This window comes from Cervus canadensis, chromosome 3 (genome assembly GCF_019320065.1).
Source record: "Cervus canadensis isolate Bull #8, Minnesota chromosome 3, ASM1932006v1, whole genome shotgun sequence".
Lineage (NCBI taxonomy): Eukaryota > Metazoa > Chordata > Mammalia > Artiodactyla > Cervidae > Cervus > Cervus canadensis.
The window spans coordinates 61,697,327-61,953,896 of record NC_057388.1 but is presented as its reverse complement, the minus strand read 5'-3'; the positions used below and the strand labels follow the sequence as shown (position 1 = coordinate 61,953,896).

The window sequence follows — 256,570 nt, the reverse complement described above, 5'->3', positions numbered from 1 at the left end:
AAATGTGAATGTATATTTTGTGTATCTTTATGGTTTATTTCATTTTTTCTCAAAGGCTATTTTTATTTTATTTTAAAAATATATTATTTGTTTATTTGGGTGTGTCAGGTCTCAGCTGTGGCGATACGGCGGCCTTCGTTGCAGTGCACAGGCTCTGGTTGTAGTACGTGGGCTTAATTTCTCTGCAGTAAGCAGGATCCTAGTTCCCTGACCAGGAATCGAATCCCCATCACCTGCATTACAAGACAGACTCTTAACCACCATGCCACCAGGGAAGTCCCCGAAGTTTATTTTTACTGTACAGCCTTTGGGGTGCACCCTCAAAGGCAGCTTCCTCCTGGCTGCCTTCCTTGACCATCCTGGGCCCAGTGATCTCCCCACTCCTGTGTTCCCCCTGAGTCTGAGCCTCAGACTGTAGCCCTGGCTCTTCTCCCCAGCTGGGTTCCTTCTCATCTGCACCCATGGGTATTCATAAACACTGACTTAAAAAAAGTGTCTCATAACGTAAGAAACACTCAAATATATTACCATTATTAAAAAATAAAACTAAAAGAGACAAACTAAAAGAGGCTCCTTTGGCCCTCCCAATTCACGTCCCCAGAGAACACATTTTATGTTTTCTGAGTTCCTTTTCACACCTTAAATTCTGCATTTACATTCGAATTTTTGTACTATATTTTGAGGTTGTTTACACAAACGTTATACTGCAAAGATGCACTTTCACTTAACAATATGTCTTAGAGGTCTTTCAGTGTCAGCACTGATGTAGTAAATGCCATTTATGTATGTCATATATGTGTGTCATCAATGCTACGGCAGAAAAATGGCAGGAAATACCATTCATAGTAATGGTAGCCTTGTGTACCAGAGTGGGGTACAGTGCCCTTGTTAATGGAGGCATTCTCCCTTTCCAGAGGTTCAGTTTTTTCCTATACTGCAGAGAACTTTTTGCACACGCCTCTTCATGTAACATGTGCTAGTATTTCTCTGGGGCACAAACTCCAACGTGGGATTACTGATTAGGAGGATACAGACATTTTATATTTTAATAGATGCTGTTAAATTGTCCTCTACATTGCTGGCTTCCCGCTGCCTAAGACCCCCAATATGTCCACTAGAGCCTTTATATCCATCTTCACTTTGCCAATCTGATGAACAGGAAGCTGAATCTCATTCTTGCTTTAATTTGCATTTCCCTGATTACTCATGAGGCTGAGCATACTTCCATATGGTTATTAGCCATTCGTAGAGGAAACTCTCACTGAATGCAATAGGTGTTGAGTAAAGATACTGTGAAAGGAGGAGCAGAGTACTGCAGCTCAGAGTGGATCGCTCTGAGGTCCGGGTCATGGGCTGGTCCAGGAGGGATGCTTACAGGACCAGGTGGAGTACAGGGTGAGGAAGGCATTTATGACACTTAGAACAATGGAGTCACACTCGAACAGGGAAAAGCACGTGCGTGCTCAGTCGTGTCTAGCTCTTTGCAATCCCATGAACTGTAGCCTGCCAGGCTCCTCTGTCCGTGGGATTTTCCAGGCAAGAATTCTGGAGTGGGTTGTCATTTCCTCCTCCAGGGGTTCTTCCTGACACAGGACAAGGCTGGGACCTGAACTCGAGTTTTTCTCAGCTCATAAGGTCCCACCCTAACTTGATGTCCCTCACGATGGGATCTGTCATTGTCTGGACTCTAGGGAAGATTGCAGTCTTTTGGCTACAATTTGTTTGTTATCCATTATTGCAAACTACCTCAAAAGTAATGGTTAAGACAACAGCAACCATTGGTTTGCTCACACTTCTGCGGTTTGTAGAGGGCTCAACGGCGACAGCTCAGTTGTTAATGGCCAGCTCTTTGAGTTGGCTGCTGGGGCTGGATCACGCAAGAAGGCTTCTAAATTCGCATAGCTGAAGCCTGGGCCAAGGTGGCTGGACCAGCTGGGGCCTGGTTGGGCATTGTGCTTCATGGCGTTTCCAGGTGGCTTAGCTGAGCTTTCCTGACGGCATGGTGATTTTTTACCTGGCCATGGGCTCCCCTCAGCCTGCATAAGTAAAAGCTACCAGGTCTTCTTAATGCCCAAACCGGAAGCCCTGGAACATCACTGATGCCTCATTCTACCAGCTAGACCAGTCGCAGGGCCAAAGGAGGGGACATAGATTTCACTCTTGTGGGGGAGTGGCAAGGGCCAATTGCAAAACAGCATGTGGGCTGAGAGAGACTGTTGTAACCTTTGCAAACCCCAATTTGGAACAATTAAAATCCTCTCAAAACTGATTGAAGAAAAAGAGGAGAATGTATAAGGACTTGGGGTGTCTCAGAGAAGCCTAGGCCAGAAAATGTAGCAGAGGAAAGGTCTGGGTTGAAAAAACCCAGCAATCACTCAGGCTGCCCGCCCCCCCAGCTCCCTGGGGGGCACCAAGGCCTCCCCTGCACACCCGTTTTCTCTGCTCCCCATGTTCATGGGCTCTATGAGGCTGCCTTCAGGGAGTACCCTCAGTCCCCTGGTTCTCAACGTTCCCAGGTTGTTGTGAATCCCAGTTCCAAACCCAAGAGTCAGGGCATCTTTTCTTGTAAATTTGGAAAATAAGGAGCTGGAGAGCAGCAAAGCCAGGTTCCCAGCCCTGGAGGCTCCATCTGATTCAGAACCAAGGCTCACTCCAGGAGGCCCTGGACTTTTGCACTCCTCTCCCCCACAGCCCTTGCCGAGCTGAAACTTCAGGGGAGCGGAGCAGGTCTGGCCCTGATAGCTGGGTCTCCTGCTCATCAGCAGCCCCCTCTGGTCCCTGCTTGCTTAGATGGGGCAATATCCTGCCACACACGGTGGGTGGGGGGCCACTTAGAGGTGTGATTCATCTGGAGTGAAGGGTTTCAATCACCCCTGCAGGCTTTCTGTCTTCCCACTCCAGCTCCAGCGTGCGCTGGGAATACAGGATTTCAGAGGCTAGGTGAAAAGCGGCAGGCGGTAATGATCACTTTGGAGCCCCGTTGGGGAAGGCAGTCCATGTTTCTGGAACTCTGATGAGAAGGCTTGCTGTATCTCCTGGGATGAAGCTGCCTGGCTGGGTAAGACTCCCCTGGGCTTCCTCTGACCTCACATCTTCCCCCCGAGTCTACACAAAAGCCAGGCTTGTAGCCCCACGGTCACCGCCCTACCCAGGGGCAGCTCTGCTCTAGGCTTCCAGACTCTTCCTCTTCTCTGCAGGTCCTTAGCTGATATCAACCCAGGCCTGGAATAGCCCCTTCCCTCAACTCTGTTCCTAAGTGTATCCTCCCCACCCTCCATGAGCTTATAGCAAAGGTCACCTCCTCACCATTGCCGTTTTCAGCTTCTCAGGAGAACTGTTCCTACCTCCCTTTGGACATCTGTCTCCTTTCAACATGGATCACAGGGATTTGGGGCACAGGGAGCAAGGCCTGGAACAATCTCATAACATATTGTTTATTCATTCAGCTACTATGTATCGAGTGCCTATTCTGTGCCAGGGACCGTTGTAGCCCTGGGGAAAAGAAGAGATGAGAATCACTGTCTTTGTGGATGTGAGACTCTGGTGGGAGGCAGGCCATAAACAGATGATTAAATCAAGTCATAGTAATGGAGGTAGGTGCTATGATGGGGTGAAATGAAGGAGAGGAGGGAAGACTAGAGTGCCAGGGATGGGGCAGGATGGCCGAGGGGTTACATTCTCATGTAGTCATGTCACTCGCCAGCTGTGTGAATTTCCGCCAATTTCTTGATTTCACCAACTTTCAGTTGCCTTGACCGTAAAATCCAAGCAATGGCACTTAGCTCAAGTAGAAGGTCACAGGTAAGAGGAAGTCAGTGCCTGGCACACAGTACGTGCTTCATAACTGATAACTGTTACTACTACCACCACCATCACTGCCAACAAAGACTTGAAAGCAAAGTTTGCCCAGATAATCCTCCCCAGGGCAGGTAGAGGGAGAATACCTCCATCTGATCAGATTCCAGCTCCCTGGCAGGGGCACAGAGTTCTCGAGGGTTCTGTTGCTTTAAGCAGATGGAAAGGGGACAAATCTGCTTCTGCAGCCCCCCGACTCAGAACGCTTAACCTGACTCCCTTTCATGATTTCAGGAAGGCCTCAGCGCATCCCTACTGCTCTACCTGGGAGTTCAATGTCTGGGAAGAGTGAATTCATTGGGTGCCGGCACTTGGTTTTGGCTGCGGGACTGGGGAGGTCACAGATTCTGGGAGATAGAGTGCTCTGCGTGCAGGCTGTGTGCAGCAAGGCAGCTAGAGCTCTGAGCTGGGAGGGAGGCATGTCGTCTTTCCAGTGTGTGTGTGCGTGTGAATGTGTGTGTCAGAGAGAGATAGCGAGAGACAGAGAGACAGAGAGGTAGGGAGGAGGGAGAGATCCCATTTCTCCTCCCTGGGCCTCTGCCAGGACAAAATGAGTGCCCTGGTTTTCATCAAGGTGAACCATCACCTGGACAGCCTGTGGCTGAGGTGGGACACATCCGCCTGGTAGGTAGAGCTTGACCTTCTAGGTTCCAAGAATCCCCCCGGGCCTCTTCCACCTACAAGGTGTCTTGGGGCAGGTTAACCAGCAGTTGGGCCAGACCACTGCCACTGATGGGCCTGGGGCAGTGACCACAGGGACCAGCTCCAAGGTGGGGGCCCAGATCCCACGGCTTCTCTCAGGCCCACCTGGTGCCAGGACTCCAATTAAGGCTCACCAGTCAGCCCCTTTCCCTGAGGAATATTGCTGCCACGTGGGAACTTGGCACTTGATTTTGGACTTCAGCTGACTTCTCAGCCACCCAGAAGTAGGGCTCAGCCTCGTGTCTGTTGCTATTTTTCAGTTACATGATATAATTCTGACTTGATTTGCATAGCCTTTTTCTTTTCTTTTTGAAGTCGTGTTCCATCAACACTGGTAGCTCTTTCCGCAGTCTCTCAGCCAGAGTCTTCTTCTTGCCCCCAAATGGTCAGTGGAGACCCCTTAGCAAGTCAGAGGGCACTGGGCCCACCCTGCCCCACCAGAAACCCGTTTCGATGTGGAGGGGGCCTAGTGATCCCCATTCCCCCTCGCCCATCCTGTGGACAGTGCACTGGGATCAGAACTAATAAGCACAGGGCAGCTGGACTCTGGGGCCAGAAGCTGGGATGCCCACCAGGGCTGAGCTGAGCAGCTGAGTTGAACCACTCCTGGTGCCTAGGCATCTTCCGGGGTCCCAGTGGTTCACACAGAGTCTGAGTGTGGGAGTCATACAGATGCTGGCTTCAGTTTTAATTATTTGCATGTGAACATCCCTCTCCAGAGGCAGGAGGAGGGGGACACAACCTCTGTAATTATTCAGAGCATTATTTACAAGGCCCTCTGAGCTGCAGCCCTGACCCAGGGAGACGTGGGCTTTTCTTCTCCAATTACTTGCCCAGACTGATGCCAACATCCTCACCCTGCCCCATCTCTGCTGCACCCCCGCCCCTCTCCTCACAGCCCCTGCTTCCTGCCTAGTGAGCAGAGCTTGGAGGCACCGCTTAGCCTAGTCCTAGGCTGGGTGGGAGTGGCCTTGGGGAGGCCGCCAGGGGCCCAGGCAGAGACGGCCCCCTTAGTGGGCCTTGAAAGCCAAGTCTGATCCTGTCACACCTCTGCTCAAGTGCCAGAAATGACTCTCACCTCACTGAGAGGAAGGGCCTGGGCCTTACAGAGGCCCTCTAGGCTCTCCATTCACAAGCACAGATTCACACGCACACACACATACACACGCACACAGACCTGCACGAGCAGCATACCATTCACACCCAGGACTGCAGACATGTGTCCCCTGTGTGCACAAACACAGACCCTCGCGTGAACAGCACACAGATGCCTGCACACACACACACACACACACACACACACACAGAAATGCAGAGCCCTGCATAAACCCCATACCATTCACACCCAGGTCTGGAGGCTTGTATCCCCTGTGTGCACTAACACAGACCCTTGTGTGAACAACACACAGATGCCTGCACACACATGCAAACACACACACACGCACATGCATGCACCTGCATAACTCTGCACCTGAAACTCGCCAGCCGCTCACTCTCCCCTCTCAGGGTCATTACCCCAGCTCTTCCCTCTGCCTGGGAGTCACCTGCCTGGACACCTGCCTGGCTCCCTCCCTCACCTCCTGACGCGAAGGTCACTGAGGCCCTCCCTGGCCGCCCTCCAATGGACCCTACTGTGCCCCACCAGGCCCCTTGCCTTTGTTCTGGTGCGCCACCGAGATGACATGGAGAAGGAGCCCATGCACCATGTTCCCTCCACCACCTCACATCAGGAAAGGGGCGACCCACTACACTCAAGGCCACAGAGCTGATGACAGGTTCAGCTGTGCCTGGGATCCAGGGTTCCCAGCTCCAGGGCACCGGGTCACCATTCAGCTTCAAGCCCAAAGGTTGCTCCCCCTCTTCTGGAATCTCAGTTTTCCCTGAGATTGGGTAATGGACTCCACGGCCTTCAGGGGCCTGGCTGCACTGGGACTCCCCTTTCCCGCCGGCTCTTGGGAAGGCTTGGGAAGGCTGACAGCAGGCGGGTTCCATCCATGGTGGCCTCTCCAAACACTCTGGGATTCTGTTCCCCCTCCCCCACCCCACCCCCAGCACCGCAGTGCAGGTGTGAGGGGGTTATTCTGTCTGAAAGCCAAATGCTGGGCTCTCTTAATGGATTTCAGAAGCTTCCTGCCTTTGCTGCCACAGTGGAAAAGATTTCCTTCTTTGTGATGTTTAAAGAAAAACAGGCAGTTCTGCCTTTTGAGGTCTAAAAAGGGACTATAACTTGGTGAGGGGAGAGGCGGGAGTGTAATTTACTACTGGCAGAATTGACAGCGGACCTCTTTCTCAGATCCAGAAGTTATCATTACAAAGAGAAGCTCCTTGTTTAATTTTCCGCATTTCAGGTAGTCTACAAACAGTGGGAAATGGATTTCTCCCTTCATTACAGATGTGCTCCCTGACCTTCTGTAACCCTGTGGTTCCCATCCAGGCTGGCCTGTCCAGCCGGCATGGCTACATATGCAGAGTAAGGATTTCCAACCCTGGTCCTTCTGGGAAAGCCTCTGACCCCCCACCTCCACCATAGCCATGGAGAAGCACTATGCTTTGCTGCTGGCCCTCCCCTTCCCAAGGAAGGGGCGTCAGGCATCCTGACATGCCAGACCCTATGTATTCAGACCTTCCCTGCTTCTCCATCTTCTTATCTGGTGAGTTAACACCCACCAGCCACCCAGTCTTTCTGATCTGGGCACCCCACGCCTGCCCATCTTCCCCCTGCCTTAGGTCATACCAACCTCTTTGCCAGGATGATCAGCCCCCTCCCCATGGCTCCACCTCCAGGCCTTAACCCCTAGTCTACCTGTGGAAACCCCCCATGCCCACACCAGCTCCTGCAGGAGTCCTTGATGACCCTCCCAGGGGCCCCAGCTCTTTCCCCTCTCTCCTGGTGCTCACCTTCACTGGGCCCCCTCTCATGGCAGCCAGCCACACTCATGCCAGACTTTCATCTTCAGTCTGGGGACTAAAGGGAGGGCCAGAATGCACTTCCTCTAGACTAAGCTCCCCCTGGGTGCTGGGCTGCTGGGGCCCCTCTTTCGTTCCTGCAGGAGCCCTCAACCTCTGCTTACATAGCCCCTGGTGACGTGGAGCTCACTCCCTTCTCCCACACCCATGCATGCACTCCCCCGCCAGCCTCCTCAGCGGAAGAATGCCTGTCTTTCCTTGTGTCAAGCCCCCATCACCCTCCTCCAGGGAGGATTCCTGCTGCCTGAACCTTTCCTGCTTCCCCAGACACCTTCTGAGGTCTGCCATCATGAACTGAAAACTTTGTGTTTCACCTATGTTTTATGTGATAACAACTTCTCCCAAATCTAGAGACCAAAAACAAGAAACGTTTATATTACTTTGTGATCCTATGCTTTGGCTGCTCAGGGCTCCTGGCCAGGGCGGGTTTGGCTACTCCGCATTCAGCTGGCACCTTGGCAGGGCGGACGTTCTGAGAGGCCCTCACTCACGTGTCTGGCGGTTGCTCCATATTGGCTGGGGCAATGGCAACGGCATGGCCACCAGGATCCAGAGGCCACCGGGCTTTTGCACATGCTCCAAACTGCAGGGTTCCCCAGAGCAGCCAGATAGGAAACAAGCTCCAGTGTAGAGCACATTGTTTTAAAAAAGGACTTTATTGTTTAGCGCAGTTTCATGTCCACAGTGAAACTGAAGAGAAAATCGAGAGGGTTCCCATAGCCCTCCTTCCCTGCTCAGCCTCCCTGCTATCAACAGCCCCTGCTAGACAGGCACGCTTGCTGCCATCAGTGAATCTACACTGGTGTGTCATTACCACTCAAAGGCCACAGTTTGCATCGGGTTACTCTTGGGGTACATTCTATGGGTGTTGACAACTGCATATAAAGACACACATCTACCAGTACAGCATCAGACAGGGCAGTTTCACTGTCCTAAATATCTTCTGTGCTCACCCTATTAATACCTCCTTTCCCCCACCTCTGCAAAAGCTGATCCTTTTTCTATCTCCATAGTTTTGCCTCTCCCAAGAAGTCATGTAGAGTTGGAATCGTGCGGTATGTAGCCTTTTCCGATGGGCTTTTGCACTCAGTAACATTGTTTAGGGCTTCCCTTGTGGCTCAGCTGGTAAAAAACCCTCCTGCAATGTGGGAGACCTGGGTTTGATCCCTGGGTTGGGAAGATCCTCTGGAGAAGGGAAAGGCTACTCACTCTCATATTCTGGCCTGGAGAATTCCAAGGGCTGTATAGTCGATGGGGTCTTGTTTAAGGTTCCTCCATGACTTTTAGGGCTTAACAGATCATTATTTTTTACACCTCATATTATTCTATTATTAGATGGACCAGTTTATTTATCCCTTTACCTACAGGACATCTTGCTTACTTCCGAGTTTTGACAATTATGAATAAAGCTGGTGTATACCTCTGTGTACAGGTGTTGGTGTGGACATACATTTTCAACTTTCTTGGGTAAATACCAAGGAGCAAGAGATGGAACAAGCCCCATGTGCAAGTTTTTTTCAAGCCCCTCCTGGCATTGCATTTGCTGATGTTGTATCCACCAAACCAAGAGATGTGACTGAGTCAGACTGGGAGGGGGGAGGTGATGGTGAGAAATGGACTTGTCCTCTCAGTGGGAGGAAAAGCAAAGTCATTCGATGAGGCAGATTTTCCACTGGGAATGGAAGATTTTTGGTCAGCTGTACAGTCTTCCCTGCTCATGCACACACTTTATGATATCTCAATCTTCTGCCTGAACACCAAGTTGTTGGACTGGGGCCCATTTGACATGTAGAGGGAATGAGACAAAACTGCTGGATTAGATGGCTTTAGCAGCTTTGAAGATCAGAGGGTGAGGGTGGCAGCACCAATGATAGTCACTTTCACTCAGGCAAGGCCTTTACTCAGCAATAGTTGTGCATTCATACTGCGTGGTGGGCACTGGGTGAGCTGCAAGGAAGTGAATGTCCTCTCCAGGGAGGGAAGGGAGGGACACAGAAGCAGAATGACAGGTGCAATGAAGGGACAGGTGATGTGGTGGGGATGGAAGGGTAAGGAGGGAGCATGTGCTCCATGGGGGGTGGGCAGGAACCCCACCCTTGAGCTGAGATGTGAGTGTGAGGAGGGCTGGAGAGGAGACTACTGGGAAGGAGCCCTGCTCCCCCTCCACGGCCCGCCTCTCCCTCTGTGTCCTGCCTTCAGCTCTGCATGTCTGTAGCAGTGCTTTGCAGGGATCTTGTTAAAGTGCATCTCTGCTCCTGCAGGTCTGGGCTGGGACCTGAGCATCTGAATTTCTAACGAGTTCCCTGGGATGCCCATCCTGCTGCCAGAGTCCAGGGGTGTGGGAACCCTGAGCCTTCTCAGGCTGCGATGTCCAGGTTGAGGGATGGGCTTGGCTGGCAGTGAGAGAGGGAGAGATCAAAGGGTCATTCTGAGCTCAGGAGGGGCCACGACAGTGGGGGCTTGGGAAGAAGAGCAGAGATGGGCAGTGGGGACTCTGCCTTCGGAGCTGCTGAGTTAGAGGGGCCCAGGACAGGCAAGTGGAGGCTGCCAGACACTGTTGTCAGGAGGGGGGGAGAGCAGGCAAGGCTAAAATACAGTTTCTCTGTGGATGAACTTCTAGAAGGAATGAGTGACTCCTAAACTGTCCCAAAGACATATTAGTAGAGGCTGTGAGGAATGATCTGTCTTTGGTGATTCAGAAGGCTTTTGTAAGTCATTCAAGACTCCAGGTCTGAAGAATGTGGTCCCTCAGGGGTCCTTGCTTTGCACTGGGACCACTTTATAATGTTCTTCAGTACCCCTCCCCCAACTAGTGTGCGCCCAGGCTGGAGGCTGAGAGGTGGTCCCCTTCTGAGTAGTCTTGTTTCCCAGACTGGCTCTGGGCTCAGCTGCAGAGGTATCACCTGGGGACAGCTTAGAAATGCAAATTCTTAGCCCACCTCAGACCTATGGACTCAGACTCTGGGTTTTATCAGAGCCCCAGTGGTTCATGAGCAAAACAGCATTTCAGAAGCACTGGCCCAGGTGAGTACTACTACACTGGGTTTACACACTCAGATCCCCAGGAGAGTGTGATGAAATGCTGCTGCCTGGGTCCTCTACCTCCAAGAGCTTCTGATGTTTTTGGTCTGGGGGAGGCCCTGGCTGCCCGAAGGTTCCAGCTCCCTGGGTGATTCAGGTCCCATGTATATCCAGGGCAAGACCCCAGCCCAGGCCTCCTCAGTCCTCTTTGAGGGTCCAGAGCTGGGAATGTTGGAGGGCAGCCCCTTTGTGGAAGTCATTTTGCATCTTTGGGCCTCGAGTGAAACCACCCCGTGCCCTCTGCTTTGTAGGAGCTCAGAAGAGGGCAGGTGATGTAAGGGTGGGGATGGCGGGGAGGTCCAGAGCCACAGAAGCCTGGCTGACAGGTATCTAATTGTTTGAAACACACACCAGCGTCAGGAGTGGCAGAATCTGTCAGGCCAGACAGGGAACTACTGAGTGAGGAGTCAGGGGCTCCCTCAGTTCAAACCCTGAAGGGTCCATTGGTGGGGGGGATAGTCATCAAGGAGCAGGGGGAGGAGAAGCCGCCACACCCGGGGTAAGAGAAGGGGGATGGGGGTGTTTCCTGGGAGGAATGCTGGACATCCTCTCTCTTTTAGCTGGAGACAGAAATCAGGAAGTTAGGGATGCCATCTCTAGGTGTGGCCAGGAGCACTGGCTTTTCAGGGAAATATCAGAAATCAGGATACATTCCTTAATGCCTTGTGCTTCAAAGTACGGCCCCTGGACCAGCAGCACCCAGACAGCCTGAGGCTTGCTCGGAGTGCAGAGACTCAGGCCCTGCCGCACTGGACCTATTGGCTCAGAATCCATGGTTTATCATGGTTCCCAGGTGACTCACTTCCCCCCTGATGCATATTTCTTTGCAAAGCCCTAGTCTCCTGGGTCCCAGCTAAATGCAGCGTCCAGGACACACAGAGAGGAGGGTTCTGGCTTCACGGAGGCTCTACTGTCCAAGGGTTTCCAGGCTCCTGTGAGTGGGCTGGTCATGGGTTCAGGCCTCGGCGAGGTCTGGAAGGGCCCAGCGAGCCAAAAAGTGGCCCAACTGTGTTTTCTTTCCTAAGGAGGCCCCTGGCATCTGTCCTTCCTGCACTTTGCCAGCTGCTTCCTGCCCTGCAGTGCCCTCTGGTGGCCATCGCGAGCCATGGCAACCGCATCGCCCCTTCTCTGCTGCCTGAACCCCAAGACCCAACTGAGGTTGGAAGCAAGAGGACTTTCCTGTTGCTGCCCTCTGCCACAAGGCTCAGGGGCCCCCAGAACACAATGGAAGCAGTTGGGAAAACCCTGGGCTTTAGCAGCAGACCAGCAAATGGGTGAAGGGTCCTGGCTCAGCTCTTCTCCCTGTCACTGGCCTTTCCTCCTGGAAGCTGTTCAGAGCTGGAACATGGGCTGGAGGAGACAGAACGAGTCTGTGTAGGGAGGACATGCAGGCTGGACTGGTTCAGGGAGCCCTGTGTGGTGACTTCAGGACGGGAAGCAGCTGCCAGCTGCTGGAGGGACTTACAGGCTTTTACCTGTTGAGACCTGGTCCTGTGTCCAGAGGCTTGACTGCATTTGCTCAGGGGGCCTGCTGTGTGGGGCATGGACTACGGTGGACAGTGGGCGCTGTGAGGGGCTCCTGCCCCAGTTCAGAGAGCGTTAAGGGCTTCACACGTGAGCCAGGCTTGGGTGGTGGAAGGCCAACACTCTCCCACATGCCAGAGAGAACATGTCAGCCCAGGGTCAGGAGCTGGTTGGGCTGCGAGCTGGCCAGTTGTGTGGACAGGGAGTGTCTTGAGAGACATGTGGCCTCATGAAGGTGCTTCTAGAGACGTGACTCAGGTCTTCCCAAAGCTCCAATTCTTGGTCATGTGGAGGGGCAGCCGGACTCCCTGCTCTACCTCCCCTGGTTCAGATGACAACTCCCTGAGGCTCCATCACCTTCTTGGTCCCTAGTAACCTCACCTCACAGATACTCTGGGGGAGCACCTTTGGTTTTCCTCGCTGGGCTGATGGGATGACTTCAAGCAGAAAAAACAAGGGGCACAGTGTCCATGGGCTGATTGCAGACCCCTGCTCCCCTTGGGCCTTCCAGGTCCCACCTGTGCCCACTCCCAGCAGCTCCATCTCCCACCCAGGCCCATCCTCACCTGGACCTTGGTGCCAGTTCTGACTCTGCAGTGGATTCCATGAGCCACCGGGGACCAGTCACCTTTCCTCCCGCATGTCAGTTGTCCCACCCAAGGGTAATAGGAGTTTCTCCTAGAAATCATCCAGTTCTTATGGATGCTTTTGTCCTTTAAGAAGCTGCAGCTTCTGTTCCTCCAGCTGAAGGGCCAGACTGCCCAGAACCGGTCCCACACCTCAGTTCATGGGGTGTGCGTGTGAGTGGCACATGCTCTTGGAGGCTTTTCTCCACCCTCTCGGCCTGCACCCAACTTCCTGGGACCAGCCCTTTAGGTCTTTGCCTGATCCTGTCTTCTCCTTATACCCACGAATTGACAGGCTGAAAATGCTGTGCAGTTAATGTGGTACCCCTGGACCAGCCCTCTGGGTGTTGCTGAATAAATGTCCCAGCTCCCTGAGGATGGGTGACTTCCCGACAGGTGATTCCAGTTCCCACCATGGTGATGGCCTTGGTGACCCATCTTCATGACTTACCCACTTGCCTGCCTTCTTTGCTTCCTTAGTTCCTGTTGGTGCCTCAGTTTCTGGCTGGGGTTTATCTGTTTGGTAATTATCAAAACAGAGAAATACAACAGGATGGTCAACAAGTGCTTCTGGGCGGTGCGGGGGGGTGGGGGGTCTCCGTATTTCGCTTCTGAGAGGTGATGTTTTGAATGTAGACGCTGCTGGCAGGGGTTAGATTTGGGGGAAAATGAAGCAGAGGGTCTGGGCCACAGAACAAAGAGAGAGACACAGATGGGCAAAGAGTGATAAAAACAAAGGCACAGAGAGGCCAAGCATCTGGAACAGGTCAAGTATCCTTCTCTATTTGGGTTTGCTGGGAAAATGAAACCCAAAAAGGAAAACCCTGTAGGGTGGCAAATAGGATGCAGAAATGGCTAAAATTTCACTAACCGAGGTCAGTGAGTTTGCTCTTTAAAATTGTTTGTCCTGAACTTGGTTAAATATTTCCTCCTATCTTCAATCCTGTTTACTCTATTTTCTTAATCAATCCTTTATTTTTCTGAGGATAAAAGGAAACATAACCAGGGCCCCCCAAAAGGTTGAGAAGCCTCTGTTTGCACAAATCATTTTAAAAGTGTTGGCATTCATAAACAGAACACGTGATTAAATTTTGTGGAATGTGCTTGCATGCGCAATCACACACACAAACACACACAGAAACTCACACTCACATAACTACTGGTAAAATGGGGAAAAGATGAATCAGAGCAGTGAATGTATTGACAAGCCTGCACTTCTGAGTAGGTTTCACATTGGCTTCTTGGTAGGAGCTAGTTTATTTCCAACAGTCTTCTGTTTGTGACAGTTTTCTGGTTGTGATACTAAGTTTTGAAAGATGCGACTATTATGCTATCATTAAAATATACAGAAATCTCTCTGTATTATTTCCTACAGTTGTGTGTGAATCTATAAAATAAAAAGTTTTACACTAAAAAAAAAAGGGTATCCAAAGGGAAAAGAAAAAACTTTAAAAAAAAGAATGAAAAAAAACTGTCTCTAAATCTCTTCACAAAATTCACCTAAGATCAGAGATTTCAGGTAGCAAACTCTAATGTGTTTTGCAAATGGGCAAGTCTGGGGCCCTGGTTTGCAAGTGTGCTGGGTGTGTCCCTCATGCTCATCTTCTGCCTTCTTTGTGACAAACTGTGGAGTAGATGTTGAGACCTATTCACTCCTTGGAGATTAGGAAGCTGAAGGTGACGAGCCTTTCCCCAAGGGGTTCCTGGCAGCAAGTGACAAGGTTTAGCAGTAGATTCAAGACCAGTGTCCAAAGCCAAAATGAGACTCACTCCAAATTTATTGTCTCCTCATCACACGATGCAGTCTAGCAGGGTCCCTTGGCTGTGCTGCTCAAACTAGCTTGCCAAGGAATCACCCGAGGATCCCTCTAGATGCAGTCTGTGGTTCTTGAGGCTTTAACATCTGTAATAATCCCAGATGATTCTCAGGAGAACTGTTCCTACCTCCCTTTGGACATCTGTCTCCTTTCAACATGGATCACAGGGATTTGGGGGCACAGGCAGCAAGGCCTGGAACAATCTCATAACATATTGTTTATTCATTCAGCTACTATGTATCGAGTGCCTATTCTGTGCCACGGACCTTTGAAGCCCTGGGGAAAAGAAGAGATGAGAATCACTGTCTTTGTGGATGTGAGACTCTGTGGTGAGAAGCAGGCCATAAACAGATGATTAAATCAAGTCATAGTAAGTCACATGGAGGTAGGTGCTATGGGGTGAAATGAAGGAGAGGAGGGAAGGTTAGAGCGCCAGGGATGGGGCAGGATGGCCTAGGGGTTACATTCTTATGTAGTCATGTCACTTGCTAGCTGTGTGAGTTTCAGCCAGTTTCTTGATTTCACCAACTTTCAGTTGCCTTGACCGTAAAATCCAAGCAATGGCACCTAGCTCAAGTAGAAGGTCACAGGTAAGAGGAAGTCAGTGCCTGGCACACAGTACGTGCTTCATAACTGATAACTGTTACTACTACCACCACCATCACTGCCAACAAAGACTTGAAAGCAAAGTTTGCCCAGATAATCCTCCCCAGGGCAGGTAGAGGGAGAATACCTCCATCTGATCAGATTCCAGCTCCCTGGCAGGGGCACAGAGTTCTCGAGGGTTCTGTTGCTTTAAGCAGATGGAAAGGGGATAAATCGCTTCTGCAGTCCCCCCACCCCCACTCAGAACGCTTAACCTGACTCCCTTTCATGATTTCAGGAAGGCCTCAGCGCATCCCTACTGCTCTACCTGGGAGTTCAATGTCTGGGAAGAGTGAATTCATTGGGTGCCGGCACTTGGTTTTGGCTGCGGGGCTGGGGAGGTCACAGATTCTGGGAGATAGAGTGCTCTGCGTGCAGGCTGTGTGCAGCAAGGTGGCTGGAGCTCTGAGCTGGGAGGGAGGCATGTCGTCTTTCCAGTGTGTGTGTGCGTGTGAATGTGTGTGTCAGAGAGAGATAGCGAGAGACAGAGACAGAGAGGTAGGGAGGAGGGAGAGATCCCATTTCTCCTCCCTGGGCCTCTGCCAGGACAAAATGAGTGCCCTGGTTTTCATCAAGGTGAACCATCACCTGGACAACCTGTGGCTGAGGTGGGACACATCCACCTGGTAGGTAGAGCTTGACCTTCTAGGTTCCAAGAATTCCCCCCGGGCCTCTTCCACCTACAAGGTGTCTTGGGGCAGGTTAACCAGCAGTTGGGCCAGACCACTGCCACTGATGGGCCTGGGGCAGTGACCACAGGGACCAGCTCCAAGGTGGGGGCCCAGATCCCACGGCTTCTCTCAGGCCCACCTGGTGCCAGGACTCCAATTAAGGCTCACCAGTCAGCCCCTTTCCCTGAGGAATATTGCTGCCACGTGGGAACTTGGCACTTGATTTTGGACTTCAGCTGACTTCTCAGCCACCCAGAAGTAGGGCTCAGCCTCGTGTCTGTTGCTATTTTTCAGTTACATGATATAATTCTAACTTGATTTGCATAGCCTTTTTCTTTTCTTTTTGAAGTCGTGTTCCATCAACACTGGTAGCTCTTCCCCGCAGTCTCTCAGCCAGAGTCTTCTTCTTGCCCCCAAATGGTCAGTGGAGACCCCTTAGCAAGTCAGAGGGCACTGGGCCCACCCTGCCCCACCAGAAACCCGTTTCGATGTGGAGGGGGCCTAGTGATCCCCATTCCCCCTTGCCCATCCTGTGGACAGTGCTCTGGGCTCAGAAATAAGAGACACAGGGCAGCTGGACTCTGGGGCCAGAAGCTGGGATGCCCACCAGGGCTGAGCTGAGCAGCTGAGTTGAACCACTCCTGGTGCCTAGGCATCTTCCGGGGTCCCAGTGGTTCACACAGAGTCTGAGTGTGGGAGTCATACAGATGCTGGCTTCAGTTTTAATTATTTGCATGTGAACATCCCTCTCCAGAGGCAGGAGGAGGGGGACACAACCTCTGTAATTATTCAGAGCATTATTTACAAGGCCCTCTGAGCTGCAGCCCTGACCCAGGGAGACGTGGGCTTTTCTTCTCCAATTACTTGCCCAGACTGATGCCAACATCCTCACCCTGCCCCATCTCTGCTGCACCCCCGCCCCTCTTCTCACAGCCCCTGCTTCCTGCCTAGTGAGCAGAGCTTGGAGGCACCACTTAGCCTAGTCCTAGGCCTGGGTGGGAGTGGCCTTGGGGAGGCCGCCAGGGGCCCAGGCAGTGACGGCCCCCTTAGTGGGTCTTGAAAGCCAAGTCTGATCCTGTCACGCCTCTGCTCAAGTGCCAGAAATGACTCTCACCTCACTGAGAGGAAGGGCCTGGGCCTTAAGGGGCCCTCTAGGCTCTCCATTCACAAGCACAGATTCACACGCACACACACATACACACGCACACAGACCTGCACGAGCAGCATACCATTCACACCCAGGACTGCAGACATGTGTCCCCCGGGTGCACAAACACAGACCCTTGCGTGAACAGCACACAGATGCCTGCACACACACACACACACACACACACACACACACACAGAGAAATGCAGAGCCCTGCATAAACCCCATACCATTCTCACCCAGGTCTGAAGGCGTGTATCCCTTGTGTGCACTAACACAGACCCTTGCGTGAACAACACATAGATGCCTGCACACACATGCAAACACACACACACGCACATGCATGCACCTGCATAACTCTGCACCTGAAACTCGCCAGCCGCTCACTCTCCCCTCTCAGGGTCATTACCCCAGCTCTTCCCTCTGCCTGGGAGTCACCTGCCTGGACACCTGCCTGGCTCCCTCCCTCACCTCCTGACGCGAAGGTCACTGAGGCCCTCCCTGGCCGCCCTCCAATGGACACTACTTTGCCCCACCAGGCCCCTTGCCTTTGTTCTGGTGCGCCACCGAGATGACATGGAGAAGGAGCCCATGCACCATGTTCCCTCCACCACCTCACATCAGGAAAGGGGTGACCCACTACACTCAAAGCCACAGAGCTGATGACAGGTTCAGCTGTGCCTGGGATCCAGGGTTCCCAGCTCCAGGGCACCGGGTCACCATTCAGCTTCAAGCCCAAAGGTTGCTCCCCCTCTTCTGAAATCTCAGTTTTCCCTGAGATTGGGTAATTGACTCCACGGCCTTCAGGTGCCTGGCTGCACTGGGACTCCCCTTTCCTGCCGGCTCTTGGGAAGGCTGACAGCAGGCGGGTTCCATCCATGGTGGCCTCTCCAAACACTCTGGGATTCTGTTCCCCCTCCCCCACCCCACCCCCAGCACCGCAGTGCAGGTGTGAGGGGGTTATTCTGTCTGAAAGCCAAATGCTGGGCTCTCTTAATGGATTTCAGAAGCTTCCTGCCTTTGCTGCCACAGTGGAAAAGATTTCCTTCTTTGTGATGTTTAAAGAAAAACAGGCAGTTCTGCTTTTTGAGGTCTAAAAAGGGACTATAACTCGGTGAGGGGAGAGGCGGGAGTGTAATTTACTACTGGCAGAATTGACAGCGGACCTCTTTCTCAGATCCAGAAGTTATCATTACAAAGAGAAGCTGCTTGTTTAATTTTCCGCATTTCAGGTAGTCTACAAACAGTGGGAAATGGATTTCTCCCTTCATTACAGATGTGCTCCCTGACCTTCTGTAACCCTGTGGTTCCCATCCAGGCTGGCCTGTCCAGCGGGCATGGCTACATATGCAGAGTAAGGATTTCCAACCCTGGTCCTTCTGGGAAAGCCTCTGACCCCCACCTCCACCATAGCCACGGAGAAGCACTATCCTTTGCTGCTGGCCCTCCCCTTCCCAAGGAAGGGGCGTCAGGCATCCTGACATGCCAGACCCTATGTATTCAGACCTTTCCTGCTTCTCCATCTTCTTATCTGGTGAGTTAACACCCACCAGCCACCCAGTCTTTCTGATCTGGGCACCCCACGCCTGCCCATCTTCCCCCTGCCTTAGGTCATACCAACCTCTTTGCCAGGATGATCAGCCCCCTCCCCATAGCTCCACCTCCAGGCCTTAACCCCTAGTCTACCTGTGGAAACCCCCCATGCCCACACCAGCTCCTGCAGGAGTCCTTGATGACCCTCCCAGGGGCCCCAGCTCTTTCCCCTCTCTCCTGGTGCTCACCTTCACTGGGCCCCCTCTCATGGCAGCCAGCCACACTCATGCCAGACTTTCATCTTCAGTCTGGGGACTAAAGGGAGGGCCAGAATGTACTTCCTCTAGACTAAGCTCCCCCTGGGTGCTGGGCTGCTGGGGCCCCTCTTTCCTTCCTGCAGGAGCCCTCAACCTCTGCTTACATAGCCCCTGGTGACGTGGAGCTCACTCCCTTCTCCCACACCCATGCATGCACTCCCCCGCCAGCCTCCTCAGCGGAAGAATGCCTGTCTTTCCTTGTGTCAAGCCCCCATCACCCTCCTCCAGGGAGGATTCCTGCTGCCTGAGCCCTTCCTGCTTCCCCAGACACCTTCTGAGGTCTGCCATCATGAACTGAAAACTCCGTGTTTCGGCTATGTTTTGTGTGATAGCAACTTCCCCCAAAACCAGAGACCAAAAACAAGAAACATTTATATTATTTGGTGATCCTGTGCTTTGGCTGCTCAGTGCTCCTGGCCAGAGAGGGTTTGGCTACTCCGCGTTCAGCTGGCACCTTGGCAGGGCGGACGTTCTGAGAGGCCCTCACGCACGTGTCTGGCGGTTGCTCCATATTGGCTGGGGCAATGGCAACGGCATGGCCACCAGGACCCAGAGGCCACCGGGCTTTTGCACATGCTCCAAATTGCAGGGTTCCCCAGAGCAGCCAGATAGGAAACAAGCTCCGGTGTAGAGCACATTGTTTTAAAAAAGGACTTTATTGTTTAGCGCAGTTTTATGTCCACAGTGAAACTGAAGAGAAAATCGAGAGGGTTCCCATAGCCCTCCATCCCTGCTCAGCCTCCCTGATATCAACAGCCCCTGCTAGACAGGCACGCTTGCTGCCATCAGTGAATCTACACTGGTGTGTCATTACCACTCAAAGGCCACAGTTTGCATCGGGTTACTCTTGGGGTACATTCTATGGGTGTTGACAACTGCATATAAAAGCACATATCCACCATTACAGGGTCATACAGGGCAGTTTCACTGTCCTAAATATCTTCTGTGCTCACCCTATTAATACCTCCTTTCCCCCACCTCTGCAAAAGCTGATCCTTTTACTATCTCCATAGTTTTGCCTCTCCCAAGAAGTCATGTAGAGTTGGAATCGTGCGGTATGTAGCCTTTTCCGATGGGCTTTTGCACTCAGTAACATTGTTTAGGGCTTCCCTTGTGGCTCAGCTGGTAAAAAACCCTCCTGCAATGTGGGAGACCTGGGTTTGATCCCTGGGTTGGGAAGATCCTCTGGAGAAGGGAAAGGCTACTCACTCTCATATTCTGGCCTGGAGAATTCCAAGGGCTGTATAGTCGATGGGGTCTTGTTTAAGGTTCCTCCATGACTTTTAGGGCTTAACAGATCATTATTTTTTACACCTCATATTATTCTATTATTAGATGGACCAGTTTATTTATCCCTTTACCTACGGGACATCTTGCTTACTTCTGAGTTTTGACAATTATGAATAAAGCTGGTGTATACCTCTGTGTACAGGTGTTGGTGTGGACATACATTTTCAACTTTCTTGGGTAAATACCAAGGAGCAAGAGATGGAACAAGCCCCATGTGCAAGTTTTTTTCAAGCCCCTCCTGGCATTGCATTTGCTGATGTTGTATCCACCAAACCAAGAGATGTGACTGAGACAGACTGGGAGGGGGGAGGTGATGGTGAGAAATGGACTTGTCCTCTCAGTGGGAGGAAAAGCAAAGTCATTCGATGAGGCAGATTTTCCACTGGGAATGGAAGATTTTTGGTCAGCTGTACAGTCTTCCCTGCTCATGCACACACTTTATGATATCTCAATCTTCTGCCTGAACACCAAGTTGTTGGACTGGGGCCCATTTGACATGTAGAGGGAATGAGACAAAACTGCTGGATTAGATGGCTTTAGCAGCTTTGAAGATCAGAGGGTGAGGGTGGCAGCACCAATGATAGTCACTTTCACTCAGGCAAGGCCTTTACTTAGCAATAGTTGTGCATTCATACTGCGTGGTGGGCACTGGGTGAGCTGCAGGGAAGTGAATGTCCTCTCCAGGGAGGGAAGGGAGGGACACAGAAGCAGAATGACAGGTGCAATGAAGGGACAGGTGATGTGGTGGGGATGGAGGGGTGAGGAGGGAGCATGTGCTCCATGGGGGGTGGGCAGGAACCCCACCCTTGAGCTGAGATGTGAGTGTGAGGAGGGCTGGAGAGGAGACTACTGGGAAGGAGCCCTGCTCCCCCTCCACGGCCCGCCTCTCCCTCTGTGTCCTGCCTTCAGCTCTGCATGTCTGTAGCAGTGCTTTGCAGGGATCTTGTTAAAGTGCATCTCTGCTCCTGCAGGTCTGGGCTGGGACCTGAGCATCTGAACTTCTAACAAGTTCCCTGGGATGCCCATCCTGCTGCCAGAGTCCAGGTGTGTGGAAACCCTGACCTTTCTCAGACTGAGATGTCCACGTTCAGGGACAGGCTTGGATGGCAGTGAGGAGAGAGGGAGAGAGGAAACCCCACGGATGTTTTCTCCTGGGAAACTCAGCTGACCCCTTTGGCTACTAGAGGATGAGTAAGAAACAGAGTATGACAGCCCACTCACAGGAATCTCAGAACTGATGTTTAAGCATCTTTGGGTACCATTTCAAATGAGGGGAGTGATGCTAGGGGGAAGAAAGTTCTTGCCAAATATCAGTGAGTGAGTGAACAGAGCTAAGACTGTACACCAGGGCCCCTGACTCTTTCAGGCAGACATCATTTATCAAATGCCTCCTGTGTGCATGCCCTGTGTGCTCCATGGAGTTCTTTGGCTGGTAGAAAGATGAAACAGACACAAAATTGCAGATATGAAGGTAGGACTGGTCCAGAAACCATGGCAGAATTGACGTGAGGATAATACAACTGGACTCAGGCAGTGACAGGGATCAGAGCAGTTGGGTGGATGTGAAGAGCTGTTTAGGAGGTAATATCAAGAGGTCCAGGTGAGCCAGAGTGATGACCAAGGGTGAGAGGAAGGAGGCTGGGATGGGTGAGGGCATGGCCAAAAGTGTCCTCACTAGGGTGGGGATGTGAGAGAGGAGCAAGGATGGGGAATGGGGCCTCTGCCTTTGGATCTGCTGAGTTAGAGGGGCTGAGGTCAGGGAAGTGAAGGCAGCTAGACACTGTAGTCGGGAGGGCAGAGAGTAGGTAAGGCTAAAATGCACACAGCTGGTCTGTGGATGAGCTTCTAGAAGGAATGATGCTCCTAAGGACTTAATAGAGGCTGTGCAGAAAGATACATCTTTGGTGATTCAGGAGGTTTTTATGACTCATTCAAGACCCCAGGTCTGAAGGACATGGTGGTCCATCAGAAGTCATTGCTTTGCACTTGGACCACTTTATTAAATGTTCCTTGGCTTGTGTGGTCTGTGCTTAATCACTCAGTCCTGTCCAACTCTTTGTGACACCATGGACTGTAGCCTTCCAGGCTCCTCTGTCTATGGGGATTCTCCAGGCAAGAATACTGGAGTGGCTTGCCATGCCCTCCTCCAAGGGGTCTTCCCAACCCAGGGATTGAATTTAGGTCTCCTGCATTGCAGGTGGATTCTTTACCATATGAGCCACCAGGGAAGCCCTATTCTTTGGTACGCCTCCCCCAAACCTAAACAGCATATTAAAAAACAGAGACATCACTTTGCCAAAAGAGATCTGTCTAGTCAAAGCCATGGTTTTTCCAGAAGTCAAGTATGGATGTGAGAGTTGGACCATAAAGAAAGCTGAACACTGAAGATTTGATGCTTTTGAAATGTGGTGTTGGAGAAGACTCTTGAGAGTCTCTTGGACTGCGAGGAGATCAAACCAGTCAATCCTAAAGGAAATCAATCCTGAATATTCATTGGAAGGACTGATTGCTGAAGCTGAAGCTCCAATACTTTGGCCACCTGAGCGAAGGGCTGACTCATGAGAAAAGGCCCTGATGCTGGGAAAGACTGAAGGCAGGAGGAGAAGAGGCTGACAGAGGATGGGCTGGTTGGATGGCATCGCCGACTTGATGGACATGAGTTTGAGCAAACTCTGGGAGTTGATGGTGGACAGGGAAGCCTGGCGTGCTGCAGTCCATGGAGTCGCAAAGAGTTGGACATGACTGAGCAGCTGAACTAAACTCCCCCCAACTAGTGTGCACCCAGGCTGGAGGCTGAAAGGTGGTCCCCTTCTGTGTAGTCTTGTTTCCCAGACTGGCTCTGGGCTCAGCCGCAGAGGTATCACCTGGGGACAGGTTAGAAATGCAAATTCTCAGCCCACCACAGACCTACGGACTCTGACTCTGGGTTTTATCAGAGCCCTGATGGTTCATGAGCAAAAGAGCATTTCAGAAGCATTGGCCCAGGTGAGTAGTTCTCCACTGGGTCTACACACTCGGATCCCCAGGGGAATGTGATGAAATACTGCTTCCTGGGTCCCTACCCCCAAACTGGAACTTCTGATATAGTTGGTCTGGGGAAGGCCCAGGCTGCCCGAAGGTTCCAGCTCCCTGGGTGACTCTCATGTATATCCAGGGTGAGACCCAAACCCCAGTCCCTACCTAGTCATCTTTGAGGGACTAGAGCTGGCAGTGTTGGAGGGCAGACCCTTTGTGGAAGTCACTTTGCATCTTTGGGCCTCAAGTGAAACCACCCTGTGCCCTCTGGTTTGTAGGAGCTCAGAGGAGGGCAGGTGATGTAGGGGTGGGGATGGAGGGAAGGTCAAGAGCCATGAAGAGCTGGCTGGGGCAGGCATGTAGTTTGAAACACACACCAGCATCAGGAGCGGCAGAATCTGTCAGGCCAGACAGGGAACTGCTGAGCAAGGAGTCGAAGGCTCCCTCAGTTCATACCCTGAGGGGTTCCATCTGTGGGGGAAGGTCATCAAGGAGCAGAGGAAGGAGAGCCCACCACACCCAGGGTAAGAGAAGGCAGAAGGGGTGGGGGTGTCTTCCGGGAAGAGTGCTAGGCTTCGCCCTCTCTCACCTGGAGACAGGAACCAGGAAGTTAGGGGTGCCAGCCACAAGGAGCGCCCAGGAGTTCTGTTATTCAGGGAGAAGCAGAACAAGAGGCAATCCTTGCTGCCTACTCGAAATAATGGCCCTCAAATTAGCTGCCTAGGATAGCTTCAGGCTTGATTCTGAGAAGGCAGGATCTCAGGCTCTACTACATTGTACCTACTGTGTCAGAATCCATTCTTTAACCAGCTTCCCAGCTGACTCACATGCACATTTTCTGCAAAGCCTTGGTCTCCTGGGCCCTAGCTGAAATGCAGGGTCCAGGACCCATAGTGACTGCAAATTCTAGCTTCATGGAGGCGCTCACTCTCCAAGGGTTTTCGGGTTCCTCTGCGCATGCGGGTCATGGCTTCTCTGCTGGGTGAGTTTTCTTTCCTAAGGAGGCCCCTGGCATCTGTCCTTCCTGCACTTTGCCAGCTGCTTCCTGCCCTGCAGTGCCCTCTGGTGGCCATCGCGAGCCATGGCAACCGCATCGCCCCTTCTCTGCTGCCTGAACCCCAAGACCCAACTGAGGTTGGAAGGAAGAAGACTTTCCTGTTGCTGCCCTCTGCCACAAGGCTCAGGGACCCCCAGAACACAATGGAAGCAGTTGGGAAAACCCTGGGCTTTAGCAGCAGGCCAGCAAATGGGTGAAGGGTCCTGGCTCAGCTCTTCTCCCTGTCACTGGCCTTTCCTCCTGGAAGCTGTTCAGAGCTGGAACATGGGCTGGAGGAGACAGAACGAGTCTGTGTAGGGAGGACACGCAGGCTGGACTGGTTCAGGGAGCCCTGCGTGGTGACTTCAGGACGGGAAGCAGCTGCCAGCTGCTGGAGGGACTTACAGGCTTTTACCTGTTGAGACCTGGTCCTGTGTCTAGAGGCTTGACTGCATTTGCTCAGGGGGCCTGCTGTGTGGGGCATGGACTACGGTGGACAGTGGGCGCTGTGAGGGGCTCCTGCCCCAGTTCAGAGAGCGTTAAGGGCTTCACACGTGAGCCAGGCTTGGGTGGTGGAAGGCCAACACTCTCCCACATGCCAGAGAGAACATGTCAGCCCAGGGTCAGGAGCTGGTTGGGCTGCGAGCTGGCCAGTTGTGTGGACAGGGAGTGTCTTGAGAGACATGTGGCCTCATGAAGGTGCTTCTAGAGACATGACTCAGGTCTTCCCAAAGCTCCAATTCTTGGTCATGTGGAGGGGCAGCTGGACTCCCTGCCTTGCCTGGCCTGCTTCAACTGACCATTCTCTGAGGCTCTATCATGATACTGATGACAAAGCCCCAGATTCCTGAGAATGGGTGACTCCGAGGTCTCCCAACCGAAGAACTGTTGCCACTGTGCTGACGAACTTGATGACCCGCCTTCATTACCTGCCCGCCTGCCTGCCTTCTTTTCTTCCCTCGTTCCTGTTAGGGTTTCCTGGGATCCTCTCGCAGGTAAACTGTTTACTCTCAAATCCATGTTTCAAATCTGCGTCGGAGAGTGGGTGACCCAAATCAAGACAGCGTTTGGCTGAGCCACTTTATTTTCCTGACTTATGGTGCAGGATGAAAGGGAAAAGGGTGTGGGGGATGGATACCTGGGCTGGGGGCAGGGAGAACTCGCCTTTCACCTGTGACCTGGGGACATAGTAATAAGATGGAAGGGATGGTGTTCAGGCTGACTCTGCAGTGGGGGGCTCCAGACTTACTAGACTTTGGGACCCTGACTTCCCGGTCTGGGCAGGCCCCGTCTGCCAGACTGGACTCAGGCCCCAGGATCCTTGCGGGCGACCACAAAATAGAGGCCCTCGTTGATGCAGTAGGCCTCTGAGTAGTTAATAGGGCTGTACTGGCTCTTTAGCACCTGGCAGCCGGCCTCCTGCAAGGCCTTCTCCACTGTCTCCTTCTCCAGTGGGAGGCCAAAGAACTTACTGTGTCCCACCATGTAGTTCTGTAAGTGCAGGGCCACCGAGGTGACCAGGTGCCCGCCTGGCTTCAGTAGGCCGACCAGGCTCCGGATGGCTGCCTGGTAGGCGTCCACGTCACGGCAGGCGCACTCCAGGGCCAGCAGGGTCAGCACGCAGTCCACTGCGGGCACCTGGGCCGACCCCAGAGGACGGGGCTGGTTCACATCGCATGTCAGTAACCGCGTGACTGTCCTTTGGAGCCGGGCCTCCTTCTCCTGCCACTTGCTCCTGTGAGGGAGGGTCAATGAGGTGACAATGACAATTAGGACAACATCCCCCACCCCCCAGGGTGGCCTTTCTAAGGGCCTATGAAGAAGATCATATTTCCCTCATTATATAGATGAGGAAACTGAGGCACACAGAGGTTGAGTGATTTGTTCAAGGCCACACAGCTGATAGGTGACAGTGCATTTGACATCTGATTCCTCCTTCTTCCTCTTTCTCCTTTTTTCTGTCTTTCTTGTGAATAACTCAATTTTAGCATATTGCATTATTAAGTTGTAAAAGACATATAACAAAAATTTGCCATTTCAGTCACTTTGTAGAATCCAGGGGCCTTAATTGCATTCATAATGTGTGCAACTGTCACTATTTTCTGCTTCCAAAACTTGTTATCACCCATGCTGAAACTTTGCATCCGTTATGCAATATATCCCCATTCCTCCTCCCTGTAGCCCCTGACCCTGTAAATATCCTTCTTTAAGCCAGCTCTTTCCCACAGCTGGGCCTTTGCCCTTGCCATCCCCTCTGCCTGACTCTCTTTCTCCAAATCGTCTCATCCTTTCTCCCTCACATCTCCCAGGAAGCAGCTCCAAGGGCTCTTTCTTAGAGGAGAGGCCTCCTCTTGCCATCTGCTGGGGACTGAATTGAATCCCCATCATATTCATATGCTGAAACCCTAACATGTATGTGGATATATTTGGTGATGGAGCCTTTGGCAGGTAAATAGAGGTAAATGAGATTATGAGGGTGGGGCCACTCATGATGGGATTTGTGCCTTTTACAAGAAGACAGACTAGAGAGCTAGCTGACTCTCCTGCTCCTTCTTTAGAGGACATGGCAAGACGGCATCTACAGGCCAGGAAGAGCACCCTCACCAAGTTCAAGGCCTGATCCTGAGATCCCAGCCTCCAGAAAGTGAGAAAAGAGCATCTTTGTTCAAGCCGCTGATCTATGACATCTTGTATGATGGCTCAAGGTGAGTAAGACACCCTGCCACCTAACATAGCACCCGTACTTCTCTAGGCCCTGTCAGCTGGAGAGTCCTCTCTAGAACACTTGTTTTTCCCTGAATCCCTACCTCCATCTACTTTGGTGATGTTGTCCTCCCTACTAGAATGTGAGCTCCGTGGGGCAGAGACTTTATTCACTGTGCTAGTCTCAGTATCTGGAAGTGACCTGACTCTCAGAATGCTCTCTGTGAATGATGACAAGAATGTATGAAGCCCAGGCTGGGTTGATGCAGAGACCCTGTGCTCAGAGACCGTGAGGCCCTGTTCCACTTCAGGCTGCCCCTGTCTGTAACTGGGTCAGGCCCCCATGACCAGAGATGGGGCAGGAATTTAGTCTGGTCTTTGTCCTGCTCTAAGGTGGCCTCGAGGGCACTCTCCGCGTCTGGGCCTTGGTTTCCTGGACTCTGGTTGATGGATTCCCTCTCTGTGAACGGGACAGGGAAGTACCTGGAGGGGGTGAGTGCTATTGGTCTCTAGGGCTTGGTAGCAGTGCTGAGGAGATATATGTGGGCGATTCCAAGAAGCCCATGTCTTCCCATAACAAGTTCCCCTCCAACACTAGGTAAAGTGGAAGCTGAACCACTAGTTTTGAGAGGAAAGAGACCTGCGTGTGCTGGAGCAATCAGGGGAGCTTCCAGGAGGAGGTGGGACTGAAATAGGTCCCACAGGGTGGATGGGATGCAGAACATGGAGAGCAAATAAGGTTACCGAAGCTTAGAGCACAGGCAACTCTGCGGCTGGAGGTGAGACACGCTCAAAGGGAGGGAGGTGCTCTGGGCCAGAGACCCAGGTGGGTTAGGATCAACCTAGAGGGAGACAGCCAGTGATGCAGGGTGGCAGGCTTGGCCTCCGGCCTGTGGGGGTAGGGAGAAGGATGGTGGCTGTGGATACCTGTCTCCCTCGAGCTCACACACGTATTGCACGGCTGGGGACCAGTCATAGGCCCCCGGCTCCTTCTTCAGCCACTTGTCCGCCTCCCGGAGGTTAAGCTCCAAGTAGTCTGACACGATGATCTCCCGGAAGGCCTCGCAGGCTGAGAGCAGCTGGTAGATGGTGGGGCCTGTGCCGACGTCGATCAGGATGTCACCTCCCACGCCTCCTGCAGGAGGTAGCGTGTTCCAGGTGTGGGGGGCAGACACCTGGCTCCATGCCAGTTGTGGTAGATGGAGATGCCGGGCTGTGCCCTTTCCCCAGGGTGACTCTCAGGGGACCCGACCCTGCCTTGGGCAGTACTTGGACTGTGTGAGGGTTCTAGCCCTTACGCCTGGGGCTCAGGAGGGTGAGAGAGGAGGGTGGGGCACAGGCTAGCACACACTAGGTCCCCCTGCCGCCTCAAGGGTTGCTACTGGAGCCCTGTTAGGGCAAGTCGTGCCCTTCTGGGCAGCTTTCAGATTGGCTTCTTGGTACAAGCTGGTTTATTGGCAAGTCTTCTGACTCTGGGTTTAAAGCAATGGTGAGAGTGACCCCACAGGCCCCCCTCCCACTTCCTTGCTGCAAGGACAGAGCTTCTGATAAAGGATGAGAGCTGAGCCAGTGGGTGCAAAACTGGCTCAACCAATTACAGAAGGCAAGAGGATCTAGTGATGAGTTGGGGGAAGAGCAATATAAGTACATCACCCTTCTCTCCCTGCTTCCTCCCTCCATCCTTCTCCATTGAAACCAGTCCCTTTTCCAAGCATTAATCCCAGTCCTCCTCTAGAGTCTCCTAAAATTTCTCTGTGAGGCTTAAGCTTTCTTTTGTCTGTATTTCTGTGGACCTTGCTTGATATCCCTTTCTTGGCATTGATTACATAAGGCAAGATTTGTTGATTGACTGAGTAATTCCCTAGTTGTTCAGTTCACTCCCTGCCCAACTGCACAAGACAGCCCTGCATGAACTGATCTTGAGATTTTCTGCTGCCACTGATGTGCGGTCTGACATGGGCTGGCCACCCTGGTGTCTTCTACCTGAGCCTCCCCTTGTGTGCATGGAAGACTTGGGTGATAATCTCTGCCCGTCCCCCTAGCCTGACACCTCAGAGCAGAAATTTGTAAACTGAGCTCTGTGGTTTGGCTTTGGGTGTCCATGAACCCTCTTAATTTTGTGTAAAATGTTAGGAGTGTTTCTGTGTTGTGTGTATACCATGTCTTTCATCAGATATTCAAGGGGGCTCATGGTTCCAGGCCATAAAGCCACTTTTAGGTCACTGAAGGGGAGGCAAGCAATATGTTCATATCTCTTGTCTCCTATCCCTACCAGCATGAGTCGATGAGCCCCACAGTCCAGGAGTTACCTTCCTGTTTCCCAGGGCAAGAAACTGAGGTGGACTGTCAGAGATTCAGGCCTGGTTCCTGGGCTGCAAAGGCCAGTGCTTGGTTTCCACCGAGTGGCCACCCAGCGACGGTCCCCATGGATTCACAGCTGGGCTGCTTTTTCAGCGTCCGAGGTGAGCGGTGTCCCAGAGGATGGGTCCCCTGCCCCCAAAAGCCCTTCCTGCAAGGTGCAGCCCCGTGGTCTCCCTGGGATGGAGACCAGACACTCACCTGGAGAGAAAGTTTCGAAGAGATTATTCAGGAGGAATTTCAAGATTTCGTTTTCAGCTACAGTGCCTGAATCAAAGGCGTAGTAGGTCTTTAAGTAGTCCCTGGGGTTGAACTTTGTCTTGTAGTCCTCTCCTGTGTACACCTTGCCCTCCATTCTGGCTGCAAACCTTGCTGCATCTCCCACTGCTGCAGTTCCCCATTATATCTACCCTCTTTTCCCAGGCCCTTCCCATCGGGAGTGTCGTAATCTCATCAGAGAGACCCTCCCTCCCAGGGAGGAGCTGGGATTGCACATCATGGAGTTAGGCCACATGTTAGCTTTCTGGCTGGGGTTTATCTGTTTGGTAATTATCAAAACACAGAAATGCAACAGGATAGTCAACAAATGCTCCTGGGGTGGGGGGGTCTCAGTATTTCACTTCTGAGAAGTGATGTTTTGAATGTAGATGCTGCTGGCAGGGGTTAGATTTAGGGGAGAATGAAGCAGAGGGTCTGGGCCACAGAACAAAGAAAGAGACAGAGATGGGCAAAGAGTGATAAAGACAAAGGCACAGAGAGGCCAAGCATCTGGAACAGGTCAAGTATCCTTCTCTCTTTGGGTTTGCTGGGAAAATGAAACCCAGAAAGGAAAACCCTGTAGCATGGAAAACAAAATGCAGAAATGGTTAAAATTTCACTGACTGAGGTCAGTGAGTTTGCTCTTTAAAATTGTTTGTCCTGAACTTGGTTAAATATTTCCTCCTGTCTTCAATCCTGTTTACTCTATTTTCTTAATCAATCCTTTATTTTTCTGAGGATAAAAGTAAACTTAACCAGGGTCCCCCAAAAGGCTGAGAAGCCTCTGCCCAAATCATTTGAAAAGTGCTGGCATTCATAAACAGAACATGTAATTAAATTTTGTGGAATTTGCTTGCATGAACAATCACACACACAAACACACACAGAAACTCACACACACATAACTACTAGTAAAAGGTGCAAAAGATGAATGAGAGCAATGGGTTGTATCAAAAGGGTTGCCTGCCCTTCTGAGTAGGTTTCAGAATGCTTCTTGGTAGGAGCTGGTTTATTTCCAACATATCTTCTGGTTGTGGCAATATTCTGGTTGTGATACTATGTTTTGAAAGATGCTACCTTTATGTTATCATTGAAATGTACTCAAATCCCTCTGTATTATTTCCTAGGCTGCATGTGAATCTACAAAATAAAAAGTTATGTTAACAAAGAAACTGCTTCCAAAAGGAAAAAAAAAAAACAGAAAAAAAAAAAAGTGTTTGCAAATCTCTTCCAAAAATTCACCTAAGATCAGAGGTTTCAGGTAGCAAACTCTAATGTGTTTTGCAAATGGGCAAGTCTGGGGCCCTGGTCTGTAAAGTGTGCTGGGTGTGTCCCTCACCCTCTTAATCTGCCTTCTTTGTGACAAACTGTAGAGTAGATGTTGAGCCCTATTCACTCCTTGGAGATTAGGAAGCTGAAGGTGACGAGCCTTTTCCCAAGGGGGTCCTGGCAGCAAGTGACAGGGTCTAGGAGTAAATTCAAGGCCAGCATCCAAAGCCAAAATGAAGACTCACTCCAAATTTATTGTCTCCTCATCACACTATCGGAAAAGGCAGTGGTACCCCACTCCAGTGTTCTTGCCTGGAGAATCCCAGGGATGGGGGAGCCGGGTGGGCTGCCGTCTATGGGGTCGCACAGAGTCGGACACGACTGAAGTGACTTAGCAGCAGCAGCAGCATCACATTGTGCAGTCTAGCAGGGTCCCTTAGCTGTGCTGCTCAAACTAGCGTGCCCAGGAATCACCTGGGGATCCCTCTAAGTGCAGGTTGTGGTTCTTGAGATTCTACAGCTATAATAATCCCAGAATATACTGAGGCCACCGGGATGTGAACGGCACAGCCCTGGATCCTACTGCCCAGAATCAACATTTATGTTTCAGAATTTGGAGTTCCTGCAGAATAGAACCTCTAATTTTATTCACTGCAGTTACTAGAACCTGAACTCTGTGCCATTTCCATTCGGTGGGAACAGGTTTGATTGTGTAATAAATGATGATGGCACAGCTTCCTGTCCAGTTGGAAGAAAATAAAGTTACACTTCTCTCCAATTTGTTAGAAGAGAATTTTATACTCAAACTCAATTAACATAAAATCTAGGAGGATTAAAGGGATTGGTGACACTGAGTGTATCATGTTGTCCCTAGGGGTTCTTATGATCGATTTGCCTGCAGACACGTGAACCAGCAGGGGCTTTGCAGGACTGCCGTGTCACCGTGTGTGACCCCATGCCTGCTCAGTGGTCCTGGCACGGGGTCAGCATCACTTCTCCGCGTCTCTTTAAATGTGCTAGAAATGTCCATTTTCCGTGCTGCCTAATGCACAGTACACAGAAGTTCAAGTTAACTTGAGCTACCTGCTCCTCAAGTGATTGACAGGTAAGAGACTTACAGGTGTTCATCATTATAAATAACCTTGTAATCAGTAGTAAGCTTTTTCTGTATTTTAGAGTTTAGAGTCAGGCTTTGGGCTGGATTCCTAAATATTGGACTAATGGATCAATGTTTTAAAGCTTTTAGTACAAATAAATTAGGTAAACACTTGCCAAATTATGTTTCTAAGAAAAACAATGCTTTTTACTTTTTCTTTGTTTCATGACAAATATTTATTTTTTTCTTTAATAAAATGTGTTAAAATTTTTTTTCCTTTGGGTTTGTTTCTACCTAAGCTTTGAAAATCCTTCCCTGTTCAGAGTTCTGAGAGCCGTCTGATTGTGATAATTTCTGTGATTGTTTATTTAAAAAATATTTACCCATTATTTTGGTGTTTGGTGTGAGATGGGGTTCTGTGTGGCTGCTGACAATTCACTGGAGAAAAGTATGCTTACATATGCAAGTTCTGGACTATTTCTTCACCCCACAGCCTCATGTGGAAATAAAGATAACGGGATGCTGAGATAGTCACTTTCCTAATATGGAGAATAAGGTTGGTTCTTTTCTCATCTGGTTGACTCTTAAGCAATTCGTTTTCTTGACAGTTAGCTTGAAAATGTGCTCCTGTGTTAAAATTAAGGGAGAAGTCCCCTTGAACAGAAATTTCTCTGAGTTATTCCGGTCACTATATAGAAAGATGTTTAAGATGAGGCAGATATTCTTAAGAGGGTCCAAGACAACCCTGGCAAGAACAAAATGCTGTCAAATTGATGAAGGCAAACCTTAGGACAGTGGGTCTCCACTGGGGTGGAGGGTTGGGGTATACTTTCCTGCTCTGGGGTCATCTGTCCATATCTGGAGATGTTTGATTTGTCATAGTTGGAGATGAATTATCTGGCCTGAAATGTCAGTGTTGCTGACATGGAGACATGTTTTTTTAGAACATATCTGTACAAGATTTGATTTTGAGCAGATCACCCTAGCTCTGTGAAGAACCCTAGCTAGGCCAGAGTCAGATGTGAGTTGGGATGGAGAGGGTGGGCTGGTGGAGGTCAGAGGGTAAAAGTTCTGGAATGTTGCTGGAGCGGAGGAGGTTGGATCCATTCCACTGTGCAGCACCAGGCACTGGAGGCCCTGAGTTGGGGTACGCCTCATCTGTCCCTCCAGGACATCCACTGTAGCACAATGAATGAAAGAGTGGTCTCTCTTCACCTAAGCTGGGCAGACCCTGGATGCTGGCATCCCACTGCTGGGGTTCTGGGTACATAGATGTCCACAGTTCACTTTAGAAATGTTAATAGATGCTAAGCCGAGCATCTTCCACGTGTCTCTCACTATTCACTCTCCATCCTTCTTCATTCTCTTGTGAATGCCAGAAGACTAACTTATGTGGACTGTATGAGTGGCTCCCTTGCCCTCTGGAATTTGCTGGCTACTGAAGGGTGGTAGGAAAGGGAGGTCTGGGTGTTTGCTCTTCAGCTCCTTGTCTGTTGGCAGTTGAGGAAGCCCTGTCTGTACAGCTCTGCCTTAGGTCCAGGGTGGACAACGGCTCCTCCCTGTTATTCCCCCTGGAGCACTTGGATGCTTGCTTTTGTGTATTAATTTAGCTGGGCCCTGGGGCTCAGATCTGTAGTCAAACACTATTCTGCATGTTTCTGGGAGAGTGTTCTTGGATGAGATTAACTTTAAAGTTGGTGAACTTTGAGTAAAACAGATTGTGTTCCATAATGTGGGTGGGCTCCATCCAATCAGCTGAAGTCCTGAATAGAAGGACTGACCTCCTCTGAGCAAGAGGGAATTTTGCCAGCAGATGGTTCTCAGACTTGAACTGGCTATTGAATTGGCTCTTTCCGGTTCTCCAACCTGCTGGTTCATCTTGCAGTTTTTGGACTTGTCTGCCTCCATGATACTCCAGAATTGTGTGAGCCAACCCTTTAAATCTTTCTGTATGTATATTTGCATCCCTGGTGGCTCAGATGGTAACGAATCTGCCTGCAATGAGGAGACCTGGGTTCAGTCCCTCGGTTGGGAAGATCCCCTGCAGAAGGGAATGGCCACCCACTCCAGTATTCTTGCCTGGAGAATTCCATGGGCCGAGGAGCCTAGTGGGCTACAGTCCATGGGGTCGCAAAGAGCCAACACAGCTAACATACACACACACCCCACAGCCTGTTGGTTCTGCTTCTCTGGAGGGCCTGACTAACTAGACTAATTAGGTTATAAAACTGATTCTGAGAAAGATTAAACAATTGTCCCAATGCCTTTCAGCCAAGAGCGTAACCTTTGCCTTCCTGGACAAAGAACAGGAGCCCCAGGCCTAGATCTGGACAAGGTTCTGGCTGGAGTGTTCAGAGAGCCAATCCTGGGAGCAAAGCCTGTAAGTTCAAGGCTGACTGGGAGCCTCCCCTGCATGTTTGGTTCTGCCTGGATGACTTGCTCTGGGAAGGCAGATGGGTCAGACGGCTGGGCTGAGAAGGAGATGACCTGGGAAGATAGCCCAGGGCTGCGTTTAGGGTGGCCTGGAAGCCACAGTGAAGTGTGACTTCCAACAGGCTGTCTGGGGCCCAGGCTTGGGGCCATCTCTCATCCTGCAGGGCTAGGCTGTTCTCTGATTTCTGTCTCCCTAACCCTCCTGCTCCTCCAGGGCTAGGGGCCTCTTAACTTTCCCCGACCCTCCTCACCAGGACATTCCCCCCACTGTTCCCCAATCAAGTGTGCAGAGTGACGTTATGGCCATGAGGGCCCAGAGGCCACTGCCAATCACCGTGCCAGCAGGAGAGGATTATCTTATCTTTGGGAGGCAGGCAGATGCCGAAAAACACCTTACAGATGGCTCGATGGAGGCCGTTGGAGGCTGGGGGTCCTGCCAGCGAGGCTGTGACAGGACCGAGACCCTACCCAGCACCCCTGACCTCCGTGTAGGACTTTTCTAGAACCTGGTTACAGCCACACCCTAACCCCGCCACAGTACCCCTGTTTGGCACTGGTGATCGGGCAGGGCTGGGCTTGGCAAACTTGATGACCTTCCTTGCCTCACCCCAAAGTCTTAGGGAATAATGGAGAGTATTTGGGAACAGGCGCTGTACTCTCCCCACAGCATTTCCTGCTTTCTCGTCCAGCACTCCGCTCCAGGACCCCCTCTTGCATAATATCTGCTTGAAGAGAGGGGCAGGGCCCCACCAGCCCCCCACTTCAACCCCCATTCCCTGAAGCCCCAGAGAAGACCAAGTTTCCACCTCAGCTAGCCACCTGCATCCCGGTTGGTGGAGAGATGTTCAAAAGGCTGCAGAGAAGGGTGAAGGACGGCTCTCTCTGCTCACTGGCCAAAGGTCTTGTGATGAAACTCCAGGTTAGATTTGAACCTCTCAGCCATGGACAAGAGGTCGCAGTCAAAGCCATAGTAGGGAGGGTAAGGTAGCAGATGGCCAGGTAGTCCCCCTGGGTGGGAAGTGCTTTTAGTACCAGTGGTCCCCATGAGGCTGCCCTCCATGGAGGCCCTGGGTATGTGCCTCCCATGACACGGCTTCAGAGTCTTGACTCTGTGTGTTAAAGACAAGGAAGCCTCTGGACAATGGAATATTGCTAAATGTTTCACGTATGGGTGCTGCTAAGTCACTTCAGTCGTGTCCGACTCTTTGCGACCCTATGGACCCTATGGAGCCTGCCAGGCTCCCCTGTCCGTGGGATTCTCCAGGCAAGAATACTGGAGTGGGATGCCATGCCCTGCTCCAGGGGATCTTCTCAACCCAGGGATGGAACCTGTGTCTCTGTGTCTCCTGCATTGGCAGGCAGGTTCTTTACCACTAGCACCACCTGGGAAACCCTCTTAAATGTTTCACGGCCAGCTCTAAAAAAAGAAAAGTGTTGGTCTGTGGTGACTGCCAGATTCCACACTGTGAACACTCCCACCGTGGTTGATTTTAAGCTCCCAGTGGCTGAACAACTGGCTCACGAAATTCCCAGAAAATTAACCATTGGCTCTCATGAGCTGTACAGGTCAGAATGAGTACACCATGGCTTCCAGACGAGGGCTGGCAGATTGAACAAGTAAAAGTATAGGATGCTCAGTTAGTTAAATTTTAGATAAGCAAAATACGTTTTTAAAGGATAATTGTGTTCCCCAATTTGCATAGGACATATTATCTAAGTCTTAATTGTCCCTCTGAAAGTCAAATATAGCTAAGTGTTCTGTATTCCATCTGGCAGCCTTACTCCAGCCCCTAATGGGAAGCGGCACAACCCAGGAGTCAGGGCTGCTGCTAACACACAAGGTGCCTTTGTGCAAATTAAGGAAAGGTGCTCCCACAGGCAGGCAGGCAGACAGACAGACAGACAGACAGAAATTGTAGAAAGGTACCATCTGGGCTGATTAATTGGGAAAGAAATATTCCCTCTGTCTCTGGAAGAACTATGAAAAGAAGGTGCCCCTCTGGGCAGACCAATTAGAGAAAGCTGTCCTTTCCCTCAGGCTGACTTGGTCCTATCCGTGAGTGTACTTCAGTCTCCTTTTCCCTGGAGACTACACCTCTGTGTGAGGTAAAACCAGCTTAGCTGGACACAGCGACCCGGACAAGAGTCAGGAGACCCAGATTCGGGTCTTGACTCTGCCATTTGTTGGCTGGGTGAACTTAGGTGAGTCTTTTCCCTTCCCTGGGCCTCATATTTCCTTTCTATGAAGTTGGAGGCATGGGACCTAATCTAATAATCAACAAAGAAGTTCTGGGAGCAGAAAATCATTGATGTGAAAGTGCTTTGAAAAGTAAAATGCTTGGTACAAACTGACTATGGGCTTTATTTCCCCAAATAAGAGTTGGAACATGAAAAAATAAATTAATAATTAAAAAAAAAGAAAGTAGGGACGTAAGTGGAAAGTTAAAAAAAAAAAAGGGGGGGTTGAAACAGCCCTTTGAAATTAGTACAATCTGTTTGTTCTACAGCCAGGAAGGGGGTCCTGAGAGGGTAAGTGACTTGCCCAGAGACACACAGCAAACTTGTGACAGAGTTCGAGTGAGAATCGGGTTTCCTGACTCCTGGTCCAGTGTACCTTCCACCCCCCTAGGTGTTCCCACAGGTTTGGAAGGGCATGGAAACCCCTCTTGGCCTTGGGTCTCTCCTAGGACAGGCTTGGTCAGCAACAGCAGTCCTGGCTCTTTCTGACATGCGTGTCTATTTGAGTAGGCCACTCTCTGCACCTGCCTCAGGCCCCTTTCACATGTTCCTCAGTGGGTTCTGCTGGGAACTGGATGAGAGCCTGCTCTTAAAGCTCAACGACTCTGTCTCTCCCACTCCCTTTCTAGATGCTCTGTCCTTAATGTGACAGCTGCTTCTCAGACACTAATGGGAAAACTCAGAGGGGGTGTATACCATACGATGGCTACAGGTGTCCTGCCCAAGCCCTGAGGAGAAAGGGGCTCCCCACCCTCCTCGGGTTCTGCCTGCTCTGTGAATTCTCTGTCTCACTTTGCACTCATCAGGCTCATCCCGGGTGAGGTTTATCCCTTGCCACCTCTCCTTAGAGGCAGTTTCTGTTTGGAATCTTCCTTGCTTTGTCCTCTAATCCACCTCTATGAGTTGCTCTGCATGAATTGTGCATGTTCAGCCCCCACCCTGCCCTTAATGAGTTGCTCATTATACCAAGACTGAACTCCTTCAGTTTTGAAGGAGAGAGATAAATAACACAAATACAGATCTTACGCTAGTGTTAATAACTCGTACCCTCATAGCTCATATTAAGTGTCAGCCACTTTAAAAAAATTATTTTTTATAATTATGGTAAAATACACATGTCATGAAATTTATCATAACTGTTTTAAGTGCACAGTTGAGTTGTATCAGGTATACTCACATTGTACAATCATCACCGGCATCTACATTCATAAAATGCTTTTCACCTTCACAAACTGAAACTCCATACTCATTAGAAGACAACTTCCCATGTAACGAAGCAGGACCCTATGGGGCCTTCCAGGCATAGATCACTCTCCCATATCCTCTGCCTTATTTCTTCTTTGAAGTACCCAGATAACAGCATCTGATGAGTATCAACTCATTTCCTGAGTTGTTTTGCAGATGCTAAAACCACCACCAAATGGAAGAAATTAGCTACTTGATGACTGTAAACATGTAGCCCCCAGACCTACTGGCCCCTAAAGACTGATAATGTTAACCCCTACAACACCATCCTGTTACCGCACCATCAACCAACCTGAGAATTATGCACAAGCTGACTCACATATCCTGGGACTCCTTCCTCACCCTCCCTTCCCTGAAACTCTTTAGGGAATTTGAGTGTTTTGAGCACCAGCTGCCTTGGACTCATTTGAAAAGACCCTGATGCTGGGAAAGATTGAGGGCAGGTGGAGAAGGGGATGACAGAGGATGAGATGGTTGGATGGCATCATCGACTCAGTGGACATGAGTTTGAGTAAACTCCGGGAGTTGGTGATGGACAGGGAGGCCTGGCATGCTGTAGTCCATGGGGTTGCAGAGAGTCAGACACAACTGAGCGACTGAACTGAACTGAACCTCCTTGGACTCCTTGCTTGGTGCCCTGCAAAAAATGCTGCACTTTTCTTTACCACTTAACCTGGTTTCAGTAGATTGGCTTTACTGCTTGGTTAATGTTGGATCAGTCAACTTTCTTTACTGTAAAGTGACTATTTTCCCCTTTGTAATACAGAAATATCTTACAGACAGATACTTCTGAGACTATAAAAAATATCCCATTTCTCACCAAATTTTACCCACTAGTTTTAGCACCCATTAATGGTTTTTTTTTTTTTTTCTTTTTGGCTGTGCTGAGTGGCATGCAGGATCTTAGTTCTGGACTAGGAATCGAACCCGTGCTCCCCTGGATTGGAAGTTCAGAGTCTTAACCACTGGATGGCTAGGGAAGTTCCCATTAATGATTCTTTCTTGCCTGAGTGAACAATTATTATGCTAGTTGTCAAATGGCGATTTGTTAATTCTATCATTTTCCTATTCAATACATTTATTAGTTGACATAAAAATGTATAAGGAGCTTTCTTTCTTTCTTTCTTCTGATTTGTTTCCTAATGTAAATATGGACTCATGGATTCTTCTTTTATTCCATAGGTTATGATCTATATTATTGTTATCACTTCCTTTGATGTAAAGATTTGGCCAGTAGGAGTCCCTTTAAGTTGGCTGTGTGTTCTCTGACATGTCCCCATCATTCTTGGAGCACTTCCTTACTAAGTTGCTCTTGTTTGTCACTCTCGAATTAACCTAATGCTAACCAATATAATCAGGCACAGGAGTAAACGCAAAGAACTGAGGGCTCTTGGCTGCCTTCTTTTGCTTTGGTTCCTGAGACCCATCATGAGAAGCGCTGGGCTGGATGAAGCCCAAGCTGGAATCAAGATAGCCGGGAGAAATATTAATAATCTCAGATGCGCAGATGACACCATCTTTATGGCAGAAAGAGAAGAACTAAAGAGCCTCTTGATGAAAGTGAAAGAGGAGAGTGAAAAAGTTGGCTTAAAACTCAACATTCAGAAAACTAAGATCATGGCATCCAGTCCCATTATTTCATGGAAAATAGATGGGGAAACAGTGGAAACAGTGACAGACTTTATTTTTCTGCTCCAAAACACTGCAGATGGTAACTGCAGCCATGAAATTAAAAGATGCTTGCTCCTTGGAAGAAAAGTTATGACCAACCTAGACAGCATAATAAAAAGCAGAGACATTTGCCAACAAAGGTCCATCTAGTCAAAGCTATGGTTTTTCCAGTAGTCATGTATGGATGTGAGAGTTGGACTATAAAGAAAGATGAGCACCGAAGAATTGATGCTTTTGAACTCTGGTGTTGGAGGAGACTCTTGAGAGTTCCTTGGACAGCAAGGAGATCCAACCAGTCCATCCTAAAGGAAATCAATCCTGAATATTCATTGGAAGGACTGATGCTGAAGCTGAAACTCCAATACTTTGGCCACCTGATGTGAAGAACTGACTCATTGAAAAAGATCCTGATGCTGGGAAAGCTTGAAGGCGGGAGGAGAAGGGGCTGACAGAGGATGGGATAGTTGGATGGCATCACTGACTCAATGGACATGAGTTTGAGTAAACTCTGGGAGTTGGTGATGGACAGGGATGCCTGGCGTGCCACAGTCCATAGGGTTGCAAAGAGTCAGACACGACGGATCGACTGAACTGAATTTACCTGAGACCCATCACATTGCCTGCCAGATCACAAGGTGGTCCCTGAAGCAACCACCCTGAGCCTGAGTTGACCTGGGGAGGCATGGAGAGCCACTTGCTCCAAACAGCCTCCTTTGGAGCAGAAGACTTGAGCAGAGAAACCCGGGAAAAAAGAAATCCTCCAACAACCCCCAAGTACCACCTTAAAACTGAGAAGGGATCCCCCTGTCTTTAGGGAGACTGGAGTGAAAGGGAAAATCCTGATGACCATCAGCTTAGGAGCGTAGTGTTGAAATGTTCTGACAGCCAACCTGGAGCAAGGTGCCCAAATCAGGCCACGGGAGCCAGAGACCCAGACCTTACAGTGTACTCAGAGGTCAGAGAACCAGGAGAGGGGAGAGCAAAGAAGCAGAAGATGGAATATTGTGAAGAGCAAGAGGTGCACCCTGGGCAGTGTTCAAGTCAGGGCACATACAAAAATGACCATGTGTATTGGGGTAAATGGAGAAGGCTGGTCATGGCTATCCAGCCTGTGGTCTCTGGCCAGGTAGGCTTTAGCCAGCTTCCAGGAGGCCTGAGGAGGTGGTGATCTCAGCACACCCATTCCCAGTTTGCAGCAGGTTGGTATGGATGATCCCCCATGGGGATCATTTGTATTATTTAGACAAGATCAGGCATGTTCAGGGTGGTATAGCCTTAGATGGTTTGTATTATTTAGGTTGAAAAGATAAGCTGCTGTAACAAAAGACATCTCCATCCCCACTTCCAAAAATAAAAACAAACAAGTAAATAAACAAACAAAGCCCAAATCACACTGAAGTTTACTTCTCTTACTTGTAAGCTTCTGAATTCCAGGCCACCAGGTGACTCTGCTCCACGCAGTCATTCAGGGAACCAGGTACTTTCCATCTTATTTCTGCCAGCCCTGAGGGAAGCATGCTCAAATGAAGGTGAGCACCAGAATTATATAGAGATCTGGTTTCATACAAATTGCTGGCACCACCCTCAGAACTTCAGTAGATCCAAAGGTAAGGTCTGAGAATTTGCATGTCTGACAAGTTCTCAGGTGATACTGGTGTGGCGACCACAGTTTGAGAATCACTGCCCTAGGGTACTGTCTTGTGTTTATGGTCACAGCACACACCCATAGGTGCAGCTGTGCTCAGGCTTACTGGGGAGAAAAGAGGATGGAAAAGGTGGGGCCCGATCTTAAAGTGCTGGCCCTCTCATTCTCTTTCCTCGGTGACCACTTAGTTCCATGGCCATGTCCAACCATAAGGAAAGCTGGGAAATGCAGTCTGAATGGGAAGCCACTTGCCCACCTCCACATATATTATTGCAAATGAAGGAAAGAATGGATTCTGGGGGAAATCAGTGGATTTTGCCATGGTGCTTTGAGAAAAATTTCCATTGGTTTACCTGGACCAGCATTTTCATGTAGAATGCTTTTTTAGAGGATATTGCATTGTGATTTCCAAAGAATGACATCATCTTGTTTCAATCAGGAACTATTCACAAGTTGGCACTGGCAGCTGTGTCTGAGGGTCTGGGATCTGCACTTGATGGTGAAAGCACCAGAATATGGAATTACTGTGTAAGACTGCAGTTTTCTCTAGAGAAGGCATTTTTTATATCTGGGCAGTGTCTAAGGAGCTTTGCTCAAGAATATCTCAGGACCATTGTAGAGTTGGTATGCAGCAGGGTGGGTTGAGGGGGGATGCTTAGTGAGGGTTCTCTGGAGAAACAGAACTAGTAGAATGTATACAAATAAAAGAGAGAGATAAGAGCGATAAGTCTGCAGGGCAGGGTGGCAGTTTGGAGACCCTGGGAGGAGTTGATGTTGCCAAGGACAGTGGCTTGGGCTAGCTCTGACTTCTGGGAGTGGTAGGAAAGACTGAGGGTTATGTCATTAAAGGACTCTCACAATGTTCTTCCAACCCAGCTGGTTGCAACAAGCTTCACCTGGTCAGACCCTTGCTCCCACCTGCCTGAGCCATCTTTTATTAACTAACAAATTAACAGAAGTACCATAGCAAGCACTTATGAAACAGGTACCCCTATGACACCCAGAACACTGGCAATTACTTATATTTACCGTCATGGTTCTCCCTACCTTCTGCCCTTGCCTCCCGCTCCCAAGGCAACTGCTGTTCTGAATCATACGGTCTTTACTCTCTCACTTTTATTTTTACAAGGCTATGCTGAAGTCATGTTTCTTGCAAATTTTATGATTTTTTGGGTTACATTGTTTTAAGTTTACACAGAGATCTGTTGTATGTAATCTTTTGAGGGTTAACTTTTTCACTCACCATTCTATTGTGAAGCCCACTGAATAGTCCACTGAATTTCTGAGTAGGCAAATAATATGACTGCTAATTAGTAGTGAGGCAATGCTCGTCTTTGCTACGGCTGGTTTTAGGCTAGCAAGTGGTGTGAAGAAACTGTGATTGCATGCTCTAGAGCTCTTGTTTATTTATTGGCTCCAGGGGTGGATCCCCATTTATGGAACTTGGAAAGGCATTAAAAAATGATTATTATTGGTATTTATAATGATTTCTCTGGAAGAGGAAATAGCAATCACTCCAGTATTCTTGCTTGGAAAATCCCATGGACAGAGGAGCCAGGTGGGCTGCAGCCCAAGGGGTTGCAAAAAGCCAGACATGACTTAGCTATTGAGTATAAATGATTCGGTGTTTATTTTGATGATGTTGTTGTCACATCTCTGCATGTTCATTATAAGGAGTCATTTTTGAGGACCTCAACCACCATTCACATTCTGGCAGAAGAGCTAAACTGTCTTACAGTGCTTTGTGGGATTCTCCAACTGACAAGAACACAATGTGAAAAAGTCAGGATGACTGGCTGGGATCAGTTGTAAGAATTGGGATATATGATGCAATCTACTCCCTCCCCCAGATTGCTGGCAAGACACCCTTCACCCTTCCCCTACTGAGCAGATTGTCCCCTTTTATGTGGCATTTTAAAGTTATTTCAGGAGGCTCGGTGGTAAAGAATCCACCTACCAATGCAGGAGATGCAGGTTCAATCCCTTGGTCAAGAAGAGACCCTGGAGCAGGAAATGGCAACTCACTCCAGTATTCTTGCCTGGAAAATTCCATGGACAGAGGAGCCTGAAGGACTACAGTCTATGGGGTCACAAAGAGTCAGATAAGACTGAGCAACTGAGCATGACATGCAAAGTTATCTCAAGATAATTGTATCCCTAGGACTCAGCTATGTGTCTGGAAAAAGAATGCATTCCTGGGCTTCTCCTGCTTAACCATTCCATTTCAGTGTGTTTAAGAAAATAAAAAAGTACCACAGTCAGGAAAATATAACACACACACACCAATATGTCTAGCTTAAAATTTACGTGTACTACTGATTGTTGTAATTGCCTCCTAACTCTTCTGTTTCCCCACTGACCCCTCTACAGTTAATTCTCAACATCAAAGCCAGAGAGATCCTGTTAAGGCCTGCTCAAAAACCAATTTAGGAGACTTCTGTGGTCGTCCAGAGGTTAAGAATTTGTCTGCCAATGCAGGGCACAGGGGTTTGCCCCCTGGTCCAGGAAGATCTTGCATGTGGCACAGCAACTAAGCCCATGTACCATAACTACTGAGCTGGCCCTGCTGCAACTACTGAAGCAACAAGAGAAACCACTGCAATGAGGAACTCATGCACCACAAGGAAAAGTAGCCCCTGATTGCCACAATAGAGAAAGCCCGCACACAGCAACCAAGATCCAGTGCAGCCATAAATAAATAAATAATTAAAAAAAACAAAAAGAAACCAAACAAACTCCAATTCCGAGTAAAAGCCCATGTCCTTCTGAAATCACAGGCTTTCATTGTGGGTCCTGTTGCCCCATTCCCTCCTGGCCTCCCTGTTTCACAAGCACTCAGGCTCGATGCCGTCTCAGGACATTTATACTTGTTGCTGCTTCTACCTGGAGAGCTCTGCTCTGAGCATCTGTGTGGCTTTTATCCTTTCTTCTGTTTTTTGCTGAAATACTGTTGTTATTGTTCAGTTGCTAAGTCATATCTGTCTCTTTTGGGGCCCTCCAGGCTCCTCTGTCCATGGGATTTCCCAAGTGAGAATACTAGAGTGGGTAGCCGTTTCTTTTTCCAGGGGATCTTCCTGATCCAGGGATCGACTGTCGTCTCCTGCATTGGCAGGTGGGTTCTTTACCACTGAGCGACCAGGGAAGCCCATGTGACCTTTAGCACAATCTTAACCTCTCTGAATCTCAGTGTCTTGTTTTTAAAGCATAGGCCAATAGTGACCACCTGGACTGGAGGCTGCAGGATTAAAGACGTGATAATGTATGTAAATTCTTACTGCTCAGTAACTGGCAGTGTCCTTATGGGAAAGCAGGCACCAAGGAGGCCAGGGACTCATCCTCTAAGTTCAGCACCATGTCAGCAGAAAGCCCTGGGCCTCCTTTTCCTTGCAGCCCGGGCCAACGGAGGTCAGTCAGCCTGTGGGAACCCAGGAGAAGGCGGAGGTGCTGGGGTTAGACCTCTAGGGACCACTTCACTGTGGCTTTACTCCTTTAGGAATTAGGAGGCAGGCACTCTCCCCCATTCACACCTTGAGAGATGGGGACTCAGACTGGAACAGGAACTTGATCCAGGAAACCCAGATGGACAAGGCCAGTGCCAGGACGCACAAGTCGGGAGCCCGTGGCCTGGTCCCTGGGATGCGCGGGGTTTGTGCCTTCTGGATTCTGCTTCCCGCTCTCAGAGCAAGTTTGAAGGATGCTCCTCCCCTTTCCTCCCGCCTTCCCAACCCGCTCACTCCCAGGGGAGGGGCGGAGTTCCCCGGCCCTGCTGACACCGTCGCCACGGCAACGCGGCCATACTGGCCGCAACGGACCCGGGGTCTGGGTCTGCGGCGCTGCGGCCTCGTGGCCAAAGCGGAGCATGGACAGCCTCTTCGTGGAGGAGGTGGCGGCCTCCCTGGTCAGGGAGTTTCTCAGCAGAAAGGTACGTGGCGCCACCCTTTCAGTTCTGGGAAGTTGCTTGATTGTGGGGGTGGGTGAGGGGAGCAGTGTGGAGACTTTCCGGCTCTGGAGACCTTTTGGATGGAGCCCTTCCCCTGCCCGCTGCCTGCCCTGGAGATGCCTGCTGTGAGAACCCCTTTTCCCGGGCTTTGGGAACTACATTTCCCAGGAGCCATTTCTGTCTCCGCTCACTTCCGGCAAGCAGGGACAGGACAGCGGCCGCCCTTAGAGGGATCTCTCTCTTCCCAGCTGGCGAAGCCGGGGCCTGCGCCCTCCTCATTTTCCTAAAGTTCCCGAGGCACTGGGAGCCCAGCAGGCCAGCACGGCTGCCCGACTCTGATGTAATCAAACTTACATCCCACTAGGAAAGAACTTCCTCCCAAAGGAAACCCAGAGGGCTAAAAAAAGTTCTTGCCAGTCAAACCCTTTAGTCCTGTTCATCAGTGGGAAGTTCAATCGACGTCGTTTTAAGTTCTGTTATCTTGTATCGGGCTTCCCTGGTGGCTCAGCTGGTGAAGAATCCAGAGACCCCGGTTCGGTTCCTGGGTGGGGAAGATACCCTGGAGAAGGGATAGGCTACCCACTCCTGTATTCTTGGGCTTCCCTGATGGCTCAGAAGGTAAAGAATCTGCCTGCAATGCGTGAGACCTGGATTCGATCCCTGGGTTGAGAAGATCCCCTGGAGGAGGTCGTGGCGACCCATTCCAGTATTCTTGCCTGGAGACTCCCATGGACAGAGGAGCCTGGCCGGCTGCAATCCATGGGGTGGCAAAGAGTCCGACACGACTGAGCGACTAGGCACAGCAGAGCACATTATCTTGTGCTGGGAGAGTTTTCAGAGAACTCAGAAATTGGGGAGGTCCTTGGCTGTCACCTGTCGTGACAGTGGAGGTGAAGGCGGGCTGGGGAAGAGGTTGCTGGGAGTTACACCATGTATAGTAGGAGTGTAGGGAGCGAACCCATCACTCTTACACAAGGTCTCCTGGAGAAGGGAATGGCAACCCACTCCAGTATTCTTGCCTGGGAAATCCCTTGGACAGAGGAGCCTGGCAGGCTACAGTCCATGGGGTCGCAAAGAGTCTGACATAACTTATCGACTAAACAACAACAACAGAAGAGGAATAATAAGACCTGCCCATGGCAGATTTATAGTGAAGATTAATAATGATCTACAGGCAGGTTCCAGCCGCTGTATCTGGCACATAGTAGGCATTCAACATCTCTGATGTGCTCGTTTTGAAAGTGTCTTTCTTTGCTTTTCGAAAATGTATTTTTATTTAAAATGCAATGTGGCCTCAACTGTATCTGCTCTGTTTTTATGGCTAATTGACCCACCATCACCTAGTCCTGGCTACACACAGGATATCAATGATACACCCTGTGAGGATGACCACTGCCATTGTTTAAGTCTGGGCTACCAAGCGGAACTCCCCGAGCGTCTTCCCCATGTCTGTCCTCACTTGAGTGCAAACGAAATCTGAAATCCTCACCTGATGTTCGAGGCTCCCCTGTAGCCTAACCCCAGCTTACCAGTCCAGTTTCATTTCCAGCTTCTCTCACATGCTTTCCCCTATTCCACCCACAGTCCATCCCAAGTCCCATTTCCTTCAGGAGGTCTCAGGTACCTGTGGCTGGAAGAACTGACTCATTTGTCTGTGGTCTGCTCATGGGCACTCATGTTATAGTTTATGCATCTGCCTGTCTCACCCACTAGACAGGTTCACATTGGTGGGCATACTGAACTGGGCAGAACCTTTGCAGTTATCTGGTTCACCTGGCTTCCTCTCTTCCGACTTTTTGTCAGGAGACACTAAACCCCAAGAGGAGAAAGGAGTCTGTTACCCACAGTCACTCAGAAACGCATGGAAGCTGGGACTGCAGCCCAGATTGGCTGCTTTCTGCTCTGGGGCAGAGACTGTGGACTGTCCCTGGGGCTTGGTGCAAAGCAGGTACCTACCTACCTAACCAAGGGAGTTCTCATCCTGATGTGTGGTACCTTCCAGGTGCCTGTTTATTTTCTCAAACCCTCATAACAGTGCTGAAAGACATGTATAATTATTCCCTTTCACAAAAGACTATGATAAGACTGGGAGGTGAATAAACTTGCCTGGGGTGAGCGGGTCAGATCATGCCACTCCTCTGCCCAAACTGTGCCCCCCATATATTTCTTTTGCAATTAGAATAAATCCCAGGGAAGGCCTTGCCCGGGCCTCCCAGGCTCCCTACAACCTGGCTGCCAGCTCCCCCCTGAACCTTACCTTCTACTGCTGCTTCCTTTACCCTCCATCCTACATCATGCCCAGCTATGCTGGCCTCCTCCAAGTGTGATCCCTCCACAGGGAGAATCAGGACAGTCTCCTGGCAGTGGCAGGATCCACCAAGCTCGTGCCCCAGCTGCATTCTCCTGCAAGAACGTGTCCTAGCCTGCCTCCGCTGCCTCTTGCAGGTGGTCATGCCCTAAGCTTGTCATTTCCATAATCCCAGTTCCAAGCATCCCATCATCCTCACTTCCAGCTCATTCCCAGCAGCAGTCCAATATAAACTATTCTTCAGCCTCACTCCCATCTCCATTCCACTGTTTTTGCCAACTTTTCATGGTCCCTCAGCCCTCTTGTGGCCTCTCCCCACATCTTACCCATACATCACCCCTCAACACCCCACTCAGATCACTTGTCCGTCTCTCCCTTCTTTATATTTGGCCTCCTCCTTGCTTGCGCTGTGGAGCTGAATGAGGCTGGGGAAAAGCACACTGTTATGTTGATGGTTTCACCATCAATTTGTGGTCTCTCACTCCTGTGATGCCTCAGAGATGCCTGCCCACCTGGTTATACTTCTGCAGTCTCGTTCTTAGTCACTCAGTTGTTTCTGACTCTTTGTGACCACATGGACTGTAGCCTGCCAGGCTCCTCTGTCCATGGGATTTCCCAGGCAAGAATACTGGAGTGGGTTGCCATTTCCTTCTCCAGTCTCCAGTCTTAGATGGACGTTTCACACATCTCTCTCCTCAAGCGCCAAAGCCCCTTCCCCTTCTTAATTTCACTGAGAAAATAGAAACATTCATGAGAAAACTCCATCATGCCCTACAGTAACTAACCCTCTTGGGCCTGAACCATTTGCCCCATCCTCCCTCCTGTTCTTGGGAATGAGTTTGCCATCCTCTGGGTAAGGCCAAGCCTTCCCCATGTGCCTGTCCCCTCTCTGTGCTCCAGGACACTGGTGCGGTTACCATCCTGTCTTTATTGTATCATACATTTTTGCCTTCTCTACTGGATCGGTTCTATCAACGTGTAAACATGCTCCTACAAAGTCCATCCTGACCCCCATGCCCCTCCTGCTACTAGTCTATTTTTCTTCTCCTTTTTATAGCAAAACTGTATGAAAGGACTATGTATGCTCTGATTCTAATTCTTCTCCCTGTTTTCTCAAACTTTAATCAGGCTTTTGTCCCCCTCAATCCATGGAGACAGCTCTTGTCAGTTTCATCAGTGACGTCTTGTTTTCAGTCTTTACATTTATTGGTCTAACAATCATGTTGAACTCAGCTGGTTATGTCCTTCTTGGAAGCTCATTCCCCTTGGCTTCTGGAGATCACCTCCTTTTGGTTTTCCTTCTGTACTTCTCTGGTCACTCTTTCTTGGGTTCTTGGCAAATTGCCCGTGGCTTCCTGAGCTGTGCATGTGAAAATTGCTCAGTTGTGACCGACTCTTTGCGACCCCATGGACTGTAGCCTGCCAGGCTCCTCTGTCCATGGAACTCTCCAGGCCAGAATACTGGAGTGTGTAGCCTATCCGTTCTCCAGGGGATCTTCCCAACCCAGGGATCAAACCCAGGTCTCCCTCATTGCAGGCAGATTCTTCAGCTGAGCCACAAGGAAAGCCCAAGAATACTGGAGTGGGTAGCCTATCCCTTCTCCAGCAACTCTTCCCAACCCTGGAATTGAACTAGGGTTTCCTGCGTTGCAGGCGGATTCTTTACTGTCTGAGCTACCAGGGAAGCCATGTGCGTGCTGGTGGATTTAAAGGCTTAGTCTCTGACTCTCTTCTCTTCTCATTTTTCAGCCGCTTCCACCACTGTTGTGGGCTCCATTACTATCGACATGCTGACAATTCCCAAATGTCTGTCTCTAGCCAAGACCTCTCCTTGAACTCTTACATTCTTTCCAACTGCCTAGTTTACATTTTCGCTTGGATATCCAATAAACATCTCAACTTCACACATTCAAAACTCAATTCCTGATTCTTTCTACCTCCTGCAATTTTTCCCACTTCAGTAACACCACTAACTGTATGGTTGCCTGGGCCAAAGCCTTTAGAACCATCCCTGGCCTTTTCCTTCTTATGCACCCTGCATGCAGTCCATCTGTACACTTGTGGGCTTTACCATCAGAGCACGTAAAGAATACTTATGTACATAAGTACATAATACTTTATGTACATAAAGCGTACTTACCTACACTTCTGCTACCACTACCCTGGTCCACGCCACCTGCATCTTTCATGTGAATTGTTCAATAGCCTCCTAGTCTTAATGCTTAGTCCCCTGTCCCATATAGTCTGTCCTCAACCTAGAAGCCAAGCAATCCTTTGCAAATATGTTAGTTCAGAATGCTCCTTTTTCCCCAGTCCTCCAGTAGCCTTCCCATTTCACAAAAGCCAATAAGGCCTTTGCTTAGCAAGCTCTAGGCAACCTCTCTGACCTTATTTCCTGCCACTTGCCCCTAGTTATATGGCTCTAGCTATACTGGCCTCCTTGTAGCTGCCACGGGGCCTTTGTACTTGTCATTTGGGTGAGCTCTATGAGGGTCAGGACTTTGGTCTTTTCACTCCTCTGCCTCTAGCAGACAAACTGGTGGACTATTGGTTTGTTGCTTTCATTTCACAGATGGGGAAACTGGAAAACAGGAGTGAGTACATGGATGATGGTCAGTAAATAGCTGACTAGAAACTTCCTTTTTTTCTCTTTGGTTCAAGGTTGTATTCGTATGTCTTGTTTCACAAATTCTTGTTGGCCCAGCTCATGGCAGGCAGCAGTTTTTTTTCTTGTTCTCCCAGCACTGAGAGTCTCTGCAAAATTCTGAACGCAAAGCCTGGGGGAGCCACTGAAGCCTGGCTCACACTGGGGTCTGGATCCATCAAGAGCAAGGGGATCCCTTAGTGCCAGGCTGAGCTGCGTGTGAGGCATCTCCCATTCTTCTGCCTTTCGGTGCTCATCGCTGTCTGGGGAGGTGGGCAGGCTGCAGCTGCTCTGGTTGTTTTCAAAAGAAGGAGCCAGACTCTTAAGGGGCCCCACGGGCTGGGCCTTTTGGGAGTTCAGGGCTGGAGGATGGAAAGCAGCTGGGCTGGGACACAGCAGACGCTCACCACGTGCTTCCTGTGAGTCTGGTCCTGGTGTCACCTGCTCACAGTCCGGGATGGTCAGATCTCCATCTCTGTGAGTCCATTCTGTTATGTTGGACAAATCAACCCTGGCGCCCCATCTGCAAAAAGAAGGGAATGACTGTTGGCCTTTTGCTTATGTGTTTCCTCCTGTTTATTTTTAAAGCTTCACATCTCGTGGCCCCATATCTAAGCCAAACCCCGAGCTCCTGAGCCAGTGGTGGGCAGCGAGACAGTTACCCGGATTTCACTTTCTTTTTCTCTAAAATGTGCTGACAGCTTCAGCCTGAGCTCTGCCCACAGTGTGGCTGTAAGATTCGGAATAATAATCATGAAGATGATGTCAAGTGTGAAAGTTACATAAGAGTAAATTCTTAAGTCAGTTTTCAGTCCTCCCAATATCCAGTGAGGAAGGTGGGAGATGACCGTAATGAACATCAACAGTCTTTTGTTGATCCTCTGCGTCAGAGCTGGGAAGGTTTAGATTTAAAATGGTAAATAGTGATTTAGAGTGCTTCCCTCAGGGCTTAAAGAAGACGTGTGTGACCATGGACCAGGAACGCCCACGCTCTGATCTCAGCATAAACAGCAGAAACCATCTCCGAAAGGTTTTGCATCTTGAATTTCTCTACAAGGAGAACAAGGTACATGCTTTTAAAGTGTGGTGGGGAGTTCTGGAACGGATTCTGGTAATGTCACGGTACTCACGAGCCCTGCCAGGTCATCAGAGACCAGTGGCTGGAGGCTTGCCGTACCTGCGGTCAGGGAGAAACAGACAAATCCCGACTGTGTGCTGGGTTTCCAGCTTCTGTCTGCCCCACCCCACTGTCAGAGCATGCTTGCACTGTATGGGGCTCATTTTTGCACCCAGGCCTGAGCCTGTTAACAATTATTCCCTGTGCTCCCTCCTCTCCCGAGAGACTATTTTTAGTTAAGACTGTACTGAAGAATATAGCATTCAGTTATGCTAAAATTTTCCATTCTTTGCCTCCAAATGGTTTTCTTTCTTCAGCTCTGAGTAATACCTTTTTCTTAAGGCTACTGTGACATTTAATTCAGGCAGATGGGGGGTTTGGGTTCAACTAACCCGGGTGTGTTGGAGTTGAGATAGCAAATGGAATAGGTACCTCCTTGGGTGGTGATGGGGGTGCTTACTTGATCCCCCACCTCGATCCCCCCACCGTCGGTTATAAGCCTTCAGGATACTGCATAGTTTTCTTCTGTTGTGCTTATTACGCTTATAATAGAATATTTGTGTGGGTGTTTACTTAAGGTCTGCCTCTCCCACTACTCTGGACGCTTTAGGATACCGGTTGTATCTGCATACTTCATACATGCTTGATGATGTAGTAAATAGTGTGTATTTATGAATGAATGAATGAACAAGTGAATGAAGATATGAATGAATGAATAAAACTATCATTCTGAATTAATTGCTCTTTCTGTTAGAAGAGACAATCTTATGATTTGACTTGTTGACTAAAAATGATGCACAATGTGAGGGTTGTGAGTTAAGTGTTATTTGGGGCAAAGTGACGACTGCAGCCTGGGAGGCAGCATCTCAGATGGCTCTGAGAGACTGCGCCAAAGAGGTAGTGGGGGAAGGGCGATATATAAGATTTTGGTGAAGCAGGAGTTCAGTACAGTCAAGCGCTTCTTTACAAGAGATTTTCTGCTAGTCACAAGGAGCTGATGTCATCATGAAGGGTTTTAATGCTTTTCTAGATATGAGGAGCTTGCAAGGATTAGGATCCTGAAATCAGTTCCTAAAAATATTGCGATATCCTGAAAATATCAGTTCCTGAAAACTGTCTTAAGACTTGTTCCACCAGTTTCCCTGGAGCTCAGAGTGCCTCAGTCTCCACCCTGAACTCCCCCAGGATGCGCCAAGAGCTACAGCGGCACAGGAGTCATCTCCACAGAGGCAGACGGCAAATGCCCTCAGCAAGCGCCAGTGTGTAGTTGACAGATTCAAGAAGGGGCTCTCCAGCAGATGTTGCCTTGTGGGAGGGCGTAGTGTCAGAGGTGGAAAGAATCTCATGGACGTGTTGTTCAGCATTTATCACCAGTGGCAGCCGGGTGAAGTCTTTCCAGAAGCAATGGAAAGACCTTTGTGCTCGGGGTCCTGTGGTGACACGCGGGCCCCTCCATCTCCTGTTCGCACTTGATTGAAGTCCTGTAGACAGAAGACTGCTGCCCAGGCAGCAAACACTCAGCAGTCGTCCCCCGGCTCTCTTACAAGGCAGGAGAGTGCATTGTACATTTTACAAAGATTTTTTTCCAGAGAGAGTGAGACAGTTAAGCAGAAAATTCAATTAACCGTTGTGGCACAGTGAGATTTTTGTAAAAATGCAACTTTACCTAACTTCCCAGAAGCATCTTTGCCGTTCAAGTTATTTTTATTTCTTCACTGTAGTATGGTCTCCCTAAGGGTAGCTATTATCTTAAGATCCTTAAGGTATTTTCATTAGACCTTGATAAGTACCCTGATTATTCAATTTATCCAGTAGTTACTAGCTATTATATAATACATTGGAGTTTATATTTTATAGGAAAATATACACATTTATCTATGTCATGATAATTTTGATGTTCACTCAGCTCAAAACTAGAGTGATTCTGGGAAAGCCCTGCAATTTAATGTTAATTTTAGTCATTTGTTTTCCCCTATTAACTATGCCATAGATAAAATGCTTATGTAAAACTAAGGTTTTGAAAAATGGTATCTCGTGTCATATAAAGGCTGTATCTTTATGAGCAAAGTGATATGAAAAACCACAATGTATAATTCAGGTATTTAGGGCCCCAAATCTCTCATACTGAAAGAAAAATAAGAAGATTGAAGTAAATTATGTAATGTCCCCAGCCCCGCCCCCCCCCCCCAACTCTCTTCCTTGTAAGTTTCATTTAGACTTAGACAAAATAGTTTGGGGCCCGTTCTAAAAAATAGAACTGTCCCCTGATTTTGACTGCCTGATGATTCTGTTGAGCTTGGTCATAACCTGTGGGTCCTGGTCCCAGAGTACTCAGGCTCTGTGCCTTGTGCCAGGCTCTTTATCAGGCACTTTATCCTTCTGACTGCAAAGTCACCACCTGCCCCATGCCTGGCTGCTTTTCCCAAGGGCCTGAATGTTACCCAGCAGGTGGGGTGCTGACTGACACATGGGCTAGCTCCTGAGACCAGCTTGGATAACTCTGTCTATGCAAATTACCTAGGGGAACTTCTAAAAGGAATCAGGGCTCTAATCTTGGGCGATTTTGGCTTAGTAAGACTCAGCAAGGCCTGAGAATTTGTCTTTGAAAGAAACCTTCAAAGGTAATATTTCGTGCTGTCAGGGTAGGGAAGTACTGATACCACTTGTTTCCAAAATCTACTACCAAAGGGTTTCGTTTTATCTTTTTCAGATTGGGACGTACACTGAGTCAATCCTGACTGCCTCTCTGGGCTCTAGCACTAAGCTGCTGCTGTTTGTCCAGCCTTCCTTGCGTGCAGTGTTAGATGTAGAGTCCACAGGCTCGGAAGGGGCTTCCCCGGTGGCTCAGTGGAAGAACCCGCCTGCAGAGCAGGAGCCACAGTAGACACGGGTTAGATCCTTGGGTCGGGGTTAGATCCTCCACGGGAAGGTCCCCTGGAGGAGGGCATGGCAGCCCACTCCAGGATTTTGCCTGGAGAATGCCATGGACAGAGGAGCCTGGAAGGCTACAGTCCATGGGGTTGCAAAGAGTTGGACAAGACTGGTGACTTAGCACACACACACACACACATAGCGTACACAAACTAAGAAATCATTCAGGTCCCAAATGTTTATAAACTAGTAGAGTTAGTGATCATAAAGACTTAATTTTTTTTTTTAATGAAAGGATATATATTTTATAAATTTATTTCCAGGTGAAAAAAACCAAGAGGAAATTTGATTAGGTATGCCTCTGTTCATATCACATTTTATTACATTTATTATCACTGAATCTCCTGTCTTAAGCATTGGATGCTAGTTCTTTGAAGGTATTGGTTTTATTTTCATCTCTGTTGCTACCTAACACAGAACTTGACATATAATAAGTAGTCAGTGAATGTTTGCTGAGAGAATGTATAGATGAGTAAGAAGTTAATAAACTATGTCAAAGAATTGCAGTGGCTGCTTTTCCCACCCTTCCTCTAAAGCTGTGAATAAATTAAGGATTTTTTTTCTTCCAATGATAGGCAAAGGAAAATCCTCTAAAAACAAACCTTGAACTCATTACCAGATACTTTCTGGATCACTTTGAGAATATTGGTAACAATGTTACTCAAGAAACACCAATCCCTGCACTCTCCCTACCAAAGAAAAGTAACAAATTACCATGGACAAGCTCAGAGACCGCTCTGGTAAACATATATGACCTCGCAGATGAAGATGAGAGCTGGAGAACATCACTGTCAGAAATAAGTAAAGCCAGGTATCTCTTCTCATTTATACTGTGCATTAGTTTCTTACTTCTTCTGTAATAAATTGTGATAAACTCAGTGGCTGTAATAGGGTTCTCCAGAGATACACGACCAGCAGGAACTAATAGGATATATAAATGTGTATAGGTATAAATGTACATTGGCTTCCAAGGTCGTGCTAATGGTAAAGAACCCGCCTGCCAATGCAACAGACATTAAGAAATGTGGTTTGATCCCTGAGTTGGGAAGATCCCCTGGAGGATGGCATGGTAATCATCCTCCAGTTTTCTTGCCTGGAGAATCCTATGGACAGAGGAGCCTGGAGAGCTACAGTCCACAGGGTCTAAAAGAGTCAGACACTACTGAAGTGACTTAGCACACATGCATAAATATATGTATGCATAAATGTTATGTATTTAAAGATTTATTTTTAAGGAATTGGTTCATGTGGTTGTAGGGGCTGGCAAGTCTGAAATCTATGTGGCAGACGAGTATGCTGGAAGCTCAGGCAGGTTTTCTGTGTTACAACCTTGAGACAGAATTACTTCTTTGGGAAACTTTTGTTTTTTTTCTTAGGGTCGTCAACTGATTAATTAAAGCCCACCTGTATTATCTAGGGTGATATCCTTTACTTAAGCATCTGATTGTAGATATTAATCACATCTAAAAAATATCTTCATAGCAACATCTTGACTAGTGTTTGACCAAACACTTGGGGAGCATAGATAGCCTAAACAAGTTGACCTACAAAACTGAACAATCATGATGTCCTAAAGTGACACCAATTTATTACCTTACAGTTCTGAGGTCAGAAGTCCAAAATTGGTCTCACTGGGCTAATGGCAAGGTGTCAGGAGGGTTGGTTCTTTCTAGAAACTTTGAGGGGAGAATCTGTTTCCTTCCCTTTTCTAAATTCTAGAGGCCGCCTCCATTCCTTGGCTTGTGGCCTTTTTCTCTGTCTTCAGAGCACATCCCTACAACCCCTGCTTCTGTTGTCACATCTACTGCTGACTCATCCTCCTGTCTCCCTCTAAGAAGGACCCCTGTGATTGTGCTGGGCCCACCCAGCCAATCTATGGTAATATGCCCATCTCAAGATTCTTTTTGTTTATTTTTTACTGGAATATAATTTCTTTACAACATTGTGTTAGTTTCCTCCATACAACATCGTGAGTCACTTGTATGTATACATTTATCCCCTCCCTCTTCATCTCAAGAGTCTTAACATAGTCATGTCTGCAAAGTCGTTTTCTTTTGCCATGTAAGGTAACATATTCACGGGTTCCAGGGTTTAGGGTGTGAACATCTTCAGGAGGCCGTCACTCAGCCTCCCACCCTCTGCGTTTTCAGAATCCCTGTCATGGAGCACTGTTATTTTTCTCCAGAGGCCATGGGAATGGATCACTTTGTGATGGAGGATACTTATGATTCAAAATGTGTAATTTAATTTCCATGATTCAGAAGGTTCAAGGGCTTCCTTTGTTTGCATGTTCTTAAAGACAGGTATAGAATTCTGAAAGGCCACAGAACACTGGAGAGATGAAAAAATCTGAAAAATAAGTCCTTTTGGAACTCAGAAAAAAAAAGAATTGGCATTAAAAAAAAAAAAAAAAACTATTTATTTGGTTGCACTGGGTCTTACCTGTGGCACAGGGATCTTCAATTTTTGTTGCAGCATGTGGGATCTAGTTCCCCAGCCAGGGATCGAACTTGGGCCCCCTGGATTAGGAGTGCGGAATCTCAGCCACTGGTCCACCAGGGAAGTCCTGCTTTCTTACTTTCTTAAACATACACACACATACACGTGCACCATCTTTCTTTCTTATTCTTTCTCTCTCTCAATGCCAAGCAACCCAAGAAAAGAAGCTGTTGCCATGCCTAACATTGCTGAACTTTAACTGGGAACACCAAGTTTGTCAAAGGTCTCTATCCACCACCTTGAGTGGTGTGCAATAATGGGGCTCCACCCCTTTCAAGACTATACCATCCTTCCCCATTATCCATGGGGGATACATTCCAAGACCCCCAATAAACACCTGGAACCCTGGTTAGTACTAAACCCTGTATATACTATAGGTGGGGTGGGGTGGGGGACTATTGCATTGAAGGGCGACAGTTTTCCTTAATCACTGGGGTCTGGGAGAAACAAGGATGCTCTTTATGTTGACAATTCAAGGAATCCTATCATCAGGCATCAACCCTGGTTTTGTTTCTTGGTTCTGGTCTCATTCTGTAGGCCAGACCTGCCCAGATACAGAAGTCTGCTCTTTTCCTTACCTTTAGTGATAAAGCTGGTTAGAAATCACCACAGATTTGTGAATGGGCTTACTGTGAGTGCCTGTGGACTGTGCAATTTATTATTATTGCTAGCGATTTCCCTTGAGGACTCTGTTTTAATGGAAATATCCCTTTTTTGCAGACAAGACAGTCTTGATGGGGAGGTACTTGGTCATTTTGTATCATCCAAAAGGTCCTCGCACAAAAGTAGGCCCATAAAGACTGTCCCAGGTGAAGGCCCCCCTGTGGCTTCTGCTTGGGAGAAGATGGACAAGCTTCCAATGTCAGAGCCTTCCTTGGACACGAAGAGGATGGGAGAGAAGGTCAGGCCAAAGTCTGGCCTGATTGTCCGAGGCATGATGGCCGGGCCCGTTGCCAGCTCCCCACAGGTGGGCTTGATGCTTGAACTATGAGCATGATGAGCTATGAGCTATGAACTATGAGCTATGAGCTATGATGCTTGAGCTTGATGCTATGAGTGTGGAAATTGAGGATAGGCATGGCTTAAGGGGTGTCTGGGTTTATTTAGGGTGCCCCACAAGACAGCTCCAGAAGGGAGGATATATATCGTGGGATGGGCAAGAAGAAGGGGCCTTTTATCATTCCCTAGCTCTTCTGCCAGCTCCCTGTGGGGCCATGGCCTCATCACCTACCCTGCCCTCAGTTTACCCATCTTATCAACCAGGTAGTTACCATGGTCCTATGTTCCTTTGCCGAGTGAGAACACATCGACCAAGGTTTATCTTTGCAGTTCAGGAGTGGGGGACCCAGCCAAGTCTAGAGAACATATTTTTGATTTTTAAAAACATGACAGTGAAAAGAGAAAAAGAAATCCCAATCCTTATAGTTTGGTTTTGCTTTAAAAAAAATTCTAAAAATTTAACACCAATGTTCTATAGTCTCCCTTAAAAAGAGGCGATGGTAGGGTCCTGTCAGATGAGAAACTAAAGCAAAGGAGAGGATGAGTGTAAAAGGAGGGACAGAACAAGGGAAAATCAAACCCCAAACTCATAGTGTGGTGTCCGTCAAATCAGGGCGCCCGAGCAAACCACAAGCAGGGCATCTGTGCCCACGCTGGTCACCCCCACTCTTGGGGCAGCATGTATACATGCGGGTACGTGAGGCTTCAGGGGCCAGCACTCTTTCCCAGTTCATATGGAATTAAAGGCAAAAAGCAGTGGACACTCTCTCTGCCCCTGCCTACATCTTGTGAGATTTTCGGACAGGGCCTTTATTTATTTATTTTTATTTTATTTTATTTTATTTTTTTATTCTTTGAATCAGCCATGGATTTACATGTATTCCCAATCCCGATCCCCCCTCCCACCTCCCTCTCCACCCGATTCCTCTGGGACAGGGCCTTTAAAGGTCTTTTGGACATGGTCTCTTGGCCATGGTCTTGTTTTTTAGACCAGGTGTCCAAGATGCCTTTTGAGATCTGGAATTTCATGGCTCAGAGATGGTCATGCAGTTGGAAAAGGGAAAAGTTTCTTCACTGTCTTTTCAGAAAACTAGGGGTATTCTTTACTATTACATCAAAGCTAGACAAGTTGTTTCTTAATGTGGAATCTGAAACCATCCCAATGAACTTTTTGTGTGTTATCAGTTTTCATTGGTTTGTCTTGCACTTTGAATGAATCTTTTACCACTGCATGGCTTAGTAACATGATACGTTGGTCACGTGAAAGTTATTGTTTTATGAAGTTATATAGAGCCTCTGAATGTTGACACATTTCATTATACAAGAAACCATATAAAAAATCACATTTGTTAATGTCATCACTCAACTCATCAGAAAGTTTTTAAGTATCAGGAAGCCCTGGAGTTCATAATGGCAAACATGTTTCTCCAAATTCTGATTTTTAAGGTAACTTGTATTTGATCACTGGCAACAATATATCATTTGTTTCCCTTGAGTTCAATTTATTTTCAAGAAAATGCCTGCCAAATACCTGTCTGAATTAACCATAGTTCATCTGTCAGTGGTTCCATGAAAAATAGTAGCAAGTTCAGCTCACAACTCAGATGGCTGCATATAGGGCTTTGCCTAGTCACAGCCTTCATCATCTGTATCCCACACAATGTTTATGTATACCTCCTACTTTGTCACACAGACTATTAAAGAGATGTCTAACGCAGGATCAAGATCGGATGCAATTAACATTTTCTGTGCATCAGCATGGGCATTCTTAAGTGAAGTTAGCATTTTTATTGTAAGTGTGGTTGAATACCTCGAACAGTGGTATAGTTTGGTGCCACTGTCTTGATTCGTGCTGAAGGCCAGCAGGTTTTCCCACCAGTGCTTTTGGACCATCACTGCAAACATCAACATAGTGAAAAAGGCACAACATATCTTATTATTATAATGAAAATAGTTTTGAGCTCTCTGAAAGTGTTTGGGCGCAGACCCCTAAGGTTGATGGGCTATACTTTGAGAACTGGTGGACCAGATGAATGTTAGGGTCCTATCATACCATGACTTGCTTTTTTTATACGTATTTATTTGTTTGGCAGTGCCGGGTCTTAGTTGGGGCATGAGGGATCTTTGATTTTCATTGTGGCATGAGGGACCTTTAGTTGTGACATGTGGGATCTAGTTCCCTGACCAAGAATCGAACCTGGGTCCCCTGCATTGGGAGCGCAGAATCTTAGCCACTGGACCACCAGGGAGGTCCTGCCTACCATGACTTTTGAATCATCAAGTCTGTGCAGTTCAGTCCCCTTCAGTACTGAGGTGTGAGGGCGAGGGCTTGGACCTCCTTTACTACTGAGAGATTACCGCAAACTCCTCCCCAAAGGAGAAGCAGTTCTCCTTTGAGGTGTTCTTTTATCCTGGGGTATCTGAATCTTGTGAAGGGACCCTGAGGCAGAATTTCCCCAAGGTTTCCTGGAAGGTGTCCTGTGGGCTTTTGAGTGCCTTGGCCATACAAGAGAAAAGAGCGAGGTTTGCTAGGTATTGCATCATTTTTTTACTGCTAGGTCTGCTCTGCACTTTCGAAGGCTGAGTAAGAGGCTGGGTTCCCTGCCCTTGGCCGGAAGTTTTTTGGGTCTCCTTGGGAACAATGACTAATGTTTTCTTTGCTCTGCGGCAAGGGATGCCCTGGGTGGCTTTCGGAGGAGGTTTATGGTGCCTAGTAATTTCCACTGGGTGGGAACAGACAGAATTAGATGTTCTTTTTTTGGCACAGGCTTTACCATTTGGCTCAGGATTATTTCTGGAATTGCTGAGAGGTCCAGAAAAAGCTCAGCAGGTGTATTTTTGTCCCCTCCCTCTACTCCTCCAGCTCAGATGGGTAACATGTTCCCATTTCACTGGTTAATGATTGATAGAGAGGACGCTTCAGTTGACTCCTATGAAGTTCCTTCATTTCGGAAGTGAGCAAGACTTGATTGCTTACTAGGTATAGGTCACTGAACTGGGAAGCTCTGGGGACACCAGAGAGGAAGGAATAATGGTCCCTATCACTTGGTCTACTGGCAGGAAGGGGTAGGGCTATGATTATGTGGAGACAGGGGCAAAGATACTAAGCAATAGTGTTATAACATTTGCTGGCTGCTTCGAGGGGTTGGCTCTGTGCTACTGCCACACATGGGTCTGGGTCTCTTCTTTAGCCCTCACTGTGATCTTGTGGGAGGTCAGCACTGCAGGTCCCCAGTCCTTTATCCAGAACCTTTGGGCCAAACGTGTTTTATAATTTAGATTTTTTTTTTAAACTTCAGAAAGGAAATACAGTGCATAAACCACATACCACAGAACATCTGAAGTAGGGTTTGGTGTAGTGTCCCATAAACAAAACATATCTGCCACAAAACATATGAATATTCATGCTTGAAAAAAGACCCCAAGGGAATTCCCTGACAATCCAGGGGCTAAGGTTCCTCACTTTCACTGCTGAGGGCCAGGGTTTGATCCCTGATCAGGAAACTGCGATGCCCCAAGCCCCATGGTATGGTGGGGAAAAAAAAAGACTACAAGTAACTTCATAACAATTAAAAAGAATTTGCCATAGGAATCCAACAGAAATGTTCATTTTTTAGAGGTTTTGGGGTTTAGAAATTACAGATAGCAGGTTGTAGACAGATTAGATTACAGGAATGGGAAGTGAGGGACAAAGAAGTTCAATGACTTGTCACAGGGGACATGGCTAGCAGGGGCAGTTCAGGAATTAGAACACGTCTGACCTTGGAGCTCTCTGTAAGGGGTATGGGAGGGGGCTGAGGCATGCTCCTGGGGTTTATACTCGTGGGGTGCTGTGAAAGCAAGAGAGAAATGGGGCCCCCGAGAGTCTCCTCAGAGGGTAGGTAGAATTTTAAGAGAAGGAATTGAGGATGGAAAAGACATTCCCTGGGAAGGGAGCATCATAGTCTTGAAGTAGGTTATTTCCCACCTCCCTCCAAGGGGATCCTCACCTCTGCTTCTGTCCTTGTCCCTTTCAGGATTCCCTCCGCAGACGCTCGCTGAGGCGGTCCCCGGCCTTGAGCAGTGCTGCCCAGCCTCACAAGGAAGGGAGCCCACAAGAGCCCGAGCTCTCTACTCACACCTCCAGCTGTCCCGCCCCGCCGGAGGGACCAGCTTCCAGCACCGCCTCCACCTCTAGGAGCCCCCGGGGCCCGCTCAGCGAGCTGGCGAGGGAAGGACGGAGAACCTCGCCTGGCAGCCCGCCTCACCTGCCAGGCAAAGGGCTGCCCCCCAGGGGGAGTGGCAGGTGGGGAGACCTTTCCAAAGACAGTCCAGCCATGGACGGTGGCTCAGAGGCCAACAAAACTGCCTCGAAGTTCTCCCTGTCCAATGGGAATGTCCCGATGACCCAGGAGAGGCTGGAGGGAGCGTTTCAACGGCAGGGGAGCCCACCCCCATCCCTCAGGTGAGTGTGCTGTGCCCAGGTGATGGTTTTTCAGAGAACCGTCCAGTCCTGAGTGGCTCCTTGGGCTCCGAGTGTGGCTGTGAAGTGGGAGAGGTGATGCTCGTCACCCCACCAGGGAGAAAACAGCCCAGAGCCCACACGCCAGGAGGCTTTGGGGAGGCTTCCTTGGCTCTTACTTCTCAAGGGTCAGGCTGACGTGGTATGAGGAGTGTGTGGAGGCCAGAGGTATGTCGGTGAATCAGCTCCACAAGGCTCCATGAGGGGCAGTTTTTAAAAACCCTATCCTGAGTCCTTCCGTTTTATTCTTTCACAGTGGACCTTGAGGATTCGTACACTGGTTGATTTTTGAATGTTAAGCCAACCTTACATTTCTGGAATAAAACACACTTGGCTGTCATGTATTAATTTTATATATTGTTTGATTTAATTTATTAGTATTTTGTGTAGGGTTTTTGTATATAAATTCATGGAGGAGACTGACTGGCAAATTTCCTTTCTTGGAAAAACAGCCTTGTTAGATTTTTATATCTAGGATACGCTAGAAGTAGTTCCTCTTTTATTTTTGTTTAAACAGTCTTGAATAGTTAGTGTAAGATTGGTGTTATTTCTTCCTTAAATATTTGAGAGAATTTTCTGAACATTGAATTAAAAGGTTTTAAATTATGAATTCAAATAAAAAATTTTTAATTAAAATTATCTTTTTTAAATGTTTTAAAAATAGCTTTTATTTCTTAAAAGTTAGCAGGTGCATATTAGGAAACCAAAAAACACCAAAAGCAAAAAACAAAGTCATTCATAATCACAAGCAGTTTAGCATTTGTTTGTCTTTCTAGGTATCATTTGTGTATTTTCACAACTAAGCATCCGTTTTTATGTATAATTAAATTTTTCTATTTCATTTTGTGTCAGTTTTGGCAAGTTGTATTTTTCCAAGGAATTTAACCATATAATTTATATTTTAACTTTATGTATATAAAATTGTGTAATTATAATGTCTTCTTATTGTCAGTTTAAAGTCTGTAAGATCTTCAAGATTGTCTTTGTTTCCATTCCTGATACTGGTAATTTGTGTTCTATTTCTCAACAAGTTTTAGTAGGGGGTTGTGAATTATATGCTCTTTCTTTCAAAGAGGTAACTTTTGACTTTGTAGGTTTCAGTTCAGTTCAGTCGCTCAGTCTGTCTGACTCTTTGCGACCCCATGAACCGCAGCACGCTAGGCCTCCCTGTCCATCACCAACTCCCGGAGTCTACCGAAACTCATGTCCATTGAGTTGGTGATGCCATCCAACCATCTCATCCTCTGTGTTGTAGGTTTGGTTTCTAATTTATTGATTTCCACTCTTTCATTCTGCTTTCTTTGAGTTTAGTTTGCTATTATTTTCTATTTTATTGATATGTATCTTGAATTATTGATTCTCAGCCACTTTTTCTTCTTTGTCCCTTCCTCCTCCTCTTCTTCTTTTGGCATTTCTGATTTTAATTTTTAGGGGGTTTGTTGACTGCTATTCCAGAATTATGTTCAATATTTCTTCCATATATTAACTGCTACCATTGAGTGTTTACTTAGCGGCTGACACTATACTGGACACTTTTCATATATTATTCTATAATATTTCTTAAACCAGCAAGGAGGTAGTCCTCAACTTACAGATGAGTTCAAAGCCCATCATGCTTGTAAACACCATCTTATACTTGTTAGGTTACCATGTTTTTGTTTGCGTGTGTTGTATATGTTTTAAGAAAGTGCGTGTGTGCTCAGTCATGTCTGACTCTTTACAACTCCATGGACTGTAGCTTGCCAGGCCTCTCTGTCCATGGAATTTTTCAGGCAAGAATACTGGAGCGGGTTGCCATTTCCTACTCCAGGGGATCTTCCTAAATCAGGGAACTAACTCGTGTATTCTGAATCTCTGTACTGGCAGGTGAATTCTTTACCATTGCATCACATAGGAAGCCCCTGTGTATTCTTTAAGCACTAGTAATTTCTGCAGGATTGGTATAAGATAGGCATCCTGGTTTGTAGTACTGCTGTTTTAGTCATTTACTGTGCATCTAATGTGTGCCAGACATTGGTAGTACAAGGGAAACTAAACAGATGTAGTCCATTAAGTCCCTTTGTGACCATGGATAAGCTGGGCCAGTTTGCTTAGACATTTTTTGGCTAGTTTATTTGATACATATACATATAGAATTATTATAACTTTCTGTTGGAGAGACTTTTCTATTATTATGAGCATTTCTAGTAATACTTATTGCCTTAATGTCTATTTAGGAATAGCTACCACAGCTTTCCTTTGATTAGTGTTTTTATGATATATCTTTTCCATCTTTTTACTTTTATTTATTCATATTTAAGGGTGCCAACTAAAAGCCTTTGGGGTTTACCAGGCTTTATCCTTTTAAAAACCAATTGTTTAAACTGAACTAAAAGAAAGCAGAACAAAAACAGGTCACCCATTTTTCCCACCTTCTACCCACCTCAGCCTTCTTCTTTTGTAATATCTTTTAAAGCTACAAATTCCCCTCTAAGTAATGCTTTGTCTGTATCCCACACGTTAATATATTATATAATCATATAATTTAGTTATTTTCTCATTCCTGTTGTGATTTATTCTTTTGACCCATGGGTTATTTAGACATGTATCGACTAATTCAAAGCCTTTGGGCTATTTTTCTGGTTATCTTTTTGTTGTTGATTTCTAGTTTATTTCTACATTGTTCATAATATATTCTCTATGATTTCAGTCCTTTGATATTTGTTAAGATTTCTTTATGGTCTAGTGTATATTTAAAGTTTGTCTCCTATGGGCGGCATGTATTTAGGTTTTTAAATCTTGTCTGATAAATTTTTGCTTTAGTTGAAATAATTATTGCATTTGCATTTTCCTTTTGATTACAAAACTTAACTTTCTGTAGTATTTCTTTAACAAGTATGTTACATTTTTTTTCAATTTTTGTTTAGTGATGTCTTTATTTTACCTTTATTTTTGAAGGATATTTCAATGGGTATAGAATTCTAGATTGGTGGTTTATTTTTTCGGGACTTTAAATAGTCCATTGTCTTATCTTTGTATTACTCTTTTGGAGGTAGTATGTCTTTTTTTTTTTTTTTTTTTCACTCTGGCTGCTTTTTTCCCCCATCTTTTAAGATTTTCTCATTCTTTAATGTCAACAGAGCTACTATAATGTGCCTCAACATGGTTTTCTTTGATGATTCTGCTTGGGATATATAGTGAAGTGAAGTGAAAGTTGCTCAGCTGTGTGTGATCTTTGTGACCCTATGGACTACACAGTCCATAGAATTCTCCAGGCCAGGATACTGGAGTGGGTTGCCATTTTCTTCTCCAGGGGATCTCCCCATCCCAGGAATGAAACCCAGGTTTCCTGCATTGCACGTGGATTCTTTACCAGCTGAGTCACAATGGGACATGTAGAACTTCCTGCAATTTGGGATTGCTACCTTTCATCTGTTTTGAAAATTATTATCTATTATCTTTTCAAATATTGCTTTTATCCCATTTTCTCTTTTTTCTCCTGGCCTTCCAGTTACACATATACTAGATAGGAAAGAATGTTTTCCTATATTTTCCATCTTTTTTTTTCCTTTTCTCTCTACTTTAATCTAGGTATTCTCTTTTGATCTACCTTCTGGTTCATGTTTCTTCTCTTTTCCATGCTATTAAATATATATAATAAATTCTTAATTATTTTTCAGTTTTATAATTTCTATTTCTTTTTAAAAAATAGCAGTCTTTTGTGAGATTCTCCATCTTTTATTTTCTTGAGCATATTATTCACAGTCATTTTAAAGTCCTGTTTGGTAACTTCCATATCTGGATCACCTATAGGTCTATTGATACTGTCCTTTTTTCTTTCAGGTTTTGATCATTTTGTCCTGTTTCTTTGCATTGATAAACTAAATTCCAGACATTGCATAGGAATAATTGTAGTGGTTAAGAGACTTTAATTCTCTTTAGGTAGATATTAATCTCTCATTAGTTTTAGACTTTGTAATATAACTTCTGTCATTCTGTTATTTGTCCCATAACTTTGTCCATTATCTCCTTTGTTGAACAGAAATTCTTAATTTTGACATAATTAAGAAATTTCTTGTTTGGCATATGATTTGCATTTTTTCTTTATTAAGTTCATTCTTTCCTTTAGATTTCACTGATATTCTCTTATGTTTTTCCATTAACTTTATAATTTTAGCTTTCACATTTAGGTATTTAATCTTTTGTATTTGTTAGGCTGTAAGACTCACTTTTATTTTTCTCCATATATTTAATATAAGACAGTTTTCCTAGCATCACCTACTCTACAATTTGTTCTTTCCCCATAGATTTATGGAGCTGTCTTGATTCTTTTCTAAGTTCGCATATAGATGTTGTTGTTGTTGCTAAGTTGTGTCCAACTCTTGTGGGACTCCATGGACTGTAGCCCGCCCAGCCCCTCTGTCCATGATATTTCCCAGGCAGGAATACTGGAGTGGGTTGCCATTTCCTTCTCTACCCATGTAAACATGGATCTGTCTTTGATTTCTCTGTGTTTCATTGGTACTTTTTTTTTTTAATAAAAAAAACACATGACCATAGCTTTTAGTACTATTGCATTGTAGTTATAGCCTATTATGTTGGTAGGATCAGTTCCCTATTTCTCTTTTCTTTTAGGATTGACAATACAGATCTTTATTCTCTGTTCCCCCAACATGTCTTGCTTCTTTCTACATGAGGAAGAACTGGTTCATCCCCTTGCTGTAAAGGTCCTGCTCTCAAACCATCTCATGACTGTCTCTTTCTTGTCAATCAGATGTTCTGTACTCATAGTGGTTTTCTTTGACTAACTTTACCTCCACCCTGTCACCTCTAGCCTATTTTATTGTTTATTACAGCATCTATCATTGCCTGAAATGGGCTCTGGAGTCTGATGACCCGAACTGGCAAACCACCTCTGCCCTTTATAAAAACTGTGGCCTTTGACCAGTTATCAAACCTTTGAAAGATAATATGAACTTTGTCTTATAGGAAGAGGTAGGTGGCAGGTAAACATGCTGCTACTGCCCGCTCCTTCAGTACCAGGTGAGGTACAACTAGTAGTGTTTAACATGTGATCATAGTGTTGATCTTTATATCAGTAAACATTTTGGGAGCTTTGTTGTTTACCTTCTACTTACTCCCTATATGCTGAGCACCATGCAAAAACACTTGTGTATATTATCTCATTTGCTCTTTAGGATAATCCATTGAGGTGGATATTATTTGTTTTTTTCTGGTGAAGAGGGGAGTTTGTCATTAAATAGTATTCTCCTGAGTTCTGAACAAATTGTCAAATAAAACAAAGGGTATTAACTAGATTGGGGTAAAATGCATATCATCTCTGAGATTGATAATGGAAAGATAGAAGACACAGCAGGCCACGAGTCTTCGCGTGCCCAGCGTGGGACAGACTTCCTCCCCTCGACTCAGGCCCAGGCCACGTGGTGGGAGGGGCGTCCCTGGAAGAGCAGCTCACTCCTGGAGGAGACAGGGTGCAGCTGAGCCTGATGTTCCTCTTTCCTTTCTTTCCCCAATTAGCCCATCAGACAAGACACACCTCCGTCCTCAGGATGGAGTGAATAGAAAGGAGGAGAGGAAAGGTCCATGGGGTAGACCAGTAGAACTTCCTCCAAACAGCCAGGACACTCTGGGAGCTGAGAACAAGCATCTTCCCTCCCCAGCAATTATTATTGCATTTTCGGTGTTGGCTGCATCCTTCTCAGGCTCCCATTTCTCTGGTTCTCCCTTTTCTGCCTCCTTCTTCCCCTTTGAAGGATCCCTCTGGTTCCATTGGGTTCCATCAGGAATATCCAGGATAGTCTGATCTCAAGATCAGCGGACCAGCAACCTTATCTCCATCTGGAACCTAATTCCCTTGCCATGTAACCCAACATTTCACAGGTTCCAGAACTTAAGAAATGAGCATTATTAGGGGTTGACATTAACCTGCCTGCTACAGAGGGCAACTGGTTTTTTTCTTGCAGTGTTTAAAATCTTTTTGGTCTCCTTACGATTTTTAAAATGCTTACTTTTAGCCTCTCAGTATCCATTTCTACCACTCTCAGAAGAAATTGTGTTGTTTTCACCTTTTCTAGGCTTTCTCCCCTGTTTGACTATCTTTATGTGTCTGTCTTTTTCATGTGGATCACCTGTGGGAAGGGAACCAGGAAAGCCTGGTCGGTCCCTGGGAGCTCCGGGATTAGGCGTGGAGATGTCTGGCTCTGGGGCTGCCATGGTGTGTCCAGTGAGCTCAGGGCAGTTATGAATTTCCTGAACACTGATGGATGTCACCTTGGGGATGGTGAATGTTTTCCCAGAAGACAAGCTTAAAGAATGATGGGAATCCATGAAATTCAAGTTTAATTTCATTGGATTTTTTAAAAAAGATATTTTCAATTGGGTGTTTTAAAAGCAGAGTGGAATAGATGCTGCCTTAGGGTCTGTCTCAATTCTTAACCTTATAGTTTGTCAGGGGTAGAAAGGTCCTTAGGATCCAAGCCCTTCATTTAGCAGTTGGGGAGCAGGGCTCAGGGACCAGAGGGGAGATGACTCACCTCAGCTCTTGCAAGTGTCCTACAGTCCTTCCATAAGCTCTGCTTTCACTGTCAGGCTATGTTTAGAGCTTTTGCTCAAAATATGTATGACCCTTCCTGTTCTCAGTATAAGCCTCCAGCACAATTGTCACCAGTCAACGTGTGACATTCCTATTCCTCAAGCAGTGACTCCCTTGGTTTTAGAGAGACTTGACTTTAGACCCTGAGTTCATGGAGTTTGTCCTCAAAAAATCCACATCAATTCACAGAAATGTTCATTTATTCAGTTAACTTGTTAATAACTCTTTAATGAATGCCATAGTGCGTTACAGCCAGCTTGTGCTGGCTCACAGAGCCCAGTGTTGCCGTGTCTGATGTCAAGGTAGTAGCTTGAACTTGGTCATGGTAGGAGTATTTAAACCATGTTTAGCTATGTGTGCGTGCTTAGTCATGTCTGACTCTTTGTGATCCCATGGACTATAGCCCACCAGGCTGCTCTGTCCATGGAATTTTCCCAGTCAAGAATACTGGAGTGGGTTGCCATTTCTTACTCCAGGGGATCTTCCCGACTCAGGAATTGAACCCACATCTCCTGTGTTTCCTGCATTGGCAGGCAGATTCTTTACCATTGCATCACCTGGGAAGCCCCAGAATATTGGCAAATGCTGCAAATTAGCATCCCTCTCACTTACCCTGGAGAGCTGGTTAACTTCCGCCAGCACTCCACCTGTGATGGGCTCCTGTGTGCCAGACACTGTTCTATCCACTGGGGATTCCATGTGGATGAAACAAACTTAAGTCTCTACTCTTATGGAGTGTATACTTCTGGTGGGGAGAGGCAGCCAGCACAACCACCCAACAGGTAAATATACAGTGTACCTGTGTGCTGTGAGGAAAAGTATTAATAAATCAAGGAAGTGTGATGGAGAGCCCTGGCTTTGGGGCTGCTATTTTAAAAAGGAGTAGCTGGGGAAACCTTTTTTGAGAAGATGCATGAGAGGAGACCAGAAGGAAGACAGGGAACCAACTTTTGATCCCTGAAAGCAAATGCAAAGAGAGAGCAGCCATGGGGTCCTGGGGTTGCTTGTTCAGGCTGAGCAGAAGAGGGAGAGAGGAGGTGAGGCGGGGGTGAGGGAGCAGGGGGATCTGGGGGCCTCTGAAGGTGCTGGCTTTACCTCTAGGTGATGGCGGAGCCTTTGGAGGTTAGGCAGAGGCAGGGCCTGTGGTGCCTCGTGTTAAGTAGGATCCCTCTGGCTGCTGGTTGGGGTTGAGAATAGATTCCGGAGACGAGGCTGAAAACGGGCAGGGGGCAATGCAACCGTCTTCAGGAGAGCTGACGGTGGCTTGAATCGGGTAGTGGCAGTGAAGGTGACGAGACATGAGCTAGAGGAAGCACACACACATGGATCTTCTGCTTTTTGAGTTTAGTTTTATTCCAGTTCACTTTTACTAAAGACCTATATTAGTTAAGCAAAATAAATCCAAAGAGGATTTTCACTTTTAAGGAAAAGACAAAAAGTGAAAATAGTGATCACTGCTTTGTACTAAGTCGTTGCAAAGGCAGCTTTCACCGGGAACAGCCGTCAGAGCGGCACTCCCGAGCTCCTTCCCCTGGAACCACCCTCAGCTCTGTGCCCCTGAGCCTCTGGGCTGGATCTCAACTTGTTCTGTGCCTCTGTTAACAAGATGTGTCCTAAGGTCATTGCTTCTTGGCTTTACCCCACTTCAGCCTGGGAAAGCTTTCATGGGAAGGCTTTACTTTTGAGTGGAAGGGGAACCTGTAAGTGGTTGAGTCAACAGGATTTGCCCATGGATTAGATGTGTGCATTAGAGAAAAAGAGAGGCAAGGATGACGCCAAAGTTTCTGGCTGAACAACTGGGAGATGGTGTTGCTCTTCCCTGAAATGAGGAAGACGGTGGAAGGAGCAGGGTTAGGTCATGGACGTTGGGGCACAGTCCATTGCCCACCTGTCGGGATACATTTTATCAAGCCAATTGTGTTTCTTTGTTGACTGGCCTCCCTGTGGCCTGTGAGTCAGGGACCTTGTGTCTGGAATCTGCAGATGTGAGCAGTCAGCTGTCCTGTGGTTCTCATTTCAGGCCCTGTTGATGCTGTTGTGACAGGACAATTCTCTTCTCTTCTGGCCTTGGGGTCTTAGTGAAGCTGTGAAGAGGTTGTTTCTCACACCAGGACTATTACTAGAGGCCATGTAATAGGATTGCTCACGGCTCTTCTCTGAGGACAGTAAAAGCAGTTGTCTTGCCTTTAAATCGAGCACTTATTTTTCCTGTGTTTGCAGGTAGAAGGTCTGCTTTGGTCAGATCTCTAGACCTTTCCGGGCCTCTGTGCTCCTATCTGTAAGGGAAGGGATTAGATGGACTGCTCTTTAGGGTCGTCTCCATCTCTGAGGACTTCCCTGGTGGCTCAGTGGTAAAGAATCTGCTTGCTAATGCAGGAGACATGGGTTCGATCCCTGGGTTGGGAAGATCCCCTGGAAAAGGAACTGGCAACCCACTCCAGTATTCTTGCTTGGGAAATCCCATGGACAGAGGAGCCTGGTGGGCTATCCATCCTGGGGTTGCAAAGAATCAGACACAACTTAGCGACAACAACAGCCACCACAGTCCCTGACATCCCCTCATCCTCCATTTACACATGGCCTTGGATGTGTCCAGGTCAAACTTCCACTTTGTCTGAGATCCAGGAATCACAGTCTTTTTGGCTGACCCCCTGATGTTCATCTTGTGTAGAGAATGAGCGTACAAACTGGGTTTCTGTGCCATGGGAGTCCCTCCTGGACTGTGGCCTCCTCTGAGCTCTTGTAAAATGATACAGGCAGGGCTCAGCAACCCAGATTCTCCTCTAGCCCCTAGCATGGGGTTCTGTTGCTGGAGGCATGATGATCTCCTGTTCCAGCTTCAGGGTTTTGACTGGGAGGCCGGCTGAGTGCTACATGGTTTAATCCTGACACCTCCAGCCCCTTTGCCTGTTACTTGTTGAATGATTTCTATCTTAGGTCAAAGTCCCAAGAACAGCTATTCTCAGACTCTAATCCCTGGACCAGGAGCACGTGCATCGCCTGGGAATGTGTTAGAAACACAGCTTGTGTGACCTGCGGAATTGGAACTTTGGGGGTGAAACCCGGCAGTGTATTTTAACAAGCCCTCCAGGTGATGGGTTGCAGGCCGAGTTTGGAGAACCAGTGTCCTGGAAGCTAAGCCTGAGATGGAGGGTCAGGCACATGTAATCTATCGGGGGTGTGCTCTCAGGAGAAAGGCAGTGAGGGACACATGCAAGGGCAGGGGAGGATGTTGGGGGGGCAGGCTCCTCCCACAGGGAGATGAGAGTGTGGACTCACCCAGAGCCACTTCCACCTTTAAGCCAGGAGAGGGCCTATTTTTCTTGTGTCAGCCATTGGCTATGGGTGGCCCATGCTGGGGGGCAGTGTGCCACTGCCTGGCTGACTTTTATGAAGGATTGGTCTCTGGTAAAGGGTGCAGCTGTGAGCTGTTAGCAGCCAACGTGGACAGCACCTGGGATGGGGGTAACCAGGCAAGGGACTCCTTGCATCTTCCATGTCAGTCCTCATGATTCCTTCTATGCTCCCCCAGCTCCCAGTGGGATAATGGAAATAGACATTTCCAAAGCTTGCTCATGGCTCTCCCCTCTGGTGCATAGGATGCCCTGGTGAGGCAGGCCAAACAGGGGTCATTTACAGGTGAGGAGACAGACCCCAGAGGGGCAGGCTGGAGTGAAACCTGATATAGGCCCGCAGACAGCCCCCTCCCATCGAGACCCCCTCAGCTCTCTTTGTAAGAGCACCGTGTTAACCCATCACTGGCATCATAGCTGAGCAATGCTCTGCTGTCTCAGACAGGAGGTGGCTTTGAGCTTTCTTGGTGTCCAAATCTGGCACTGGGGATGTGAGAGGATGAGATGGCTGCTTGCTCTGAAGCCCATGCTCTGTGTAATTGGGTGCTTAACTGTGGTCCTCACAGAAGAGTGGAAGATCCAGGAGCAGGTGGGGGCTCTGTTGACAGGGCAGGGCAGCCTTGGGCTTGAAGAGGCTGCATTTAGTACAAAAACCTCATGGTGAACTAGTAACACTGGGTGAGGAATAGCTGTGATTAGCCTGCCGTGTTCTGTGTGGGTCTCTGCAGCCTGGGCACAGCCACTGCCCCACCACAGCATCCATGTCCCCGCCTCTGTCAAAGCCAGTAGTCAGTTCAAGGATTCAACTACCGACATTGGGTGTGCCCCGTCCAATTTTCTGGTTTTGCAGAAAAATGGACAGTAGGTGGCAGCAGACCCGCATCAGTCTTCAGGACCCCCAGAGACTTTGGGTGGCCCTGTTGTGTGACTGTCCCCAGGCCCCTACCGATGAGGATGACAACGCACTTGGGTGGGAGACAGATGAATGAGATCCAGTCCCTCCAGTTCTCACCCTGCCCAGGCTCCAGATCATGAGCCCAGGCCTGTTTGTGTCGTGAGAGGGAGCAAATGTTGCCATCTGGGGCCTGGCAGAGGCTGAGCAGAGGATGTGGCATTTGCGGTTTATTGACTGTTCCCTCTATCCGAGGATCCCAAGTCTGACAACATCTGTACTGCCTGGGATGAGTCATGGAGAGAATCCCATTTTCATTTGTCTCTGCACATTATTTGGACTTTATGTCGGACTAAGGAGGTTTGAAATTAGCTGACTGTTGAAACATACATCACACACAATTGCTTTCCTGTGGGCCAGAAGCCCCGTGTAGACAGGTGGCCTGCCTGGGGCCCCTGTGCTGTGCAGCTTCCCCTTCATGCTGGCCCCAGGGACCAGTCTTCTCGGGTGGCACGCTGCCCTTCACACCTGCCATTGGTCCCTGTGCCCAGCGGGTTCTCCTTCCCACCTCTTGCCCACTATTCATACTACATGTGCATCCCCCATCCCCAGTGGAATGCCACTTCTGTCTCCTCCAAATGCTGGCCTCTCCCTAGTATTGCCCAGGAGAGTAAACATGAAAACCGACTCCAGCACACATTAGGGGCCACTTGGAGCCCTCCATGAGCGGGGTTGACGCTCTCTCCCCTGTGCAGTAATTAAAGCTGCCACATACCTTCAGTTCTGGGGTTTCTGAGTTTCTTTGATCCAATGCATCCCCCAGGGCAAAGAGACTTCTCATGACTCAAATTTCCTTTGAGATCAAGAAAGTGTGGCTAAAGAGGGAAGAGAGGTTCCACCCCCTCCTTGGAAGGAGAAATAGTCTCATTTTGTCCATCTCTGGACATCAGAATGGCAGATCTGAGAGCCTCCTCTGCCCACACCTGACCCTTGCCAGCTCTGCCCCAGGCCCGGGTCCATGGCACATGGACAGAAAGATATTCCATGCAGTGGAAGCTGCTGCTGCTAGATGGAAAGAGGCCATTAATGCTCAGGGATAATTTGGGGGAGATGAATGTCAGCAGAGGAGGTGTATGGAAACTATTTCCTGGCTGCATTTCTTTCCTCACTCCAGGACGCTTTTTGGCTGGTCTATGAGCTAGCTTCCAGCAGACCCTGGCTACCAGAACCAGAGAGAGGTCCATACAGAGATCAGCAACAAAGTCAGGATGAGAATGAAGCCGGAGAGGTTTCCGAGGTGTGAAATTTAAGGAGGCACTCACTCTTAAGGTGTTTCACCTGTAGTGTAGTCACCTCCATCAACTTGAGACTGAGTGCCTCCTTAAATTTTGCATCCTAGGTACCTAATGCCAGTCTGGCCCTTAGTCTGGGCTGCTTCCCTTCTGCTCCTTAGTATCATGGATAATCATTGATAGAGCACAATGATTGATAACTCATTTTTACTTCCATGAACTCTTTGAGGGTTGGAGTGGGCTGTATTTCTTTGTTGTCATTGTTTTTCTAGCTATATCCCTGGACCTGGAAATCTATACCGAGCAAAAGAGAGCATGTGCATCATAAGGAGAATGAAAGGGAAAATCATGCTGATTTGTTTGGGACAATGTCACGAAACTTAAGTTGATCATCTTTAATAGAATTGGAACAATCCAAACTTTATCTTCAGGTTCACTTGGTGGCTTTCATTCACTCCTTAATTTCTTATTCTATATTCATGTAACTAACCATCCATCCAACCAACCAATCAACCAACTATCCAATCACCAACACATCAACTCACCAACCTACCAGCACAGCCCATTACAACTGTGATGTCCTGTATGGAAGTCATCTTGAATGTTGCCTTCTTTAGGAAGCCTTTCTGATCTCTTCCCTTCTATACCTGGACGTGAGCCCCTTCTCATACCTTTCACAGCACATGTCACACTGGAGAGAGCTGACAGACTCCTTTGTTTCTGCTGCTGGATTGTCAGTCATCTGAGTATGGAGGTGAGTTGTCTGTGCCTCCCTCAATTTTGTTCAGAATTGTTCCAAATGTATCGGATGGAGCTAAATGATAGGCTTTGCCTTGGGGAGCTCAGTGGACACATAGGAGAGTGGGACTAGTGGTTTAGCAAGCAGGGAGGTCACCTAAAAATAGGAGGCGGCATCTGCCCCAGAGCCAGATGAATGGTGCCCCTGAGGTGCCATAGGATCTTAGAGGAGGGGGCTGTCCTGGGCCAGGCTTTGGAGGCAGAGCAGGGCTGGGATAGACCAGTTGGGGGCCAGCCAAGGGCCTCACTACAACGCCTGACATACTCATCTCTTTTCTGTACCTTCCTCCAAGCCTGAGATTTTAGGGGGAAAGGTTTGCTCGTGTCCTTGGGATCTCATTTCTAAAGACTGAAGCGGCTCCCTGGATCTTCCTCAGCCCCTCCTTTTTTTCCTGGGGCCTGCATTGGGTTCTATTGCATTCGTGATATTTTTTGATGATGTGCACGTATGGTGGCTCATGGAGAAAGAGCCTAAACTTGGAACTTTGCAAAGGATTGGGAAAGGGCCTTGATTTATGACAAAAATGGGCATCCTTGTTCCCATCCTGAGTAGGGTTGGCTGGTACCTGGGGGCCTGGGGAAAAGAGCTGAAGTCTTTCCCCTGCCAAAGCCCGCTCCATCCTGCTGGATGGGACCTTCCCTCGTGAGGCCCTCAGCTGCTTTTCCTAAATGGTGGCCGTGATTCACTTGGGCTGCTGCCACCACCTTGAAAAGATGGCCTCTGAGGCTGAGTTCTATCAGGGGCATTCTGGGCAGAGTTCTGCAAATCACAGAGATGACCCGCCGGGGTGGTTTCCTGTATAGCTGGATTCCGTGTGTGTGCCTCATTCCAGAAAATTCTATTTTGTTTTCTCTGCTCATTCCACAAGAAGTTACTAAAGCCATGGGATTCCTTCCATTTCCTGTTGAGGCCAGTTTCGCGGCCATGGGTCCCTCAGAAGTAGGGCCGCTTCCCAATAGAGTAAACAGTCCTTGATCTCTATCAAAATACCTGTTATTTAATTTTATTCAGTTCAACAAAGTGTTTATGGAGCGCCTCTTGCTTGTTCAAATAGTGTTGGGGAGAGAGATGCTGAAGATGTGGTTCTTGCCCCAAAGAGACTGAGACATCCATACACATAACTGTTCCACAGAATTAAAAAAAAGAAAGAAAGTGAGAAGGGGACAGGTCTGGAGCTGGAGTGTGTATTGTTTTAGGGATAATTAAGTTGTTAATATCTATCGAATACTCATTCTGTTGTAAGATTGTAAGAGTGTTCGATGTATCACCTCATTTAATTCTGACAGTACTAGGAGGGTTATCAGTCCCATTTTACAGGTGGAAATACTGAGGCACAGAATGACTAACCAGCCTGAGTACTTGCAGGCAGTCTGGCGCTAGGCACCTCAATCTTAACCCCTATCCTGAGGCTGCTGTTTGAGGAAGGACTGATGGGGAGCTGACCTGGGCAAGGACTGAGAGGGCTGGTCTGGCGATTCAGGGAGCGGATGCATGCCAAGCTGAGAGGCCAGTGTGAGCAAGTGTGAGGAGGCGGGTGAGGTGGTATAGCTGGAACCCAGGGCATGTGTGGGAACCAGGATGAGAGAAGGCTGAAAGACTGGATGGTGCTCGAGAGCCAGGCTAAAGAGCAGTAGAGAGAAACAGAAAGTCCTCTGGCATTTTTAGTTAGGTGGTGGTGGTGGTTTTTTTTTTTTTTTTAACTAGTTAGAGCTGTACTTCAGGAAGATTAGCCTGGGGGTGCTGCAGGACTAAGAAGGGTGACCGGGAGCAGGAGCCTGACACAGAAGGTGTGGTGGGCCCTGACCCAACTGTACAGAGGGGCGAGGAGGAGGGGATCTGGGAGGGGAGTCCATGGGACTTGGCGTGCAGGGAGGTTGTAGGCCTGGAGGGCTCGGGAGGCCAGGCACGCAGACGGCAGGGAGAGGGGACTCGACGGGGGAGGCACTGGGTCAGGAAGCGGAGGAGGAGGCTGTTCCTGGAGATGGCCAGTGGGGCTCTTGTTTCCACAGTCAGGAGTGAGGCAGAAAGACAGTTCCGAGAGACTGAGAGAGGGGTGTCTGGGAGGGGCTGAGAGCCGAAGTCCTTGGAGGGGGTGGTCATGTCCAAGGGTCTAGGATAAAGGTGCCAGGTCAGAGTCCTGCAATGGGAGAAGCACATGTTTGGTGTGGTAAGGAAGAGGAGCGGTCGGAGCGGAGAAGGACTCCAGAGGTGAGGGAAGAGAGGGTCTGCAGGAAGCGGGAGGTGTGGGCAGCTTCGAGCCCTTGGCTGGGAATTTGGGAAGGTCACTGGGACTGGTGATGGAGTGGTTTTGGAGAGAGCGATTTCAGTAGGGACTGGGGACAGAAGGTCTCTTGCAGCGGGGTGAGGACACACACGAGAACACGGGGCTTTTTCAAAGAAGTTAGAGGGGATGGGAAGGTAGGGACAGGATGGCAGTTCAAAAGGGGAGAGGGCTAGGGAGCAGAGTCTTTGTCTCTAGGACAGGAGAGATGTGAGCACATCTGTAAGCCAAGGGCTAGGTGCCAGCACCAGAGGGGAGAGGCTGATGGTTCACAGAGACCCCAAGGAGGCAGGAAGGGCTTGCTGGGGCAGGCTGGGAGCGAGCAGCAGCCACAGTAGCCAGATTCATTTTCTGCCACGCTCCATGATGATAATTGATGTCCATAATGACGGGCCCGGGGCATTACAAGTTCCCAGAGTACCTTTTAAATCCTCAGTGAAAGAGCCAATTCTGCTCAGCAGAGTTTTTGGGTTCTTTGAAATGTATCCCAATTAAGCAAAGCTTTGTTAAGTTACTGAGGACTGCTATTTGGGAAACATAGCATTTTATTGTATTCTGAGACTGTGCAATGGGGCTCTCCATCTAAAATATATTTGGCGACTCAGCATGGTGGGTTGAAAGGCCCAAGATTTAGAACTGGAGGGATCTACCTCTTACTAACAGGGTGACCTCGGGCACAGTGTGTGTGTGTGTGTGTGTTTTAAAAAAAATCATTACAACTTCATTTCTTCATCTAAAAAATGGGACGGGGTACCTACTTTTATGTTTATGTAGTTTTTATATTGTGAAGTGTCAGAGAAATAATGTATGTAAAATGTTGGGCCTACAATAATTAATAAACACCTATGTTCTTGCCGACTATTTAGTTACCCCAAATGCCCTGTGTCTCAAATTGATGGACATATTCCTGAATAAATGGGCATTTTGTAAGAAAGGGATGGGAAGTGAGAGATGAGAAGCAGATTATGCATGATGGTGATGGTCAAAGAGCAATGTTCAGTCCTGTTGTGTGGGTCACAGTCAAGGATGCTGAGGCTTAGAGCATGGGTTGGGGTCCCAGACCCGGGTTTAGAGCAGTCCCTTCTCTGTAGGGGGTGGACTCCCCATGCACTGAGGGCCCAGGGGAGGTGCGTGCACACCGTTCTCTTTTCCAGAAGCTCTCCCGAGGCCGGGCCTGGATAGTGGGCTGGCACAGTGAACTGCCCTTGCTTGGCCCACACAGCTATGGTCCCTGCTCTCGAGGCTGCTGCTCAGGGCCCTAGGCTCCATTAGATTCTGTAAGGGAGTGAACAGCAACAGGAAGTCCGTGATGGAGGTGGAGCTCCTGTAAGTGATGACAATGTTTCCTTTGGTCCCAGTTCACTTTGTTTGACCTTCTCCCTTCTTATTTTGAATAAGGAAGAAAAATGGAGCAAACTCAAAAAGTCACTGATGGAAACCAAACTGAAAAGGACTCTGATGCTAGGAAAGATTCAGGGCGGGAGGAAAAGGGGGCCACAGAGGATGAGATGGTTGGATAGTGTCACCGACTTGATGGACATGAGTTTGAGCAACTCCAGGAGACAGTGAAGGACAGGCAAGCCTGCAAAGAGTCAGATATGACTTAGCAACTGAACAACAACAACAGCTCATCAGAGGACTGGAGGCTCTTTTGCAAGGCTGCCTCATTTTTTTACTCACCTCCTCATGGAGCAATGACACATTGAGTGTTCCTGTTCCAGAAGCTACTATGCAGAGGGCAGATGAACTTATAAGGACATTTCAACAAGTGTCTAGGAACCAGTGCCAGAAGCTGCCAAGGAAATCCGTCCACACCACTCTACAACCCAGAGCCTCACCTCCCACAATGTATTAAAAGAAGAAAAGAGAAGTTGAAAGTATCCATGTTAGACAAAAACCAAAAACAGATCTGGCCTATTAAAGACATCATGACTAATTTATGATTCTTTTTAAAGAAAATAACTCCAAAAGGATAGACTTATCAGATGCAGGAACCTGGGAGAGCTTAAACAAAGATTCTGGTTTTAAAAAGTGTTGTCATACAAATAAATCCCATGTGGATTTTGCAGGAGACTGTTCTTATTCTTAGGAATTAAGACTATAGTAATATCTGCAACTTGCTTTCAGATAGTCCAGCAAAAAAAAAAAAAAAGTGTGTACATATGTGTGTGTGTTTGGAGAGAAAAAAGAGATAGATGTAGAGAGGGAAAGCAAATACCGCAAAATATTAACAATTTGTTACTGTTAGTGAATAGTATACTGATGTTATTGTATTCATTCTTTCAATTTTCCCATAGGCTTAACATTTTTCAAAATAAAAAGGGAAAATATATATGGAACAAATAGGAAAAATGAATAGTCAGTAGGATCTATTGTTTATCTCTCAGTAAAGATCACGAAGAATGTAATAGGGACATTAGATGCTGGAATCTGGGTAGGTGATAGTATAGACCCAAGGCGAGCCCAGGAGACACAGAGGGAACACCCTAACTCAGCCTCTTCTTGTTTATTATGGGCATCCTCTAGTCCTTTGATCTCCAAGGAACCAGTGACTGTGACAGAAACAAAACTTGAATATGTTTTCCAGACGCACAGAAAGCAGCCTCCATTGTTGTCGTCCTGGGGGGGACTGGGAAGCCCACTCTTAGCTCCCTTCCCACATCCATCTTCCCTCACCCACACTGCTGGGCCTGGAATCTGCACGCCCACAGTACAAACTGACCACATCTTCCCTCTCAGGACCTTCTGGATGTTTTCTCAACACTTACAATCCTTTGATTACACCCACACCGTGAGGCTCAACGTGACATTTCCAACAGGAGACTGCCCGACATGGGTCCAGCTGCTTCATCTGGTTTTTCTATTTGTCCTGGAAAAGGCTCCAGCTACATTTGGTCAACACTCTTCCTGTTGGCCGTGCTTATGGGACCACTTCTCACCCACGCAGCCCAGCAGAGGCTGCAGTCTGTTAAGTCCCTGCACGTCCACCCTGCCGGGGCCCAGGTCACCCTGCAGAAGGGTGTGGCCGCCTGGAGAAGCAGGACTCCGGAGGGCTTTGCAGGGCGTGTGTTTTCAGTCTCCTGCGTGGTATGTTATTCGCATTTAGATCCCTAGAAACCGAGGGAGCCAGAGCCTTGCCAAAGGGCTTCTTCATTCCACTTCTGCAGAAGTTTCACTATCAAGGAGAAAAGAGAATGTGCTGCTTTGATTTTTTTTTTCCTTCTTGCAAAGTCTCACAGAATATTGTTACAGCTTAAGGATCTGGGAAGGAATACTTGCCCTGTGCTAAAATCCAGAGTCTCTACTTCCTGACTTCTGTATGAGGGGGGTCCTTTGCACCCCCCACTTTGGGGCTCATGGAAAGTTCCAGCACAGATTCCCCACCTTTGAGCAGCTGTGTTTATCAGTGTCCCACCTCCCACTGAATACCCATGCCTCCCAGGCTCTCCACCTGTGAGCCCCCCATGATGAATTCCTGGGAACCCTCCTGGGAAGCAGGGGTGGAAACCCTAAGAGGGGAGAGCAAGGGCTGTCACACTCTTCTTGGTATCTGAGGACCCTCACCCTCCACATCAAGTGCAGGCACTGCCTGGAGAGGCACAGGGAGGCGGCCGAGCTGGCTCAGGGTCATGGCTAATTTTAGTCCAGGGTGTGCGTGTCCTGATTGGGGACTGGCTCACCGAGAGAAATTCCATAGCTCTCCAGTTTTATGTGTTTGAGTGGTGTAATGTTCTAAGTTTGCAAAGCTAACTTGGATCTAAACAGCATCCCTTTCTCCTTTTTCTAAGAAAGACCCATAAAACAGTGAGTCTTCTGTGTTTTTGGAGTAGGTCAAAATTTCCTGGAGATTCCTTTTTTGTGTGTGTGTGATGGGACAGCATGGGGTGGAAGAAAGAGGGGCTTTAGGAGCCAGTCTTGGCTGGGTACAGAAAGCTCTGTATGAACTTGGATAAGACACTCACAGGGTGCCTGGGGTGGAGGAGACGCTGGGGCATCTACTGGTAGGATGGGTCATCTCTGGGTGGGGTTCATGGATCAGCAAAATACAAACAAAAATGCCAAAACAAACTGCCTGGGTTCATGTTCAGATCCAGACGTTGTGGGCCTGAAACTTTCACAGTTTGGGTGTCTCTTGAAGATAAAGAACATACACCTACCTCATTTTTGCAAATTTGACAAAAATAGAAGACTGTGCCAACACTAGGACCTCGTAACAGGGCCTGTGCAAGAGGATCCCTGAAGCTTAAGTCCCATTAACTTCATGGTAAATCAGACACATTACTTTGCCAACAAAGGTCCGTCTAGTCAAAGCTATGGTTTTTCCAATAGTCATGTATGGATGTGAGAGTTGGGCTCTAAAGAAACCTGAGCACTGAAAAATTGATGCTTTTGAACTCTGGTGTTGGAGAAGACTCTTGAGAGTCCCTTGAGAGACTCTTGCAGACTCTTGAGAGACTGCAAGGAGATCCAACCAGTCCATCCTAAAGGAAATCAGCCCTGAATATTCATTGGAAGGACTGATGCTGAAGCTGAAATTCCAATACTTTGGCCACCTGATGTGAAGAACTGACTCATTGCAACAGACCCTGATGCTGGGAAAGAGTGAAAGCAGGAGGAGAAGGGGATGACAGAGGATGAGATGGTTGGATGGCATCATGGACTCAATGGACATGAGTTTGAGCAAGCTCCAGAAGTTGGTGATGGACAGGGATGCCTGGTGAGCTGCAGTCCATGGGGTCACAAAGAGTCAGACATGAGTGAGCGACTGAACTGAACTGAAATCAGACACTCTTCAGGTTATTATTATTTATTTTTCTTGCTAAGTAAGAACATTAGAACAATTCTGTAAAATTTAAATATATATCCAATCTTGAAAGAAAAGTCCCAGCTTTGAAATGAACAAATTAAGCCTAAGGAAAGATTCACTGTATTGTTACCTATGGCCCCCATTTGGTCACAGACCTGTGTGCCAAGGACTGATCTGTGTTGGAATATTTCTGACTTTCCAAACCTCAGTGTCCTCATTTTTGAAAATAGGGCTAAAATGTCCCTTTGCTGCTTCCGTGCAGCAAAGCTGTTTGTCAGAAATAAATAAAAAACTGTGCTTGCTAAAGTAGAAATAAGCACCCAAATAAACACTTATTGAAAGGACAAAAATTAGAACCCTCAGACTGTCACAGGAAGGACAGTGGAAGCTCAGGGCAAGGGAGGATTCATCCACATCTGCTTGGGGAAAGACAGGAGCTCCAGAAAAAAGGTGTCATTCAAGTGTACACCTCCTCACCTTTTCTAAAAGTAAGTGAACCCCAGTTTCTTTCTTTTTTTTTTAAATTAATCTTTTGCCATTTTTAATAGAAAGATCAAACTTAAAGTTCATTCTGGTTTTTGTTTTACCAATTTTTGCTCTAGGACCAATTTTTTTGCCTCCCTCTCTTCTTCTTTTTTTTTTTTTCCTTTTTTTTTTCATTTATTTTTATTAGTTGGAGGCTAATTACTTTATAATATTGTAGTGGGTTTTGTCATACATTGACATGAATCAGCCATGGAGTTACATGTTTTCCCCATCCCGATCCCCCCTCCCACCTCCCTCTCCACCCGATTCCTCTGGGTCGATATGAAGTTAACCTTGGGCCCAGACAGTGTTGTTTCAAACTTGCTGCTTTAGGCCCTTTTATTAATGCTTAACGCAGGGAAACGTTTTGTGAGTTCAAAATGAAAATATTTCACCCCAGAAGTTGTTTTAAGCCACCCTTTGGCCTATTTTACCAAACAGAACTCAAGTGGGTTTAACATTTAATGGGACTCGGAAAAAGTCAGCCTTGGTCATTGGGACAGCTCCTTCCCGGGGTGTGTTGTCCTTTATTCGGACAGTAAAGAGCAATCCTGGTGCCAAAAAGCAGCTTCTCCTAGCAGCTAAGTAAACATCTCCGCACAGCTTTCCAATCCACGATGGAGACCGGCGGCAACTCTTATGTAATGCCTTTCAGGCACACTTTGGAACCTTCCCTTTTATAACTCCAAGTGTGACTTTAGACTTCCTGGGACAGGGCCAAGGTCGTAGAGGCAATCCTTTCCATCCTGGGCTGTCACACGAGCCTTGGGGAGGGCAGGGTTGGGGGAATCTGTCTCTGACAGAATCATCCCCTCAGGTCTTCACTCCACTGTCGGGAGCCCTAATCAGAGACAGCCTTAGTGATCCCACCTGCTGGGTGCGCAGTCTGGGGCTCCTGGTGGGAGGGGGCGAGGCTCCTGGTGTGGGCCAGGTACCACATCAGGTCTCTCACTCCAGCCCTGGTGATTGGGCTCTTCCAGCATCCCACGGGGTCTTCCCAGGTGGCTCAGAGGTAAAGAACCCGCCTGCCAATGCAGGAGACGCAGGTTTGTTCCCTGGGTCGGGAAGATCCCCTGGAGAAGGAAATGGCAACCCGCTCCAGCATTCTTGCCTGGAGAATCCCATGGGCAAAGGAGCCTGGAGGGCTGTAGTCTGTGGGGTCGCAAAAAGTAGGACATGCCTTAGTGACTAAACAACAACAAGAAGCATTCCACAATGGTTGGGCTTGGCGGAGCCACACGGCCTCGTGCTGGTGGGCAGAGGGGAGGAGGTGAGAGCAAGGGGAAGTAGGGTCACGGGCTGGCGGCACTCTGCCTGGTGAGCTGCACAGTGCGGGTGGTGAATGAGTGATTATTCAGTGATCTGGCCGCATCCCAGAGCTGTACTCCAGGGAGACCACTTGTCCTTCAAGAGGATATTTTTCTTCCCCTGGAGCCACCTCCTCTCTACCCACCTTTTCACTGCCTGTTGAGCAAATGCCCGCCCCTCAGCACCAGTCACCTTGTGGAGTTGAGTTCAGCCACACCCAGGAAACTGCAGCCTGCGAGAAGGGCAGACAGATAGGAGTTGGGAGAGCCACAAATCCTGCTAGCGTGCATTCATTAAGGGGAGAGCGACCACCCGACCCAGTGCATTTTGGGTCTTTACAAAACACAGTTGGTGCCTCCAACATCCAACATGGGATAGATGAAAATGAACTGTGGTGAGAGCCTGGAGCCTAAAGTTCTGTTTCTGGCTTTGCCCACTACACAGGGGCTCTAGATATTAGTAAAAGCTCTCCCTCCCCTTCCTACCCCTGACAGGGTGGCAGGATTAGATTAGTTGGTCTGAGTTAGCGTTTCCAGCCCTTACAGAGGCATGAGCCTTATCTGGGTGAGGCTTCCCTGGTAAAGAATTCAGACGGTAAAGAATCCTGTAATGCGGAAGACCCGGGTTCAATCCCTGGGTCTGGAAGATCCCCTGGACAAGGCGCTGGCTACTCTGGATACCCCCTCGGCTTCCAGAGGGAGCATCCATTGAAGACTAGTTGTATGTCGAGGCCTTGTGCCAAATTGGGAGAATAACATGAAGGAAGGTCACAGCCGGTACAGTTTTGTTTTGCGAATTGTGTGCCCTTGACGAACCCTCCCAGTCTGATGCCTTGGTGACCCGGGGTAAATTTCTTCTCTGTTCCTGGAATGTGCCAGAATCCAGCCCAGCTCAGGGAAGGAGAACTGTAGGACTTGGTTTTGGATCTTGCTCTGGCTCTGCACGCTTCTGGCCAAGGGTGTGTGTGACAGAGCCTGTGGGGAGGGGTGCACACAGAAAGATAGTTGAACTGAGAGATCTTCACCCCCCAGAGAACAATGGTTCAGGAGGTGGAGAGTACGTGTGTTCTCTCCAGCTCAATGGGCTGAGCCGATGGCTTTTCCAGGAGGACACAGGGCCATTGGGGACCCCCCTCCCAGTCCGTTCTCACCAGGCGATCCCTATCTTTGTCCCACCTTTGTCCAGCCCGGATGAGAGAGTCTTGGGTATGCAGCCCAATTCCCAATTAAAGTCATTCACTCGTTTCAGGAAGATAACTTATTTGGGCTGAATTGTTAAGGCAGATTGCTTTCACAGTATCCAAGCAGAGTGCGTTCTCACAGGAAATGTCAGACCAGGCAGTTCTAGTCAGGTTTTCCACATCCGTAAGAGAAAAGAGAGGGGAAAAAAAAGATTCCTTTTATATGTTGAAGGTCAACAGTTGGAGAACTGACAACTGCCGGGTATAAAACTGAGATGTGTACACATGATGACTTCTTGATAACCCAGCCCTTGATGAGACCTCCTGTTCTTTGACGGCTTAATTTTAAAAACGCCTGTGGATGTGGCGGCCCAGGAAGGTGGAGCTCTTTCCGAGGCTGGGCCGTGGATCCCTCGGGCTGAGCACCCGGAAGGTGGAGACAGTGGCGGAGCCCCCTTTCTTACTCCAGAGCACTGTTTCCTCATCTGTAAGTCCAAAGGTTATGCCAGGTTACTACCCAAGCGCCTTCCGAGTCTAACTCACCATGATCCTGCACCTTGCGCCTTCTTCTGGGGGAGCTTGGCTGAGCCTCTCTGGGAAGCCAGAAAGAAACAGAGAGCAGGAAAATCGAAAGAAGAGATCTTTTCTTCTATGGAGAACTTTTTTTAAAGTTCTTTTTATATTAGCTTGCCCTCAGGGATCCCCCTCGCCAAGGCTAACCCCTTCCGAAGTTCGGTCTTTAATAAGAGCCTTTAAGTGCCAGGGCTGTGCAGAGTCACTGTTGGGAGGACAGGAATACTGGAGTGGGTAGCCTTTCCCTTCTCCAGGGGATCTTCCCAGCCCAGGGATCTAACCCAGGTCTCCTGCATTGCAGGCGCATTCTTTACCAAGAGGTGGTGGTTACACAGATTTGTGAGTGCCTTATATACCACTGGATTGTTCACTTTAAAATGGCTGATTTTTTATTTTAAAGAAGAAAACAAAGAAAGTAAAAGTATGGCAAAAGAAAAGTGTAAAATATAACAGGACAAATGAATTCAAGTATATCAATAATTATATTAAAGGTGAACAAATTAAACTCTCCAGTTAAAAGACAAAGACACTCAAATCGATTTTTTAAATTAGCAACATGATACTTCATATGATACATGTGGAGAAAAGGAGAATAACTAAGCATGGAGAAATGGGAAAAAATATAGCACTTGCATGCCAACCATTTAAAAGCTAAAGTAGCTAAACGCTATTGGATAAAAATCAAAATAGGATAAAAAGCATTATGAGTGATAAACCTACTTGTTACAGAATAACAAAAGGAGGAATTCGACATGAAAATTTAGCCCAACATGAACCTCTGTAAAATGGTTAATAATTGTCCTACCTCAAACATTTGTGGTGAGAACTCAACAAGTTAATACATTAAGTGCTGAGGCTAGTATCTGGCAGAGTAATTGCTATGTGTTAGCTGAGATACTTAAAGTTTTCAGTTTAATCAATATCTCTGCTCCCTCAAAAAAATGCAAGGATTTTAGAAAGCTTTAATTTTGATCGTTTCCCCCTCCCAGGTTCCCTGTTTATTATTGTCTAGTATTATCCCTTTGTTTTTAAAAACTTTCTCTAGATTAGTTGTTATTGTCAGCTCTCATTTAGGTTTATCTAAATGTTCACAGATTTCTTTTCTGCCATTGCTTGCATCCTGCTCTTTCCCTCTGGGTTCAGTTTTCTTCTCCTGCAGTAAGTCTCTTAGTCGTTCATTCAGTGAAGGTCTGTGGTGGTTAACATTTTTAGTCTTTGTCTGAAAATGTTTTCATTTTGTCCTTACCTTTAATATTTTTAATACTAAAGATGTTTTTTGTTAAAGTAATTGTTGTTTATAGATAATCTACCTTTCTCTAAGGTTTTTCTCATTGTCTTTAGTATTCTGGTAGTTTCAAGATGACGTGTCTAGGTGTGCATTTATTTTCACATGTACTGTTTGAAATTTATTATGTTTCTCTGAGGATTCATGTCTGGTAGATTCTTAGCAATTATCTTTTTAATAATTTCCTTTCTCATATTCTCTTTATGCTTTCTTTCTGGAACTCCTTTTTTTTTTTTAATTTAACTAATTTATTTTTTGGCTGCACCACACATCAAGTGGGATCTTAGGTCCCCAAGCAGGGATTGAACTGGTGCCCCCTGCCGTGGAAGTATTGAGTCTTAACCACTGTACCACCAGGGAAGTCCTTGGATCTCCTCTTAGATGTATATTAGGCTTAAAATTTTTTCCCTCCATGTCTCTTATTTGTTCTTTCATATATTTGATCTCTGATTGAGCTGCATTCTGAATAAATGTCATCTCATTGTTCCTAGTAATTTATTATCTCTTCATTGTATCTAATCTCCTTCTTAAAGTTTTTCAACAGTTTTCCCCCACCTTTAAAAATGTTCTAGCCCATAGAAAAGTTGAAAGAATAGTACATAAAACCTACCTTCTGTAATTCTAAGGTTTTTTTGGATTTGTTTTCTCTCTCCTCTTCTTCCCCCTTCCGCAAATATTTTTGCTGGTTGATTTGAAACTAAAATTCAGATATTATGGCATTTCACCCTTAAATATTTCAGTTTCCATCTCCCAAGGACAAGAATATAACCACAGCACCAGTATCACAACCGAGAAATTTCACATTGGCTCAGTAACATCCACTAATGTAAAGCCCGTGCTCAAATTTCTCCCAAATGGCTCCAAAATGTTTTTTGGGCTTTAGTTTTTCAACCCAGGGTCCATTTAAGGTTCACCTATATTTGGTTGCCATGTCTCTCTAATCTCTTTCAGTCTCAAATAATTTCTGTCTCTTTTCAGGTTTTCATGATGAATGTAGGCTCTTGTCTCATAGAATGACCACATTCTAGATATGTCTGTTTCATTATTGGGTTTGTGTTAAACAGTTTTTGGTTAAGGACAATACTTATGTGATGCTGTGTACTTCCCATTACTTCACGTCAGGAGCGCATGATATAAGTTTATTTTTGGTGATGCGATGCTAAGTTGTGTTAGTCCTCTAGGGTTTCTGCCAATCTCTCTGTTATCATAAAGCAGTCTTCCCCTTTGCAATTAATATGGACTCTGTAACTTTCAGACCATGTGAATATTCTGTGCCTCAAAAACCTCTTAACCCGTGGTTTGAATATCCATTGATGATCTTTTCCCATATTAGAAATGTAAAAAATGGCGATTTCCTGTTTTGTCATTTTATCATTCCTTTCCCATTTACTAGGGGGCATGTTTCATAGAGCTTTCTGTTACCTGCCTTTGCCCCTCCTTCCTCCTCTATTAGCAGACTCATGGATTTAAAACAGAATATGTATTTGTATGGTATTATCCATCACCATCATTGTATGCCCCAAGTTTTCTCATTTTTCATGACTATATTTGCTTGTCAGAGCAGCCCATCCTTTTCTCATAGTGTCTGTTTCTTTTCGTATAATTTCCATTCCTTTTAAAAATGTTCCCCTACTCTAATTACAGCCTCTTTTAGATTATTGTTCTGTTATCTCAAGTTCTTGAGAGTCCTACTTGTTGTGTCAGTTGACTTTTACTTATGGTGGATCATCTCATATATTTAAGTTTTTTTTTGTTTGTTTGTTTTAAGCATATTTTTAGTTGGGACTTAAAAAATCTCTCTCTTTCCTGGGCAAGCTTGTGTGACTTGCTTGTAGAAGTGTCTCTCCAGATAATTTTACATTGCTTCAGTGAGGTGTGCTGGGAAGTTTTATGTAAATTTCTTATATTCTGGATTCTTGCACAACATGTTGTTGTGTTAGTTGCTTGTTGAACTCTTTGCGACCCCATGTTCTATCCATGGAATTCTCTAGGCAAGAATACTGGAGTGGGTTGCCATTGCCTTCATCAGAGGATCTTCCTGACCCAGGGATTGAACCAAGGTCTCCTGCATTGCAGGCAGATTCTTTACCATCTGAGCTACCAGGGAAGCAACATGAGTGGGATCAATTCACACTGGGTCCAGTGTTTTCATCAAATAGAATATATAGTAAGTGATCAATGTGTTTCTTCTCACGGGACAGCTTTCTTTTGTAATCATAACTAATTTAGTCAAGTATCCAGTATCAAACACAGGGGAAAGAACAGCTCCTTGTCTGTTTTTATGCTAAGAGCTGGTGAACTATCCTGAGTGTTCGGTGCAAAAGCAGTTGAACATCTTCAAGAATAGCACGAGCTGGGCATGTCCGTCCTCTCAGGGCCCGCCCACCTGGTCATGTTCCATAGCCATGCTCAGGCTTTCTCCAAGGTATAACTGAGATGTCTGATGCCCGCAGAGGTGAGTGTCTTGCCTAGGGGTCACTCAGAGTTGGGGGATCAAGGGCAAAACCTCTGGTCTCTGAGTGGCTCTTTCTACCTACCCAAGACCCAGTTATCCAGGGATTGAGTCCTGGCTCTATGTAGCCCTGAATACCTGCAGTGCCGTAGCCTTTGCCCCTCCTGGGGGTGGGGGGTATGGAGCCACAGAGGGTCTTGGCTGGAAAACGGAGGCCTTGGTCCCAGCAGGCAAGTGGGTATTTCCAGCCTGGCTCCCCTAGATTTACTAGATGCACACTTTGACACATGTCTGTATCCTTGATTTATCCTTGATTCAAGTGTTTTGAATCCTTGATTTATCTTTTTGTCATTGTTGCTCATAATAGTTTTCACTCAAAGGCAAGAACATGCCTTTAAACTGACCTTTTCAACTGTGTAATGCTTATGCCACAAAGGGGCACATGAAAGGAACAATAGCACATTCCCTAAGTGTGAGCACGACTGAAGTCTCCTCTGGTGAAGAGATTTATGGGAAGCGGCACACAGCATCTGAGCCCGACGCTCGTGGCTGATGGATGGCCTCAGGGTGGAAGTCTCATGACTGGGAAGAGGCCCAGCTGTACCCTGCACGGCGGGAACATCATCCCTGCCCTCTCCCCGCGGCTCCTGCCAGTCTGCATGCTCCTGTGGCTTTGCCCTTGGGAGCCAAGGGGACCACTTGGGGGGGGGCGGTGTAGGTTTTGTCTTCTGGTCCACAGGCAGCCGTGGAGGGTTCTGGGCACCAAATACAAGAAAGAGCAAAAGAGCACTTGGAGCCAGCGGCCTGGGTTTGAGCCCTGGCCCTGGCACCTCTAAGTTGAGTGACCTGTGTGAGCCGCCTAGCTTGTGTGAGGGTCATTCTGGTATTTGGCACCCATTTTTGGAGCAGCGACTAGGTGCAGGGCATGCAGGACACAGAGGCCATCAAGAGAATCCTGTAGTCCATTGTTCCTCCTTGGTTTTTCTCTCTCTGTACGTATTAGTTTCCCACGGCTGCTCCAGCAAATCACCCAGTAATTTACTGACTTAAAGCAACATTAATTTATTGTCTCGCTGTTCTGGAAGACTGAAGTCTGAAATCAGTTCCACTGTGTTAAAGCCAAGGTGTTGGTAGGGCTAGCTGTTTAACAGCTAGAATCTGTTTCCTTGCCTTTTTCAGCTCCTCATGGCCACCTTCCTTTCTTTGCTTGTGGCCCCTTCCTCTATCTTGAAAGTGTATCGTTTCAACCTCTGTTTTCATTATCATCCTACCTGTCCTCTGCTGTGTCCAATCTCCTTCTGCCTCCCTCTTATAAGGACACTTGTAATTAGGTTGGCCCCATCTGGATAATCCAGGATGCTTTCTTCCGTTTCAAGATCTTTAACTTAATCTCTTTGGCAAGTTCTTTTTGCCATATCAGTTACCATTTTCCATTTCCAGGGATTAGGATGTGAATATCTCTGGGGGCCATTATTCAGCCTACTGTGCCATGTCATATTGCAACTTGTGTATGTTTATTGTACACAACTGAGTCTCATTGGAGCAGGGAGACAGACCTACTGAATAACTGCCACATGCTTGCTAGGTGACTGAGTGAAGAAACGAATACATGCACGCTTTGGAGTTGAGAAGAAGGTAGCATTCCAACTAGGCTGAAAGGGATGAGTGTGAGTTTGCCAAAGGATATTCTAGTGGGAATGATCAGCTTGTGCAAAGGTGTAGCAGTGTGGGCTGAGACGTTAGCACGGAGGACATGCAGGTGGAGTGGGAGGGTGCAGAGGCAGGTGGCACTGGGGTGGTAGGTGGCCAGGTCACAGGCAGCCCAGCGGGCACACTAATGGGCTTGGGTTTTGTTTTATGAGCAAGCAGTATATGTCGTGTTTGCTGCCATTATCTTTGGCGTTGTCAACCATGAATTGGAACTTAGCGTGGGTGCTTGGCATCTAATTCTACAAGGATTAAATTTTGTGATGCTGCAGCTGCTGACTTATAACACCTCCCTAAAGGAGTTCAGGATGAAAAGTGAGATACTCTGTGCTCTGAGAAACTGGCAGGACACATCTTTAGATAGTTAGATATTCTCAGGGCAGAGTTTATGAGCCCAGTTCTTGTATCTCCTCATATCTAGAAAAGGACTAAAATTCTTCCCAGTGATGGTTGTTTCTTGTGACTAGCTGAAGCTTCATGAGACCAGCAGAAACTTTCTACAAAAGAAGTATGTGCTTGACTGCATGTACTCCCCCTTTTCCAAAATCACATATACTGTCTTTTCCCTCTGCCTCTTTGGAACAGTCTTTCAGAGCCACCTGAGGAGCTATCTCCCAGGCTGTAGACATCATATTGCCCCAAGAAAACTTAACTTGCATCCCTCACATTGTGCTTTTTTTTTTTTTAGTTGACAGTGTCATTGCCTGGGTTTATATTTCTGTCCTGCCACTACTTGCTGTAACTCTGGGGAGATTACTGGACCTCTCTGAGACTCAGTGCACTGACCACTTCATAAGGCTCTTCTGAGGAGCAGATGACTTTTGTTGCTGCAACAGTCAAAGAAATCAGAACGCATCTGCTATTATAATTGCCATCATTTTTATAAATAAGATGACTGTTGTTGATGATAATGATGATGGTGAACTTTTGAAGAATTTCAGCCAGGCTGTGGCGTGGTCAGACTTTCTTTATAGAAAGATGCCTTTGACACTCGTGAAGATGTAGGGGCCAGCACCAGGTAGGGCATCACCCTGGGGTCAGGAAACCAGTTAGAGGGCTGTGAGAATGATCTGGGTGACAGACGAAGAGGCAGAGAGCAGAGATGGGTGCCAGAGAGATGTTGGCATTGGAATGGTCCAGAGGCATCTTTACTCCTGATATTTCCAGCTCAGAACGACTCAAGGTGGCTCTTAGAGGCCATCCTGCACCTGCACCCAAGTCCTCGTTTTTCAGACCAGGACACTGAGGCGCAGCGCCTTAGTCTCTGGATGAAATGGTGACAGAGGGGATAGAAGAAGTGGGACTTGGGTCCTTGCCTTCCCTTGCAGTGCGGGTGGTGGGGGAGAGGTGGGGTTGGTGGAGGCGTCCGATGAAAGCATAGTTCATTGCTGGGCGCTGTGGCGGGGGGCGGGGGGAGGGGGGCACAGCCTGTCTTTTATTATTTTTTTACAGCCTCTCTTTTAACCACAACCCCCCCATGTCCTTCTGGTGCCCCTCCATGCCTTAGCTCTTCTTTCCAAGTTAACTTGTTCTTTCACCATTTCCCACAAGAAGGCTTGCAGAACCCTGGTAGCGTGGGAATTTTGTGGTTTCGAATTGAGGAAAGTGGGCTTCCTTGAGTGGAGGGGGACGCGAGAGGCTCAGGGCTGCCTGGGAGGGACGGGGAGGTGCTCTGTGTTCCAGCGCCAGAGACAGGAACCCTGGGGTCCGAAGTGGTACGTGCTGGGGGATTCAGTACTGTGCGTCCTCTGCGGTCTTCCACTCAACACCCCTTCATACATCTTCAGGAGGAAGCCAATTCAATAGAACCTACTGTGGCAAGATTACGATTGTTACTTCAATCATATCTTATCCTGCAAGGATGTTGGAGGAAAATACATTTCAATGCTATGTTCAAAAGAGCTGTCATTTTTAATATAGTAAATGGATTTTTCAAGAGGGTGATGTAATGTTGTTATTTTTTAATACATTTAAAAAAAATGATTTTACTTTAGTTCAGATGAAGGAAAAGAAAATCTAAAGAGAGCTGAAATACAGGTGGGCTGTTTAAAGAAGGCTCTGTGTGCACATCCCTAAATCTACTAGTCAGAATCACAGAAGGTATTCTGTCTGGTGCATTCTAGAGATTTCTGAGAAATGGCTGCTGATAGCTTTACAAAAAAGCTGGGAGAAAGGAAACAAACAAAAAAGTGAGATAAGAAAATCTGTGCAGTGACTGCAGGAACTTGATTCGTGTGTGTGCGTATGTGCAGGTGCACGTGCGAGTGTTTCCCAGCAGTATCACAGTGGCATCAGCAAGATTGCTTGCATTCAGTTCTTGGCAAGTGTCAAACTACAGGGTCTCTCATCCTGTCTTGGCCGGGGTGTGTTTGTGTGTGTGCACAACTGAGAAGCGCCTCAGAAGTGATTTGATCCCATCTGACGTGGACCCTGTGGCTCAGTGAGGGAGAGTGCTGGTAGATGGCACACACAGAGAGGCAGGGCCAGGTCTGGAGAGAACCCCCCTCCTGAAGGCCCAGCCAGCGCTCCTCCCATTCTTCTCTGTTGTTTGCATTTCTCTGGTATTCTCCTATGCTGCATTGACATTTCCCCATTTTTTTTCCTCTAGGAAAAATCAGCTGTCAGTGTCCAACAAGGTCGAAGGTGATCTAGATGTGCTGCAGCTTGGTAGGTACCACTGGGGCCTCTGTGCTTGCCCAGCAGGGTCCAGCGGTCTTCATTTGGTCTGTCTGGGAGGTAGTGGGTGGTGGGGCTTTCTGCTGGCGGGGGCGGGGCTCCTTTTCTCCCACCTGACCTTGGGAAGGAGGGACTGGCCGAGAGAGTAGAGCAGGTTTCTCTCTTTTTTGGTTGATGTCCAAATCCATCTTCCACTGCCCGTCTCACCCAGAGAAATCTAGAAATCTACACTTCTAGATCTACACTGGGAGAGAGGGGGCAGAGTAGCATTTTCTGCATTTGGGGGTTCTTTTAAGGCTTCTCAGAACCTACAGAAGTCTCTAGAAGACAGTGCTCAGTCGAAATATTAGTACATCTCTGCCTGGAGAAGCCCATCCTTTAAAAGTTTTTACCCACATATCCTTGGGTCTTCCCTGGTGGCTCAGATGGTAAAGACTCTGCCTGCAATGCAGGAGACCCGGGTTCAATCCCTGGGTCACGAAGATCCCCTGGAGGAGGACATGACAACCAACGCCACTGTTCTTGCCTGGGAAGTCCCATGGACGGAGGAGCCCGGGAAGCCACAGTCCATTGGGTCACAAAGAGTTGTACACGACTTTGCGACTAACACACACCACCTCACTGAAGTGTAAAATACAAATCGTGAGGTGCATCATGCCCTTCCACCTGTGTATGCATCTGGGTACCTCCTCTGTAAGATCTAGACAGGAACTTGTCCATCCACTCTTTCTCTTTGAAGCCACCTTTTTTCCTCTTTCTGGAATTCTCCATTCCCCAAAGACTAATATGTTTGCAGGCCTTGGCAAAAACCAGGAATAGAATAAAGGATGACAACCAAGGACCAGACATGAAAGGACGAGGCTTGAGTGCCATTGACCTTTGCTCTTCTCCTGGAAGCCAGCAATGTATTGATACCTTTTGGACCATTTTGGCATACAAGGGCTGGGAGCTACTCACATCCTTTTCCTCTCCTTTTAAGCACTCCCTTTTACACGAAGGAAGAAAGCAGCTTGCCCTTTAGAAGTGCCTGGTGTGAGACAGGCTGTCTGACGGTTTGCTTTGATGAAGTTGAAAGGCAGGGACTGGCCTCCGAGTGATGGAAGCAGGGGGTTTGTTTATTCTACTTAGTTTTCTTCAGAGGTAACCGTTCCTCACAGGAATGGCTGGTGGGATCGTTGGCCCACCCAGGAAGGGGCAAATTTCACTGGGCACAGGGCTGTGCAGAATGAAGCATGGAGCCAGAAAACACTGGCATCTGAAAACTTTCTGTAAAGCACTCTAAGGTTTTCTAATGAAAGCCACTCCTGTCTGGATGTAAAGTGAAGCGGTTCCCTGCCCTCAGAACCCAGAGGGCTTCTGCTGGGAGGAAGGCTTTTAGCAATTCTCTCAGAACCCAGCTCTTTGAAGTGTGTGTGGTTTTCCAGAGGGAGCCCAGCCTCTCTTTGCTGGTGGCTCAGCTAACGATTTAGAGGAGGACACTGAGATAAAAGATCAGAGGCCCAGAGTCCTCTTATGGAACCCAGTTACCCAGAGAGAGTGGAGGAGAAGTTTGGGGTGGGTCAACCAGAAACAAGGAATGCAGTTTGTTTAGAGGGACAGCATTCCCTTCCTCACCCCAGTTCATCTTTCTCGGGTTCACTTCTGCCCACTTCGGTTAGCTCTTACATGCCCGCGCACAAACAGGACTGTTGAACGTGGATGGAGGTGATGAAAAGTGCTCTTGCTTTCCTGGAGGGCGGGGTTGAGTAGGATGAAGGAAGAGAGGTGTTTTCTGAAAACCACACCAAAGTAAATGACCAGCAGCTCTTCACTGCTTCAAGAGGCGATTTAGCCAAGTCTGTGGTGGGTTCCACAGTGGGGTATCATTTAGACTGGGCTTTGAAGGATGGACAAGGACTTATCAAGCAGAGATGTGAAACGAATGATGTTTGAGGCCGTCTCTAGATGTGGGTGGAGGATGAGTTTTAGGGGTAAAAGCCTGGATTTTGGGAGACTGGGGGGGGGCTCTTAGAATAGTCTAGAAAAGAGGTGACTGAGCCCCTGTCCTATCTGGGGAAATCCTCTGGGTATTTCAAGACCCTGCTCAAGTATTTACCATTTATGTGAAGCTTTTCTGACCCTGTAGGCAGGATTACTTGTCTCTTCCTCTCTGCTCTTAGAACCTTTGCCCTAATCTCCATTTTAGCACTGACATCATGTTATTTGTTTAGGGTTCTGTTTCCCTCTTTAGTTAGTGAGCTCCTTGAAGGCAGGGATGGTGTTTTCATCATCTCTGGACCTCTTCTGTCCCACATACCCAGTGGCACATCATGGGTGTTCAGTAAAGTGCTTGATGAGCAAATCGAAAAATAATGACACGTTGCTATAAAAGTGGAGAGGGAAAGTGTGGGCGGTGGGCAGTGTTATGAGGCATTCTGGGGGCAGGATAACCTGGAGGCTAGAGCAGTGTGCTCTGTGGGAGAGGGTTGAGGTTTTGGCCTGGGTCCCTGGTGGAGGGCTGGGGAGATGGATTCTGTAATCAAAATAGAAGCCTGGAGGGGTTCAGTGCTGAGGTTCCTGAGTCTGGGGCATTGGGGCACTTCCAGCAGAAGATGTCTTGTAGTCAATGGGAAATACTGAGTGGGGACCTGGAAATAGATAGACAGGCTCTATTAAGTACTTCCAAGGTTATGTATATGTTTTCTTTCTCCAAAGAGTAAGTTAAATGGTATGGGAAATAAAATCCCTTGCTTGTTTTCAACCAGACATTTACACCGGGCCTTAAAAATAGCAACTGAAAACCATCAGCATTTGCAGCTGGGTTTGTCCGCTTGGCCAACATGTCATGCCAGAGTGCTTTGTTTTCCCCTGCACGGCAATCCCGCCGCATCTGCGCCTGCCTAGCTGTCCTGAACCAGTTCCCTGTGCAGGCGCCAACCGCCTCCTGGCAGAGGCCGAGAGAGGCCACCTCCTCCTGGGGGCTCCACCCAGTCAGCTTCCCGTGGGCCCCTAGCCTCCATCCTTAGACTTAGTTCATGGGCTTGAGCAGAGCACGTTTCAGCCCGGTTCCCTTCGGGACATCCCAGACTAAACAGCAGCCTCCAAATAGGCTTAAATCCTGCCCTCTCTGGGCCTCCCAGAAGCAGTCCGGGCTGAGGCATTGCTGAGGCCTGGTGGAATCGCTCAGTTCCTCTCCCCCTCTGTTTTTGGGCCTTAGATGCCTAGGGTTGAATTAATCACACATCTCCATACCTTAGTGAACTTTCTCAGTTTTGATCTTTGAAAAGCTGCCCACTGTCCTCCCTTTTACTTTTCCTTCCTGATTTCGCTTGAGCCCCACCCCACACTCCCATGACCCTCCTCACTATCAACCACTCCACCCTTGTGTATTTAGTGATTTCTTTCGCTTGTGTGTGTTCATGCAAAAATGTTTGGAGTTGTTTTGCGTGCATGTGTTTATACTGGATGTAAATTGTGTTGTGTTATCAATTGCATTTTCTTTCTTACTTTCTCTACCCAGTGGCATGCTTTCAAGACCTGTGTGTCACTGTGTGAACATCTGGTCTTTATTTCAGGTGTTTTTGTAAGACCATGGTCATAGGGTGGCTTTTCTCTGAGACCCTCACTAAGAAAGTTTCTCATTTAAATTCCAGACTTACTGGAAACTTTTGTTTCAGCCTAAAGGTAGAATCTGTCTCCTTTTCAGTGGACTGAGCCTCTAGGAGTTGGCCTCATGCTGTGCCTGGTCCTCCTCCAGGGAAGAAAAGGAGGCTGTAGAGTAAGATTTAAGGCGCGTGTCCTGGGGATGTTGACCTTTGGACAGTATCTCAGAAGATGCGCGGCAGGGACTGTGACATTTCTATGGTCCCACGTGCACAGACTTATGGCAGATGATGTTGAGGTCTATACAGTGTGGTGTGCTTTTTAAGTAATCATTTAGTCTTGGGAAAAGGGTGGGAGGAAGTCTCCAGAGGCTCCCTGGAGAGCAGCCTGCTGAGCTCTGCCAGCATCACTGCCTTGGGCTGTTTTCACGTGGGTCCTGCATCTGAGGGTTCTGGTAAGTGGTGCCACAGCAGGTGTACTGGCGAGAGGGAGCCTCGCCTGCCAGGGAAGGCTCAGGCTGGTGCTGCCAGCACTCACTCCGGGACCTTCCCTGGGCCTCCGTCACTCCAGCTGTGAGAAGGCTGTATTTGCAGTGTGACTTAGTGTCCCTTTTGGTTGGAGATCCATGGAGGTCTGACTGGCAGGATGGCAGAGCTGTTGGGAGCTGGCCTGGGAGATATTCTCTGGGATATATTCTGTCTCTGTAAGTTTCCATCTGGGTGACTTTAGGTCAGTGACTTAGCTTGTCTCAACCTCAATTTCCTCATCTGTAAATGGGCATGATAAGAATTACTCTCTCAAGGAGAGAGTGGGGCTTAGGGGATAAACATAGGTAGTGAAAACCACAATAGTGATGATCTATTATAACTGTCATTATTCTCTCAGGAAGGGCAGCACTTTCTTTCCTAATTTTGCCCTTTTCATGTTTATCCTCGGGGGGACAGATCTGTGGGTCATGTCTGCCTTTTGGGAGAATCGAATCTGGGCCAGGCTTTTCTTGGCCTGAGTCAACAACTTAGGCCTAGGCCCTTGTTCCTGCATGTCCACAAGCAGAGCCTTCTAGTGGACTGAGAGCCATGTCCCAGCTGCCAGTGTCCTTGGACCAGCATGGGGTGACAAGGAGCAAGGGCTCTTGCTCTGCCTTCTCCCTTCTGATGGGGGCTTGGGAGCCCCAGAGGGTCCACAGCGGGGTGGATGGTAGAGGACCCCTCCTCTCATCCCAACCCTCTCAGCACTCATCAGCGTCCTGGGTGTTAAATGGCCTCCTAATCTGTTATCTGTACATCATGATGAAGAGCTCACATGGCCACGATTTTCTTTCAGAGGATGTGGAAGATGAACTGGTAAGGGAAGAAATCATCCTGTCTCCAGTCTCATCAATGCTCAAGCTGCAAGTAGTATCCAAGCCCATTGACCTCTCGGTGGCAAAGGTAGGTGTCAACTGCAAAGTATGAGGTGATGTATTTCTTTATTTGAACTGGTGTGAATTGGTGTGGTATGACTTGAAGGTGTCTTGATTTGAGTTGGTGGGAGGAGATGATCTTCCTCTCTCTGCCTTCATTCATCTCGTTATAATCTCTCAGTTGTTGTTAAAATGGAAATTTGCATGTGATGTGGGAAGAAACATGAGCAGAGAGTCAGGGAAATGGGGACCTAGTGCTGGCAGCTCCCTCTCCCTCTCCGAGAGTAAAGGTGAGGATACAACGTCTTTTCATTGAAACATTCCAGGATCCAGCTTTTCTTTTGGCCCAGAGCTGCTTCACCAGGTCTGCACCCACCAACTCCAGAGTAGACCTGGGACCAGAATAATAATCCTCATTAGCTTGACTCTGCTCCTGCACTGGTCCCCTGAGTGGTGCTCAGGCTGGGCGGCAGCGAGGGAAGGACAGGGGAGTGTGGCTAATGTCTCAGCACCATCTACGGTCATGCTCGTGGCCTCCTGAAGCCACAGGATTCTGGGAGCCAGTTCCGGGCCTTAGCAGCCTTCTCTGTGGGGATGTCCTAAGAGTCACAGGACTTGGGGAGCTGGTTCCTGGCTTTAGCAGCCTCCTCTGCGGGGATGTCCTGAGAGTCACAGGACCCTGGGAGCCAGTTCCTGGCCTTAGCAGCCTCCTCTGCGGGGATGTCCTGGCCTCCTCTCCATGTCCAGTGCCAGAGGGCCTCGCCCTTCTCCATGGCCAGCAGTTCCTGCAGGATGGAATGATGCTCCTGCTGTCCTCCACTGGCTTTTCAGCCAGGATTCAGGAAGAGAAAATAAAACTCCTGGGGACACAGCTGACCCTCTTCTCTTCCTACTTACCAAGTATTCGCTGAGGACACAGATGAAAAGTCAAAGGTTTTTCTGGAGTTTGTCCCTCTTCATCCCTCCCCTCTCTTTCCCTTCCTTCTTTTGAAACCACAGGGAGGGGGTCAGGCAAGCGGTCTTAAGTAGTCCCACGCCTGGCAGTAAGTGCTCTGGCTGTCCTTAGCCACAGACATAGCCACAGGCTATGATTCTTTGTAGTGGGTACTATCATTTTGGGAGGGGCCCTCAGAGGCCCCTAAAGACCACCCAGTAGTAGCATCTCAAAAAACAGCAGAAAGGAGGGAGGCCCCCACAGAGAAAGGACAAGCCAGGACGCATGGCCCCCACAGCGAGGAGAACCCAGGTTCCCAGGCTCGCAACCCTGTGACCGGGCAACTACACGATGCCTAGGTGAGAGTTGTCGTTCTGTGCTTGAGAGAATAGGCATAGGCTCCAGCCAGAAAACTCAGGCTCCTATAGTTTCTAGGCTCCCGGGAAACTCAGTCCCAATACATGGATGACTGTAGTTGGTGCAAGAAGGGGAACCAAGCCCTGATCTAGCCACCCCTCTCTCCTGTGTGGTGTCAGCCCACGTTTGATGACGTGGGGAAAAGTGCTCTGTCACAGAGTTTTCCCCTGTACTTAATGAAAAGAAGGACTTCCCAAGTGGCACAGTTGGTAAAGGATCCACCTGCCAATGCAGGAATTGCAAGAGATGTGGGTTTGATCCCTGGGTTGGGAAGATCCCTTGGAGAAGGAAATGGCAACCCATCCAGTACTCTTGCCTGGGAAATCCTATGGACAGAGGAATCTGGCAGGCTATGGTCCATGGGGTCGATAAAATTTGGGCACTGTTGAGCATGCACACACAATGAAAAGAAAGAACTGACCTTAGAGGGAGATATGAGTCTGTAGGAAAGATATGATCTGGAAAGGGGCTCTGAGGGTGTAGTGACAGAATCCACACCTTGGCCCTTCAGATCCCCTGGGGTGTAAAATCATGACAGAGAGAGGAGAGGCAGCCAGCATAGGGAGGGATGTCTGGGGAGAGGTTCTGCTTTCTCACCCCAGGGCCGGTCAGTGGGGAATTGTTGGCACTTTCTGGGGCTCTGGAGGGTGGGGCTTGGTTTGATGGGAGAGCAATGTCAGCCAGAGGTTTGAAGAAGACAGAGCTGCAAAAAAATGGAGGGGCTGCCTTGGGAGATAGTGGGAACCCCTTCACTTGGTGGTTGGGATGTTCAAACCAAGTTCTGGGGGGCACCGGGCACCACTCTCTGGCAATGTTGAGATTCTTACGTGTAGGAAGGGGTTGTACCGGTGTGAAGCTGGCAAACTTTTTCCACAGAGGACTAGATCCTGTATTTTTGGCTTTCGATTGCAACCACACAACTCTGCCATTGTAATCTAAAAGTAAACACAGATAATATGTAAACACATGGGTATTGCTGCATTTCAGTAAAACGGTATTTACAAAGGAAGTAGAGGGTTGGATTTGGCCTGTGGGTCATAGTTTGCTAGAGGTTCTCAAACTTGGCTGTGCACTGGACTCATTTACAACTACAGATCACAGCATCTGACCCCCAGGGGTTCTTCAGTTGGTCCAGCATGGGGTCTGAGCAGCAGGATTGTTCGGAGCTCTGTAGGTAATTATAATGTGCAGTCAAGAATCCTCAAGGTCCCTTGTCAGACTAAAATTTTGTGTATTAAGGAACGTCTAAGGAACCTAAAAAGATTTTGGTTTGAGTCAGCCCAGGCTGGTTGGGTTTACAGATGTTCCAGAGGTAAGACCCTCAGGGTCAATTTTCTCTTTGCTCAAATATGAGAAAAATGGGTTTGCAAAACAAAAAGGAATAGATAACCCTGCTGGAAAACAGACTACCCTGCTAGATAGAATTCAAGACCAGCTCCTGTGGGAATGCAAACACCCAGCCGTGTGTTGTTGTTTGCTTTTAAAACAACCAATAAAATTCTTTCTTCTTTTGACAGGACATAAAGACCATTCTGTTTGGTTCCAGCTTTTGCTGTTTCAATGAAGAGTGGAAACTTCAGAGTTTTTCCTTTAATGACTCAGTATCCTTAAAATATGGCATTGTGCAGAACAAGGCAGGTTGTTTTTAAGTGCCCCCCGGGACCCTTCTCTGGGCCCATCAGGGACATTGTCACCCAGCACAGGAACTTCACTGTGGCTGGCAGAGCAGGGCTGGGGAACATGACCCCTAATGTAAGTGCTGCGTGATGTGGGAATCCTCATTGAGAGGGAACAGGGTGGGGGCCCCTGTGTCTGCTTGGGGTTACCAGAGAGGGTCCTTTAGCTGAGTACCTCGAGTGGTGATTTTTCAGGTAGATCTGGAGAAAGGATGCTGGAAACAGGTGGCAGCTTGAACAAAGGGAGGCTTGTGAATACCTAGGAACTGCAGAAGGGGGCAGAACTATCTGGTGTGAGAACCAGGAGACCTGAGGAGGAGAGGGCATAAGGCAGGGAAACGCACGTAGCTTGTGGCAGGATCTGAACATGGCTTAAACACATTTCCCAGAAGGCATATCTTCAGGGCCAGAAGATATTATAAAATCCAGCAGCTCATCCAGATTCTATTTCTCAAGCCTCAGGAGCCTCCCCCTGACTCACACTGCCCCAAGGACGTGGGGCAGGGGGAGGAAAAACCCCAAGACCACCTGCCTCTGCCCCTACCTTGGGCAAGTCGGCACATTTTCTTGCATCCGGAGTTCAAGAGCACCTGCGGACCCTGCTCTGACAGTACTTGTACTTGTTGATGGCTGCAGGGCTGAGCTCCTCAAGGAGCCCCATCCCTCTGAGACATACCTACTGGGTGCCGAGGCAGGCTACTGGCTGGGGACAATGCTGCTCACACAAGTGGAGGTGGCCCAAGGGGGTTGCGTTTAGCTGAGGTGGTCAGGGAAGCCTTCCTGGAGGAGGAGGCCTTTAGGATGGGTAGATAATTGACACCGTCAGCCTGTGGACGTGGAACCGTGTCTCTAGATGACTGGACATCTGTGATGATGGCCTCTGGTGGGTTGTGAAGAGTTGCTTTCCTCTCATCACACACCTCACATTCACACATCACACATACATTCCTCTAGCAATGGGTGCCAGGGTCTTTGCCACCTTCTCCCTGTGACTGAGAGTCGGCACTTCAGGGAAGTAGTCACCATGACAGAGACCCCTGTTTGAGGGGCCTGGGCTCTCCGTGTTCTGTAACCTGTGGGCGGAGGTTGGTTCTGGAGGAACAGAAGGTTGAGCCATGGGTCAGTTCTCACAGGCACTCACGCATGTCCTTCTTTGCAGGGTGGTCCCTGTGGGGTCCTGGCGGCTGTCCAGGGCTGTGTCCTGCAGAAACTCCTGTTTGAAGGAGATAGCAGCTCTGACTGCGCTCGGTAAGTCAGCGCTCATTCCGGCAATATCTTCTTTTCCCAAGGCTTCTCCTCACTGTCCAGAACAAATAAGCAAGGAAACGTGTGTTTGTTCCCTGATATTTCCCGTCTTCTGGAAAGGGAAATGGAGGCTGGCTAATAGGGCCAGCACGGGCCTATTTAAATGACCTGAATGTGTTTGTCTCCTGTGAGCGGGCAGGCTTGTTAAGTCCTGTTCCACATGAGAAGCAGCAGCTGGAACAGCACTGAAACTCAGGCCATCCTCACCACCCCCCCAACCCAGGAATGGAGCAGCAGCTGCCCGAATCCTGTCCACACCCAGGTCACTGACCCCTGCGCTGAGCCCAGGCCTCCCCTCCCTCCCCTTCTTACCCCATCTCTGCCAGCAGCCATCTCCCCACACACGGTCCAACCAGCCCCACCGGACATGGCTTCCACCCTCAGCCATTCATTCTCCACCGCACACGCTGAGTTTTTGCACACAGTTCATTCTCACGCTCACTCTCTCAACAGATGTTTCTGGAACATTCTGTGTAGGCACAAGTGATATAGAGAGGAATAGATGCATTCTCTGTTCTCCAGGGTGCTCTGTGAGGTTGAGGGACAGAGAGAAAACCTTGACCCTACCCTGTGGTCGGTGCTCAGTTAGAAGGATTATTGAGGGGCTGGCCAGGGGCAGACCAGCTGGCCAATTTGAAGAGGCAGCTCTCTTAACCTATAACTGCATTCCCAATTGTTCTGAGTAACCCTCAGATTTGAAGAACCTCTGGCACTTGTTCTTTTTTTTTTTTTTTTCCCAGTTGAAATCTAACATACATACTGGAGAAGGAAGTGGCAACCCATTCTAGTGCTCTTGCCTGGGAAATCCCATGGTCAGAGAAGCCTGGCAGGCTATAGTCCATGGGGTCACAAGAACTGGACATGACTTAACGACTAAACCACCACCACCACAACATACATACAGAAGAGTACACAGCTCAAGAAAGTGCACAACTCCTGTACTGTTTAATGAATTATTGCAAAATCACACACCCATGAACACATCCCCAGATGAAGAAAGAAAATATTCCCAGAAAGAAAATATTCCTCATACCCAGTAGACACTTCCATTCTCTTCTCCAAAGTTGTAATTAACCAGATTTGAAAGTCACAGTTTAGTTCTGCTAGTTCCTGAACCCTAATTAAAGGGACTCTTGACATAGGCATTTTGGTAGCTTTTTTTTTTTTCCCAAAGACAACAAGGCCCATATCCCCCATTTATTCATGTTCGGTTTACTGGGAAAGATACTAGTTCTCCAGGTACCCTGCCAAGCTTGGTACAAATGAAAGATGTTTTACCAGCTTAAAGGATGTGGCCTTAGACAGTCCAAGTGAAGGTATCTTTTCATGCTTGGAATTTTATAATTTGTCCAATAAGATGATTTGTCTAATTAGTTTACGAAGTGATAATCAAGGTATTTGATTTCAAGCCGAAAGATGCTACCTAGAGGCATAACGTATGCCACCAGAAGCCCAGTGACATGGCATTTCCACAGCAGGGTCGGACTTTGTCCTGTTCTTCCCCCCTCTGCCTGCTCTGGAGTCCAGTCCAGTGACGTGCTGCCCATGCTGTGGTCGGGAGAGGCGCGTGCCGTGCATGATGGTCCCAGATGCTCCTGACTGGCTGGGCGGGACTGGCTGAGTGAGGGGCCTCTGGCTGCCCGCGCTCAAAGGGAGCAGGGACCCTCTCTAAGCACATATGCACCCCCTGTCCCCTTTTCCTCCTTGCACAGGAGAGATGCTCGCAGAGAGGACTTAGTAAGCATTTGGAGGGAGTGCGGGGCCGGCATGGCAACTGTGGGCTTGCCCTCATGTGACCTACACCTGAATACAAGACCAGACGAGTGGGAGGTCATGGGACCGGCCAAGTGCTCAGGGCCCACCCAGGCGTGAAGAGGGTTGTGGGGGTGCTTGCTGGAGATGCATGGCACTTTAATCTTAAACTGAGATCTGGATCGTGAGCAGGACTCCCAATTGGCTTCACACACATCCTTGCATGAGCTTGTTCCTCCCTTGGTTTCTCCTTTCCCAGCAAATCCCTCAGACTCCTCCCCTGGCTCCTTACTGTGCAGAAGTTGTGACCTCAGGGCGGCCTTCCCCGACCTCCCCAATTGCTGCCTGCAAGCCCCCTACCACTAGATGCCCTTTTTATCCAAGTCATCACCTGCCCATCGTCTGCACCGCGGAACACAAGACCCCTGAGAACAGGAGTCTTCTTGGACTTCTTGGTCCATAGCTTGTTCCTGGCATCCAGCCCCGGACCTAGTTCACAGAAAAGGCCCTCAGAATTTTTGTTGAATGAAGCCATGGACAAATGCATGAGTTATCCAGGCTGACTGGGAGGGGAGGGGATGGTATTCCAGTAAGGAGAACAGCATGTGCAGAGGCCCCAGGGCAGGGAGAGGAGCTGAGAGTTGCCTGGGGTGACCAGGGCAGAGTTGTAGAGGGGCAGGGTGGGGCTCCGGGCTGGTGGGTGGGTAAGGGCCGGGCTACCAGAGGGCCCTTAGGGCCCAGCAGCCTGCTCAGGTCAAGCCTTGGCTTTGGCCACTGTGGAAGATGTTTTATAATTCATTTCAGCCCCATGCCCCTTCAGAGCTGCTTTTGAACTTGGACTTTGGGCTTCTCAGGAGAAGTTGTGGATCATTTCCCAACAGTCAGGAAGTTGGTTCCCCAAAGGGCTGTTTGTGCACATGGCAGACTTGGTTTCTTGTCTCCCACCCTGCAGCCCCACTGAGGGGTGTGACAGCCTCTGGATCCCCAGGAATGTCCTCAGGAGAGAGTTCTGCTTTCCTTCCACACCTGAGAAGGAAGCCAGGGTTTGGGAGGCAGAAAGCCATTCCAGCTAGGGGCCCAAGACAGGCTCTGGGTGGAAAGAAACCTGTATCAGCAGAGAGAGAAGAGCTGGGGCCAGCCTTGACTAAGGGCCCTCCGGGGCCAGCTGGTGGGGCATAGCGGGAGGAGGTTGGAAGGAGCTGCTGGCTGCTGGGGTTTCTGTGTGGGGTGTGCCTGGTGGGAAGGAACCCCGCGCTGGGGGATGGCGGCCTGGCCAGGCTGGAGGAGGCCTATGCAGATTGGCCGGGAGAGCTCGGCCGGTTGGCCAGACAGGGTCCCCTTACATAAGAGGCATGGAGGGATTCACGCTACAGAAGAGTGACTCACCTTTCTTTGGAGCCCCACAACTGAGGTGCTCCTGGTAAGTCCCTTCCCTGGGGCCCTGCACTGAGAGCTGCTTTCCATGCAGGCCTAGCAGAGTGGGCTGCCTTCCTGCTCACATTGACGGCCAAGCAGACCCAAGAGTGGGTGTTCTTCATGACCAGCCTAGAGGGAGGGACAGAGAGCTTGGCCTAGGGACCCAGGCTCCCTTGTCCAGCCAGAGCCACTGCAAGTGCCTGAGGGGACTCAGAAAGATGTGGCTCTGTGGGGCACCAGCTCAGGGAGGTCCCAGTGGTGACAGGTTGTGGGCACGGGACACCAGCTGCCTCTACACCTTCCTCCCGCGCCTCCTCCTCCCACTGCCGTGCAGTGGGCCTGACTTTGCTGAGGCATGAAGCTGCTTTGGGACTGGAAGGCGATTGGGGGTGAGAGGAGAGAGTCCTCCTGGGTTCAGGCGAAGACTTGGGTCAAGCAAAGGCCAGGGGAGTGCGGGGCTGGGGCCTGAGGCTGGCAGCCGAGGGATGGAAGGGTGAAAGTCTGGGTTTGCTTGCAGAAGCGAAGCCCTGCAGATCAGAGGCCATAGAAAGTTGTTCGTGCCAAGTGGGTGTCGGTGCACCCTGTCGGTGCCTGTGCTGAGGCTGGGGCAGTGCTCGGCTCTGGGGTCTTAGCCTGTCTCAGGATGGGGCTGCTAAAGAGAGTACTGGACTAACCAAAGACCTGGATTACAGCCCGTGGGCCAGCAAGGTTTCACTTTCTCCATTTGTGAATCTCTGTCCTGCCCAAGACTGACTTAGGAAATGAAACCTAGTCCTTCATAAATCAAGGGCTGTGCAAGTGGGTGGGACCTGGGGATCACCTACTAGGGTATATACAGGGAAACTGAGGCTCAGAGACAGAAAGATGCTGGCCCAGGTTCACACCTGGCCTCCAAGGTAGAGCCAAGCTTGGTATGTGACACCCTATGTATCACACCATGCTGTGCCCCGCAAGAAACTCAGAGTATCAGAATGGCCAGAGAGGCCAGGAAGGGGCTGGTGCCAGGAGGCTAAGTGTCGTGGGCTTAAAACACCCGAGGGCTGGACCCCAGACAGACTCTCAGTAATGAAGGTACAGCTCTGAAGGTGCTATAGTTCACAAAGGGCTTCTGGGCAGGAACCTCCCCTTTTTTCCTAATTTGGGGAAAAAAAAATCAATGCAGAAGAGTCCAGTGAACCCCTGGGGATCTGCTGCCTCATGTGAGGAAAGGGTGACATTAGACATCTCTGCAGGAATCTCTTCCAGCCCTAGCCCCTCTGGCTGCATGGATTTATTTGTATGATCTCGACATTGATTGGGTCATTGACATTGCTGCATGGGCTGTGTGCGCTGAGCTGGGTTTGAAACTTCAGTCCTCCCTTTTGACTCTGAAATCCGAGATTTCAGAAATGATCCGGCTTAAAAAAAAAAAAAGCAGGCAAGCTCCTCTGTTCCCTTTAGGAACACCGCAAAGGCCCTCACATCACACAGGGACTGGGACAGCATCGCAGCTGTCACACTGGGCCCTTGGGGGTCTCTTGGACCAAGGTTGGTGGGCCTTCCTGCACTGCGTCTGCGGGCCTGGTGGGGATGCCCCCCTGCTCGCTGCCTCCCCAACAAATGATGGGGAAGCGGTTCTGTGAAAGCCGCACAAGGATGTAACTGCACCCTCCAGGGAAATCATGCTGAAGTAAAGGCTTCTTGGCAGTGGTGGTGTTTTTTCTGCGGGACTGTCTGGCTTCATTAAGACTCATTCCATCAGGCCGGCAGCCGGCCTCTGCTCAACTGGGGAGGATGGAGCCGGACGGCAGGACTTGGTGTTTTTCCACTCCAGGAGGGGCTGTGCCGGCCGGGTCGGCTCATGGGAAGCGATGGTGAGCCTCGTTCCCCTGAGGGCCTGGGACACACCATGGGCCAGGGAGCTGTCCTCCTGCCTCCACTTCCCTTCTCAACTGGGGAAGTTGAGGCCCAGAGAAGGAGGGGCGCTTGCCCAAGGCCGCTCCAGACATGAGTCAGTGGAGCTGGGCTCAGATTCCAGACCCAGTGGTCCCCAGGCCTGCGCTGGCAGCATGTGACCCAGAAAGGGGGCAGAAAGACCCGCAGTCGCTCGCCAGCTTTCCTCTGATTCTTCTGTAGGCTCAGACTGGCGGGCATGTCAGAGTGGACAGGAGAGCCTACTTTGAGTTAATGAGGGTGGTAGAGCCATCTTTTTAATCTGAAAGACCTGGGTAATTAAGCCAAACACAGGACGTATTCCTCCCTGACCCCCATCGCCATCCCTAGACAAATCCTGCACTTCTCCTGCGAGGAATTAGACTCTTTTAAAGACACTTTCCTGGCGGCTTAGCAGTAAAGAATCTGCCTACAATGCAGGAGACCCCGGGTTCAATCCCTGGGTTGGGAAGATCCCCTGGGGGAGGGCATGGCAACCCACTCTAGTACTCTTTCCTAGAGAATCCCATGGACAGAGGAGCCTGGTGGGCTACAGTCCATGGGGTCACACAGAGTCGGACACGACTGAGTGCTGAGCAGCAGCAAAGAAACCTCTCTTGGTTTAGGAGCACGGCCAGGTGCTGGGTTCATGGTTGGGGTTGGAAGAAGGCAGTTCAGCACCACCCTTGTCATCAAGGTGAAGGCAGACACTGAGTTCCCCCTGGGAAAGTGGAGGCCCAGTGATTCAGCACAGCACCTCCCCACTTCCTCTGGTCATCTGCACCCACCACAGCCCTGGATACTCTGCGGCTGGCTACATGGCAGAGGGCAAGGCTGGAAGGATGCTCGGGACATCTGGTCCAGTGTCTGCATTTCCGGATGGGGAGGTGATGGCCAGCAAGGGCAAGGGGCTTCCCCGAGTGAGCCAGGAATGGAACGCAGTCCCCACCACTGCACTTGCCCCCATGCTGCCATCTTTTGGAAAGCTTGTCTCAAAAGAAAGCGCTAGAGGAGGCCCAGGAAAGGATGGAGGGGCTAAATGGAAGCCAATGGAGAGAACCAGGACTTTGTGCAGAAACACAGACGTTCAGGGGGTCTGTAACTAAAGCCTGTGAGACCAGGATGAGCATGGGTGCTCAGGAACCGGGACTGACATGACTGACTGTCACCTGGGTGGGGGCAGGGCTGGAAACAGGAGCTGTGGGGATGACAGAGTCCACATCCATGGGCTCTGATTGCAAAGAGGTGAATGTCCAGCCCTTTCTCCTTTGTCTGACAAGCCCTGTGTTCCCGTCCCTCCGTGGTCCCTGGCGGCCGCTCCTGAGTCCCAGAGCGATGTTTCCTCACCTTTGTTTTCATAGTTGACAGTGGCCCGCAGCCAGTGCTTCCCCAGTGTCGGGTGCTGACGGCGGGGTAACAGTTTCCAGAGGAGCAGGCAGGCTTCCTGAGGCTGCAGACACCCCAGGCGCTCTGAGTCTCATTTCTTAAGTGGTGGCGCGCTCGCTTGTCTCGTTCAAAGATTGCCTGGTGTGGTGGCTTGTCACTTTCACACCAGATGTCAGGGGATCACCGTCCTGTCAACTCTTTGGCCACAGCCAAATGTCAAGTGGGGACACTTCCATAAAGACAACAGCAAAGGGTACCCTTTAAGGAGCATCCTCCGCACGCCAGGCGCTGGCCGTGAACCTGACGCACATCGTCTCATGTGAATCGCCTGACACGATGCAGGAGGTACGACTGCTATGGCCAGTATAGGAAGTGGGACGTGGAGGGACCCTGTGTCATGTCGCCTCCCACTTTAAAGACATTGCATCACAACAGCCTAGGTGCAGACGGCCGGCTCTGTGTCCCAGGTTCTAGGCTGTGACCGTGTGCAGCCCCCTATGGTGATCTGTGTTCTGGTCTCCAGGGTCTCCTTTCTTACCCTGGGGAAGAAGGACAAACCCCAGTTTTCTCCCAGCAGCTCAGCCTGGAGCTCAGGGTACCTGGTAACTGAACGCCTGGGAACTCCCTCTGTGCTCCTGGGAGCCCCGGCATCAAGCCCCTTTTGTTCCTTCGGTAGCGGAACACTCACTCAGCCTGCCTCTGTAGGAATTTAGGAAAGCTTCCCAGGATCCAGGGTTGGGCAAGAAGCACAGCTCTGTGGCGCCCTGGAGACAGAAAGGGCGTCTGTATTTGACTGCTGCTCCTTCTCCCTTATTGACTTCGTGCACTAGGGGCCCCTCGTGTGTGTGTAAGTGACTTCAGTCACGTCCAACTCTTTGCAACACTATGGACGGTAGCCCGCCAGGCTCCTCTGTCCATGGGATTCTCCAGGCAAGAATACTGGAGTGGGTTGCCATTTCCTTCTCCAAGGGATCTTCCCGACCCAGGGATCGAACCCACATGTCTCATGTCTCCTGCGTTGACAGGCGGGTTCTTTACCACCAGCGCCACCAGAGATCTCTCTGTCATTGTTGACACTGCTGACTGCCTGTCCTTCTTAAACCCTTTTAGTCCTAAGATAGTACTGGCCCGTGTCTGAGCTCTGCCCTTCCTGCCTCCGTCCCCGCCTCCCTCATATACTGGAATTCCACCAGGCTCCAGCCTCGGCCCCGCCTCTGCCTCGTTCATCCTCTCTCTGGGAAATGATAGCCATTTAGAGTGCCCAGCACACTTCACAGGCTGGTGGTCCATAAACCTCTACTCAGCCCAAGCTGCTCTCCTGGGCATTAGAACGACAGCTTCACCTGAGGCAGGGCGTGGGCATGGGGGTCCCTTGGGGGGAGGTCCCTCATGCATCTCCTGTCTCCCTGCTCCCCACTCTGTGCCCACATTTCAGCTTCACCATACGCTCACCCCAAACCCTGCAGTCATCAGGAATCCTTCCTTTCCCACGTCTCCACACCCCGTGTCTAAGTAATCAGACAGTCAGGCCACTTCCTGTCCACACTTTGGGTCTCATCCCCTATCAGCTGGAGCAGCACAGGGCACCTCTTTGCTTGCATGAGCCGCTGTCTCCGGGGCCCAGGTGTCGGGACTGGCCCAGCTGGGGTGGGTCAGGGCTGTGCCTCTGCGTGGAGCGGCAGCAGTTCTGGGCCAGTCTCCCGGGCTCTGCCAGAACTCGCAGCCTTTTCTTGCACACACCTCTGGGTCCTGCCAAGTCTCCAGAGGCCCCTTGGCTCCCGTGGGTGATTTTCTCAGCCTGCTCCTCCTCCAGCCCTGCCGGGGCCCCCTTCCTCTCGGCTCTTGTCTTGGTCCTCATCTGCGGAGGCCCCCGTCCCAGGTTCTGTCTGAGTCCTCTGGGTGGCAGAGGAAAGGACAGGTCCTCTGCCTCACGGCTGTGCCGTCTCTAACTTCTGCCACTACAGGCCTAAGCACGTTTCCCTTTCTGTCCTCAGGCTGCAGCCTTCAAACGCTCGCAGGACCCATTGCCTGGCCCTGGCCATTGCAGACATTGTGTGGCGGGCTGGGGGCCGCGAGAGAGCCGTGGTCACACTGTAAGTGCTTCTCAGGACTGTGTTGCTACTGCTCTACCTCGGGCGGGCCGGGCTGCAGGCGCGCTGTCTGTGTGTCTTCTTGTCATTGGGGAAATCGTCTTCTCACGCAGGCGGTCTGGGCTGAAGGACCGTGTCTGTGTCCTCCAGGTCAGGGGGAGCCCAGAGAGTCGCCCTGATGTTCTGGGCAGCCCTGCCCTGGGAGAGGGCTAGCCCTCCGCCTGGCCCCTGTTGAGAGGGTGTCAGATCCAGGGACCCCGTTCCTAGGGAGCGCTGGGGGATGTAACCCACCAGGGAAAACCCCTGGGCCCTGGCAGCCTATTCCCCTCTGTATTTCTCTGATCTGAAGACCCCAGAAAACAGCCTCTAGGCCGACCCAGTCCCCAAAGTACGCTCCCATTTGCTGTGTCTCTTGGGCCCATGTTCAGATGGGGAGACTCAGAGGTGAGATGGCAGTGGCGGAGCCAGCGCAGTCTTCTCGCTGCTGCCCTGTCCTGCTAATGGAGGACCCCACCCCCGTAATCCACAGGGATGGTCTGCCAGTTCCTCAGCCTGACCCTGGAGAGTGGAAGCCTCACTTCATTCCAGCTGTGTGGCTAAGCTTTAGTCAAGGGGGTCACCCCGCTGGGGCGCGGTGGTCAGGAGGGCACAGCACTTAAGAGACTCCAAAGGCTGACTCCGGTGCTGTTGCTTATTGGCTGTGTGACCTTGATTGATTGACTTGACTTCTCTGTGCCTAACTGGTTTACTCATCTGGGAAATAGGGATGATAACAGTGATTGCTTAATGGAGTGATTGTGAGGATTGAATGAGTCAGTATAAATGATATATAATAAATGGTAGTATCATTGATCAGTTTAATCATTTATTCATATAAATAAATGATAAAGAGTCATATGAAGCACTCAGGATAAGTTCTGGCACATACTAAGTATCAGGTCAGTGTTAGGTATTATTGTCGTCACCACTGTTGTTCTCATCGAGTGCTTGTCCTTGGTACTCATGTTCCAGTTAACCTACAAACCCTGGCCCTTAGGATCTGCATGGTAGCCCTGAGAGCAGATGGAGAAAAATTCAATTCCTCCTCACTTTACAGATTAAGAAACAAGCCCCAGAGAGGGGCAGTGGCCAGTCCAAGGCTGCCCAGCAGGCTCATGTCATAGTGGCCCCAAACCCAAATGCCACTTCTGGTCCATGCTGCTTTTGGCTGCACATACAGAGGCTGTGTAAACAGATGACCTCCAAAAGGATAGAGGCTGGACTTCCTCAAGTCCCTAAAAACCACGGGCAAGTCAGCATTCCTTAGTCTGGAAATATGCTCGTCAGTGGCTGAGAGGCAGACTTTTGGCTGCCAGGATCTGGGTTTGTTATCCCAGGCTCTCCTTCAGCTGTCTTTTTTCCCACTCTATATCAACCCCCTTACCTCCTACCCCCGCCTGTTAGTGGGGTCCTCTGGACCAGCTTAGTGGGTGACTTCAAAGAAGTCACAAAAGAAGCACTTGGCTCCCTTCTTTCCTCTGGGCCACCTTTCTGTTTGTCCTCATTGAGTGGCTGTGTGGTTTCGCCCTGGCTCTAGGGCATGTCTTCTCTGAGAGCAGAGGCTCATGCATCTCCCTTTCCTTTTTAGGGCTTCGGGAACACAGCACTTCAGTCCAACAGGGAAATACAAAGCAGATGGAATCTTAGAAACAGTACGGCTTTCTGGAAAATTATCACGCAAACTTTGGCTTTGTTTGGGGACAGTCTCCTTTTATATAAGTAAATCCTCCCTCAGTTGGGGCTGGGCAAGCCCTCCCTGTGCTCAGGCCAGCAGAATCCTCTACCTGGGGTTGAGGTGGGGGGCTTTCCAATGGACTCCAGCCAGAACTGGCTTTATGGCTAAAAGGCTGACAGGAGCCGTCACACTGAGGTTGTACAGAATCTGAAGTCCCTGCAGCATTCTGTACGTAATGCCTTTTGGCTCCACCCAGCCTTCCCTGTGCCCTCTTATGTCATAGCATCCTCTCTGGGATTGCAGTGAGAGGATGCTGTGGGTGGGAGGGAGAGGAAGTAGAGAGCAGAGAAGAGCTTTGATGAACAAAGCCAGACCCGAGGAAGACAAGGATGGGAAAGAAATGTGCGATCTGTGGACATGCAGAAACTGTGACACTTTCCCACACGTTAACTGCTTCACTGAGAATTTCTCATTTACTTTGTTTATTTCTTTTTGGACATATGTGTCCTGGGATCCCACCTGAGGACCTCACTTTGTTGAATATTTTCTAGAAAAGTGTTTTTTTCTGACCTGCCTGAGAAAGCCCAGGAGACTCATGACCACTGCTTTGCATTGAACTCAGGACGCTGCCTGCTGGGCCTAGAACTGGCTGGCGGTGGTGATCTGGTACAGGGTCACTCTCCCTGTACCCTTCTGGACACCCTGCCCTCAAGGTGCTTCTCAGAAATCTGAGACTAGCCCTCAGGGTGCGGCCCCACCCGTCAACTTCACATGATATGCGGACTCCTGGGCTTTTGTCCCACGATGTCTTGAATCCTTGGATCGCTAAAGGCAGGTCCCGTGTTGCAACAAGGTGGCAGCCCCAGAGACCCCAACTGGACCCTGCAGCCCTTAAGTCACACATAGCTGCGGGAGCCCCTCTGCACCCCTGCTCCCGAGGTCACCACTCTCTGACTGCAGACTCATTCCCCAGTGGGGTCCACTCACTACGGGAGTCAGGGCCACAGAAGCTCATCCAGCATGGGGTCCATCCACCGGGCCTGGGCAGTTCACCCTGTGTGTTTGTTTCTCAGCTCATCCTCCACAGTTTGACCTGCTATGAGGAGCTGGTGACTTTTCTTCAGCAGAGTATCCATCAGGTATGAACCATGGTTTAGTGTGTGGGATGTGCATTGCTCAGCTTCTGCTTTCTTTGCCGAAGAGATGCTGGTGAGCTGGGGTTGTTCCCCATTCATCCCGAGCCTGGGGCAGTGGGGTGATGTCGGCTGGGAGGCCGAGGATCCGACCTCTGTCACTGAGTCCTGGACGTCGGGCCACAGCTACAGATAAAAGGAGCTGCCGTAGCCAGGGCTGCAGAAGCAGAGCAGGGATGGAGTGGGATCAGACTAAGGGAAGCTGTGATCAGACTGTGATTATGAGAGCCTTCTCTTTGTCTGAGGGCGAGCAGCTACCTCTGCAGGTAAAGACCCCTTTGTCAGTGGGTGGGGCCCCATATCAGCTGGGGAGGTGCCTAGGACGTGGATCCCTGGGCTGGGTTGGAGGTATGCGCACTGTTGTTGGAGACCCTGATAATAGAGGACCTTGCGTGGTGTCCTGGGAGGCAGGGCTGGGCTGGCCAGGGCCACTGGGATGTCCCTCTACTGGAGGAGAGCCATACGTCAGACTCCTGACTGTGAGATGGGGCAGAACCCAGCCAGGGTTCAGAGAGCCGAGGGAATTCAGAGTGTGGCTGTAGCCGTGGGGCTCCAGGAGTGAAGAACATTGTCTCTGGAGCCATCTCCCTGTGTTTGCATCTAGGTTACACCCCTTGGTAGCTCTGGGACTTTGGGCACCCTAATGCACCCTCCGTTCCTCATTTTCCTCCTATGGAGCATGAGGATGGTGATGGAGCCAGCCTTGGCTCTGCGTACGGAGAGCCTGGAGCACTGTGCCTGCTCCATGTTCCCAGTGGTCATTAGCTTCCACTGCGGATGTTTTATCACCCTGGTCATGATCTCCTAAGGCAACCTTGAGACAGGTTAGTTATAGTCAGGTAGAAATGGGAGGGAAGCATGGCCGAGAGGAAGCGGACTGAGCCATGGCTGGGGGGTTGAGATTCCCAACCACCAGGCCACACGGTTCTAATGTCTATGTGCCAGGCTGCAGGAGAGAAAGGCAATGAGGCCACCCTCTTCTGGGGCACAGGCCCATCTCCTTCCCTCCCCTCCGCCCTCCCTTCAGCTGTCCAGGCTGTGGGATCGGCCCTTTCAGGCTCCAGAGAAGGCATGAGAGCATTTGGTGGTGAGCCCAGAGGGCGGGAGGACACACTGGTTATGGGACCAGGCTGAACACGTCTGCTGTCAGAACACCCTCCTCGGGGACAATTCCTGGGAGACGCTGAGGGTCCAGGCATAGCCCAGGGACTGTTCTGGCCCTGACAGCACAGATGCCCCTTGGGTAGAAGAAGGGGGCCTGCATGAGACCCGCACAGGGAGGGTGTGGTCCCCTGAGGTGCCAGGCCACCTGCAGTCCACTCCCCAGAGCTGCTGCCTTGGGCATGACTTTGCCTGAGGAGGGGTCCAGAGCCTGGCCTGTCCTGGAGGTATGTGGGAGGGCCTCTGATGTAGGAGAGGTCCTGCCCTTGGCGTTGGGAGTCCTGGGTAGGCTGTCACTTGCTGCCTGCCCCGGCTTTCTCTGTTTCTTCACGGGCATCACCCAGTGGGCAGTCTTGTCGACACAGCGCGCTCACCACCAGCCTGGAGCAGGGGCACTGGGACCCTCTCTGTCCTATTCCTTGGTTACGTGTGGCCTCAGGAACGTCACTGGGTCTCAGTGGCCTCATCTGGAAACCAGAAGGTGGAGCAGTTGGTGGGTAACTTTCAGCTCTTTGTCGTCCAACTGTGATTCTTAAAGAAGAACCTTAAATGCGTGGGAAGGAATGTCTTCCAAATTACATACGAGGCAAGCTAAGCAGGCAGAAAGGACGCCTTTTATTAAACACACCAGAGCAGTGTGAGCATACAGCAATGCATCTGAGAGATGAGCAACTCCTGACAGCATCATGTGCGTTCAGGAAGGCCAGGACCAAGGCCACCTATGTCCACACTGTCAGGGGGAGCAGAGTTGGAAGAGGGAAGCCCTGTGGGGCTACTGTGGGCCATAGGAGGGGGTGATTGCTCACATTGTCAAAGATCTGAGGCCCTGTCATTGCCCTGATGGCCCTGGAGTGACCCTTCAGCACGAAGATTGTCTGCATCCTTGTCTATAAATGGGGTCTCCCTCCTCCCTCTTCCTGTACCCCCAGGAGTTTCGATGAAGCCCAAGCCAGACAGTGAATGTGAAAGAGGTTCTGCAAGTGGGGTCCTCGTCAGCAGTGGGAGCTGCCTTCTCCCTGCCACACCTCTGGGCTCAGGGCAGTTCTCCCTCCTCCTGGCATTGGTCTCTGGGTACGAGCCGTCAGTATTTGGCCCTTGCTCTGGAAGGCGGTGTTTCCCGCCTGCAGTTGAATTTGTGTTTTTGCTGGAAACTGTTGAGCCATCTCAGCACTACCCTCACCAAATTCATTTTTCATGGCCTGGGCCTAAGAGGGGTTCCTCGTGCCAGGCCTGGAAATGAACACTGAGCCACGTCTGCCCAAAATAAATAGCCTCCTTGCTGTGTTTTCGTTATAGCTCACCCTCTTGGTGAGATGTCTGGCCACCGCCCCCTGCGAGCTTGGGGATGGTCCCGCCCCTGCCTCCTACTGGGCTTCTCAATGGACTCAGGTCTCTCCAGAGCCCCAGTAGCTCAGGGGAATGGCCCCTTCTTCCCAAACAGTACCAGACATTTTTCCAGACCCTGCTGGTGCGTTCCGGCCCATTTGCCTGCCTGGGCTCTCCTTTCAATGCAGGCACTTTGCCCTGTGGCCTTCCATGGCTTGGCAGCTGGAATTTGATGAGATAATTTTAATAAATGTTTTTTAAAACCAAACGGGATATTTGGTGTCATTCAGTCGTGTTCCGGCAAAGGCCAGATGCCCCGGGTGGGGGTCATGTCCAGTCTCACCTAACCTGTCCACACAGACAGGCATATCCTTGGCTCAGGGTGAGTGCCCCTTGGAGATGTCCCCAGGACGGTGGCAAAGGCTGGCCTGAGGATAATAATAGTTCTCTACATTTGCAGAGAGAGTTAGGCTTACAACGGGCATCTGTGTTCATTACTTCATTGCAGTCCTGCAAAGAGGGGTAAATAGGCCCTGGAAGTGCCGTGGCCTCCGCAGACAATTGGCAGAAGTATGTAGGCATTTCAGAAGGGGAAGCTGAGATCCAGGGAGCTTTGTCACTCCCTAAGGCAACAGGCAAGCCTGTAGTAGAGCCATGATAAGGGTAATGGTGGCCTGAATCCTCCTGGACCTCTGTCCCCCCCACTGCACCCCCCATCCCCATGCAAGGACATCAGCATTACTCTTTGCAATTGTCAGAGCATTTCCACCGACCTGACCTCATAGGATGTGCCCCATAACCCAAGGAAGGAAACATGCAATGGAGGTACTCGTTATCCCCATTTTGCAAATGGGAAACTGAAGACAACAGAAGTTAAGTGACTAGCCTGAGGTCACAGAATTAGATGAAGTTGATTTAAGATTGTTGTTCATTCATTCATTCCATTTCTGCCCCACCCCCCTTTCCCCCTCTCCAAAAAAAAAACAAAAAAACAACTTACTTAGAAGACGCAAGAGATGTGAGTTTGAGCCTTGGGTCGGGAAGATCCCCTAGAATTGGAAATGGCAACCCACTCCAATATTCTTGCCTGGAAAACCTCATGGACACAGGATCCTGGTGGGCTTCAGTTCATGGGATCGCAAAGAGTCAGACACAACTGAGCTCACACAGAGATAAGAAATGATGTCCTTGGGTTTTGTTTGTTTGTTTTTTCGGTGCTTCAACTGTAATAAACCTGCCCTGTCTTGCCTCTGAGCCTTTGCATATGCTTTTCCTCTCACCTGGAACAAAGTTCCCTTCTCTTCTGATTCCTCCTTGTCCCTTGGGTTTCTGTCCAGACATTGCTTCCTCCAGAAAGCTTTCCTTGACACTCCCTCCTTCCCAAAGCCTCAGGTCTGTATTGACGGCCCTTCCTATGGGTTTCCAGGGAACCTTGTATTTCCCATCAGCATAGAGTCCCTTTCCCACCCCTCTTTTTTCAAGTTGCTCGCTATTCTTTCCTTCCTGAGTTACTTCTTGTGAGGGCAGACCTATGTCCACCTTGTTCCCAAGTTCCCAAGTAGAGCTTTAGCAGCCACATCCTCTTGGCACAAAAAGTTCATCCAGTAATTGTTTTTTTTGGAATGACTTGACGAGTCAAATGACTGGGTGAAAATAAAGATTGTGTGTGTATGTAACATTTAGAAAATACATACATATTTAATTGAACTGTAGTTGATTTACAATATAGTTCAGGTGTATGACATAGCAATTGAATATTTTTATAGATTATACTCTATTTAAAGGTATAAAATAGTGACTGTATTTCCCTGTGTTGTACAATATGTTTGTGTGATATACATCATAGTTTGTGGGCTTCCGTGGTGGCTCAGATGGTAAAGAAGTGCCTGCAATGCGGGAGACCCAGGTTTGATCCCTGGGTCGGGAAGATCCCCTGGAGAAGGGCATGACTACTCACTTCATATTCTTGCCTGGAGAATTCCATGGACAGAGGAGCCTGGCAGGCTGCAGTCTGTGGGACTGCAAAGAGTCAGACCCAACTGAGAGACTAACACTTTCACTTTCACAAGATAGTTTGTACCTCATAACCCCCTACCCCTTTCTTGCCTTTCCCCTTTTCCCTCTCCTCACTGATATATATCTGTGAGTCTGTTTCTGATTTATTATATTAATTCATTTAGTTTTTTAGATCCCACATAAAAGTGATAACATGCAGTATTTGTCTTCCCCTGATAAACTCTATAATTTTGATGAAAAGAAAATATCAGAAGTTTGAGCTAAAATAGTTTGAGTAGTTGAACATCATATTTGGCTCTGAGCCTCCTAGCAGCCAAGGCAAAAACAAAGTGGAAATATGATAAGTTATATAATTCTCATTCTTCTAGGAAAGTAAACTTTTTTTTTCAGTTTTCAGTTCAAAAAGAAACTGATCACCCATTAATAACAGTGACTATTATTACAGGCAGCATTTCCAACAATAACTCACAGAAGTGGTATCGTCCCCATAGGAAGGCCTTCACACCCATTTGCGGCGAGGAGAGCGTTCCTCTCGGAAGCAAAAGTGACATAGTCCATCCTAGTCATTCGTGGCCTGCTGGGCCTGCCGGACTCACTGGACAGGTGGGCCTTGAGGACCCGGCACCATACTGACCGCTAATGCGGGTGTCAGGCCCTGCTGGAAGTACTTTACCAGGACGATCTCACTTAATCTTCACAACAGCCTCATGAGGATGGTTCCTGTTTGTATTATCCTTGTTTTACAGATGAGAAGACTGGGGACGAAAAATTAAGAAATCTCCCTGTGGTCACATAGCTAGAAGTGGGGGTGCAGAGCCGGGATGTAAACCCAGGCAGCAGACCTCCGGCTCCAGACCAGGGTTGAGACTAGGGAAAGGCAAGCGGGGCACTCCTCAAATTCAGAGGGGTCCCCTCAAACCACAGTAATTAGCACAAATAATATTTTAGTGCAATAGCTAAAAACTATTAAAAATTAATCCAAAAAAAATTCATGATGAACGGCAAAAAATTTTGAAATGACAGGCTCTGCCCTTGCACTTGCCAGGCTCACCTCACTGGCACCTCCCCACCTGACCGTCCTCCAGCCTGCTCCCTGCCCAGTGCAGTTCTTAGGACCCCTTAGGAATAAGGGATTTGGAATCAGAGGGAGCCCCCAGGGTTCCCAGTGGGCGGCCTGCAAGTTGTGTGACGTTGGGCCAGTTGCTCAGTTTCTGAGCCCCCATTTCCTCACACGGCAGAGGGCGGTGAATATGGTGTTTATCCTACAGGCCCGGGGTAGTTTTAGATGTGATAATCAGCAGGAGACACCTGCACGGTAGTGGAGGCCACCACTGTCCGCGAGCTTCCAGGACTCCGAGGTCATGGGTGTTTCCTCGGGGGCACCGCATCTGCTCTGCTGTCACTGAGGCTTGTGTGTTCCTCATCCCTTTGGGAATCTGGTTTGGGAGACCTGCATGGAGTCTGCTGTGGGGCCACCTCTGGGACCCAGCTCGAAGTCGCTGGCTGGCTTGGAGTCAGCCTGCTCCCTGGGGTATGGTCCCCAAGGAACCCAGAGGAGGGAGGTGCAGACACTTGATGGTTCTCATTGCTTTCTCCTCTTTTCAGTTTGAAGCAGGCCCTTACGGATGTGTCCTGCTCACACTGTCGGCCATCCTGTCCAGATCGACAGAGCTGTGAGTATTTTCCCCTCTTAGTTCCCGGAGCCGGGCTTATCTGTCTGGTCACTGCAGAGCTTGGCGGGCAGTGGGTGCTCAGTGAGCCTGGTGGAAAGGATGAATGGAGCAGTGAACTGGGGGTCAGTAGGCTAGTCGGGGAGAGAACAGTTACATCCTCTGTACACATTGGCAGCACTACCTTCTCCTCCATCTCCCTGCATGTACTGGGGGCGGGGGGTCGCAGGGGACTCAGATCCAAAAGACATCCCCCCTCACCCCCTCAAGAGCTTACAGCACCCCTGGGGTCCTAGCAGCACTGCAGTGGGCGAGTGCTTGAGAGTGTATGTGGACTCCCTTGGATGTGTGCAGGGCTGGACAGTTGAGGCTGGGAGCTGGGAGATGACCAAGGGTCCTGTGGACATGCTGTGGGCCAAAGCAGTCCCAAAGGCTTCCAGGTTTGTGTCTAGAGCTAACTCTGAGGGCTGGGTCTGGGGCTGCACCAGGGCCTTAGAGGCTGGGGGAGCAGGGAGGTTGGGTACCCGACTTGTACTCTGGGCATCCCATCAAACTCAGGCTCCCAGGCTTCCTGAGAGCTGGAGCTCTGTCATCACCCTCATTCCCTGGGTGCTTTCTAGGCCTCTTTTCCATAGTTGTCACCTGAGCATTATGTCACCAGGGAGGGTAACAGATTAATAGCACATTAAGAGGTTTGTAAAACACAATTGATTACCCCATCCACTTCCAAGCAGAGCGCAGACCCCAGAGGACATGGAGAGCTAGGGGGACAAATTTTCACTTGACAGGGGAGCAGGATGTGTATGGTGTTGGGGAAGATTTGGAAACAACTCTGAGTAGGGGAGGTGGAAAGAGTAGCCATGGGGTGCCCAGACTGGCGGGGGGCCCGGCATAAGGAGGCACCTGCTCCCTGATCCTGGGCCTGAGCGGGTCTTGTCCACTTTCCCCCAGGCCTCGGGTGCTGGTGGGAGGAGCGGGAGGCCGGGGCTCTGCAGCCTCGTGCTGCGGGCCGGCCTGCTGCTCACTGCTACTGACCTTATTAAATGCGTGTGTGTGCACTTTCTAATGGCATTTTTCTTCTAATCCTGCCATAATGATATGATTCATTCCTGGCTGGGCTCACGTGCATGGAGACCATAAGCCGCTGCGCTGCGATCTCCCCAGGCCTGGGTTTGCTAATCCCTGGGCTGATGGGTGTGTGGGGGATACTCTTGAGCTCCCTGACAGGACGACCAGGCCTTTCTGCAATCCTCTGGGCCCGTTTCCCCCTCTGCACGGGGGCCCCCTGACTGTGGGGATCAAGGCCTCTGTGCTTAGAGTGTCTCTGCTCTTGGTGCCACTTGCCAGCCTGGAAGCTGGGCCCGCTGTTCATGCGCATGCTCCTTAGGGAGCTGCTCGGGCAGCCGTGTCCATTTGAGGGGCCTTGGGGCCCCCCATCCAGGCTTTGCTTCATGTTCTCTAGAGCTCCACCACTGGGGTGGCTTCTGCCACCTCCCCGCCCCATCCAACCAAGTCAGACCCCTAGGTGCCTGCCTCAGCCGTGGTACCTGTGGGGCATCTGTGTTGGGGAGGCTGCCCCGCTGGACCAGCACAACCTCATATGCCTGAGGGAAGGGGCTGCCAGGCCCCTCCGCCTCCACCAAGCACAGATGCAGAAAGGGACTTACACATACTCAGACACACAGATACACATGCAGACACACACGACACTGTGGGGGTCCTCTTGGCCCCAGAGAGGGTATGGAAAGATGGTCTCTCCTGCTCAGGGCCCCTGAGGACCTTCCGTGCGAACTGGAGGCCTGTGGTTCTGGAACCTTCCTGGGCAACTACAGCCATCCTGGCCCCTGCCTGCCAGGAGGACCTCACAGACACCCGCTCAAGCATTGGCCCCGGCAGCGCATCAGCGGGGTTTGTCTTACTCCTGTGGCTCCCCTTTCCCTTCTCCTAAGTAGACAGCATAGAGATCATTCTCATCAGAAGTAAGAAGGACAGCAGCCAACATCTAGGAAGCTTCCTACCCGCCAGGTTCTTGGCTGTGACGTTTTACACGAGACGCGTTTAATCCCCACAGCAATCTTGTTAGGTGGCACTGTTGTCACCTCTGTCATCATCTTTCGGATGAGAAAATAAGGCTCTGAGAGGCGAGTCGAGTGATTTGCCCAAGAGTTACACAGCTCACCTCGGGCAGCCAGGTCCCAGACAGGACTCTCTGGGGTTTGTTGTTTAAGGACTTGAACTTGGGAGTAGAACAGACTTGGTTTCATGCCTGCCTCCATACACCTTTGAGCCTGAGTTTCTTAGCTCTGTAAAATGGGGCTGATCATTCCGACCTCACATGGTTAAATGAAGACATACCTGTCGTGTGCCTGGCAGGTCCCAGGGGGTGGGAGGTCTTGGATGGCGGCTATGATTAGTCCCGTCCTATCCTAGCTGTGCTCAGAGCTTCTCTTGTCCTGTGCTGTCCTGTCTTGCCTTCAGTCTTGGCTGGGTGCCTCGTGGTGTAGATCAGGCCATGGGGATGTCCTGCAAATGGGTGATATGGGTCCTCCTTGCTGCCTGGAGACTGCTCTTTGCAGAAATCCCAGTTCTGCAAACACTGCTTAAAAACCACAGGACCAGGCGAACCTAAGGGCCTCCTGCTCTGGGGTTCAGATTTAGCTTTGCTGAATCCTTTGATACCATTTCAGGGTGATCTGGGGCATAAAGTGGGTAACCCAAAAGAGAGCACAAGTCTCTCAAATCATATGCTGTTCAGCCAGGAGAAGCGGGGCAGGGGTGGCTGGGAAACACACCAAGTTCTTCACAAACATAGTGTGAGTCTGTGTGTGTGTGTGGCGGGGTGTGTGTGGATGAGAGATGAGTGAGTCTGCAGGCCCGGGTGTGAGATGATGTGGGTGTTGGTGGTTGTGCCTGAGACTGTGGGAAGGGTGACTTGACTGTGTGTGTGCGGGAGTGTGAGTGTGACTGAGGGCATGACCGACCCTCCCCCTAGCAAGGCTCTGAGACTCATGTCTGAGTCCCAGAGGAGGCTGTCACCCCAGAGTCATTTCCCCCTGTCCGTGGGCTGTCCCCAGCGCTGGGTGGAGCCTGGGTGAGGGTACCATGGACAGACAGCTGCAGTAGGGTGCAGCCTGCCCCCTTCACCCTCAGAGGCTGAAAGAACAGCAGCAAAGCTGGCCTTTGAGTTTTGTTTACTCCAGGCTGAGTGCAAAGCCTTGAGAAGGCTTTATTATTTTTCTGCTTGATTTCAAGCCATCTATTTTCTTTCCTAAGATCTTGAGTTGCTTACAGTAAATCTCATGCAAGCTTTCATGTTCGCCTAGACCCCCTGCTTTCCAAACCGCCTGGCCCAGAACTTTCCCCCGCACATTCTCAGAAACCCCAAAGATGCTCAGGGTTGTGGGGTCAAGGTCAGCTCTGTGCCAGGCCTTGCAGAGGGCAGCGCAGGGGTGTGCCAGCCCCTCGGCACAGGGAGGGTTTGGGCGACGCCCCTCGGGTGACTTAGGCCCAGGGGGTGGGGGTGGGGGACGGCTTGTGAAGAAAACCTTTTCATTCAGTAGACCTTTGGCATTCATTGCAGTGGCAACTCTCGATGCCCAAGGGCAGTCTTGAAAGTCCAGAAGAGGCAGTACTTTGTCATTTGCTGAAGTAATTTTTGAGCAGCACAAGCCAGGCACTGAGGGTGTGGAGCAGCCCCCACAGCGTGTGGCTCTGTGCTCTCTGTAACCGTCTCCTCAGTGGAAACAGCAACACAGTGAAACAGCCTGGAACTGAAGGCTAGCCATGTGCATTGGTCAGGCAAAGGCAAGTAACAGAGAGCCAGCTCTTACCGTAAGCAGAAAGCGCTCTATTAATTGATTTATGTTGAAGCCCAGGGCTTTGGGAGTGGCTGGATCTAGAAACCCAAACAGTGTCTTTGGGACTGGGTGTCCTCCCTTCTGTCTCTTCACTCTTGCTCCCTGTGTCTCCGCCGTGTTCCCAGGGGAGCCTCCTGCTTGGCGGGCTCCAGGGAGCCTTTTCACGGGCACTCCTCAGCCTACAGGGAGCTGCGTTGTGTCCCCACTTCTGAAACCTCGCGGTGGCCAGGCCTGGGTTGCAACTATTGTGGGGCCTGTGAACTCAGGGAGCTGCCCCCGAAGGTGGTCAACCCCTCCTCCCCCACCCAGGGACCCACCACACTGGCTGGGGAAGGGATGGGGCAGGCACGGGCTGTGTGGTGAGGAACTCGAGGTGTGGGACATATCCAGGAGCTGGAGGGGGCTTGAGCTTGAGGGTGGGTTAGATCTGGGCCCTGCAGGACACCCTCAGAGATGGAGAGAAGCAGTGGTAAAGCTTCCGGTCTGCCTTAGGGGGGCTGGGCTGGCTGGTGGCTGGTGACATAGGGATTTGAGCAGAGGGCTGTTCTGGCTGAGAATCACAGGATCTTGGTGGCCACAGACACGCAGTCCTGGTAGAAAGGGATAGATAGGATTCTCGTCAGCGTTCTCCTCCACCCTCCTATCACACCCCCTAAACCCGAGTCCAGGAAGGGAGGTGCACACAGAGCTGCCCAGAGCGGGTGCCCTGACTCCACACTGCTTTGCAGCCCTGAATGGAGCCTCGCCTCTCTCCCCTGTCTCTTCCAGGTGGGACATGGAGACCAAGTGAAATGGTTAATGGCCCTCATTCCCAACATGGCAAGTTCTTTTGACTATAGGTGGGAGACTGGAGGAGAGGAACTTTCTCAGTGAACTCCAGGTCACCTTTAACCTGGATTTGAATTCCAGTGGAGGCTGTATTTGAAGGCAAAAGGAAAAGAGGGTGGCAGAGGATGAGATGGTTAGATGGCATCACCGACTCAGTGGACATGAGTTTGAGCAAGCTCTGGGAGATAGTGAAGGACAGGGAAGTCTGGCATGCTGCAGTCCATGGGGTCACAAAGAGTCGGACAAGACCTAGCGACTGAACAACAAAGGAGGCCGGGTAGTGAGTGCTTTCAGCAGACGTGTCTGAAGAGGTCAAGGTGGTATGTGGGAGGCAGACCCAAAGGGCTTGCCTATACTTTGTCATTGGAAGTAGCAGACTCTCTCCCCAGGCCCCCTTCCTTTGACTGACCTTGCTTCCTCCTGGGTTCCCTTTCTGGGAGCACCCAGCTCCCATGTCTCCCAGCTCCTGTGCAATGATCAGAGTTCTGTCCTGTAGCTCTCTGGTCCGCTCTCTCACCCCGAGGAAGCCAGGTTCTGAGGGTGCAGCACCGGCTGGAGGCGGAGGGGGGCGGGAGGGCCCTGGGACCCTGCAGGTGCAGAGCAGATGGGCCCCGAATGATGTGAGCCTGCCCACACCCAGCCCCTGGAACAGCCTCCAGAAGCTGGGTCCCAGGCAGTGTTTGGAGGCGGGCAGAAGCAGGCGTCCCTCCCACTCAGCTGAGGCTGGGCAAAAACAGCCTACCCTGGGCTTTGGGGGCTGACGGTAACCCAAGGAGCAGGCCCATAGGCCTGGAGTCATTATTCCATTTTGCAGTTGTGGGGACCAAGGCTCTGAGAATTCAGGGTAGGTTGGCACACAGCTGATAGCATCACCAACATATCCTGTGCCTACATGGCCCTTCCTGGGCTGGGTGGGGAATGACAGGCACTTCTATTCCATGTCTGCCCACTTAGAAGGAGAGTGGGAAACAGGACACCAGGGAGTCCCAGACAAATTGATGTTTGTCTTCTGGCTTCACTCTCCACTTCATTTCAGCCAGCATGGTCTGGTCCTAGATGCTGAGATGGCAAGTCATGGCCAGTGAGTGCCAGCAGGGCGTGGCTGAAGGCGGCAGGTCCGCCCACAGACAGAGCCTGGGGGCTGGATGCAGAGAAGGGTGACCAAGCCCAAACCACCCCAGGGTTAGTGGCAGAGCTGGGAGGGTCTCCTGATGCCCAGTGCACCCAGCAGCCCTACCCATTGACCCTAGGGCTACACCTGCTTGTTCCACGAAAGGCTCGCTCAGATGCCTGGGTAGAGAGGACTGGCCTCAGGAGGAGGAAGAGACCATTCACCTTTGGAAGGAATCTCCAGTCTATCTCCAGCTGCTTGGGTGGGAAGCTTGTTTCTGCCTGCCTCTGACCATGCCCTGGGACCCCACTTCCAGAGGCTGTTCCATAAGATGGGTGTGGGCAGGCTCACATCATTTGGGGTCCATCCGCTGTGCACCTGCGTGGTTAGGGCCCAGTTCTGGGCGCTGCGGGGCTGGATGGACAGTGTTACCCTGACCCTCCAGGTCCTTGCTGCTTGGAGGAGCAAGGTTGGCACCCGGAAAGCAGTGGGTTTGGGGGGCGCTATTCAGAAGGGGGTGTCCACAGAGAGATGGGGCACCTCTGTCCTGGGGCATGGGAGGTGTCTCTTAATGGATGAGACGACATTTAGCAGAGCTTGAGGGCTTCATTGGAAGGGCCGTGGCAGGCAGCAAGGACAAAGCAGGCGAAGGCCAGCTGAGAGGTCTTCAGGGACTGGTTCCTCCAGGTGTGGTTGGAAGGAAGGTGTGGGCACGTGGGGGGAGGAACAGGAGCGGTGAGGGGGAAAGGGGATGGGGAGGGAATGGCTTGGGCATCTCTGTTTTCTCTTTCTTCCTTTAGGCCTGTCCCTCTCTCTCCATCCCCACACCTTGCCCTGTTCCTGGGTCCCCATCTATCCGTTCCTCTTTAGGGCCCCTGCCGGCAGAATGGAAATAGCACCCGTTCCCTCCCATCTGGGTAGCTGTCTGGAGTTTGCGAGTCTTTTTTATGGGCTCATCCCTTATCGCAACAACCCTTTGAAGTGGTTATTGTTATCCCTGTCAGGGGATGCCATACTCAAGGCTCAGAGGTAGAAAACAGTTTACCAAAGGTCACAGTGCAGGTGGCAGAGGGGACCTGACACCCAGATGTTGTGACTCATTGTCAATTCCCTGTCAACCTTCCTGAGAAAACAGTCAGTATCCACCACATCCAGATCCTTTTAAGATATCCATGGCCACAGTTCAGTCACTGGGAGTGGAGCCTCCATCTATTCTGGGTTCTTGGCCGTGATACGAATAGTCGAAGTTCCAGGAATCGTGGCCGCTCAGTCATTGTTATTTTTTGTTGTTGTTGTTATGGCTGTTATCGTAGGAAAAAGGAAGTGACATTTCCCAAATGTCAAGTGCTTTATATAGTTCATCTCATCCAGTTCTCACAGCAATTCTGTAATAGAAAGAGGTGTCTTCATACCCATTTTGCAGGTGGGGAAACTGAGGCTCAGAGAGGGGAGTAATCCCAGTGTCCCTGAGTTGAGAGTCCAGGTTCTCTTAGTTGTTCCACAGCTGTCCTTTCACTGTTGATGTTGCCCTCAAGAGTCAATAGAAGTCCCCGCAATAGGTGATGGTTTTTGGAGGCCACTGCAGGTGGCCGGGAATACAGTGGAAGGTGCATTATCTAGGGGAGGGTCTCCTGGGAGGGACAGGCAGGAGCTGGCCCAGTGGGGTCTGGGGGTGCCCTGGGCCTGGCGCCCCAGAGGTCAGGTGGAGGGAAGGTGGCTGGTGAGGTCCTCCTGCTAAAAATAGTTGGTTAATTACCAACTATTTTTAGGCATGATGTTTTAAATATCAGAGTTGTGGACCAGACACACTTGTTCACATCCTGGAGGGTCCCTGGAGACCTTTCTGCTCCAGGCCTCTGGTTTTATAAATGAAGACACAGGCTGAGAGCGAGGCAGTGACTTGCCCGAGGTCACCCAGCCAGGCCAGGACCCCGCTGACCCCACCTCTCGTGGACACTGATTTTAGGTGAATTTTGGCTATAGACCAGAACCCTATTTCTCGGCCACTTGGGCGTATCCTTCTTATTCAGAAACTTCTGCACAAAATGCCCATATTCACACGTTCACTTGCGTGTTGGGTAGGCTTTAGAGTGACGGGACAAGCTGTGTCTCAGCCAGGGAGGGTGGCAACCAGCAGCGGGGTTGCAGGGCTCCCGTACCTGTCTGGAGCTGGCTGACCGGGCTGACTACGATCATGTGTTTCAGGCTGCACTGTGTGATGTTGGCGTCAGGTCAGGGACACAGTCCTGGCCTGCCGACTCTGTATGACCCCAGGTCTCTTCTCCTTTCTGGGTCTCAGTTTCCCCATCATCACGGAGATGGTGGTTCTTGCCTGCTGGCCTCCAAGGCTTTAGGGAGGTGTTCCTGAAAGTGTCGGAGACCGCAGACTCTGCAGGTCCAAGTCTTGTACACTGGAAGCTGCTCAGAGGCAGAACCTTTGTCCCTCCGAGCCCTGTGCTGGAGGGAAGGTTGGACAGAGCCAGTGGAGCTCTCAGACCAGCTTCAGCCTGAGAGTGAGCTGGCACCTGTCACTACCTCTGGGCCAGCTGCATCCTTTCTCTGGCCATTCATTCTCCCATCTGCACAATGCTGGGCCCTGGGGGATGTGCTAGCCCTGACGCCCTCCTCGTTCTGTTTCTTGGCGCAGAGCAGCATCTCAGGACCTCCCGACAGAGGCAGAGCTGGGAGAAACCGTCCTTGCTGGCACTCTGGGCAGAGGCCCCTCCACTGTCAGCAGGTGGACTGGACACCCCCAGGGTTGGCTCATCACCCCAGACCATTGATCCAGGTTCTGGCCCTTGGCTTCCAGAATGCTGAGGAGGTTGGTGGCAGGGCAGCTAGAGCCACGCCCCTCCTCGTAAGTTTCCATGCCTTGGGCAGGTCCGCTTAGGCTCCCACCACTCTGTGCTTCCTGCAGTCTAAAATCCAGGCCAAGTTCCTGCTCCTTGAGGGGGTCCCCAGTACAGGACAGTCTCAGGGGACAGACTTCATCAGGACCTGGCTTCTCCTGGCTCCTGTCACCCAGCCTGGTGCCTGGGTCCTCGGGCTTTGTAGAACTCCCCTGGGGTCCAGTGTTGTCTAGCCCCCAGAAAGACCATGGAAGTAATAACCTGCTCATTAGACTGGAATGGTGGTCAGTCCTAGGGGAGGGCCCATTGCAGCTTGAAGCTCAGAAGCCCAGAAGGTAGGGACCCTAGAGCCCTTCAGCACCGCTCCCCCCCCCCCACACTGATTCAGCCCCTACACCTGGGACGCTGCCTGACCTTGCGCAAAGCCCCTCATATTTCAAAAGGGGAGACTGAGACCCAGAGAGGGGAGGTCTGTGGCCCTACGGCGAACGGGGGCTAGAACTCAGACCTGGTGCTGGCCCTGCCATGTGAATTGCCTCATCTCTGGGCAGAGCAGAAGCTGCTGTTTCTTTGCTTCGAGACTCCTCACTTTCAGCTCTCCAGGGATTTCCCCTGGAGGGAGGTCTGGGCATCTAGATTTGCCAAAGTTGTAAATCTCTTAAGCCATAAGCTGCTCCTTGGCGTCTCCCAAATGCCCTGATATGAAATACAGATGTTCCTCCCTTTTAATATCTGAGTCTACTTCTGAATTTCCCATCATGTTTGCACCTAAGGATGCAATTACCATTTCCTCCCATTGTCCTCTCTGCCTGTCCCTCTGCTCTCAGCTGACGCAGGCGCTCAGCCCTGCTGGGTGAACATGAGACTGTGAGGTTATGAAGATCAGACTGCTTCTGAAAGCTTCGGGGCGGCTCGGGGCCAGTGATGCTTATCAGTCTACCCAGGGCCCCTCTGAGGTTATTTTCTTCCCTTCAGAAGATGCCTGTGTATGCCACGAGGAGTATTTCCATCAATTCTTCTGCCCGAGCCAGCACCAGCTGCATGCCACCCTCGGCCATTTGTCCCCCCGTCCCCCCAGCTGGCTCCTTCCCAGGCCTGCTGGGCCATGTCTGGTGGGCCAGCCTACAAGGCCCTTCTAAAGGACTCCCACCTCAGTGGTTTTTGGCTGGGCCCTGCAGGGCTAACCCAGGGCCATGTGGACCACGGACCATCACCGTTTGACCACAGTAGTATGTTTTAGGTTTATGGACTTACGGCAGGTCTTAGATTTAACGCATGAAACCGAGGCCAGGTTTTTCTTCTCTTCCACTGGAAGGAAAAACAAACGTCATGATTACTTGGCTCTTTCTACCTCTGGGCTATCTCTCGGCGCTCTCTTTGGGGTGGGGATATAGGGGGTAGGCCAGGTCACGGCCCATGCTGGGTGGGCAGCTATAGGGGGAGCCAGCTCCCTGGCCTCAAGTAACACCCTACCCGTGGTGTTAACCTCTGAGCTTCTTTCCACATCTATAAAAGCTCAGTCATGTCTGACTCTTTGCAGCCTCATGGACTGTAGCCCGCCAGACTCCTCTGTCCATGGAATTTTCCAGGCAAGAATACTAGAGCAGGTTGGCATTTCCTACTCCAGGGGATCTTCCTGACCCAGGGATCAAACCTACATCTCTCACGTCTCCTGCATTGGCAAGTGGATTCTTTACCACTAGCGCCACCTGGGAAGCCCTGCCAAGTCTATAATATATAGTAATTGCCATTTCCCCCGGTGGCTGGAGGTTTGAAATGCTGTCCTCTGTATAAGTGCAGTCTGTGGAGGGGAGCTCCTTTCTTATTACCCATCGCACAGCTCTGTTCAACAACAATGCTTTGTGTCCTAAGGGATTTACTTTGGGGTAAAAGGAGTCATGTCCTTATGGTGAGTTTTCCATATAATATCATGGTTTTGAGATTTATGGGCAAGGGGCTTGCGTCCTAGTACTGACCTCACATGTGACAGGGCCACTGCTGATGTGACACCCTGCATTGTTCTGGCCCCCAATAGCATACAGTCATAGAAACCTCTTTCTTTCAGTTTGGTGGGTTTCTTTTGGCAAAGTTGCTTTTCTCCTTGTGCCTTTGCGGGGACACCCATTCTGAAGGTGGAGCCACAGGTGTGACGTGGGGCGAGGGGAACACAGGCCACTGAGACTGGCAACTAGGTCCCTCTCCAGCGCCATCAACCATGAGCTGAGTGTCCTGGGCAAGTCAGTTCTTGGAGCCTTGGTTTTCTTTCAGGGTTTAGGAAATAGTGACTATACTCGGCCTCGTACAGAGTTTATGCCCAGGTGGTGGTAGCTTTTTTTTTTTGGACTCAAGGAGGCATTTGAGGCCATTCCTCCTATTTAACTGACTTGTAGACTGAGGACAGGGCAGGGGATGTCCAGTCCCCACCATTAGTAAGTGACGGAGTGTGAATGCAGGGTGTAGATTCCAAACCCAGGGCCCTTTTCTGCTGTGGCATGCTTCCATCCCCAACCTCTGGTTGCCCACAGAGGGCCCGATGAAGCCAGAGTGGAGGCCGCTGCCCAGAGCAGAGTGAGTCCCGGGCTCCGGCCCCAGGGTGGGCACAGAGTACAGAAACTCGGGTTCCCGACAAAGCTGGAGTCCTGGGCCTCAGCCTGGAACCTCAGGGGAGTCCCAGGCCCTCCTTGAGGTTTGCCCGGCAGCCCAAGTCAGGCAGAGACGTGCTAACAGCCCTTTCTTCTTGCTCCCCAGTGTCCGCCAGGACTTCGACGTCCCCACCAGCCACCTGATTGGAGCACACGGATACTGCACGCAGGTCAGGGCCATGGTAGGGTGTGGGGCAGCCTAGCACATCTTTCCCTTCCTCTTCCCTTCTGTCTTTGCTCCTGCTAGCTCTCCCCGAGCAGCTTTCAGGTTCTGCTGGGCTTCCTCATCACAGAGACCTAGAAAGGGAACTCGGGTTAGCTTCTGCTTTTAGGCTTTGCTGTGCCCAATATGTGTGCCTGTAGACAGAGGAGGTGCCAAAGAGACAGACCCAAGCACTGCCCAGCCCAGAGCCCCGGCGTGAATGAGGGGCCCAGGTCCAGCTGTGGCGACGACGGCCCTGGCCCCCTGCATTTGTACAGGATATTGTCTTTAGGACCACCCTTCCCTCTGCATCTTCACAGAGGGGCCTTGTGGAGAGCAGGTCTCCCTTAGCACAACTGCTTGTCTTCAATTCTCCCGGTTTCCCGGTGATACAGGAAAAGGATCTGTTTACCTATCATGGCAGGCACTTCCCTGGAAGTCCAGTGGTTGAGAATCCACACTTCCATTGCAGGCGTCACAGGTCTAATCCCTGGTTAAGGAACTAAGATCCCACATGCGGCAAGGTGCGGCCAAAAAATAAATAAATAAAAATAAATTTAAGATCCTGTCATCAGGTGTCAGGACTGGGAGCCAAATGCTCCACCTGACTTCTGCCTGAGCTTTTCTCTGCATGGCAAGATCTCCCTGAGTGGCCACCTGGCCACGGTTAAACCCAACCCTCAGTGCCTCTGGGGGCAGCGCATATAGCACAAACTTGGCTGGGTGGAGCCTCTCTGGCTGCTGGGCCCACAGAGGACAGCTGACCCCAGCTGTCCTAGGGGTCCTGGCTCACACGTGCCAGTCCTGAAAACACATCTGGGCACCATGCAGGGGCTAGCTCAGGGCCTGTGGTTTGTCTCAGGCACCCAAGGAGATGTGAGGTTGGCTGTTGCCCAGCCCCCAGAGAAAGGTTTCAGGCTGAGCGGCCACTGGGGGTGGTCCAGCCCGCTCTGGGTCTTCCTACCTGTCCTCCCTTTGGGAGCTTCCCCACGCAGGCAGAGCAGTGCTACTCAGGGGAGGGCACTTAAACAGTATACAGGGGATATAGAACAGAGCCTGGGCTGAATTCTGAGCTGTGTTGGCAGTTTCACTTGTGGCGTGAGCTGGGACAGTTTTCTTCCCCTTCCTGAACCTTGGTCTCTTCATTTGTAGAGTGAAACACTGGGACTAGATCAGTCTTCTTCTTCTTCTTCTTTTTTTTTTTTAAAGTATTTATATATTTATTTGGCTGCATCAGATCTCAGTTGTGGTGCACAGGCTCTTTAGTTAAGGTGTATGAGCTTAGGTGCCCCATGGCATATGGGATCTTAGTTCCCCAACCAGGGATTGAACCCAAGCCTCCTACATTGGAAGGTGGATTCTTAGCCACTGGACCACCAGGGAAATCCCTAAGTCAGTGCTTTTTGAACTTGGATGTGCCCGTGAATCCTACAAAATCTTGTTGAAGAGCTGGCTCAGATTCAGTGGGCCTGGACTGGGGTCTGAGGTTTTGAATTTCTCACAGGCTTCCAGGAAGGGCGATGCTGCTGGTCCACGGATGACAATTTGAGTTGTGAGGAGTCAGGTGACCACTAAGCTTTGCCACTGTGTGATTTTTGAGACTAGGGTCAGGGAGCGGCCTATCACCACTTGTCATTTTGAGAAGGCTTCCTGCTCTGAGGAAGGTTTTGGGATACCCCTCAGATGGGGAGCAGGATCTGTTCTCCCCATCGAAAACCATTTGGGAACACTTGAATGTATCTGGAGAAGTCTGTGCCTTTCTTCGGCAGCCACTGCCCCCAAAGTGCAGTATCTCAGAGCAGACATTTCCTCCAAATTCCTTCTTGCTTCCTCTGTAAGAATACAATGAGGCCCCCTCGGCATCTCCCTTCAATAATGGCCCCTCTGCGGCCATCAGAGGGGCCTCTTTTACTACCTCTGGGCCAGGGATCCTGGTGTTGACGGAGAGAGTTATTAACCTGCACATCGCTCTCACAATTCAGGGGAAAACACTTCTGTGAACTCTGCTCTCCAGAGTTGATGATGGGCAAGAGCTGTTAGTGCCGTTCCCACGTACCACCGGGGGGATTCCTGAGGGCTGGCCTCAGACACACAGCAGCCCTGGCAGGGGGTGGGTCAGACAGAAGGTCCTGCCCCAGCGTTAAGGCTGGGCTCTTGCAACCTTCCTTAGTGGTGCAGCAGATACTTAAAAGTTGCCCTTCATCTTGTATCTCTGGCTGGCCAGATGGTCCCCTCAAGGGTAACGAGTGAGGGGAGAGGGAAGGGATGCTGGAAAGGGAGCTGGAGAGTGAGGGTGGGAGTCCGGCTCTGTTGCTAAGTGGCTGCGTGGCCTGGGCAAATCCTCTCCCAGCTGTGAACTTGATTCCCCATTCCTAACGGGAAGCTGGACCCCTGGATGCTCTGCTTAGGGCAGGGCCATTGCAGCCATCTCAACGCAGGAGGCACTGCCTGAGGGAGATGGTCAGAGAGTCACTGCTCCGCAAGTCTGGTGGTTCTGGGGTCAGCAGGCGCGTCGGCCTGACAAGTGTGCGGCACCTGAGTCCCGAGGCCACGCTGCTGACAGGGCCAGAGACAGAGCAGGAGCCCAGGCCGGGGCCCGCCTGCCCCCACCTCCCTGCCTCTGCTGGCCTCGCCTCTCCCTCCTTGCTGGAAGACCCTGCCCTCACTGGTGAAGTCCTAGTACAGCCTGGATCTGAGTTTCTGGTGTCTCCCCATTGTCAGCTTCCTGGTGTTGAGAACACGCTCTGGTTACGCAAGATGTTATCTGGGGGAAGCTGGGCGAAGGGTACACAGGAACCCTCTGTGCTATTTTTACAACTTCTTTTGACTCTCTAAAATTATTTCAAAATAAAAAAGCTTATTAAGAAAAGAAAGTCCAACACTTCAGGACCCACCCAAATGTCGCTTCTCCACAAAGCGTCTCTGACTCAGTCATGTGGTCCCACGTCCGTGTGGGCCACGAGTGCTCTGTGCACACATTTTTTACAGCTCCGGTCACTTCCTACATTGTTCTTCAGGCATGCAGGCCCGTACCTGATCCTCCCTGCTCTAGACCCGGACGCCCGGGGTCAGGAGCCACTCTTTCCCTCCATCAGGAACACCGCCCCCTGCCCCCCAGCGGGGTCCCGGGTGCAGCTGATGCTCAGTGACTGCTTGTGGAGTAAAGACGGATGAGTTCCCAGAGTCGCTTTGATGAGCAGTGCTGGCAGCTTCCCCGAGGGCCGGGGGGAGTGCTGGGTACGGCCCCTCTGATGTTGGTCTCTCCTCTCATCAACAGGAACTTGTCAATCTGCTCCTGACCGGGAAGGCCGTGTCCAATGTTTTCAACGACGTGGTGGAGCTGGATTCTGGGAACGGGAACATCACGCTCCTCAAAGGCATCTCCTCACGCAGCGACATAGGCTTCCTGTCCCTCTTTGAGCACTACAATGTGTGCCAGGTACCCTCGGAGCACTTGGGCCCCCGGAGACCCAGGAGCCCAGCTCCTGGGGACCTGCAGGAAGCAGGCAGGAGAAGGAGAGCTCAACTCCAGGTCCCGAGAGCGGGGTCCAGTCTCAATCACAAAAGCTTCAGGAGAAGTGCGGCTCCCCTGCCATCCAGGGTTCACACCCACAGCCAGCAGACACCAGGAAAGGGACTTCAGGGGATTTGTAGCGTCAAACGGCCGCAGTTGTCGTGTGTGTCTGTGTTGGCCAGGGCGTCTTCTCTAGTGATCAGGACCTGAGGTCTTGGGCACCGTGTTAGTTTCCTAGAGCTGTCTCAACAAAGCGTCACAAGCTGGGTGGCTTAAAACCTCAGAATGTGGCGTTTCATGGCTCTGGAGGACAAGTTCTCCTAATATAAGTCCAAAATCAAGGTGTTGGCAGGGCCACGCTCCTCCTGAAATCCACAAGGAGAATCCCTCCTTGTCCCTTATAGTGTTTGGTGTTTTCCAGCAACCCCTGGTGATCCTTGGCTTGTAGAGTTGTCACTACAATCTCTACCTCCCGTGTCACATGGCCATCTCCTCCCTCAATGTCTCCTTAGAAGGAGACAGTCATGTGGATTGCGGGCCCACCCTACTCCACTAACTTCATCTTAGCTAAGTAACCTACAGCAGTCCTGTTTCCCAATAAAGCCACATTCTGAGGTACAGGGGGCTAGAACTTCAACAGATCTTTTTTAGAGCAGACACAGTTCAATCGTAGTAGGTCTCAGTCAGTTTGCAAGTGTTTTGGTCCCTCTACCTCTCCTGTCACTTCAGCTGGGATCTTAGAAAGGATGTGACCCCCAGGTGAAGCTGGACAGAGGGTAGGGTGACAGTATCTCTGGCAACATGGGCAGGGGACCACTGGGCCCTGTGTCCTTGTCCCTGCCTGCTGCCAAGCCTTCTCCGAGTCTCGGTCTTCATGTCTTCAGGGAAGAATTGTTCTGTGGTTGATTTCACGAATGAGTTGTCCTGAGGGAATAGCAGGAGGTCTTTCTGCAGTGACCAGCCCTGCAGAGGTTCTTGGAGGGTCAGGATGAGGCCTCATAGATCTTATATCCCCAGAACCAGGGATGCAGAGACTGAGCCAAAGGGATGCTCAGAGCATGCTAGGTGGATGGGTATGTAGGGTAGTTCAGTTTCATCATGGCCTTCCTGGGTGATCACATGTTCAAGTGTGCTGTCTCCATTGAACACCACTGTTTGGATGGCCCCATCCCCAGACATCTGTGGATGACATCTGGGGGTCATCTTGGGGTGACCCCCCCACCCCTACCCCCACAGACAGGAAGCAACCCTGTGAGTTCCAAAGACTTAGGGAGTAAAGAATGAGTGACTCATTCCCAGATGTGCTGATGTCAGGAGAGCACCCAGGAGTGCAGCCATGTGGCCCATGAGATGCACCAGGCACCCTGAGCCTTGGACCCTGTGTGGGCTCTGCAAGCATTCACCTGAAATTCCACAGGCGGAGAGGTAATCTTGACCAGGCTCACAGAATCCCAAGGCTTACTAGGAGCCCTGATCTCACTCTTGTGTGGAGGGTGTTAGTCTAAATGTAAACTATTTTCCTTTGGTCTGTTGGGGGTAATTGACAGGAACATCAGTTGGACATCATCCTTTCCTTAGAGTAAAATGCTAATTGCAGAAATTCAGATCCTACAATGATCTGAATCCTCAGATCCACATGGAATCCCCACCCCAGCTGCCACTGTTTATTTGATTGGAGACGGGCACTCTCTCTCCTTGAAACAAGGGGTGGTTTGCTCCTCTGCCTTAGGACAGTGGCCTTGTTAAAGAAGGAACCCTGGGCCTCTCCCCTTCTCCCCAGAGCTCTCTGAGGACCAGGCGTCTGAAGGAGAAGGTGGAGGCCTGGCAGTTGACCAGAGTGCTTTCATCTCCTGGAACTCCACCCTCCGTCGTTTTGGTTCTGAGTTCCCCAGGGCCTTCATGATTAGCCACATCAAACAGAAGGAATCCAAGGAGGTTAAGCATCCAGGCCCAGACCTGGACCCAGAGCCAGGGCCCCCACTCAGCCTGGCCTGGTCTTTTTCCACCAGGCAGCCCAGATGTGCTTATGGGGAAGATCTGGTATTTGGAGCAACCTGGAAATGATGTCCACAGCAGAGCTGTTCTGATAAGGCTGAAGCTTTTCTTCCATGGAGCCCGGCCTGCCTTCACTCACAGCCCATCTCTAGGCTTCTCAGTGCAGCCTCTGGCTGGGAGCCAGAGTTCTGGGCCCTCACGAGTCTGTGGGGGGTGATAGGTCCTGTCAGGTGACCCACATTCCTCCTGTGCCCTGGGAGAAGCAGAGGCAACTCTGGGCCAAAAAATGCACCCCTGCCATAAGTAACGAGCCCCTACCCCTTCCCACTCCAGCCTGGCTGTGTCCTATGGAACCTGATTTGTTCTCCATGACCAACTGGACTGGCCTTGCCCATCTGACTTCCCCTTACTCCCTGCATCCCCAGGCTCAATGTGAAGGCTAGGCTGCACTGGGAAGACCAGCTCCTCCTGGCTCCTGGTGGCCATGGTGATGGGGGACTGACAGGCCAGGGAGGAAAACACAGCACAGGGAATTTAACTTAAGGGCTTCCCCATGACCTGTAAGTCATGTTCATTGCTTGCCTTCATGGAGGGACCTGGGCAAAGACTGAGCTTGGCAGGGAGAGATCTACAAGCGCCACCCTCCTCCCCTTTGTCCAGCTCCACAAATAGCACCATCTGCCCAGTTACTTGAACCAAGAGTACGTCCAGTCCATCAAGAGGTCATGGGGCTCCCACCCTAAGTTGTTTCTCAAGTCCTCTTTCACCCCATCCGAGCCACCAGCCTTGCTGGTCTGAACACCTGTGGCAGCCCAGCTGGCCTCTGGCTCCTGTCCCCGCCTCCTTCCAATCGGGCTCCTTCTCTGAAGCCAGTGTAATCTTTAAAAGAGTAGATCGATCACATTATTCCATTGCTTAACAACTTTTCATGGATTCCCAGCCCTCTGAGACTGTTACGGGCTGAATCGTGTCTTCTCTCCGATCCTTAACCCGGCATTCATTTGTTGAAGTCCTAGCTGGCAGTACCTTGGAATGTGACTATGCTTGGGGATAGGGCCATTAAAGAGGTAACAAAGGTGAAAGAAGTCCGATGGTTGGGCCCAGATCCAGCTGACTGGTGTCCTTATCAGAAGAGGTTGGGACATGGGCACACACTAAGGGCAGACCACTTGAAGACACAGGGAGAAGCCGCCCACCTTCATGCCAAGGAGAGGGGCCTCAGAAGAGACCAACCATGTTGACATTTTGACCTGGGACCTCCAGCCTCCAGAATTGTGAGAAAATTAATTTCTGTTGTTTGAGTTGCTCAGTCTGTGGAACTTTGTTATGCAGCTCCAGCAATCTAATACAGAGACTATAGTCCAGACCTTCCCTTGATTGATAAGGCCCTACATCCTGTCCCTGCTTTTCCCATTCTTCGTGTTTTGACTTCACTGTCGCTTCTTAGAGGAAGTCTTTCCTAACCTCATCACTCTATCTCAGTAGAGGTCTCCTCTTGTGGCCCCCTGCCCACCTTGTGGTTCTCCATCACAAGAATCTTAATTCTTTCCTTCACAGGCCTCCTCTTGGTTTTACATATCCCATTTCATTGCTTTTGAGATGCAAACTTGCCCCACATTTGAACACTTCTGAGATTTTGGTGTATAGTGGCAGTTGATGCGTCCGGCTTTAATTGCCAGCCTGTGTTCTTTCTTAGTGACACACAACTAATGGTGACTCTGACGGCGTCTTAGATTCACTGACATGTGGTGCGAATGTGTCTGTGTGATTATTTGTTTACTATCTCCACCCATGGGTAACCCCGCAAGGACAGGCTGTTCTAGGGTCCCTCACCGCCTGGGTCTGAAGTATAAGTCACGTTGAAAGGATGCGATCCTTGGAGATGACGAACTGTCACTTTGCTGCAGTCAAAGGTTGGTCCTTTTAAATTAGGGCTTTAAAGTTGGCAGTCCGTGAATGGGTTGGAGGCATTCACACACCTCTGTCCTGCAAAAGATGCAAGAATCCATTTAAAAATACAAGTTGACCCTTGAGCCACTCAGGGGTTAATCTGCATATAATTCATCATAGATTCTCCATATCTGCCATTCCTCGGTCTCCAGAGTCAACCGGCCATGCACTATGTAGTAGTGTAGTAGTTACTATCGAAAAATACCCATGTATGAGTGGACCCGCACGGTTCAAACCCATGTTGTTCAAGGGTCAGCTGTAATCCCTGAAGATTGTGCTGCACGTTCACCCACTAGGAGAAAGCCTGGGGCCGTGCTGGGGGGACGGGAAATGTGCCCCCACCCTCCTTCCTCACCCCAGGCCTTTGGTCAGCTACCCTGGAAACCACAGGAAGCCAATTTCGTCTTTGGAAAAAAGTCACCCAATTGGAAGGGGCTCCTGAATGAGAAAACTCATTTATAAATTCCCCGGGCAGCTTTTTTTGCCCTTAATCTTTTGACCATTGCTTAGATGGCAAGCTGCCCTTTTGTCCCTCTGCTGGAAAATTCAAGGTGGCTGATTCTGCAGACGCCGGTTCCTGGCGGGCTGCACGGCACTTTTTCCTGCAATGAGTGAGCGCTGGCTTCCCAGTCTGCAGAGCTCCCTGTTCGAGGTGATGCCCTCACCAGAAAAGCCTCTTTTAACTGGAACGGAAGCCAAGTTTGCAGTGGGCTTTAGGCACGTCCAGCCACGTCCCTTAAGACAACGAATTCCCCGCCCCTCTCACCAAGGAGGGAGCTCTGTAGTCACACTTTACTGTTCCCAGGGGGCTGGGGTGAGGGCCTAGCGGGCCAAGTAGGACATGGGCAGGGTGCTTGGATAATGAGAAAGTGAAGACTTTGTGAAGTTCACCCTGCTACCCTCTGTCGGAGGTTCACAAGCAGGCATTTCCCCAGAGCACAGCCTCTCTGGCCGAGACATGCCAGCTCCAGGTGGGCTATGGGAGGCCCAGTCTTCTGGGACGGGCCCCGGAGAAAGTATGCCCATCTCCCCACTGGAAAAATAATTCCCATTCTTTCCTTAATCCACAGGCTGCGGCTGTAAATACCTGAGTGTGCAAACATCTCCCCGGGGCTGGTGGGGATTAGGTCGAATCAAGCCTGGCCCACTGCACGTACAGAACTGAATCAGCCAGGGCCCAGGGTTGGGAATCACAGGTGACAGGGAGAGAGCGTGTCGAAGTCTGGCCACCAAGGGGCAGACCAGGCACGCATCTGAGTGGGGTGGGGGGCCAGGCCCTGCCTCTCCCCTTTGCAGATCCAACAACAGGAGGGCCCTGATGTTGATCCTGGGCATCTGCCTTGCTCACAGCACTCCTCCACCGTGAAGGTCCTCTGCTGGGGACTTTCCAAAGGATTTCCTCCTCAGGAACTTCCACCATTATTCTCCCCTTCCCTGCTTTTCCCTGATGCTTGCTGTTCCTTGAAGGTCTCTGAACATCTGTCCTGGCATCACGCATAGATGCTCACCCAGAGGCCTTCCCTCCCTTCTCCACCTGGCTCCAGCCCCACCTGTCTTCAAGCTAAATTCTTAGCTCATGTTCTGTTTCAATCACCAGGACCTTCGGTCATCAAACATTTGCTTGTGTCGACTGATAGCCCCTGCACTGCTGCTAAGGGTATATAGTCCGTGCAAGGGGCAGGCAGACATGCTGTCGTAGGGCAGAGGGATGCGCTGTGACAGAGGAGGGTGGGTACTTGGTACCTAGTTCCCATCCTCACCCCGGGACCCAGAGGGGGACATGATGCGTGCTCTCTGACTGGGTCATCTGGATGAAGCAGGACCTGAAGGAGAAGAGAGGTGTACTCGTGGACAGGGCGCAGGCATGAGGCTTGCCCTGCTGGATTAGCTTGAGGACTGGTGAGAGGCCCTGTGTGGCTGTGGCTGGGGAGGGGAGGGTGTAGGAAGAACCGGTCAGGAGGTCATTGCTGGGGGCAGAGGGGCTGGACATGCAGGGGCCTTCAGTGGCACGATGGGCAGCACCACATGCCAGCTGGCTGCCAGAGATGAGGGGAGGATGATGCCCGGCTTTCAGGCAGGGGTATCTCCCTATGACTGTCTGTAGGGCAAAGGCCCTAGGAGTGAGGGGCTCAGTGGGCAGGGACAGCCCTTTGTCAGTGAGCAGCACACACAGGCCGGGATCCCCCACAGGGCCTCGCTGAGGCCAGCCCAGGCCTGGGGTTGGACAGAAGATGTGCCAACCTGCTTCTCTGGGTGCCGTGTTGCATCAGGTATCTCCATCTGCTCCCTCTCCCTTGTCCAGGTGGGCTGCTTCCTGAAGACCCCGAGGTTCCCTATCTGGGTGGTATGCAGTGAGAGCCACTTCAGCGTCCTCTTCAGCCAGCAGCTCGAGCTGCTGCGAGATTGGAGGATTGAGCGGCTCTTCGACCTGTACTATTACGACGGCCTGGCCAACCAGCAGGAGCAGATCCGGCTGACCGTCGGTGCGCCGCCTCCCCACCCATCCTGTGTGACTGGGGAGCCTCCAGACTGGTCGGGGATGCCGGCCTTAGCACACCCAGTCAGGGCAGGCAGAGAACAATGCAGACTCGACTGTTGGGACTGGGGGATCAGAGGGCGAGTAAGAGCAGGGCCTCCTGCAGGACAGGGCCAGCAACGGGCCTTGAGAAATGGTGGGCTTAAAGGGTGGAAGGTGATGTGGAGACTACAGAGGAAAACGCATCACGCCAGCAAGTTTGGGTTTTTATTCTCCAGGCAAAGGGGAGCCATGGAAGGTTTTGGAGCAAGGGGAGTGATGGGATGAGATATGTTTTTGGAAAGAATTATTCTGGTAGCTGAAGTGGAGCAGGAGGGTGGGGTAGAGACTGGAGATGGGAGGCCAGTGAGTAGGTTCTGTGGTATCTGGGTCAGAGCTGACAGGCAGGAGGAGCCAGGAAGGGTCCAAACGAGAGGAGAAGAGCGGTAGGTGCCCGAGGACTCAGGTCTGAGGAGTACGGTTGTTGATGCTGACCTCGGGTGAGCCCGGGCCTGGCTGATGACTGTGTGCCTCTCTCTCCCTCCCTCCCCAGACACCACCCAGACCGTCCCTGAGGACAGAGACAACAGCCTCGTCCCTCCCCTTGAGCTCTGCATCAGAACCAAGTGAGTCAGGCTCATCTCTGACTGCCGAGCCTTGCCCGAGTGGTGGTGGAGGGGTGGGGGGGTGAGGTGCAGCAGTAGGGGGGGTGGTCTGTAAGAAGGAGAATGGGGTTCCTGGATTGTCCCCACCTAGGAGGGGTGTGTGTGATGGGGAATGGAGGACCCCCGCAGACTGGAAAGACTCAGTGCTTGGGGCTGGTTCATACGTGGCATTTTCTGGTCACTGGAGCCCAGGGAGAAGCGTGTGATTTGTGAGATGACATGTCTTCAGACAGCTTGTTAAAATGCCCCATGTCAGGTGGTGGGGGTGGTGAGCTGGTGCCTCTTGAGACCCCTCCTCATTCAAAGCAGCAGCTGCCAGACATGGTGAGTGCTGTTAGGCCCAAAGGAGGAAGAGCAGGTGAGGTTACCTGGTGGTGTCGTGTAGGGTGGGGGGTGGCAGGGAGGCACTTGAATAGGATCGGAAGTGAGGAGGACCCGGCCTGGCCAGGGTGTGCTCAGCCAGAGCCTCCTGGAGAAGTGATGCCTCTGCGTCAGGGAGGGGCGGCCCTGGACCTTCTGCTGGTGCAGGTGGGGCCCTCTGAACACCCAGTGGAGGCACCCTGGAACCTCCAAGGCAGTGGGGGGTCCTCCAGTCCTATCACCCCACCCTCGGTCTTTAGGGAGACTGAGGATCAGGCCAGGGGACTCACTTGACTCAGGAGTTCCCTGACCGGGCCCAGAGCTGGGGCGACACTCTGCAGTGGGGAGGCAGAGGGAATCGCCAGCGCTCAGGCTGACCCTTCTCAGAGCCTCTGGGTGGTGACGCAGAGGCCTCAGGGTGCCAGGGGAGGGGCAGGCCAGGAGGGAGGAGACCCGGGTTCCAGCAGGGGAGCAGGAGAACGTGCCAGCGTGGTGAGCGTGGGTCCCAGAGTTTGGATCCCGGCCTCGCCGCTTTCTGTCAGTGAGCCATCGGACTCCTGTCTGTGCCTCACTTTGTCGTCTGTAAAGTGGGGTTGATGGCTGGGCCTGGCTCACATGGCTGTCATAAAGAGTACCCAGAACATCACCAAGTGCCTTGCACAGCCCTGGATATTATTGTCTCAACCGCTCACGACTCCCAGTGACCTTGGGCGGAACCTTTGTTTTCCTGTTTGTGAAGTGGTGGCGATTGGGGTGGAGGATGTGGGCCACGTCTGGGGCCCTGCGTCTCTGACTGCCTGAGATCCAGGGGGCTCACCTGGAGCCTAGGGCTGCTGCCCAGCCACCCACAAGCCAGTGAGCCCTTGAATAGAGCCAAGGAGAGAAAGTAGGCTCCACAAACACAGGAAGGGACGTAGAGGAGGTATGGGGACATCTGCCTTGTCCCCCACTCATGCATCCATCTGCTCATCCGTCCACCTGCCTGCCTGCCGGGCCGGGGTGGAGCATTCCTGTGGGGTCATGTGCCGGCGTTTCTTTCGTCGGGAGGATTAAAGGCACACGCAGCCCGCTTTCCTTTCATGTACAAAGGGCCACTCATTCAGAGTGATGAGAGACGGGCAGCAGCAGGGGAAGGAGGTGACACCGACCTTGGCACCTCCTGTAGGATAGGGTGGGGGGCCACCGGGCATCCTTCCTGCAGGAGGGTCTGCCCAGCAGGGCTCCGGGCCATGCCCTGGGCGCAGGCTCTGCCCTCCTCCAAACCCCTGGGACCTTTCCCTGAAGGCCTCTGCAGGAAAGTCCGTCTCTGCAGCCCTCCCCGGTGGCCCACTGCCCCGAACCTCTCCACTGACCCTCTTTGGAGTAACTCCTCCTTTCCTGAGAATGCTTCTGCTGCAGAACTCGGCTTACCAGGTGCCTCCCAGGGATCCAGGGATTGGTCTTTGTAGGCTCAGCCCTGATTGACAAGTGCTTGAGAATGACTTGGGGCTCTGGTCAGTCCAGAGACATCCAAGTATGAACGTGGGCCTGAGGCTCCTCTCCCTCGTCTGTCAGTGGTCTCTTCTCCTATGACCTACCCCTGCCCTGGGGTGGGGCCACGGGCCCTGAAATGAACCAGTGAAATGACGGCATGTGAAATGATCTGGAGAGGCTTCCCTGAGCCCTTGGCCTGGGGCAGGCGGTCCAGGTTGAGTCCCTGCCCCGCCCTTGTCCATCCCTGCTTACTGTCACGGGAGCAGCCTAGGCCAGACTGAGTCCTGGCATCTCCTCCAGCAGAGCTCCTTAGTGCTTGTCACAGATAGAAAATCATCATATGTGGGCAACACACAGGGTTTGGGACAACTGGCCTGGGGCCCCTGGTAGGATAGCCAGTGAGCCCTTGAATAGAGCTGTTCCCTGCTGGCTGCTGGGGATCAGTGGTCTAGCATGTCTGTGTCTGTCCCCTCGCAGGGAAGGTTTGCTCTAGAGCGTGGTCCCCAGGCTTCAGCGGGCCTCCCCTGCTGGGGCATGGTTAAACACAAATCCCTTGCCCCTTGACGCCCACCCCTGAGCTTCTGGTTCAGTCTGTCTGGAATGTGGCCTGAGAATCTGCATCTCTCGAGTTCCTGGGGGCTGTAGGTGCTGCTGTCCTAGGGCGGCCCTTTGAGAACTGATGCTCTGGTGGCTGGTGGGGATGGTGGCCACCTTCCCCTCCCCCTCCCTGGCTGCCTGGTGAGGGTCAGCCGTCAAGTGAGATGCTGAGCCTCCAGCGTCTGGCCTGCTCTGACACACTGGCCCTGAGGTACTTCCATCCTGGCTCCGTGGCTGCCCTCTGCCCGCCCAGGTCTAAGTGCTGCACCCCCGTGTGGACTTTGCTGAGACCAATTCAACTTCTCCCATCACTTGCTCTACCCTGTTGGGTCCTTCTGGGTAGTTAACACGACACGACTTTTCCCAGCATCATTCCCGGAAAGCTGAGTGGGTGAGTGAGTAGAGGGAATGTGGGATTTTTCCCCCTGTGTACCCGTCAGATAACATACCATTGTAATGGGAAACAGCAGGCCCAGCCTCCTGGGATCCTCTTCCAAGGGGTTGGATTACAAAGGCTTTGCATTTTGTTTTCATCCCAGATTCTCAAACAGCTCAAAGGGAGAAACTTGGGAAAGTGACCTTCAAGGTCAGTGAGACCCGCTAGTGCTGGGGCCCTGCCTCTTGGGGGATAGGTCCTACTGCCTTGACAGGAAGTGGGTATGGCTCCAGCTCAGGTCCTTTCCAAGGCCAGTCAGAGTCCAAGCACCTGCTGAAAGGCAGGTCTCACAGCAGCATAGACCAACTTGAGGGCAGGTGGGATTTCTCCATCATCACTCCAACCTCATGAAACTTCTGGACTTGACTCTATGCAAGAAACAGCTGGATGAGACTTGCGTCTTGCTCTCAGAGTTCACAAATGGACAGAAGTCAAGTTCAGAATCAACTCTGTTGCAATGCAGGAAGAGACGCACTGCCCACCCTCAGACTCAGCTCTTGTTGCCCTATAAGAGCCTCTGACACTCACACTAAACCGCACGAGGCACGCCACATGCCTGGCCATCTGGCGGCCTGCTTGGGTCCACAGAAAGGCCTTTGGACAACTTCTGACATGGCCCTTCCTTCTACGGACAGGGTTCTCTAGGGTTGGGGTCTGGCCCCAGGCCACACCCCGAGTCAAGAACAGTGCAGGGCCTGGAGCTTAGGCCCATGCTGTCCCAGCCCAGTGGAAGGTCACTGAACGGGCAGGGTGACTTCCCGCCACCTGGCTTTGTTGCCATGGTGACATTGCACAAGACCAGACTGCCAGACTTCGGAGAAGAGCATCCTAATTGGAATCCACCCCAGGTCCCGGACCATCTCCACTCTCTAGCGTAACACATGCCTCGGCCTCATAGAATCTCCTGTTACCTTTGCTTGTGTCTGTCCCCTACCCTCCTCCCTCCTCCGTTCTCTAGCCATCTCAGCAAAAAAAAAAAAAAAAAAGCCTGATTTATGGTCATTTCCAAACAAGGCACACACAGTAACCTCTCTCAAGCTTCCAGTCTCAGTAGAATGGGGGAGAAAAAATGAAACGGTTGTCAACAGTCCAGAGAAAAGAGGAAAGAACTCATAACTGGGGCCTGGGGCTGGGCCACAGATGTTTCTGTTTGGAGGATCAGACGAAAAATGGAAAATGTAATTTCAGCTGGGACGATGCCTTTGAGGGGCTGTAGCCGAGTGCCCACCTCCCTCTGCTGCTCCCCCCTACAGCCTGAGGAATCTCTGCAAACACCCTTCTTGCCTCGGTGCTGTCTTCACAGTGCCTCTCACCCGCTGAGGGAGAGTACCCTGGGTGCTCCTGCCACCCAGCCCCCCTCTTCTGAGTCCCCTCCCTGCAGCCCACAGGCACAATGGCCCGTGGTGTTCCTTGTTCATGGAATATGTGACACCATGTTGCACAGCATTGAATGGGAGTCTGGAGACCCCGACTGAGTCCTGGCTCTGCTGCTATCATGTGGCTCCAGGTCTGGCTCCATCTGGACCTCCATTTCCCATATGTGGATTGGGTATAATGGTGCCTTCCCTGAGCTGTGGCGAGGTTGAGAGAAAGCATTCCCTTTCCTTTGGAGACCTTGGGGGACTCACACGCGAGGTTGGCCGAGGATGGGTGGGGAGGAGGAAGAATGGGAGGAGGCAGAAGGGAAGGGAGGGGAGGTGGGCCTTGGACAGATCTCAGTGCCCACTGGGGTCAAAGGGGAGGGGGAGTGCAGTGTGAAGACTCAGGTTTTCCTGCTGGTGCCCAGGCTTGAGAAGGGATAGCAGGGGTAGTGGGTGTGCAGGGGCATGGTCATTCAGCAGCACCCCTGGGAGCCCAGCACTGAGCCAGCGGTCATGGAGGGGATGGAGGCAAGTGAGACCAGCTCTGCACGTTAGGGGCTCACAGTCTAGCAGGAGAGGAAGACGCCATAACAGTATGGTGGGGAGAGCCTGGCCGCGGTACTGAGGAAGGATACTTCTGGAAGGAGGGGTGCTAGATCTGACCCGGAAGGATGCGGGGTGGAGAGGGAGGATGGTCATTGCAGGTGCAGGTGTTGCAGGAACAGGGACCCCTTCTGGGGCCCAACAGTGGGCTCTTGTCTAACACTCAGAAATGAGTTGTCCGAGGAGACACGTGTGCTGACAGCGTGAGAGACTTTATTGGGAAGGGGTGCCCGGGTGGAGAGCAGTAAGGGAACCCAGGAGAACTGCTCTGCCATGTGGCTCACAGTCTCGGGTTTTATGGGGATGGGATTAGTTTCTGGGTTGTCTCTGGCCAGTCATTCTGACTCAGGGTCCTTGCTGCTGAAGCACACATAGCTCAGCCAAGATGGATGCCGGTGAAAAGGATTCTGGGAGGTGGTCGGACATGAGGCGTCTCCTTTTGACCTTTTCCCGAACTCTTCAGTTTGACGGTGGCTTGTTCTGTGTTCCTTACCAGGGCCTCCTGTCATAAAATAGCTCATGTGATTGGTTCCTATGGTTCCTGGCCAGGATAGGTGGTTTCAGTTGGTATGATTCCCCCAGAGGGCACAGCTCTGGCCAGGCTCTCAAGTGAGAGGCAGCCCATGGGGCTCATCCTGTAGCTGCTCTGGCTGCCAGTGGCTGGCCCCTAGGATGGGATGCTGGCACACTGGATACTTATCTGGAAATCCAAAATGAGTGAGAGGAATTCTGGGGTGTATCTCTACAGGTCAGCTCTGGCGGCTTTAAAAGCAGGCCTGCTCTCTTCTCCTCACTGGTACAGCAAGTCAGCTTTCTTCCCCCTGAAATACACCAGTTCTGTCAGTGTTGAGAATCTGTGGAGGCAGGTAACTGCTGCTCTGCTCAGTGATGGCTGCTGGAGAGGAAAGGGATTCAGTCGTGATCATGAGATGGGCCTGCCCGTGACGCTGAGTGTACCTGAGCTCTGGGGACCACCGCATCTTCACTGAGCTCAACCCCTGAGCCAGTGGTCCTTGACTGGGGGCAGTTTTGTACCGCAGGGGATATTTGGCAACATCTGGGGACATTTTGGGTTGCCCTTGGTGGGGGGGGGAGGGTGTCAGATGTCCTGCAGTGCACAAGACAGCCATCGCAACAGAACTATTCAGCCCCAAATACCCACTGTGCCCACGCTGAGGAGCCCTGCTTCTTCATAGCTGAGTGAGCTTTGATGCTGCCTGCCCACCGAGAAGCCACTCCATTTCACCCTTCCCTTTCTCTATCAGCCCCTGATTGCATGTTTAGAGTTCTTATTCATCCTTGTAATTGGCCTGTAGACTTTCAGAACCATCCTCCCGGGGAACCATTCATCCCCTTCATAAACACAGCATCCCAGCCTTTGAGCTCTTTTAATTTTAAAACATGTCTGCTTTCCTGTTGTAGTTGTACACTGCTTTCTTTCTGTGTTTCTGCTACTCTCCCTGCCTCAGCACCTGTTGGCCAGGGTGCGGTGTGTTGGTTACCTCTATGGGAAGCCTCAAAGCCAACATCAAACCCACAGCCAGACCTTAGGACTCACTGACTGGTTGGTGTGACATGGGCGTCTAGCAGCAGATGAGAGTGACTCACCCCTGCACTGAAGCCAAACTATTTTGTCAAATTGGGAGCTCAGAGGAGAAGCTTCTGTCTGCCTGTCAGTATGGGGAGGGTGAGGCTGTGAGGGATGGAGAGGGATGAGGGAAGGGCACTGGGGACCAGGCTGAGGGTGGATCTTATAGGGATACAGGAAATCTGCTCTATTTCTGACTCTTCCCCTCATTCTCTCCATGACTGGAGGCAAGAATCCAAACTGGTCTTGGCAGTAGTTTCTCCTTTGCAAATCTGGGTCCCTGGTGCCTGTCTGGAGGCAGGCTGTGGGCAGGAATGTCGCTCTTTTCTCTGCCTTTCATCTGGGCATCTGGATTCAGGATGTGCTCCTAGTGTCTAAGATTTTGATAGGAACTTTACGGAAGCTGATGCTCCTCTACGGGGCTTCCCTGGTGCCTCAGTTGGCAATGAACCTGCTTGCAATGTAGGAGATCCGGGTTCGATCCCTGAGTCAGTAAGATTCCCTGGAGAAGGGAATGGCAACCCACTCCAGTATTCTTGCCTGGGAAATTCCATGGACAGAGGAGCCTGGTGGACTACAGTCCATGGGGTGGCAAAGAGTCGGACACGATTGAGCGACTAACACACATACACACACTCTCCTCTACAAATCTTAACAGGACAGTAAAAGGTTTTTAATGATGTGTTTCAAAACTGCAAAGATGATGAGCAGAGAAAGCAAATTGAAAACCTCAAGTTGCCTGGTAGAATCAATGAGGCTCTGCCTTATGTGGCTGCAGGTTGCTCAAGTGCTGTTTACCCAGTAGGTGCAGTAGGTCCACATACTCCCTTGGAACCTGTGGTCATCGCAACCCTTCTCAGCTCATCTTACCTCCAGAGCCTGCTTGGTTGTGGAAGTCAGACCTCTACCCATCTTCCCCACCAGCTGGACCTCTATTAGCTACCGTGAGCTGTCATCAGGGTCCTGCACCGGTAGGGCAGGCAGTGGGCACTCTTCACCAAGGAGAAGCCTGACTCCTTCTGGGGCTGCTATGTTGTCTCCAGACACCATCCCAGTGTCTCTCCTTAAAGCAGTGATGGATGCTCTGATGCTGATGGTTCCATCAAATTAGCTCAACCCCAAAGCATCTAATAGGTTCCTCTAGATCTATCTCAGTGCCAACAACACAGCACCTCAGGACACTGTCTAAGGCACTCGGGTACCAAAGAATCACTTAGTCCACGTTCCAGTGGAGCAGGTAATGCTGACCTTGTTGATGCACAAGACATGACTGATGATGAAGCAGAGGTTAGGTCCGTGGAGGAGCATGAGAGGTTATCCTGCCTTTCTTATCACAGGGTATGCTTGGAATGGATCTTGTTAAGGTAGTTCTTCCAACAATTACTCTTGGGAGAAACTCTCTTCTAGAAATGTATGCAAACTTTTGCACATCCAGACCTGCCTCTGAGTATCTGAGACTGGAAGGATTCCAGGGACCAAGTGGTTCGGGTGATGAAATGGTACCTCTCTTAGCCTTTTATGCAGGAAGAAAAGAACCAATTTGCCAAAAAACCATACAACCCCATTTTGGGTGTGATTGTGCAGCATCCCAGGACGCTACCAAATGACACTGAAGGGAATGCAGAGCTAGTTTTGGAGGGTTTCTTAAAATAGTTTAACATTCATGGCTGAGCAGCTATTCCATCGTCCACAGCCTTTTATGCCGAGTGTTTTAACAAGAAGATGCATTCCAGTGTTCATATTTGGACCAGATGAAAATTTCTTAAACTGTCACTTGACACGCATGACACGGGCAGGGCTGTGCCCGGTGTCTAGACTATGGCAGCCATTACATTCTTACATTCCCTGGGGAGTTATGGAAGCCCTGGGCAGGGTGGAGGCCTCGGTGGAGCTAGGAGGAGAATGCCGTAATAATTGTTACAAAATGAACTACATGCAAATATTGTCACCCACACCACACCTTTCTATGGGAGCAAGGAACACAAAATTACACTAAGATTTTTTTTTTCCTTCTCCAAATGACAAGAAATCTTTTTGCTCACTTGAAGGGAAATGGAATGATGTACAGTGTGAAAAATACTCCGTGGGGGTCTTACAGTCTTTATAGAGACCAAGAAGTTGCTGGTCATTGGTAGGAAAGTGGGTTGGAAGAACAGAACGAGTATGAATCCCCCTGCCTCTGCAAGGCTGTCCCTCTCAACTGGAAACTCAGAGACATAGATGGGGTCCCGAAAGGCAGGCACAGTCATGAAGAAAGGCAAAGAGCAGAAGCCTGAGGAGGGAAGGAGAGAAATTCAGCGGGGTTCTAGGTTATTCATGAAGATGGAAAATACTGGCTTTATGGTGAACCACGACTGAAACTTCATGGTACTTCTAATCACTTGGTTGGAAAATGCAGCAGTCTTACTTTGAGAGAACCTGTTCACTCCCATCTTGCTGCAGGTGCAATCTCAGGGATACAGACAGACCTCAGAGATGTTGTGGGTTCGTTCCAGACCCATGCAGTAAAGCAATTCATATGAATTATTGGTTTCCCAGTGCATATGAAGGTTAGGTTTACACTATCCTGTAGTCTGTCAAGTGTGCAATAGCATTATGTCTAAAAAACAATGTGTATATCTTAATTAGGAAATACTTTATTGCCAAAAATGCTAACCATCATGATCTTCAGTGAGTCGTAATCTTTTGTAATAATGTCAAAGATCACTGATCATGGATAACGGTAACAGAGATAGTAATAATGAAACAGCTTGAACTGCAGAGTCAGCAAATGCTGTTGGAAAAAATGGTGCTGATAACTTGTTCGATTCAGGGTTGCCATAAACCTTCAATTTGTAAACAAACAAACAAACAAACAAACCCCACAGTATCTGCGAAGTTCAATAAAGAAAAGCTCAATAAAATGAGGTCTGCCTGTGCTGGGCTTTCCAGTGCAGATGTACAAGTAAAGTAAAAAAAAGTGTCCCATTCTTCCCTCTCTGTGACAATTTCAATTTTGACTTATAAACTTTAGGGTTTGAAAATGTCTGCTCCCCAAACCCCACACCCTGGGAAACATTTCAAAACCCCAGCCTCAAACTCCATGTTCTAGTACTGCTATTGAGGTATGCAACATCTGTTTCCTGGTTTGTATAATGTTAGGATGTACGTTTGTGTATAATGCACCCAATGCCAGATTTTTCCGAAGTATTCCGCCTGCTATAAATGTGATTCCTCTCAGTCCTTTATAGAAAACTAATTTCATGTACTAATATTAAAATTAAGTGCTGGTCTCTCCTATAATGACTTTAATTTGGGGATTGAACTATGATTAAATTATATCTAACTCTGCTGAAGTGTTAGTTGCTCAGTTGTGTCTGACTCATTGCAATCCCATGGACTGTAGCCCGCCAGGCTCCTCTGTCCATGGGATTCTCCAGGCAAGAATACTGGAGTGGGTTGCCATTTCCTTCTCCAGGGGATCTTCCCAATCCAGTGATCGAATCCGAGTCTTGTGCATTGTGGGCAGATTCTTTACATCTGATCCACCAGTAAGCCCTGTCTAACTCTGGACTCCTATTTAATCATACTCACTGCTTCTTAAAGCTTCCTAAAGTAATTTTTTGAAAATGCAAACCTGTGTTTTACTGAACTGCTCACAGCACTTTACTAACTTCTCGTGGTTTTTAGAGCAAAGGCCAGAATCCTTGCGAGGCCTCCTAGGTCCTGTGTGGTGCAGCCCCTGCAGGCTCCCTATGTCCCCTGCCTACCTTTCTGGGCTCCGGCAACTGGACCCCCTTCTGTGCCTTGAAACCTCCAGGATTGCTCCATATCTGGGTCTTCCCATGTGTCTTTAAAGTGCCACCATCTGGCCCCCCCCCGAAGAGCGGCTGGACTCAGATGTGTGTAGATCACTCGGCTTGTCAAGGGGTTTTGGGTGCATTTGTCTTATAGGGACCCGGTGTGTAGGTTTGTCTGTGGGTGTGGAGGAGTGACGTGGACATGATGAAACTTGAAATCCTCGAAGCCCTGGAGATGGGAGATCAGGTGAGTGAAGACAAGAGACGGTTCCTCTGTGGCCCCGCAGCTCTAACTCTCTGTCGCTCTGTTCTTAGGTGGAAGGGCGCATCAGTGGACTGGAATGGCTCGGAACCCATCCTGTGACCCTCTGTGGGGATGAGCTCATGGCTCCACCTCTCATCACCAGGGGTGATGGCAGAGCCCTGGGCCTCAGGGACAAGTCTGGGCCAGCACCTGAACCAGCCCTGCCGCAGAAGTGTCCAAAACCTGCCTGCCTCTTCCATGAAGGGCCTGCCGGGGAGCGACTCGGGCCCAGTGCGCTGCTGTGTAGCCCCTCCCAGCTGAGCTGTGACTGCCAAGGGAGGCTGGTGGGACCTCTGCTGCCTTTTCTGTGCATCCCTCCCTGACTCCCTGCCAGGCCATCCCCTCGTCAGACCTCTGATGTGGTCAGCCGAGGGATCCAGGGCACTCGTTATTTCTGAGAGTTGGTTTCTATAAACCAGGAGTCGGATCTTTGCTGAGGCCCAGTCTCATTTGTTCTGTTGCTGCAAAGGAAGCTTGAGGTTTGTGAGGTTCATAGCTGGGGGCGGATGGTGACGGGTGGAGGGGGCCAGAGCCCTGGAGACCTGTGGGCTCAGTCATCACCCAGCAAGAGTCTCTATGTGAGACATACCCTGTGGCCCAGAGGTGTCCCTGGCTGGGCTTATGGTCTGGCCTGCCTTCTGTTGATCAGCCCATGTCTGAGACACCAAGCTCCATAAGCAGTCCTGAGCAGGAGTAACTCAGGCCCCCTGGGATCCCAGCTCAGGGCTGACCTCGATGCCTGTGAGGCCCCATGAGGACAGACATGTGCACCTGGAGGGTAGGCTACACATGGCCAAACAGGTATGGGGAAGAGAACCTTCTAGGGAGGGACCTTTTGGCCCTGGAGGACAGTAAGATGAGGATGAGAAGAGGGACTAGATATGGTCCCTTGTGTGACCGTAGTGAGGCATGTGTGGAGAAAACTGGCTTAACTGTGGGTGGGCAGAGCCCATGGAGACCCTCACACTCCAGATTGAGGGTAGAGTAGGTGGGAAGGGTAGAGTACGTGGGAACGGGGAAGACTCCATAGTCGCCCGAGAAGAGAAAATTGTACTCGGAGCCTCCTTCATTCCAATAATTTATATCCTACGGATTCCAAAGAGGAGCACGAGCAAGCATAGAAAAGCAATGGAAGGCTGGTGAAGAAGGAGACCAGAGAGAGTTTTGTCAAAAACGGAAGCTACAGACCCCTCTGCAGTGGCTCCCCACAGTGGACTGAGCGAGGGTACCCAGAAGTAGAACACGGCCTCCAGGGACCTCTGTCACCTGGCTGCCCACGTGGGAGTCAGGAGCTGCATCGTGGACGAGTCCCCCCACCCCTACCCTACACACACCTGGCTGTGCCCCTCGAGTGCTTGGCTGGGATTCTGAGTGGGGCCTGCAGAGCAGAGTGTTCACACGCAAGGACCAGGCACGCGCTCCTCCCACATCTGCCCTGACCCGGGGAGAATTGTAGACACTGGATGGCAGCCAGTCCCCAGCTTCCGTGTCCCCCCTTAAGGCTCAGGACACAAACAGCTCGGGGGTTGTGATCCCCCTGCAGTGCTGGCCGAAAGGAGACCCCCTCCTTCTCTTTAAGAGCCAAGCATACAGCAGGCAAAGCTGGTGTTTGATGGTGACCACTAGAGTCTGTTTAGTGCTTTCGTGGGCTGGGTAAAAGCAGTGGCGGGACTATGGGTCTTTGGGGAGCAGCAAGTAGGAGCCGGGAGGGAAGTGAGAGGCCAGGAGTGCTTTGTCCTGGCTGTGCCGAGGCCCCCGTGGGGTTTGCTGTGTAAACTCCAGTGGCCATTCACTGCAGGCGTCCAGCAGAAACGCTTCCTATATGTCCCTGAAATGTTTACGCATTTGTTTTCCTTGGCCAGGGTTAGGCTGCTCCAGCTGAGCGACCCGGGGGAGGAAGTCGGTTTCCCTGCAGCAGCCTTGTTTATCAGCCTGGGAAGGAAAAGTGTGTCTTTTCAATAAAACACTTAACCTCCTGACCAGGGCACCATTGGCGGAGCTGGAGAAATCAAAATATTCCCAGCATTGCTTGAGGAGATCAGTTCCAACAAATCACAAAAGCACTTTTTCTAGAAGCCAAGACACAGGTACAAGTGCAGTATGACGCCCCTGGCCTGGAATTTTCTGGAAAGGAAGATGAGCAAAGCCCGACACCACCCTCTTCCAGGTCCACAAATCAGAATGAGCCCACGGTGCTGCTGCCAAACTTGTAAGAATGAAATGTAGGCCCTGCCTCCTTGCACATGGCTTTCCCATCTGGGCTGCAGAGTTTTCGAGGGAGACTGTGGGTGAGGGTCCATAGTGCCCCCAGATTATATTAAACTTTTTGTGCACGTGTACATTTGTGTAATTTTCTGTGGAGAGAGTCTGTAGCTTACCTCACAGCTTTGATCTTGCAACAAGTCCCTCTCTTTTCCCCCAAAAGGTTAAGAACCATATCCTAGGGTTGAGTGGCCTCTCAAGGGCTGAACCTGGGCTTGGCTGCTCCCTCTCTGGCCTCCACATGCATGGGGGAGCCAGTTTATTGAACAAGCAGACCTCTGTGGGATGCGAGCAGGAGGCAGCTTTATTCTTTCTCATTACAGTTGGCTCTCTATATCCATGGATTCTGCACCAGCGGATACTGATAGCCCAGCGATGGGACTTGAGCATCCTTGGGATTTGGTACCCTTGGTGCCTCCTGGACCAGTCCCGCTCAGAGGCCAAGGGACGTTGTCTGCATTTCCGTTTAGATTTCTTTTCAGTGGTATTGGTCTCTTGGCCTCTGGATGAAAGGGCAGTCTGGTTCCACTGCTCTTCTAGCAGTGTGAACAGTAAGACCAGGCTGATGGCAACACTTAAGTTCATGCTCTCATCACTGGAAAGTTCCTTCTCCTCCTGCTAGTCTTATGGGGGACCTCTAAACCACAGGGGTCCCTCCTGAGTCAGGTGACTCATCCCCAAGCTGGAGCTCATGGAGGCTCCCAGCACTGGCCCCACCCCCACTGCTAGTAGAGTCAACCTCCCTCTTTTCCCAACTCCAGAAAGACTGGAGTCTTCCTTCTGCAGGATCCATGTTTGAACCAAGCAAAGCCCCATTACATCTTCACCTCCTCGGATCTTTTCCCCTCAGGCTGCCTGTCTGCTCAGCCACCCATCGGGAGCAGCGGCATCTTATTATCCCCAGGCAGGAGTCAAGGACAGTCCCACACTCAGGGCTCACATGACTGGCTTTTGAGGAGTTTTCTTGAAGCCTCCCTCCCTTGGCTTCGGGAGAGGACATGCTTTATTAGGAGGAAGTGGGGAAGGGGATCCCAGCACATGGATGCCTCCTCAATGAAGCCCTTGCCACCTGCTGGCCGGCTCCACCGCCAGCCCAGGGCTTTCTCACCTTCTCCTGCAGCTGGCGGGTGTGATGATCCAACCTTGGCAGAACTGTTCACATCTGTCTTTCTAAGTTCTACACAGCGGATGCATAGGTAAGAGTTTCCAGAAGAGCTGCGAGAACTCCCTGGGGATCAGAGTCGAACCAGGGATTAGAGGGGCATTGGGGGAAATCCTAAGGTGGGGTTTCATCCAGACCCCACCTGACTGCTCCCTAGGGTCTCCGTGTGTGTCTGAGCCAGAAGTCAGGAGCCAAGCTGGGGCCTGGCCCATCAGAGGCACTGCTGATGGAAGAGCGGGCAACCGTGGGCCCAGGTTCCTGGGAGGGCTGGGAGTGGTGAGGGGAGAGCCTTGGAAGCTCTGCCCTAAAGCTTAGTGGGGTCACAGTTTGGAAGCACAGAAGTCATCCCCATAATGAAGAAGTACTGAAGGAGCGAGCAAGTGGAACGCCATATAGACACAGGGGGAAGAAGTCACATTGGGAGCAGAAGGCCTGAGTTTAGTCCTGAATCACTGCTTCCTGCCTGTGTAGCTGTGAGCACTTGACATAAGCTGTCTGGAGCTGTTTCCTCATCGGTAAAGTGAACCCTCATCAGGTCATAATGAGGACGAGGGGCGTTACTACACCGTGAGCACAGGGAGCAGAGCTGCACATCCCAAGGGCCAGGGAAGTGTTTGCTCTTCATGTTTCCAGCATGAGTGAGGAGAGGTGCCTCGGTACTGCATCCAGCCTCGACCGTGAACCAGGATGGGTTCTGACAAGCCGAGAACTGGATAGAAGATCCTTCCATGTGAGCCCACCAGAGTCCATGATGTGGGTTGGTCTCACCGGGGATGACGTAAGTGAGAGGCTCCGAGGATTAGGAGAGGGGGCTGAGGAGGTGAAGACCCGAGACAGCAGGTCCTGAGATGGGGTGTTTTCTCTGGAGACAAGGACTGCTCAGAGCTTTCCTTCACCTTTCTCCTTGGTGGGGGTGTGGGTGTGGGGCAGAGAAAGGGGCACATCCAGGGGCTACTGTGGTGGCCCCAGGGGAGCAGTCCTAGCAGAAAGGCAAGGAACCAATGGTGGGGGGACCAATGCTGTGGCCTTCACCAGTGGCGGCCCCATGGATGATCCTCACTGGTCACTGATTCCTTACTGGATCCTGACACTTTCAGGGGATAAAGAGGCCACCAAGTCCATCTGCAAGTATTTCTCTCCAACCACCAGAGTCCTCCTCACTCCCTAATCATTCCCTAATCCTCACAGGCCTGTGGGAGCTATAATTACCAGGCAAAAATCCCAGGCATTTGTGATAATGGAGATTGCTTAATGCGGGACGAGAGGTGGGCTGGACCAGTGGGCAGGCAGACTTCCCGTGGGTCGGAGTGCACACTGCCAGGGCCTCTGCGTTGCTGGGGTCGCTGCTCCAGCAGACCCAGTCTGCATGAGAGGGGGCAGAGCACCCACCCTGGCCAAGTACTCAGTCTGCCTTCCCACCCCTCCTTCCACGCCACTTTCATATCATGGTGCTTCATCCTGCCGTCCAGCCCACATTCCCATAAAATACCCATCCTGTTCCTCAGGAAGACACTGAAGGACTCCTCTTTACAAATGGGGGAGCTGATCAGAGAGAAATCTGTAATTAAGAGTCCTCCTAGGGCGTTTCTCCTTCACAGGCGTCTCTTGGAAACCAAACCACCACGAAGGTCTTCAGGTGGAAAGGAGCACATATGATGGGAAGGCTGACTCTAATCTGCCTCTAATTCTGGCTCCCCCACTCCCTTCTCCATCTCCATGCACTCCCCACCCTAGACCATAGCGGCTGCTGGCCCAGTGAACTCCTTGCGGCCTAAGGCCTTCCCTGGTGCTCCTTGCTGTACCTGGGTCCCTGCTCTCCAGCTCCCTATGTCTGTCCATCAAATACTGCCTGTCCCTCAGGGCCCGTGTCTAAGACCCCACCTCTAGGAAGCCCTCCTGGATTACCCGGCTGGATGTCCTTGGTCAGCTCCTCTCTAACAAGCCCAGAGCCCAGTGAGTGGGGGTAGGTCACACAGCTACAGGTTTCCCCCTTTAGTGTGTGTGTGTGTGTGCATGCCTATCACACACACACACACACACATCTATACCACACACTGTGATTGTGTTTCCTTATTCCTGACCTGGGGGTCCTGGTCTTCACTCTCTCCCTCCTTCCCACCAGCAACCCATACCAGTCCTGTCGTGGGGGATGAAGCCCAAGGTTCATTTTCCTCTTTGAAGAAGCCCCTTCCAGCCCACACCTGCCCCCTCCCTTCACCCTGTGCCCCAGCTCCAGCCCGTCACTGAGTGTCTGGCTGCCAGGCAGCCCAGCTGCTTGAGGTGTCCAAACTGTTGAGTTAGGTGTGGTTTTGAGATTAAAGCCAGCGCCTTTCCTGTGGCCTCTGATAAGAGTGATCCTGGGTGCTTATCTGGCAAGGTCTGTTTTAAGGGCCATGGACTTCTGTGAGGCTCAGCCAAGTCCCACCTCCATGCAGAATGGAGCCCTGGGGGATAAGCGCCCTTCTCCCCATCTCCCCGGGCCCTGCTGGGGCACCCCGGGGCAGGTAGTCTCAGGCCACGGGTGGGGGACACTGGGCCCTACCCCCTCTGCCTCACCCCTCCTCTGCCCCAGCACAGGGGCCAAACCTGAGGGGGTGCTCTTAACAATGACGTCAGGACACTTGTGTCAACAGACTGTGCTGTGTGGGGAAGTTTAGTCTGAGGAAGAATTGTCCCATTATCAGTTGGTCTCCTGACACCCTGTTCTCCAAATTCCTGGGCTCAGATCCTCCTTGGATTTTACTGCGGGCCTAGCGCTCAGAGGAGGAAACTCGTATGGGCGAGAAGTTGCTTCTTTGAAGCCCGACCCTGAAGGAGGGTAGGGGAGTTGGAGGCATAGGGCGCTCCATGTGGGATGGGAGCAGGGCAGAGTTGCCAGGGGAAAGGGGCCTGGGGAGTCCAGGGGGTGGGGGTGGGCAGGAAGATGGAAGATTTTAGGGCTGGCTCCTGAAGGACTTTGCACGGCAAGCAAAGAAGCTTGAGCTGTCTCTGTGAGCACTGTGGAGCCATGGGGGGTTTCAGAGCAGGGCGGCAGTAGAGCCAAGTTGGTTTAGAAGACGAAAACTGCAACAGTGTGGGGGGCGAGGCAGCTCAGAGAAAAGATGCCAACTTCCAAGCTAGGGCCACGGAGAGGAGGGGCAGCAGGGTGATACCCTGCATTTTAGTGATCCAGCCTGGGGAGCAAGGTGGAACCCCTTGGGCCTGCCTGGAGTCAGGGCCCCCATCTCCCTAGCTTCCTGGCAGGCAGACTTCAGCCATGAGTAACCATCCCCTCTGTCAGCTCCCCTGTCGGCACTGGCGACCACGATTCTCCTGGGAACAGTCTTTGCAAAACATGTCTGCCCTCCTGATGAAGGCTTCCTCCATCTCCTGCCTTGGCAAACCATGAAGGAGGGGGCCTCAATGTGAGGAAGTGCCCAAGCCTTTGTTCTGGCCTCGGCCACGGCTGGACCCATTGCCCATTGTTTCTAGAGCTGTTGGTGACCTTGGGCCAGCTGGACGGGACCGGTCGGCTCCCTTGGGCCTGGCCACCTCCAAATGCACATGGAAGACAGCCAGTCTAGCAGGACGGTTCTCGGTCCCTTGGCGGCCTTGGGGAGGGCCTCTGCCATGATGGGGGGGCCTTGGGGCCTCATTTGTATTCTCAGAGGCTGAAGCCCCCCAGCTCTGGCCATTTGGAATGTTGGTGGGCTTTCTGGAAACTGCTCCACTCCCGAGGACCAGGAGTTTCTTAGGCAGGAAGGTAAAGAGAGCTCCCAGATCCTGGTCCCAGGTTCATGCTTCCTTCATGTCTGCTATGTAACGGCCTCAGCTCTCCCGACCTGTTGATCAGAGGGCCCGAGTCCATCCATCTGCTCTTCTCTCGCTGGTTTTGGGGGAATCTGTCTTGCAGCCACCATGGGGTGTGCACTGTGAGAAAGGGGCCCAGACAGCTTGATTACTTGGGTTTAGATCTTAGTTCCAATGTCACCTAAGTTATAAAACAAGCAAAATTAAAACCTCTCTGAACCTCAGATTCCCTCCCTGTAAAATGGGAATAATCACATCCCATGCCTCTGAAGTTTGGTGTGAGGAGTAAGTGTACAGTGCTTGGATTAGAGCCCATCACCTAGTCTGGGTGCTTGGGTGCTGGGTGGATGCCAGTCTTTTACTGGGAATTGGATGGGAAGGCACAGAAATTGAGGCGGGGCGGGGAGGGGGTGGTCTTGCTCACTGAGTGTCCAAGAGTGACCATGAGGAAGCTGAGAAGCAGCGAGGCCAGCTGGACCTTAACTTGTTCACTGAGCCCTGGAGGTTAGTCCCTCTCCTCATACCTTTCCAAACCCATCCCCAAATAGCTGTCCCTCCTCTCCCTTCCCCAGTTCTTACTGCTTCTGAGTTAGATGGAGAAAGGCCTTCCTCTCTGGTTACCCCCATAAGGCCTTCCCTCCCGACTCTGGATTTTGATCCCCTCTTGTGCCATTTGTGAAATGAGGCACTTGGATGATGTGGTCCTAGACAGCTGGGCCCACAGTCTCAGTAGTGACCGCTTGCGAGTTAAGACCCAGACCAGTACCCGACCGGCATCTCCCTCCAACCTCCTGCTTCCAGATGAGGAAACAGTCTCAGAGCGTCAGGGCACTCTCCCAGGGCTCCAGGCTGACAGACAGCAGGTGCCAAGCCTTCCTATTTGCTCTCCTGCCTCCTGAAGGTCAAGCGGGTGGGGGAGAGGCTGGGCTTCCTGGAACCCCTCCTCTCCTATCTTCCCTTACTTCCTGCCCTGTCGCCAGCTCAGGCCTGAGACTCTGGGGGCTCTGGAAACATCTGCGAGTGTCCTGGTTTCAATACCAGCAAGCGATTGTGTGGGAGCCCAGCCTTTCCTTCAATTCAGGCTGCAGACTTCTCCCCTCGAGCAGCCCGGAGAGGATGGGTCAGAGTCCCCATTGGGCCCTGCCCAGAAGGAAGCCTGGCCTGCCAAGGCTGGAGCAGCCATCCAGCCCCTGCGTCTCCTGCAAACCCCGTTTCCTATGCCCCTTCCCCCAGTTCTCCCCATCCACTCCCAACGACTTTGGCAATCACAGAAAATACCAAGAGCTTTTGTCTTTCTTCCCTGCTAACGCAGACACACCTTGGCTTTATTTGTCTAGATTTTCCATTTCCTTTTCTGAGAAATCATCAGAGCCCTGCACATCTCTCTCATCACAAAGAAAGCTGGGGGCCGAGGGCAAGTTCTGAGTCACCACCGGAAGAGCTAGTGAGGAAGACTGGGGACCCAGCTCCCAGGTGACCCCGCTGTGCTCTATCTGACCCCGCTTCAGGCAGAGATGACCACTTGGGTTGGCCTTTCATAGGAACAAACCTGTTTACGAGTGAAGGGCCTCGGGCGGGGGCAGTGACCTCCCAAGGCCTGTTGGTGTGAGGCTGACCAAGTCTCTCTCCTCCTGGGTCATGGTCGTGTTCTGAGGCCATATTGGCGTTCCTTGCTCAGCCCTAGCTCCCACTGTCCCTGGTCTGGAGCTCTCTGAGGCCACAGTCTCTCCACCCCTGGCGTGGGTGCTCCCTGAGTAGGCAGGGCCCAGGCCTCCCCCTCCACACCAACTGGGATGGGAAGCAGAGTTTCGGGTGGCGAAGAGAAGATAGACTCATACAGGATGTCCCGGGCGTGAGGGGGGCGCTGCGCCATCCCACCTCCACCAGTGCTCCTCTGCGGGTCTGAGCCAGCAGAGGAGAGAGGGGCAGTGGGGAGCCTCCCCACCTCTGCTGTAGCTGGAAGCCCACCCAATTCCATCCCTCCTTCGGCTTGGTCTTTCCTCTCCGCAGACCACCTCCCTTCCTTTACATAAACAGGTTTGTCTGCCATGTCCCCTCCTCCGGGAAGCCTTTCCTGATTATTGGGAAGAGGTGGGGTTCTTCCGCTGCCCACAGGTCCACCTCACCCCTTCCTGAGGCTCAGGCCCTGGCCTTAGCTGCCCTCTTCTGAACACTCAGGGTTGAGTGGTGAAGCCTCAGAGCTCCAGATTTCCCTCTGTTGTCAGGGCCCTTGAGCCAACTAGTGTCTGAGCCAGTAGGTGGTTGGAAGGGCCATCTCCCGTGGGCATTGACCATGGTGTTGACTCAGGCTGGGCACAAGGAGCACTGTGTCCCTCAGGGGTGCATCTCATGGGGCTGCCCAGACTCAGTCCTTCTCACGGAAAGGCCTGCCGTGCCCCTAAAATATAGCCTGTTTCTCAAATCTCCTGATGGTGAGGGCTGCTTCATCAATTCCCTGGGCAGCCAGAATCAGGGGAAAGACTTTCTCCTGATAACAGAGAGCTGTGTCTGTTATCATACAGTAAGAGTAGGTAAACACTTCTTTCCTTTCTTGCCATGGCTTCCAGGAAACTCCGATGGAAAATGATATTCGGTTGTGATCTTTCTCCTGTATCATGAGAAGGTTCCTTCCTTTCTGTGTTTGTATTTTAACTAGACTCAGATCAGGAGTTTATTTTGCTTGCCTGTTTTCGTAACTCAGCTCCTTGCAGCTCAAGGTCCTGAGACCAAGGGTCTTGGGACCAGCAGCATTGGTATCATATGGGAGCTTGTTACAAATGCACACTCTTGGGCCCCACCTGATCCGCTGAATCAAAATCTGCATTTTAACAAGATCCCTAGGGGATTCATGTTCCCATCAAAGTCTGAGAAGCACTGATGGACTCCTCAGATGCTTTGGGAACAGATGTAAAAGATATTTGAAATAAGACCAGTAATGATTCTCCCATTTCCTACCCTGATTTTTTCACCAACGAATTTATCTCTGCTGAAGCCTTGATCAAGCTGACCCCACCCCTTCATACCAGCCCTGCCTCTGATTTTGGTCCTCAGTTATACTCTCTAGCAGGCTTAGGTCACTGAGGAGATGGAATGGGAGTCTTCTTAAGTTGTCATCTATAGGGTGAGGCAGGTGGTGGGCATGTGCCCCAGGACAGGGGACCCTCCATGGACCAGCTGTCTGCTCCCTCATGAATCAAGGTCATCTTTCTACAGTACTGGGCTCTGGGCAGTGGCTGCTCCTGGCTACTCCCGGGGGTAATGGAATTGTCCTGGTGTGATCTTGCTGGGCTTGGGCTCCCTACCACCACCAGCACAGAAGGCCAGAGAGACTTGGGGATGGCCCCTCTGACACATGATAGGCCCTGAAAAATAGTCCTTAAGCCCCCACTTCTTTTGCAAAAAGCTGTTGCTGGTCAGTGTTAGGGGGCACACTTGGTCTGTGGCCCTGAAGGGCAGTGCTGGTGAAGGTGGCAGCATTGCTGGGAAGTGACATATAAAGAACCACTCATTAACCACAAGAGCTCCTCACCAGGAGCAGATGAGAGGTTCCTAGGGGGAGAAGTAGCCACAGAGGAGGTCATAGCCCTGTGGCAGGGAAAATATTAAGAGCTTCCCAGGTCTGATGAAATGCAATTTTTAGGCAGCCTGTACGATCCCTTCGGATTCTGAGATTCTATGATTCAAAGTCCTCTTCCTCCAAGAAGGCTTCTATGACTTCTCCTGCCCTCACTGCTCACTCCCTCCCCGCCAGCTGGTAACCTTGCTCAGGCTCTTCTCTGACTGCTTTGTACTTGTGAGTCTGGGCCCCCTCAAGCAACCTGGTAACTCAAGTCTAGGTCTCCCCCTCTGCCCCCCTGTCCTTTGATTGGCAGCGTAGAGATGACAGACAGATGAGAGGAAGGTGGCGGCAGCTGATCCAGGTCAGTGGGTCCCTTTACCCACTGACTCAAAAAATAGCCACTTTCCGGGCATCTGGCCCTTGAACATGGAGGGCTCAGAGGAAGACTTCTCACCACCTCTTAACCTGCTGCCAACATTCTACTTATTTGCTTTCAGGCCTGACCCTGCCTTGGACAGAGGCAGGATTGACACGAGGGGACCCAGGGTTCCCGAGTTTAGGGCAATACTGCCTCAGCTCCTCAGGTGCTGGCTCTTCAGAGGTCCCAGTGGTGTCAGCCTGGAGGGGGTGGTGGGGAGGGGCGAGTCCTGCCTCTCTCAGGAGGCAAGTCCTTCCTGGTCACTGTGTGCTTGCCTGACTGCCGCTCTGACGGTGGGGAAAGGGCTTAGGCTGGGACTAGGTCACTGTGTATGACACTGGGAAACCACTTTAGTCTGTGGCCTCAGTTTACCTTTGTGCAATAAGGTGTTGATGACCTGGAGGTGCTTCTATCCTGATGGTCTAGTACTCAGGAGGTCAGAGATGCTCAGTCTTTGTGGCAGGGGGGCCCTGGAAAGGGTTATACAGGCACCCTGTGAGCTGACTTCCTAGGACTGTCTGGTATACCTATAAGACAGTAGCACAAAGCAGGAGGTGTGTGTGTTGGGGTGAGGCTGCTGGTACCGGAGGCTGAGGAGTTAGGGCCCTTGCGGGGCCCAGGAGCCCAGGGCAGGGGGCCATGTCATCATTTTCTCATTAGGCAAGACAGCGATCCGCCTGTGTGAGATGATCTTGCTGGCCCTGTGGGCTCAAGGAATGTTGGCTTCACATGAATAGAATCCCCAGACTGGACCACAGAGGGAGGGGTCTCCGGTGGATGCGGACAAGGGCGGCTCTGCCTACCTCCTCCCACCGTCCTATACTCCCCCCACCAGCCCCAGCCCACAGAATTCTAGAAAATCAAAGAGTGAAAGGGGGGGTCCCCATAGCTGGCCTTGCCCCTTTTGGCACTGTAGGGGCTCAGCACACCCACCCTGACACTCGCTGGTGGGCTGGCAGCTGGCTGGTTCCATTCACCTTTGGAAACTTGCCCAAGCTGCCCTGCACAGTAAGCTTGCTCCCCACCTGGCTGTGAGCAGAGAACTGGGTCAGACTCAGTACCCATACCCACCCAGGGCTTGGGGGCGGGGTCCCATCTGGAGAGTAAGTGAGATAAGATAATTTCCAAGAGAGAATCCACAAAGCCACTATGTCACAGAAATGCCCACCGCTGCGTTCCTCTTGCCCTTGACTCCTCCTCTCCACCATTTAACTTCAGCTTCATGTTGAGGAGCAGAGGGAGGTCCTGGGCTTGTGAACAGCATGGGTGGCTGCAGCTGTGAGTGCTCGGAGGTGCCAGAGAGGCCGTGCAGATGTCCCCGGGCTCAGGGTATAGGCAGCAGAGGCTATAATGTACGTGGCAGAGTGTTTCAGAGGTGCAGGGGTTTGTGAGCCATGATCTATATCTTTACTCTGTGTGTTTGCATGTGTGTGCACGTGCAGGGGTATATATTTGGGCATGCACACGTGTTTGTATGAGTGCAACATGTGTTTTGTGTATGAAAACCAATGTGTGTGCATTGCGTATATATCCATATGCAAAGTCCATGTGTACATGTATACATGTGTGTGAGAATATGCTGTGTGTGTGTGTGTGCGCACATGCATGCAAGCCCGTTCACTGTCAGGGAGAAGGAAGGGTCAAACTGGCCTGTGTGGTAGCACCTGGGTCAGGTGTGACTTGGCAGGGCAGTCAAGAGGGGTGAAGGACTCACGATGAAGGAGAGAAATGCGCACACCGCTCAGCCCAGGACTACGCTTTACTTGTCAGAGGGGTCAGTCTGAGTGAGCACTGCTGGAGCGTGCCCATCTCCGGCCCCTCCCCGAACACTGTCTTTGGCCTCAGTGGTGGTGGTGGTGGCCAGGGTGGCGCCCCAAGCCGCACTGTGATTGTTGTGAGCTCGGGGTTCTTTTGCTTTTGTGGGTCCCTTCCTCCATAAAAAATACTAAATGCGGAATTTGATGACTTGGTGGATATAAAGACAAGTGTATTAATTGTGGTGGTGAGGCACAAGCACAGTGAAAGAGGAATTTCCTTAAAGCTCTGGAACCTGCAGGACCCAGGCAGTCCCACTGTGGGGCCTGGAGTGGGCATGACGTGGCACCAGCCGGCACCTGCTCCCACTGCTAGAACCCAGTGATGGTGTGCTTGCTGGAAACGCCACAGAGCCAGCGAGGCTTGGGCCCTAGGAAGTGCCCAGGTGTCCCAGCAGGGCCCAGAGGAGGCCATGGCATCCAGCAGGTGTGAAGGGAGCAAGAGATAGCTGGAGCAGGGTCCAGCAGCTGGGATGGTCCTCAGGAGGAGGCAGGGCCCTGTGAGATGTCGTGAGGAGGAGCAGAGGCAGTGGGATCCACAGGAGGGCAGGGAGACCACCAGGGCCCACACCAGGGCAGGGAGGGCACGGAGGCATCTAGGCAAGGGCAGGAGCAAGACAACAGGGAGCCTAGAGTCCTGGCCTGCTGGACTTACAGTGCCCACCTGGACACTCCCTCCGAACCAATGACCAGAGGTGAGGCTGGGGTGGCACAGGACATAGAATTCAGGCTCCCCCAAATATACCTTCCAGCTGCCCAGACACTTCTCTGAGTCCTTGCTGGAGATCAAGGAGGAGGTGGCCTCTTGTCCAGCAGAGAAGGGAGGAGGAAGAGGCTGGGTGAGGCTGGCAGACTGGGCCTTGGCAGGAACCTGAAGACCTGCCCTCCAGTCTTGGCTTCACTCTGACCCACCAAAGAACCTCGGGCACGTCACCTGGCCTCTCCGAGGCTCCGTTTCCCCATGTGAAAAATGAGGGCATCAGATCCCTTGTTCTCAGACCCCTCCATCAAGTCTTGATGCTTTGTGATCTAACCAGGAAAAGACAAGAGATGTTTGAGAGTCCAGGGCAGGAGAGTGTGTGGGTCTTGGAGAGTCGAGTGGGAGCTGCAGGGGCAGCCAGCCCAGTGGAGCAGGGGGTGCCCCGTGTGTGCCCAGGGTGAGGAAAGGCTCCAAACCCACTTCCCTGCCAGGTACCCAGTATGCTGAGTTCGGCTCCAGGTGGAGCCCCCTATCCTGCCAGTGCTCTCCTGAAGGGTGTGGTCAGCAGCTTGGGACAAATGGCACCACCAGCATTTTCTGGAAGTGAGAGATGCCACCCTCCTCACCCGCAGGGCAGGGCTGGGGAAAACGTGACCTCACTCCCTCTTGGAGGACCTCATCCAGTCCTAGCAGACAGGAGCATAAGGGAGTGAAGGGGGCGGGGGCTGTCCCGTGTCCTCATTCAGGCCTATGAGCCTAGCCCAACGCCCCCAGCCAGGCAGGGGGGCAATTTTCCCATACTGTCTCACTGGATCCTCTTCTGTAGCTTCAAGTAAGGGCTATTGCTGGAGAGTTGCCGAGATGTCAAAATAGAAAATCCTGCTTTCCAGAAAGAGGTCTGACACTGTCCCACCCTCCCTACCTCCCCAACAAGCTTTGATATTATACAGGGTAGGCAGGGAGGGGGTGAGGGCAGCATGAGGAGAATTGAATGGGAGGCAGTAGTTTAGAAAATTACTAAATCGTTCCGCCTCTGGTGAATCACTGGTGGCCGCTAAATCCGGTTTTGATTTAAGGGGGATCGTGTGACGCCTCAATGGCCAGGAGTTATCTGTCACACAGGGAAGAATTCACATGCTTTCAGAGGTGGGTACCTTGTCTCCGGGGGGAGCTGGACAGTCAGCCAGCAGAAGTTTCCAAGGTCATGTCTGTCATGCCCAGCCATGCATTCATTTCTGCTGGGGATACTGTGGATGGGGTGGGAGAAGACCCAGGCCCTTGGGCCCCACCTCACCCCACCAGGTCAGAAGGGGACAGCCCAGGCTGGGGTGAGCTGTAGCTGTGGATACTGCTGTGGAGGAGGGGTCAGAGGAGGCTGGCGTAGGGAGGGAGCAGGAGACAGGGTTCACACGCAAACATCTGGGCAAAGTGAGCCTGGTGACTCAGGAACCTGGGTCTTTGTCTGGGGCTGGAAGGGGTGGTGGCAGGTGCCACACAGGGTGGTTAGTGGAGAGCCTTGAGGACATAGCCAAGGATTTGAGTCTCCGTTTTGGTCTCTGTACTCTGGGCTTTTGTCCCGCCTCTCCTCCCTCTTGGAGGGGAATGGCCATCCCTCCCAGGGATAATGACTCTGTGCTGGAGTCAAATCCTTGCTTCCCAGGCAATGGGGGCAGACAGGCCCCATCTGAGTAGCCCAGGTCAAGGTCAGGGTGGTATGGTAGCCGGTGCCCTGTTGAAGGGAAGAGATACGAGGACCAGAGGGATTCTCTGGGAGTGGGCATTCATGGCTTCTTCTCCAAGACCCCCAGAGACTTTGTCCTGTATCTCTACCCTACAAGAGTGCACTCTGCCAGGTTCAGAAAAGCCTGAGGGATTTTGGGGAATTCATCCAAGCTGCTGGTGAGCTGATGACGATCACGGCCAGTCTGCTGTCTGTGTCTCCTCCCACCTCGAACTCCATCTTCCCGGTGGGCCTTCTGGAGGGAATGAAGTCATTGTTCCCCACAACTCAGCCCATGGGTGGGGAATCCCTGTGGGCCCAGAAGGGAGGGTCCATCCGCTCGTCCCTCTGCTCTGCACTCTACAGAAGCTCCTGGCTCTAAGAGTGACGGCCTCGGCCACACCCGTGGGCGTCTTCCCCCCACACAGCCCAGGGCCGATCCTTGGCCAGTGTGTGAGTCTCTGTGCGTCCACCTCTGGACCAAGTGGAGGTCCTCCCGCTGCATCCGGTGGGGACCGGGACCAGACGGCCCTGGGAACAGCCAGCTCTGACTGGAAGGCAGGTCTCCGGGGCACGTCAGGAAGAAGAAGGCACATCTGGAAAAGCGTTTGCTGAGGCCGCTGCTCCGGCAGGGCCAGACAGTGCCCAGGCCTCAGGGGCGGGGGAGGGGGGCAGCCCCCCCGCCCCTTATGTAGCCTGGCTCAGGCCTGTGGGTTCTGGAGGCCAGGCCCACACCACTGCCCATGGGAGGGCCGCGGAGCCCGAGCCAGGCCGCACAGAGGGAGAACCGGGTGGGGGAAGCGCTCTCCTTGGAGCCCAAGCTCCCCAGCTGGTGGGGCTGCAGGGTGACTCCCAGCTTCTCCATGTACCCACTCTCTCCTTGATGCTCCCTTCCCCATGCACCCCTGACCCTACCCGAATTATGTTGGGAAGTTGCAGGTGGTCCTCACACACTCACCCCTCACCCATCCTAGGGCCTCTGAGGCCAGCTTCCCCAGTCCCTGTACTTGTTCCTGGGCCAGCAGAACTGGGGTTTCCTCTTAGGGATCCTGCTAGGCTGGCAGAGAACCAGACTGGGGTTCCTGAGTCCCCCAGCTCTGCCATTCCTTGGCAAACCACTTACCGTCTCAGCCTCCCAGGGCTGTGGTGAAGACAGGCCTTCAGATAAAGGCTGTTTCCATTTTTTCCTTCCCTGGTTGGGCTGGATTTGTGGCCGACCAGCGACGAACTGTGGCTCCCCCTTCCCCATTGGAATGGTCAGGACATGGCCACAGAGGCCCTTTGGCAGAATGGGAGATGGCGGGCCAACGAGGAGAGATGCCTGCCATTATTCTGGAGATGCCTGCACTCTGATGGCGCCTCCTGCTGATGGCAGTGCCTTCATCCAAAGAAAGGCAGCTGCCACGCTGGCCTGGGAGACGGGGTAGGAACTGCAGGGGGCTGGAGGGTACTGCCCCGAGGACCCTCGTATCATTCTAAGATTGGTGGCTGCCTAATTTCCCTGGGCAAATTGCTTTGTCACAACCCCTCCACATCCCCCATCTCCTGCCCAGCTCCAGATGGACGTGGGCCTCTGGCAAGTACACACACACACATATGCCCCCACTGTCACAAGCTTGGTCACCCACACAGAGCCTGCAGGCTCATATGCTGGGCTTCAGGGGGACAAGGAGCTGGGCCATTGGATTGTAGTTGTCCCCCAGTGCCCAGAATGGTGTCTGGCACTTGAAAAGTGCTCTATAATTATTTATTGGGTGAATTAGTACTTCCCAGGTGACCCTCACCCCCATGCACAGTAACACAAGATGCCTGGATCCTGACCTGGCCCGTGGACACTGTCACAGAACCCGAAGCCCACACAGGCCTGTGCAGACTCCTGTTCCTGTCTCCGGGGTACTGCGCCCCCACACCAGTCTGTCTAGTGGCCCCTGTGGGGCTGGTCAGCTCTCCCCCCGCTGCCTCCCTTGAGCCCTCCTGGCTGGGTCCCAGCACCTACCGGCGTCAGAGCTGGTCGCTGCCCAAGCCGAGGGTGTGTGTCCCTCCTTGGTGGACATGGAGTCCGTGTCTTGAAGGGAGCAGTCCTGCTCCAGAAGACCCTGCTCTGAGGTGCACCCCAACCTTGTCCTCAGAACCTGGTCTGAGGGTAAACAGGCCATCCGCCAAAGCCTGAGAGTGCGGGAATCCCGGCCACGTGGAGGGAGCTCTGGTTGGAGGCTTGGAACTGACCAGAGGACCCTTCACTGAGGGGCATGGTGGCCACCAGCCCAAGGGGCCAGGGAGCAAGGAGCCTCCCTGGGTGTGGAGAGCCGAGCTGGGGCTGCCCAGAGTGAAGGACGTGGAGGAGGTTCCGGGAAGTGGCCCAGTGGGGCTGGCTCCCTCTCTCAGACAGTTAATAAGGCACCAATTACCTCCGGCCACAGGGCTCTCTGGGCAGGCTGGGCCTGTCGCCACCATGCTGCCTCCCTGCCTCACGTCCACTCCATCCTGTATTTACAGACACTTAGGTGTGCTTAGGGGCACACAGCTCCCCGCAGCTCCACCCCAGAGGGCCTCCTCTCCCAGTAAACACCAGGCTGACCGCTGACCCCAGGGCGAGGGAAGCTCTGGTGCGCTGCAGTCAGGCAGCAGGGAGGCCAGTGAGGGCCAGCATCATCTTCTGCAGATGGCCCCTGGACACACGCAGAACTCAGAGAAGCCCTTCCCCTCACTGGGCCTCAGTTTCCCACCTGTAAAATGGGGAGAAGCCAGCATTCTCGTGGTGTAAATGAGGTAGGGCTGTGGTGAGGCAGGTAGGAGAGCGCTGGGAAGGCTCCTCCCTCTTGGGTCCAACCTCACCCTGGACCCCACCTGGCTCCTCTTCTCACAGGATAATGTGCAACAGGCTGGTGGCCCCTCACCGGGCTCCTGGCCCAGGGATCCAGTTTCTTCTCATTTCCTCGGCTGCCTCCGGGCGTCTGGTTTGGGGCCGCACAGGGTAGAGGCTGGACTACGGGGCAGGGTGGGGGTGTGGATGGTCTGCAGGGCAGCCTCTGCCCCTCCCCTGCTGGGGACACTGTCTGATCCCTCCCCCAACTCTTCCTGCTTGCTCATCTTTCTCTTTTGGACTCTTGCCTCTGGGTCCAGTCCCGTCTCCCCTCTGTCCAGGTTGTCTCTTCATTCTGCATGCCCTCTCTGTCTCTCCTACTCAGCCAGACCCACCTCCCGGTCTCTGCCTGGGGATCTGGCCCTTTCAATTCCACTTCTGCTAATTCTTCTTCTCTGTCCATCCTTCTCTCTCTGTCTCCTTTCCCTCTTCCTTCTCTCTGGGTCTTTCCGTCGTCCCTCACTTTCATGCTCCCTCGTCCCCACTGCCAACCCCAGGCCTCCAGTCTCCAGATTAGTCTGCCATTCCTTCTGTCTCCCCTGTGGTCCGCCAGAGTGACAGTCTTTGAGACGAATATCCTCACCTGCCTTCCTTTCCCTGCTCCTGCCCCGAGATCATTTGCTCAAATTGCTCCAGAAGCTTGAGGGCTCCCAGAGTGGGGGCCTTCCATATTCTCACCTATCTCAGGCCTGCCCTTGACCGGAGTGTTGGGGGTGGTCCACAGACAAGCTCTCTGTACCCTCTGGTGTTGCCGGGTCTCCATCAGCTGAGATCTGGCTGGTGGGGCTGGGGGCCCTGGGCTATTCCTACAGTGACATCCAGTGGCCAGGTCTGAACCAGGTGTGGGAGGCGCAGACAGCCCCTAGGAACCCCAGGACCTGTGGGCTCCAGGATAACGTCACTCTAGAGTGGGATGGGGATGCCAGGCCAGCAGGGTCACGGTGCCCGCCTCCTGGAGGGCAATATCCATCTGCTGATCCCTGCCACTCACCCTGCCCTGTCCATCGGAGGCCTGGCTTTGCCCTCCGGCACCCCTGAGCTTTGCACACAGGGCGGGGACACCTGGATTTCTCTGGCCCCCTGAGTGGGGCCAACTTGGAGGAATTTCTCAAAGCCTATTAGAGCAGTGGCTGCCTCCTGCCTGCCTCCTCTGGCTGGGCAGGGCTGAGGGCGGAGGGAGAGAGGGAGGGAGGGGAGAGAGGAGGAAGGAAAAAAAGTTGGCAGTCCGACAGCAGAGCTGTGTCTGCATCCATCGCTGAGAGGAGGCCTGTGCAGTGTGGGGCGGGCCAGGAGCAAGGAGAGGCCTTCCTCCCTTTGTGCTCCCCCCTTCTCCTCCCCCCGGGGCCCTATAAATAGGCCCAGCCCGGGCTGTGGCTCAGTTCTCAGAGGGAGGCGAGCACCAGGCAGCGGTCTCAAGCCAAGCCCCCTGCCAGCATGGCCAGCGAGTTCAAGAAGAAGCTCTTTTGGAGGGCGGTGGTGGCCGAGTTCCTGGCCATGACCCTCTTCATCTTCATCAGCATCGGTTCAGCCCTGGGCTTCCACTACCCAATAAAGAGCAACCAGACGACAGGTGCAGTCCAGGATAACGTGAAGGTGTCACTGGCCTTTGGGCTGAGCATCGCCACGATGGCCCAGAGCGTGGGCCACATCAGCGGTGCCCACCTCAACCCAGCTGTCACGCTGGGGCTTCTGCTCAGCTGCCAGATCAGTGTCCTCCGGGCCATCATGTACATCATTGCCCAGTGCGTGGGGGCCATCGTCGCCACTGCCATCCTCTCGGGCATCACCTCCTCTCTGCCCGACAACTCGCTTGGCCTCAACGCGGTGAGTGGGGTGGCCCCAGGCTCTGGGGGCTCTAGAATGGTGCTGAGATGGGTTCGTCTCATCCTCCACCCATTGTGCAGATGGGGACACTGAGGAACAGAGAGGATGAGAGGTTGTGGGAGGTCAGGCAGAGCTGTACCTGGAACTCAGTAGAGTCTGTTTTTTGCCAGGCACTGTGGGAAGCTGAGACCCAGAGCATAATGGTCTTGCCAATGTCCCCTGCGGGTCTCTATTGTGGGGAATAAGCTCTGGAGGCAGCTAACAGTGGGGCCAGCAGCTCCTCACCCCTGGGCTGCAGTTTCTTCCCCTCCCTCCGCTCAGCCCCGTCTGGGCAGTGGCTCCCTCCCCCACACAGCCTGGACCCTCTTACACTCTGCCTGCTGCCCCCAGTCTCCCTGGACCACACGTCCAGCATGTCTGCAGCTGGCCATACAATCCTGTGTGAGCAGAACTCTCCCAGAGGGGCTCCTCGAGCATCTAGGCAGCCCCACCTTCACACAGGTCCCCAAACAAACTGCCTTCAAGGAAAAAGCTCCTCTTGCTCTGCTGGCTCCGGGAATGGGACAAAGATGGGAGGTAAAAACAGTTTCAGGACAGCCTGCAGGTGACTTTCCTGGATTGTAGCAAACGGTGGGGGCCAGAGCAGGGACATCTCACCTCTGCTCTGATGGAGATGCACGTCTTCCATCTCTGGGTCTGCTGTCTATCACCGGACACAGAGAGGTGTGGCGCGTGTATTTGTGTCTGTGAGCAGTGTGTGCACATGTGGATGCCGGCATGGGTCTCCGAACCTGTGAAAGCTGGCTGTGTTACTTCTGAAAGTGTATCTGTGAGCGTGTCAGTGCTGTGGTGTAAGTGTGTCTGGAGGTGAGCGCATACCTGCGTGTGCCCACTGCTCAGCCCTGACCTGGGGGCACTCATGATAAGCAGATGTGGGCGACTGGGTGGAAGCTGCGGAAAAGAATTCCTCCCGGGCCGCTTAGCACAGCTAATTGGCCGTTGGCAGGCAGCTGCCTGCTGTCGCCGACCTGGGCTTTTCCAGACCCTCAGCCAAGTGCAAACTCAGACCTGGCTTGGGCCACAGCAGGGGGAAAATTTGGCCTGAGAGGCCAAGGAAGGCTTGGAGGAGGTCTCAGAGTGCCCAAGGAGGTGTTTTCACAGGGAGGGAGAAAGAAGGAATCAGATCAGGTCTGGGTTGGCGGGGCCTGGGCAAGGCAGGCGGGTGTTGGGACAGTGAGGGAGCCGGCCAAAGGCTCCACAGAAAGAGCGGCAGGGTGATTAGACAAGCAAACGTCCTCCTGCTTCCCAGCCAAAGTCCAGATCCTGGTGCTACGGCTGCAAACGTCCGTGCAGAGGGCAGTTGGCATGACCCTGCCAAGCAGGGATTAGCACTCCTTGTGTCACCGTGACACTTCACCCACTCCAGGATTGAAGGTTAGCCCTTTGGGCTGGAATTTAAACTTTAGTCAAGGAAGATGTGGTCTCCATGGGTGTAAGGTCCTCCAGGCCTGTCTCTCTAGTGGGGGCAGAGCCGGGCAACCTCAGGGCGTGCCCACGGAATAGGGTCAGGATCACCGCGGGGCTCAGCTGGGTATGATGGGCAAGGGGAAAGATCCTTCCTGGGGGTGAATAGAGTCTCCCCAGGCCTTCTGGCCCCCTCTTGACCTTCCTTCTCCAGGATGGGTCAGGCCAGGCATCTGCTGGTGACTCTGTTCTCTCACACAGGCATCCCAGGCAGACTTGAGGAGGGCAAGCATCCCTGTGCAATCTTGATCTGGCCACACCCTGATTCAGTGTCTTTTCCCCTTGCCAGCCTCCATTTTTCCAGTCTCCCCAGTACCTGAGCTGGGCGGGTTTGCAGGAGAGGGAGAAAAGGGAACTCAACCCTGGGCAGGGAAGCAGACAAGTTGGGTTCAAGGCCTGGCTGCTTACTTGTTGACTTTCTTGGAGCTGAGAGCCCTTAAGTCTCCAAGAGGGGACCTAGGTCTCTTGATATCTCTTGGCCACACCCATACTGCCAGCAAGCTCACTTTGTGGACTTGAGTTTATCACTCTTCACAGGAGGGGCTGGCTAAGAGGAGTCCAAGAAGTGCCAGGCTGAACATAAGGGCAGTAAATACTGAGGTGGGAGCCCAGGGATTGCCCTGGCCCCACCATGGAAGTTTGGGGTCCAGAAACACATGTCTTGGGCTGAAGAACTCAGGAAGGGTTCAGGACACTGAGCCTAGGATCTAAAGGGGCCTGGGAGGTGGCCTCAATGCCTCAAGAAGGGCAGAGACCAGTCTACACAGCAGGTGACATGCTCTTTCCTCCAAGCTCCAGGAGAAGTTTCCCCTAGCCCCTTGAGTCCCGGGCCTCTCCCAGCCCAAACCAGTCGTTGGCATGGAGATTTTCAAGGAGAATAGGGAAAGAAGTGGCAGGAAGTGGTTGGAGTGAGTCAGGGGGTGTCCCATGGTGACATGTTGGAGAAAACTTTCTCCTCACTGAGTCAGGGCTCAGGATATGCCCTGGAGCGACCATGGACCTCTCACCATCCTGCCACATCCTAGCTGGTTCTCAAAACCAGACCCTGAGTTTATTTCTAGAGTGAAAGACAGGCAGCAGCTGGTGCCTGGCCTGCCCTGTCCTAGTTCAGATACTAATACAGTATGATTTCAGGCAAGCCACCTCATCTGTGTGGTCCCGGGTCCCATCTGTGGAATGCGTGTATCGCAAGGCGTGGCTGGGAGCTAGGAAGTGGAAGATGCTCTCGAACCTTGAAATTCTGACCACTCACTGGCTCATTTCACTCTTCCCCTCTCTTGCTTGCTCACCCATGTCTGCTGCAAACATGGCTTTCACTACTGCAGACTAAATTTGGGGCTGAGTCAGGCCGCTCCCTGCTCTGAGAAGTCCATGGTCCCAAGCAAGATAAGGCCGCTGCGCATCTGTCAATGATAGGGGACAGGAGGCAGGTGTGATAAGACGTGTCAGGGCACCTGGGAACTTCTGACCTCGAGCTGTGGTGAGGGCCAAGAGGCCTTCAAGGAAGAGGTGTCCCGGGAGCCTAAAAGTTGAGATTCCAGGGCGGAAGGAAGGGGCTTCCTGCAGAGGAGGTCATGGTCTGAGAATCACAGGGTGTGGCTGATGTGGTGGTCGGGTTGGGAGGTGGATCATGGTGGGAGGCTGGAGCTCTAGAGAGCAGTGAGGATTCAGGATTCAGGTCAGTGTCTGCCTGCGTCCTGGAGCCTGTGGATTCAGCCCCTTTGGGAGCTCAGGCAGAGTGCAAACCTCCCTTATTTGGGGGTCTTTTCTCAGCCCCATTGAAGATGGGCCTAACTGCCTGGGGAACCACTTCTACTTGTTGCATCTGGGACCTGGCTTTAGCCCCAAACTTTCCACTTCCCCAGCTTCCTGAGCCTCCGTTTCCCCAGCCACACAATGAGGGCACCCCCAACCCCCGAATCCCTCTTCCCCACGCCACCAGGTCTTCCAGCGTTGAGAGCCCTCCGCCTCCCCCGGAGTTGAGGGTGGACTGGGGAAAGGGAAGCCAGTTTTCCAATGGCCCTGTCCAGGGAGTGGGCTGGGGGCTGGGTGGTGGTGCCACAGATGGGACATGTAATTACTGTTTCCAGCCAGAGCCCGATGAGGGGGAAGCGCAGAGAGAGGCAGGAGTTTTGCGGTGGAGACTTTCCTTACCATGGAAAATTCTGAGGCGGTTTCCCCATTAGAGCCCTTGGAGCCGCCCTGCCAGCCCCATGTCGTCCATCATGACACTGGCCCCTAACCAGGGCTTGCTCTGGGAATCCTCCTGTGAAGAGATTATGCCCTGAGAGGGGATATGGCCCACCGGGGTCCCTCAGTCTGAGGGACAAGGATTCACCTTGTTCCATTGTTCTCCCCAACCCAGGTCACAGCCTTCCCTCACTGCATTAGCTGACTGCAGGCCAATCGCATGCGGTCTCCCCCAACCTGACCTCAGGCCCACATGTTGTTCCCCACTTTCTCTGCGGCCCCACCCAGCAGGGTGCCTTTAGCCTTACCCTCCTAGGGCTTCCCCCAAGCAGCTCAGACATGCCCCCTGCCTGCACCTTGAAGACTGGCTTGGGCAAGCTTTCCTGGAGGCACAAGGAGCCCTTGGTTTTTGCTGGCAGAGCCCCCTGGGGGCCATGGTCCCTGCCCTCTGGAAGAACAGATGTATCTGAGGTCTCCTGAATGGGTGTGGGCTGAGCCCACACAACTGCAGATAAGGGCAGGCAAAGTTCCCTCAGCCAGACCCTCCGTCCGGGTTCAGAGGGGCTCCTTAACCCTGGCGGTTCCCCGGGGGTGAGTGAGGGGCTCCCTCCACACATCCGAGGAGCTGCGGGCCAGTGGGTGAGTACACCCTGAGGCTGAAAACAACTCACAAGCTGATAGAAAAGGCAGGAAAATGCCTGTTTCCACGAGCACGTGCTTTCAGTGCCTGAAACCCCACCATCAGGACAACCCGGGGCTGGTGTCTGCTCAGGGTAAAGGAAGAACTTACTATTGTAAATTGGGGAGGGACGGCTTCCAAATCAATAAGTTCCTGGTCACCAGGGCTGTGCAGGTAGGGTGTGTCGGGCAGCTGCAGCTCTGAGGCATGTGGCTCTTGTCGGGGGGCAGTGGTGGGGGCCATCTAACAGTTCCAGGTGGGCGGGAGGCCCTATGACAGGCTCTGTGCCACGCGGAGACCGGCCGTTCACACGGCCAGGTGGGAATCCTGCACTCAGGACCCTAGCCTGGAGGATGACTGCAGGTCTTGGGGGAAGGGGCCCCATGTCAGGCAGCAAGGAATCCTAGAGACAGTTTGGGGCTATAATCTGGGCTGAGGCCTCCATTTTACTGATAAGGAAACCACGGCTCACAGACGGGTGGAGTCACTCAGTATTGTGCAGCAGATGATGGTGGAGCAGGACTGTGACCCCAGCCGCCTGCCTACAACCCTTGAAAATCTCTGCAAATTGCACATACTTAACGCTGCACTGGCAGACATGTGTGCGTGCACGGTCACAGCGATATGATGCACACAGGCGCGCGCGCACACACACACACACACACACACACACACACACACACACACACACACACGGGCGGGCGTAAAGCACATTTTGAAGCCTGGGTGGTCCCCCTCAAGCCCTGGGACCCTAGGAGGGTGGAGTGGGGGCCCCTCAATGGAACCTCTTCCTTTCCCAAGCAAGAAGGCGGGGGCTGCCCTCGAGCAAGGAGAGAAAGAAGGAGGGAAGGAGGAAGCCCTTGCTTTGTGTATTGTTCCTTGTCAGGGAGATGAAATGGCTTCTGAGAGCAAATAAAGGGCGCTTTGAGACCTGCTTCTTTCTCTCTTACTCAAGGGTGCTTCCATCCCTTCTCCTCCGCCATCCCCAGCCAGCGGTGGACATGTATGTGGGAGGGCAGCACATGGGGACAGGGTGACAACTCAGAAATGCCACTAGACTCACAAGACAGACACCTAAGGCCACACAGAGAGCCCTCCCCACCCCACCCCTAGAGCCCACCTTTGTAAGAGACGGCGTCCTGCCTAGTAGGGTTAATACATGACTAGTTTGAATGTCCCCTGTGGGCTGAAAAAGAGGGTATATTCTTGAATTTGGAAGTGCAGGGCTTATGTATTTTCCTTAAATCAAGCTTGTTAGTTATGTGGTTCAAATCTGCCCTGTTCTTGCTGTTTATATTATTGACACTTCCCTCCGTCGGTTTCTAAGAGAGGGTTGTTAAACCCCTTCACTCTGGCAGTGGATTGATCATTTTCTTTTTGTAATTCTGTCAACTTTCGTGTCACCTATTTTTAGGTTGTATTCTTTAGTGCATACAGGTTGAGAACTTTTATAACTGTTAGATAGACTTTTCACTTACTTAGTGTCTAGTAAACCTCTTAATGTCTAAGGAAAAAGAAAAGAGTCACACCTGGACATATGTGGTCACCCAGAGACTCTGTAAAGAGCAGTATAGAGAGACACAGAGAGGCACACAAAGTCATGGATACCCAGAGGCACATGCGCACTTGAAAAATCACTGATGAAAGGGTGATACTTGGGGAGGGGGCTCATTGAGGTCTCCCTCACTGGGATACTGAGTCCTGCAGGCAGTGGGTGAGTGGGGCAGTCCTTGATGTCTTGTTCTTTAATGGATGCCCAGAGCCCAGCCAGGCCTGGTTCAGGAAGGGTGGGACACCAGGATGCTCAGGTCATGCTGGGGCCTTGGGCCTCAGAAGTCACTTTGATCAGTCTGCTCATGGGCAGCAGGGAGAGGAGGGTTCGAAGTTCATTGCCTAGAGAGGTCAGTTCTGTGCCACCCTGGGGCCTGGGATACCCTAGCAGCTACAGAACATCTTCTGCCAGCTCCTCAGTCTAAGGTGGCAACAGACAGGACCTCTAGCCAGGTGCATAGGTAGCCAGCACCTTTGCCTGTGAGCGTAGGCAGCATAGACTCTGGGGCAAGAATTCTGGTGTTGCCATCTCCTTCCTAGGCCTTGACCTCCATGTCTGTAATCTCACAGAGTCTTGAGCAGGCTGCTCTGCAAGGTCCACAGAGACTAATACTGGCCTGCAGTCTCCCAGCTAGAAAGCAAATGAACCAGCCCTGGCTCCGGAGAACTTCCCTCTAGAGTGGGTGGAAATGCTAGAAAATTAACATAATCTGCCACTTCTTTTGGGGGAGAGGGCCTACACCGAACAGCTTGGGGGATCTTACTTCCCTGACCAGGAATCGAACCCAGGCCCTCAGCAGTGAAAAGTGCAGAGTACTAACCACTGGGCCTCCAAGAAATTTCCTTGTCTGCCCCTTCTGTCTCCACACAGTAAGTGTCCCTTCGAGGTCTGGGCAGGGAGATGAGAAGGTGTCCACATTCTATCCCCACTGAGCTTCCAGGCCAGGGCTTCTGAGGCACCGGATAGGCGACAGAAAGGTTACTTTTCCGCAAGATTTGCAAGCTGTTTAGTGAAGGCTTGATGAGTGGAAGCAGAGGTTAATTCCAGCCAGGGACCTGAGAAAACTTCTTGATACTGAATTGGAATTGATGGTGGAATCTGAACTGGACCTTGAGAGTGAGCTTCAATGGGTTTGATACAAAACTGGAGAGTTTGCATCTTTCTGATGCTTAAGATTAAATGTCTGGCTTTTTCTCTTATTTATACTTGTGCTCCGAAAATTGTTACCCTTTTTTTTTTTTTTTTTGGCCTTAATTAGTGAAATATAAGACCTAGGCTGGGCAAAATGCTCTGGGGATGTGCAAACTTTTTTTTTCAATAACAAGTAATCACAACTGGGATTAGCCCTATTTACGCAATTGTGTCATTTTCAATAGGTTGTAAACAGGAACACGGGCTTCTCAGGTGGCTCAGGGGTAAAGAATCTGCTTGTCAAACAGGGGATGCTGGTTCGATTCCTGGTCTGGGAAGATCCCCTGGAGAAGGAAATGGCAACCGGCTCCAGTATCCTTGCCTGGAGAATCCCATGGACAGAGGAGCCTGGAGGGTTGCAGTCCATGGAGTCGTAAAGAGTCAGAAAAGACTTAGAGACTTAGCAACAAAATCAGAACATAGGGTCTGAATTTTTACTTGCTCTTTTCTGGACGTCAAACTTCAGCAGACCTTAAACTATCCGTTTCAATCTGGAATGATTGATGGTTTTTTTTCAGATGTAAGTAGCACAACTTCTTAGGCAGTTGAAAGAGAGATCACAGAAGCAATCAGGGGAGGCTTCCTGCTGATGGTGGTGGTGGTAATGGGTTTAGGGAGAGGAAATTTACTAACCCATGTGGTTCTGGGCAGTCAAATTCTAAGGGCTCTGGGCCGCTAGGATGAGGTGCATCTTAGAGTCCCCAGGGCAGGTATCACTTCTTGTGGACTGGGCTTGGCACCAGGGCCCCTGGTCTGCCCACTTTGCATGAAAAGTGGTGTCCTTGGGCAGAGCAGGAGCGGAGAGGCTGAGACCTGGTTAAGAACCCGGGAGAGATGAGCTCGCCCAGACCACAACTGTGATGAGTGCGGTGGGGATGAGGAGTATGAGGCAGGAGCCACTTAGAGTGATCATTCCATTAATCAGAGTGGAAAGGCTGGTTTCAGGACTTCTGCCAGCTAGCAATTAGGCCGACCCTGGAGAGCAAAGGAGAGCGCGCGGAGGCGCGAGGGAGGAGGCGCCCCGAGCTTCCCGAGCGCTCAGACACGAGGGCAGCGGCAGGTGTGAATGTGATGGGCATTGGTGCGAGTTGCCTGGCCTCACCAGCCTGGCCTCCGTGGAGCCTATCTCCGCTCCAGGCAGGCCTCACTCTACTCTCCAGACTCCTGAGCAGCACAGCCCCTCCTGTTCTGCCTGCCCCACCTAGTTCTGGGGATAAGAGAAAGAACCAGAACAAAGCCACAACTACCCTGAGCCTGCCTGCCTCTGCAACACTTCAAATGCCCCAAGACAGCCCCTCCCCCTCCACCCCACACCTTAGAACCTCTGGCCTCTCTGGAGAACGGGAAAGGGAAAATTAGATCTACTTTACAGATGGGGAAACTGAGGACCAGAGAGGGGCAAGACCATGGTCATGGTGCCAGCAAGTAGGAGAGCAGGGACCTGAACTCAGGGTCACCTCTATAGCTCCACACTGGGGTGCAAAGAAAGCTGGGTATTTCCCAGAGGGCTGGCTGAGATGAGGGGCTGCAGCCCTGGGGTCGGCCAGGAAAAGTGTGCAGAGCTGGGGCTGCAACGGAGGAGAGGGGATATGAGTCATTTTCCCTGTGATCCAGGGCGGCAGACAAAGGCGGGAAGAGAATTGTTCTTGTAAGATGGCCTCAGGGTGGGGCTGTGAAAACCTCTGGATGGTGGAGGGGTGCCCTCCACCTAGGATTCTGCAAAATGCCCTGTGGCCTTGGAGACACCCCCATCCCGCTCAGGAAGAAGGTTCAAGTTCAGTCTTATTTGGACACACTAGCCCTGCCTGGGAGAAGGCAGCCTCCGTGGCCACATTCAGGCATATCTGTGAGGGGGCCTTGACGCACGTGGCCCAGGTCCCCTGTGTGGGCATATTTGGCCCCTGGGACTGACCCCCACATGGGGGATGGTGCAGGGGCTTCTTGGGGAGGGGTCTCCTGGCTGCAGCTGCAGAGGGAGGGCTCTGGTGACCTCATGGCAGCTCCCATTCCCTTCTTTTTCCATGAGTCATGTTTCTAAAAGTGGCCCAGGAGCAAGTGGGAGCCAGACGGTGGTGGCGGGGCCTGTGTGGCCAGGAGGGAGAAGGAGGGGGCAGATAGGGAGGGTGGGGCCCAAAGGAAATGGGAGAGAGACAGCGGAGGGCAGAGACAGACAGAGGTGGGAAGGAGACAGAGGTGGGGGCTGCGAGGAACACAGGCTCAAGGGAGAGATGGACATGGGAAGCTGCGGCCAGCTAACTGCCGAAGTCCCTTTCCACCTCTGCAGGAGATGGGGTGGAATGCTCAAGATGTGGGGGTAAGAAGAAATGTCTCCAGGGGGCTCTCCTACCCATTTGCTCCTCTTCTTCTTTGACTGTCCTTGAATGTCCCTGATCATCTCTTCCCATTTCTAGGGCTTGCCTATCACCTATGGCCTTGGTTCCCCCAGTGTACCCTGGTCTGGATGTAGGTGGATGCAGAAGCACCATCCCGCCTCCAGGCCTCTCTGGCCTCTGGGGAGAATGCTGTGGGATTTAGGACAAGCTGGTCCTTCCTCGACAGGTGTGGGAGGGGCCAAGGCCTGATGCTCACTGCTGGCTGTATGTGCTTGAGTGTGGTGGATGCAATGGGCTCTGAGGGCACTGGAGGTCTGGCCTTTGGTGCCCGGGCCTAGGGGCCCTGGGACTCCATCCTCACTGCTCTGCTCACTGAGCTCGCCGCCCCTCTCCCCTACAGCTGGCCCCTGGCGTGAACTCGGGCCAGGGCCTGGGCATCGAGATCATCGGGACTCTGCAGCTGGTGCTGTGCGTGCTGGCCACCACCGACCGGAGGCGCCGCGACCTCGGGGGCTCTGGCCCCTTGGCCATTGGCTTCTCTGTGGCCCTGGGACACCTGCTGGCGGTGAGCGGCGGAGGCGGGGCCGGGAGGGGGGTGTGCGGAATCTTCCCAAGTAGGAGTGGTGGTGGGGAGGGTGGAGCCAGGCTGCTGGGGGTGTCCTGTTGAGGGCAGAGGGTGGGACTCCGACAGGGCTCATTCCGCGGGTTGGGGGACCAGCTGCCCTGGAGAGGGACGCACAGGGCCTGGCTGACCCTCCTTCCAGGTCTGATGGTCACTGCCCTGTTTCCCCTCTGGTCTTCTTCCTCCATGTCACCCTCTCCCTCCCCCTCCCTCTGTCTCTTTCTCTCCATCTCCTCTCCTGTTCCCCCTGACCCTTCCCTCCCACAGATAGACTACACCGGCTGCGGTATTAACCCTGCCCGGTCCTTCGGCTCCTCGGTGATCACGCACAATTTCCAGGACCACTGGGTAAGCAGTGGGGCTGCTCGGTGCAGGTGGGAGGGAGACTTTGGTGCCTTATGGTAGATCCACCCCTGACCCTGTGACATCATCTCCCATCACAAAGGCCCTGAGAGATGGCCAGGGGGAGGAATTCGGGAAGATGAGACCTGAGATGAAGGGGTGGTGGGTTCACACCTTAGGCAGGGCAGTGTAGGCAGCCTCCCCTCCCAGATCAGACCATGGTCTGACCATTCCAGGCACGCTGAGTTGGGTCACACAGAAGCAAGGAGAAAACCACTACCTAAGTCCTGGCTTGGGCCAGTTGTAGCGGGTGGAGGGCTGCAGATGCTGAGATTCAGCACTGCCTTTTCTGTCCCAGGCACAGGTTGGGGAGCAGCCATGCAGTGGGAGGGTGGTGGGTGGGTCGGGGCTCTCATGGGAAGCAGGTCCCATCAGATGCCCCCTGAGCATGTCTGCTCTCTGTTCCTAGATCTTCTGGGTGGGGCCGTTCATCGGAGCAGCCCTGGCAGTGCTCATCTATGACTTCATCCTGGCCCCACGCAGCAGTGACCTCACAGACCGCGTGAAGGTGTGGACCAGCGGTCAGGTGGAGGAGTATGACCTGGATGCCGACGACATCAACTCCAGGGTGGAGATGAAGCCCAAATAAGGGGGCTAGGCCTGGGCATCCACCTGGGGGGTGGGGGGGCAGGGGAGGGCAGAGGGAGGGGAGGGGTGAAATCTGTATCATAGACACTCTGACAAGCTGGCCAAACTCACTTCCCGAAGATCAGCAGGGCCTGCATGGTTAAGCCTGACTTGGGACTGTTGCTATCACCTTCTTTCTCTTTCTCCTTTTCCCGGCTTTGGGGATCTCTGAGGACCAAGATTTTCCAATCACCCATTCCCTTGAAGTCACAAAGGAGGTGAAAGAGAGGGACCCACCTTGCTAAGTTGTCCTCTCAGAGTGTGATGTGAGGTATGCCAGAAAGCACGCCCCCCCCCATCCCAGAATTGCTCACCAGCTCATCTGCTGCAGGTGCCTGGGGCTCCTCAGTGATAGCTTTGTGCTTTTGAGCGTGGCCCTCTTTTCTGTAATGTGCACTTGCCCCAAGGATGCTCTAAGGGGGAGAGACCCCACCAAGTGCAGTGGTGGGGTCAGGGGGCAGTCAGAGCCCGTCCTTGCAGCCCGGCTGGCTTCCAGGTCCGCTCCCCCAGCTCCGGAAGTGCTATACGACCTTGGGAACGTCTCAATCTTGGGGACTCAGTGACTCCATCTGTAAAGAGGCAGGGGCAGGGAGAGCTACATGGGCCCGAGACCCCTCTCCAGAATTCTGTAAGTGTAGACACACTGCACGTTCTGGAAGGCCTAGTCTGGCCCAGCGCTGCTTCTTCCACTTGCCCAGTATTTACTTGTACCTACACATCTATGTGAACACATGTACATAGGCACACATGTTCCATAGCAAAGAGCAACAGATCATCCAACCGTAGGAAGTTCCCATTCCTAGGGAAGCAGAGCTGAGAGTGGACAGAGCCTGCTGTTGCAGAATGAAGATCATCTAGAGGGAGAGAGAGGAATGTCCGAGTTCCTTCACTGAGTTGTAGTTAATCTTTTCTACCTATCACTGTATCACCCTCGTCGTTATTTGGTTCTTCAGTTTTTCTTGCCAGTGCAGACACAGGTCAACATTATGTAGTGGCGGGTGTGTTGACTGAAGGACACTTGGTCATCTGAAGGTCAGCCCCTGGAGACAGTTGTCCTTGCTGGACCCTCAGCGAGGGTTCTGAGCCCCTAGCTGACAAGGTAGGAGGAGAAGCAGATTCCTCCCTTATTCCAGAGGTCCTGGTTGGAGGCACTGGGGGGAAGCTGGGTGACCTGCACAGGCTTCCCAGGCCATAGTCATCCCTCTTCATTTATTTGGAGGGGAGAGTTGGTCTTGACCAAATGAAGTAGCTATGGCTGCAGCCCAAGGATAATTCCGTGCACAGTCTGTTTGTGGAGGCAGCTATCTACACATTCCATACCATTCCACCAGGGCCAGAGTAGGTCCCCCCATGCCCCACAGCCACGACGGTGACAAACACTGAGAGACACAATACATAGATATCTGGAAGCAGCAGGACAACCAGGAGGCCTTCAACGATCACAGCACATCATGACATCCATATACTCTCTCCTCCATTTCTGAGCAAAAGCTTCTAGTCCATTTAACAGAGAAAGAAACTAGGGTCCAAGGACCCAGAGCAAGATGATGATTTGGCAGGCCTAGCAGCCAGGGCCATGCCTCTGGCTACTCCCTGGACTGTGAGACTGGGCCCTCTTAGACCCAGATCCTGCATTTCTGCCTGGGTAATGGCCAGGTGCTAGGAAGGGTGAGGGGAGTTTTGGAGGGGAGAGGGGGCGCTCCATCCCGTCCTGTCCTGGCTGCTGCACACAGGACCCTGCATCTGTCTGTTCTGCATATACGTCTCTTTGGAATTGGAATTTCATTATATGTTAAGAAAATAAACATAATATAGGTCATCCAGACTCCTTGGAATGAAGGTTTTTCTTCTTTGGGCACCGTGTTCCCACAAGGGATCTCTGGGTCTGAGAACTTGGGCCCAGTCTGCGGAGGAGCCACTGCACCCGAGGACTCCTGGTCTCAGGGGGCAGACACAACCAGAGCTCCCTCTGAGGGACAATCAGCCTCATGCAGGATTGACGTGTGACAGCTTGAGGGTTCCCTCTGACCCCCTCCTTAGAACAGAGCCCGGGAGCACCAGGGACGCCCGGGCCACACTTCCTCTGGCCCTCCGCACATCTCTGACCCACCCGCCCTGGGGCTGGGCTCTGCTTGGGGGGCTCAGCCCTGGGGGCAGGGATGGAGGTGGACTCACTCATCAGAGTGAGGTTAGTGCCAGGTGCAGGGGAGGCCGGGGAAATGTGACGAGCAGTAGCTAAGAGGGGAAAAGTCCCTCATTTCCTTAGGGCCTGGCGGGGGTGGGGGGGAGGCATGTGTGTGTGTGTGTGTGTGTGTGTGTGTGAAGGGTTCCTCTGCTCTGAAAGCATGAGCCACATTCTGGGAGGATGCCCACATTCTGGGCATCTTCCTGTGGTTTTTGTCAGACTACTATGGGGCATCCCCAGGGCAGAAGAGATCAAAGTGGCCTGACCTCAGTCCCCAGGGGGACAGGAAGCCAGAAAAGGACCCCTCCATCTGCTCCTGCCTTTACACCTGTGCTGGTGTAGCCCAAGGCTGGTGCAGGCTGGAAAGGCTCCATCCAGCCCTCTTCAGATCACAAAATCCCAGCCCACATGTGGCCTCCTGGTATTGGGGGCCCAGAAGGCCTGTGTACCCTTATTCGGTGGAGGCAAGAGGATCCTCAGAGACAGGCCCAAGTCTCAGGACAGATCTTTGCCAAGCTGATATTTGGATTCAGGCCCCTGACACACACACACACACACACACACACACACACACACACACACTCTTAGGGCTAGTTTCTCGAAATAGGGACAACTACACTGAAACCTAGTGCTCAATAACAGAGGCCCAGAGTCTGGGAGACTCCAAGAACCACCAACCTGGATATCTCACTGGGCTACATGGGCAGGTCAGGGATGACAGGGAAGGTCCTGGCACCCCCACTCTGCTCTGAGAGATGCCCAGATCCTGCCTCCCTCTGTGGGGGCCTTTGCTGATGGTGATACAGGGGCAGCTTGGCCTGTGGAAGTTGTGAGGTCAGCGTGGCCAGAGCAGGCTTTCTTATCCCAGGGTGCAGGGGGCTGCTACGAGTGACAGCTAGGGCCTCAGTCCGTGCAAACTGCCTCTGCGCCTCCCAGGCTGAGGGCAAGCTGCTGTGAATGGGAGGGTGCAGGCCAGGCCCTGGGAACAGGGTCCAGGCAAGCCTGCAGCAGCTAGGCCTACCTGTGCGGGTGTGCCGAGACTCTCTGTCACAGCCCTTCTTGGCTTATCTCCATCCTGTCCCCTCCTCCCTGGTGTGAAGCCCTCTCAGTCCCCATCAGGGGCCTGGCCACCCCCATCTCAACACCTGCTCTTCCTTTGCTGTCCTCTGACCATTCCAGGGAAGCGCCTTTCTTAGTAACTGTTTAGTTTTAACTTCCAGGATGCTAGTGCCAGGATACAGAGCCTGAAGAAGAGGTCGAGGAACTCCCCTTGGACTTCACATGCAGCTTTTCTAATCTTAACAATACCTTTGGAAGGCAGAGATAACAGCCTCCTTTTCTAGAGGATGCTAAGGGTCCTGAAGATGAAATAATTTGCCCAAGTCCGCACAGTGTGTTTGTGGCAAAACTGGGATTTGAACTTGTTCTATCTGGCTTCAAAGATTGGGCTCTTTCTACTATGTGGTGCTGTCCCATTTTGTCAAGACTCCCACTGAATTTACCTCTGGATGAGCTAGGCTTCCTTTGCCTGGAGGGTGTTGAGAGGAAAAAGTAAGGGAAAATAATAACTGACTGAAGGGGACTCCAGCACCAGGAGAAATGCCATTTATTTGGGGGCCAGCTGGATACTGTGTCTGCTTGAGGCCTATTGTTACCACCTGGCCCAAGACTGCTCCCCTGGTACTGGCCCCACCCAGTGCCTTCCAGGCCTGACTGCCCCTCTCTCTATTCTGGAGGAAAATATTTGATAAACTTGTTCATCCAGAGGTTGTCCTCTCCCACTAGAATATATGGGAAGAAGTAGGACAATGCTATACCCTGAAGGATAATAATGCACCATTCAGGCCTGGGGGCAAAAGCACATGGGACCAGGCTGCTTCAGATTCCTCGTCTTCCAGCCTGTGGGTTCAGGGCTTTAGGGCCTCTTTCTCCCAAGGGTCATCCCCAAATCTGCTCATATTCTGTCCAGCCCAGCACAGAGGGGAGGCTTTAGGAGAGTAACTGAATTGAAGGGGAGCTTCTGGAGCAATCAGAACTCTTGTCTGTTTTGTTCATCAAAATTTAATGGAGAGAGTATATTTCCTGAAATGTTCCATGACTCAGCCTTGGTTTCCCAGATGCTGAGCATTCAAGCCACTACACACATGAGGTGCTTTGATGGAGGGGGGGTGGTCACCTATCACCAACCCCCCTTCCCCAGCTGCATCCATGCTGAGGCCAGATAACAGGCTGCTTCCTCCCCTGGGCTCCCCATGGTTCAGGGCAGACCTGCACATGAAGGGGGCTCACTTGGCCTGGAAGGCTGTGCCCTCAGCACTTGGCCCCGAAGGAAGCAGGATGTAATTCAGCAGTTAGTGAATCCTAGAGTATTTGTCCCTCCATTAAACTCACAAGAGCAAAAAGTTGTGATTTCGCAATTGCCTCATCTGTTCTGAGTCACACCTTTTTGCATGCTTTTCCAAAGTCCTTTGTAGGGGACATCGGCCAGAGACCTGTGAGTAATGCTCAGGTCAACTCAAGGTTGCCTTTTAGTCACACATATATATGACCTCCTGCATCAGGTCAGTCCTGGATTTCTAAATATCCGGAAATCTGGGATACTTGTAAACTCATATGCGCTTTCCTGGTGATTCAGTGGTAAAGAATCCACCTGCAGTGCAGTAGCCGCAGGAGACGCAGGTTTGATCCCTGGGTCGGGAAGATCCCACTGGAGGGCATGGCAACCCACTCCAGTATTCTTGCCTGGAGAACCCCATGGACAGAGGAGCCTGGCGGACTACAGTCCATAAGGTCGCAAAGAGTTGGACACGACTGAAGTGACCGAGCACACACACACGCACATAGACTTGCATTTTCCTTTTGATATATCCTTCTCCTCCAGGGTGAAGGGCTCTAGAGAGGTCTACAGGAGAAGAATTGATCTCTGGATCAAGACTGGGGTCGGTCAACTGGTCAGACATAGACACCGTGAGACCTCAGTGGGGTTAGAGACCCAAAACTCTCCCTGAACCCAGCATCCTTGTCCATCTCCAAAGCTCAAGTGAGCTCCAAGAGGCCCCAAATGAAAGGCTGTGGGTGGCTTAGGGCATCCATTTGCCACTTAGCCTCAAGGGTATGGTGCCTTTTGGGGATTTGGTAGAAGCTAACAGGGCTCACTCCCTATTGGGGTTCCCTGGCTGGCCCCCAGTGTCCTTGCCACCAAAGCCAGGAGCCAGTCTGGAAAAGCACCGGAGGGACTGGTGCCAGGGGCCTCCACCCATAGCGTGGCCCGGTCACGTGCTGAGCCATCAGGATTTTTCCACCACTCCTGGGGGTCACACCTTCACTGGACAGGAGCCTCTCAAGGAAGGAGATAGTGATTAATGTTTTATGGTCGAGCTGCTGGGCATGACACCTTGTTTTCTTTAGGATTAGAATACAATGAGGACGATGAGTGGAATTTGTTATGATCTGGGGGCCAGGGAGGGGCCATTTCTGGGGCTGAGGACCCACAGGTGGTGATGTTTACTGTCCTTCGTGCCTCAAAAGGGGAAATTCTGAAAGTAGGAAAGGCAAATGAGGCTCTTGCCAACAGGGCCATCATTTCTGGCCCTCAAGAAACAGTTCCCACCAACACTTCAGGCCCTAGTGTGCAGAGAGGCCACAGGGGAAGGGAGCCCAGAAATTGTAACAAGCATGTCCTGCTTAGATGACTCTACTTCATTTTAGTAAACCTTATTCTCAGTATGTAGATGTGTGCTTATTTTTCTGTTTTTTGCCAGTGTATTGATGAGGAATGGGGCCAGGGTAGAACTGATCTTTGACCATGTGGGTTAGTATGGCCTCGCCAATTCTTTTTTTGTTTGCTTTCAAAAATATTTTTAAGTAACAAATTTTACTTAAATACTAAATGGCACCAAATTGAGTACAAGTCAAACATATTACTAAATATATTAAACATGAACTTAAGTGTAATGAATTAGAAATATTTGTTTCCTTTTAATTTCTTCCCCATTAACTTTTTCATTTTTATTTTTTTATTTGAAGTATAGTTGACTTACAATGTTGTGTTAGTTTCAGATGTATAGCAAATAGATTCAGTTTTTTTGTATATACATAGGGCTTCCCTGATAGATCAACAGTAAAGAATCTGCCTGCCAGTGCAGGAGATGGGGTTCGATCCTGGGTTGGGAAAATTCCTGGGAGAATGAAATGGTACCCCACTCCACTGTTCTTGCCTGGAAAATCTCATGGACAGAGGGGCCTGGCAGGCTATACAGTCCATGGGGTCGCAAAGAGTCAGACATGACTTAGTGACTAAACAACAGCAACGTCATATATATATATATCCTTTCTCAGAATCTTTTCCCTTATATCAAAAATACTGGTATAGTTCTCTGTAGGTCCTTGTTAGTTATCTATTGTATATATAGTAGCATGTATGTGTTAATATAAAAAAAAACCTCCATATGTTTTGAATTCTGCAAGTACCTCCCCCCACCCCTCACCCATAGCTGTCTGGTCTCGGGCTACCCTGGTGCTTCTCTAGTCTCTAGCCTCCCCTAGACCTCTCCGCAGTTCAGCACTTAAAGGGTTAAAGTGTCATCAGCAGGGGACCTCCAAGATCCTGTCCAGCTCAACAGTTGTGGGATGCTTTTTGTAGATAGGTGCCCTTGCCACATGAGACATGTATTTTGCACATCACCTCTAGGTGGGAAAGAAAGAGTGCATTCTCTCTCTCTCTCTCTATTTTTTTTTAAAGAGGTGTCTTTCCAGTAAGGTCCAAATTAGAAACTGTGTGTGATGGAGGAGGACTCATTCCTACAGTACCGTATTTGGATCATCCTCTGATCTGTCCTGAGAACCTGCCAGTGATTCTCATGGGAGAATCACGGGACAGTTTTGTGTAGGTACACAGACCCAGTGCTCTGCTAGCTCTTGCAGCCTCATCGAGGACCAATCCCTGACACATAGACAAAGGCTAAAGAAACCTCCTCTGCTCATGGTCACGTATCTTACAAGAGGTCCAACACCAGGTGCTATGCTCAGTTTACCTGAAGCCAGCCTGCCCTCCATGGAGAATATGAACCTGGGATGACTGGCCTGGCTGTGCTCAAGAAGGGGGAGCTGGTATACATTTTCAACAAGCTACTGCTTGAGCCAAAGGAACTACAATTTGGAGGGGGAAAAGTATTGTTTTGGGGGAGAAAAATGAAAGAGAGGGAGGGAGGGGGAGAGAGAGGAGAGAGAGAGATTCAGTGAATTTAACTGAGATCAGTCTAAAAGAAACAAACCCAAAGAATTAATAAACATGAAAAAATTCTCAAGGATGGGTGCTCACCATTGACAGAACTCTTGAACATTCTGAAAATTGGTTAACATATCCTTGACCCCTTACTTTATGTGGGCTTTATTTTTTTTTTAAACTTAGCTTATATTTTTCAGACTTCCCTCGTGGCTTAGACAGTAGAGAATCTGCCTACAATGCAGGAGACTGGGTTTGATCCCTGGGTCAGGAAGATCCCCTAGAGAAGGGAATGGCTACCCATTCCCATATTCTTGCCTGGAGAATTCCATGGACAGAGGAGCCTGGTGGGCTACAGTCGGTGGGGTCACATGACTGAGTGACTTTCACTCACTTATATTTTCCAGAATGCAACTTAGATAACCTATGACTCTAAAGAACTCAAAAAAAAAAAAAAAAAAGAAAAAAAACCACACAAACAAAACCCAAACAACCTAAACGCATAAAACCAATAAAGTTAGTCATAATCATATAGACATTGACAGCTGTGGGTTGTGCCTGGGTCATGCTAGGTGTCAATATACTCTGGTGGGGGTGGGTGTGGGTGTGGTGAAGAGTGATGTCAAGGCCATAAAGCAAGAATCAGTGATGCCCGAGGTGACTGTGGAACCTCCTATAGCATCTGCTTGCTACTGAATGATATGAACATCTCACACATTTGGGGTGATTTGTCTGAACTCCAAGGAAACCTTTAAATCACCAAGCTTGAGTTTTTGAACACCATGAAGGCACATTACCCAGACCACAGAGCAGACCAGCATGCGCTAAGTTCCAGGTGGTCCATGTGGATCTGCCTGCTGGGAAAAGCAAGTTCCTGGGAGCCTGGTAGAGATCAGACTCCCTCCTTGCCCGCGCCAAGTCAGATCTTCTTGCTTGGGCAGATTACGCATAACATGGTGGTGTTTTTACCTTTTTGGCCAGTGAGAAATGCATAATAAATTATACATTTGATAAAAATGCTGGCAACCTCTATTTTCACATACCACGCTTCCTCAGCTGACATTCCTGTGAATCAGCACTGGGAGGTGAGCTCCACGTTCAAGAAGGATGGAGCTAGTTTTGTGTCTTAGGTCAAATCATTGACCCAGGCCAGTTTGGGAGGCAACCTCTCCCACAGTCCAGGGGCACATGGCCCCTGCCGTCTGTAGGCTCTGGCAGGTGTGAGCCGGCAGGCATAATACACATACAACTCTGAAAGAAGTATTTGTGAGCTCCTGTTCTAGCATACTGTGTGTTCACCATTTCCGGGTCTTAGCAGCAAAGACAGGGACACGGGAATTTACCGGTCCTCTGTACACCGGTATCTCTGTGTCTCCTGCCTGTTTTCTTCTCTCTCTCCCCACTGCCTCGATGCTCTGTATCTGCTCCACACCCTGCAAGAGGATTCCTGGGCTCTATGGAGAGAATGACTCTGTTAAACTGTTCGTGAAGTTCTGGGATTAGCTGATGTGTCCGGGTTGTGACTGATGAGCCGGCGGCACCTTCCATCCGAGACGAACTCCAAGAATTTCCACTGCTGGCACTGCTGACCTCCCGGCCTGGGAGGAGCCACTGCATCTGCCTCCAGGAATGTGGGGCCTCGAGACACCAAGCCTAGGAATGCCTCCATCAGGCCCAAACCTTCAGTTCCAGAAAATTCTGAGGGCTCCCAGCTCCCTGCTCACTTCTCTTTCCCTCTTTCTCCCTGTGAAGCCACCTCAAGCTGGAGGGAAAATTCTGGAGAATTAGCTTAGAGACAAGGCTTAGCAGCCATGGGATTTTACTGATAGGTGCCATTCATGTGGCCAGACACGGCCTGAGTGAATGGCGTGGGTGGTTCTCCTGCCCTCTCTGGTCCCCTCAGCTCTTGACCGGTTTTCCCAGGGGCTGAGGTAATTTTGAAAAACACATCACCCTTTGGGAAACTCATCGTAGTAGAGATTCTGTCAAGTCCTGCAATAAAGAACTTGTTGAAGCCAGTGTTCACCACACTTATTTTTGTCGATAGAACTCTTTTGAAAGCAATTTGATGACTGTTTTGGACAACTGATTTTCCACAGAGCACATATTGTCACTGTGGCCTGCGCATTGTCTCTGAGAGCTCCTCTGTAAGATTCCCCTATTTAAAACCTCAGGGACGGGAGTGTTCTATCAGAGCCTCTCCTGAGGGCAGGTGCAAGGGGAGAGGGTGAGAGAGAGACAAGTTCTGAGTTCAGGGTGAGGGTACTGGGGCCCCTGGGGAAGGGGGAGGCAGGTAAGTGTGTGTGTGTGTGTGTGCAAGAGAGAGACTGGGATGGAGAGAGTAGGGGAGAGACTCGGAGAGAGAGGAAAATAACCAGTTATCAGAAGACACAGAAAGATTACAAAGGTTGAGAGACACAAAGAGAGAGAGAGAGAAAGGGAGAGGCTAGGGGCTGGGGGTGGGCTGCGTACAGTCTGCCTGATGGGTGGGGAGAACCCGCCTCAGGGCCCATCACTGATTAATCCCCATCCTGCCCGGTCCAGGGGGGCTTGTACTGTGGCCAGGAGCAGGTGCCTGGTGTACGCAGTGAAGGCCTCCTGGAGAAGAGCCTTCATGAATCATTGACTGGCCTTCGTTGTGCTGGAACCAGAGGAGTCTGCTGTCCATGCCAAGCTCCCCAAGCTATGGGCAAAGGTGCTGTGGGCTGGGGATGAGTCTGAGCTGAACCACATCTCATAGAGAGCCTTGGAAACAGGCTGACGCAGGTCCACCAGGACGTGCTGGGTTCTGGGCTTGCCTCTGCCGTCCGCTTCCCGTGAAACCTTGGCTTCGTTCCTTCTCTCTGGGCCTTGATTTCCCCAACTGTACAAGGAGGATTGAATTTGAGAGTCCAGGAAACCCCTCTTGGATCTGGGATTTTCTCAAAGGCTTTTCCAAATCACATGCCGGAAGGCCTCTCCTCATGTGTGGGCCTGGGGGGGGTCTTTGTATTCAGACCCCAGCTCGTGCCTGGGCAGCTAAGACCCTCTGGGCTCTGCACTTGCTGTGGGGGGTGGGCAGAGGGATGGAGGCCTTGGGTTCATCCTGGAAGCTCCAGGATGCTTTGGGAGACCCGACACCCCACATAGCCAGGATGGGGCCTGTCTAGCTCTAGAAGGTGCAGGACTGCACTATGCTCTTCCTCCCCAGTTGTCTGAGCCTCTCCTGGGCTGGGGCACCTGGGGCACCCCTCCCCCAAATTAGTTTGGTAACAGCATGGAGGTGAGAGGAAGGTGGGTCATGGTGGGCTTTCACAGAGGCTGGCCACATGCATCATCATTCCCACCCCTCTCAGCCCTGATGCAAGTGCTGGAGACCCAGACCTAAGCCCCTGCCAAGGGAGGAGAGGGACTGGGCAGCACCCACAGACCTGGCCCTTATTCTACTCACGCTGGGGCTTCCGAGGATGGAAGCAACACCCTGCACCTCAGCCCAACTCTTGAGGAAGTCAGAGAAGCCCCTGCCCAGGGCTGAGCATATCCAAGGGGACAATTTCTCAGCCCGAATCTCATGCTCACAATGTCCTACCCCCTCCTCCTGATGGCTGCTAATCCCTTGCGGGCTCTACAAGGCAGGTTCTGGGGTGTAATAGATTGAGGAAGGAGTCTAGAAGGGGGTGGGTAGGGTTCCTTAGCAGGCCAGCCTGGAAATAGAAGCTGCCTGTTCTTTTGGGTGTCCTGGGACAGCTGTGTCTGCATGTGGGGACCATGGGGACTGTGTGAGCAAGCTGTGACGATGTGATGTGTGATAATGCTAGGAAGCTGAGAAGAGTCGGGGGTGACAGATAGTTGACCAAATCCCTCATATCTACACTCCTGCCCCCATTAAAGAGCTGGAAAAACTGAGGCCAGAGACAAAGGCTTTTCCCTCCCTCACCTGGGGGTTCCATCCTCACTTGGACTGGAGCTCTTTCTGCTGCCTGAGCCTTCCCTGGCTCTCATCTCTGGCTGCTTTTCACTATGGTCATTTCTCATCTCTGCCTTTCCCTGTCCCCATGGGGTAGCCCCAATCTCTTTCTGTGAAGGCCTTTACAGCCTCCAGAATCACTCCGAACACAGTGGGTACCTGGGCATGGTTGTCAGACTCACCTGGCTCCCTGCTCTTAGCTCACTCAGCCTGTGCCCCTGTGCACATCCACTGGTCATGGAGAGAGGGAAATGTTCACCGAACCAAAGAGAATAGAGGAAAGGGGTGTCTGGGGATGCAGGCCTTGCAGGTTGGACCTTATGAGGAAGCTGGAGGTGCTGTATCTCTAGGCACTGAGTGAAGGGACCACAGGATAGGCAGGGGAGCTGGGGCACCGGCCAGAGGAGCTGCTGAGGAGGAGGCTGGCTGGGGCTCTCTGAGCTGACTTCTTTGGTTCCAGGTGCCTGGTGCCTGGGAATTTCAGGATGATCTGGGCTTTGGAGATGGAGGATCCTGGATGGGATCAGAAGGGAGGCTGGAGCCCTCAGAGTGGTCCGTGAAGGGGCAAAGGGGAAGCCCATCTACAATGTCCTGCTGTGTGTTTGCTCTGTGCAAGATTTCTCATCCATATTGCTTTGCCTGATACTCATAAATGAGCTGAGATGTAGGGATCACTCACTCGTTAATTCAATGGAGAAATGTTTCTGGAGATACTATTACTTGTCAAGCACTGTTCTGGGTATCAAATATTGAACAAAACAGATATGCTTATATTTTAAAGATGAAGAAACTCTAAGTCAGAGAGGTTAGGCAACCAATTCAAAGTTGCAGAGCTAGCAAGGGCAGAGCCAGGATTCAGAGCCACGGTCTGGGCCCAAGTTCTTTCCATTTCTCCATACTGGTAGGAAGCATGGAGTAGAAAGGCAGTGCAGTGAGGAGGAGAGAGCCTCAAACTGTCTTGCTGTGTGAGTGAAGACAGGTCACTTCCCCTCCCCTCCCAACTTTGAGGGACTTGACCAAGCCATCTGGAATTGCTCCTGGGAGGCAACAACAGAAATCAACATTTTAAATGGGGACAGCTACCAATTTTTGAGCAATTTCTATGCATCAGGTCCTGCAAACTTCATGGGAGTCCCTGAAGGTTCTTGAGCAGGAGAGGCACAGCTGAGCATCCCTGAACACAGCTTGCCCGGGGTCCCTCCCAGTGCCCCAGGACCTCTGGTCCTCAGAGGAAGCAGTTAAGGCTTTGGACATACAGAAGTGACAGGCAGGGACACGGGGACATACGGTTTATAAATAAAGGGATTGGGTGGGGCCAGGCTGGTTGCGTTGGGGAGAGTGAGGACCACACTGCAGAAAGAAGCCAAGAGAAGGCGTCAGAGGACAGCCAGACCCTCCTTCACTCACTGCCCCTCCCAACCCAGGGTAGGCAGCTCTGGTCCAGCCCTCAGGTTCTTGAAGTGGGGACCAGGGAGGCTTCCTCCACTAATCTTCTCGGCTCAGCGCATCAACCTTGACTGCACCAGTTGCCCTGCTTGCAAATGAAAGCTGGGTGCCCAGAGAAGATGAGTGTGGGCTGTTGGGTAGGCAGAGAGGAGGTGGGAGGGGAGGTGGAAAGGTGGGGAGGGAGGGAAGGATTTTACCAGGGGAAGGGAAGAACAGGTGGGGACATAGATATCTCACGTGGAACATATCTCTCCCTGTACATTTTAACTTTTAAAAGTTACATTAAAAATAACATACTTATAAATAATATATGTAGCTTGGTAGAGGGGCTGGTGGGCACCTTTCCTTGGTGATGATGTCCCAGAGCTCTAGGGACGCTGCTCCCAGCACCTTTGTTGTTGTTGAATCACTAAGTTGTGTCTTTTGCAACCCCGTGGACTGTAGCCCACCAGGCTCCCTTGTCCATGGGATGGATTTCCCAGGCAAGAGTACTGAAGTGGGTTGCTATTCTCTTTTCCAGGGTATCTTCCTGATCCAGCACCTTTAGTTAGAGTGTAATAGCTTCTTCAACACAAAAATAAGCATCTGAAATGTTGAGTCAGAATCTTGCCTTGAATGACAGCATGCAACTTGGGCCACAGACAGCTCCTGGGGCTGGGAACCCGTAGACCTGGATCCCAGCCCCGACTCAGAGAACACTTTCCCAGGTGACCTCGGGCACCTCGATTTCTCCTTCTGCAAAATAGGGACAATTATCCACACTGGGCAAGTGCCAGGGACGGTTGGGTCTGTACCTCCCACACATAGTGCCTCTCGTCAGGCCTGGCTGGAGAAAGCCTGCTCTGGGAGGAGGGCAAAGTCTGCAGGAAGTTTAAAGTTTATCAAGAAATGAGTTATCCATGGACAAATCAAAGCGCTTTCTTCAGTTAGAGGAAAACAAAGTGTCACATTGTCTTCACGCTGCCTGGCTGAAGGCCATGTGCCTCCCCCACCCCTGCCCATTCACACCTTGTCCCACCCTGCCCCACTCCCATTTAGCAGGTGCTCCTGCGGGGCCATAATTTCTGCTCAGGGAAAAAAAATCACTTTGGGACTCTGAGATGGACTTGAAAACCTGAGAAGAGAAACGGATTTGCTTTCAGAGCCCAGAGGCTCTAAACATCCTCGGCCCTGGTCCTCCTCCTGATCCTGACCCTGGATGGAGACTGAGCCCTGACCCAGCCCCAGACTGAGCCCTAACCTTTGACCCCAGTCTGAGCTCAGAACCTGATCCAACTCTGACCCCAAAGACATCACAGACTGAACTATGACTCCAGACAGAGACTGAGCCCTGACCCCAGCTTCATGCAAAGCTGGGTCATAGGCACATGTGAGAGTGGTCATGGCTTCAGGCAGCCGGAGCTCTTGAGCCTCAGCTAAGTGATTCCCTCTCAGAGGGCCAAGGATGGGGCTTCTGTCCGTAGGGATCCACTCTGAGGCCCCAGGACTCCAGCTCCTGTGCTAGCCTGTTCCTGCCCTGCCTTGAAGAAAGGACAGAGTCATGGAACAGGGAGAGGGGCTAAAACTCAGCCAGGGACAGGGCTCGCTTCAGCCTTGCTCTGGCCAAGTACCCTCTGTCTGCAGTCCACTCCAGCAAGGGAGGTCAGGGCCAAGTATCCAGAAAGAGCTGCCCCCTCAGGCCTGTCCATCAGCTATAAGACCCCAGCTCCATTTATGGACATGCCTGGAGCCATTTGGAGGCAGGGGCTGCTTTCTAGCCTGGCCCCTGCCACTGACATCAGGAAAAGGCAGCAGTTACTCAGCATCACCACCAGGGGGCACCAGACATAGGTTGGACTGAAAAGCCTCTGTGGCAAGCGCCTTGGGGCTTTAGCTGTGGGTTGGAGGGGTTCTCAGGGAGAAACCTGATAGTCCATTTAAAGAATCCCACCCGCTTGTAGCGAGGACAGACTCTACCCTGACACCTACAATACCCACTGGTGACAAGGAAAAACTAAACACTAGCTACTGTGATCTTAATTTTAATTTTACAAGTAGTGCTCAAATACATTTTCTTAAACATTGAAGTACTGGAGTCAACGCAACTATTCCATTCCCTACGTTCTATACCTTGCCCCTTTCCTTTTTCTCCAGTTTTACAATTTTGATGTGGGAGCTTCCAGACATTAAAAAATGTGTACGTATATGTATATCTATATATGCTTATGTGCTTACTCGCTCAGTCATGTCTGACTCTTTGAGACCCCGCAGATTGTAGCCTGCCAGGCTCCTCTGTCCATGGGGATTCTCCAGGCAAGAATACTGGAGTGGGTTGCCATGGCTTCCTCCAGGGGATCTTCCTAACCCAGGGATGGGACCCAGGTCTCCCACACTGCAGGAGAATTCTTTACCGTCTGAGCCATCAGGGAAGCCCAAAAGGGAATTCCCCTAACATGATGAAGACCATATATGAAACCCACAGTGAATATCATACTCAATAATGAAAGACTGAAAGTTTTTCCTTAAGGTGAGGAACAAGACAGGATGTCTACTTTTGCCACTTCTAGTCAGTGTGTACTAGAAGTTCTAGCCAGAATAATTAGGTCAGAAAGAAATAAAGGGCACCTAAATTGGAAAGGTAAAATAAAATTACCTCTGTTCACAGATGACACAAATAGGTGCCCTTTATTTCTTTTTCTGGCCTAATTATTCTGGCTAGAACTTCTAGTATTACACATCTACTTCTGCTTTATTGACTACACCAAAGCCTTTGACTGTAAGGATCAGAATAAACTGTGGAAAATTCTTAAAGAGATGGGAATACTGGACCACCTTATCTGCCTCCTGAGAAATCTGTATGCAGGTGAAGAAGCAACAGTTAGAACCAGACATGGAACAACAGACTGGTTCCAAATTGGGAAAGGAGTATGTCAAGGTTGTATATTGTCACCCTGCTTATTTAACTAATATGCAGAGTACATCATGAGAAATGCTGGGCTGGATGAAGCACAAGCTAAAATCATGATTGCCAGGAGAAATATCAATAGTCAAATATATGCAGATGACACCACCCTTATGGTAGAAAGGGAAGAGGAGCTAAAGAGCCTCTTGATGAAAGTGAAAGAAGAGAGTGAAAAAGCTGGCTTAAAGTTCAACATTCAAAAAACTAAGATCATGGCATCTGGTTTCATCACTTCATGGCAAATAGATGTGGAAACAATGGAAACAGTGACTTTATTTTCTTGGGCTCCAAAATCACTGCAGATGATGACTACAACCATGAAATTAAAAGATGCTTGCTCCTTGAAAGAAAAGCTATGACAAACCTAGACAGAATATTAAAATGCAGAGACATTACTTTGTCAACAAAGGTCTGTCTAGTCAAAGCTGTGGTTTTTCCAGTAGCCATATATGGATGTGAGTGTTGGACCACTGGTGCTTTTGAACTGTGGTGTTGGAGAAGACTCTTGAGAGTCCCTTGGGCTGCAAGGAGATCCAACCAATCACTCCTAAAGGAAACCAGTCCTGAATAGTCATTGGAAGGACTGATGCTGAAGCTGAAGCTCCAATACTTTGGCCACCTGATGCAGAGTCGACTCATTAGAAAAGACCCTGATTCTGGGAAAGATTGAAGGCAGGAGGAGATGGGGATGACAGAGGATGAGATGGTTGGATGGTATTACCGACTCGATGGACATGAGTTTGAGCAAGCTCCAGGAGTTGGTGATGGACAGGGAAGCCTTGCACGTTTCAGTCCATAAGGTCCGAAGAGTCGGACATGACTGAGCAACTGAGCTGAGATCACTTTCTGTTACTCTGCCTTATAGGGAAGCAGAAGTTCCTCAAGTATGTATTTTTGAAATCTTTCTCTGTTGATAAGAAGAGAATTAGTTTACCCTTTCAATGCTTTATACTAGTCTGTTGTGTGAGTATATCACATTTTATTTAGCTATTTCATTATCATTGGACTTTTGTGTTGTTTTCTGGGTTTTACTGCATACTACAAATAATACTGGACTTCCTTGGTAGCTCAGTGGTAAATAATCTGCCTGGTTTATAGGGTATGTTCACTCATAGATATAAAAGATCATATCATATTGTCTTTTCAGAGTACATGTACCAGTGGTCACTCTCATCAGTACAATATAGAAGTACCACTTCCCCACAAAACATCATATTGTCAGACATAAAATTTTAAGCAATGTGATAAGTAAAAAAGAGTAACTCATTATTATTTTAATCTTCTTGAATATTAGTGATGTTGAGCATTTCTTCATCTGTTCATTGCTCCCATTTTACTTATTTTCTGAATTGCTGTTTATATCCTTTGCTCACTTTTCTATTGGGTCATTTTCCTCTTATTATTAATTTTTAGGCATTTTAAAATAAATTTTTGATACTGTATTGAAGAAGGAATTCACGGGGCCTGGACTCCATCTGAGGCCTGTCCGTGCTGATCGTGCCACCTCTGCAGTGGACTCTGAACTCTCTGCTTAGTGCCTGTGGGAATGACAACGGAAGGATAAGACCCCTCCGGACAGGGGAACCTTGAAGATCACATCCAGGTTACTCATCACCTCAGAGAAAACAGACACTAATCACCCCTGCCTCCGGACACTATCTATCAGAATGTAAGCACAGGCTTATCGGTTATTAACTATTTGGAATGTAACTGCGGGCTGATTGATTATTGACTGTTTGAACACATAACACGTGAATGATGGGGTTATTGTAGTTGTAGTTGTATTTACCCTTCCTTTGTTCATGTAAGTCTCAAGGGAATTGGGGTAGTGGGTTTGGACACGTACACATCATACACATGGGGTATAAAAGATTTTCACAAATGCTGGTCGGGGTCCTTGGCTAAGAGGAGACTCTGCCTTGGGCCCGCCGGTGTAATAAACTGCACTCCACTATCTGCATTGTCCTTCTGAGTGAGTTTGTGTCCCGGAAAGCGTGGCTATAACAGTATCTTTATCATTGTTGGTCACAAATATTTCTGCCAGTCTGTAGTTTGCTTGTAGATTTATGTATGGGGTTCTTTCTTGAACATTTATATTTATTAATGCCAATTGTGCTCAAACTTACTACTCTTTTCTTTATGATTTCTTTTTATGTAAAAAAGTTTCCCTTCTTCTGAGGTTGTGAAAACAAATTTGCATTTTTGGAAAAAATTCTTACTGCTTTATAGTTGAGACTTTAAGCCTTCTGGAATTTATATTTTGTAAATGTAAGCTAAAGAGCTAGTCTTATATTTTCCATCCAAAGAATCGATTATTCTAACTTTCTTTGCTCAGAGTCCAGCCTTGTAACATGTTCTCTGTGAGTTAGGCTATGTATGAGGTTCTCTATAGGCCTTTCCTTTTCTGCTTATCCCAGAAACCCTAAGAGGAAGGTATCATGCCCATTTTTCAATGAAAAACTGAGGTTCAGAAAGGTTAAATAACTTGCCCAAGGTCACACGTGCTGTGTGTGTGAGAGAGACCTGTTTAACTCTGCCATTGAATTCCAAGTAATGGAGTCAAACTTTGAACCCTGAGCAGATACAGAAATAGTTGGAGATGGAAGTTCAATGACCCTGGCCCATTCAGAAGGGACAGTGGACCTGGGGGAAGCTTGAGTAACACAGACAATTAAATCAGGGTCTCCCAACCTTAATTCTATTGACCTTTGGAGTGGATAATTCTTTAGGTGGTTGTAGGGGGCCATCCTGTGCATGGTAGGATTTTAACAGCACCCCAGTTTTCATGGTTTTTATCCCTTACATAATATTAGTACCTTGCCACATCTCCTCCCCACCCCTGACTGCTGGCTGTGACACTGAAAAATGTCTCTAGGCACTGACAAATAGACAATAATCAGTAGTAGCATCAATTATTAACCCTCAGTAGCACCAATTTATATTAATTATCAACCGTGACCGATTGCAGATTTTATCCTTGGACTATTGCCTCTCTGTAGCTAGGGGACAGAGGCTCTGGTTTTCCTTTCAAGCTACACCTGCTCAGTGCTCTGTCTCTGGCAAACTGCATCCTTACTCAACCTGTCAACAGAGGGGCTCTGCTTCACTCTGCAAATGTGCAAGCTTGGTGTGATTGAGCCGTGCCCCAGGTCACGGCCAAGCACATGCAGACGCTTGTACCAGGGCAGGAGTGTCCGGGGCTGGGGGCGCTTCGTGCTTTCCTTTCAAAATATTTTTCTTTGTTGATGAGGAACGCAAATGGAAAAACACAGCCCTGCTGATGTAAAATGATTCCTCAGTCCAGATGTGGCAGGGCCGAGGAGCTCCATCATTCATGATTCGTGTCAGGCTGTAAACATGGGTGTCACAGAGTCCCGCCTGACAAGCTCTGGGATTGCAGACCCGCACACAGATGAGGGGGCCTGCCGGTACTGGCACCATCAAGACCCTTGAAGATCTAACGCGATTTCCAGTCGCCCCAGTGCTGCGCAGGGTCCAGGGCAGTTTAGAACACGGTTTCTAGCCTGGTCAACTGAGATCCCTCATTTTAAAGTCTGAAAATATAACAAAAATGACTGGGTAATGAATATCCAAATTAGTCTGAGCTGCTGTGTAGGTTCTCTTGTTTCTTCCCCTGATAACACTGGTTTTGCCCCACTCAGGATGGCTTAGCTATGTGAATCTTCTTGCACGCTTCCTGTTTTTCCCTGTTGCCATATGGACTTTCAAAGAGACTTTGACAAGCCCCCATGTAAAGTCCAGAGCCTGGATACCTTCAGACTTCACCTTGCCATCCAGACTGGTATCCTTGCTGGAAACAGAAACAAGGTTTTGCCGAAACTATTATCTTCACAACGAGCCCATGGGGGTACATGGGGACTTTGTGATTGTGCTTCCTTTTCTAAGTTTATTCCTATTTTCCAGACTCTCCTGACACCCTACCCACTTCTGCTGGGTCCCCCAGGCTCTGAACCCAACTTTCAGCCCTGTGGATGAGGCTGAGATCACAACCAAACTGGGCTCCCTGAGTGTGGACTCAGGCCTTCTGCTTTGCTGAGTCTCCTTCATTTGGGGGGAATTTTCCATGGTGGGGCCTCAGAGGGCTGGGCTCAGAGAAGAAAATTATAAAGAATATTGACCTACTGGGGCAAGAGGTGTCCTGTGGCTGCCATTTGTCTGTGACCTTGGTAATGTTAGGACAGACATGGGCAGACTTACAGACAAAGTCAACCCCTTCCTGCCGGGAATGCAGAGTTCCACCCCGAGGCTGCGGTGGAGCTGGGCACGGTGTTCTGTAATCTTGGTGAATATTCAGTGGCTTCTGTCCCCTTCACTGGCTCCTGTCTATGCAAACAGCCACCTGGGAAGGAGAAACAAAGGGTGTGCTGGCAGCGGTGACAACAGGGGACAGTGGAAGGAACGCAGGGTCCCCGAGGCTGACCCAGGGAGCCGTCGTCGAGCTCCCACCATGGACAGCAGGGTGTGGGGTGCCTGCGTCCTCTGCTTGCTGGTTCCCTTGCCGATCGTGAGTAGCCAGCTCAGACCCTCCTGTCCCTCCCACTGAGCTTGAGATCTGGGAGCCACTGGGCCATACTGGGGTCCACTGAGGTCCACTACCCTTCCCCGGCGCAGGAGTCTCTCTACTAAGCAGTCTGGTGGCCTGGCTTGGAGAACTCCTGACACCTGCGGTCCCCACCTCTCCTCCCCCTCCCTTCCCAGGCAGCCTGCTCACCCCTGGGGAGCTCTGACAGTAAAGCGTCTTTCCTGGAGTTGAACTGAGTTCACCTGCCCATTGCATCCCCCAGGGCCCGTCTGCACCCTCGGGGCCACAAGACTCTGTCCTAAAACAGTACCTCTGCCTCCCTTTCAAACCCTGAGTCTTCTCTACACCTCCTCCTCCGACAAGCTTGCAGAGCCCTCCCAGTCCTCACATCCCTGGAGCCACTTGCTTGAGTTGCTTCCTTTGAAGATGGTGTGGCCAGGGATTGAGTGTGTCTGGGTAGTAAGTGAGAAGTTGCTCTCCTCTCCAGCATCTGGGAGCCTCTCCCTCACAGGCCACACCCTGGACCCTGAGCAGCTTTCCACAATCAGGTAGAGCCCCGAGGCCTAGAAGGCTGGGGAGCGGGCTGCCAGGAGGGGCCCTCTCTGAATGTATTGTGTGCTTTTCTGGAGTTAATGCAAGTGACAGTGACTTGGGGACCAGGATGGGAGACACAAATCCCGGATTGGAAGCTGTGGCTCCAGGGTCTCCTGTGAGCCCACGTGGACTGAGGTTGCCCTCTTTCTCCACTGGCTTGTGTGTGAGTGTCTGGGTGTGAGAGTGTGTGAGTGTGTGTGTGTTTGAGAGTGTGTGTGAGTGTATGAGTGTGTGTGCATGTGTGTGAGTATGTGTGGTGGGGGCTGCACATGCTCTTGTGCACGGCCTTTGGGCTTGGATACCGGTGCTGTGAATTCGCCATGTGACCTAGGTAAGTCCCTTGCTGAGCCTCACTTGTCTCTTGTAAAAGAAGAAAATAACATCTGCCCCCCAGGGCTGTTGTGCCTGGAGAAGGATCTGACTTGTCAGAGGCCAGGCCTGCAGTGCATCATGGGTGGCTTCCCCTGCCCTCCCTGCACTGCACAGAGTGGGGCCTCCTCCCGCTCATCTCTGTGCACCCCACAGGAAATGATTATTCTCGAAGGGGGACTGCAATCCTGTGGGGGTCACTTGGCAGCTGGTGCCAAGTCAGGGTTAGCACTAAACCCCAGTCTCCTGGTGTGGCCTCTGTCCTGCACAGAGCCCAGGTCAGCTATAACCATGGTCAGCCAGGCCAAGGTATGCAGGATGACAGTCTCCCCTGAGGAGGAGTGGGGTCCTGGACATGGGCCAGATGATCCCTGACCCCACAGTGAGTGGTGGATCCAACCGGAGCACTGGTATAAGTCTTGGGAGGGCCCACCTCTTCCCACCCCCAGCAGTTTCCACCCACACACCTGGGTCACAAGTTGAGCTTCCCTGAATTTTTCTTCCCTTGGGAAGTGTGGTGGCTGTCTGTCTCTCCTTTTGGTGGGAGGCTTCCCACCAGCGGCCCTCATTCCTTTGGCCCCGGTGGTTCCACAGTCAGGCCCTGAGAAGGCGTCTCAGGAAGGGATGGGATTGTAGATGTGGAGGGGGAGGAGGGCAGATGGAGCCCATGGTCCCATATCAGGTCCCCCTCCTCCCCATCTACCCCCTGAGGACAATCAGACTGCTGTTGTGGACATGTGGGGGAGTAAGACTGGGGTTCTCCTCTGAGGTGGCCCTAGGCTCACTGAGTCCTGGGAAGAAGCCAAGAGGTGCTCCCAGACTGGAGATCCAGAGCCCAGGCTGCAGGGAGAATCTGCATCATGAGGTCCCAGGGCCCAGGCAGGAGGTGGCAGAGCTGAGCCCAAGCTGGCTTTGGGGGACTGGGGTCAGCCGGTCAGGACAGGGGTGTCCTCCCCTGCAGGGGCGGGTCTGATGGGAGTGACCCTCCTTACTGGTCAGGGTCTCCAGGTCCTCTCCTAGCCCACTGGATCCCTTCCATGTGGTCACCTACTGTCGACTGTCCCTATTCTAGTGTTTGAAGTCTCTGACCCAAGCCACTGTCTCACACCCACTATGCTTTTGCCGTGCCTGGGTTTCTGTCAAAGGACACTAGGAGTTAATTAACCTCCTGCTGACATGGACTCTGTGCCAGACATTGGGGGCTTGTGTGTGTGCATGTGGATGTGAGGATGGCCATGGGTAGGGCTCTCCCCTCACGCAGCTCAGGTACATCTGGCCACTCTCTTGTCTGGGCATGTTCTAAAAATAATGCTCCTTTCTCTTCAAATGTTCAGCTCAAATGCCAGCTCCTCAGTCCTTGTGAGAAGGGCCACCCTCCCGTAGTGACTACCCTGCCCCTGCTAAGTTTGTATTAGATGTATTAGTACCAGGTGTTAACTCCCTTCCTCACCACACTCTTCCCTGGGAAATCCTTGGGGACAGAAATCTACACTGACTGAATTTGATGTGCATGTTGGATTCGAGCGTGGGCTGTGGATCCATATTCACAGTGTAGGGAGCGTGTCTTGTAAAGCTGAGTTCCTTCACGTGTGTCTGTTTGGGACTGTGCCCTGTTGGATGGTCAGTTTTTCTCCAGTCTGGGGAAGTGGGAGGGAGAGGTGTTAAGAATTCCTGCCTTTGACTCCAGCTCCCTGGAGAACTTAAAATGTGAAAATGTGAAGTCCTAGATCCAGCCATAGATCTCTGCGTATTCTTGGCTCCATTGCAGTTGATCTCTGGCTGGGTTAGAGACACGCTTTCAGAAATACTGCTAGAGGATTTCCAGAAAAGCAGCTTGTTTCCTAGCTTCCAGAGATCATTCCCTGTGAATGATCCACAGATCATTTCCCAGGATACCAGGCTCTGGGAAATTCCTAAAACCTAATTCTTCCTGATTGTTGGATTACATGTCAAGGCAGTTATCCCTCCATCTATCGTCCATTACCCATCCATCTCTATGTGCATCCCCTTATCCATCCACCTATCCACCATGCCTCCAGTCATCCATCTATCTATGTGTGCTAAGTTGCTTCAGTCAGACTCTTTGCAACCCCATGGGCTGTAGCCCACCAGGCTCCTCTGTCCATGGGATTCTCCGGGTAAGGGTATCAAAGTGGATTGCCATGCCCTCCTCCAGGAGATCTTCCTGATCCAGGGATCACCCGTACCTCTAACAACTCCTGCATTGGCAGGTGGGTTCTTTATCACTAGTGCCACCTGAGAAGTCCATCTATCTATATTTTGTATGTATATTCACTCATTCTACCAGCCAGCCACACAGTTACCCATTCATTTATTCATCCATGAAGACATATTCATTTGTTCCTTCACCTCATTCACTGGGGAAAAAAAAAGCCACTACATGGCTGCATTGTTGAGGTGACCATCCCCATGTCATCTTCTGAAGACTTTTATTTAATGTGTCTCAGAACTGACTTCCATGAGTTGAAAAGTGTCCAAATCTCCATCTATTCTCCCTCCCTGCCTCCCTGCTTGCCTGCCTTTCATCCAAATAGCCATTAAGTTTCTTTGATCAGCCTGGTCCCTGTACCTAACTAAGAGCCCAGCCATGGAAACCATCAGGCTTTACCTCTGTCCTCAGGTCGTTTGACCTGCAAACCTAGATGAAGCACACACGTGGCTTGGCTCATGTCATTAATCCTCTCCTGCACAGGTCCTGGGCCACGTGCCTCCAGAATGTGACGTCATCACTCAGCTGAGAGAGGATGAGCAAGCATGTCTACAAGCTGCCGAAGGGATGCCCAACTCCACCTTGGGTACGGGGCTGGGGAGGGAGGAGGTGGCTCGTCGTGGGTTTCTCCATCTCCTCCAGCCGCACCGCTCAGGATGGTGGACAAGCCTGTCCCCTGGGCTGAGTCTCTCCTGCTCCCACCTCGCTGTCCAGGCTGCCCCAGAATCTGGGACGGGCTGCTCTGCTGGCCGACGGCGGGCTCCGGCGAGTGGGTGAGCCTCCCCTGCCCAGCTTTCTTCTCTCACTTCAGCTCGGAGCCAGGTGAGGGGTGCTGGCTGTGGAGATGGGGGGAGGAGCGGAGGTGAGGTGGTTTCCTCAGGCGGTGGCCGAATGTGGTGGCCACGTCCTGGCTCTGGAGTCAGGCAGACCTGGATGGAGCGCCGCCTTATCCCTTCCTGTCTTTCGCTGTGAACTTGGATGAGTCAGTTACCAGCCCCCCCCCACCCCACCCCCCCGACCTTCAGCTTCCTGACCTCCTGTGACCTGGGGATAACAAGAGGGCTAGCTGCACAGAGGGTGCGGTTAGGCTCGGGAGTGCTGCACTTGGGGTCAGGCACGGAGTACTTGTTCTCTGGGTGTGAACAGGAGGCCTGGCCATGGGGGTGGAGAGGCAGAATCAATCTCCCTGTAAAGCGCTACCAGTTGCTTGGTGGGGGAGAGCAGAAGGGCAGCCGTGCTCTGCCTCACCTCCCTGGCCTGGGTGTCTGGGGTGGACGGTCCCTCCGGTGGCAGAGAGGGCCTCCTTTCCTTAGGATGCTGGGGATCCAGTTCGCTACTCTGCCCCAAGGAAACCGTTCTCTCAATTAACAGAAGGTGAGTCTGAGGCCAGAAAGGAAGGTCCCAGAAGGTGTCCCAAGCAGGCAGGACACCAGGCCTCTGGAGAACAGGCTCCCCTCTCTCTGCTGCAGAGATGGGCTGTCTGTGCAGACCCGACCAAGGTCACTTCCAGCTCTCCCACCTTCCTGGGGAGAGGGGGGAGTCGTCCTGACCACCTCTCTGCTTCCCCGGCTCCGCTTGCCTTCTAGGGGCGGTGAAGAGGGACTGCACCATCGTAGGCTGGTCGGAGCCCTTCCCGCCTTATCCCGAGGCCTGCCCTGTGCCCCTGGAGCTGCTGACTGAGGAGGTGAGAGGCTCGTCCCAGATGTTTGTGTGGCCGGTAGACTGCACAATGGAAGGGGCTGCCACTTCCATTGAAGTTGGCGGGTCGGAATATGAATGACAGCACACTTCTGGAGGATGGCTGGAAGAGAGGGTGTGAGAATTAGAAGAGAGCAAGTGCTAACTTGCTCCAGAGTGACAGGTGGGCTAGGAGGAGGAGGGAGGCAGAAGGCAGGGTGGGCAATGTTACCTGGCCAGTGTCTCCTTGACACCCTCTCTGTGCCCAGGCTCCAGGACTGGGAGCTGGGGGTGGTTCCGGGAAACAAACCAGATTTCCCAGAACCAGCTGAGTGGTTCTGGGCAAGGACCGCTGCAAAAGCTCCCTGCCCTCTCTGGTCCTCAGTCTGTGGAGTGGTGTGTATGGCTGTGGGAGAGCGAGGGAAACCCAATGATGGAAGTGACTCCTACCTATCCCAGCAGCACACTCCATGCTTCCAAACTGAGCAGTGCTTTGGCAAGTTGCTTCCATTCCTATAAACCCATGGCTCTCTCCCTCCAGCCCTGAAGGCAGAGCATGAGTCTGACATTCTTTCAGATAAAAAGACTGAGTCAGGGAGGGGCAGTCAGGGGTGATTGCCTGCATCCCTCAGGGGAGCTGGGTCCCTGATCGATCCCCTCCCCACAAGGCTACACCTTCTGTCTCCATCTCCGGGGTCCAGGCTGAGTTGATTGATTCAAATACTTGGTTGTGGAAAGAGCTTAGCCTTGAAGCTGTCCCTGCTGTCCCCTTTATTTGAGGATGTCGTGTTCCCAAGTTGATGAGCAAGCTGGATGTCAATAAACAAGCCCGATTTACTCCTGAGCTTTCACACTCCCCAGGGACGCGCAGTTTCTGTGGCAGCTTCTTTCCCCCATCTCTAGCAGCAGCTAGAGTTAAGCATCTTGATCCTCATCCCCTCTCCCCCACCCCCGCTCCCCTCCCCGCTCCTGTTCCCTCACTAGCCTACAGGCTGTAAACAAACTCCAAAGGGAAAACTCCAAAGAGAGCTTGCTGTGGTCCCCACAGACACCCCTGCCCCCACACCGACAGTTTGGGGGAAGAACTGAAAGTGTCACCTGCTTGATGGTCAAGCCTCCCTTTCCTCAGAGGCCCCGCTGCTGAGATTCCCTCTGTCTCCACCCTCCCCAGAAGTCCTACTTCTCCGTGGTGAGGATCGTCTACACCATGGGCCACAGCATCTCGGCCGCGGCCCTCCTGGTGGCCATCATCATCCTGGTTGCTTTCAGGTCTGCCATCCTCATTCCCTGCTCCAGAACCTTCCCTGCCTCCCCGTCATCTGCAGCACCAAACCTGATCCTCCACCTGGATATTGAAGACATTCCCAGGGCTGCACTGTGGCCATTTCTAACTTCTCCTTTCGCTTTCCCCGTGAGTGGACCCATCTCTTTACACCCTAGGATTGCTCCCACCTCTACATCTTTGCTCTGGGGAACTTATTCAGTTTCCTTTGAATGCCTGCCTCCATTTCCCCTCAAACCTGTTAATATTCAAAGCTCAGTTCTCATATGCCTTCAAGAATCCTCTTTGTCTCTTCTGAGAAGCTGTGAAGCCCTTCTTGACTATTTCAAGCCTTTAATTTTTGCCCTCCTAAAACCCTCTCCAGCCTGGCCTGAGCTGTTGTCTCCTGGGAATGAGCCTCGTCTCTCTGATTATCCGGGGGTGGGGGAATCCCCTCTCATTTCTGCCTCTGTCCTCCACATAATGAGCTCCCTGAAGGCAGGGAACTGCTATTTTCTGTCCCTTCACCTGCACCAAGCCTGGCTGTTCTACAAGGTTAAAGCTGAAGCCTCACATTCAATGGATCCAATCTGATAATAGCCAATCCAAGCCCATGTGATTCACCTCCCTCCTTGCTCAGCCTCCCCAAGCCTGCTCTCCCTCCTTGCCTGCTGTTTTCCTCACCCCTCCCACTCCCTCCAGGAGGCTCCACTGCCCCAGGAACTACATCCACACCCAGCTGTTCATCACCTTTATCCTCAAGGCGGGAGCTGTGTTCCTGAAGGACGCCACCCTCTTTCACCACGAGAACACGGACCACTGCAGCTTCTCCACTGTAACAGTCGTGGGTTGGGGTGCTGGTGCGGGTGAGGAGGTTAGATTAGAGATGTCAGCCTGTCCATTCCTGTGGGCTGACCCTGGGGCTCTGGCTTTGCCAAGGACAGAGTGGGAAAGTAACCCTCCCCCTTCCCGCCTCTCCTTGTGGTCAAGTCCTAAATCCTCCTGTGCCCAGCCCCATCGTTCCCTTACTCCTCTCTCTGCTCCATATTCTGTATTCTCTCTTCATTCCCCATCCCATAGCCCAACCCGTGCTTTCCATCCCATACTTCCTCTTGGCTCTGTCTGTGCTGGGTGTGGGTGTATCAGGGGCTGGACAAAGCCAGGTCCCTTCTTCAAGAAGCACCCAGGATGCCTAAGGGGATAGATTGTACCAGATTACAGGACCACCAGGTAGAGGGAGCTGAAAGCTGGGAAAGAACAGGAGAGGGCTTCAGGGAGCAGGTGGCTTTGGAACACTGGGGAGGGGGGAACGGGGAGCAATGATAGGGAGGGAGGGGGGAGGACCAGGGTGAAGCAGCTTTCACAGACAGGAGAAGCTGGGGCTGTTCCAAGAAACAGGGAAGTCATCATGGGGGTGGGGAGGCGGACAAATGAGAGGAGACCAAAAATAAAAGAAGTTGTGTTGAGGGCAGCTCTAGGTATTCTGACTCCGTACCGAAAATGAATAGATACATGAATGAACAAACCAACAGATGACCTTCATTCCTTAACGTAAGAAACAATAATAGTATATATACTTCATGCTTAGGTACCAGGCATTATGCTAAATGCTTTACATGTATTGTCTCATTTTCTTTCCTATGTATATTTTCATTTTAGTTCCATTTGTAGATGAGGGATAATTGGGAGGTCACCCAGCTGCTGAGTGGTGGGAATGGGGCCAAGTGCTCTGCCACCCAACAGATGAGCAGAGTCACTCAGTGAATGAATGAATGCAAGGGTGCATGAGTGTGTCTTTGCAGGATGGGGCACTGGAAGAGTAAATGGTGTTCCATAGCCTCAGCTGTAGGGATAGACTTGAGCTCAGGAGGGATGGTGAGATAGTATCAGTAAAAATAGTAGCAATTTGTATACAGGGTTTCCATTTAATCCTTATGATGAGACCATGAGTTAGGGGCTGGAAGTTTTTCATTTTATACCTGAAAAGTTAAGGTGTGGGTGGGTTACCCAGATGATAAACTTGAAGCCAGGCTCTCTGGATCCCAAACCTGTGTTCTTCACCACCACATTTTACTACCACATCCCCTCGGCGGTAGCCCAAAGTAGAAGAGATCTGGAGGCTGGGGGAGACTTGGTGGGGCTCCAGTGGGTGTCCTGGCTCTGAGGTACCCAGGCCCCTGGCCCACAGGTTCTGTGCAAGCTTTCTGTGGCCACCTCCCATTTCGCTACCATGACCAACTTCAGCTGGCTGCTGGCAGAAGCTGTGTACCTGACCTGCCTCTTAGCCTCCACATTGCCCAGCACGAGGAGGGTCTTCTGGTGGCTGGTTCTCGCTGCCTGGGGTGAGCACGGAGGGCTGGTGGGCACCATGGTGGGGGGATGGAGTGGGTGGAAGATTGGGGATGACCAGGGAGCTCACACAAAGGTCCTTTCAGCTCACTCATGATGACCCCAAGGCCAGAAAGGGGGAGGACGGCTGTAGTGATCCAGCGAGTGTTGAGATCAGGACCAGGTCCCCTGCCCCGGGCTTCCCATGGTCCTGCCGTCACAGTGCCCTGTGTGACTGGTGGTGGTGGTGGGAGGTGGGCACAGGATGCAGACCCTTGCTCATGTCCTTTCTGTACCCCCACAGGGCTTCCTCTGCTCTTCACCGGCACGTGGGTGGGTTGCAAGTTGGCCTTTGAAGATGTTGCGTGAGTTTGGGCTATCCCTTGATCACACCTGTACCGGGTCCCGATGGGGTGTGGATTGGATGCTCGGGCGATGAGGCTGTCCTCCAAGCTGGGATGAGAAGGAGGGGGTCCCTGGTCCTGACTTCAGGAACTCCCAGGATTGGGTGGGGGGTGGAGAGGGGTGGGAGACACAGTCCATGGATAACACAGAAGAGGCTTGAGCCTGGGCAGGAAGGGAGCACAGGGTCTCAGGTTTCGGGATCTCAGGGGATAGGGGCTGTAAGTAGGGACCTTCCAGAATAGGGGAAGTGTTGGGGTCACAAGAAAGCAGCAAACACAACTGATTTTTGAGAAACTCATCCACCTTGGTGAAGGGAAAGGGTGAGCCCCTCTTGAATTAGGGTGTCCCTTTGGAAAGGGCCTAAATGTCTCGAGGAGATGAGGCTGGTTGGGAGTAAGATGAGGCTATAAGGATCGAATTCTAGAGGGAGAAGCCTAGAGCTGTAGGTAGAGGGAAGAGAGGAAAGAGGGGCAGGGGTACCTCAGAAAAGGGCTTCCCAGCAACTGCGCTCTGTCCCCCACCACCCAGCCATCAGTCCAGGCCTGCCCTCTCTTCAGGTGCTGGGACCTGGATGACAGCTCCCCCTACTGGTGGATCATCAAAGGACCCATCGTCCTCTCTGTTGGGGTCAGTGCCTGAGGCCGGTGTCCTCTGCATTATTCAGCCAATCTCCCTGGGCCCACCGAGCAGCCATACACAGTAGGAAACACGACTCCAGGCTCGGAGCCAGGACACTCTGGGTTCGAGCGTGGCTCCACCCACAGGTGCTCTCTGAGGCCCTCTCTGGACCTCAATAGGGAAAGTCGCTCAGTCGTGTCCGACCCTTTGTGACCCCATTGACTATACAGTCCATTGAATTCTCCAGGCCAGAATACTGGAGTAGGTAGCCTTTCCCTTCTCCAGGGGATCTTCCCAACCCAGGGATCGAATCCAGGTCTCCCACATTGCAGGCGGATTCTTTACCAGCTGAGCCATAAGGGAAGCCCATGGATAGCCCATTGGAAAAACCAGAGCTCAGGCTTCTTCTAACTCAGAATTTTGATGAGTCTGGTAGCCTGGTTGCAGATCACCTACCATTGCAGTGAGGCCTGGCTGGGGGCGTAGAAGGAGCAGCAGCTGAAACCCCTACCTTGCCCACGCTCAAGGCAAGGCAGCCAGGACTGGTTTGTGTGGCCTGGGTGAATGCGCACATCTTTGTCGATTTTGTAATTGTGCAAAGTGAAGGCTACATGCTTTTTAGACCAACCTGAGAGGTGCTGGAAGCAGGATGAAAGGTATGGCCTCCTACTTTGGCCTGGGACTGGAGGAGGGGGACCCTGAGCCCAGGATCCCCTGAGCACCATGTTGGACCTCCCAGTCTCCAGGTGACAAGGTCTCAAGCAATGACCTGCACATCCTGGCCCTCAAAGACCTGAGGTTTCTAGTCCCAAAGAGGTCCTACCTCAAGCCATTTGGGTCACTCCTGCCACTTGCCTTCCATCTTCCTGCACCTCCATTTCCAGGTGAACTTTGGGCTTTTTCTCAATATTATCCGTATCCTGCTGAGGAAACTGGAGCCAACTCAGGGCAGCCTCCACACCCAGCCTCAGTACTGGTAACGTGTGTGTGTGTGTGTGTGTGAGTGTGCATGTGTGTGTGTGTGTGAGTGTGCATGTGGGTGTGTGTGTATGTGTTTCAGGAAATTCTGGGGACATAACTGGTGCAGGAGTCAGATGGTTCTTTTTTATTCGCGATTAGGCATCCATCATCTTGGTCCCGTGCTTCTCCCCAGGTTCCCAGAGAGAGAATAGATCTGGTCCCTGTCCTCCAGTGAAACAATATAGGAAGGATGGGGGTCCCGAACAGTCAGTTAGCAACTCACATTGTGGGTAATGAATGTGGAGATCAATTTCTATGGGAGCCTGCGGAAGGAGATCCTTTCTAAATGGATCGTGGGGTTGGAGTACAATCTGGGAGGACTTTCTGGAAGAGGTGTCTTTGAATTAGACTTTGAAAGATACATAGACTTGACTGGGATAAATTGAGACCAGAGCATTTGAGAAAGAGAACAGCAGAATCCAGGCCTTGTTTTCTTCTGCAGGCGTCTCTCTAAGTCAACGCTTCTCCTCATTCCACTGTTTGGAATTCACTATGTCATTTTCAACTTCCTGCCTGACAGTGCTGGCCTGGACATCCGCCTCCCCCTAGAACTGGGACTGGGCTCTTTCCAGGTGAGGGTCCCCACGGCACTCTCTCCTTCCCTCTGAGTCTTTGGGTAGGAGGCGGGTGCTGCTGTCCACAGGGTTGGTTGATTTCATGGCAGGTGAGGGTGACTAGACCAGTTATTCTTCCTTCCAGATACTCATTCATCTATTCCACTGCCCATCTGTTTGTTATTTTATATCCATCTATCTCTTTATTCATTCAATTATCCCTGTATCTATCTACCCATTCACCCATATATCCATCCATCCAATCTATTCAATATTTTGTTGTTGTTTAGTTGCTCAGTCATGTCCGACTCTGCGACCCCATGGACTGCAGCACACCAGGCCTCCCTGTCCATCACCAACTCCCGAAGCTTGCTCAAACTCATGACAATTAAGTTGGTGATGCCATCTAACCATCTCATAAATTAATAATTTACTGAGCACCTATTATGTGCCAGGCCCTGTGCTCAATACTGGGGGATGCAGAAATAAATAAAATCAGAGAAATGGGCCAACAGGCCAATGACAAAGCTTTTGTATGCTTGCTACAGCAATTGCATATGACAATATGCCTAGCACATAGTAATGTGATGAATATGTCTACTTTGCATTTTTCCAAAGACCTGACCCAAGTCACAGCCTGTTGAGGGTGGGGGAAAATGTAGTAGGAAGACTACAGACACCTGAGGCCAGGCCAAGGTGATGGAGTCCTTTCTCTTTGACCCCACAGGGCTTCATTGTTGCTATCCTGTACTGCTTCCTCAACCAAGAGGTATGTGACTCAGACTATCCTTATTCTCTAAGCCTTTCCTCCCACCACTCCTAAGGCTGCCTCTCTCCTCTCTCCAGCCCCTGTAAATCCCACCTCAGGCCATAACTTGAGTCCTGCAATCCTTTGTGGAAATCTGTCCTGTGTTTTTGGATCAAGCTTAACCTGAATGCTTCCTGTGAACATCTTTTATCCATCCTTCCTCTGGTCTTGGCCAAGCTTACTATCCATTCATCATGAGGTAGAAAAGGCCTCTCAGGGATTAGAAGAGGGACGTAGGGGCTGGGGGGCTAAAAGGGTCCCTCAATTCTGTATTTCTGAAATTGAACATTAGAGAGAGTTGGGGGAAGGAATAAGTCAGATCCGAGAGAGGTAGAGAGAAGACACAGAGGAAACAATGAAGTCTAAGGTAGACATACAAAGCCCAGGAAAATAGATTCAGGTGAAAGACAGGGAAGATGATGGAGAGCAGGGGCAGGGGTCCTGAGAGAGGGCACCTGGAAGAGAGATATGCAAGAAGAGCAGACCAAACAGAGGTGAACAAACACATGAATAGACAGTGTCCTTGTCCTTGCGTCAGTTGCTCAGTCATGACTGACTCTTTCCCTTGAGGCTCCTATGTCCATGGGATTTTCTAGGCAAGAATACTGGAATGTGTTGCCATTCCCTTCTCCAGGGGATCTTCCCAACACAGGGATCAAACCCAAGTCTCCTGAATTGCAGGCAGATTCTTTTTTTGGGGGGGGGGGCGGGGCACTTTATTATTACTACTTTTTTTAATTTAAGGATAATTGCTTTACAGACTTTTGTTTTTTTTCTGCCAGACATCAGCAAGAATCAGCCATAGGTACACCCATCAGGCCACCCTCCTGAACTTCCCTCCCGTCTCCCTCCCCATCCCACCCTTCTAGATTGTCACAGAGCCCCTGTTTGAGTTCCCTGAGTCATATAGCAAATTCCCCTTGGCTGTCTATTTTACATACAGTATTGAAAGTTTCCATGTTACTCTCTCCAGGCAGGCAGATTCTTTACTGTCTGAACCACCAGCAGAGTCCCTATAGACAGAATAGATGGTGCCAGTGCACTGTAGAATTATGGAGAGATGGCAGAGAAGAGTAAATTATAACATTCAACCCAGAAGACACTTCGTGTTTTTCCCTTCGGACAGACTTGCTTTGAGGGCGGTAGTGAGAGAATTTAACTCTGTCCCAGACTACCAGCTCCTTCGGCGGAGCGCACAGGCAGACTCACGGGCTCCCTCTAGTGGCCATGGATTTATGGTGGGCTCAGCCAGGACTGAGCGACTGAACTGACCGAACTGAACGGTTCTGCTGGAAACCTGGGTACACAGACCTGTCTGCCAGCTGTGGAGCGTGGCTACCCCTTACCTGACACTTCTGTTGCTTATCGGCTCCCCCTCCTCTGACATTCTTTGTTCCCACTAGCCTCTCTGAGTCTCCTGCAGACTTATCTGTGATCTGGGAGCAAACACAGGTCTTCCGAACCTGCCTGTAATGGCTCATGGGCCCTGGGCTATTTGGAGAGGACAGACTACTTATTTTTTGGCCAGAAACTCAAGAAAACACCCATAATTGTCTTTAAGTGGGCCAAGACAAAAGCAGTACTAGAAGACAGAGAAGGTCTTCTGTCTCTGTCTCTGACCAAAGGGAATGGTCAGAAATAGCTGCAGGAAGGAGGAAGCAGTGTCCTCTAGAGGTAGTACTTAGCTGTGGCTGTGGCCAACCATAGCTTCTCCTGCTGCAGGAAGCCCCTGTGTCAGTTTCTCCTGCATGGCCTCCCCGGGCACCCTCAACCCCACTGGGGCAGAATAAAGATGTGGCAGTGGGACCTTCCTAACATCCTCCCTCTTGTTCTTGGAGGTGAGGACTGAGATCTCACGGAGATGGCACGGCCACGATCCTGAACTTCTGACAGCCCGGAGGACTCATATCAAGGGGACGACACCTCCACACTCGAGGGTGAAGGTGCTGACGTCTGTGTGTCGCTGGTCACAGCGTGTGAGCCCACACCTGAACTTGGGCAGCTACCTGGGTCTACCACCCTCCACAGCGTCCCGTGGGAACCCTCATGCTTCCACCCAGCACTCCTTCTCTGTCTTGTTCCTGACTCTTTTTCCCGGGTCCTTGTGTGTCCGTTGCTGTTCTTCTCATGTCCCTGCTCCTAGAATCTGGGCCATAGCCCAAGGCCAGAGGAGCCAGTAAACTTGTAAATGAATAGATACACATTAGAGTGAACCCATATACCTCTGCGGGGGAGGGATCTGTAAGCTTTGTTTGGACCGTGGTGCTCGTGTGCATTTATCACATCTCAGTTCTTGTCATATCACCATCACGTGTCTGTGCAGGGATCCTCTTGTTTAATTCATTAAAAAAACATATATTCTCTTTTGTCTCCACTTCCATTCCCCTCTTCTGCAGGCAAACATTCCAATGTGTTAAATGCGAATGCTTGTTTCTCTGTTCTTGCAAAACACGTAGCGTTGTGTGTCTGTACTTTTAATTTACATAAATGCTGTTGGTTATATGCCTCATCCTGCTTCTAATGCTTTTCCTCTCAGCACAGTACTTTTAAGAGAGCCACCCATCTTGCCATGTGCCCATCTGGTGGCTTGTTCTGACTGCCTTATGGTGCCACATGGTGTCACCAGCCACGTGCGACCATCCGTCTTCCCCTGCCTCTAGGTGACTGTTCACGTGCCCTCACATCCCCGGGCCGGGGAGCCTTTCACCGGGACACACTCCGGGGAGTGAAAGCTGTGCCAGGCCGGCCGATGTGCCTTTTCTTAACGTGACAGAGTGGTTCCAGATTGCGCTCCAGAACTGCCAGCGAGATCTCCACTCCCACCAGCAGCTCCACCAACACTTGGCATTACCCAGCTTTTCAATGTTTGCAAGTCAAATGGGTGTACGGTGACATCTCCTTGTTTAAATTTACATTCCTCTGATAACTAATGAGCGAGCATCTCTTCTCTTCTCATGCCTGTTAGCCTTTTAGGTTTGTCCTTCTGGAAAATGCTCAGATCTCTCTCTTTACTTTTCTCCAGGGTGGAGGTTCCTCAGGTCTAGGTTTTTCTCTTATGTCTTCTCTGTTGCCTGCCCTCCTGTGTCCCCAGCCTGCTTCTTCCTCCCAAGTCCTCTGCCCAAGTGCTGCCCCCGAAGTAATGCAGCATGCTTTTCTTCCTTTAGTCTCAAATCATAAAAGTAGTTCATCCTATTTGCAGGGCATTTGGGAGATATACAAGGGATTTTAAAAGAAAATAAAAATCAGCCACTGGGCACTTCCCTGGCTGTCCAGTGGTTAACACTTTGCCTTCCAATGCAGGGGTGCAGATTCGATTCTTGGTTGGGGAGCTAAGATCCCACATGCCTCACAGCCAAAAACCAAAACATGAAACAGAAGCAGTATTATAACAAATTCTGTAAAGACCTTAAAAAATGGTCCATATAAAAAAAAGTCATTAAATTAAAAAATCAGTCATAATCTCATTACCCAAAGACAATCACCACTGATATTTTTGTATGTTTCCTAAAAGATTTTTCTCCTCTGCTTCTTGAAACATCTCGAGGTCATGATATGTTCATAAATTTGTGTCATTTCTTATATTTAAAATGAACATAAATGATATATAAAAATGGACAACAAGCATATGAAAAGATGCTCAATGTCATCAGTCATTGGGAAGATGCAAATCAAAACCTTGATGAGATTGCATTTTACACCCAGTAGAGGGGCTAAAATGCAAAAAAAAAAAAAAAAAGACAGTAACAAGTATTCACAAGGATGTGAAGAAATTGGAACTCTCATGCTTTGCTGGTGGAAATGTAAAGTGGTACAATTGCTTTGGCAAAAAGTCTGGCTGTTCCTGGAAAAGTCCAACATTTATTTACTTTGCATATAGACAAAAGAATGAAAAACTCATGACTGCACTAAACTTATGCCTGAATATTCACAGAAGCCCAGTCATAACTACCAAAAGATGGAAACCCAACCGTCCATCAGTTATTAAATGGATAAATAAAAGGTGATATATCCATACAATGAATAACAAAAAGGAAAGAAATATGGACACATGATTCAACATGGATGACCCCTAAAAATATTGTGCTAAGTGAAATGACTTAGATATGAGAGATTATTTATTATATGGTTTCATTTATATGAAATACTCAGAACAGGCAAATCTATAGAGACAGAAAACAAATTAGAGGTTTTCAGGGTTGGGAGGATGGAAACTGATTACTAATGGGTACCAGGTTTCTTTTAGGGGGGATGAAATGTTCTAAAATTAGATAGTGGTAATGGTTGCACACTCTGTGAATATACTAGAGACCATTGAATTATATACCTTAAAAGGGTAAAATTTTTGACACGTGAGCTATATCTCAATAAAATTGTTATTCAAAAAGTAAACAAATATTTGCTGCAGAACACTTGAAGACCTATATTCTGCTTCATAGTTTGTAAAGCTTACCTAATAGTCTTTTTAAAGCTTCAATATTTCCAGTTTTATTTCATGTATCTAATGTTCTTTATTTAACCAATAATTATTTTACAAATATTCTATTGGTGAACTTTGTTTCTAATTTCTTAATAGTTGTTATGACAAACTTCTTTGCATGTAATTCTTCATGTACAACTCAAAAAAAAATAAATAAAAACATTGGCGTAAACCCATAAACATATAATTTTTTAGCCAATACAATGCAAGTGATAAGTATTTTAAATCTTATTGGCAAACTGCCTCCCAGGAAAGTTGACTCAGTGTATTCTTGCACAAGCAGTGTGAATGTGATGGTCTCTCTGCTTCATTATTGCTATTAAAAGTATCTTCATCAGCTTAATAGTCAAAGAGTGGTTTCCTGAAGTTTTAACTGGTATTAAGTAGAGGTTAGCAGTTGGAAACAGAGGTTAGCAGTTGGAAACAGTGGTTGAAGCAGAAGCTCACTTTGTGAATGATCTAGTCTTTCCTTAGAGGCTTCATTTATGGCCCGAAGCCTACTTCTTGCATCCTTCCAGTTTCTACTGGAGCTTCAAATTCCCACTACTTCGTTAGCCTCTTCCATTACAAGAATGCCTGGATTGTGACTGTATCAAGGGTTCCTATGTATGTCCTTTGATTGGCAAACCCCTCCCTTCTTGGGGCCTCAGCATCCCCTTCAGTATGGGGAAAGACGTCTGTCAGTAAGTGACCTCTGAGTTCTCTACAGAAGAGAAATTGATTTGCAGGCAGGTGAATTGAGGCGAGCAATGCTTAACTTGGCCACCAGATGGCAGAACAATTGCAGCGAAGAACCCTGGATGGGCTGACAGAACTTGGATGAGGCCCCAACACAGACTGGCCTGGGCATAGTGAGCCCTCAGGGCTGATGGAGAAAGGGGCTCCTGGGCTGGCCAGCATAGGGGAGCAGGAGGCTCCTGGAGGAGGGATGGAATGGGATTCCCCCAAGCCCTTCTGACCTCAGTCTTGAGGAGTAAGAAGCTGATAAGAAGAATAAGAGCTGAGGAGACAGGAGTGCTCACTGGAGTCTTCCTACAGGATTCACAGCAGATTAGGGGAGGGGTTCCCTGGACCCCTGGTTCTGTGCAGGTAGAGTAGGATTTCCCACCATCCACTGCAGCATTTTCCTTCCAGCCACATTCTCCGCAGGTCCACAGGTCTCCGCATTCTCTAAAGGAAAAGAAACTCTATTTCCCTCCTGCTGTGTCCAGCCTGTGCTCCTCTCCATTGTGGGGAGAAGGGGTGATGGTAAAAATGAGGGGCTCATTCCGTGTCCCTGGGGAGCCCGCGGGAGTGTTGAAGTTATCCCCAAGGATGAAACCTGATGTAAGAAAGGGTGTGCGGGGCTCAAATTCTCTGGGCTGTGGGAACTCAGAGAACAGGGTGTTGGTGAGGGCAGGAGCAGTCAAGGAAGGCTTCCTGGAGGAGGGGACTCAGGTTGGTTGTATAAACTCTAGAATTCCACAAGGCCAAGCACCACCATCTGCTGGGCAGGAAGCAAGAATGTGGCTGATCTAAGTTGGGTAGTAATGTTTGGAGGAAGGGTCTGCAGGACAGGATGGTGGGCATCAGACAGAGACTTTGTTCTCCCCAGGAATAGTCATGGGCATTCCTTTTAGAGTGCTGGGTTCCGCAGGGCCACCACCCATTTGCTCAGTACATGCTTAGGTGGCAGACAGCTTGTAGAGCCTAGAAACACAGCTGCAAACAGCTCCAGAACAACCCTACTCAAAGGGCTTAGGGTCTGGCTAGGGAGGATATGGGTCAGAAGATAGAACTTCTTGGGTTGGGTTAAGTAGAAACATGATGTAGTCAATGATGTTAGGGAGAAGAGTCAGAAGCAGTGCCCATGCCCCACCAGGGGACCACTTGGCGAATTCCCCATTCCACCACTTTTGGCTGCAGACACAGCTGCTCATACTGGGTATGAAATGCCAGATACCCAACACGGCTGTCCTGAAAAGTCAAACTCCTCCACTGGCATGCTTACCTAAAGCTCGATGGCACCTGGCTTCCTCTTGGTGTTCTCTTCCCAACCCAAGTCACACAGAGCTACTTCTGATGGCACGGCCTTGGCCTTGACGCTGTCTGCTAGTGGCAGGGGGTGTTGGAGAGCCCCTGCTGACTTCTACCCAGAGAAAGTCTGCACACTGTTACAAGTTCCTCAGACATAAGACTGACATTCAGAATAAGCTGGCCATGGACATGGCAGAGTCCAATACTGGGAGGTAGTTGTGCAGCTCAAACAATTGCATGATAATGGTGTACATAGGAGAAACAGAGTACCCAAAGAAGAAACATCTAGAAGACCAAATCTAGCCTGGGGGAGTTCTTTAAAAAGAGGCTTTCTGCTCTGTAACAACCTAGAGGGGTGAGCTGGGGAGAGGGGTAGGAGGGAGGTTCAAGAAGGAGGGGACATAAGGATACCTACTGCTGATGTCCATAGGACATATGTATACTTATGTTGATGTTTGGCAGAAACCAGCACAATAATGTAAAGTAATTATCCTTCAATTAAAAATAAATACATTTAAAAATATGTAAAAAATAAAAAGGCTTTCTGGAGAAAGTGCCATGTAAGCTGAGATTAGACCACGAGTATAAATTGGCTGGATAAGAAAGTGGATGAAAATCCCAGATAGTGGAAATAGCATGTGCAAAGGCCCTGAGGTGGAAAGGAGCTTATCATTTGGCAGGAACTGAAAGTTGCTACTGTGGTTACTGGAGTGAGAAAAGCCTGCGATGAGGAAGTTTGGGCAGCACCCAGCTCACACAGGGTCAGGGAAATCACATTGAGGAGGTTTTATCTCAAGAGCTATTGGCAATGTGTGATGTAATGAGACTTCCAATTCTGCAATAATCTCCCTGACTGGTTTGGGTAGGAAGACTGAATTTCTGGTGGAGACCTCAGCTGGAAGCAGAGAGGGAGAAAAGAGAGGCTTAGTTCAGGGGACGGTGGTAGGAAAGATTAGGCCAGCGTAAAGATGTCTAAGTGGGTGATGAGTTAATACGTGAGGTGAAGGGAAGGGCGACTTCCAGGAAGGTTCTTCTGAAACAGGTTGCAGTGGAGAAGAGCACATTTTAGGGGGAAGACCACGTCTTAGGAGCGTGAGCGCGACCGGTGTTGGGTGCATGGGAGACAGTTGGATGCCAGGGGGCAGGCTGGAGCTGAGAAGACAGGCCTGGCTCTGGAGTGGAGTTCCTGAGCTGTGGGAATATCGGTGGTGGTGTTTGACTCCCGAAGAGTGAGAGTGAGGAGTGGAGACAGAGCCGCTGAACATCCCCGTGGAGTAGGAGGAAACTCCAGAGCAGGCTGGAGGGAGCACCACTAGACTGGGAGGAAATCCAGATGGACTGGGGTCAGGGACGCTTTGAGCCCTGCCTCGCAGCCCTGAGAACTGAGACTGGGCTTGCAAAATTGTCGGTCGACTTGGGAGCACAGCTCAGGGCAGGAATGTCTGGGGCAGAGGATAGACTCGGAAGCAGACTGGAGGATGTTGAAAAGTGAGTGAGCCGTGAGGACACAGAGGCAGGATGTGTAGACCAAGCTGGCTTGGGGTGGGATAGGGGAGCTGAAAGGGTTTTGGGAGGGGAATGTGGGGTTCATGCGGGGGTGGTTTCTTATAAGAAGACAATCTGGATAAATGTTAATGAGCTGGATATGGGAGTCACTGAAGGATAGGGGAGGGCACATTGCGGAGCGAGCTCACTGTAAAGGTAGCCTCAGAGCCCAGATGAGGGTACCTTGTCTGAGGAATGGGGTCCCTGCCCCCGGGGATGTGATGTGTGAGTGCCAAGTTGCTTCTGTCATGTCTGACTCTGTGTGACCCTATGGATTGTAGCCCACTAGGGTCCTCTGTCCATGGGATTCTCTAGGCAGGAATACTGGAGTGGGTTGCCACTTCCTTCTCCAGGTAATCTTCTCGATCTAGGGATGTAACCCGGGTCTCCTGCATCTACCTGCATGGACAGGTGGGTTCTTTACCACTAGTGCCACCTGGGAAGCCCCAGGGATGTGGGGGATGCAGGCGATGGGAGGGGCAGGGGTGGACGGCTGTGGAAGGCTGGCCGTTCACTCTGAAGGCATGGTGATCTGCGGGGGAAGGGAGGGGAGCTGGGCATCTTGAGGAGGAGGCAGAAAGTGGGAAGTAGCAGTGGCAGAAGGTGGGGGAACAAGCTGGCAAGAAATGTGGTGAGCTGGGCAGGTGAATTTGGAGTGACGGCACTTCCCCTGAGGAGAGTATCTGGCCCAGGGAAGGCCCAGGGGAACCTGTTCAGGATGCGGTTTTGCCCAGAGATCGAGGCACTAGTGACTTCTAGGCCATGTTTGCAAATGAGGGTTTGTGTTGACAACCCTGCGATCTGAGCCAGAGAGGACAGTGAATGGAAGGTCCAGGGTACGGCAGTGTCCGCTGTGTGGGTGGGGGCGTTGAGGAGAGAACTGGAAGGACATGTGACATGGTCAGAGGGGACTGGAGCTTCTGCCTTGCCCTTTGTACCCAGGGGAAAGGCCTCCTCGTAGGGTGGGGGAAGAGCTGCTGTGAGTGGAGGAGGAGGCAGGGTGGGGCAGGATGGGAGGGGCTGCTTGGCCAGTGGGCCTGGGCGTCGCGGTCGCCTAACAAGAAGGCCGGGATGGAAAGGAAGGAAGACTTGGAGCCAGAGTCCCCAGTGAGGAGGGGAGGCTGGCGATGGCAGAAAGGGGCTCAGGCAGGGAGGGATGACACAGTGAGGAGGACAGGGCACGCCGGAGGGGGATACAGGACAAAGCCACGGATGGAGAGGACCGGGCAGGAGAAGCCCCAGGCACTTGCCCCCTCTCCAGAATCTGCGTGTGTCCCGGTCCTGCCCAGCTGTCTTGGGACGCCCTCACCATCCTCTGGGGCTGCCAGCAGCTGGGCCCTGGAACCAGGAGGAGCAGGACTGCTTTGGGAGGTAGAGCAGAGCCTTGGAGAACAGCGAGAACCAAGAGCCGTAGATGTCTGGGGCTTCTGTGGGAAGGGGGAGGTCTGCGGTGTCTCCCTCATCTGTGTGAATCTCCTGGTGGGGATATTTCTCCTCTGGGGCACCCCCCAATCTGTCTCTGTATGCATATCTCTCTCCCTCTGTCCCTCTCCTTTTGTTTTTCTCTGTCTCTTTCTTCCACTTTATGGGGCTCCAGCCTCCAGCTGTGGGAAGTGAAGGACCAACCCATTAGGCAGCTGGCTTGTCTCTGTGATACTGGACATCTGGGGCCGGGGCTGGCTGGAGGTGGCTGGAGCTTTGCACTTGCATCCAGATGGCCAGTTACCTGCTCTGTCAGAATCCTGGTTCCCTTTGCACACCCCCCTCAGCAAGTCTCTCTCTCTTTCCTCACTGTCTTCTCTCTAGATTATTCTACCCCAGGTGTCCCTGCCACAGACAGGATGCCGTGTGTGTGTGTGTGTGAAGGGCGTCTGGGGAATGACAGGTGGGACAGCACAACCCAAGTTCACGGAGCCTGTCTGCCGGCTTCCCAGGGAGCAGGTCAGGCTGGCAGGCAGGATGAGGTTGATGGGCAGTCCGTTTCCCAGCCTCAGAGATGTTGCATAAGCAGCCGCAGCCCCGCGCACATTCCCATGGTTACGGGGCTGGGAAACGCTGGCGGTGGTGGCATCGCCATGGCACCAGCATGGCCCAGGGCTCAGCTGGCACGGTGCTGGCACAGAGCGGCTCTGGGTTCTCACTAGACAGATCTCTGCCAGGCAGGGCTCCTCCCGGGCATCCAGTGGCTTGCGGAGTCAGGCAGGAGGCAAGCAGCCCAGGGCTAGTTTCGGGGAAGCCTGAAGACCCCCGTCAGCCTCTCAGCCCAGTGGCCAGGGCTCCACGGGGTGGGGGCTGGTCATGGGAGTAAACGCCCCCATACTAGATGGCTCAGCACAGGCAGAACTGACTCTGTCCACAGCCCCTTCCTCAACCCTCAACCTGCGGAAATCTTGACCTTGACCCAGCCTCATCCTTAGAGTTCGCATCTCTTCCACTCTCTCATGCTAGGCCTGTGCCCTGGGGATCTCACAGTGGAGACCTAAGCCCTGTTTTGGGGGGGGAATATGCACCAGGAGCTTCCCTGGTGGCTCAGACAGTGAAGAATTTGCCTGCAATGCAGAAGACCTGGGTTTGATCCCTGGGTTGGGAAGATTCCCTGGAGAAGAGAATGGCTACCTACTCCAGTATTCTTGCCTGGAGAATTCCATGGGCAGAGGAGCCTGGCGGGCTATAGTCCTCGTGGTCTCAAAGAGTCGGACACGACTGAGTGACTGGCAATTTCACTTTCACACCCTGAGGATAGAGGCATGTAGGATTCAGGACAGCAGGACTGTGGGGGTTCAAATGTCAGAGGTCAGTGGGGGTCAGAGCAGTCACAGAAGTCCTCCTGAGAGGCAGTGGTATGCTGGATCCATGAGGATGAATAAGATTTGAGGCAGGGAAAGATCCTGGGAGGAGGAGCAGCTGACATGAAGGTGGGGAGACCCAGAGCACACGACCTCTTTGACGAGATTAGGTCTTTCAAAAAGAGAGAATATCTGTGTGTGTGTGTATGTGTGTGTGTAGCGGTTTCTCCAGGTTTAGCTCTGGGCTGCTTGGGCACAGAAAGTCTCCTGCAGGATGAGGTAGGGGAAAGTTAACAGGAAATCCCCTTAGAAGGAGCCTTGCCAACGCCCTGACACAGCCTCCAGTTTCTTTCCGTGGCCTACAGGGCCTGGTGTGGCCTGGACCTCCCCAGCTTCATCTTCCCTCATCTTTCTCCCCTGGGCTCTGCCCTGGCCACACTGGCCGTCTCATGGTCCCCAGAGTCCCCCGGGCCCATGCTCATTCCAGAATGACTGCTGCTTGGGATGCTCTGCCCGCCGAATCTCCCCCAGCTGCAGTCTCCACCGAGTCCCGACTTAGCGCCAGGGTCGCCGCCCCAGGGAGGCTCAGCCTAACCACCTAGTGACATCGCTCGAGGTCATGCGGCATCTCCAAGTTTTATTTTCTTTGTGGCACTTGGCTGTGGTTACAGCAGAGCCTCATTGTTCACAGGCGTTCTATAAAGTCACCTCGAACACTGAATTAGTAAATATGGAACCATTGCTCCCAGAAGAGAGACAGAGCTAGGCTCCTGTGAGCCTCTAGTCACCAGGCTTTCTCGACAGATCAATACATAACCTTGTTTTCTGTGTGTTTCTGTTTCTAGACACCTGATTTAATATATATCGCTGATTCATTAACATTGAACTCGCGGCCAACAGCACTATTATTCATGATTGAGAGACGCTAAGTTACCCTTGAATTTTCTCTGGAGAGCACATCACAGACGCCTTGCACCAAGGAACTCTAGACAACACTTCTGCCCTAGGCTTGGGGCCATTTAAACAGTGAAACCACCAACAAAAAGCACAAAAATGTAAAGAAACATAGCTCTCAGTAAACCTCAGAAAGGACACTTTAAAGTCTGAACTGAGCCAAGATGGCAGAGGTCATTGTGGTGGAACCCAGCTGGGGATTCGTGCATCGGGCTGTCCAAGTTCTCCCCACCCAGGGCACGTCCAAGAATGACTGTGTGGCAGCACTGTGAGTATCGACTGAGGGCTGCAAATACATTTCAGGGAGCAGGCAAGTCACAAATATGGAATCTGTAAATAGTGAGGATCCACTGTTTGTTATTTTTAAGTGTTTCGTGTCTATTGTTGGACTTCCCTTTGCTTATTCACTGCTGTATCTTCAGCACCAAACAGGGTCAAGGTCAAGATTCACAGCAGAAGCTTAATAAATATTTATTGACTGTCCTGCCTCTCTCCCTTTCACACACACACAGACACACACTCACACACATACACGCACTTACAACACAGGGTACTTGTCAGGTCTTGGAGCTGAGAAGATGGGGAATCTCTTTTCTGGGCACCGCAGGCAAGAGAGAGAAGGAAGATTCTGGAAAGAGGGGTAGGTGAGGATCCTTGTCCTAAACCTATGCTATTCCTGGCCTCCACTCCCTACTTACAAGTCCTGGGGCTAGCTGTGTGTGCAAGTGTGTTGTTAAACCCCCCCTCCCCCACAGGAATCCATGTGAACACATGCAGTACATATACAGCCTGGCTGAGGACCCCTGCTCTGGTCCTGGGAGGATGGTGTGTGTGTGTGCATGTGGGTGCCAAGCCCCTTCACAAGCACGTGTGTGAGCACGGGCTCCAGCCTGCCCCGATGAGGCCTGCTGGCTTCCTCGCAGCTGCAGAGCTTGCTGCACTGACAGGCCTGTAATCACGGGAAATTACCGAGCCCAGAACTAAAATTAAGGCTGCTGCTGCTGCTGCCACAGGACCTGTTTACAAAGACAAGCTCCCGGAAGAGGCCTCCGGAGGCTCTGCTGGGAGCTGCAACTCCTGGGGAGGACAGGGTGAGGACCCAGCAGAGAGGCCACAGAGAGAGGAAGCCTCTTATATTTGTCATACACCTACCAAGTGACAGGCACTGTGCTTGTTAATTTCACGCTTCGGTTTATTTGATCCTCACAGTAACCCTGCCAGGCAGGAATGGTCCTGGGGTACCAACACCAGACCTGGCCCTCGAGGTCAAGGAAGGAGCTTCAGGTTGTGAAGCTTGTGACTGGCAGAGCCGGAGTCTGAATGCAGGGCTGACTGACTCCAGGGTCAGGGGCAGGGGGCAGGGGCCCTGTGGGGCAGGGAGAGGGGCGCCCTGTGGGAGTGGGAGGCAGGTTCTCTGGTTTTTCGTATTTGGCATCTAGTGTAAGGAACACTGGAAAGAAGACCCCCATCCACTTTGTCTCCTTCCCGCCTGTCACGTGGTCTGTGGCATACCTCTTAATACTTTAGGGTGAAGGTGGCCCCCTGGGAACCCACATATCCCTCCAGGAAGAAAACAGATGAATCATGCACATTGACATCAAGTCTAAGGGACCCTGTTCCAGGTGCAGGGTGGCCCTGCCCCCAGCACAGCCATCCGGCCTCATATGGGTGGGGCTGAGGGGACACCGCATGAAGCTATACATTGGCCCAGGCTCTGGATTCCCAGCTGAGGTCTTCTTCTTTCCTTTTTCCTTTTCTGTGGCCCTCCACACATGCCTGGCCCCAGAAGGCCCTAAACATGACTCTGAGAGCTGCCCTTCCCACCCCAGCCCCCAGCCAGCGAGCAGGTCATTAGTGAACAGTGAGTGATGATTGTGTCTGTGGAGGGGCATTGGGTGGGGCAGGGAACTCCCTCTGCAGAGCGCAGAGCTGGACTGGGCAGACAGTCATCCATGCTGTCTGGACCAGGCTCTCTGGGTGAGCAGCAGCCTCCCCTCTCCCCTCTCCCCAGCCCCGCCACTGTCTCAATGAGAGCCTGGCTCACTGGCCTGGGGGCCGTGGAGAGAGAAAACTCAACCCAGAGGCCCCATGTGACATATGTTGGCACACTACTGGACTGGCCTCCAGCCAATAACACTTTTATCTGATAGCAGTCAAAATATTAATAGTGCCAGGGGCTCTTCTAGGACACATACACACAACACTCACATACACAGACTTGCAGAGACTCCTTTGAGGAATTAGCATTATCCCCATTTTACAGATGAGAAAACTGAGGCACAGAGAGATCAGGTGGTTTGCCCACTTGAGCTGGATGATTATGAGGTGGAATTTAGGCCTGGGCAGTGTGGCAGCAGAGGTCCTATGCTAACAACTACGCTACATTGCCTCCTGAGTCCCCAGTCCCTTGGTCTTTCCCAAAGCAGACACACACTGTGCAGGCTGTATGGTGAATGGTCTGTATGGTCTCTGCCTGATATGGCCCCCGTCATCTCCTGCACGCAGCTTGACTGGGCAGAAGGGCCCTATTTGAGAGGCTGAAGCAGACTCTTGGGAACGTCTGCCTCTTGGGTCTGCTCACCAGGCCTCTTGTGTCCCTATGGGGGACTGAAGAGGACAGTCACATGGCAACGGCCACACTCACCCACCAAACTTCACAATCCTGCTGCTGCTGCTGCTGCTAAGTCACTTTAGTTGTGGCCGACTCTGTGCGACCCCATAGATGGCAGCCCACCAGGCTCCCCCATCCCTGGGATTCTCCAGGCAAGAACACTGGAGTGGGTTGCCATTTTGAGCTGTTCTCAAAAGGGCTGAAGGGAACCCTCCATGAGCCTGACTGCCTGCCAGACCCCGGGCTGCGCTTCATGTGAGTTTGTTAATCATTTTTTGCGTTTGGGTTGTGACCAGCAATTAATCTGGAGAAGAAAATGGCTAACCCACTCCAGTATTCTTGCCTGGGAAATCTCATGGACAGAGGAGCCTGGTGGGCTACAGTCCGTGGGGTTGCAAAAGACTCAGACACGACTTAGCGACTAAATAATAACAACAATGACAGCATTTAATATTTTCAATGAAATGGAAGAATAAAAATAGAGTGCATCATGCCTGGTGAAGCTAGGTACTGTTTCATGAAACTTTTATTTCCATTTCATACATTTATGCTGAGTCACAGTAAAAATGAAGTAAAAAACCCAAGTTTGATGAACCTCCCAGAGGTTGCCTTCTTACTCCTTTTGTCTCACTTAGGTTCCTGCATCCATGGAAGCCAGTCCAGCATCTGGATCAGGCCCGGCCTGGAAGTCCCCCTGCTCCCTGCACTGCAGAGCCAAGTCCAGCTCCGGGCACCTGGAGGAGAACACTCAGCTTACCGACTGAGCCATGAGCAAGGGGCATATTGTGTATTGTAGGCCACCAGTTGCCAGGTTCTTGCTGAGCATTTTGCTTGCATCACCTCTTAAGCCTCATGAAGTAAGTGGCCCTGGTCTCTGCCTTCCACAGATCAGGAAACTGAGGCTCAGTGAGTTTTATGTGCTCACTCAGTCCTGCAGCTCATACACATCATAACTGGGTTCTGGATGGTGGATATATAGGTGCTAATGATAGGCAGGCAGTGATGAGAAGGTGCCCTGACCCCGCCACCTCACCTCTGGGGACCCCTCCTCCTCCTTTCTGTACCCAAGCTCCTCGGCCACCAACTTCCCCTGAGACCCCCTCCCTCAGGACCTGTGGGATTCTGTGGGTCTACTCTGATGCAGTTTCTGATTTCCATGATCCCAGGGTGGAGTGACTTGGGAAGCCTGCTGGGAATGTGGGGAGGGGTCCCGCCCGAGGAGAGCCTGGCCCTGACTCCAAAGTTTATTGCGCAACCTTGGGTCTACACATCTACCTCCCCCAGACTTTTCCTTTCCCCATGCACTCCATAGCTGGCACCTGAGGGCAACATGCCTTGTGTTGCTGAGGGCAAATGGTCACAGGAGCCACACTCCTTCCCAGAGCTGCTCAGAACCCAGCAAGGTTGCCCCAGCCCAAACCTCTGACCCAGGGCTCGGCCCTCAGGGCTCACAGGCGGCTTCCATTCCTAGTTTCTTCCTTTTCAGAGGTGTGGGGACCTAGTGAGCACTGAGTTTGAAGTTAGTTGGACCTGGGTTCACATCAGGGCTGGATTCAGAGAAGAGTATGGTGCCTATTCCTCCTCCGACAAACATGAATTTAAAATAAACCCTGTTATTTCACAAACTCTCCAGTAGCTCCCCATTCTCCTCAAAGCAAAATGCTGAAGGCCTTACAATGGTTTACAAAGGGCTTCAACGTCCTGTATGTCTACTTCTCTGGACACGTCTCATTTCTTTTCTGAACTCACTCAGCTCTAGCCATGCTGACCTCTTGCCTTTTCTGCCCCAGGGCCTTTGCACTTGCAGTTCCCTCAGCCTGAAGCCATCTTCCCTCAGATACCCACATGGATCACTCCTTCACCTCAGTGAGGGTCCCTGATCCAGAGGCACGCTTCAGCCCCAGCTACAGCCCCTGGCATGTCTTATGTTGCCTTCTCACTTTATATTCCTGCACACTAAATCACCAGTCATGTCCAACTCTTTGTGACCCTATGGACTGTAGCCTGCCAGGCTCCTCTGTCCATGGGATTCTCCAGGCAAGAATACTGGAATGGGTTGTCATACCCTCCTTCATGGGATCTTTCCGACTCAGGGATCAAACCCGTGTCTCTTATATTTCTTGCACTGGCAGGCAGATTCCTTACCACTAGCACCACCTGGGAAGCCCCGCCTACTAAAATACTCTATGACTTATTCATCTACCTTGTTTATCCAAAGATGTTTATCATCTATGTCTCTCCATTAGAATGTAAGCCTCACAAGGGTAGGGTTTTTTGTTTCTTTGTTCAGCGGTGCCTAACACCAAGTAGGCATCATCAAAAAAAAAGGTGCAAAAAACTGAGAGAGAATTCAGTATGTGTAAAGAGATTCAGAATTTGGATTTCTTCCGTGAAGTCCCTGAAGCATCCATATCAAATTCTTTGAAACCAAAATCTTCTAAAGAAGTCGGTCTTGGACATTCCTGCTTTGCTCCAGGTCTTCATTTGGGTGAGTTTCCACTCTGACCCGGTGGCTGGCCCCAGCCGTCATCCTCCTGGGAGCCAAGCTGGACCTTGAAAATACAAATGCAAATCAGAAAGCCACGCCCCGCCCCACCCACCAGCCTGGTGGAGAGGCTAAGACAAGAGGCCATGACATGTGTGTGGCAGGGGAGCATCAGGGCACCCACAGAACAGGAAAGAGCCCCAGATAAAGGAAACGGTTGTGCGGGTAGTAACCTCCTTAGAGTCTGTTTCCTCACGGGGGTGCTGAGTTCTAGATCAAGTGAGATGAAGAACTGGAGGCCCATCCAGTCCTGAGATGTGACATGCAGACACTTTTGTTTTTCACTCTTCAAAAACAGGCAAGATGCCAGGGCAGAGATCAGTAAATCCATTTCACAGGTTTTGCCATGTTTATCCCTTCCTGTGTGAACTTCTTCCTCCATCCCAAATTTCAGTCTTATCCAGGGGTCCTGAGGCGAGACCCTTTCAGCTTCATCCTGCCTCCTTCCTGACCCCAGCTCAGACTAGCATTTGTCAGTTAGGACCCTGGGACTCAGAGAGGGAGAGTGAGTTGCTCACGGTCACACAGAGAATTAAGAGTCTGGGCAAGGACTGGGAACCAGGCCTTCTGCCTCTCAGCCTGAGGCCCTTCCACTGCCAAACATGTGTTCTTTGGAGCCCCTGCCTTCAGCCTGGGTTCCCGGAAGATGCCATGACCTCTGACCCTGCTAAGCCTGTATCCACTCCTTCTGCACCCCTGGGGCCACCCAATTCAGGGCTGAGGGCCTGTGGGGGCTGACTAGAGGCGTGGGAGTCGGGGTAAAGCCAGTTCTCACTGAAGCCTTTGCGTGCCTCTGCCAGGGTTCTGCACTGCCTTCTTCTTGAAGAAGAGCAGCTCTTGTTGGGGGGCAGGGGGTGGAGGTGGGCATGGCCCACCCTTTTTGGGGTAAACTCTCCCAAGGCTCAAGAATACAGATTTTTAGGCCCAGAGGGGCTGTCATAAAATTCAAAGTCATACCTTCTCCTGACATACTGTAGAGGAGAAACTGAGGCCCAGAGTAGGCAAGAGGCCTGCCCAAGGTCCCGGGGGACAGAGACAGGGCCAGGCCTGGAGTCATAGTTTTGCATCATCATCAAGTCTGATTATATTTGCTCCTTCAGGAAGTCTGGTGTATTTCATTTGGGCATCATCCTGGAGTCCAGATTTCTAGCTAGACTTACATACCTCCAATGATGGGGGAGTCACTATCAGTTTGTGTTTTCTCTTGCTCTCTCTCCATTTCTGTTCTGATCTCTGAACCCAGACCTTAGACTTCAGGTTCTCTGCTTCTGACCCTTCCTGCCTTTCCCACGGGTGCTTCTAAGGACCCTCATGTGCTTGCTGTCTGTCTGTGTTTACAGAGGGGACTTCTGTCCTCCTGTCACCCCCTCTCCACTCTAATGAGCATACTCAGGGCCCGAGATGAGGTTTGCTCATCTTTGTCATTCATTTCTTGAAAAAATTCTTACTGGATGTGTGTTCTGCTATGTACCAGGTCCTTAGCACTAAGGATACACTAATGGAAACAAACATAAATATCAGACCAGAGACTTGAAGCGTCCTTGACACAGACCCTCCATCCTCACCACACAGCCTCATGCAGCTCTGAGACCGATGGCCAGAGGGGCAGACTACCGTAAAGAGATAGATACACAGAACACAAGTATTCAGAACAAAGGTGGGATGAGGCACATGAAAATGCTATAAACCACCCGCCCCATGGTCAGTACAGTTCCTCAGCCAGGAAATTACAAGGCTGTCCTTTGGCCTTCTTTTGGACTTGGAGGCTGAGCAGCCCTTGGGAGCATCTGGAACATCTGGTAGCCATCTTCTCCCACCGAGGGAAAAGGGCCAGGGCTTGAGTGGGCTGGGGGTGGGGCTGGGGAGGCCTCTTCCTTCTCCCAGATCCCTAACATCACTTCCAGACCCAGGGCTGCGTGGTACCTCCCCAGCCTCTCTGCTGGACCCTTCTGGTCCTGCCTGCCTCCTCTGGCTTCTCAGAGTGGACCGTGTCCACCTGGGGCACACCCTCTGCCAGGTCCCATGGGGATGTCAGCCTCCCTGGAGCAAGGCCAGGCTGGGGGGCAGGGGCACAAGCCGAGCTCCCATGAGAGCTCACTCTCTGGGGACGCTGGGACCAAGCTGAGAGGTGGAAAGGTGAGCGTGGGCTGTAATGGGGTGGAGGCCACCCACAGGGTATTCCAGACTGGGGGCAGCTGCAATAGTTGGGGGCAATGGAAGAGACAGGTGGGTGGGGATGACAGAGTGGGCGATTCACACCCCAGACTGAGAGGGGTCAAAGCTTGCCCTCCTGCTACAAGTGCTCCTGGGGTTAAGACATGAGGGTGGGAGATGTTATGGGCCTAACTAGGGGCCTGCTAATTCCTATGTTGAAGTTCTACCCCCCAGTACCTTGGAATGTGCCTGTATCTGGAGACAGGGCTTTTAAAGAGGGGATTCAGTTAAGACAGGGTTTTATGGTTGGTACATAATCCAATGTGCCTGGTGCCCCTTTAAGAAGAGGAGGTTAGGACACAGAAACACACAGAGGGAAGGCCATGTGAAGACACAGGGAGGGGAATGCCCATCTGCAAATCAAGCAGAGAGGCTTCAGGAGAAACCAACCCTGCCGACCCCTGGGTCTTGGACTTCCAGCCTCCAGAAATGTGGGGAAATAAATTTCTGTCTTTTAAGCCCTCAGCCTGTGCTATTTGCTACAGCAACCCCAGCAAACTAATATAGGTGCAAATCTATTTTAATATGGCAATGCCTTAAGCATGGTCACTTTCAGCTCTCCTGGAGAACCCCACGTCCAGATGCTCTGCCAGAAAATAGGCAAATATACCTTTAGGATTATACTCCTGGATTATTCTTTCCCATGGATTAGGGTAAGGATTGGAGAAGCTGGAGGAGTTGATATTCTTCAAGGAGACCAGACAGGGCATCAGTTCTCAGCGGTGAGTTGTATCTGCCTTTAGGAATGTAGGTGAAAACGAGACACAACATCACCAGCACGGAGACCAACCAGAAAGGTACCACCATCTTCCTCTTGGAGGGGATAGAGGTATTTTCTTCCCACCTGGAATCAATAGAAAGCCTATTAAAAAAAGGAACTTATGAACATTTAGCAAGTGCCTGAGACAGCACAATGTACACATCTCCAGGATGCGGTGGGGTGCTAAAACTTCATAATCTGGATGGCAAGGTGTGCGTCCACAAAACAACTACAACAGCTACTCCTTTTCTATTCAGACGTCAATGACAGACCATGTTCTAAGCATGCTATATAAGTCATCTTCATTAATCCTCACAAAGCCCTATGAGACAGGCATTATTTGTGCCCCTGTCTCATGTATGAGAAAACCAAGACACAAAGAGATCACACGACTTGGCAAAGATCACAAAGCTTGTAAGAAGGAAGAGTGATAACGTTAGATGGAGAAGAGACTTGAAGAAAGGAAAGGTGAAGGCACAGGGTAGCAGACACATGGGCTGCCCTCCAAAGTTTAGCCCCCCAGGTTGGGGTGACTTCAGAACACTTATTGGAACCCTTCAGTGAAGAACTACATAACTCACCATCAGGGTCCAGGAAGTATTCAATCTGAAGATAAGCCCTAAGGGACTATTGTTGAGATAACTCAAAATGTCAAAGTGGAGAGTCATAAACAACGGCACATGGGTCTTACGTATCTTGGGACAATTTCTAAAACGCATGCCTCTATTAACCACTCTGGATATATGACCAATGCCTCTTCTTTGAGCAGAAGTCCACTGACTGGAACTCCAGTTTATCTATATATATATTTTTAATAAGCCACACCCATGATGCCTCATCTTTGGTTTCCTGTTCTGGTTCTTTAATATGCAGAGCAGTGAGGGTGTGGGCTGGTTCACACTCGCTGTGTACAGGGTGGGCAGAACAGCCCTTCTGTGCCCACATGAAGTTCGTTATGGCCACATAACTTCCCTGGGTCAGCAGAAGGTAAGTGGAAGTGATGGGAGTCACTCCTGGGCAGAAGCTGGCAAAGCCAAGACATGCTTCCCCCACACGTTTTTTTCCTTCTGCCTTGGTCTCTGGCAAAGGTCCAGATATTGGCTACACCATCAGTCTGAGGCCTGAAGCAGAGCCCCTGCTTACCAGGAGGAGTCTGCAGCAGGACCAAGGAGAAAACTCTGTGCGGGTTGAACTGCTGAGGTTTGGGGAGTGATTTGTTACTGCAGTCTAGCCTACTACCTCCTCCCAACTGGTATACTCATCAAGTACTACGAGTCCAGTCTTAGTCCGGCCGTTTTGATGTATTTCTCTATATTTCTCCGGTATTTCTGTATGGTCTCCTCAGACCTCATTTCACTCTTCTTTATAGCTGTTTGTTTTTACTGTGGGATACCCAGAGGACCCAGCCCTTATTTATGATGCTGCTTCTGTAGTAAACGTGTGCAAGGCCTCCAAGGAGAGGCCCACAAGGCCGCACACTGTGTGGTCACCTGGGACACCCTGGGGGCAGGAACCATGCCCACCCTCCTCCTGCATTTCCCTCCTGCTGAGACAGACAACTCTCTGGCAACCCTGGGCATTTTTCCACATTCCTACTGGGTACTCTGCAAATTTCAGGCCCTGACTTCTCTTCACCTGGGCCACTCCTCAGAGTCATGCTTGCCACAAGCAATCTTGAGAGAAGGGGTAACATCTCCCACCAGGCAAAGGGCAGTCTTTCTCCCACTTTCTATAAAAGTGGAAAATCCCCGGAGGCCAGTGTTCCTCTCCTGTTACTCTAGCCCATCCTGGGCCCCTCACAATGCCTGTGGGGGACTTGAGCAGCAGCAGAGAACCAGAGCCAACCATCAGAGTACTCTGGGGACCGCTTTTGCCTGAGTAATGAAGTCCTTTGTCTCAGACCTACGAGTCTGGGCTGTTTGGCTGGCATCTGTGTAACAGTAGCAGGCTAACTTGTGATCTTATAAACAGGGTAACGGGGTTTCCCAGGTGGCTCCGTGGTAAAGAACCTGCTGGCCAATGCAAGCGACCCAGGTTCGATCTCTGAGTCGGCAAGATCCCCTGGAGGAGTAAATGGCAACCCACTCCAGTATTCTTGCCTGGAAATCCCCTGGACAGAGGAGCCCGGTGGGCTATAGTCTATGGGGTTGCGAAAGAGTCGGACATGACTAAGTGGCTAAAGAACAGCTACAAACAGGGTAATGTATCAGTCTCTGCACTGCTCTTGACACCCACCCCAGTTCTGCTCAGGACCGGGCAGTCTGTGGACTGACGGGCAGTCAGCAAGCATCCTTTTCACCCTCTGACCTGGGGACCGGGAAGTCTCCGGACAGTTCATTCTATACCAGTTCCCTAGGGGCTATGTTACTGATGCTTCCCGGAGCCTCAGTTTTCCCCTCTGCAAGAGGCATAGCAACCAGGACCCAGTTCACACTCAGGGCTGTCGGATTCGGGTTTGGAGGGAGATGACTGGCCTTCTCTGGCAATTGCCAGCTGATTTTTCTCTTCCTTTGAGGTGATGCCAGCACACTTGGACTCCAACCAGAGAACTTAGGAAAGAGGAAGGAAGAACTCACTGTGAGTGAGAAAGGGGGAATGCAGCCAGCGGAGACGCACTTGGCCATGGAGTCTTTCCTTCTGGAGGTCTGCGCAAGCAGGACAGGGGCTCAGTGTGTTCATGAGGCTGGGCTGTTGTGTGTCTCTCCTGGGGTTCTATTTGGAGAAAGAGATGTGACGTCCACCTTCAGGGAGCTGACAGGAAGGAGTTGCCGTAGTTTCTAGCCAAGGATTTGAGGTGGTTTTTCAGCGAGGCTGTGGCAGCCGGGGGAGGGTAGTACGTGTGCTCAGTTGCTCAGCTGAGTTCAGCTATTTGCGACCCCATGGCCTGCAGCCCACCACGCTCCTTTGTCCATGGGATTTTCCGGGCAAGAATGCTTGAGTGGGTTGTCATTTCCTCCTCCAGGGCATCTTCCCTACCCTGGGATCAAACCTGTGTCTCCTGCGGGAAGGTAGAAGGTAGCCAGAAACAAGGAGATGGATGTGTGAGGTCGCTCCCCAGGAAGTGCTGGAATTTGCTCCCAAATCAACTCTTGGCAAAACTAGGTTGTGTTCATGCTCTTCCCATTTAATAAATCCAGAGAAACCAAGTTAGTGTGAAATTGGAAGAAAAAACCCAAAGGGACAAGTACTTGACTAGCATCTTTGCTGCGTCTCCGACAGCTGTCACTGGGGGACACCTGCATATCTCTTTCCTCCGCGTCAGGGAGGAGGCGGCTTAGGGAAGATTGCAGGTGGGGCTGGAAGGGGAGAAGAGAGGCAGTGGGGGGACAGGGGCTAAAGCAGCTTTCTTGGGAGCGGCTACTGCAGGAGAGAGGAGGCATGAAGGAGGGGACGCGATGCGGGTTACTTCTCAGCAGGGGGTGTGGTGTCCGACTGGTCCTGGGGGTCGCGGTGTGCCCTCGTCTGCTGCAGCCAGCCCAGGGCTTTCTCTTCACAGAGGATTCTGGCAAAGGTTGTCCCTCCTTGTCTTGGGCCCCAGGGTTAGGGGGGCGGTACTGCGGGTCTCAGGAACACAGCCTCTCCGCCCTCCACCTAGGAAGGGCCTGTCGCCAGGAGAAGGATAACCCTCCTGTGTCCGAGTCCTCATTTCACTTGCAGCTGGGCGCTAATCCAATTGCTGGCTCTAACCTAATTCTCCATTGATGCCCGAGTCCTTTGCCTGCCGATATTAAAACTCTTTTCATTTAATTGTGTAGAAGATAGATCCTCCTCAGCCATCAGGTGGTAAATATAGAAGAGCTGATGTGTAGCTCTAATTTCTTCCTTGGCAGGCCTCCTGTGGCTCTGAATAATTGGGGACTAAGATGCTCTGGAAGGAGGGCCAGGAAGGAGGGAAAAGGAGGTGGGTGGGGCGCTGGGACATTACCGTGGCCCAAAGGTTACAGCTCAGAGGGAGCTGGGCCTGGTCAGTGTGTTCCTGGCCTGGTCGGTGAGTCTATTTCATAGGGACGGTCACCTCCCTCCTGAATCTTTCACATGACTGATGTCCTGAGATGTTGCAGGAGAATCAAATGTTTCTGAATCAAGGCTGATCAAGGAGAGGGGGCTGTCCTACCGGCAAGAGTAGGAGAGGTCATGAGACCCCCAGAGTCAGAGGCAGGGAGCAGTGGTCATGATAAGCCCCTTTGATCTCATCACAGAGAAGACTGTTTGAGTCTAGGCACACAGTCACCCGCAGAGTCAGGGCTTTTAATGGACCAAGACACTCTAAGACAACTGATTGCAGCCCCCTTGTCTGGTGACCACAAGCAGGGCAATGAAGAGGTGGTGACAGAGGGCACGCCTCTTGGTTTCCAGTTCAGCCTAAAACAAGGTGGCCATCCTACTTCCCAGTGGAGGGAGGGACAGAGCATCAGAGTGAGACCCTGGTGGCCATTCGTTAGGAGGCTCATCCACTCAGCAGAGGCCTCCTGAAGTTACCCCTGCCACATGCTGCCTATCCCTACCCTCTCGAAACACACTTATGTGGGGAAAGGTGATACAGACATAAAGACCACACGGCCCAGGCAGCGGGTCATGGGCAGAGCCTGTTGCTGACCTCACACCTGGCCTCAAGGAAGCAGGAAGCATCTTCGCAAGACCCACTAGGTTCTTGGTCACCAGACATGGACTTCTCTGGCGGCCCACCCCAACTGTGTCTTCTCACGAGCTCACAGCTTCCGGGGCTCCCTCGGGCTCTGGAGGACCTGGCACACACTCCAGCTGTCTTCTCAGGGACACCTCTAGGCCACCTGCTCAGCTCCCAGCTCCTCAGAGCTCCTTGTGCCTGACCACTGGAGGACCTGAGCTTCCTGGACTGGCCGTGTTTCCTATAGGAGAGGCTTTGCTACACCTTAGCTTCCTGAAACCCCCCTCCCCCTCCCCCTTGCGATGGGCTGGGAGGCACCTCAGATGGTCCTTTCCTCACCTCTTTTCCTTCCTGCCTCAAGATAAGGCACATATCCAGCATTTCCTGAGGGCTGTTCTCTTCCGGACACTGGAGGATTCTTGGGGTTCCAACCCCTCCTGGTCCGGCCACCCCAGGGCTCTCTGACTCCACCTGTCCACTTCCAAGACCATCTTCTCCCTTCCCACCTCCAGCCTGGGCTCAGTCTTTACCTCTCCTTCACCTGCCGAGCTAGGAGATCCTGGGGCAAGGGGAGGGCACCCCTGGGGCTTGGAGTAGCTGAATCCTCTGACCAGGAGATCCTGGAGAAGGTGACCAGAACAGACCGTGGCCCAGATGTTACCACTGTTCTTTCCTTCAGAATCTGAGGTCAAGCCTGTGACTTGGGGTCACTCTCCCCCATAGTATTTTCGGAGGAAACACTGCTAGGACAGGTGACTGCTGGGAACAGGGGCCCAGATGGTCCAGTCACAGGATCCCTGAGTGCTGGGGCCGTAACAGTCAGCACTGCTGAGCAGAGCAACCTCTGTTCAAATGAGGAAACTGAGGATCAAATACAGCACACAGGAGGGTGTGTTTGCCCAGGCTCATGTGCATCTCCACTCAGAGACCCTGGCTTCCTAAATCCAGTCTACACTCCAGGCATTTCTGCCCATACAGTCAGAATGATGAGGATTCTTCTGAGCATGGGGGTCAGAATGACAGCGTGCCAATTCCATCTCCATCCTCTGCTGGCTGTGTGACCTCCAGAAAGTTACCTGACCTCTCTGGGCATCAGTTTCTTCATCAGTCAGTTGGGGGTGCCAATGGTATCTTCCTCATATGAGGCTTGAGAATGCACTGAGATCATTCTCCCAAAGCCCCAGCACAGCATTTGGCACGTAGTGAGTGATAATTAGCCATCATGCAACATTCAGCTCCTCTGGATCACAAGTATCCCTAAAACCAATGTGAACCAGAATGAGCATTCAAGAAACAAGCAGGCAAAAGAAAAAAAAAGAAGAAGAAACAAGCAGGCATTTAATTTACTCCCTCAGCAAATCGAAAGGTTCTGTGTCAGGACACCCTTTGGATGGTTTTCCAGAAAAAGAAGGTGACACAGATGTCGTTCTTCCCTCTGTAGAGGGAACAGGGGCAACAGAGACATTCCGTTCACCTTGAAGCTGCTCACAGGAAGCAGAAGGAGCCATCCCAATCAGGATGCTGCCAGTTCTCTTCTAGAAGGTCCAGGAGCCCAGGACGGCCCTGACCTGCAGCCCACGCTCAGCTGAGCAGTGGATCTAGTGCTGTGAGAAGCCCCACTCCCCATCCAAGGACCTTCGGGAGCAATGATTACACCCCCCATGGTTCAGTCCCTGCCAAGGCATTAAGTAAAAATGCTACCACTCACCAGGATCAGAAGAACTAGGGTGAGGAGAGTGGGGCACCCCTAAGATGTAAAGTTTAAGAGGCCCCCTCAAACTCAGTGGGGGCTTCCCAGGTGACTCTAGTGGTAAAGAACCCACCTGCCAATGCAAGAGACATAAGAGACGTGGATTCGATCCCTGGGTCAGGAAGATCCCCTGGAGGAAGGCATGGCAACCTACTCCAGAATCTTTGCCTGGAGAATCCCATGGACAGAGGAGCCTGGCATGGAGTCACAAAGAGTCGGACACAGGTGAAGCGACTTAGCACACATGCATTCCCCAAACTCAGTAGCCAAGATAAATAATATTTCAAGAGATTAAAATTAATTTAAAAATCCATGATGAACAAAACATCACCCATGCTTTTAAATGAAGATGGACTCTGTCCCTGCCGAACCGGAGAGTAAGTGCCTCCCTTGTCTCACTCTGGTCCCAGCCCTGAAGCTCAGGTCCCTTCTCAGACAGTAGAGTCAGACTCCCTGGGAAGGGTGTTCCAGACAGAGGTACCATCTGCGGGAAGCTCTGCAGGTAGTTCTGCTGTGCAGAGAGCTGAATTCCTCTGCTCTGAAAGAAGTAACAAATGCAGGTTTGCAGAGGAGAAAGAGGGGATGCAATGTAATCCCCTAGTTGCAGTTGTTTGAGTTTTGTGTAGATAGACAGATACTGCCCCACCCACAAGAGCACTGAAATTCTGTTTTTCCAACCTTATTCCTTTGGGGCTTTCTCTGTGGGTTTTCTTTCAGAACTCAGAAACTCCTGAATAATTAAGCAATGCAATAATTTAACTTGTTGAGTCTTTGCGGACCCTCTGCTCCTCAGTTTCCACTTCAGATAATTGGGGTCTTTTCTCTCTACTTATTGAAATCCTGTGCAGATTTCCAACCCCAGCTTATTAAGATTCCGTCCGTGGAATCTCTCCCTCTAGTCATTCCATACATACACATTTAAGGACCTAAAATGTGCCAGTCTGGATTATGGATAAGGACTGAATTTTAAAAATTGTGCTTGGGGAACTCAAAATAATGTCAGCATATAACAAAAGTTAAATTATACTAGAAGGTTTAGAATGAAAAGCAGCAACGTCTGGTCCAAACTTCTCCAAGTTCAGTATCATTTCTAGGTGCCTATCACCCTTAATTCTTGCAGGTGTTTCATCTAGTATTTAGTTCCATTTTCCTAAATATATGCATACAAATTTTTTTATTTACCAGGTTTGGGCATTCACTTTTGAACTCTTGCCATGGTGAAAAAAAAAAAGAAAAAAAAAGACAAATCTCCCATCTTCTTCCTGTTTCCTTTCCCTCCATCCTTCCAACATGGTTATTTTCCAGTTTTCTTTACTGAACAAAAAAGAAAGCATTTCCAAGCGCAGTTGTACAGTATAACTGCATTCTTTTCTATATAATCTAGAGCGAATAACAACCTTTTTAATTTATCTGATGTGAGGTATCTATTGTTAACTTTTTCAGTGTCTCTGCCTCTTACCTATCAATAGCAGTTCCACTCAATCAAACACATTGGTTTTATTTTCCCTCTGTTTTCTTGTTTTAAGCTGACTTGTTGCTTGCTAAGCGTGGGATTCAAATGTCTTCTTAGGACACCTGGCCTTTGTCTTCACGCCGAGACATACTTCACTGCACGTCTCAGTTCACGTCTTCATTCCTGGAATCTCTTTCTTTTTCTTCCAAAATAGCATTTGTTCCCCTATTTTCGTGGCACCTATTCTCCAGTAGTTTTCTGAGAAAGGGATCTGGGAGGTAAAATTCTCCATCCTTTTATATCTGAAAATGTCTTTATTCTATCCTCACATTTTGTTGATAATTTCCCAGAGTGTGAAGTTCTAATTGGAAACACTCTCTTGTAAAGCATTGCCCATTGACTTCTAAACTCTAGAATGCTGGTAACCCAATGCCATCCCTGGTCTCCTGTGACCTGCTCTGTCACTTGGAAGCTCCTAAGATCTATTCATAACCGTTCTGATTCTCGCTCATGACTCTTTTCACATCCATTATACTAGGACCCAAGTGAACCCTTTTGTTCTGGAAATTCTTGTCCCTCAACCCTGGTGAGGTTTTGTGTGTAATTTCTTTGGTAATTTCTTCTTTTCCATTTTCTCTGTCCTTGCTTTCTTGAATTACCTTTAGCCAAATGTTGGACTTCCTTAAATGAAGCTCTAATTCTGTTCTAACATTTCCCCCCTATATTCTTTAAGAGAATTTCTTCCTCATATTTCATCTTCTACCCATATCTTGGTTTTTAAATTTATCACTCTTTTTATTTTAATTTCTGAGAACTCATTTTTGTTCTCTGTTCCTTTTTCCAAACTTCCTTGTGTCTGGATGTGATATTTTTCTTCTCATTAAGAATGTTATAATTAGCGTTGTTAAAGTTTTCTTTTGTTCTCTGCATAGTCTCTATTTTTCTTCCTTCCTTTCTTCCTCTCCCTCTTTCTTCTTTCCATCCTTCTTGTTTCTTTCTTTGCAGTTTGGATCTTGTGTTTTGTTTGGACCTTAGTCTTTAATGTCAGATGTCTAGTGATCCTTGGGCACCATTTCTTACTAAGTGCATGCTCAGTTGCTCAGTTCTGTCCCACTCTTTGTGACCCACAGTCTGTAGCCCACCAGGCTCCTCTGTCCCTGGGATTCTCCATGCAAGAGTAATAGAGTGGGTTGCCATGCCCTCCTCCAGCGGATGTGCCCAACCCAGGGATCAAACCCACATCTCTTGTGGCTCCTGCATTGGCAGATGTGTTCTTTACCACCGAGCCACCTGGGAAGAGCTCCCCAGAGGCTGACTAAAGCCCTGTGTGCCTGGCCAGGCTCGGCTATTGATGGGCTCCACTGGAGGTGGTCAGATGGCAAGCCTGCTTTTCTGCTGGGGGATACCTATATGTCAGATTTTGTTTGTATCTATTTTGTGGGCTTGTTCAGATCTCCTGAGAAGACTCCTACATCCTGTGTGTGGCTGTTGGCCTCCCAGAATCCAGGAGGACTGGAGGGGAAACATCTGAGAGAGGTTTCAGAAGTGGAATCCACAAGACTTGTTTTTCCCTGAAGTTACTAATTTTTTGTTGGCTTGTTTCTTAGTTTCCATGTACCTACCACAAATTCTTCCTCAAATTTCCAACAAAACATAAAAATGCTCTCGATTCCGTCAACCTCCTTAGATAAGCTAAGTGTTTTTTATTTTTTTTAAAGATATGCCCCTTAGAACTTCCTATTCCTGCCTGGAAGCGGTACTCCCCACGTCTCTTCCCCAGCTAAGGAGAATCATTGTAGAGCTGTCCTTCCTTATCATCCTGAGGATTTACTTCTCTCTCTCATGAGTTGACCTCACTATGTCCTGGATCCAATGCCTTTCTATTTCCTAGCTAACGTCCTTGTTTTAGCGTAGCACATTCTCCAGTAACTACCTAAGAAATGTACACAGAAGATAAATTTTGTGAATCATTGAATGTCTGAATATGTATTTATTTTACCTTTTATTTACTCTTTATTTTACTTACTTGATGGATAGTTGGGCTAGATATGGAATTCTATGTTGCAAATAAATTTTCTCTAAGTTTTAGAGACATTTCTTCATTATTTTCTAGTTTCCAGTATTACTGTTGAGAAGTCTAATGTCATTCTAAGTCTTTGAACGTGACTTGTTGTTCTCCTTTCCCTAAATTTTTCCAGGATTTTTTTTCTTTTGTCTCTGCTGCTTTGTGCCTTGAATGAATGAATCTTCTACAATTCTTTGCTGCTAGGTTTTCATGAGTGCTTTCAATGTAGAGACTCATATTCTTCAGTTCTAGAAAAGCTTCTTGTATCATCTTTGAAATTTTTCTCCCCCTTTATTCTCTCTCTTTTCTCTTTCTAGAACTCCTGTCGCTAAGATAACTTGAACTTCCAATTTCTTATCTTTTATCTCTTAATTTCCACCTTGTCATTTTGGTCTATTTTTTGAAAAGATGTTTTCAAACTCTCCTTTAGCTCTTCCACTGATTTTAGCTATAATATATTTCTTTTTTACTTTCCATGAGCTATTGCTTACTTTTTTAAAGTTTCCTTAAAAAAAAAAAAAAAGGCCTTGTATACTTTTTTTTTCTCCCATAGATGCAATATATTCTATCAGTTTTCCGAGGATATTATCTATACTTTTAGTTTTTTCCTCTCTACTTATCTATGTTTCTCTAAGTTTCTTTCTTTATCTGCCTGATGCCTCTCTTGCTTCTCACTCCTTGTTTAGTGCCTTTCATGTTGAAGGCATTTCCAATATGTCTGGGGATCCTTGGCAGGAGTTCGTTTAAGAAAGAGGCACCCACCAACTGATTGCAGACTCTGTGGACAGGGCTTGTCCTCAGAGGGGCTTTCCTGGGGGGATCAGGAGCTAAGCTACTGTCTCTAGATCTTTCCTCTTGAGCTGACTGGTTTCTCCAGAGAGGGGCTGTCTCCTATCCTACTGAGGGTCTTTTCAGTGGAGTAGCAGCTGGGACTGGAGATCCACCATTCTGTAGGCAATCCCTCATTTTCAGTACGGCACGTCATCTCCTGCCCCCACTGCTCAGTCCCAGGTTCACTAAGAAATTCTCTTTCCATCCTCAGCTAATAGGGAAGAAATTTGCAGAGAGATTGGGGTGGGGAGAGGGTGGGTCTAAGTCCTTTCTTAAAGGGACTTACACTGTTTCTCACTCATCCTCACTCCTGCTTTCAGAGGCATCTGGCCACTCTCCGCCCTGAGGCTTTCCAAGCATCAAGGTAGAATCCGTCTCGCTTCTTGCTGCTTTCCTTCTCTACTGGCATGTACGTGTCCACTTTCTCAACTTTGCCTTGGCAGGGACTGCTGGACCATCCACGTTTCCTTTTCCAAAACTATATTATGTCCTACTGCCTCAAGCTGTGCTCTCCCTGATCCTTCTGTCCATACCTGTCTTGTTCAGAATCAAGAAGGGGAGCTGAGGGAGGGGAAACGGTTGGCTAAAGGACGTGTTGCTGACCTCTGCCCTTCTCCCATCATCCATCAAGTCCCAATCTTCCCGCCCCAGCATCTCCTCCCTCCATAGGTATTCAAGGCCCTCATGCAATTGACTGCTGCCTATCACAAATTGGTCCATCCTAAGGGGATGCCTCCGAGGGTAGAAGCCCTAAGCTCCAGTGGTGACCATTCTGGCAACTGGCCACACTCTGGGAAAACAGTGTTGTGTTAACACAACAATGGCTGCCCTGAGTCTCCCTTGGAGGGCGTACGTGGGTGGTGCCCAGCATTGGTCAAGGAGTCCAAGGACTCCCTCCCTCGTCTATTCCAGCTCAGACAGAAATCCAATCCCCAGCCTAGCCCCTTGAGAAATAAATGCCACTCTCAGGGGTCTACTCCTCAGAGTAATGCCATGCTAAAATGCTTCAATTCTGGGGATTGAAGGTAAGGCTTCTGATTGAAGCCTTACCAGTCATGTCATTCCCGGTGTGAATGAGAGCCTCCCGCCTTCCCGAGCTCAGCTCTTAATGATGAGAGTGGGAATGCAGGGCACCCGAGAGGAAAATGCTTTTGTTGGAGGTCACACAGCGGGAGCGAGGCTGAGACAGGGAGCCTGAAACTACAGTGGTCCTCTGGGCCATGGACCGCTGGTTCTGTTCTCAGCCTGCTACCCCAGGATGGAGGTGGACTAGGTGGAGACTGTGGAGAAGTTTCTGGGATGGATGCAAGTTGTGGGGGAGGATACGGGAAATGGAGGAAAACTCCGCCCCACCCACTCTGCCTGGAGCTGGTTGCGGATCCCTGGTTCCCACTCTTCTGGGAGGGGCTGTGGAGAGGGTAGAACACGGGACCACATGCCTCCCTGGCTGTTGTTCTGACACCGGCTGTTACCTCTTTCCTTGTAGCTGAGGGTGGAGCCTTTGTTGTTGTTTTTGCAGTGTTTTTGGCATCCAGGGTGAACTCTGGTTGTCATGGCAACCCCAGGAGAGGGAAGGAGGGAGAGGGCCTGAGGGAGGCGAATTTATTCCACCGTCAGCTGGTTCTGCAAGAGGGGATCTGCTGAGGATGGAGACTGAGGGGCCAGAGGAAGGCCCTGGGCGCCCCATGTCTCCCTGCCTGGCCTGGCTCCCAGCTCTTCTGCACCACCACTTCTCCACGCTTCTTCTCTTGGGGGCGACACGGGCCTTCCCCACTGCCACATGGCATCCTGGGTCTAGAGAAGGATACCCTAGTGGGGGTGAAGAAAGGGGAGGGAGAGCCCCAGAGAAACATCCAGGACCTGGGAGCTTGTGCTGACCTCTTAATCCTGTTGGGGCAGTGGCCATGGGGTGGGCCAGTGCTAGGAAGTCCTCTGGGTGGCCTGAGAACATAAACTCAATCACTATAGGCCTTAGGCCAGGAAGTCAAATAAGAGCACAGAATCGGTGTTTGATGGTTAAATGTCTTTCTAAGGAAATCGTCTCCTTTGCTATTTTCTTCTTAAAACATATGTCCCTCCCATTCAATTCTCCACTTCTGACAGTGACACATTGACAGAGTAACAGCTTTCTATGAAAACAACAGCAGATGACTGGTGATAAATGGCATCTGGCATCAGGGATGAGGGACGATGGGGAATGGTGGGGACCATGGCCAAATGGAGAGCCCTTTTTCAGGATGATGGGCCCTGCGCCTGCCCACTCTGGTTGACTGCTGCTGTGTGGAAATCCTGGGTCAATTGCTCAGAAGTCAGAAATCCTTTTTATGTGAAGTTTCCTGAATTTTATCTTTTTCCTCACTGTAGTGCTGTGCCCACCTAGATCCAGAACTTCCGAAGATCATAGACAAAGAGGCCCCTGTGATCTCTTAAACAGTTGAAGTGGGTCAAGCCTCTGGAAAAGATTTCATTTGCTTTGTCCTGTTACAGACAGAGAAACTGGGACCCAAACAGGGCTGAGACCTGCCTGGCTAATGGCACTGAATGGGTTAGTGGCAGGGCTGCAGCTGGAGATACTCAAGGTGGATAAACAGAAAGACAGCCCAGGAATACAGCTGCAGGACCACTCAATGAGCACCTGGCCCCGTCAGGATCAGATGGGCTGAGAAGACCTAGGGACCATATCATTTTAGCTCATATTTATTAGGACAGGCACCTGTCTTGGTTCTTTACATGTATATGTTGAACGAGCAGGACTTGCCTATTGAAAATAAATTTATTTTCTTATCTCATAGCCTCTTAAAATGTATTTTTAAGGACATCTTCTCCTGCTCCAGTGAAAACTCAGGCTGGTCCCATGCCTTTTCCACTCTCTCTTAGGCCACAGAGGAGACATGAATTAAAACTCTGAAACTGATTTAACATCACTTTCCCCCTGGCCCAAGTCAGGTATAGAATGTGCCGTGGGAAGAGAGAATTTGTTCTTCTGCTAGTGCTTCTCCCCTCCTTCAGCTACTGTCCAGCTTGCTAGCCAGTTTCTGACTCCTCCTGGGTGTGGGAGGACAGGAGGGAGGTGGGGCTGACAAGGGGAGGAAAAGTCTTGCTGGAGCTGGCACCACCATGAACTGACCTTGTATTCTCTGAGCTCAGCAGATGGGTAAAGCCAGTTCCTCCTTTGCAGTCCCTGGGTGGGGGCCATCTCCACTCTGTGGCCTGGGGAAGGAGATGGCACCAATCATGGTGGGTAGCAATACCCACCCCACAGCCCACCACCTAGCCACAGGGGTCCCCCAATCAATTGGACCATCCCCAGTATCTTGGTCTGTGTCAATGTTTTATGCCAGGACCACTTCCCCACTGTATGACCTTGTTAAAGACCTTGGGTAATCTCTTTTGGTCTTAGTTGTCCTCATCTGTAACATAAAAAGGTCCATACCTTGCCTTCCTGCAGGTAAGGAACAGCCGAGTCCTCTGGAAGGCATGGGTGAGACAGGAAATCTCTTTTCCTAGCTCCCACCTGGACATTCCCTTCACAAGGACTCTGAATTCTGGTCCCCATGGGAATCTCCGCTGCCTGCCTGGGGGGCCCCTCCCAATCTTGGAGGTCTCCCCTGCCCCTCCAAGCACTAGGCTCCAGGCCTCACCCACACTTCCTCCCCAGTACCAACCGTGGAGCAAGAGAAGCTGCTGACGGTGGGGTAAGGAAGGGGCAGGAGTTGATGCCTGGTGGGTCTCTGGACTACTTCTTCTTTCTTGTCCTACATCTCCTGACCCCACCCTGTCACCAGCCCCAAGAACCCTGCTCTTGGTAAACTGGCCATGGAGGAATCAGTGCTTGGATGTGGGGTACCGGGGTGTAAGGTGTGGGAGTAGGCACAGAGTCAGGTTAGGGGAGCGGGTTCATCACCGGGAGTCCCTGCTCCTCCCCCAGGACTCAACAGCTGTGTCATTGAAGTCAGGAAGTCACACGGATTCTCAGATGAGATGGGGCGGGTCAGATTCACCCAGAAACATAAAAGAGTCCCCCGACACCTTGGCCCCAGCAGAGACCAGCCCTGTTACCTAGGCTCCCGCAGGCCTCCCTGCTTGTGCCTCTGGTCCAGCCCTTCGAGCGCTCTAGGGACGGTCACCTTCTTTGAGGCTCAGGGCTGGGCTGTATCCGTTTCTGCCCCTAGACTCCAGCACTGGGTCTCCTACCTGGCACAGAGTGGCCATTCGACCACTCATTGCCCAATGAGTGAATGCATCTGGTAGGATGAGCAGAGGAGAGAGGGGAGGGGCGGGAGCCCTGGAGGAAGGGCTGGGTGTGAGGGCCAGTTCCGTCCAGCTGGGTTCATTTCTGCCTGGCGGGAAATATGGGGGTGGTGGTGGGCTCTGAGGATAAGGCTCCCTGCTCTAGTGTGTGGAGCTTGCCCCAGGCTGACTGACAGCTCTGCCTTATTCCTCTCAGCCTGCCCGGGTCTGGAGGTGGAGGGCAGGGGTTGCTCTGGGGAGAAATGGGGGCAGGTGGAGGAAACCAGAGGGAGGACCAAGGGGGCCTGGAGACCAGAAGAAGAGAAAGAGACTCAGAAGGAGGGAGACTGAAGCAGGGATGGGGGATCCGGAGGGTTTCCTCTCCCATCCCCTCATGCCTGGGCTGGCAAAGCACAATCTGCCTGTTTGTGTCTCTCCTTCAGGAACCACTTCCTGTTTCACTGACTCTGGCCATCTCCTCTGCAGACGGGTGAGGACTACCACAGTGCATTCCGTAGGCTGTGGGCTCTGAGGAAGGCACCGATCCATGCCTGGGGTGTGGCTGACCAGATCCATTCAGGCTCACCCTCTCAGTCCTTAGACTCAAGGGGGCCAAGGTAGTGAAGAGCGTGGCACGCTGAGAGATCAGAGGCCCTGTGTTCTAATCCCTGCTCTTGGTAAACTGGCCATGGAGGAATCAGTGTTTGGATGTGGGGTACCGGGGTGTAAGGTGTGGGAGTGGGCTCAGTAGGTGCCTCTATGGGCCAGTTGCTTAAGCACAATCTGCCTCAGTTTGCCCATCTGTAAACTGGAGATAATAATCAGACCATTTCATGGTGGTGTTATGACAGTTGAATCAGATAATCCAAGTAGAGCACTGAGGCTGGGACAGCATAAGGTCTCCATAAATATGCTCTATTTTTACTTGGGGCTCTCTGAATGGATTTGGGACAACAGGCAAACATTTAACATCTGCATGTTGGTGATCATATACACCAAAATTGAGAGAATGACCCTGGCTCATACTGCCTGCCAAGGATGGTGAGAGAACTCAAGTTGATGATGGATGGGAAAAGTAATAATTTCCAATAATTCCAATGGCCTCCTCCTTGGTTTTTTTATATTATTTCCAATCCTCATCTAATCCTTTGAAGAAGGTGTAAATGCCCATTATACAGATGAGGAGACTGAGGCTTGGGGAAGGTAGGTGGTTTGCCCAGGGTCACAGGCCCTGCTGGGGAGAGCAGGGAGGGCTCCTCTAGATTCCCACCTGGGGAGGTGTCTAGGGTGAGGGCAGGAGGAAGATGAGGGGCTTCTGCTTCATCCCTGCCCAGTAACCCTCTTCATGTGTCCCACACACTGCTCCCTGCTGATTCGGAACAGCAGGTCTCAGATCTTCAGACTAAAATGGTCTGGAGCGTTCAGCGTACAGTTTAGGAGTGGGTAAGGTGGGGAGGGATGATCAGGATCAAGGAGGAAAAGAGTAGCTTCTAAATTGATGTTCACACTGCCAGGGCCTCAGAAGGCAGCAGTCCCAGGCCCAAGTCCATGTTTGGGGAGGAGGTAAATGCCAGGAGTCAGAGGACTTAGACCCAGGCTCCCAGCTGTAAGACCTGAGCTCCCAAACTGCTCCCCCAAGAAGATGTGGTGCTAAACCCATCCAAGACCACTGGGATCCCAGAGTTTTCCTCTGAGAACAGTAAATGTAGTTGTCCAGGCCAAGGAAAGGTGGAAGGCATGAGCGGTCCCTCTGACTGTTGAAGGAGACCCTGCTCTACACTCCGTCCTCTAAGTCCTGGTCTTCACTTTATTGGACTCCTGGAAAGACTGGGATGGAGACCTGTGACCTATCCTTCAGGAAGCCCCTGGCTGGTGGGGAGACCAGCCTCACCAGCTTGTCAGTCAGAGAAGAGCCCAGACTGAGGTGAGAGCCAGTCTGGAAGGGAGAGCTCAGCCCTTTGGGACAATGGGATTTCAGAGAAGGGAGGCCCGTGGGGGTTGAGGCTGTTGGGAAAATCCTGTAGGAGGGTGGATAGAGCTGGTCTTTCAAGACTTGGACATGGGAACTGAGGCAGAAGAGCCTCATTGGAGGCTTTCGTCTTGCAACTTGAGTTGGGGCGAAAGTTGAGAATGAACCGAGAAAGGATGGGGGAAGGTGAAGGAAAGCTCCACATGATTGGATCAAGAAAGTTGGATTTTAGAGCAAGGGAATGGCTTGGTCAGATTAGCAGGTGGCAAAACTCATTCAATTCCTGGTGGGACAGTGGGTGAGGGTAGAGGCCTGGTACCTGTGGGGAAGATGTTGCAACTGGTAGGAGGTAACAGTCCCTGGCTTGTGAAATTCCTTATGGTCAGAAAAGAGAAACAAAATGCCTTTCTAATGTAAATGAGGGACAGGACTGGTTGGATTAGATCAGGATAGGAGTGATCTTCGTAAAAGAGGCTAATTCTTAACTAGGTTTCAGATTTGGGCAATTAGGTCATTTACAAGGACTGAGAATGCAGAGATGAGCTGGATTTTGGACTGGCTGACTGCCAAGTATCTGTGAGGCATCAGTGTGGAGATGCCCAGTAGACAGCTGGATAGAGAGGAGTGGGGCTCAAATGATGGATTTGTTCTCATTGGTAAATAGACAGGGATACAGGGTGATGCTCAGTGGAGTGGGCATGGGTGTATGGTATGGTATCAGAGTCCATGGGGGACATCTCTACCCGCTTCCACAGAGACTGTGCTATGACTCCAGTTTAAGTGCTGCTGCAGAGTGAGAAGAGGGTGGGGACACAGCCCGGGGCCACCATTGTTTACTGGGGGAGCAGAGGAGCAGTGGCTAAGAGGGAGTGGCTAAGAGAGGAGGGGTTAAGGAAGTTCAGGGTCCTAGTCATAGGTGTCTGTGTTGCCAAGGGGAGTGCAGTGAGGTGTGGGTTACAGCATGGGGTCAGCAGAGCCCATGTTCCAGAAGCCAAGTCACTCCCACTGTGACTGGCTCCCACTGGTTCTGCAAACTGTCCTGGAAGGAATGTGGGGTGCACTACTGTGGGCCCCCAAAGCCCCAGGGATGCCCTCCATCTTGTGCTCACAGGAAGAGGCAGCTGACTAGCCAGCATCTCTCCCTCTCCTAGCCCATTTGTCCCAGGTCTTGGCCATCTGTCTTCTCAGCCCTCCTAATCCCTTTCCTCCCTGCCTCACACTTTTAGAGCCAGAAGACTAGGCCACCCCGGGCCTGAGTGTGTTACCAGTTCCTGCACCCCACTCCAGGGCCCCAGAGCTCCCCCTTTCCAAGGGGGCAGAAGTACCACGCAGACTGAACCAGAATTTTATGCTGCAGTTCCAACCTCCTATAGCATAAACAAGCCATTCCTGGTCTTGTGAGGGAGTGGATAGACTCTGGGGGGAGGCATAGGCTGGGCCAGTTCTGAGGTGATGAAGTGTACTAGTAAGCTGGCCATCGGGACCCTGGCTGGGAGAGCGGATGGTCTCTGCCACCCACCCGATGGCTGAGGGAGGCAGCCAGCACCGGGGGCGTTGGGCAGCTGAAGGCACAGTCCCTGAGGTCCACATAGGGGCGCCTGGAGGTCTGGGCAGCGGCTGAGTCATCTCTGAAGCTGCCGTGGCTGGAACATCCAGTGCCCACTGGTGGACAGGAGCTTATCTGGGCCACCCGCTGCCGGCCTGTGTCTGACGTGATCTCCTGGAGGAGACTGTGTCCCTGGCACTGACCTGCAGCACGGATGCCTTGCAGAGATGGGTGGAGAGGGCGAGGAGGCCCCTGAAATCCGTGGTCTAGGACCAACACACAAGACTCAGGTCTTAGAGGCACAGGGTGAGTTCTTATTCAAAGAGATCCAAAGTACCTTTGCTTCTATTTCAGCAACCCCTAACAGATAGCTCCAAACTATAGCTCCTTCCTTAAGGGACATTCATATCTCCCAACCTGAGCTCAACAAGATCAGAAATACCTAGCTATGCCCAGAATGGAGGCTTGCTGTGGGTAGGTGGTCTGGCAACATGGAGAGAGGTCGAGAGCTTTAAATATGGAATGATTTGGAGAGTGTCTTGCCTAATGTGGGTTTTCAAACATTTTTAGCAGTGACTCAAGTACATGAAAGTAATCACAGTGACTGCACCAGGGGGTGAGGGGCTGGGGTCCCTGTCGACCCCACAGCAGCCCCTGGAGTGTCTGTGATTAACACCTGCAACTCCAGGTAGCACAGTCTGAAAAGCTGTCTGTATCAGCTTCAATCTCTGCATGATATATTCAGCCTACCTGGTTTACAGATAGGCACGCTGAGACTTGAGGAGGAGGAATGATCTACACGAGGTTGTTTGTGGCAAAGCCGAGGACATGAACCCCGGTTCCTGCATCCCAGCCTGGGGCCTCCCAGCTGCCTGAGAGAACTCCATCTTCCTGACTGCTGATTGGATTCCAACAGCTCTGTTTTAAAGAATAATTTTATTGTCCTAATTATGCATCTCAATATTCTAAACCATCTTACATCTGCTTTGGAAGCAGGCGGAGTGAAGGTCGTCAATGCATATGTAAAATCATTATGCTCCTTTTTTTCCCCCCGTGGGAAGAAATAAAAGGATGAATCTGGTCTGTGCCCTTGATAAGCTCACAGTAGGGGTGGGCTGTTGGGGGAGAGAGGGTGGCAGACTCTAGGTCCACCCTCAGAAGCTGCAGACAGGCTGGGGAGGAGGGCAGTGTGGCAGACACCACCAGGGCATCGTTCTGGCTAGCTGCAGAACAGAGGCATAGTCATAGCTCCTGTGTCTTTGGCCCGAATGCTATTAAGAATTCTGCCACTTAATAGCTATGACCTCAGACAAGTTTGCTCACGTCTTTGTACCTCAGTTTCCTCATCTGAGTGTAAAGATCATAAAAGCACAAACCTCAAAGAGCTATTATGAAATGTATCATGTATCAATTCATGCAAAACACTTA

The 256,570-nt window shown here is 50.9% G+C and overlaps 4 protein-coding genes, 1 long non-coding RNA gene and 1 pseudogene across 9 annotated transcripts; 4 read left to right on the top strand and 2 right to left on the bottom strand.

The window, feature by feature from the left end:
- Positions 1-25,292: 25,292 nt before the first annotated feature.
- INMT (indolethylamine N-methyltransferase) lies at positions 25,293-29,675 on the bottom strand. The gene is made up of 3 exons (XM_043463270.1): positions 29,489-29,675; positions 27,857-28,064; positions 25,293-25,961 (listed from the first exon to the last, which is right to left on the bottom strand). Exons 1-3 carry the CDS (start codon positions 29,640-29,642, stop codon positions 25,532-25,534), a joined length of 792 nt encoding a protein of 263 aa, XP_043319205.1. The 5' UTR covers positions 29,643-29,675; the 3' UTR covers positions 25,293-25,531.
- Positions 29,676-44,909: 15,234 nt separating this feature from the next.
- On the top strand, positions 44,910-153,815 carry MINDY4 (MINDY lysine 48 deubiquitinase 4). Its single transcript, XM_043463269.1, has 18 exons — positions 44,910-45,064; positions 50,981-51,100; positions 54,658-54,893; positions 57,302-57,548; positions 61,597-62,024; positions 93,736-93,794; positions 98,709-98,815; positions 101,656-101,772; positions 102,974-103,062; positions 111,579-111,677; positions 113,302-113,365; positions 114,462-114,527; positions 120,690-120,757; positions 132,148-132,211; positions 135,521-135,682; positions 142,005-142,185; positions 142,771-142,843; positions 153,395-153,815. Exons 1-18 carry the CDS (start codon positions 45,002-45,004, stop codon positions 153,441-153,443), a joined length of 2,292 nt encoding a protein of 763 aa, XP_043319204.1. The 5' UTR covers positions 44,910-45,001; the 3' UTR covers positions 153,444-153,815.
- On the top strand, positions 147,575-153,388 carry LOC122438905 (annotated as a pseudogene).
- A 12,372-nt stretch (positions 153,816-166,187) lies between the features above and the next one.
- On the bottom strand, positions 166,188-172,197 carry LOC122438420. The gene is made up of 4 exons (XR_006268546.1): positions 171,655-172,197; positions 170,804-171,533; positions 169,931-170,218; positions 166,188-167,416 (listed from the first exon to the last, which is right to left on the bottom strand). It is a non-coding gene; the product is annotated as an uncharacterized LOC122438420 (long non-coding RNA).
- Positions 172,198-172,925: 728 nt separating this feature from the next.
- Positions 172,926-186,439, top strand: AQP1 (aquaporin 1 (Colton blood group)). Of its 2 annotated transcripts, XM_043463268.1 has the most exons (5): positions 172,926-173,494; positions 183,364-183,528; positions 183,853-183,933; positions 184,397-184,555; positions 184,788-186,439. In XM_043463268.1, exons 1-5 carry the CDS (start codon positions 173,105-173,107, stop codon positions 184,857-184,859), a joined length of 867 nt encoding a protein of 288 aa, XP_043319203.1. In that variant the 5' UTR covers positions 172,926-173,104; the 3' UTR covers positions 184,860-186,439. The 2 variants fall into 2 exon arrangements, with proteins under 2 accessions (XP_043319203.1, XP_043319202.1); XM_043463267.1 differs by having other exon boundaries at positions 172,932-173,494; positions 184,397-186,439.
- Positions 186,440-204,728: 18,289 nt separating this feature from the next.
- Positions 204,729-220,585, top strand: GHRHR (growth hormone releasing hormone receptor). 4 transcript variants are annotated; one of them, XM_043462315.1, is made up of 14 exons: positions 204,729-204,881; positions 208,576-208,678; positions 208,807-208,914; positions 209,679-209,776; positions 210,941-211,038; positions 211,733-211,871; positions 213,219-213,372; positions 213,663-213,723; positions 214,321-214,390; positions 215,266-215,357; positions 215,844-215,973; positions 216,683-216,724; positions 218,602-218,706; positions 219,424-220,585. In XM_043462315.1, the coding sequence occupies exons 1-14, from the start codon at positions 204,825-204,827 to the stop codon at positions 219,490-219,492; spliced, it is 1,326 nt and encodes a 441-aa protein (XP_043318250.1). In that variant the 5' UTR covers positions 204,729-204,824; the 3' UTR covers positions 219,493-220,585. The 4 variants fall into 4 exon arrangements, with proteins under 4 accessions (XP_043318250.1, XP_043318251.1, XP_043318249.1 ...); XM_043462316.1 differs by having other exon boundaries at positions 204,774-204,881; positions 211,733-211,865; positions 218,602-218,700; positions 219,424-219,593; XM_043462314.1 differs by lacking the exon at positions 219,424-220,585 and having other exon boundaries at positions 204,774-204,881; positions 211,733-211,865; positions 218,602-219,126.
- Positions 220,586-256,570: the final 35,985 nt, after the last annotated feature.

Bases quoted from the DNA above. Each gene is read 5' to 3' on its own strand.
- AQP1 (XM_043463268.1), top strand. From the start codon at position 173,105: ATGGCCAGCGAGTTCAAGAAGAAGCTCTTTTGGAGGGCGGTGGTGGCC. The intron at 173,495-183,363 runs GTGAGTGGGGTG...TCTCCCCTACAG, and splicing joins ACTCGCTTGGCCTCAACGCG to CTGGCCCCTGGCGTGAACTC. The intron at 184,556-184,787 runs GTGGAGATGAAG...GGGATCTCTGAG, and splicing joins CCGACGACATCAACTCCAGG to GACCAAGATTTTCCAATCAC.
- GHRHR (XM_043462314.1), top strand. From the start codon at position 204,825: ATGGACAGCAGGGTGTGGGGTGCCTGCGTCCTCTGCTTGCTGGTTCCC. The intron at 209,777-210,940 runs GTGAGAGGCTCG...CACCCTCCCCAG, and splicing joins TGGAGCTGCTGACTGAGGAG to AAGTCCTACTTCTCCGTGGT. The intron at 213,724-214,320 runs GTGAGTTTGGGC...CCCTCTCTTCAG, and splicing joins TTGGCCTTTGAAGATGTTGC to GTGCTGGGACCTGGATGACA.
- MINDY4 (XM_043463269.1), top strand. From the start codon at position 45,002: ATGGACAGCCTCTTCGTGGAGGAGGTGGCGGCCTCCCTGGTCAGGGAG. The intron at 114,528-120,689 runs GTATGAACCATG...TCCTCTTTTCAG, and splicing joins TTCAGCAGAGTATCCATCAG to TTTGAAGCAGGCCCTTACGG. The intron at 132,212-135,520 runs GTCAGGGCCATG...TCTCATCAACAG, and splicing joins CACACGGATACTGCACGCAG to GAACTTGTCAATCTGCTCCT.
- INMT (XM_043463270.1), bottom strand. From the start codon at position 29,642: ATGGAGGGCAAGGTGTACACAGGAGAGGACTACAAGACAAAGTTCAAC. The intron at 28,065-29,488 runs GTGAGTGTCTGG...TACCTCCTGCAG, and splicing joins CTTCGAAACTTTCTCTCCAG to GAGGCGTGGGAGGTGACATC. The intron at 25,962-27,856 runs GTATCCACAGCC...CCTCCCTCACAG, and splicing joins TGTGAGCTCGAGGGAGACAG to GAGCAAGTGGCAGGAGAAGG.